Below are 288,358 nucleotides of genomic sequence, written 5' to 3'. Positions count from 1 at the left end.
GCCTTCAGCAATGTCTAGTTTAGGCTTTAAAATCTGATGGTTTGAGTATTACTCCTGTATGCAATGTACTAATTCAGTATGATAGATTTTACTGAACTCCATTTCACAGATGTTGTGTAATATGAGAGAGACTCAAGAGTTTTTCATTTTTTTTAATTGCAGGTTTAAATGCTTTCAGTAATATTAACCGTTACAACTGCAACTGCCTGGAATTTTGGTAGGTCTTATTGGAGTTCAGAATCATTCTAGAAAAATGAACAATGTGTTTAGCCATGAAGGGTACAATGAGTGGCGACTATAGCAGTTGTTCTTGTAGTCTGAAGTACTTCTCCATTTATATTTCCAGTATCTCAATTATGTTAAGAAAGACATTGTTTAGCTGTTTAAAAAGGATTTATTTAAAAAGTGCCATACAGAAATGATCCAAAAAGCAAGAAATTATAACTTTTAAGAAAGATATTTGTTGTAATTCAGATTTGATTTTTTTAATTATATCACATAACTGCAATATTTTTAGTGTCATATTTCTTTGGGCTCTTAACAGGTTGTAGTTTAGTGTTAAATGGCACATGAATGAAGATTTCTTGGCTTATATTTGCATTTGTTTACTAAACTGAATACCTTGCTTGGTTGTCAAAAAATACTGCAGTCTGAATCTTTTTAACAAAATGCCTGTTATTTTATCAATTATCATTCTGAAGATAATATACCAAAATAATGAAACCACATTGTATACTGAAAAATACTGAAAGTAAATCAATATTAACCCAAATCCAAGTCCTGACTGTTTCTTTTGATGCTGAATTTAGAATGATTAACTTTTTATTAACCCAACTGGCTTTGTTTAAATGTTTCACTGTTGTGGAACTAAGTGAAGAATCATTATTTAATTAACACATTTAACTTAGTAGTTGTATTAATTGTGTGCTATGGAGAGTGAGAGAAACTAAGCTTTTTAGTTACTGCTTTTTTGATGTTGTAATTGGATTATGGATAAGTGAGGCTACTTGGTATATTATAGTTGTATATACTTTTCAGATAGTTTCATAATTTAGACTGAGTGATAATACTGGATTTAAGAAAGATGCTTGTAGCATACTCACCAAGTGGGGAGCTCAGTCTATTAGCCTTTGAATTTGTATGAAAATGCATTATAATATCAGGTTTAGACTGAAGATATAACCATTTTATTAAATGCTTTTGCATTAGATGATTTTGTGTTTTGGGGTTTCATGCGTTTGTGCTGTATGATGCACATTATTTTTGGCAAACTGTTAATTTTACCTAATGACAGTCTTTGTTAAGATTCAATACAAATCACTGTCCAGGAATTTATGAATGATATTTTTATTGCTTATATATCATAATATAATTTATTTGTCTGACTTAATAATGGACTATTTTACTTTTAGTGTTAAAATGCTATATTTCCATAAACAGGTGAAGGACTGATAGCTACAGCAGGGCTAGTCACCTGGTGGTGTAAACATTGGCTCTAGATTATGTGAAACCCAGACACCATGTGCAAAATTGAAAAAAAAAGGGGGTTATGAATGGATGGATGCATGGATGGATGGATGGATGGATGGATGGATGGATGGATGGATGGATGGATGAAATGATTGAAATAGCAGTGATTTCTGTGGAAGTATCATTAAAAATGAGAGAACTGCAGTCTTAACTTCCCATTTTTGAAATAAGTTGCTGCAAATATCTTTAGAAAAAGTAATGTATCATCTAGAAAGAAAAAAAAAAATCTTCTCTTGATAGTTATTTCTAATCATGATCTGTATATCTTGATCGCCCCTGGAAATGGTCCACTTCTTAAGCTGAACAGTAAAGAGTAATGGAACTTTTGTTTTGAACCTCTTGTAATTCTGACTATGTCAGAAATAAAATGACCACCTATCGGCAGGACCACTCACAGTCTGAGACAATGTTTTTCAGAGTAGTGTAACAATGTAGCAAGGCTGCAGCAGTGGAAAAGAGTGAAGATTCCTGAGAAACACTAAAAATATCTGTGACAGAATAAAGGTGACAATTTTGTAGGTACTTCAAGGCACCTCAACAGAAAAAATGGACACAAAACAACTTATTCAGTGAAAACATTGAACAAAAATAAAATTAAATTAAATTAAATAAATGTCAGACTAAGGTTGTCCTAGACCCCATCTTGGATGAAGCATTGTTTCAGAAAGTTTATTTTTCTACCTGCCAGCTAACCTGTCCTACTTTTGCAGTAAGATTTCTGCCAGCTCAGCTCTTCCTTGGTTCAGTTTCTGCCCAGGCCACAGTCTTTGTTGAACCTTTCCTCCTTAGTAATATCACTAGCAACAGAAACTTCATATTACCTTCTCTTATTTCTAGCACCCAACACCTCATTTTCTATATTGCCTTCTACAGTGCTTTACTTTTACTGTCTTCTCAAATACTTTTTGAGGGCCATCTCCTTATGCTTCCTTAGACAGCACTTATTCCTGTCTTAGTACAGGTGGTGGATGTAGGACCAAGTCCCTAGTTTATCAGTAGGTAAAAATTCCATGTAGTATCTGAAGAGAGTACTCCAATTGACCATCATGGCCTACCAAAACTGTGCCAGCATGAATAAATTAAGGGGGTGGGAGATATGTAGCACCCCAGGAAAGCCCACCTCCAGTCAATAACTGTGGACTACCAAGATCATGTCTTCATAGCCACTGCTCTGTAGAACAATCATTTAGTAAATTATTTTGATGTAAACATTTTAATAACATTTCTGCAGCAAATCAGGGAGTCTTAGTTTTGTTTTTATACTTTATAATTTGTTTCCTACTTGGTGATTGCTCTGTTAATTTCTGGTGTGTTGTCTGCTAGCAGGAAACCCCTTCTCCCATAGCCTTCATACCTTTGCCTAATACCAGTGCTACTGGTAATGCTGTGAGCTGTTGGACTCTTTCCAAGGCCATGATTTTGCCCAGGCTTGCTGCAGATGAACCTGCATAGTAAACATAAATTGTCAAGCTGGCCTTCTTTTTTATTTCTTTTCTAGTCACAAGAGAAGTATGGTGAAAATTTTACTGTAAGTTACCACCTTCTATATGCACATGCACTACTTATTTCTGCACAATATGCAGGTACGGTGCCTTTGTTTTTCATCAGCTCCCATCTCAGCAATCCCTCCTACACTTTCAAAAGTACCTAAATTTCTCCTCCCACAAACCATTTTCCCCAAATGAAACAATCCATCACTTAACACACAAAATGGCACTAAGTATTCAAAACTGAGAAAAAATACAACAGTCAAAAAATAACAAATGCCTATCAACAATCCTAAAAATAAATCTTTATAATATCCCATACAAGTCTGGGAAACAAAACTGCAGCCATCATATTCAAATATCCAGGACATATAACGAGAAACTATGGACACCTCATGTGTGCACTCATAATTCAGTACACAACTGAAAACATGAGTGATAGCTGGAAAAGTGAAATGCCACACATAACAAATTTGTACAGTAGGTATCTCTTATACATACCCAGTTTGGAATACTTGTGTCTGTCTTCTGTGTACTGGTAATAGCATTGCACAAACCATCAAACCTTGTCATTTACTTTCAATATACAGCTCAACTTTGAATTTGAACTCCAGTAATAACTATTTCTACTACCAGCTAACATTTTACTGTATCTGCTATGTAGTGTTTATAGAAGTGAATTATTTCTATTTTCCTCAAGCAGTGAATACTGCTTTTAATTTCCACACTGCAAGTCTAGTGTTCTGCATGGGTTCATATTAGCTTGTTGAACACTCAAAAGAGCGAATGCTCTTTGATTGACAGCTAATAGTCGCAACCGTAAAAAGTTGAATGGCCAGAACAGAGTTTTTTTCCCAGGGAAAAAAAATCTCTGTTCCAAAAAAAAAAAATCCACAAATAAAATAAAAGTCCCAACAATGGCCCAGCGATTTTTTTCCCTGGGAAAAAAAATTGCTGTTCTGGCTGACTTTTTGTGGTTTCGACTTTTAGCTGTTGATCAAAGAGTTTTCACTCTTTTGAGTGTTCAACAAGCTAATTGGAACCCTTCTGCACTGGGGGCAGCTAAACAAAAGTCCAGCTTTCCTCAATCGCTCGCCTCTAATGACAATGCACACTTATTCATCTCTCCATAACCATTTTTTCTCATTTCATTTTGGGTCTATATTAATTTATTCATTGAATATGTATACATTCACAGCTAAACAGTAAAATTCATTACAATGAAGCACGTAATTTTTCCTAAGGTTAGGACCCATGGGCCCTCTAGCACTCTGGAACACACATGGCATTAAATCAAACCCACCCAAATGAGGGCTTTGCCCCCTACACCCCCAACTATATATACCAACTCCAAGATTGCACTAAGGTGGGAAAAAAGGCAAAGTTATAGTGATGGCCCAGTGATTCCTAACCCTGGGAAAAATTTAGTGCTTCGCTTTAATGAATTTTGCTGTTTAGCCATTGATGAGTACGTATTCGATGAATAAGTATTTTGAAGAACTATTTCATATTTATCTTTCACTTTAACAGACTCATCCACCATTGAATCCAACCGCACCCCCCAGACCCCACCTCAGACAATCCCATGCTAAAACAAGAAAAGTCAGGACAACAAGAATGGCAGCAATTAATGAAAACAGTCCTCTTACGTGAATTGTCACTGGTCTCTAAACTTTTTTCTGTAGGTATTTAGTATTCCAAAAATAAACAAACTTAGCTCCTGAAAAACTAACCCCCTAAATGCACGTTCCATATTCATACCTGTAGTACCAATGTAACAATTGATACCACTAAACTAAACAGCCCTTTGTCTTCCATTCTAGCAAACATTTATGGGCAAAAATGTCTTCTAAACATCTAAATCTCATTAAAATGGATTAAAAACACCATACAGCTAAAATTGTGATTTCAAGTAACATTAACACAATCTTATAATCTCATTTCACTTATCCTCACCTCAAAATGAACAGTAAATAAGAGCATTGACTGGGAGGGTGGTAGTTACAGCATTAATCAGCAGTGAGAAAAATATTTGACCCACGACAGAACTTTGACAGAATACAGATATGAAGGAACCTATGCCTGACTGAAGGCTTCCTATCCAGTCTTAGAAATTCTGCATGTAAGGTAATTTCACATCCAGTTCTGGGATCCTTTATCTGTGGTGTACTCCATTACTATTGTAATCTCTCAAGCTCACTTTCCCTATAGCAACCTCATTTATTATTTCAATTTCTCCAACTTCAGCGACCTCCAAATACTAGATCCCATGGCCTTTTGAAGTTTATTCATGTTGCCCTCCATGCACACCTTAACCATTTCTCCTGTTCCAATGTACTCCAATATAATTTTCTTTGCTTTGTTGTCCTTGTGTGCTGATCATGAAAAACTGTTAAACTATGTATTTGCTTTTGTCTGTGCATCATTATTCTGATGCAGAAATCAGCCAAAAATGAATAAATAAAACAGTATTTTATAACATCATACATCAAATCCTAGGTTCATAGGTGTGTACTAGGCTAATGGCCCTGGGGCCTTTACAAGCCTAGCCATAGAATTTCCCTGGCATAGTGCCACCTGACTTTAGTTCCCAGGTCCTCTGTTGAGTAGAGCCACTGGAGTTATCCCTGGGGTGAATTTTCTTTTTCCCATCCACTCATCAAGATTTCTCTTGAAGAGGACTAGTGAGCTGCTCTGCTTGATATGTGTGGGAAAGTCTATTCCATAGCATGGGCAGTCTTTGGGTTATGAACCTGTCCCTCCAGCATGGTCTGTTAATTGTGGTAATGAGGTTGAGGTCTCTGAAACGTGTGGTGCAGAGGGACTGGGATTTCTTTAGATGTAGCATTTCTAACAGAGCTGGGTCAGACATGGCTTTGTAAGTCAAGCAGAGATCGCCTCTAAGTAGGCTATATGAGGCAGAGAATAGTTGGAGATTTCTGGGTCTGTCCATATAGGATAAGTGTTTAAGGCCTAAGATTCTCTTTGTGAGGTACTTTTGTGGTCTCTCCAGTTGTTGCAGGTGTCTAGTGAGGTATATGCCAAATGGGGCATTGTACTTGATGATTGGCCTAATAAGGGAAGATTAGAGGGAGACAATGACCTCTTTCTTCTTGAATCCAAAACCCTTAGTAATGAGATGTGCCACATAGAAGGTGATCAAAAGAGAGGTTGCTGTCAACCTGTGTTCCCAGATGTCTTATAATGCCTTCTGTGTTCAGTGGACTACCATCAATGTGGTAATTCATGGGAACTAGGTTTTTCCCAAAGGAGATGATGACACATTTTTTGGCATTGAGCTTAAGGCCATGGTTCTGACACCAGTCGTTGGTCTCAGTGAGGCAGTTCTGCAGGATGCCAGCATCACTTGGGTAGTTAATAATAGCTCCCAACTTGCAATTGTCTGTGACCTTTGTCAGCCAGAGTCCCTTTGTGTTGGCCTAAAACAGGAGAGGACCCAGGACCGAACCCTGTGGGACTCCAGTCATGACTAGTCAGCAGTCTGACTTGGAGTCAGCTACTTTCACACTGTGGGTTCTATCTGTGAGCTTATTTGCAACCCACCTAGTGATATAGGGGTTGATGCCTAGCTTTGTGAGTTTTTCTATGATTCCTGAGTGGGGAATGGTATCAAAAGCCTTGACCAGATCGAAGTAGGCTGCATGAACCACCTTGCCTTCATCCACAGCTCTGGTGACTGACTCAAAGAAGTCAACCAAGTTGAGCAGGCATGATCTACCCTTCACAAAGCCAAACTGTGTAGGATCCAGAGTTTGGAAATTCCCTATACCCTTGTTTATTAGGTCCATGATGATGCGTTCCATAGCCTTACATATCAGGCTCATCAGGCTAATGGGGCGATAGTTCCCAGGGTCTGTAGTCACTACTCCTTTGTGAAGAGGGATGACTGTAGCAGTGCACCATTCAGTAGGGACAAAACCTAAGGTGAGGCTGTGATTGAACAGGACACACAGGTGAGGTGCCAGTTCACTCTGTATTTCATGTAGAAAACAGCCAGGGATATTGTCAAGTCCCATAGAAGCTGTATTCTTGGCCTTGGACAGTGCTGTTTTAACCTGTGCAGCAGTAATACTGGGTGCCTGGCAATCTACTGGCATTGTGATTGGCCTTTGGGGGGAGTAAAGTTGGCACTAAATCTGTTGGCCAGTATACTGGCAATATATGTAGGCTCGGTATAGCAGGTACCATTGTGCAGTAGCCCAGAGCAAATCTGGGTATTGCCATGGAGATTCTTTATATAACTATAGAAGGCCTTGTGGTTGTCTTTACTATCTGCTGCAATTCTGTTTTTATAGCTAGCTTTAGAGGATTTGATGAGGGATCTCAACTTTTTGTTGAGGCTGATAAGGGAGTTTTTCCAGTCTTGGGACTTCACCTTTTTTCGCATCAGTTTCCTCCTTCTCTTGTAGAGTTTGCTTATGGCAGGGGACCACCAGATTGTCTTCCTTTTTTTGGAGGAGAGCATCTTGGTTCTATTGGGTATGGCGAGATCCATGCATTTGTGTACGTATTCATACAGTGCATTGGAGTAAGATTGGGCAGTCATACAACTATTCTCCATTTGCATGGGTGCTGTGAAGTTAGCCACCTCTGTTTTAGGAGCCCAGAATTAGCTTTGGAGAAGTTTTTCAAGGTGGATACCTTTCCGGGGGAGGAGGGGTGTGGATTTCCAAGGTGATTAGTTTGTGGTCAGATTTAACCAGGGAGAAGATGACTTTTGATGTAGAGCAACAATCACCCATGTTAGTAATGACCAGGTCAAGGATGCTGCTACCTCTAGTGGGGGTAAGAACAAGCTGGTCCAGGGCATTAGAATTAATGAACTCCAGGAAACATTGGCAAGTGTATTGGTACATGAGTAGTTTTCCTAGTTAATGGAGGGATAGTTGAAGGTGCCTAGTAAGAGAGTGTTAGGTTGGACCCTAATATTCTTCAGGGTGCTTAGGAACGTGAAGTGTGAGTCTTGGGACATGGTTGGGGACCTATAGCAGGCTACAACCTGAGTAGCTGTCTTACCCAATGTTAGCTGCACCTGATGTATCTCTGATGCATTATGTTGGGCTAGCATTCTTGAGGTGTGCACATCCTTTATGAATATGGAAGCACCACCACCTTTGGAGCTTCGGTCCAAGTTCTGGGGCTGAAAGGTGTGGCATGTGTTATAGCCTGGTAGTGCAGGGGTGCTTTCTGCTGCCTTGAACCAGGTCTCTGTTACAGCACAAATGTCGATGTTCTCCATTTTAAGGAGTGCTTTGAGTGAGTGCATTTTAAGATTTAGACTTCTAGTGTTGAGCAGCATGACCCTCAGATTGCATTTGTTTGTATGTGTTATGGTGGTAATTGAGTCTTTGGAACACCACCTAAAAAAGGCACTATAGGGGTGGAAAGAGCCTTGGCCAGTATCCAGAAGCACAGGGGTGACAGATGCAGGCCTTCTCTGGCAAAAGCATGGAGGTCTGTCAATCATGTCATCCCAGGCAGACAGATACTGGATCCCCTTAGAATGACACCAGAAACTTAGCCAATTGTTGAAATCAATAATTTTCTGCTTGTACTGTGGTACCATTCTGGGTGATGGTAGGATGCTGCTCAGGGCTAAGGTCATACCCACCTGGGCTACATAATCCGAGAGCTCATCCATGTCTTTTTTCATGTAGTCCAGGGAGGTATGTCTCAGATCATTTACACCCACATGTACAATGACAGAGTCATATTTTTACCTGTTGTTGAGAGACTTGAGTGCGTGCATTATGTGATGGATCCTGGCACCTGACAGGCAGATGACTGTTACTTTCTCCTTATTCAACCTAGTGAGTGGGATATCAGTGTGCCTCACTATTGAGTCACGTATGACTAGTGTGCTGGGCATGCTGTTTTGCTTTAGGGGCTTTGGTTGAGTGATTAATGTTGTGTTGTGGTGGTCAAGTGCATTTCTGCCTTGGAGGTCTCTGCTGCTTGGGTAGATTTTTATTGAGAGCCTCCACGAAGGTGGGTGTGTGGTTTGTGTTTTTATGTGAAGGCAGTGCTGGTGTATGTTTTGGAGGGCTATGTGTTCCATGAGGTGTGGTGCAAGTGTTGACCTTCTCCTCTTGACCAGCTATTCTGACCTTGGCTGGAGAGTGCGTGGCTTCCAATTTGGACATATAAGTGCATCTCTCGCAAGTTTGAGTGTTGGGAGGTAAGAGGAGAAGGTTGTCGGTGTACATGAGGCAGTTGTTACATTGCCACAGGATGCTCAACTTCAGCAGGTTAATAGGAGAAAGCACAGGGAACTGCCCTTTAGATATGCCTGGAGGGGTGGGTATTGGTAATAAGTACTAGATCTGTTTCCTTGTAGAAAGTTTAGTGCTGGTAGCACTTTTGTGTGCTACAATAATTGCTACAAGAAGTCTGGTTAAGTGCTAGACTAATAAGCTAGTATAAGTGCAGGAGAGTAGAGAATTAGTAGATCTATGGGGAAAATTGAAGAGCAGACTTTGGCACCCTCAGTAGCTTACAAACAGTCCTGGATACATCAAGTCAGTATCTGGACTAGACTAGTTACAGGAAAGGTGGGAAACAAGCAGAAATGTGGGCTTTTAAACCAGAAAGTTGAGAAAGATAGAAAAACTGCCCAAACGGCCAATAAACTACAATTTCTGGGCTAGAAACCACTCCTCTTGTGGTAGATAGGCTACCTAGTGCTTACCACTCCCATTGATAAGCTAGAAGGCTTCCCTCCAACACAGAAAGGCTTGGGGGGCTCAGAAGCTTGCAAACAGTCCTGGATACAGCAAATCTGTATCCGGACTAGACTAGTTACAGGAAAAGGGGGAAGCAAGTACAAATGTGGGCTTTTAAATCAGAAAGTTGAGAGAGATGGAAAAACTGCCCAAACGGCCAACAACTACAATTTCTGGGTCAGAAACCACTCCTTATATGGTAGATAGACTGTTTAGTGCTTACCACTCCCACTGATAAGCTAGAAGGCTTCCCTCCAACACAGAAAGGCTTGGGGGGGGGGCTCAGGAGCATACAAACAGTCATGGATACAGCAAATCTGCATCTGGACTAGAGTAATTACAGGAAAGGCAGGAAACAAGCTTAGATTTTTTTTTTTAGTAAAGTGGAAAAGGAGAAAGCAGGAACAGAAGATAATTCAAGGTTAAAAACCTAAGTGGGTTGGCCTCTCAAATGTTCGCTCTGTATTAGGTAGAATGAGCTAATGACACTAGACTGGGAAGTGTGTCCCAAATCAAACTTACAGTTTGGGCGGGCAACTGCAAAGCCACTAAGTATAAGAATAAGTCACCAATAGGGGTGGCGGGTGGCAAACATATTACAGCTGCTAGCTGTAGCCACTAAATGAACATTTTAAACAGATAAAGGAGCAAGGAGACTCTAGAGAATGATTTTAACTGCAAACAAATCAGTTATATGATACCTGATTAGAACACAGAAACCTCATAAAAAGCACAAAAGCACAGACAGAGCACTCACAAACAGAAAATACAACTCTCGGTATGAAAAAGCAGTTTACAGTTAAGTAATTCAGTAAAAATGCAATTAGAGTAGTGAAACAGTATCTAGCAATGAAAAATACAGTTAAAATAGTAAAAAACAGTACACAAATGCAGTGAAACAGTAAAAAAAAACTTTATAACAATGCAACATGTAGTAGATTAGCTGTATAGCACAATTATAAGAGTTAAAGAAGTGCAATTCAATGAAATAAGTGCAAAAAATAACTTATTCTACTCTTGGAATCTTAAGGAATTTCTGCTTAGTCCCAGTGATGAATCACCAATTCCACAGCCTGGTAAATCTTTATACTATTTTTTCAACAACTCCCATAGTAAATCTTTAGTATCTTACATACTCAAAATGAGACATTACACTGCTTCTAAAGTAACAGCTACCATAAAATTATCCCGAATTTGTGAATCATAGACTACATATTGCTGATTTTATGTAATTAGTAAGGGTACCAATAGTTTGAAGGCACCTAGAATCTAGTAAGAGCTCCTCCACCCAAAGCCAGTGTAAGAGTAAGTGATTCAATTGAGTGACATTTGGCAAAATCGTGCAGTCGGGATGCATGACCCAAAAGTTGAACCAAGACACAGGATCACTTTAAGGTGCCAGTGCAGTTTAACTCAAAGGTGCAACAACACTGAGGAAGTTATTACGTAGGGGTTACCACAGTCTTATTGCGCATGGTAGTTATTGGAGACATAGTTTCTCTCAAAAAAGTTTTTTTTATTACTGAATTGATTCTTGTTTGTTTTATTTTGTTAAATGTGTATTCAATATATGATCAAATGGTCTAGTCACCTGCCAATATGTCTATGTTTATTTGTGATGAGTCCAGTTGCTAGTTAACCTGGAAGTGGTTTGTGGACAATTATAGCCTTTTAAGGACTCTAAACAAAAGGACTGGGAACAGAGTTTATTTATTCCTTGAGCAGAAAGGAGGAAAGAGAGAAGGACCCAGAAATGGTTGAATTGCTATGTACCTTGAAGAGAATCTATAAAGCAGTAGGCACCCTATTTTTTTTTTACTTCATTATAATCAAAGCACTTCAAAGTTGTGTACTATTTTCAGTAGAAAGAACATGCAGTTAATATGCAGACACCACCTGCAGCAATACACACTGCTGCTACGGCCTTTTTACTTCAGGCCTTCTTGACTGAATAGCGCAATTTAGGTATCACTCATCAAGATACTTTGCATTCACTTCAATTTTCATTTAATATGAAATGCATCTTTTTCACTCAGGATGATGCCACACTCTGACATGCAGCTATACCTACCTTTATTACTGCTGATACTTTCAAGCACCTTGCAACAGACCCACAAAACAGCTTGCCAGCTGTCAACAACAAAGGACATGTCATTTTCCAGAGATGGATACATAAACATTGGTGTAGTGATGTCAATTCATTTAACTGATGTTCCTGTTCTGCTGCGATTCACTGAACTGCCTAAACCAATCCAGTGCAAAACGTAAGTATCACTTAGTACAGATTCATTGCCTATGTACTTGCACTTATATGTGTGTCCTGATGATTTCCGTCTTTGAATAATACCTTCTACATCTTCAGCTATTATTGTGATTCTGTAATATAGTAAAACGTTTACTTTTAGTGCAGGAGACACAGATGAAATCAAAATGTTAAGGTTCCTATTAAAAAGCAGGGTGCTTATCTTAAGAGTCATGGCTGAGCAGCTTTAATTTTTTAGAAACTTGAGACTGCCGCAAGACTCCAGGTGTGTTGCATGATTATAGAAATTTGATGTCTGTAGCAAACACTTAGATATATCTTGGAAACAGTCAATCAAATAATACCCGTAGTGCTGGGAGTGGTTTAGACAGACAAATAAAGCTAATTTTGATAAGGGAATTCCTGTTCAGTAGAAATAACAGTATGCAGCTTTTAACTATGGCAACTACAATCCTTCTCTCAGTCCTTTTCAGTACGTGGGATAACATCTTCTGGTATACATATTCTCTTTTCTGTCCCAAGAGGTGGTCAGTAGTTCGCAGTAAGCAGGTTATCGAGGATATAAACAAGACTGAGCCATGGGGAACTAATGATGAAACAAAGACTAAAGACAAACAGAAGATGGTGGAAATCAGCTGATTTTATCTAAGGGTGGCAACACTATTCATGTAATTGACATGTGACATGTGACAGTATCATGGAATACTTTTCTTTGGCCATTAATTAAAAAAAATTTGTTTCGGGTAGACCTTTGAAAATCAAGTAAGTGGTAAAGGGAAGGTGCTGCACATGTGCATGCACACAATCTCTCTCACACACACACACACACACACACACACACACACACACACACACACACACACACACACACACACACACACACACAAAAACATGCAGATAAATTAGGACTGATAATTTTCTGACAGTTTTATGAAGGATTCGTTTTAGCTTTAACTATATTATGAAATATGTCTTCACTTTCAGAGAATATTTTAACTTTGTCAAAAATACTTTGGTGCTTTCATGCAGAAGCTGGAATTTTAAAAGTGGGAATGCAGAGGACTAAGATTGGGTCTTTGCTTATAACCAACTTATGTGTTTGAACAAGGACAAATTTAAGTAAAAAAAATATTCCTAGATGAAGAACTCCAATGTACCCCCTCCTGCCCAATGGCTTCTCAGAGTCCATGACACCTCCAGCTCAGTTACCACTGCCCACCATTTGTCCACATTCTTACCATCACCAACTGCCATGCACCCTCCCAGTACCCCCTTTCTCCTGGTCTCCTTAAAGCATCCAGTTTCTTTCTTGTTCTGTCTTTTTCTTCATTTCTTTCTCTCTGCCCTTTTATCACCATGTAACACACAACTATTATACATGTAAGAGTGAAGGAAGTAATTGAATTTAGCTGTGAGCCTGGGGGCCACTTGGCCCCTGGATGCCATGCTTTTTATATGGCCTGATGTACATTCAAGAGCTTTTTTCCTAACTTTTCTTCCAACAAAAATAATAAATAAGGAAAGAAATTCAGGCTTGCTGTCTTCCAAAGAAGAAATATTTTATATTATGTTATTTTATTCACATTTTGCTTAGCATGGTATATCACACTAATCATAGTCTGACCAAATGCTCAGCCTGGATTCAATGCAATACACACACTGTATAGTGAGTACAACAGTCAAACAATTTGAAAAACATGCTATGTGTACAACAACCAGTGTGATAGTAAGAATAAAATATTGTGTGTTATAAAAGAGTCAAGGAGGAACAAAGACAATAAAATCGATCTAATAATTTGCAGTATGTCATAGATGAGTGGTGCTGTCCCTGCTTAAGGATAGCATATACTAGTGATGCTATTTACATATTTACCTGAGAGATGATTATATATTACATTGTAGAGTCCAAATAAAAGGGCGCAGAGGACCAGCATGGAAGGGTGTTATTGGTTTGTTTAAGCAATATGTCCTGTACTCTGGCATTTGCATTGATGCTGTTTCATTACAAAGTGTTTTAACTGTGGATTTTAGCCAGAATAGTTGATTTTTTCAGTGTGATGCAGTGAGAGTGATTGTGTTAGGTAGGGGCTAGCACAGCGAAGCTGTGGTTGGAGATGTGTAGTTTGCTAGCAGTGGTTTGGAGTGCTTGCAGGACTGTGGCTGACCAAGTACGCAGATGACTGCAAACTGGGTGCCATAATCAACTCTCCAGCCGATACAAGCATCCTACAAAAGGGCTTCATAGAAACAGACAACTGCTGCCAGAGCCATGGCCTCAAACTAAACGCCAAAACGTGTATAGTCATCCCCTTTGGCAAAAACAAAGTGCCCACAAATTACCACATAGGTGGTAATCCATTAAGTACGAAAGAAGTAATTAGGGACCTGGGGACCCAAGTTGATAGCAATCTCTCATTTGACAACCACGTGGCCAAAGTGGTTAGAAAAACATTTCATATAGCCCACCTAATCATGAAGGGATTTACATCTAGATCAGGGGAGGTCATCGTGCCTCTTTACTCATCCCTCATCAGGCCCATAATTGAGTACAATGCCCCTTTTGGGATGTACCTTACCAGACACCTGCAGCAATTGGAAAGACCCCAAAAGTACCTCACCAAGAGGATCAAAGGGCTCAAACAGATGCCATATGCTGCCTGGTTAAAGAAACTCCAGCTCTACTCAGTGGCATACCGCCTGCTCAGAGGCAATCTGTGCCTGACGTATAAAGCCATGTCCAACCCAGAATTAATGGACATGCTGCGTCTCAGAAAATCCAAATCCCATCGAGCTACGCGCTCGAGAGACTTGAACCTCAGCACTGAAGTAAATAGGACATGCTGGAGGGACAGATTCATAACCCAGAGGCTCCCTTCACTCTGAAATAAAATCCCAGTCCAGGTTAGGCAGAGTCCCTCATTGACTCTCTTCAAGAGGAATCTTGATGAGTGGATGGGAGATTGTAGGTTTACCCCGGGTATCACTTCTGTGTCACTATTAGACAGAGGCAGAGTATACTAACCTTGAAAAAGGGCATAGCAAAATTCATTTAAAAAGGGTGGCGAAAGCCAAACACATTCTGGCTAGGCTTATAAATGCCCTAGGGCAGATAGCCTAGTATGAACCTATGAACCTATGCTGTTCCTGTTATGGAATGGTACCTAAGATAATAGTTTGGGATGAAGGCTATGAACCACCTAACAAGTAAAGAAGGGGTATCTGGCTGTAATGATATGAAAGAAAGGGAGCCAAGAAGTAGGTTTGTTCTATCTAGAACTGGCAGCCATGAGGCTTTTGAGATTGTGAGCAGTGGTGTTCATGGTGTGGACAGTTGGTAATAGAGTGGCATATTTTATTGGATGTAGGGGGAAGTAGAAGTAAACCATATTCAGGATGGATACGTAATATGCCTTTACCCTCTGCAGTCTTGTCTGAATGAGACAGGAACAGATAATGAGTTTTGGGGTCCTTAATAGTAGGTAGTTGATTTTGGATCTGAGTATTGTGGATTCTTGCAAGCCCTGTCTTTGTTCCAAAGATCATGGGTTTGGCTTCCATAGGATTGAGGAACAGCTTTGTGGCTGCTTGAAGGAGTTGTTGCTGTTGGAGCAGGTCAAATGGCAGTTTCTTTATAAAATTGTGAAAACTGTGACACAAGTATAGATCCCTGTGAAACCTCAGAGAGAGTGCTGGCAGGTCTGAGAGAGAAGTACCATTGTTATTGAAAGATCTGTTACCAAGAACATCTTTGAACTACTGTGTTGTTGATGGGCTTATACCAATGCCAATAAGGTGGGTTGGTAAAACAAAGTGGTCTGCCATATCAAATGCTCACGATAGATTAGCAAACAATGGTGCCTGTTTGGTTGACCTTAACCCATATCAGTTAATATAATATCAGTAAGGGTACGCAATGCTGTCATGGTACTTCTCCCTAATCAAAAGCTGTGTTGTTTATTGGGAAACAAGTGGTATTTCTGGAGGTATGTAGCTAGCTGGTGCAGATAAATTGCAGATGCATTTTTATAAGGATTTAGCCTAGTGTTTGGAAGTTTCGAGCCTGATTGGAAATGGGTGGCAGAGTCTGTTTTTGGTTCCATTTTTTACTGCTCTGACAACAGCGAATTTCCATATTGAGATCACAGTGTTTATTGTGAGGCAAAGGTTGCAGATATGATCCAGTTAGGTGATTGTAGTCTCTGTAATGTATATAAACCAAGGGCAAAGATTGGCACATGTAGTGTTTGAAACAAGTGTGATTTCTTCATATAATGGAATGATTTGCACTGGTGCAACTCTGCAGAAGTAAAAACTAGTAGATTTTATAGGATGATAAGCTACCAGTGGATGAAGGTTGAGGGGGTTGAAGGTGGGGAATGTAGGTTGGAAAATTCCTTGAGGAAAAACTGATGGTGAAAGGTTGACATTATGACATGTTACATAGCCTTCCATGGAGGCTTTTTTTTGGGTGGGGACAACTCTACCTGGAATGTTATTTACTTCTTGCCAGAATCTTTTAGGTGACTGTAGAAAACAGGTTTGCTTAGATGTCAGGTATACAGATTTGTGCTTGCAAATTGCCTGTTCACTGATTTTCCAAAAGGTGGTATAATGTTTGCTATTTGGTAGTGAGGAGTTGTTTTTCCAGATTTATCAGACTTCATTGCTACATTAGGGCTTTAAGCATTTTAGTGAGCCATTCAGTTATAGTATGTTTGAAGATTCTGGTAATTATAGGGAAACAGGTGCTTTGAAGGAAGAGGAGAGGAACTGAGTATTGGTTTACAGCTGTGTTAGCATCAGTACAGCTAGGTATGTGTGTCCAGTCTATAGTGGAGATTTGTGCCGCTAGTCTGGATATATTGTTAGATGTTTTTGGTCTTAAAGAAATCAACATTTTGGATGTGAAATGTTGATGAGCAGTGGTCATTGAAGGTGGAGGAGGTTGATGACGGAAGAGATGTTACCTGGGGGTGAGGTGATTATAAAGTCAAAAAGAGAGTGGTGGTTTGTTTTGTTGTTTGATCTAGTTTGTTCATGTATGACTTGGAATAGTTTCAGGTCTGCTAGAAACTCAGAAATGTCTTAGGTGTTGAATCCTAGAAATTAGGTTGAAATCTCCAAGGACAGTAATATGTTTAGTGGGTAGGATGTCTGCAAGAATAATATTTATTAGTATCTGAAATCTGGGTGAATTTGTTCATGTCGGAAAGTAAACAATGGCTCTGTAAAGGTGGTTTGAGGATTTGGATGGAAGCTTAGTGAGAAACCAGTTCAGTTCATGTTCTGAGCTTGTTTTGACTTGAATGAACCTGAATGAACAGGTTGAGGATAGATTTGTAGGGAAGCATTATGCCTCCAACATTTCTAGCTTCAGGATGGGCATCAGATATTAAATGGTCGTGAACATTCTCTTCAAAAAAAACAAGACTAGTTTAGCAATTCTATCTGCAAAGAAGTACTGTATTTACTTAATTGTTCAAAAACAAATAAATCGGAATGAGAAATCAATAGAGGAGGGAGGGAGGTGGTGGGTTTCAAACACATAACTCCAACATGCAGACTTAAACTGGTAACAGTACTTTTCATTACATTAAATAAAAAAACCTTGAGGATTAGTAGCATCATCCACAAGTAAACCATTTCTTTGCTGCACACAGTAGTGTTAGTTCTTGAGAGGCAAGATATGTATGTGTTAAGAAGGCAAACCTTGGGAGGTTAGCAATTTCACTCAAAGGTAAATTATTTTCTTTGTTGCAAACAACAGCCCCATTCTTGAGATCCAAGCCATGTGGTGAACCTTGAGAGGTTAACAGTTTCACTGAAAGTTCTATAAGTTGGTGCAGTGTTTTTTATTTTTTTATTGAGTGATGACAGGGTGTTTTTTCCAGATTTGTCAAGCTTCATTGCAAAGCTGCATTAATTCTTCAGAGACAGGGCACATATTACTGCTGGGCAGTTGAACCTCAAAAGGTTAGTAGTTTCACCCAAAAGTAAACTGCTTTCATTTTTGCAAACATCAAACTTCATTCCTGAGAGGCAGTGCAGGTATTACTGTTATGAAGGTGAATAGTTATTTGTGAAGCTGTGTGTTTCATTTAACAGAGGATGAAGGCATAGACTGGGAGAGGGTCAGCCAGTTAAAGGACAGTCTTTAAGTTTGAAAAATATGATGTGGGCAACCCTGTCCTACCTGTCATTACAATTACAAATTTACATGAGAATATCGTTCAAACACAGAAAGGAGAGATTAATCATCAGAGTTGCCACAAGAACAGAAGCCAATCAGTCTGTGCATGTGTGTGGTTCTTAATGTGTGGAGCAGGTATTTCAATAAAATTGTTACCCCCTTTTTTCACTTTACCACAGTGTTTCTTCTGACTAGCTTGGTCTTCAAAGCTATGGAAAGGATCATCATGGACCTCATAAATAAAGATATTGAGGACTACAGACACTGGATCCTACCCAGTTCGGCTTTGTTAAGGGCAGATCCTGCCTCTTAAACCTGGTTGCTTTCTTTGAAACAGTCACCAAGGCCATTGACGAGGGGAAGGTGGTCCACACAGCCTACCTGGACCTCGCAAAAGCCTTCGATACAATACCCCACTCGGGCATTATAGATAAGTTCACCAGTTTAAATATAAACCCCTATGTCACTAGATGGATTGCAAACTGGCTCAAGGACAGAACCCACATGGTTAGAATTGCTGGAGCCATGTCAGACTCCAAACCAGTTACAAGTGGTGTCCCACAAAGCTCAGTCCTGGGACCTCTCTTGTTTGGTATATATTTCTCGGAGGTACAGGCCAACACGGAAGGACTGTGGCTGACCAAGTTCACAGATGACTGCAAACTGGGTGCCATAATCGACTCTCCAGCAGACACAAGCATCCTCCAAAAGGGCCTCATAGAAACAGTCAACAGGTGCCAGAGCCATGACCTCAAGCAAAATGCAAAAAAGTGTATAGTCATCCCCTTTGGCAAAAACAAAGTGCCCACAAATTACCACATAGGTGGTAATCCATTAAGTACAGAAGAAGTAATTAGGGACCTGGGGACCCAAGTTGATAGCAATCTCTCATTTGACAACCACGTGGCCAAAGTGGTTAGAAAAACATTTTATATAGCCCACCTAATCATGAAGGGATTCACATCTAGATCAGGGGAGGTCATCGTGCCTCTTTACTCATCCCTCATCAGGCCCATAATTGAGTACAATGCCCTTTTGGGATGTACCTTACCAGACACCTGCAGCAACTGGAAAGACCCCAAAAGAACCTCACCAAGAGGATCAAAGGGCTCAAACAGATGCCATATGCTGCCCGGTTAAAGAAACTCCAGCTCTACTCAGTGGCATACCACCTGCTCAGAGGCGATCTGTGCCTGACGTATAAAGCCATGTCTAACCCGGAATTAATGGACATGCCGCACCTCAGAAAATCCAAATCCCATCGAGCTACGCACTCGAGAGACTTGAACCTCAACACTGAAATAAATAGGACATGCTGGAGGGACAGATTCATAATCCAGAGACTCCCTTCACTCTGGAATAAAATCCCAGTCCAGGTTAGGCAGAGTCCCTCATTGACTCTCTTCAAGAGGAATCTTGATGAGTGGATGGGAGATCGTAGGTTTACCCCGGGTATCACTTCTGTGTCACTGTTAGACAGAGGCACAGTATACTAACCTCGAAAAAGGGCATAGCAAAATAAATTTAAAATGGGTGGCGAAAGCCAAACACATTCTGGCTAGGCTTATAAATGCCCTAGGGCAGATAGCCTAGTATGAACCTATGAACCTATGAACCTATGTATCCAGCAGGGTGTAACAAAACACCAGAGTAGAAGACAGACACTTGTTTATGCAGCATGCCTGCAAGCACTGCCAGAAAGTAAATAAATGTCTTCATCAGAACAGGGCAGGGTCAGAACCACTGCTCTGTTTAATGACTGGTATAACAGCTTTCCCTACATAGCAACAGTAAGTTTTGTCAAATGTTTCAAAACTATCAAAATAGTATTCTCCAGTGGTATTCTTCAACAAAGTGAAAAGACAGATTCTTACTAAGCTGCATAAACATTGTCTGGGAATAGAGCCTACTTCTTAACATGCTCCCCTAAATGGATATTTACATTCTGTGTACTCCTATTAGACTGAGGTCAAAACTGGAAAAAAATAATGGTTGCAGTCATGTAATGCTAGCTGTAACTGCTAATATGTATACACACACCACGTCTCCTCACTCCTACTGGCTGAAAACCTTCAGTGTACACCTCTGTCAGTTTTGGAAAAACGTGATAGAAAAAAATGACCATAGTGACACATTTGAAGTTGTTGCTGCATATATATATATATATATACACACACACACACACACACACACACACACACACACACACACACACACACACACACACACACACACACACACACACACTGTATGCCTCCCTTCCACTTCCCCCTCAAAATAATAGCCACCAGTTTGTGTATCTAATGTTTTGTTATGAATGTGAAAACATGATCAAAGTAATATGATCTAACCTGTTGCCCCCTAGACAGTACATTAACCCTAGACAACCTATAAAAAAAATTTGGTGCAAACATCTGAAGTTTGATTATCAGGAGAGTCCCAGCCCCCACACAAGCTATAATTACATTTTTTGTGTGTGCCTCTGAGATTTGATTGTGAAAATGTTTATATAAAAATAATCAGCAGACTATCCTTAGCCCCCACTCAAGCTATCACAATGTAAAGAGCACAACTCTAAGGTTTTATTACTGTGAAAGATAAGGAAATAATAATCTTACTGTGCAAGGCCTCCATACAAGCTATAGTGACCTATACATTTCACAGCACTACCATTGGTGTCTCTAAGATTTGATTGTCATCAAAAGATAAAGAAACATAAACCACAGTGTCCAAAGGCACCATACAACCTAAAGTGACTTTCTTTACATTTTTGTACACAATTGACTTTGGACTAGGTAATGCTTAAGACAGGGGCTCAACATGGGGCCTCTCTATTTACCTTGTATCAAAATTGCCTTACAGCTACTTATATAGGAGCCCCCATGTCAGCAGAAGCAGTATCTAGATGTTGCATAATTAATTTTATGCATTCATTTTGAAAGATAAATACTTTTTAATGGTTCTTTTTTACTGCTACCCCAAAATATTATGTACAGTATGTGTTCCCCAATATTGTGTGTGCCCTCAGATAAAATTGATGATATTACTTTTGTCATACACCCACATATATACTAACACTGCCCCTGAAAAGCCAGGTCCTTTCACAGGATGCGTGCACATGGTCTCTCTCCCTCTTATACACACACACACACACACACACACACACACACACACACACACACACACACACACACACACACACACACACACACACACCATCTAGCCTACACATTTCATTCTTTAGCTACTACTAACCATAAAATACCTGATGATGTTGAGTGTAGAAAATTAAGGCTATGTACTATTAACCAGATTATTTTTGTAGTACTGGGTTTGAATCCCTCAGTCTCTAGTTACTTTGATGAAGGAAAAAAAACACAAACTGACAGTGCTTTTGGGTTTCATCTTAGTTGACAAACTGTATTAAAAATGAAATATGGTTACTTCCTGTAATAGAACAAATGATATGCATACATACATTCGGTATCATATAATTGAAATATAAATGCCACGGTACACAAGTTAACTTTTTGGGTTCTCATGGTGGCCCAGTGTTATTAAAGGAGTTAATATGCATACTGTTTACATTTGAACTATAATGAAGTGCTGTTACACAACTGTGAGAAAAATAAATGTTTTACATTAAGGAACTACACGTAGGAAACATTAGTCAAAGAAATAAAAATGAACAAAGCTAAACACGACTTTGTTTCTGTCTTGTAAAATGGCCTCCTCTGAAATGTTGCGTAGGGATTAAGATTTACAAGCAAATAATTTCTATTTTGTTTAATACACAAAAATCATCTCCTATAACAGAGATGAGTAATTTATTTGGTAATTATTTAGTGAATAATGTGTGTGTTAAAGATCCCATCTGATAATGGTTTGTAAAATAATAACAATGCATGCACAGTAGCTGTTGCAGCTTGCAAAGAAATTATTTTGTGATTAATCTAACAGCACACCAGAGTAAAAGTTAGAAACCTTGACTATGCAGACAGGTGTAACAAAGGTTCCATCTGAGTAATGAATGAGTTTGAAAAATGAAAACTATTGCACAGTATCCTTTGCAGCTTGAAAGTAAACTGCATTAATATAATATTATTTTAAAAATACACATAATTAGTAGGTAAGGCTAACTCAGTGCAAGTCCATGCAGGTTATTCTAACTCAGATATTACTATTTATAATTTGCACACCCTCGCCTAGCTTCTAAAACCTTTTCCTATATCTTTTGTTCTTCCCACACCCAACCACTTTCACAAGAAGGCTAAAGGTGATACTCATAGTCAAGTGTGAAAGTGGAATCTGTGAACAACAGTGCTATGTAGAATGCAAGTTGCATTGTGTTTTGACCAAAGTTACATTAATTCTCACATTGCTTATGATGACCTGCGCAACCAAACTGTGCAGTGCCATAACTGTGTTAGTTTAAGAAGGTATGCATGTAAGGTGTGCAGATGTAGAAATCAGCTGTAACTTCATAAGTTTACAAAGTAAGCTGAAAAGCATGCCCTTATGATAATATTGCAAGACCTTGCTGTGAGATATTGTATGCGCCTTGGCAGAGAGGTGTCGGTATGCATATAAACCCACTGTGCCTCCAGCTTTATACAAAGGACAGCAGCTTATTTCTTATTTATTTTATATGAGTAGAAAGGGGAGTGGATAGTAAAATAGGGAAAAGGGGGGAGAGAAGACAAGGAAAACAGAACATGATAACATAAAGGAATGAGCTGGATGAGTTTGGAGACGGGGATATGAACTTCTTTGGTTGGGATAGATCCCTTTCTGTACAATATATTAGGATAGGAGGGGCATGTAGAGATAGTAGAAATGGCAGTTAGAGAAGATAAGAGTTGTGACACAAAAACATAGCAAGACAGACAGACGGGAGGGGGATGACCATGCCATAAGGAGAGTTCACAATGAGAGAGGAAAACAGACAGATGGGGGGATGACCATGCAATGAAGAGAGTTCACAATGAGATAGGAAGATAGACAGATGGGGTGATGAGCATGCAATAAGGAGAGTTCACAATGAGATAGAAAGACAGACAGAGAGAGGAAGGACAACTGATGATGGTACAAATGTGGGACAATGCACAGGGTGTAGTTCTGACACAAGAGGATGAGTACGCAGGTAATGGGAGATAGGATGGGGGACATGAGGACAAAAACATGACCAAACTGGCCTAAAGACTACTCATCTTAACCTTGTCCAGGTGTGTGATGATAGGCAGTCCACAGTGTTGAGGGGAGGAAGTCCCTGTTATCTCAATGACTATAACTTGATGACACAGTGAGTTTTGAAGTCACTGCAGGGGGTGCTGATATTGGCCCTCCACCATGTGCCCAGTGTTCTGTCCACTGCAGCTTACACCACATTCTGCAGCCAGAGAATTCAGCTAAGGGGAGCTGTTGCCAGGCTGCCTGCTGTAGAGGAATAACTACTTCTGTATTAAATGAAATTAATTAAACAGCACTTCTTCACATGGGTGGACTTGGTATTCGGGCTTCTGCTTGTTAGGCTAAATACATGTCATCAAACATGCCTTATTTTACAATGCCACAGACAAGTCAGACCACCCCACCTCCTGCTGGTGGCATCAATCACTGTGAGCCTCTGTCCAAGGACCTTTTTATAAATGATGATGGCTGTGACCATATCAACTCTATATTTGTATGTGGCATTTGGGGGAATGTCTGGTGCATAGTGTGAGTAAGCCATTAATGAACAAGATAGCATACAGTTTATATTGCATGCACCAAGTTTTAAATTTATAGATTCATAATGTCACAAAATGCTTTTTAAGGCCCACAGTTGTGAACTGCATATCACTGCTTCACTTGCACTGCCACATACTGTGCACAAGGCTGTCTGGAGTGGTACTGTGCTGCTGTCATTGGTTATCTGTCATCACTGTCTGTTCTGCTGCAGATTCCAGTAGGTACCTGGGAGGGCATCACCAGTTGAGGGACCCACCAGCAGTGTCGGTGTAGGTGAGGCCAACACAGAATCATGTTGTGCAGAATGCAACATGCAGTAAACATTCTGCACCCAGTAGCACAGTCATACTGAAGAGCCACCTCAGACTCAACCAGGCCATGGAAATGGGCTTTAAGCAGGCAGAACACTCATTCAATGACTACGCAGGTCTATGGCAGGGTAGTTGTGTAACATTCTTCTTTAGTTCCCTGTGGGTTCCAAGCTGGTGTCATAAGCCAAGATTTGAATGCGTAGTTTGCATCACTGCAAAACATAAGGGGAAGGAGTGCATCAAGATGTAGTGGTTATACATTACACTTTTCTCATTGTTATACAATTATCTATGGGGGTGTTTGGCAACTTTGCTGTACCATATTACTCATATCTGCTAACACTAACCCATCTCCAACTCTAGCCCTGCAGATTATATAAGAAAAATCCTTTCCCTAACAGAACCACTAGTCAAGACACATGCACATACAAATATGCACTACAATGAAGCTATCCTCTAAACTAATCCTAACTCTGACCTTAATTAGCAAACACTTGCATACACACTCTCTGACTCATAAACACAGCCCTAAAGACATCCCCTTACCTCATCCTAACCCTAACCTGCAAAGACACACACACACACACACACACACACACACACACACACACACACACACACACACACACACACACACACTCCCAAACGTTGTACACACCCACTTACCTTTTTCGGCAAAACAGACATTTTACTAAATTTGTGCTCGATAAAGCAAACATTCAGTACATAGGACTTGTAGTTCACAATGTCAACAAAAAGAAAAATTGACAACATGCCAGATGTCTGTGTGTATATGTATATGTGTGTACATATATATATATATATATATTTGTTGGGTGTTTAGGACATTTAAGTTCACCAAAGCCCATATTATGTCCATTTCCACATGAAACTGGTCAACAGCCTCTTGGAATTCAAAGTTGTAATGTGTTAAGCAGTGCTGGTAATGCCTACTCTGTGGATGTTGAGTAACACTGACTGCAATGCTCTGATGGATTACAGTACCATAATAACGAGTTTTACAGTGAGAAATCACAAAACTAACTAGTACTTTAAGCAACTCCATCAGTTTCAAAGTAACTGGAAATGGCAGTGTTTGCTTTTTTAACCTATGAGCCCAGCACACTCTCTTGCATAGCATTCTGTGACACTGAATCATAATAGTCAGGAAAGGTGCCCATTAGCTTATCATCAGCACATCATTAACATATATTATCTCATTTGCTTGTAATTATGCACTTAGTTGCATACAATGTTTCCTGAGACTTTTGAGGGCTTTCAACACTGCACTCTAAACTACACTGTGTTTACACATCTACAATTTGTGAAATTGAGTGATCCCCACATGCATAACTGAAAATGACTACCTCCCAAACAATGCAGCAGCTTTTTAGTGAAGAAAAATGAACTTTTTTGTGTAATTCTTACAATTTAATATTATGGCTTTTTGTCCTAGTCACATATATATTTTATTCATAAGACTTTTGTATTATGCAATTACTTATGATATTGTCATAAGCAGCAAACGAATATCTCTTTCCAGATTTCGTATTAGAGCATATTGCCTCACACAAGTCATCATGTTTGCCATCAAGCAAATCAATCAGAATTTTAATTTGCTGCCAAACGTTAGTTTGGGGTTCAATATATATGACAGCTGCTTTTCTCCGATGAAAGCAATGGGAATCACTGTTCAGATGTTGTCAGGAAACCGGTACGCAACACCTAATTACAGATGTCAGTTACACCCATACTTAATTGGCATCATTGGAGACGAGGCTGCAGTGTCCACAGAGCCCATGGCCACATTTTTGGGGGTGTTTAGGTTTCCTCAGGTGAGAGTGCTATTTGTTTAGATTACTAACTGACCATTGTGTTATCTGCTTTTGTTGCATCATGCATTTTTATTGCCAAGATTTTGAGGATTTGTTTGCCTGAGAAATCCTTCATTTTTAGCATTTGTATTAAAAACATGGGTGTTTAATTATGCAAGATGTTTTAGTTGTTGTGAAAATATGGAAATAAATGCAACTTCCCTTATAACTGCAATGCTAGACGTTTGACACTATTTTCTAAATTAAGGCTTAGTTATGTTTTATATATGTTACTGAATCATGAAGTTTAGCAAATGAAAAAAAAACCCAAAAAAACACAAGTATAAAATCAGTTGAATGTACAGACAATGCCCACATCTGAAGCATCCTGATTTTGTTTGACAACAACAGACAGGTAATGAACGTAATATATTAAGCCTTGGGGCAGCAGAGTGTCATGGTAGTTACTGCTGCTGCTTTAGTTCTGCACTTCCATTCCTAAATGTGGTATCTTGTGCAGGCTCTTTGTATGGTCGTGTAGGTTTTCATCAGGTGCTTTTGTTTCTCCTCACATCCTAGAGAGCCTGTAGCTTTCTCATAGGTGTGTGTGTGTGTGTGTGTGTGTGTGTGTGTGTGTGTGTGTGTGTGTGTGCGTGTGTGCATGTGTGTGTATTTTGCCACAATAGGTTTCACTTTCCGAAGGATCCTGAATTGGATAAAGTGGTATAAGTGAATGAATAAATGAAAGCTTAGCATCCAGTGAGCAGAAACATCAAACTACTCAGTTTCTTCACATTACAGTTGTATGAATTTTTATGTGATTCCAAACAACTCTAACATGAATGTCCATTAAGCTGAGGCAGCATGTTTGTTTGGCAGTCATACCCATTAATGTATGTAATCTGAGTGCATTATGAAACCAGGAGAACCTAGGTCTACTTATGAAAATGATGGACTGTAGTTTGGAATCCTACACACACACACACACACACACACACACACACACACACACACACACACACACACACAGACACACAGACACACTCTCTCTCTCTCTCTCTCTCACACACACACAGTTCCACACATGTACAAACGAGCATATGTGTGCTTGCGCAAACACATATATACACACACACACACACACACACACACACACACACACACACACACACACACACACAAACACACACAGCTCCAGACACGCACATACATGAGCATACATATGCATGCGCGCACAGAGACACGTACACACACACACACACACACACACACACACACACACACACACACACACACACACAGTCACGCAAGTCAATTCATGCCTCTGCATACATGCAGACAATGCCATACACATACTTTCAATTCTTCACGCCTATGTCTCTGTTTAGCTTCACTTCACTTAAACTGTACCACAACGTAAGCCATAGAAGTCAATGGCTGACTGTAACTTTTTGGGGAAGTTAAATTTCTCAGTCAGCTGGGGTAATTTACATAGTTGTATGATTCTCTGAATCACTCAGCAGCATAAATTGGCATTAATGGGGAGGATACATGGATAGCTGGGATTAACCGCTACACTGGATTGCCTCATTGTCCTTTACCATGGCTGATGGTACTGTCCTCTGTGGTGATGCTTTCTCACATGAAAATTCACTGTAGTATGATGGTTTCTGAATCAGAAAGGATTACCATGGAGTGTTGGCTACTCATGGTAAGGCTTCGCAATCGTGGTAACCCTATGTGGATGCCAGGGACAAGCAGTGTTTTGGCAAGATGTTACAAAGCAAACTGTGAAAGTACAGTTCTATGAAGAATGGCACACCTGCTAAATACTGGAGTGAGCTGAAGCAAAAAGAGGCAATGAGACAGCTGTCCAAGCAGTGCACTTGTACCTGACCTTTTTGGATGCTGGCAAAGGACCCAGCATAGTCTAATCCAACATAATGTACTCAGTTCCATTTCACTTCCAACTAATATCCCTACCCTCATTCAACCATTCCTAGCATCAACACATTTATAACTCACTAGCTAGAATAACTTGAAGATAAAGAAAAGAGAAACTAGGCTGTGGAAAATGGGAGAAGGTACAGCATATTCAGGAGAGAAGGAAGTGAAGAAAGGAGAGAGGTAGGTGAAAAAAGGAGGAGAGACAAAGGTGATGAAAGGAGAGAGGAAGGTGAAGAAAGGAGAGAGGTAGGTGAAGAAAGGAGAGAGGAAGGTGAAGAAAGGAGAGGCAGGTGAGGAAAGCAGAGAGGAAAGTGAAGAAAGGAGAGAGGAAGGTGAAAAAAGGAGGGAGGAGGAGAGACAAAGGTGATGAAAGGAGAGAGGAAGGTGAAGAAAGGAGAGAGGTAGGTGAAGAAAGGAGAGAGGAAGGTGAAGAAAGGAGAGGCAGGTGAAGAAAGCAGAAAGGAAAGTGAAGAAAGGAGAGAGGAGAAGAGATGAAGGTGAAGAAAGGAGAGAGGTTGGTGAAAAAAGGAGCGAGGTAGGTGAAGAAAGGAGAGAGGAAGGTGAAGAAAGGAGAGAGGTTGGTGAAAAAAGGAGAGAGGAAAGTGAAGAAAGGAGAGAGGTTGGTGAAAAAAGGAGCGAGGTAGATGAAAAAAGGAGAGAGGCAGGTGAAGAAAGGAGAGAGGAAGGTGAAGAAAGCAGAGAGGTAGGTGAAGAAAGGAGAGAGGTAAGTGAAGAACAATGGGTATATATAGCATTTAAATTGGTTAGTAAATGTCTGGTTAAGAAAGAAATGGCAGTTAGAAAATAGAATAAACAATAATAATTCTGAGTTTGGAAGAAGAGAGGGAATAAGGAAGATGAATTATCTGAAAGTACGGAGTAGGATTGTGTTGGACAATGGGCTTTGATAGGAGAAAGAAATGGAAGAACTAAGAAAAAAGTTCAAATAATGAACAAAGGTAATGGAAATGTTCTTTTCCTTTCTTTAATGTTAATAGTCTGACCAATGAATTGAAAGGTTAGACTCTATTGTACTGCACTGGGTTTGGCATTTTAAATATGACATTATTTGTAGCAGATGGTAGAATACAATTTCAGTTATAGTGGGTGAAGGCAGTGTGATCAGAAGGAGTTACAGGATGATGCTTATATTAAGGGAAAGGCCGGAGATTAGATGCAGTTGTTGTGGAAGGATTACGCTGTTGTATGTGTGCTGTATTATTTAAGAATATAGCACTATGCTTCAACATGTCAAAAATAAAGAAATTAGTTATTTATATTTATATGCATATAGTATGACCAGTATCGATATTATCTGGATTGGAGATTTAACTACAATATTAAGGGAATAGGAAACAAGACAAAACTGGGAAGCGATATAAACATTGTAACTTATGATGGCCATACTTCAGGATGCTAAGCTGCATACAGGAGAAACCAGAGATTTTACATATAGCAGGGATGCATGAATAGAAATAACCTATGCACTGTAAAGCAGAGATTTAATGTTTAACGGATGTGGGAGAGGGACAGAGGTTTCTGTGACTATAGACAAATTGGACTGAGTTTGAGGAAGAATGTAAAAGGCCAAGGAATGGCGAAGAGATTATGGTTAATATTATGAACAGAGAAATGTTAGAAAGTAAAAAATGAGGGAGCTCTTGGAAGAATTATTAAGTGCATGTGCAAATGAGTGCTTTATGTTAATTGGATGGCCCGATTGATATATTTCAAATAAAAATGAGTGGATTTTATGTTAGTAGAGAAAATGATACATAAAAATGAAAGGGGAGTGGGAAAATATTATAGAAGCTTAGAGAAGAACCATATGGATAGTTATAAGAAATAAATTTATAAAAGGCAAAAGGTATGAATGAAGGAACAGAAGAAAGAACAACAGCATACCGTACAAGGGAGGAAGTAATACATTTCACATTTTATGTTTGTGTTTTAAAAAGGAAAAAAAAAAGAGGTGACAGAAGGAAGGAAGGAGTACATTGTACTAAAAATGGGCAAGGTGATATTATAAGAGTGTTGGGCAGGTACTTAAGGGAAATGTGATAAAAAGAAATAAGAGACAGTGAATGAATTGAGACAGGAAAATATTAAAACACTAGAGAAAAAAAATACCCAAGTAATTGTAGGGTATGTCAAAATGTATAAAGTAATTATAATTTCATGGTGGTTGGGTTAGGATTTGTGTTCTACAAAAGATTAGATAGGTTAAATTAGGAGAAGAGAAGGAAAGGAAAGGATATAGTATGCCATGATAGTTAAAGGGTATTTTGTTAATGAGTAAATAGGAAGTACTCTTTGAGGAAAATAGTTATCATGTAAAGGAAGAAGACATTCTTATATACTTTTTATTATGTTCATAATTTATAAAGTTGTAACAGGACACAGCATGTACATTATTTTAAGACCATAACCAAAGTAGCAAAGACTTATAAGGTGTCAATAATCTTGTGGTAATTTAGAATATAGTAATCTGCCATGGGTAAAGAAGAATCTTACCTTATAAGTGCAAATAAACAGTTAAAATGGAATGTAAGCAACCCTGTAAAGCAGATGCTTCCAGATTTGAAGTTGTCTGCTTCTCAGCAATTTAGCACAGAAAATATTCTATTTGGTTCAGTAATATAAGAAAAGACAGGAAACACTCTCCCAAAATTCTTAACTTAGCAATTGGTTAGAGAGGAAAAAATTGCTAGTATTCCCCATTCGTATGATGCTATTATGTTACCATTTTTTTTGTCTTGCATTCTATTAAGTATCTTCCACCCCTTTGCCTATGTGGAACGGTATCTAGTGTCAGACCTCGATTTGTCCCTTGCTGACTATTTATCCAGGATTCTGTTCACTAAACTCTCCTTCCCCTTTCACGTATGTGCTGCTTCCTTTCTAATACCACTTGTTGGGGGGTGGCATGTAGGACATGGGTCATGCAGCTCACATGTCCCCTCTCACTTTATCCACATTTCCATCTGTCTTCTAATGTAACACTGCCCAATGCTACAAGTCTAAATAAGAAGTCACTTTCATTACAGGCATTCTTGACCTATGATATCAGTATTTGTACAGTCACTGAAGACTGGTTCTAATGTAGTGATAGCACCTCTGGAGTAGAGGGCTTCAGTTCACATCACTCTTTCAGACTTACTGTCCAGAATGATGTTATGGTTCGATGGGGTGTGTCCATATTACTAAGAAGCCGTTTCACATCTAGACTCCTGGAACAGATTAGTGAAGGTGATCCCCTCCATATCCTGCTTACTGTCCGCAAAACACCATACTGTACAATAATGAACTTCTGTGCCCCTCCATGTTACCCACAGCCTACAAGACATATCTAAACAGACTGAAGTCCCTCCCCATTCACTGCTGCATTATTCTCCTGAAATTCCAACTATCGTTCCATTAATTGGAATACTTACATTACCACAAATAAGTATGCAAAAACTTCATAAAAGCTAGCTCTTTAAGACCAAGTAGCTCATATCCCACCTAATGACTCAAAAACATTAGATCTAGTTCTCACCAACATAACCCACCATCATTTTCACCTGTATAACATTCACTATAAAGGTAAAACCTGATCTAACAACAAACCCTTCTTTCCTTAGAGATTATTCAAAAGTAAATCTATTCCAGCTAGCTGATAATCTGATGAAATGTAAGCATCCCCAAACATTGATGACCCCACCCCATACACAGCTACATTTGTGAACAGTTTCTATTCCCATCTAAATTCATGCATTCATTGAGGCATAAACCCCCAAAAACACAAATATAATGCCAAGTTCAGGAATAAACCCCCAATAAACAAACTTTACAATGAAAAAAAAATAAACTTATTACCCAAAGGAACAAGCTTAATACTCCAAACTTTGTATGTGAATTAAAAATATAAATAATAATGATGATGAAAATAATAATAATAATAATAATAATAATAATAATAATAATAATAATAATAATAATAAACTCAGAAGGGAAGTCAAATTCTGCAAGGGTTAGGATAAAATGAAAATTGCCATCTTTTTAATGACAACCACAAATCCTTTTTAAAGCTGATATGTAACAACAACACATACTCATCCCTAAATGACAAAGCCAGTTTATTAGCATGCCCATTTAGCTTCGACGTTGCTCCCTTATCTCCCCCAACTGGCCTTCGCTGTTCAGCTTGATCACACTGCCAATCACTTCAGAACAAGTACAGAGTGTTGTATCCAAGGCCAAATCACTAACTCCTTAGGCCCTGACAATGTGCCAGGCTGCCTTCGTGTCACTGCCAAACACAGTATTGTAGACTCTCAGCTGAACCTATTCAGCTTCAGCCTGTCCACTGGATTTGTACTGGAAGTGTGAAGAATTGCTGAAGTCATCCCACTTCAGAAGAGATGCCCTACTAAAGAGCTTGGAAAGTATAGACATATAAGCCTCACCAGCCTTATCTGTAAAGCAATGGAATGCAACATTTTGGAGGTTATTAACAAGGACATCAGTACCATACAACTTCTTGATCTAAACCAGTTTGGGTTCATTATGGGTAGATCCTGCTCCTAAACATGACGGACGTCTTTGAGCAAGTCACTGATATACTGGATACAGGAAAATTGGTTCACACTGCCTACCTGGACCTATCCAATTCCTTTGATACCATACCACATTCTGGCATCATTGACAATGTTGTCAAACTAAATGTAATCCCTTATGATACCCATTGGATAGAAAACTGGCTTACAGACAGAAGCATATCTATCAGTATTTTGAGCATGCTCTCATCAAAAATGGTCCTTACTAGTAGTATTCCCCAGGGATAAGTAGCTAGACCAATTCTTTTTGCTTGTCTAATGTCAAGACAAACATCAAGGGCCTGTGGCTGACCAAGTTTGCAGATGACTTTAAACTCAGAGCTATTATAAACTGCCCAACTCACTTTCAGATTTTATAGGAAGAATTGTCATAAATGGATAAGTAATGCTTGGCCCATGACCTTAAGCTAAATGCTAAGAAATGCAATAGTGTGTCCTTTGACAAACGCAGGCACAGATGCACCTACCACAAAGATGACACCTCTTTGAAAATGTACACAGCTATTCGGACCTTGTCAGTTTCTTTAACAATAACTATCTATTGATTATCACAAAGACATTATCATTAGGAAATCCTTTAAATTAGCCAGACTGATTACCAGTGGTATATTTTCTAGATCAAAATAAGTTATCATTTCTCTGTTACCATCTGTCATCACACCCATAACAGAAAACAGTGTCACAGTTGGTATGTACTTGACAAAGCATATAACAAAACTAAGCAGACCACAGCATTTCCACACTATAGAATCAAGGGCATGTCTTTTTTGTGCTACTTAGGCTGACTTAAAGCACTGTCCCTTTCTGTCTTCTCTGTTTAGTATAGACCCTTGATGGGAGACATTTGCCTAGTCTACAAAACGTTGAAGTTTCTGGTCCTGTGTGACCTCCAGTGCATCTGAAAAACAATACACTAAACATGCACTCAAGAAAGTTAACTTCTACTGCAAAATAATTAAGACCCGCTAACAATATATATATATATATATATATATATATATATATATATATATATATATATATATATGGCTCTACTATACACTGTCGACATTTCAGAATGTTGAAGACCATATGGCCCGAGACCATATGATCGACATTCGAAATGTTGACCATGAAATAAAAAAAAAAACACAACAACAACTTACCTTCACACTGGTAGTAGGGGGGCTCCATCCCCTGCACCCCCATGGCCCCCCCATAACTTAAATATACCAACTCCGAGATTGCACTACAGTGCGGAAGACGGAAATGTTTCCATTCCACACTGTACGAAGATGCTGGTTCCACATGGTCAACATTTCAAATGTCGATCATATGGTCTAGGGCATACGGTCTTCGACATTCTGAAATGTCGACCATGTGTAGGGGACCTCTATATATATATACATATATATATATATATATATATATATATATATATATATATATATATATATATATATATATATATACACTCTCTGACTGGCCTCCACAAACCTTCAAGGGTTGAATGTAGATAGTTATCATTGATGTCACATGGTACTGATGTGTTTGAATTGTAAGGTTAGACTACAAATGATCTACCTCTTTAAGAACCTAATATAAACTTCTGAACCTTTTCATCCACTTCACTCTCTTTTTAAGGTCATGAACATTTTTTTGCATCTGCCACTGTATTTTTTCTTCAGTGAAATGTGTTTTCTTCTCACTTTTCATCACTTTGCCATTTCCTCATTAACCCAGCCTATCACAAACTGTATTTCTAAATGTGGCATCCCACCTCTGGGCCAGTGATCAAGGAGCCTCAATCCTCACCACTGACATCGGTGGTGAAGGTTCACTGTGAAAAAAAATAGACACACAGTATTTTCAGATGCAGCCCTCTGCATCAAGTACAATTTACCTTAAGAACACACAATGCACACTCCAGTCCTGGCACTGGGATTTCTTTCCAGGCCCCAAACAAGACCTCTGCTGACCACTGCAGAGCTGAGTCCTTATCCGTTCCAAGCAAAGTCCTCTACCACCCTCTCTGTGAAATTTGTGCTCTCAGTGTCCCTGTTCAATGTAACTACCACATTAATATTTGATTTTCACACACACAGACCTGGGAAGGCTGGCACGGCTTACCTGCTTTGACACCTTCACCCAGACTGTATGGTAGATATACTGCCACCAGAACACCTGCAACCAGGTACTGTAAGGGTCTTACAATAGAACCCAATTACACTTAGTAAAACTAATATTTATACAAATGATAATGTTTAACCATGCAGCAAGCCTTTCAGGAACATGGAGCCACATTGCCACTAAATAAATGCAAGAACTCTCACAATGAAAGGTTTAGATATATTTAATAATAAATAAAGACATCAACATATTGAATATCTATTTACAAATAAATACCAGAGTTTCAACCACAGAAAATATAAAAAAACAACACTGATGCAAAGACTCCGATAGATGCAAAAACTACATTTAGCATATCTCACTATATGTCTCTATTTGAATGAAGAATTACTGTTCCCTAGTTACTTACTAAAGCAAGGCAAGATGAAAGTGAATGTGTGGGTCTGAAAACAAATTGAACTAATCCCATCTCTCACTAGTATTCAAATACAATTTCTGTGTTGGCTACAGAATGACATCACATCTGGTCACCTGACTCTGTGGTCCTCACACTACTCCCTCACTACAGACTGAGCCAGGATCTGGCACTGATGTGTCACAATACACACATAGAACTTTAGCTAAGGTTTATTGCAGCACCTGGAAACTGTAAAACAATTCCCACAATTCCACCCTTCATGCAGAGATTAACTAGCAATTATCTGGCTGCATTCAGACCTGTGAGATAAAATCTTTATGGCCTAAACAAGTCATTTAATTTTCAGGCTATTTTTTAAGGTTAGCTGGGCTGAGCTTAACCTCTTCCCTTCCAGTATCCTATGTTTAAATATATACATTTCATCGGTTACAGTCTGATGTACATGTATATTTTTTTCTGTCCAGCTGGACCCACTGTTGATGCATTTTAACACAAGCAACTTTACAAATACATTTTTTAACATAAACATCTGTGCAAATCAGTTTGACGTTGAAATGACATATAATTCTTTACAAAACTCTAGCTAGCTATGCTGGCATATGTTACACATGCACTGCCCTACTCTCCCTGGCACAGGTGGCACTACCTCACATTTTCACACTAAACATTCATCTAAATTCTATCATGATGTAAATCTTTCCAGTCCAAAGACATAGAAAAAAGCTCTCTTGTGGTATTATTCATAAATGTTCTCAAGCTCTCCCAGCTGTCACTTATGTCTTTACTCCACCACCACATATTTGCATTGGCTGAGATTCCTTCTCTGTATTTCCAGCAGGTACATTTCCACTATCGATCATCCTTAATACTATCAGGTGATTTGTATCATTTGAGTCATCATGCAGTGTTTCACAGCAATGTGCTGTATTGTGCAAGCCAGCAGTGTACATTTTGGCATTTTTTTCTTATCCTCTACTCTGGTGCAACTGTGGAGTTGGTATGTATAATTCAGGGGTTTATGGCAGTGTATTATTTATGATTGTTAATGTTTTTTGGTTCACCATTTTTGATATTCACTTTTCAATAAAAAAATAAGCCAAAACAAAACTGTTCTGTGACAGCTTGTAGGTAAACCTTGCAAAATTGCTATTTGGATGTCAAACACTGAGCCCACATTCTTTAGTCTGTTAATCACTTTCCATACCAACTTCCAAACCTTGCTTTTTAAATAGGCCTCCTCTTCCCCTCACACACACCTCTCAACATATTCAATTTCTCTAAAATTTTTTTCCTCACCTACTCTATGTAAATCATCAGCCCAGTGTCACAGGGGCAGGGTGTTCATCTACATTGCTGGCAATTCAAGTTCAGGAATGGACTTGGGCTGCTAGTAGGGCTGGCCTGGTAGGATATCGTAAAGTGCGGAAAGCCATATCTCCCATCCTGGGAGGAGGGTGAGGGGGAAACACCAATGTCTAGTTGACTTCTGGTGAAGAACAAGGCCATTGCAGGATATCTCAAGTTTAAATTAGGATGTGTCAATCATGTCCTGATATCATTGCATTAGCTTTTTCCACACCTAGAGTAACTTAATTGCTATTCCATTGATGACAGTTCCATGGCTCCATACTTGTTGCTTCCCATTCATTCTCTCACTCCCCATGCCTAACAGTGAGTACCATTAAGGTACCCAGTGAAGATTCATAGCTACTGTACTCTGAAAGGAGCAATTGGGTGACTCAGTGATAGGTGAGCTGGGGAAGGTGAAGAGGACATCCTGAGGGTCAGAAGAGGGTGGAGGATGGAGTATATAAAAATATTTCCCTTTGCACAACTCATCCACTGTCTCACACAACACATGCTGTCTCCTTCACACTTTTCTTCTTTTTGTATTATCTTAATCTTCTTCCAGATTGGTAAATACAATCCTTTTTTTTCAGAAATCCAGATTTGTCCTTTAAGAGCATAAACTCCTAGGCTTTAAGTTCCTGTTCTTCCTTCAGATGATTAATTTTATTTTCCCTTATCTGTTTTCCAGCAAACCTATTCTCCACATTTTGAATACTGCTTATACAAAAGCTAAGATCACACTCCACTCAAGACCCTCCATTGTCTTTTAATTCCAAAATACTTTACAGGAGCCTTTTCTTTTCTCTTTTCCATTTCTATCATCTGCATTTGCTTTTCCATAGCACGCACTGTAAATTCCTAAACTGCGACCTCCTAAGTTGAACTGCAGGTGCAGATCTCCTAAAATCCAAGATTCCCATTTTCCCTGTCACTTCCTAATCCTTAACCTACCACTTTGTGTCTTTTTCCTTCTAGCCCTTTATATAAAGTTATCAGAAACCTTTTGCAACTTGGCTACTAGGTCTAGCACTTAAACTCTGGGGAATTCATCTTCTACACTTTTAAAGGACTCCGACTTTCATATATTTTGACCTCATCTCAAAAACATCTCTGCAATCAGGCCAAATGTAGCTGCTTTGAAATGGGGCACATCAGCTAACCTTTTAACAATTACTCTTCCATAATTTCTTCAATTTGTCTTCCAAATCTCCTCTTCCTACTGACATACTAGTAGGCCATTGTTAGGAACAGTGCACCTACTAATCCAAGGGATGTTTTATTATTGTTCTCATCTATATTTGTATTATTGTTGTAATTTAGCTGTTCTATTGTGATGTTATTCAATAGGGATATGCTTGAAATTTGTCTATTGAGTATATGTAAGCAAACAAAAATACATAAATACAAAGATATTCAAAGGCTATAATTGCATTGGCCTTAAATAATATATCATGAAGTGTAAAATCATCACTCATTTAATGTCATCCCCTCCCCCATTAATTCAATTACTTCATCTGATTTCTCTATCTGTCCACTAAATTCATGACTTTCTCCTATAACTCTTTGCCATTCCATATGTTGTCTTGAAGACACATGGGTATTCTCCCCCATGTCAGCAAAGGCACCACAATCCAAATGCTTCTCTCTCCCAATCAAATTAGGAAGCCATAACCCTTTTATAGCTCCCTATTGTAATGTTGACAAGTCCTGAACGTTGTTCTTCTCCTCCTTTAAACATCTTTTTTTGCAGGAGGGAAGCCCCCCACACTCCTGAACCTATATATACCAACTCCAAGATCATCATACCTTGGAGAAAAGGAAGTATTCTGGAAAATGGCCATCTCTGACTTGGTATATGCACGTTCATTAATTTTGGTTATACAGTCTCTGTATTTTGGGGTTCACTCTAGTGGGTCCAAGCATTTCAAATGGTTATCCCCTTGCTTATCTATATTTTACCCCCATACACACACCCCTTGCTTATCCATATTAATGATTACTGATTTTTAGGGTGAAATTCTGAGCCTGATTCATTTCGAAAAGTTGAAATATCCTTAGAAAATCTGGCAGGGAGCATCCAACTTTTTCTAACAAGGACATGCAGTTGTCTAGAAAATGATTTATACTGGTCCTGAATAGCTGCCTCTTGTCTAACACAGTGTGGATCTTTTCAGCCAATGTCTCCATTACCAGTAGAAAGGTACCAGGAGGCACATGCCTAGTTTCCCTCTCCAATCTTACTTCATCCAAATATTACCCATTCCATTATTTTAACCTTGGGTTCAAAATAAAGTAATTGCAGAGCATACATTCATTTGCACTCTCCCTCAATTTGAACTGGCATTTTCACAATGTAATCTTATCCAATTGTATTAAATGGCTTCTCTATATTCATAAACACTATTCCAGTTTTTCTCCTGCCCTCTGCTTTAGCCAGTTCTAAGAAGTTCACCATCAGCTACTAGTGGTCACGATGTAAGCTACTTTTCATAGAGTTCACCTTCTTATTTCCCACTATTGCAGGTATCTCTTTTTCCTAATCTCTTTTTTAATGCCCCTTCAAAATGTTTTTACTAGAAGTCGAAATGGATTTAGGCATAAAATTTCATTCATCCTCTGGATCTCCCTTTACTTTAGTCATTGCATTAACTACGACTTCAGATATTGATCAGGACACCTTCTCTTGAACATCTCCATTAACGTACTTACTATATCAGTTCCTGTCTCCTTATAATAGTTAATAGGAAATCCATCTGATTCACCTAGCTTTCTACTCTTCAAATAACTGATTGCCTGCAGTACCTCTCCACATCCAGTCTGTGTATCCATCTTGTTGTTGCTGACATCCTTTATGAAGGGTGTCTGACTGTCCTCTTTCTCTTCCTGTCTTTGCCTTGCAACATGATTTAGTTTCTTTGCGCCATCTATTGAGTTACTTTCCAGAAGCTGGTAGACTGCCTCTGATGCCTTGTTCTTTGCTATTGCAACTCCTCCCTTAACCTCTTTGCTAGCCAATCAGTATTCATTTCTAGGCTTGCCTATCTTTTCTGTCTCCCAGTTTTTCCAGCATTCCTTCCTGGACTTCTGTATTCCACCATCAGCTTTCCTTATGCACCTTATTTCCATACCTTCGTGCAAAGATGTTAATACTTTTATCCAGAAGTTAGGTACTGCATCTGGACCTGAGGTTTTCCATTTAGAGCATTTCTTAACTTTGTTTCAATCTCTCTGGCTGTAACTTTGCGGCATTTCATATCCTGTACCTTTGAACTTCTTATGCTTTCTCTTACGTCTTTTATCCATTTAGTATCTTTATGTTCCACAGGATCCTCATAAATACTTCTCCTAAATATATCTATTTCTGCTTTTTTGGTGGTGTTTACTTTCCTTTTATCTTGTTTCCTAATTCTTTATAAAACTTTTTTTGGGTCAATGAATTGCTTATTTTGTAGTTTTCCTTTATATTTATCTGTATATCTTCCAAGTTTTTCTGCCAGCGCTGAGATTTTTAGTTTATTGTTTGCAATAGTGCAAGCTAGATCCTGATCTGTTATAATACTACACATTGCTTTTATCGTATCTATCTTTCTGAGCAGTTTTGTTGATCTGTTCCCTCGTCTATACTCTTCTAACAGTGACACTTCTTGTCTTAACTCCTTTATAGTTTTCTCTATTTGATGCCTCCATGATGGTATTCAATTTCTCCCTTTCCTTTCCCTTACTACCCTGTGTTCTGGTGGCAGAATTTTATCTGTTATTAATTTAGCTGCACAGTAATATATCCTGTTTACTTCTGTTATATAGCATGGATCTCTGTGGACAGTTCTAATTACTGTGTTCATTTGTTTTATCAAACTTCTAACTTTTAGGGTTTTATTGACCTTCTTTTTCTTTCACTTGATCTTAATATGTCTATTTCTCTGTTACATCAAGCAACTCTTCTCTTAGGTCATTTTCTTCTAAACTGAGGGTACATTCTTTGTTCACCATTTTCTGTGTGCATTCTGTAGAAAGTTTTATAGCTTCTTCCTGTGCCACACTCTCTTCAATTTCATTCTGTGTCATCCATTGCTCTGTCACATGGCAGCTCACTAGCCTATCACTCCTCATTATTGCCTGCGTCAGAGTTGCCACAATTTCCTGTTCCTTTTCCCTGCTGTCCAGCTCCAAGTGAACATTTATACTGGTTTCCTGTGGCAGGCTCCAAAATATCTTCATATGGCAACTGACCAGTTGCTTCCCATTCTACTGGTTTCTCCTTAATTTGGATGTATATTGCTCTATCCTGCTGCAGTGCTTTCTGAGTTAGATTTTCTACACTGAATCCTTCACTTCACAAGTATTCTATAACCTCAGTTTCTATTTCTTTAACTTCTCCATTACTAATCTGCTTTTCTTCTTTTCTACATTCCCTTTTTGTGATATTAATTTTTTATTGTGAAATTTTCCATATCTGGATGCCTTTGCCTGTATTTCTCTTTATAGGTTCATAGGTGTGTACTAGGCTAACAGCCCTGGAGGCTATATAAGCCTAGCCCAAGAAGATTCCCTGGTATCATGCCACCCAAAGTGAGTTCCTAGTGCCCCTGTCAAGCAAGGCCACTGAAGTGATCCCCGGGGGTGAACTTCCTATTGCCCACCCACTCGGCAAGATTTCTGTTAAAGAGGGCCAGTGAAGTGCTCTGCTTGGCATGAGTGGGAAGTTTGTTCCAAAGTACTGGAAGTCTCTGGGTTAGGAACCTGTCCCTCCAGCATGTTCTGTTTATTGTGGTAATGAGGTTAAGGTCCCTGGAGTGTGTGGCATGGAGGGATTGGGATCTCTTTAGGTGTAGCATATCTAGCAGCTCCAGGTCAGACATGGCTTTATAGGTCAAGCAGAGATCACCTCTAAGTAGGCGATAAAGACAGAGTATAGCTGGAGTTTTTTGAGTCTGTCCATATAGGGCATGTGTCTAAGGCCTAAGATCCTCTTAGTGAGGTATTTTTGTGGCCTTTCCAGTTGTTATAGGTGTCAAGTGAGGTACATACCAAATGGGGCATTGTACTCTATAATAGGTCTAATGAGGGATGAGTAGAGAGGGATTATGACCTCTTTCTTCCTGGATGAGAAACCTTTTGTAATTAGATATGCCACACAGAAGGACTTTGTGACTACAGTGGCAATGTGGTTATCAAAGGAGAGGTTGCTGTCAACCTGTGTCCCCAGGTCTCTTATCACACCTTCAGTGTTTAGTGGACTACCGCCTATGTGGTAGTTCATGGGCACCAAATTTTTTCCCAAAGGGAATGACAATGCACTTTTTGGCATTCAGCTTAAGGCCCTGGTTCTGGAACCAGTCAATGGTGTCAGTGAGGCCTTATTGTAGAATGTCTACATCAGTTGGAGAATCACTAATGGCTCCCAATTTGCAATCATCTGTAAACTTTGTGTTGGCTTAACATTTAGAGAACTAGATGCCAAATAGGAGAGGACCTAGGACCGATCCCTGTGGGACACCACTTGTAACTGGTTGGTAGTCAGATTTGGAGTCCGCTACTTTCACAGTATGGGTTCTGTCAGTGAGCCAGTTGGCATCCCATCTTATTACATAGGGGTTTATGCCTAGTTTAGTGAGTCTAGCTATGATTCCTGAGTGAGGGATGGTGTTGAAGGCCTTGGCAAGATCTAGGTAGGCTGTGTGAACTACTTTGCTCTCATCAACAGCTCTGGTGACAGACTCGAAGAAGTCTATCAGGTTGAGCTGGCATGATCTACCTTTCACAAACCCATCCTGCATGGGGTCAGACAATATGTACATTTTAAAATCACATGTCTCTAGTGATTAACAAATCAAATTCAGCATCTCTTGACTAATGCTGGTTTCAATGGAGCACTTGCATTTAAGCTCGGAGCTCAATGGGCTTGTAATGCTATGATCCATTTTTACCTCTAGAGTTTCTAAATAATTATATAATATCTGAATATATTGTCTGATTTTTTTATATTGATAGTTTTATCTGGATCTGAAGAAGCGGTAGCCCGGTGAAAGTGATTATCCTTTTGCAAATAAAATTTGTTGGAACAAGTTTTGGAAAAGACATTTTGCTTGTGTCTGCTCAGCTTTTTCGGTGTGCTCACATTCTGGTTTTTACTCAGGTGTGGTGCCAGTTCACTTTGTAATTCATTTTGAATATCTTTGGGGCTGCCTTTTTTGTACTGATTAATTTGGCTTTTGACTTTACATAAATATTGCACCATACCAAATCTCTCTTTCTTTCCTATGTTTTATACTTTTCAAAAATGTCTTCAGTTTTGTTGTTTATATTTTTACACCTCCTCAGATGCTTATTTTTCCAAACAGATCAAGTTTTCTTGATCTATATAGTGCTTTTCACAAATCTGTTGCTTTAATAAACACAATTTTTGTTTTATTTGAAGCTTCTGACAGTTTTTATTGTGGAAGTACTTTTCTTTCAGTACTTACGTATTATCGCAACCAGATTTATAAAGTGCGATAATTTGTCTATTTTCGGCAGAAACATGTTGCCTGACCTAAAAACGGGTTTGTAAAGATGTCGCCAGCAGTTTGTCAAGAAAGAGCATGTATGTTCACCTATCAAGGGGTGTGTAAAATGTTTAAGTATTATAGTGCCAGAAAATTTTTCACACAGGAAGCGGAATAACAGCAGAATTCCTCTTGCCTGGTAATGTCCCCGGCCGACCTACACACCTGACTGCTGCTTGTCTGTCACCACATTTCCATCCACACAAGGAGTCAGGACCATGGCTCGTTAACATAAACTGACCCCCTTTTTTAGAAAGGTCCTTTTGCAAGTATCTGATTTGTTACATACCCCTGTTTACAGTTCAGACTCTCAGAAGGCACGTTAATGCAGTTGTGACTCGGAAGTACTGATTTAAAAGTGTGGTTCTGTTGGTGGAGTTTTACTGACAACAGTCCCTGCCTCTTTTCTCTGTAACTGTATATTTACTATCTGTGTATGACAAAGGACTTGAAAACAGCTGTTCCATCCTTAAAAAGCAACCAAACCCATTTATTTCAAAGTGTTAGTACACATACAATCCTGTTAATTGGAAATGGTCACGATCCATAAGCAAGAATGCAACCTTTTTAAAACAGTCTGCCACTGCAAAGAAAGCCATATCACTCCCCGAGCAAGCAATGAGCTGTTATTCACTGCTCCTTACAGGCACTTTCACTTTTGCTGACTACTGCCCCCGAAAACCTCAGTGTGCATTTCCTGAGTCAATTTCCTGTAGCTAACAGGGTAATGAAGAATGCAGGAATTGCACGGATGTGGACCACTACGGAGTTGCGGAAGAAATGAGCCGCATCAACCAGAAGTACAAACTTACAACATTTCTGCTCTGCCTGCCTCATTCCCACTGTGACAAACTGCTGGCGACATCTTTACAGACCCCTTTTTAGGTCAGGCAATGTGTTTCTGCCGAAAATAGATAAATTATCGCACTTTATAAATCTGGTTGCGATAATACGTAAGTACCTTTCTTTCCTCTAATTTCTCTTTTTAATGTTTTTGTATATCTTTTGCCTGGAAATTCTGGGCTTTTTGCATAATAGTCTTCTTCTTTCGGCTTTTTCCCGGTTAGGGGTTGCCACAGTGGATCACCTGTCCACTCATGATTGGCAGTGGAGTTTTACGATGTCGAGTTGCCAGCCCGGCACCCAACCTTCCACAGAAGGCACACACAAGCATGCACTCACACCTAGGGCCAATTTAAAGTGTCCAATCGATCTACAGCATGTCTTTCAGATGTGGGAGGAAACCGGAGCACCCGGAGGAAACCTACATGACCACAGGGAGGACATGCATACTCAGCACAGAAGGCACCCCAGCCAAGAATTGAACTGGAGAACCTCTTACTGTGAGGCAGCAATGCTAACCGCTACACCACCGTGGCCACCCAGTTTTCTGCATAATAGTAACAATACATAATTTTTTTTCTTATCCTCAGTAGTGCACTCTATCATCTTTATGGCTCTTATTTGGCCTATCGTTTTTTGTGATTTTTGTGGACTAGTACTTCCTTCTACAACAGGGGGGCCATCCTCCCCCTGGGCCTGGCCCCATTGTAGGAATGTTTCCATATTTTGAGGATTCTACACTGTCATTTTTTTCCAGTCCTGGCACCAGTGCACCTACCAGGATTGGGCACTCTTATTCTGATTGCATCTTCACCTCCTAATTTTTGCTATAATTTTTTTTTTCTGTTATACAGCCTATTGATGTTATGATTCTACCAGGGTGGCTTGTTATTTGAATTAATTCTGTAGTTCTTCCTGGTGGGTACAGCAGTATTTTCAGGGTTTACGGGGACTTGAAATTTTGCCAGGTTATCACTTAATAGCAAGATTTTTACCATACAATAGTTCCTAAATGTTCCAATGTTAACAGGGGCTCCAAGTTTTATTTTTACTTCATAGCAGAAAGTTTTGTCATCTGACCTTACCAGAGAGGACATTACACTTACTCTTTCCCATATTAGTGATGATCAGATCCAGTATGTTTATGCCTCTGGTTGGCATATAGACAATCTGGCCCAGAGAGTTTGTGTTTACAAAATCCAGGAATCTCTGTGAGTACATATTCAGTCCGGTTTGGTCCAGTTAATAGGGGGATAGTTGTGTGTGTCTCCAGTAAGCTTAAATATTTGTTATGGGTTTCCTGAGTCATAGAAGAGCAACTATAACTTACAAGAAAGTGATATGGGATTTTGCCTACTTTATTTTAAATGTGGACAATCTCAATTGCTTCACCCTGTCTGACCAGCCTGGTGGTATATTCATTTTTGATGTAGCCTTCACCTTTAGTCTCTGCCTGTCTAGTAGCTGGTCTAAATGTTTAGAAGGCATTATAGCCCTGCACTGCTTGTATCCTCTTCACAGCTTTAAACCAGTCACTCAACCTCAGCCACTGCACAGACATCAGTATTCTCTAGAATGAAAAGAGCTTGTAAGAAGTGGAGATTTTTGTTTAGACTACTAGCATTGAACAGTAACTCCTTAAGCTTTTCTTAGTTTTGATTTACTATGATGGAAGAATTGTCAGTTTGGCATTGCCAAAAAGGCACTGTGGGGGAGGACAACGTTTAAGCTAACATTCAAAAGCCTAGATGGTAGAGGAGCAGACCATCCCTAGCAAAGCAGTGTGGTCTGTTGATCATCTCCTTCTATGCTGACAAATATTGCACTGCCTTACAATGACACTAGAAACTAAGCCAATAATTAAAGTCAGTCATCTTCTGTTTATATAGTGACATTATTCTTGGAGAACATAGAATGTCACTCAGTACTATGTTCATACCAGCCCGGGACACATATTCTGAAAGCTCTATCATGTCTCTTTTTGTATAGTCTAGGGAGGTATGTCTCAAGTCATTTATGCCTACTTGTGTTCCAATGACCTGAGTGTGTGCATAATATGGCAAATCCTGACCTCGCATAAGCAACTTGGGCATAGTGATGCCTTATTAGTGACACAGTAGCAATGTTCCCAAGCTGCCACCTCTCGCATCATATACAGGTTGATGACTGTCATGCTATAAGTCTGGGAACTAAAAAAGTTACTATCAACACAGTCAAGTACCATACAGACATACAGCAGTATTATGGGGTCCCAGAACTCGATTATGTAGTAAAATGTACAACTACTTCTACAACATAGTAAAATTACCACCTTTCAGGCAGAAGACAGGGGCAATAACTACAATAAGTGGCATTTAATCAACTGCTAGACTGTGTGATGGTCAGATCATATAGATTTCTGCAACATATCCTGGTCACGGTCATGACAGGGTCATCTGGAAAATCAGTGTGCTGTGGCATAGGTTTGCAACATGCTACCTGAAATGGACACCAGATAGGTAAGTGCATTTTGTAACATGTCATCCCAAAAGAACAATAGATAAGTGAGTACATTCAGAATATTAAAGATGTTTATAATCTAAAGCAAGGGTGTGGACAATACTGATGACCCTAATGTCTATTCATATTTTATAAGAGCTAAAGGTTAGATCAGCACTTCTAGGCTCATGAGTCTTGTCTACAAACCTCAGCCACCTGCACAGGAAGTGCCTGAGTACGATAAAATCTATAATGCGGTATATGGTTGAAGCTGGAGGAAGTATATAACACAGCATGTGGGAAGAGGAAGTATATAACATAACATATGCATACATGTATACATGTATACACACATACATAAAAATATTTCAGGCAATAATGCCTTTCTAGCCTACCAATATACTCCTAAAGTCCTGTCTCTTGATAATACAACCATTGAAATCACTTCACATACCAAACTATTAGGGGTGATAGTGGATGATAATCTTACATACTACTTGCTTATACAAAATTGCATAAGAAAAGCTCATCAAAATCTAGGGCTGCTTTACAGAGCCAAAAACTTTCTCACTGACACTGAAAATCTGAAAGGCTGCCAGCCCAGCTAGATAGAATTATGTAGATAATTCTATGTCATTGTAAATATTAATAAAATCCATGGGCTGTTTCACAACTGTAAAGAAAACTGTGTTCATTTAAAAAATGTAACCACAGTGCACTCTACTGGAAGAAAGCTGATAAAGTAAAGCATTTTATGACTGATCTCAAAGCTTGGAGACAGAATGTCTGGACTAAGGAATTCCGTCTATTATTTTAAGACCAGAGTTAATTGCTAGATTTTACATGTATAGTGTCTTTTATTGCTGTGGTTTCCTGGCCAGGTGCAAGATGAAAGAACTGTTAAAACTTTGACTTTCTGTTAGCCTGGGAAATTAAATCAGAAGTGTCAAGAATGATGTAATCTAAAATGAGTCAGCAGTGACATATTATCAGTTTTAGACTTCTCAGAGAGAGAGAATTAGAGCATTTTGGATTTTGTCTGAACCTGAACACATCAACTCACCAGCACTCTGCCTTTGCATGTAACTATATGTAACTAGGATCTTAGACTTTAGTGCTTCTCTTAGAAATAGATAGAAAATAGTAAGTTTAGTCTAGCTGTTTTCTATATTTATGTCAGACTATTCTACAGTATTATTTTAAGCATTTTGCTGTGATCTCTGAACTCTTGACTAGCACTGTGTTGAATTGAGGAGATTTGTCTTGTGTTTTTATTACTCATTATTAAATATTTTAAACCTTTCAACTGTGGCTGTTTTGTGTAGAGATAATTTAAGCTCTGAAGTACATTGCATGTATATAGTGATACTGTAATAAGCCACTCCAATAAGCCTTAAATTTTCTGGTCACACTTACTATTTGGATAATAACATTGCACAGTAAAATTGGACACCCTTTAGGAAGAGCCTTAGAGCAGCTGATAAGTAGGGGTCCTGGTGGCAGTGATTTCTAGCTTATAGTCTGGAGAGAAGGGGGCATAGCTGGAGAACCTGTGCCAGCATTCGCCAGGAGTGTCTGTGTGTTTGTATATAACTCATATCTCAAAGTGTGTGTATATCAGCTACTTGGGGAGGGGCACAAAGCACTGGTTGGACAGAGAAAGTGCTAGGAGGACTTGGCTTGGGACCCTGGCTAACAACCCCAGTCTATAGCTGTGCCAGTGGGGAGTCTTATTGGAGATCTGGAGAGAAAGGGAGAAACCAGCCCCAGACTGACTGTGATCTCTCTGTGCTCTTAAGGGAAATTGTACTTTACTGTGTGTGTACTTGTTATCCTTCCCAATGTGCACGCCCCCTCACTGGTGTTAAATTGTACTTTACTGTGTGTGTACTTGTTATCCTTCCCAATGTGCATGCCCCTCACTGGTGTTAAATTGTACTTTACTGTGTGTGTACTTGTTATCCTTCCCAATGTGGGCACTCCTCACTTGTGCTAGTGGTGAGGATTGAGGCTCCTTGATTACTGGGCCAGTGCACGAGCTTCACAGACACAACTAAAGCTACACTTGCTACTGCCTACCTCATCCCCTCACTTCTTTGTGGTGCTCCCATCCTTACTAACATTCAGGGACTTGAACAATGCTATAAGAAAGTTGCTAAATTTTCAGCACATACCCCTTTTGGAACCCACCCCTGTATATCACTGAAAAACCTTAATTGGTTAGAGCTGCCACATCAACTAACATATACATATTTTCTTACCACCTACAAAATTACCCAGCATCCATCTGCCTGTCCAGCACTAAAAAACATTCTATACAACTATGTTCCCAGTCGGTCATTGCAATCCAGTGACCAAAAACTCCTACTCATCAAAAATCCTAGCAAATCTGCTGGGCATTGTTGGTATTCGTACAATGTTGCTTAGGCCTGGAACTCTTTAGCAGTATCCATCAGGTCTATACCCTCCCTCTCATATTTCAAAACCACTCATAACTAAAATCTGGCTCTGTTCTTGCTCAAAACCAGGCTAGACTATATCCCTAAATGTGAAGAAGTCCCTTTTCATTCCTTATGCCTCCTTACTCTCCCTTCTTCACTTATTTCCTTACTGCTATCTAACTCTCTTCCCTGACTTTCTCTCTAAATATACCATAAGCCTGTTTTCCCTTACTTCATGTTGCATTTCCAGTTTATATTTGACTAACTTACCTTTAATTTCTCTACAAACCATCTAAATCTTCTCTAAATAGTAAATGACTGTCATATACCTTGTATCGATTCTTAACCAATGTTTTATATTATGTCTACTTTGTTACAATTATTTAAACTGCAGATATTTTTGTTTTACTTTTGAAGATTTTAACATTATTGTTCTTAAACATTTTTGTAATAATGTGGAACTTTTCTCCTTTGGCCACTGTTGAAAATGAGCTTCTAATCAGTCGGGCTTTCCTGGCAATCAAATGTCAATAAATAAATAAATAAACTAAAACAGTCACTCCCATAAAGTGCCCAAGTTGTTCTTCAAAATATTTAAACTAGTGCTTGCTTTAATATAATTTGCTTGCCTGTTCCATACATTACCTTCTCTATCATTCCTATATAATCTTCTACACAGGTTGCCTGATGAGCCTCTACTACTGTTTGATAATCCCAAACACTCTTGGGAGTAGTCTCCTTTTAAATATCTATACGAAGCAATGTATACGTTCAGATATTTTAATCTGTAATAATTTCCACTTTTGTGGGTGCACTTGATATATTTCTGCTGCACTATTTTTCAGTAATTCATATCAGTTTTCTTATAAGGTTTCCATGTTATTATTCCATACTCTAGTTTTTGCCAGATGTAACTTACAAACAATGATTTCACCATGCCTGATTTGCTAGACTTTATAAATCTTTTTATACAGCCTATAGTTTTATAACTATCTTTAACCAATTGATTGATATGATCAGAGAATCTCAAAGGTGGATCTTCCCATATACCTAGGTCCTTAAATGAATCTACAGTTTCAATCACTGTTATGCTGTACTAAATGCTTATCCTTCAGTCTGTTTCCTAAATCTCATCTGTTAGTTTTTGATGTATTTCTCAGCATATAATTTTCTGTCCAAATGGTTATTTTAGTCAAGTTCTTTTGCAGACAAGCCCTATCTATAACGGGCATAATCAGTTTATCTATTTCAAGTCATCTGCATAGAGACTAAAGAACAACTCAGGAGAAAAAGGTTTATTATCATAATATTGAAGCAGACTTGGTCGAATGATCGTATTATCATCAACCCACATCCACAAAAAGTCAAAATGTTGAATTACGATATTGTTGAATTACATCCCGAATTCGACCTAGGAACAAGTGTTAGAATGGGTCAAGATAGAGGTGAGATTTGTACTTCGACAATATCGGAGTTTGACATTGTCACTGTTCAACCTCTGGACTTCGTTCAAAGTAGATTCGACCAAATCCACTTCAAGATTATGATAGTAAACTGGAGGAAAAAATATAGATCTAAACGTTACAACCTGAACAAGTATGAGTCTAGGACAGAGCCATGTGGGACACCTTGAATGTAACCTAGAATTTCATCTGTCCAATTGCTGTATGATACTTGCCATATCATATTTGCAAGCCATGCAGCTATCCATCTTATGAAGATTACATTAATACCTAGTTGTTCTAAATTACTGATCAGTGCTTTTTGTATGTTAAGTCTATAAAAATTATATTACAGCACACATCTTCACTTGTAGCTGTTATATTATTGTAGAACATCATGTTACAGATAGTTATATATCTAATAGAACATATTCATGCTGATATATGATTTCAGGTTCCAAACTTTCAAATTTTGTCAATAAAGTATCCAAAATAACGTTCTCTATTATTTTTCACAGCAAGAAAGCAAACTTATGGGTCTATAAGACTCCGGCTTTGTGTATTACACTTTCCCTTAAAGATGAGTTTAGCAAATATGTCTCCAAACTTGAGGACTCTCTCCATACTTAAATGACTTAATAAATAACATATGTAATCATACTGTAAGTTCATGATGAAGTGTTCTCGGGTTATTATTACTAATTTTGCCTCCTCCCTGTGCTTTATTTGGGTCCAGTTTACATTGTTCCATTTCATTATAATCTAATTTAATTTCAGTGTCTGAAGTTAGCTGGACATTACTATCACAATATATCACCCTCACTGTGTACTAAAACTGTTTTGCATACCATTTTGAAAATATATCTAAATCTGTTGTGTTAAAGAATAAATGTTCTAATCTACACATGATTTATTCATTTGTATGCATTTATTCCTACCACATCTTGTATATCTATAAAATGGTGCCCTATTATGCTCAATATCTAGGCATACATTTTTTTCAACGTTATCCTGACCTTGTCTTGCACTTTGTTTAGTTAGTCTGTCTAGTTTTATTTCAATTTTCAAAGTTAAAGTTCAGCCTAATTTCCATTCTCATATGTTTATCTCTCATCTCCATTAAGCATATTGTTCTTATAGAAATATATCTTCCTGACCATGTATGCCTAGATAATGATGTTAAGCATTTTTTATTTATTTTTTGCAAACAAGTTCTTTTTCAAGCTTGCCACATTTCTTTCACTGAATGTATCAGTCCAAATAGTTTTACATGGTGGTTGCTTTACTTCCATACAGTCTGTAATTAATCTTCTGTGCATTAGCATAGATGTCAGTTTGGCAGAATTACCTAGCAGTAATTTAACCTTTATAGCCCCATGATCACTGCACATCAACAGTGATAAAACGTAACATAAAGTAACAATCATTCCCTCAATGACACAAGCACTGTCTAGTATGTTTTGTTCGGTGGTAGGTTTGTTTACTATCTGCAACAATTGTTGTCCCTGTACATACGTTGTAATTATACAATGACTGGCCATTAGCATTCAAAAAGTGGCACACCAGGGTGCCCGTTGCAAATCCAAGTATATACCAATGGAAAAAGGTCCGGTTGCTCAGACTTTTTTCCATTGGTACATACTGTAACTTTAAATTTTTTTAAACAAAAATAAATAAATAAAATTGGAAATCCGGACTCCAGACATACGAAAGAGACAGCATGGAGAAAATACTGGGAAAATCAGGTTCAAAACTAAAGACATATACCTGATTTTCCTGTTATTTCCTCCATTCTGTCTCTCTCCTACCCCTAAACTGTCTGAAACTATTTTTTATTAAAAAAAAAAAAAGAAAAAAAAAAAGAGCAAAGGAAACCTTCCTTTCCCTGTTGCTTCCAAAGCACTGATGTACTGGGTAAGCGTGGGAATACAACTCCCATACGCATGTGCAGTACATCAAAAAATACAACAGGTTATGCAGCAGAAGTGGAAGAGCACCACGACGCCATTATACAAAGACATTATTTAAGAAACGTAAGTGATTTGTTTTCTTAAATAATGTCATCGTATAATAGCAATATCCAACTCTGTGGTGTGGTATATTAAGATTTACCCATGGTTGACCTTATTTAATCACTCTGGCTTCGCCCTTATGATTACACCACACCAACCGTGAGTAAATCTTAATATACCACACCAGCATCATTGGTTATTGCTATAATAATGTTGTAGAATCAGTATTATTCCAGTCTGTTTCTTATAAATTTAAGTCCCTAGCTACTATTATTTTCCCTCCTGTGTTTCATGCAAGAAATGTATGAATTCCTCTAGGTCATTGGTACTTGAATTTGGTGGTTTATACAGTCTAACAACTGCAAACTGTTCCACGGCTATATTTATTTTCAGAAGTTACACAATCTACAGTATTGGTGATTTATGACTGAACATGCAATAATCACAGAGCCAATAACAGTCTTTCATCCTTATCAAAACATCTCTGCCTGATTTTTCTTGCAATGTCTGTTATAGTAAAAATGTTTATACCCTGAAAGTACTGGTTTCTAGTAATTGTTAAGAAACAGTAAACGTTGACTACACCAACCACGAAAAGCGGACACTGTGTATTTATGTATATATTCCATACATAATATATGTCAGGGAATTGTAGAGATATGTCATTATGCCAAACAGCAGATTGTAGGCGGCTGTTTAGGTAGCTATGAAACCAGTCAGTAACTGATTTGGAAAAGGATAGATTAGTGAGGACAGAGATAAGTTGTTTGTGCGAGACCATGTCAAAAGCCTTGGATAGATCAAGGAAAGTTGCCGAGGAGTATAAGCCATTGTTTATGCTTTATTTAAAACACATATTTCATAATGATTGTTGTTGTTTTTGCAGACGTCCTCCTCTCAAAAAATAGTGAGCAATAGAGTAAACGAAGCTTTTAACAATGCTATACAAAAAAAGTGAGTCACAGCTGCATTCTGTAAAATCAGGCACAGTTATGAGCTATGCACTTGCTTGTTTGTGTGGCAGCAAGTTTTCAGAAATAAACAATGCAGCTCTTCCTTTCATCTTGAGCAACAGGCCTCCCTGCACTTCCAGACATCTTAGAGCAAGTATCAAGTGTTCATTTCACACCAGCATTGATCACTGTCCCACTCTTTTCAAACTGAAACCTCAACTAGCACAAAACTGCAATGAGAAAAGAACATTTCACTCTTTGTAAATTGGGAACTCAGATAGCTGGAATAATTACAGCTGGCTCCATCTGCAGCTTCCTTTATGTTTTCTTGTCTGACTGGTCACCTATCTGGTGACATTAGGTATATATGCAGTTCCTGATACCACAGGTGGAAACAGTAAAGAAGGAGCTGTTTTTGATTTGGATAGAAGAATGTATATGAAAACAACAATAATGCTGAAATATATTTTTCTGCTAATACCAAAATATCATCAATGAAAGTAAAGAATAAAGAAATCCTGCAAACAGTAATTTTCTTCTTCTTCTTTTGGCTTTTCCCAGTTAGGGGTCGCCACAGAGGATCACCTGTCTGCTCATGATTGGCAGTGGAGTTTTACAGTGTCGAGTTGCCAGCCCGGCATCCAATCTTCCACAGAAGGCACACACATGCACACACTCACACCTAGGGCCAATTTAGAGTGTTCAATCCACCTACTACATGTCTTTGGGATGTGGGAGGAAACCAGAGCACCCGGAGGAAACCCACGCAACCACAGGGAGGACATACAGACTCCGCACAGAAGGCACCCTGGCCGAGGATCGAACCGGAGAACCTCTTGCTGTGAGGCGTAAACAGTAATTTCATGAGGTGGCATATATTGTTGTGGATGCTAGAGAATCAGCCAGATACTTGGAAGGAAAAGGTAATAAAACATTTTACTTGTTTTTTTTTCAAAAGGCAACTATTAGTTTTTTTTAGCATGCAGCTAAAGGTCCACAGTCATTAAACTTAGCGGCCATGATTATGTGTCCTTAACTGCTTGCTTGACAGAAATATTTACATTTTTAATTGAGTGTGTACACCAGTGCTTTAGGCATGAAAGGCTGATTGATAACAGAGGACTCATGCTGTATGCACAGATAGAAGAAGTACTTAGATAGCACTATAGGCACGAAAATGTTAAAGCAACTGACCATTTGCACAGTGGTGCAGTGAGTAGAATTACCATCCCACAGTGCTTGGCTCTGGTTGAGCTCTTGTTTGAGGCTTCTTCTGTGTAGACTCTGCCTACCCTTCCTGTCTCTCTGTGTTTTAGGTATGTGCTCTTATTTCCTTCAACACTCCAAAGCTATGACGCAGATGAACTGATTGTCCTCCAATTTACCTGCAGATAGCCATACAGTGTGTGTGTGTGTGTGTGTGTGTGTGTGTGTGTGTGTGTGTGTGTGTGTGTGTGTGTGTGTGTGTGTGTGTGTGTGTGTGTGTCTGTGTGCATTTTGTGATAGACCTGACTTCTCAGCCTCCCCACACCTCATACTATAAAAGTGGATTTTGATGTAGGCATTAAAGTGACCACCCACTGCCCTGACCCTCACCTACTCTAAAACCAAAGGTGTGTATAAAAGGTTTCTGTACCTTGTGTGAGGGCTGAGGATTGTATGGCCATTATTTTTTTAATATTTCATGGGCACATTACGATTCCTGCATTTGAACTTGCACCAATAACACAAGATCTGAAGCAACATTTTCCTATACATTCCTATAGCCCATATGATTGCTCTACTCAAATAAGTCAGTATCTCCTTTGGTTTATGCATTAAAAATGCACAATAATAATTATTAACATCTATGGTTGTGCATTTTAACTATATGCAAAAATAAGTATGACTTCCCAATAGAAAAAAAGTTTAAAATATATTTTAATTATCTTGTAATGAAAATATCTTAATGATTCCGCAGAATGTGCGTGAGCAATAGTAATTTAAACATGACAAACTAAGGGCACGGTTTTAATTATAATTTCAGAAAACTTCTCTTTGCTCAAATTCTCCATTGTTAATGTTGTTTCCGGTTATTGATCTAGAGCTGCATAGATACCTGGTAGGGAACAAGCAATCTAGAGGCAAGAGGTCTGCATGGCCTCATAGAAATCTGTGGCAAACTTTATATATATATATATATATATATATATATATATATATATATATATATATATATATATATATATATATATATATATATATATATATATATATATATATATATATATATATATATATGGGTTTATATTATGTGATAAAAGAGAGTTTTCTTTGAACACGTAATATTCAAACCCAAAACATTAAAAACACTAAACAAATTTTTTCCTAGGGAAAAAATGCACGACGCGGCAACCAAACAACACAAACTTCACAATCTTAATCAAGTGGGGGGCTTCACCCCACACCCCCCCTAACTAAATATACCAACTCCAAGATCACTGAATGTTGGGGAAAAGGGCAAACAGCAAGAACGGCCAACTGAATTTTTTTCCCTAGGAAAAAATACGCGGACTTGGCCGTTTGCAGTTTATTGTTTTTGATGTTTTGGGTTCGAATATTATGCGTTCGAAGAAAAGTATCTTCGATTGCATAATAGGGAATATATCTATCCATCTATCTATACATATATATATATATATATATATATATATATATATATATATATATATATATATATATATATATATATATATATATATATATATATTAGTTCCCCTTTATAATCTCGAAATACTGAAATCTCGAATTTCAGTATCTCAAAACTATAAAGGTGAACGACTCACAATCCCGAAATCCAAAATCACGAAACACACAATCATGAGCATACATACACCATACACCACACAACACACACATCATTCTACCCACAGCACACAAACTATACAACCCTACACCACATGTAAGCAGGGGGGCAAGCTCGCCCCCCACTTATATATACCATCTCCAAGATCGCACAAAAATTGTGCTATAAAAAAACAAACTCACACCCAGGCATTCTACAGTCCCTCGCACAGACACACACACACACACAAACACACACACACACACACACACACACACACACACACACACACACACACACACACACACACACACACACACACACACACACACATCACACATCACACAACACACATACACAAATACCAACACATCCAACACTCACACTCATACTTACAAAAACGCTCACATACACTCACTCAAATTAAATTCCAGACACCATCCAGCCAAACACTTCATGTAATGTAGCATAAATGCATAAGCTCAAATTAGAGCTATTCGGATTCACGCTTATGCACTTTCACTATTTTGAAGTTTCACCTTTATGGTCTTGGGATATTGAAATTCAAGATTTCAGTATTTCAAGATTATAAAGGGGAACTATATATATACATATATATATATATATATATATATATATATATATATATTGTGTGTGTGTGTGTATGTGTGTGTGGTGGGGGTGTATATGTATATGTGTATATTGGCAGGTTTAACATTAGCATGCATTTTCAGAAGGATGTGAAATCTGAAATTCCAGTATCCTCATAACTTAATGACTGTTATCCCCAACAGTTGGTCAGAAAAACCTCTTATTTTCAAGGAAATAATAGTATACATTGCTAGTATACAGTATGATAGTATACATCATAAACTCATGTACATTTAAGAGCTATGCTATATTAAGCAAAAATATTTTGGATTATACTTCCAAAACTCTTTACACACTGCCTAAAATTTAAAACATTATTACACTTTGGGCTATTATTTATGTTTTTATTCATTCTTATGATCAGAATCAGCTATATGAGGTATACATAGCCAAAAAAAGTTTCTGAAGTTATTATGCACATCTGTATGTGTCTGGAAGTAGTGCACTGTTCATGATTGACAGAACAATCTAAAATGTATTAATTTAGCTACTATATAAGTATTTGTGCCTTCATTTAATAACAGGCACACATCTGAGATGTACACAGGCAGTCAGTGTGTTTCTGCTTGGTAGGCAAGTGTGTTTGTGCTCACAAGTGTCTCTGACAGGGATGACATGAGCTATATTACTGAAGCGATGGCTATGAAATTAGTAATTCATTTGATACAGTCTGAAATTTGAGGTGTACATGGTCAAACTAGCAATAATTGGTGGGTGCATATGTGTGTGGGTGGTTGGTTTATAATGGGTTGCATTTTATGTGCTTGACTGCAAGAAACTTAAGTATATTACTGGATAATATTATGTATTTAAAATCTTGTGTGATTACAGTCAGACATCTATGGTTTACACAGCCAAAGTGACTATAATTGGTGGTGACATATATTGGAGTTGTTGTTATAGAATGTACTGTATGCTTCTGACAAAAAAATTGGATGAACTACATTATTGTGGCTATTTTGTATTTTTTTGTTCATTTGATTAGAGTCAAACATCTAAGATGCAGTATACATAGTCGATGTCACTTTAACTGCTGGGCACATGTGTGAGTGTGTGGGTAGGGGCAAGGTTGAGCAACATAGAAGGGTTTTCTTACTACCTTGGACACATATTAGTCAAGAGTTAAGTTACTATCTACATGAGTTCCCAGATCACTGACTAGTGAATTAACTTATAAAGGTGTTTTATTGATGACCTAGTTGCTCTGGATGGAAGACTTTCCAAAAGGTACTATAATGCATTTCTTGGTATTGAGTTTTAAGCCATGGCTTTGGCACCAAGTGTTTGTCTGCAATGGGGCTTCTTGAGGGGTGTTCTCATCTTGGTGGGATTCAATCACTTCTCCCAGTTTGCAATTATCTACGAACTTGGTTAGCTGGAGGCCTTTGACATTGGCTTTGACATCCTAGAAGTAGATGCCAAAGATAAGACGGCTCAGCAGAGTGCTCTGGGAGAGCTATACTGATGACCAGCCTCACTGTGAAGGTGGTCTCACCAGTTCTAACCTCATAGGTCCTATCAGTGAGCCAGCTAGTTATCCAGTGTGTTATAATGGGGTATATACCTAGTTCCATAAGTCTGCTGACAGTGCTAGAGTGAGATATTGTGTTAAATGCTTTAGTCAGATCTTGACAGGCAGTATGCACAGTTTTCCCTTCAAAAATTCCCTTAGCAACCTTTTTAAAGAAGTCCACCAGATTTGGTAACCATAACCTTCCTTTGCAAATGCAAACTGGAATGGATCTAGTGTCTGGAGCTCTCCTATGTCCTTGTTGATAATTTCTATAATATTTTTTTTCCAAATTGCAAAAAAGACTAGTCAGACTAATGGGTCTGCAGTTTCTAAGATCTGTTGAAGTTCTTTCATTATGAAGGGGGGTGACTGTTGCAGTCCTCCATTCACATGGTACAAAGCCTGTTTTAAGATTATAGTTAAATAATGACTCCAGGGATCCTGGTTATATTTTATACTATGTAGGTGGTATTCTGTGATATTATCAGGGCCCACTGAGGCTTTGCTCTTTGGTTAGTGAGTGTCGCCAGTACATGCCCCCTTGGTATAGTTGGAGGGGTTATGTTTGAGGATATTCTTGGGGGATGGTTGGGGGTAGGGGATAAAGTTATAACTGAATTTGTCTGCTATTATGGTCGCTGTATCACTAAGCTTGGTGAATCTGGCACCATTAACCACAAAATCAGCATATTGCTGTGTGCTGCTCTTGAAGTTTTTGATATAGCTTTAGATGGCCTTATGGTTATCTTTCACCCAGGAGGCTATCTTAACCTTAAAGGTAGCTTTGCTTGACCTTATTGGTGTCTTTTATATCTGCTTGACCTATGACCAGCTCATACAGATAAAACCTCCATTTAAAATATCGCCCAAAGGAAAGGATGGTACCTCAGGAGTGCAGTAACTCCTTATGCTGCACTACAGTGGCAGCATTATAATATGAATCCAAACAAATGTTGTGGAAAACTTTTAATGTTCTGAAATCAAAGGTGAATGTACATCCTGCTAAGCCATAGATATATTTTTGAGTTTTTCTCCCCAGGACTCAGCTGAAAATTGGCTCCTACCCAGCCGGACTGTAATCAAATCAATCAATCAATCAATCAATCAATCAATCAATCAATCAATAAGAAATAATATATAGGTATGTGCAAATATTTTAGACATTCCATAAACATAAACAAGTTGTACAACAGAAGGAAGAAACTCTTGCAAAAGAGAATAAAATCCCATGAGTGGAGGAGCTCCCTGGTCAGCCTCAGTAAGAAGCTGCGATCCCTGATAAAATCCTCCAAAGCTACTTATGAAAACAAAATTGCCACTGATTCTAAAGACAACCACAAAGCATTTTATACCTATGTCAAGAATCTCAATGGCCACACTCAGATCTGCTCTGAGTTACAGTACAATGGCACTAAATATACAGACCCAACTGATATTGCTAACATCATGGCAGATAGGTTCAGTCCTAATTTTACCCCCCTCTCACCTCCTAAAGAGCCCATCTCTATACTGGAAGAATGCAAAGTTCCTGTAATCACGGCTGCACAGGTAAAAACCACACTCTCCAAAGCCAAGAACACAGTATCCATGGGACCAGACAACATCCCAGGCTGCGTTCTACATGAACTGCAGAACGAACTGGCACCCCACCTAAGTACCATGTTCAATCATAGCCTCACCTCAGGCTTTGTGCCTGCTGAATGGCGCACAGCGACGGTTATCCCACTCCACAAGGGGGGAGCCACCATGGACCCCGGGAACTACCACCCCATTAGCCTGACGAGCCTGGTCTGCAAGGCCATGGAAAGTATCATCATGGAACTTATAAACAAAGACATTGGTAATCTCCAAGCTCTGGATCCCACCCAGTTCGGGTTTGTAAAAGGCAGATCATGTCTCCTAAACCTAATAGACTTCTTTGAAGCAGTCAACAAAGCCGTAGACAAGGGTAAGGTGGTTCACACAGCCTATCTAGATCTTGCCAAGGCTTTTGACACCATCCCCCACTCTGGAATTATAGATAAACTCACTAAACTAGGTATAAATCCCTATGTCACAAGATGGGTGCCAACTGGCTCACTGACAGAACCCACACTGTGAAAGGAGCAGACTCCAAATCTGACTTCAGACCAGTGACAAGTGGAGTACCACAGGGTTTAGTCCTGGGTCCTCTCCTGTTTGGTATCTACTTCTCTGAAGTACAGGCTAACACAGAAGGTCTTTGGCTAATGAAGTTCGCAGATAACTGCAGACTAGGAGCCATAATCAAAACTCCTAATGATGTGGACATCCTACAAAAGGGCCTCACTGAGACAGATGCCTGGTGTCAAAGCCATGGCCTCAAGCTCAATGCTAAAAAGTGCATTGTCATCCCCTTTGGTAAAAATTCTGTACCCATGAACTACAACATAGGCGGTAGTATACTTAACACCGAAAGTGTGATAAGAGACCTTGGGGCACAGGTGGACAGTAGTCTCTCCTTTGATAATCACATTGCCACAGTAGTCAGGAAATCCTTCTACATGGCACACCTCATCACAAAAGGTTTCTCATTCAGAAAAAAAGAGGTCATTGTTCCCTTCTACTCATCACTCATTAGACCCATTATAGAGTACAACGCCCCTTTTGGTATGTACCTCCCAAGACATCTATAACAACTGGAAAGGCCGCAGAGATACCTCACAAAGAGGATTACTGGCCTCAAACAGATGCCCTACGCAGACCGTCTCAAAAAACTCCAGCTTTACTCCGTCGCATATCGCCTACTCAGAGGTGATCTCTGCCTAACATACAAAGCTATGTCAAACCCAGAGCTGTTGGACCTGCTCCACTTAAAGAAATCCCAACCCCTCCGAGCTATCCACTCTAGGGACCTAAACCTTGTCACCACAATAAACAGAACATGTCGGAGGGATAGATGCCTGTCCCAGAGACTTCCCATACTCTGGAATAAACTACCTATCTATATCAAACAAAGCTCCTCATTAGCACTCTTCAAGAAAAATCTTGATGATTGGATGGGAAATGGGAAATTCACCCCAGGGATCACTTCTGTGGCTCTGCTTGACAGTGGCACAGGAAAATAATTTTCTTGGGTGGCAAAAGCCAGGGTACCTTTTTGGGTGGGCTTGTATAGGCCCCAGGGCTGATAGCCTAGTACCTACCTATGAACGTATGAACCTATCCTTTATTCAACTTACATATTTCTGACTCCTGTCTCACTGTAACTAGAACACTGGCTATATACCATGGTTCCACAAGCCATGAATTCACTGATGTTCTTCCTAAGTATCACTGTTACAGTCGCCTAACCTATATGGGTTATATCCTGCTAAAGATGTAACAGCAGGCCAGCTTCCAAAGCATTCTGAGCACCTTTCACATGCTGAAACTATTTGTCAGCTTGAGCTGAGCTTACTAAAAGGCATGTTTGGGAGTCTAGTCCTTAACAGCTTTCCTGACACTGAAGAGGGCACTCCTCTGCCGGCTTTCTATAATCTATGCTTAGATAATGTACTTCCAGTACTGGCTAGATAAGCTCCCTTCAAGGGAAAAGAACTTCCACTTTACTTTTTATGATAGCAAAACTACTTTTTTCAGTGAAAATTAATTACGCTAGGAGAAAATACTTTTAATGGCTATCATGTGATTTTTGTGCACTTTTAAAATGAGAGCATTACTTTTCTACTTTTGTGATTAAAAAGTTGTTTAAACTAAATTTAAACTACAACTTTCTGTAGGAAAAGTTATTTTATTTTATGTTTGGGGGCTGAGGTAAAAGTTTAAAGTGTGTTTTACTGTGTTTAATGGGGGAAAGTTGTGTTTTTAGAACTTACCTGTTTTACTGACTTACTGCTAAGCTTCTCAGGGAGTCAGGCACCTTTTTTGTATTAACAGTGGAATGACCTTCCAGCTCCTCAGTGGCACCTTCTTCAAATCAGAAAAAGAAGAAAATTGTAAAGCAGCCTTTGTCTTCACAATATGCTGATAAAGTGCCTCAGCTGCAAGTAGGTGACTGCTGTGTCCAAAGCTGGTTCTTCAAATCACTTGTCTTTTTCCTTGGGTCCCACTGGTGTAACCCCTACAGACACCAGAGACCAGAGGTTTGACATTTCCTTTACAACAACTTGAATGCCCTTAATTGGCAAGGGAGAGCCACTTTTTTCAGTTCTGGGAGAAGAGCAGAGAATGCCACTTTGCTTAGCCAGAAAGCTGTGCCCATACCTAAGGAGGATTTTGTTGGCAAATGTGAATCCATTTATTCACAAATTCCTGTCAAAAAGAAACAAAACATGTAAACATATTTATTTATTCATTTGACATTTGTTTACCAGGATAGTCTGACTGGGTCAAAATAACCCATTTTCAGGTGAGAGCTGTGGAGGAAAGCTCCACTTACAGAATCCATACAGACATTTAAGGCAGGGAGCAACATAAACTGGTTACAGTTAGTTAATAGTTAGCAACATAATTTGCTTACATTTAATTAATACTTGGCAACACTCATTTTGGATTAAACCCTTGGCACTTTACTTTTGTTGAGAGTCATGTAAAGTAAAAGAGATAATGTAACTTGGAATACATATGTCAAGTATGTTTATGTCAAATATATATGTGTGCGTGTGTGTGTGTGTGTGTGTGTGTGTGTGTGTGTGTGTGTGTGTGTGTGTGTGTGTGTGTGTGTGTGTGTGAGTGTGTGTCTAAATATGATCCACTTGCAGTTAATTAATACTTCGCAACATACATTTGGTGCTAATGTTTGGTACATTAGAGCTCTTTAACATCATGAGAAGTTAACAGGTAAAGAAACTTGGGAGTAGTATGGCACTCCATTGTGATACAGTGAACTTTATAAGAGTTGTGTATGAGCAGCTAAGCGTGTTAGGTTTACCATTTATCTATCTATCTATCTGGAGGGTGGCCTAATGGTTAAGGTGTTTGCTTTACAAACACAAGGTGCAGGGTATGAGTCTCACAAGGGATAATTGGCTAGGCTTAAAAATGGCTCGTAAGAGCAGTTAGCTTAGTACTAACCTATGTCTCTTTACTCCTATGTCTCTCTATCTATCTATATATATATATATATATATATATATATATATATATATATATATATATCTATACACATATAGAACTGTTTAAAATTTGTAGTATTTAACTGTATAACAATGAGTACCTGTATGTTAGTAGTCTAGTAATCTCTTGGAGCTTATCTCCCGGGGACTCTACTGAAAATGGACATAAATCCAATTAGACTATCCTGGTCAACAATAGTAAAATAAAATACTAAATATATATATATATATATATATATATATATATATATATATATATACTTCACAATGCCGACAACCATATGGCTGACACCATATGACCGACATTCGAAATCTTGACATTGTAAGTAGACCATAAAAAAGGAAAATAAAATTTCCTTTAAACTGCTAGCAGGGAGGCTACGACCCCCTGCACCCCCGTGGGGGGCTCTGCCCCCTACATCCTCCCGTAACTTTAATATACCAACTCTGAGATCGCACTACAGTGCAGGAATGGAAATCTTTCCATTCCGCACTATAGTGAGATGCTGGTTCTGCATTGTCGGCATTCCAAATGTCGATCATATGGTGCCAGACATATGGTTGTCAGCATTCTGGACTGTTGGCAATGTGAATGGAACCCATATATATATACATATGTATATATATATATATATATATATATATATATATATATATATATATATATATATATATATATATATATATATATATAAGATGGAATTAGACTAAGATTGCTATATGCAGAGGTAAATGTAAACAAGTAGTTCAGTATAGCCTCCATGAAGCTTCACATGGATGCATAACAAGGAGAGTAATAGTAGTTATAGTTTGTATGTACAGAAAGAGATAAAAGGACAGTATAGACTGTGCTTGGGTGATAGCAAGAGGGGAAAAGTGGTAACACTTCACAGATACAGTGGGAGTGTAAGGAAACAGAAGTAGAAAAGGGATGAGGACTAGCCCTGTAATTGAGGTGTGGGGCTAGTGTGGTAGCTGAAGTAGAGAAGAGGTTAGCCTGGAGTTGTACAGGTACAGAACCATGTGTTGTTTAGATATCCTTTTAGACAGGCTTTGAAGAGTGCTAAGTCAGGGATTGTTCTGGTGGCTAGGGGGAGAGAATTCCATAATTTTGTGACTAAGTATGAGTAAAGACACTGACCTGGTCTTTTAAAGGCTTTGGGGATTTCTAGCATGTGTTTATTCTCTGATCTTAAGGTTCTGTTAAGTATGCAGGGTTTGACTAGCTTGTATAGTGCAGGGCAGCTAGTTGGCTTATGGATTAAGTTATGAATAGTAGATAGTTGACTATATGGGAAGTTATAGCCAATTTAGTTTATGTAGTGGTTTACAGTGGTGTGTGTGTGTGATATTTGGAGTTTGTGACAAACTTTGCAACTTTATTATAGCATTGTTCCAGTTTAGACTTAGTGGTGGTTTGGAGGTTTTTAAGTATGTAAGCACCTTATAATATAAGGAGGGAAGTAAAACAGGAACGTTTTTGCTAGGATAATATTGTTTGTTGGGGTTAGGAATTGCTTATTTCTGTAAAGATGTCCTATTTTCTGGTGTGTTTTCTTTATGTTCTGTTGGATGTGGAGGTCAAAGGTGAGTGTGTTGTGTATTGTCGATAATGACTCCAAGAAGTTTTTGTTTCCTGCACTATTTCAGTGATAGTGTTATCAGCAGAGTAGATGTTGAATTGATCAGATATGGGAGTGGTGTTTCTATGTTGAAATACTATAAGTTTAGTTTTCTTGGGGTTAAGAAAAAGTTGAGAATTTCTGTGCCAGGATTCTATGGCAGTGAAAGACTTTTGTGTGTTGGAAAATAGTTCAGAAAGTGTTTGAGAGGTACAGATAATGGTATAATCATCTGCATATTGAATGAGTGTTTCAGGGAAAGCGGAGGTATGTAAGTTATTTGTGAATATATTAAACAGTAGTGGACCTAAGATGGAGCCTTGAGGGACTCCTGTGGGGTTATGGAGGAAGCGTGAAAGTTGGTATGACTATTTGATGGCTAGTTTTCGATCTTGAAGGTAAGTCTGGAACCACTGTATTGTGGTATAGGAAAAACCTAGGTTAGAGAGTGAGTTGAGGAGTATGGGGGTGGAAGACTGTGGTAAAGGCTTTAGACAGGTTAAGGACTACAAAGGATACATAGTTTCTTTGTCTCTGGCCCTATTCATGGTATTTGTAAAATATATTAATGCTGTGGATGTGCTGTGCCCATGTTGGAAACCATGTTGAGTTTGAGTAAGTAGATTGTTCTGCAACAAGTGTTGCGTTAATTGCTAGTGATACATCGCTCAAGAATTTTGGATATGGGTGATAGGAAGGATATGGAGAGAAAAACTGGATATTTCAGTGGAGTTTCCTCCTTTGTGAATGCGGGTGATATGAGATAATTTCCAAATGTCAAGGCAGTGAGATTCAGATAGAGATCTATTTATTAGAATGCTGATTGGACTGGTGATGGAGTCAGCGGCAAGTTTAAAGTATTGCGGTGGGAGATTATCTGCTAATGTGGAGTAGAGTTTTAGTAGTAGTTTGTTATGGTTAATGTGGGCATGGGCTGAAATGAGAAGGAGGTCAGGTTGTCACTATGTGGGTTATGTGTGTTGTTGTGGTCTGGGTCCGTTGTTTAAGAGGGAATGTCTGTATTGCTGAATGAGTGGGGGTGTGCTGTGTGAGAAGTATTTGTTAGCAGGTCAGCTATGGATTTTATGAAGTGCTTATTAAAGTTTTTGGCTATAAGGGATGGAGGGGCATTGAGAGATGTGGAATGTTCTTTGTTTGTACCTGGGTTGAGTAGAGTAACAATTGAGTACCAGAGCTTTTCTGGGTTATATTTATGTTGAAGTTGAAGGTCTGAATTGTAAGATTTCTGATTTTTGTTTACTAGTTTGGTCATGCTGTTTCAGAGTGTTTTGAAATGGATGAGATTATGTTCAGTTATGTTTTGTTTCCACGTGTCCCAGGCTATTTCTCTTTATTTCATCTGGTTTTTCAGATCTTGTTAAGCCAATGGATTTTCATTTTCTAACTCTTTTTATACATAAAGGGGCTTTGGTGTCTAATATGTTTAAGAACGTAGTGTTGAAGTACTGGACATTGTCATTAAGAGGTAGCTGTTTTAATGGTATCCAGTTTATTTTTGATAGAGGTTCATTAAATTTTTGTTGAGTGAATTTGCATGAGTTCCTGACTATTTTCAGGGTATGTGGTTTTAGCTGATGGGTGTTTGCTCTGATGGCAAATGTAGGTAGATGGTCACTAAGTGACACAAAGAGTGTACCAGAGGATGAGAATCTGGATGGATGGGATACTAGGATCCAATCTACTGTGGATTGTTGAGTGAAGTCTTTATTATATCGAGATGGTCTTTTGATTAGCTGGTTAAAACCATACAAGTTAATGCTATCTTTGGGGGAATTAGTTGCAACAGAATGCCAATCAATATTTACATCACTTAGGATGAGAGTCTCATGGTTCATATTTTGGGATGTCCATGAAAGTATATTTTCCACTACAGGTATATTTTGTTCTGGTGGGATTCTTTAGTTTTATTGAGCTTGAGAAAGGTTATTAGTATCTCTGCATTTGGAAAGGTGGGTATGTTGTTTCTATAGGGTGAAACATTGAAAGAGGGATATAGAAGATTTATCCCACTGCCTTTTTCTTGGTCTGTCTAATCTAGTAATGGCATAGTTTGGAGATATTATTTCAGTATCTTCTATATTGGGGTGGAGCCATGTTTCTGTCAGGGCTAGTATATCAGGTTTATTTTGATATATCCAGGTGTGAAGTGGGGTTATCTTGTTACTTATACTCTTAAGGTTTAGTGTTATTATGTTTAAGTTCTTAGGTTCAGCTTTGCGTTTAGGAGTAGTAGTTGGGCCAGCATTGTGATATATGTCTCCACTTTGAAGTAGAATGGCGATCAGGATTGAATACATGGAGTTTTGTTTTTTACTAGGTGTTGGGCAGAGTGGTATCAAATGGGGTTACTGGTGTGGTGGTAGCAAGTCTGGTGCTTCTGAGATATGGGAGGGTATAAGGAAAGAGGTGAGGGGAGATATGAGAAAAGTTGCTTTATTTATAAGGGTGATTGGTGGTGGAGGTTACTAATGTGTAACAGTGTGTGGTGGTTAGGGGAGAAAAATTGCCATGGATTCAAAGGACAATCATAAGGCCTTTTTCAGCTATGTTAGGAACCTGGGTGGAAACTCCCAGATATGCTCAGAATTAGTCCAAAATGATACAAAAATCACTGAACCCACAGACATTGCCAACATACTGGCAGACAGGTTCAGTGCAAACTTCACCCCCCTCTCCCCCCCTAAAGGAGAGATAACTATCCCAGCGGAGTGTAGCCTCCCAGACATCTCAAATGCGCAGGTGAAAGCTGCTCTCTCTAAAGCTAAAAACACAGCATCAATGGGACCGGATGGTGTCCCCGGCTGTGTGCTACATGAGCTAAATGAGGAATTAAACCCGCACATAAGGCAGCTGTTTAATCTCAGCCTTACCACAGGATACGTGCCCAAGGAGTGGCGTACGGCAACTGTGGTCCCACTCCACAAAGGTGGTGCCTCTACGGACCCTGGTAATCACCGCCCCATAAGCTTAACAAGTCTAGTCTGCAAAGCTATGGAGAGGATCATAATGGAGCTCATAAACAAAGATATAGGGGACTTGCAGACATTGGACCCGAAGCAGTTTGGCTTTGTCAAGGGAAGATCATGCCTTTTGAACTTGGTCGACTTCTTCGAAACAGTCACCAAGGCCATTGATGAGGGAAAGGCAGTCCATACAGCCTACCTTGACCTTGCAAAGGCTTTTGACACAATACCCCACTCGGGTATTGTAAAAAAACTTACCAGCTTAAATGTAAACCCATATGTCACAAGATGGGTTGCAAACTGGCTTAAGTACAGAACCCACAGGGTTAGAGTTGCTGGCGCTATGTCAGACTCCAAGCCGGTCACAAGTGGTGTCCCACAGGGCTCGGTCCTTGGCCCCCTATTGTTCGGCATCTACTTCTCAGAAGTACAGGCCAACATGGGAGGTCTTTGGCTGACAAAGTTTGCAGACGACTGCAAACTGGGCGCCATAGCGGAAAGTGCATCGGACACGGATATCCTTCAGAAGGGACTCACAGAAACAGATAGCTGGTGCCAGAGCCATGGCCTGAAGTTAAATGCCAAAAAATGTATAGTCATACCCTTTGGGAAAAACAAGGTAACCCCAAGCTACCATATAGGTGGCAATCCACTAAGCACAGAAGAGGTTATCAGGGACCTGGGGACCCAGGTTGACAGTGGCCTTTCTTTTGACACTCACTTTGCTAAAGTGGTTAGAAAGACCTTCTACATTGCCCACCTGATCATGAAGGGATTCACATCCAGATCTAGTGAGGTCATTGTTCCCTGTACTCTTCACTTATCAGACCAATGATCGAGTACAATGCCCCATTCGGGATGTATCTCGCCCGACATCTGCAGCAGTTGGAGAGACCCCAAAAGTTTCTCACCAAAAGGATAAAGGGACTCCAAAATCTGTCATATGCTGCCAGATTGAAGAAACTCCAGCTCTATTCAGTCGCATACCGTCTGCTCAGAGGTGACATGTGCCTGACATACAAGGCCATGTCCAACCCGGAATTAATGGACATGCTCCACCTCAAAAAATCCAAATCCACCAAAACCACTAGAGCAAGCGACTTAAACCTTAGCACGGATATAAATAGGATGTGCTGGAGGGATAGATTTATCACTCAGAGACTCCCTATGCTGTGGAATAGAGTCCCGGTCCATGTGAGGCAGAGCACCTTGCTGGCTCTGTTCAAGAGAAATCTTGACCTGTGGATGGGAGATCGTAGGTTTACCCCGGGAATCATCTCTGTGTCACTGCTGGACAGAGGCACAACAAACTAATGGGTACAGTATTTTTTCATATAAGGGGTGGCGTAAGCCACAAAAATTCAGGCTAGGCTTATAAATGCCTTGGGGCAGATAGCCTAGTATAAACCTATGAACCTATGAACCTATATTGCTGTAGTGAGGTCTAGGATAACTTGAAGTGAGGCTGGACAGGATAAGACTATCATCTTGGGTGATAGGGGCAGTTTGGTGAAAGACAATAGGAATGGCATTGGTGATAAACTGATATAAGACAGGCTTTAATAGTTTGTGTAGTATAATGTTTGATAGAGGGCTGGAGTTTATCTGGTGTTGTAATAGTTTAGGAGGTTGTTGTGGGAGGGTGTTAGGAGATGTTGTATTTAATTGGCTGTTAGATGTTTGTGGGTGGGCGGAGTAAATTAAGGAGAGGAGTTTGGTTTGTGAGATTGTGGATGGGGTATGTGTAGATATAAATGTAGGTGTAGTGGGGGGAGGATGGGATTTTGGTGTAGGGTAGGGGAGCAGAGAGAAGCTGAGAGGCGCGAGTGCAAAAAGAGCAGGTTGAGCAGAGTCGAGGCTATTTGTCTATTGAAAAACAATCTGTAATTGCTCTTCTTACAGCTCTGATTATTTAAGTGAATGTGTGATTGTTAGCTAGGTGTTTACAAAATAAAAATAAAAATTTAGTTGTAAATTATGTTACAGGAGCTAGGAGGGAAGGGTCAAAGTTTGGAATGTTATGGTGAAGCACGATGCCATTGGACAGGTAATAGTAGTATTACAGTTTAGGTAGAGGTCCAATAGATAAAACGGTGCCCCTTTCTTTGGCAGTGTTTCTTGTACAGTTATTGCTGGGTTCTTTAACAGGCAACATTGCTTTGCAGGTCGGACATATGTTAATATATTAGACTCCAGTAGATCTGAATACAATGTAGAATCCAGTTGATTTATCAAGACATGATCTCTGTTTTGCTACATACATCACCAGCATGATTGGATCTGGAAGGGATGGTGAGCATGTGGTAGGGGTCTGAAAAATATGTCTTCTCCTGATTCAGTTACTCTGGGCAGGATCAATTTATTCAGTTGAGCTCAGAGTTTAGTGTAGGCTTTTGACCCTTACTGTATGGCTGTTTCTGGTAAAATAAAGGATTCAGCATCTTCTGAATGAGAACCTCAAAATTATTCTGAAGGCACAGATTTTGTGTTGTCTACACAGAATTCTGATTTGGATTCTGAGGAGAGTGTGCCTGTGGCAAGTCATTTTAAAGGGTATTATGATTTGGTACAAATGGAATTTCCAGAACCTACTCCTGTTCCTCCTGTTCTGTCTGTTTGGAGGATGGTTTTCTCACAGCCTGCAACTTCCCTATCAGTCAGCATGATGCCCCTAAAAAACAGATAGATTATGCAAACTGCCTCAGTCTTTTAAGTTTTTATACACTCATCACAGGTTTGACCCATCAGCCATTGCTTTAGTGAATTCAGCTTCTGCTAAACATTTGTATAATATTAATCCCTCTTCCTCTGACAAGGATGTAAAAGCTTTTGATAAGTTTATGGGAAATATGTATTCCAGTGCATGACTTATTTTTAGAATTCCCAACTGTAAAGCTCATATGTCGAAACTTATGCTTGCTGCTTGTGAGAAATATTTTGGCATCTGTTTCATCGCGTGAGGAGAAATCTGCTTTGTGTAAGTTGGTTTCTTCTGTGTCTCAAGTAACTACCTTCTGTTTGAAATATGCATATGATCTCTTGATGGCTCCCAGGGCTGCTGACACTGGAACTTTCTGTGAGGAGGTTTGCCTAGCTGTATTTTCATAAGCCACCAGGAGATGTCAGGAATGGAATTTGGAATCCCCCCCTGGATTGAGAATTACCTTTTGGATCTTTTGCTGGAGAGGTAATTAAAACCTGTGATGAGAGAGGAAAGCTGATTCAGGGGATCTCTCGGGGATTTCTCGAGATTTTTCAGCCCACCTTCTCCAAGTTTCCAAAGGGATTCAAAGCTCCCTTTACTACTTTCTTCACAAAGCAGAATAAACAGCCCCGGTTATCTGCTGGCAAACAGATGTTTAAAAAGCAATGGCAGGAAGGTTCCAAAAAGAAAGCAGGAACCTTCCAGAACAAATAGTCTAATGATTATGAATGACTATATGAGATAATTCCCTTCCCTATTCCACACTGGCACTCCCTTAATGCTTCCATAAAGTATGAACTTTCATTTCTCTTGTTGGCAACAGATTGTTACAGAAAGATGGGTTCTGAGAGTTATCCATCAAAGGTGTGGATGTCAATGGGAGTTTTATCCTCCTCTACTTGGGATTTTTCCTCATCCATCATACCAGTCTCATCTTTCCCCTCCTGTCATTAAGGATATTTATTTATCTATATATTTGACATTTGTTTACCGGAGTAGTCTGACTGGGTCTACAGAACCCATTTTCAGCAGATGCCCAGGGAGAAAACCTCCACATCCAATCCAATGCAAATTACATTAGAAATACTAAACAAAAATAAGTTGAAAGAACAAACTATGTTACAAGATGTTACGATATATACTACACATCTAGGCAATTCTGTAGAGTTAAACATTGTAGACAATAATAGTCACTCTCACTATACGTGATGTAGATAATGTCCAAAAAATAGTACATAGGTAGTGCAATGTGTGACATTGTTTGTTATAGTACATGAAAAACAGAATGTTAGTTTCAGTTAGGAAAGTAGCAGCCAGAAAGTTAGTGATGCAGATAGATAGTGAGAGAGACTTAAGAAGAATAGAAGCATTACAGCCTGAGCAGTAGCTGAAGGATATGGTATAGAAACAGAGAAGGAGTTAGAAGAGCCTTAAGATCTTGCAGTCTGCGAAGGACTGAAATGTGACAGAAGAGGAGGACGAGGCTAGTGTAGAAGAAGAGGAAGAGCTTAACATTAGGCAGGCTTTATACAGGCACAGAGTATTTTTGAGTTGATTTTTAGAGGCTTTGAAATGGGTTAGGCTAGGCATAGATCTGGTAGCTAGAGGGAGTGAATTCCAAAGTATAGAGACAGAGTATGAATACAGAGTGCCCTGGTTTTCTTGTGGGTTTTGAGATAGCTAAGAGATTTTTGTCTTCTGTTCATAGGGATTGATTTGTGTGTAAGGTGTGACTAGACTGGCTAGACTAGACTGGCTAGTGCAGGGCAGGCAGCAGGCTTGAAAATAAGGTTGTGCAAGGTGGAGAGCTGAATAAAGGCAAGTTGGTTGGGGAGTTCAAGCCAGTTTAATTCTAGGAGAGGTTTACAGTAGTGTGTGTGTGTGATATTTAGAGTTTGTGGTAAATTTTGCAACTTTGTTGTAGCACTATTCCATCTTGCTTAGGGTAGAAGTTTGTAAGTTAGTTAGTCTACAGGCACCATAAAGAAGGGAGGGAAGTAAAAATGAAGTTATTCCTGTTTGTATTATCTGTATACATATTATTCCTTGTGTGTTTTATTTGTAATTTGGAGCTTTTCTCACTGGGCCTCCACTGAAAAAGGACATGTGTCCAGTCGGACTTTCCCGGTAGACAAATGTAAAATAAATACAATAAAATAAATAAATAGTTTTGGTTGCTGCAGTAAAGAAATGTTTGCTTCTATTTGAGTCTCAGTTTTTGATGAGTTTTCTTTATATTTTGCTGTATATGGGGGTCAAATGAAAGTTTATTGTCAATGATAATGTCTAGAAGTTTGGTTTCCTGCACTATTTCTATGACAGTGGTGTCAGATGCAAGGATGTTGAAATGATCAGTGACAAGGGAGGTGCTTTTGGGATGAAAGAGCACTAGTTTTGTCTTCTTTGGATTAAGAAAGAGTTAGGCATTTCTTAACCAGGATTCAACTGCAGTAAATGACTGTTGAGTTTTTGAAAGAAGTTCTGGTAGTGATTGAACATTACAGATTATGGTGGAATCATCAGCGTACTGAATGAGGGTCCCAGGGTGAGAGGCAGTGTGAAGGTTGTTTGTGAAAATGTTGAAGAGTAGAGGTCCTAGGATGGAGCCTTGGGGAACTCCAGTAGGGTTGTGGAGAAAGGGTGAGAGTTTGTTGGACCATTTCACTGCATGTTTACGATCCTTGAGGTAGCTCTGAAACCATTTTACTGTGTTATGTGAAAAGCCTAAGTTAGACAGTGTGTTCAAAAATAAGGGGTGAGACACTGTATCAAATGCCTTGGAGAGATCAAGGAATACTGAGGCTGTATAGCATCCTGCATCTCTGGCCTTGTTCATGGTGTCTATAAAAGATAAAAGGGCTGTAGTTGTGCTGTGGCTAGGTCGGAAGCCATGTTGGGTTTTGGTTAAAATGTTGTTTTGCAATAGATATTGTATTACCTGCTGATGGATACCTCTCTCGAGAATTTTGGATATGGGTGACAACATGGATATAGGATGGAAATTGGACAGATCAAAAGAGTGCCGCCTTTCTGGATGGAGGTGATGTGAGATTGCTTCCATATGGTAGGTACTTCTGATTCAGACAAAGACCTATTTATAAGGATACTGATTGGGTAGGTGACTGAGTTAGCAGCCAGTTTGAGGTAGTGTGGTGTAAGATTGTCAGCTGAAATACAGTAGGGTTTTAATTTTTGTAGCAGTTTCTTAATGGTGTCAGTGGGTATGGGCTGAAATGAAAATAGGGTTTGTATGATTTTCTTTGCGTAGGGGGTTAATAATGACCATGTTAGAAATAGTTGATGGTCTGGGGATGACATCTGAAAAGGTTAAAGGGTGGGGGGCAGCATTAGGGGTGTTAGTTAGTAGGTACAAAATTGATTTTATGAAGTGCTTATTTTATGAAGTACTTGTAAAAGTTTTCGGCTATTTGTGATGGAGGGGTATCAGGTGATAGGTGATATGCTTGCTGAGTAGGTGAAAGAAGCTGTTCCTTCTCAGTTAGAGGTAAAGTTTTATTACAGGGTGTTCCTGGTGAGAAAGAAAGAAAGAAAGAAAGAAAGAAAGAAAGAAAGAAAGAAAGAAAGAAAGAAAGAAAGAAAGAAAGAAAGAAAGAATGAAAAGATTCTTGGAGACTTGCTCTGGATCTTTCCTTACTAAATCCGCTTGTGACCCTAGCTCAAAGTACTGTCTGTCTACAACTTGTTAACGTTTATTACCCATTTGAGTTTTCTAGTGACTTTAAATTTAAAATATGTATTTCATCACAGTCTTATAGATCCAGATTACAGATGTTTCCTTTGTTTTTTTGCATCTGGTTCATATTATCGGTTGTCTACATTGCTATTTGCTAGATGCTACTCCAGAGTTATTCACAAAATGTCTGGCTTCTTTGATTGCCTACTGCAGATTGAGAAGTATTCACATTTGTCAATATTTAGATGACTTGCTTATCTTTGCAGTCTTTTTTTTTCCAAAGTGTTAAGAATCGCTCAGTTGAACAAAGGTTCTCCTGTACTGAATGGGATTCCAAGAGAATATACAGAAGTTTTGTCAGATTTCTTCTCACAGGATTGTTTTCTGGACACCTCAGTTCAAAGAGCTTTTTTCACAGGAAAAATAGAGCTGTGTTTAGATCTATTCCTGAGGTTGTCTACTCAGACTATTATCTCAGTCAAGAAACTTCTCAAGATTCTGGATCTCATGGCATTTAAGATATCTCTTGCAGGAGTCCACATTAGAAAAGTCCAGCGGTACCTGAACTATCTATTGTCCCAGCATCATCATCCCCTGAGATTTCAGATTCTAGATTTGGGATTTGTGAAAAGGGAATTTTGTGGTGGAGACTCCAAATTTCTCAGAATCCAGGGCTTTGCTTGGGTAGCACTATCTATGGGAATAAAAGTGGAAGGTCTTTGGAACAAAAATGACAGATCAAACCATAAGCATAAAAGAGATGTCAGCGCTTATAAATGGCTTTAATTCTGTTAACCATCCATTGATCCCTGGACCCTTTCAGGTGTTTACAAACAGACACCACAGTTAAGGCGGACATAAACAAGCAAGGGGAAATAGATATTATCCTTTTGTACAAACTAGCCATAGTTGCCTGGGATATTGCTTCTCAGTCCAATCTCACTCTTCAGGCATCTTACCTACTGACAGAGAAAGACTGTGTGACAGACAAGTTGAACAATACCGGGATAGACCCTTATGGATAGAAACTGAATCCAGAAGTCTTCCAAGAACTGAAACAGCTGTTATTAAAACCTGAAATAGATCTACTTGCCTCCACTCACAGCAATCAGTTGGCTCCAGAATTCAAAGCAAGAAAGCCTGGAAGAAGGGGTGCATTTTCTTTTCCTTAGACAGGAATATTTGTGTATGCTTTTCTAACCTTTCCACTAATATCCAGGGTAATTCTGAAGCTTCAGAAGGACTCCCCAAAAATCATTGTGGTGACTCCCTTCTGGCTCAGGCAACAGTGGTTCTCTCTTCTTTTGGAAATGGCCAGGGACAATTAGCACCAGCTTCCTTACAGACTAGATTTACTTATATGAGACCAGGGGTGTTTGATACACCCTGACCCCAGACAACTACACCAAACTGCTTAGATGACAGAGTTTTTAATCCTTTTTAGGCACCCTTTTCTGAGGAATTGCCACTGGTATTAATGATGGCAAGAAAGCCTTCTACAGTACTACTAGAAATTATATATTAGCAAATGGAAAATACTTTTTATTTAGTGCCAAGAAAGGAACCATCACCCATTGAGGCTTAGGTTTTCTCTGGTTCTATAGAATTTATGTGAGTTACTATCCTATGTTCTGTCTTACTCCTTAGTCAAAGTTCATGTGTCAGCAATTTCAGCATATTTGCCCATGAATCCTCCTCTTTCAATGCAACTTTATCTGAAAATGTTTGTGAAAGTGGTCTTGGGTAAGAAGCCTCCTAAGAAACTGGTGGCTCCTCCTTGGGGGTCGTAATTTTGTGTTAGAAAAGAAAACTCTTGCTCCATTTGAACCAGGTCATCAAAATGAATCATGGCTCTTGAAACCAGTCTTACTTATTGCTCTGACCTTTGCAAGACGAGTATCTGAGTTGCGAGCTCTCATGGTGGGTCAACCTTATCTCATTATTAATAAAGATAGAGTTTCCTTAAGAACTAATCCTTCATTTATGTCTAAAGTGCTAAACAGGTTTATTATAAGATATCCATTTCACTGTCTTCTTTACAGATCCTAAAAATGAAGGAGAAAGGATACTCCATACCTTAGATGTCCACAGACAACTCAAATACAATCTTAAGGACAAAATCTTTCAGAACTTCTGATCAGTTGCTCATTTCTTGTAAATGTAGGAAAAAAAGGACAGCCTGTGTCAGTGTAGACTATTTCAAAATTGTTGTTTTATGCTATTATCTTTTCATATACCCACCACAACAAATAAATTCCAGGCAAGGTCAAGGTTCACGCTATTGTGGCCTTGGCTTCACCTGTGGCTTTTTGGAAAGGGTTGGACTTTAGAAGTATTCTAGAAACAACACACTTTTACAATGCAGAATAAAATAGATTTTTTTCTTCAGGTCAAGGACAGGCTTTGCTAGGATCATTATGCAGAGGCTCCTAGACTGTCATTTGTCCTCCTCGCCACAGTCATGTTAAGCTAGAGCAATTCATCCATGTAGTTTAGGCTACAGCAGCAATGATCGTAATGATGAACACAGTACAGTTGTGTAAGTAAATTACCATAACAGTAGATGTTAAAATGATCACTGCTGCAGTAGATACTCTCCCTGCTTCCATCCTCCTTTTTTCAGTATTTGTTTTATTCCAGGGTGCTATGTTATATGGGATGGAGATAGTGGCACTGACAAAAATGCAGGAGTTAGAGCTGGATGTGGCAGAGTTAAAGATGTTAAGATTTGCCAAGGGTGGACAGGATTAGGAATAAGTATATTAGAGGGTCAGCTCAGGTTGGAGGGTTTGGAGACAAAGCAAGAGAGGCAAGATTACGTTGGTTTGGACATGTGCTGAGGAGGGATGCTGAGTATATTGGGAAAAAGATGCTAAGTATGAAGTTACCAGGTAACAGGAAAAGAGGAAGGCCTAAGATAAGGTTTATGGATGTGGTGAGACAGGGCATGCAGGTGGTTGGTGTGACAGAGCAAGATGCAGAGGACAAGAAGAAATGGAAATGGATGATCCACTGTGGCGACCCCTAAAGGGAACAGCTGAAAGAAGATGATGTTTTATTCCAGGGTATGGACTTTTTATTGCACTATTCCTAGTATTGTCCTTTTAGCCTCCCTCTCTCCATTGACATGAAAGCTCTGAATTGCTTGGTGTCCAAACCTGTCTTTTAGTCAGCTCAGCTTGAGCTGACTAATGGTTTGGGCTAATGGAAGGTGTCCTGAAGGCTTTGAAAATAGCTGGCTGCTATATGATTACTAGAATATAACTGCAGTGATCACTTAAACATCTGTTTTTATGATATGTTTATTTATACAACTTTATGTTCTCAAAACATCTGTTTTTGTGATATGTTTACTTATACAGCTGTGCTTTCTCCTACGTACAACCTACTCTATAACTCTGGAACAGGCTTTAATATTGGTCCTGCAGGGGGGGGGGGGTTCATCATTCTCCCATTCAGGAGGTTCATTAGGTAGATGTCAATAACTGTCATTCAAAAAGGCAGTTTGACCACATGCACCTGGAAATTCACGGCTCCCAAAAAGGAGCCACCTGTTTCCCAGGAGGCCATTCCAGTATGATACACCCATTTGTGATTCAGTAATATGCTAGTCACAAGGCCTCATTGCCAGGTAATTTGCGCATCCATTGAATTGCAGTTGATACAGCAACATGCTGATTATGGCTGGTCTGCATGCTGCAGTAGTAACTTGCTGCTCATGGTGGCAATAAAGTCCCCTCTGCAGTCAATGTCACACACACACACACACACACACACACACACACACACACACACACACACACACACACACACACACACACACACACACACACACACACATACACGCACCCTGTACCTTTCTCTACCTTCTCATGGTTGCCACCATTCCTATAATACTTCAGTGCCATTGCAGCATGTATGTATTATGCCCTGGTGTCTAGTGTACCCTTCCTACCCTTGATCCTTGTTACATTAATGGTGGTGTTACAGCACTTTAAGAAGCCATCCCTGGTGGTCTAGTGGTTTGCCCCCCCACACCTAATCACCCATATGAAGTATGTACTACTATGCCACTTGTTCTTAGTGTCCAGTGCCCCCCAGCCCACCCAAACCCCATTCTACCACTGGTGCCATTACAGTCCTTTTCAGTGTGTCCATTGGTCTCACCTATCACCATTACGCTGGTCAGTGCCTTAGGGCAGTTGATGGAGTAATCACTTGTGTCTTGTGCATCCCCCAACCCATGATTCCCATAATAACCCTGGTGCTGGTACAGGACTTTAAACAATTATCACTGGTATCCTGTGGCTCCCCACACCCCTGATCTGCCTTATGATTTGTGTGCTATAATGACACTTCACTTTATCCCTGGTGGTATAGTGGCTTCCCCCCACCCCTGGTCCCAGTAGCAATGTTGATGCCAGTATGGCACTTTAGGAATGAATCCATGGTGCCTAGTGTACTCCCTCATTTCCCTATGTTCATGTTGGTGCCATTATAGCACTTTAAACTTAAGCCCTGCTGTCTTGTGATCCCCCCAACCACCATGATCATCTCCAGCATTTGACCATGGTCAGTACTACGATATGGTGGGGGTGGCCATGCTAATGTACATGACTGAGCACTTTTTTGAATCACTCAGCTGCATAGATGGCTTCTTGGATGTGGTTCTGAGGACAGAGCAAATGATTGATTATCATATGCCTATACTCCAGAATGCCTCATTAGCATTCAGCACAGAATAACAAAGCAGTATGCCATTGTTCCTTTATGAATCTGTCTCACAGTGTTCCTATATATAAGTGCACTATATACATGGATAAATAGAAGATCAACAGATAGACATACAGATAGATGGACAGATGCATGACTCACTGTTGATCAAGACTAATCAATTGTATGACAATTTTGATATCAGTACATTATAACATTCTTTACGGTTTGTGAATATCTGATTTAAGAAAAGAGATAAGATATAAGATGTGTCCTCCAGCTTTAGGGGAGTAGGGTTACAAAAGATAAAACAACATTATAAGACATTGCAGTTACTCATCAGATTCTAGCCACTTTAGGTTCAGTTATGTGGTCTTTAACCAATCAAATCTCAATGAACAACTTCATTTTCTAGAGAAGTATACAACACAACTGAAAATGCTGTACAATTCTCAACAAAAATTAACAGTGAATCATTTTCAGAACTAAATAAAAAGTTATTCTTAAAATCTACAGGAAGGTCAACATCTTCACTTTATTGGAAAATCTATACATGGAAATTTCTGCATAGAGTCTTCCTTACACCTCATAAAATTACACAAATATTTAAACAAAAAAAAAATGAAAGTTCTTAATGCGGATTGGTTACACGTGAAAATGGATTGCAAGTTGGTGACTTCCTTTTGGAGTGATTTTAGAAACTTTTCTCAGGTTTTGTGGTCAACCAATTGCATTATTGCTGACTTCTGATACTATTTAATGCCCTAATTCCAGCGCCTGTACCTGTTTCTCAAATACATCTTTTTGGGTGATACTTGTCATTGCAAGAAAAGTTATAACGAAAATTTCGAAATGTAAAACTGAATTAGCATTTGGTGAATTTGTGTGCTTAGCTAAGACTGTTTGTAAAAATGAGTTGTCAGCTATAAAAATACGAACTTTAGAAATAACTCATCAGTACATACCTTGGCAAAAAATCAATGACTTACTGGAAAAGTACTAATTATTTAGAATATATAAATATTCTTGTTATGGAGTTTTGTAAATAGTTATATTGTTTATCATGTTATACACTGTTTTAAATCTTGATGTCTTATTAAAACCAAATAAAGAGTTTTTAAGAAAAAAAGAAAATGCTGTACAAAATAAGTATTTAAATGGTTATGTGGTATTTACATTTATCAGAAAAATGCGGTATGCTTATTGCACATTTTTCTTTTCAGATCAGCTATGCTGTGGCCTATACACTTATGAGTGACAAAGTCCTGTTCCCTTCTTTCTTCAGGACTGTGCCGAAGGATGATTTTCAGAATTTAGCCCTGTTGAAGCTTTTAACTTATTTTCAATGGACTTGGGTTGGATATGTAGCAACAGATAATATTTATTTTCAAGAGACAAATCAGTTTATAACATCCGAATTTTTAAAGGCAGGAGTCTGTTTCAGTTTCTTTGAGTTGATCCCAGTGAATAATTTCAGAGAAAGAATTCTTGAAATTATTGCACTAATCAAAAAGACATCTTCAACAGTCATTGTGGTATATACACGACTCCAGCATGCCGTAGCTTTAATGGAAGAAGTGGCTACCCAGAACATTAGTGGCAAAGTATGGATAGGTCGAACAAGTTGGTTTATGTCACCTGACTTACCAAAAATATAAACAAAAGTTTAAGAGGTAGCATTGGATTTGCACTTCGTCAAGGTGACATTCCAGGTTTCAAGGAATATCTTAATAATATCCATCCGTCTACATCCATGGATGATATTTTCATTAAAGCATTTTGGGAAGAAGCATTTGGTTGCAAGTGGGGTAATTTGACTAACAAAGAAAATATAGAATCTACAGAAATTCCACAGTGTACTGGCAAGGAAAACGTGCAGACCATTGCCACTAATGTGTATGACTTGAATAATTTTGGACTTGCATACAGTACATATAATTCAGTTTATGCAGTGGCATATGCATTAAACAACATGCATTTGTGCAGATCTCCTGAAGGACCATTGCTGAATAGAAGCTGTGCAGATGCCTTAGAATTAAAACAATGGCTGGTAAGGATAGTTGCCGTACAATATCTTTATCTTGCAAGGAGTTTCATTTATTAAGGATAACTATATCTCTGCTTACACATTTACATAAACACACATGCATATGATATATATTCACAAATACAGGGCACTTAATAAGTGACTCTACATGGAATCCTCAGTAACTGCCAACCACTCAGAGTGACCATGCACACATCAAAAACACTTGTTACCAAGTAGCCACACACCATGGAAATAAAAATGTAAAAACAAGCTTACCTACACAGCTAATCTTTAAACCAAAACTATCAGATTTCTAAGGGGCAAGCCCTCCTTTACCTCCCATGGGAGCTGCATTCCAACACCATCTGATACTATATAAACTGATTCTGAAATCACAAACATGGAGAAAGGCAAACAATACTATATTATACTGACTGGTACCCCTGCATTGTTTTTGCACAGTCTCTAACAAAGCAATCCATTTAGTTGCTTACAACATGGAAAACTACTGCTTAGGAATCAGGACACAAATAATTGGCATCTCTGATCTGTAGGGCTCACTTAATGAGGATTTATTGACAGAACCAATAATAAGATAGCCTTATATTGCAATTACATAGAATTGAATATATATATATATATATATATATATATATATATATATATATATATATATATATATATATATATGTGTGTGTGTGTGTGTTCTGCCCCCATCTGAAACACTTCCTTGTGAACAGCCTTGTGTATCTCAATGAAGTTATGAGCTATACTGTATACGGCCAGTCAAGGCAGGCTGGACATGAAAGAGAGAGTGAGAGAGAGAGAGAGAGAGAGAGAGAGAGAGAGAGAGTCATACTAAAAAGTGCCCACTGGAGAAGCTAATGGCAATCAACCCCAATATTTTTTACCAAGAAAACCCTGTGGACATAAGCACACAGCAACATGCTGAAGTGGCACAAATGGATTAGGGGTCTGAAGGGGCCCAGCAGACAAATAAGGAAGACAGGAGGACACATAGGGCTAGTGCTAGATTTTACTACATAGGAGGATTAAAGCCAAGATGAGACACACCCATACCTCTCAACCTCTTAGAGCAAAAAATCTGAACAAAGCCATAAATAATGGGGGGACAAATATTCCTCTTACAAACTTGGAAAGTTGATAGAATAACAGGTTTTGCATCAGCACGGATTTTTCTGAAGGGTATGAAGTCTGAAATTCAAATGTCTGTCATTATTTTCTGACTTAAACCCTGAGTGATTTGCCAATGATTTGCTAGAAAACCACAAGCATATGAGAAATGAACCAAAAATATGAGGCAAAAATCTGTACAGTTGACAGGTATGCATACATCTGCTGAGGTGGTTGGTGATAAAAGTGAAGTTAGCTGTTGCAAAGGTTTATATAGCATTGAATCTGGTATGTGAGAGTTGTGAACCAAAGTAAATGTGATGCTGTTAAAGATGAGATGACAAAAATAAATACTGCCATGTTAGAAATTAGTGAAGGAAATGGTATGGGTCATTTTAAAAATGGATAATCAGATCTTCTATTATTGACACAGATTTTAAAGGAATTAAGCAGATCTTATATTCAGTAAAAAGGTGTCAAAGTCAGAACTCGATTACAGCCCAAAATGATAGTATTATTTCACTCAGACTTCCAGGCAAGTATATTAAATAACAGTGGTACTAGTTTGTGTTCCAAATACAAATACAGAAGAGGAGAAATTGAACAATTTTATGAGGATCTGAAACATATTCTAGATATAAGTCTAAAAAAGCTATTTCATACAACATAGGTGATTGGAATGCTAAAGTTGATAGTCAAAGTACAGCTGAAAGGGGCACGTTCAACCCTTGTGTACAAAATGAAACACAGCAATAACTAGTAGAATCCTACCAAGATAAATCACTGGTTAATTGAATCAGTCTCAGCTACCAAAGAGATAGCTTTACTTATTTCTTTTTATATGACATTTGTTTACCAGGAAAGTTCAACTTAGAGCAAAGCCAATTTTCAGCAGAGGCCCAGAGAAACACATTCCAGATACATGTCTGTGTAACATGGGAGGAAACACACAAATGCAGAGAAGACATACACACTCCACACAGAAGGCAATCAAGCCAAGAATTGAACTGGAGACTGTGAGGCAACAATGCTACCACTGCACCACTGTGCCGTCTTTATGCACTGATATCAAATAATCAGTATTGAAATCAGAATGGATATATACTGTACAGTCAGTGATGGAATAATTCTATACAGATAGCAAAAATAATACCTGGAGCTGACAGTGCCTTGAAGCATCAGCTTCTCATAACAAACTTTAGAATAAAATTAAAGGACACCAGAAAGGCTCTCTGGATTTCAATAATACTCCATATGAATATGTATTATTAGACTTGATGGATGTAAGTTTGAGACATAATCCAGGAGGTGTTAACAAAAATATGCCAAATAGAGTGAATATTAAGAAGATCAAATTGCTGTCAATGAAGGTTTTAGAAGTGACTGAAGAAATGTGTCAAGAAAATGCAACAACAATAGAGAAAAAAAATAATAAACTGAATGCAGAGTTCCAGAGAATAAGAAGGAGAGAGAAGGAGGTATATTTAAATGAGCAGTACAAATAGAAGGAGGAAGATAACAGAAATGATAAAGACAACAGAATACTTCTAGAAGATTAACAATGCCAAAGGGAACCTACATTTAAAACTGTCAACATAAAATATAAAGATGAGAGGGACTTATCAAAAGTAGAAGATATTAACAAAAGGTGTCAAGCCTCTACAGAAGATCTAAATATGAAGGACCCTACCAATATTGATAAATATAAGGTGCTGTCTGATTTAGAGCCAGGGATCCTGCAGAAATGAATTCACGTGGGACACAGAAAGCTTGCTAATAATAAGACTGCTGGAAGTGTTAGAATGCCAGTTGAATTGTATAAAATTCTACAAAATTATACTGTTAATGTGTTACTCATAATTTGCCAAAAAACACAACAGTAGCTGTCAGACTGCAATTATTCAATTTATATTTTAACTCACCAAAAAAAAAGAGAATGCTAACGGGTGCTCAAATTAACAAAGAAATGTAGTTGTTTCATATGCTAGCAGTATAATGTTTACGATCCAACAAGGTTGACTCCAGCAATATATAGGCAGGGTACTGCCAGATGTATAAGGTGATTTTAGAAGATAGATAGCAGCCAGAATTCAAATTTTCAACATCTGGTGAATAATACAGAAATTATTACCATGCCTGTAAAAAAATAAATTTTATTTTATTGACTACAGTAAAGAATTGTATTGGATCATAATAAACTGTGATAAATTCTTAGAGAACTGAAGATACAGTATCACTTTATTTGCCTACTAAAGCAGTGGTGGCTGGTGACTTCAAATCAAAGGAGGGCTGCAGGACACAGCCGCATGGGCGGGGCCAACATGAAAGGGTCTGGCCAACTAGAACGTAGTGTGGCTAGTAGCATCAGGTATTTATTTCTCACTGAAGAATAAATTTAGTAAAATCCTTGTCTCTGATGGTTGACAGCATTCAAAGATAATTTCTTACAAAGCATCCTTGGCCTACATAAAAATTGTTAAATAAAAAAAAATGCAGTATTTATTTCATTGTGTGGATTATTATTGTCTGGCTAAAATGCAGTGGTTCTGTAACATTTATGTATTTGCAAAATGCTTTTTACTGCCATAAAATCTGCAAATAAGGGTACCTCATTCTAACAGGTGTTTATAAATGGAAGTTTTGTGTCCTGTAAGGGGGTTAATCACATCAGCTGTGAATCAAAAATTATATACTGCTGGAAAAATGGTGCAGAACTGTCAATAATGACTTAGTAACCTCTAAATATTAATGACCTATAGATAAGAAAATAATACAATATGTCTTACACCGATAGGAATTCCAGACACATGCGCGGAAGTCCTGCCTGCTGCTCTTCATGTTGTAAAGTATAATGCCTGCTGTTTTTTTCAGCTTGGTGACAGTAGGTCAGGGAATACAATTGTCACATCCTAGTTTTTTTAGTGTAACTGCAAATGCATCTTTGTGGTTTATGATAGATGTCTGCCAATCCAAGATTCACATTTTACCTTGATGCCATCCCCACTTTCTTGCATCCCAGTGATCACTTGCAGGTTTACTGATAAAATTGACATTTTTACTGAAGAACTTTTTTATATACAAGTCGAGAGGCTTTCTGAATAAATATGAAGTGTAATCAATATTTCAGAAATTAAAAGAATAATAAACAGAAAACATGGAAAATATCCCAGATAACAAGAGCAGGGACATAAAGAACATATGTGCAAGCATATCTTTATATGAATGTGCATGCATGTTTTTCATTAAAAAAGTTAAAACAATGTTACAGTTATCCAGAAACAAAATTGTTTCTGTAATAAATAGTATACAGCCGTAAAAATATGCATTCTGATATGAATGAGCCAGTTACATTACAAGTGCTATCTGTAAGTGAATGTAATCTGTTGTCAGGTTTTTCTCTTAGTATGGCCCACACAATATTTCTTCTCCTCCTAGGGTTTGATGATTCCAAATGGGGCCCGGGGATCACCATCCATGGGTGAAAGGGTAACCGTTATCTAACCTATAATAGTAAATAAGCTTCTGCTAGGCATGGAGCATTGTTATTGCTCTTACATTGCCTGCTTGTCATATTATGTGGTCTTCTTGGCTGGCTAATTACTCATCCAGCCATTTGTAAACTAATGATGTATCATATCTTCCAGATATGTGCATCATAGACATTCCAAGAGTAATGGGCACACACACACATTAATTAGTATTCCACTGGCATTGCACACTGCCTGGCAGCCCTACCATTTAGTGTAGATTTCATCATCCTCACCACTGGTGGTGGTCGTGACAGCAATGTGGATGTGACTGATCACACCAAGAACTCTGGGGAAGAGTACTATCTTGACAAATCTGTCCATGACTACATGACTCTCGGCTGATGGTGATGAGAACTATATGTGGTTCCAACCCTGATTGCATATGACAGTCAGGAATTGCCATATGAAACTGGAATACACCCAGATGTCAGTTATAACTGGTCTATCATGGTCTTTAGGGAATGGGGTTCTCAAATAAACAGTGACCTTCACAAGTGGTGCATACATGTGACATGCAGTCTACACCAACTCTCTGTCTAATCAATACTTATTCATTACCTCCTGCTCAGCTCTTTGCCACTGGCACATTGTTGCATACCTGCTACATCCAGAAGGTTAGCTGGATATATGGTTTATCTACAAAACCAGTGTCATTTGTATAGTCCTCATGCTTTCTTCTTAGAAACACTGCCTATATCACATGCCTTGTTCCATCAAAGGGCATGCCTGTGACGGTTTATGTCATGGTCTGTTTCAACCTGGATAACTGTAACATTCTGCTTTATGTAATTTCTAGCTCAGTACTTGTTTGGCTGCTAGTGCTAAACTCTGCTATACATTTACTTCTACTTAATAGCAAAATTATCTGCAGTCTCTTACCATCTGCAAGGTTCGGGTTCTGGTTTACTTACACCTACATGACATGGACCTTCCACACCCTGCAGTGTTGCTGGCATCATGCCCTTCCTACTATCCCCACCATTATGCAATCTTATGCCTGCTGAAAGTTCCATGGGTACAGTTTGAGTTTTGGGTACTCATTAATGTATCTTTCAGGCTCCTCACTTTTTGAATCTAATGCTACAGTAGATAAGGGAGTTCCCTAAACTAAGCAGCTTCAGAAGGTCCCTAAATCATCTTTTCTTAAAAAAAAAAATATATATATATATATATATATATATATATATATATATATATATATATAAACACTTAACTTACTTTTACTTGTTTTATAATTCTCATATTTTATTTTTTAATGCAACAGGCTTATTATGGGCAAACTTTTTTTTTTTTGGTCCCTCTTGGGATTTCAAATCACTGGCTCAGCCCTAGTGCCTCATGTCCATTCTGGGTCCACCAGCTTGTCTCCTACCCCTGGGCTTTCTCCAGTATTGCTGGGGCCGATCATGGATCCTAAGGACATCCAGGGGGCTTGGCCATTTCTGCTTCCATCCTGGTGGAGTCTTTATTTGCCCTATCCACTTCCTTGCCCTGCCTCCCACTCTCATTGCTTATGTTCAAGGGCAACGTCTCTCTTTGAACCAAAACTCCCTTATGGGAGCATCAGCAAAGAACACACTCCCACCCCAGACAGGCATGCCCATCTCTCCCTGCTGCTCCATCAGTTGCTCAAGCTGCTAATCAAACATAGTTCAGCTGAGTCATAGTCAGGGCTTTATCCCTCTATGCCACTGGAGATACAATGGGCCAGCCTGTTTTATTACTATTTTTATCTCTTGTATAGTTTAGCGATTCACTTTATGCTTCATGTTTTATTGGTATGCGGAGTGCTTAGAGGTTAATCACTTAAATAAACTTGAAATCTGAACTCTAAAATGAGTAGTTTTGATTTCTGTGTTATTTCATTTGTATTCCTCCTCTGTAAAATGTTTTTGGAATCACAGTTTGCAATCATTCATGCACTTGACACAGCATCTTGCCTTAAGCACAAATTGTAATCCAACCATATAAAAACAAACTTATTGAAAGAAACTGAATGGCAGATTATACTTTATGTTAGTGTTTTCTAGCACTAAATGGGAGCTTCTGCATAAACCATAGGTTAAAGATACAGAGTCTGAGCACAGCACAACTTAAATTATTTGAATCAGGTTCAGTTTTTAATACAGCAAATACAATGAAGAACAAAGACCAGGAAGCCAATGAATAAAATTTATTCCTCTCTGCCGTCTCGGCATACACTGCCTTCTTGGAGTACACAGTTACTTCATATCACACACTTAGTTTATATACACTGCTAAATAAGCAAGTAAACAATAAAGTCATCAGGTAATACCATCGAACACTTAAAAAATATTTAAAATAATACATGCCAATTAAAATCAACATTCATACCCTTTGGAAACAAAGTATCAAACTTTAATATATGCACTGCTTCTTTTAAAAAAAGTTTATTCTTGCTGACACCCCCCCCAAAAAAAATCACACTCTACTTTTTCTAAAATTGTGGCATGTAAACCTTGAACAGAACTACCATGTGCTTGCAAAAAAATGTTGTGCCACTGAGCTCTGTTCCTTTTTATTTAATATATCACAAACATGTTCTAATAACTTTATTTTAAAAGCCCTTTTGGACTCACCCACATAAAACTTATTGCAGGGACAGCTGAGGGCAGAAATAATGCTCTCAGTGTCACACCTATAATTCCCACAAACTTCAAATCTTCGACCATTTGAGAGTCCAAAATAAGGCACAATAAATTTGCATGCCTTACATTTGCCACATCCTACTGTCCCTTTTATTCTTAATGACTCATGTAAGACCTCCTTGGGTCTGCAGAACCTAGATCTCACCAAAAAGGTCAATATTCCTACCCACTCTGTATGAAGCAACAAGTTTATTGGGCATCCATGAACTTCCAACGTTTACATTTGATAACAGTTGCCACTGTGTTTGTACTATCTCATAAAGCCTATTGCTAAATCAATTATATGTGGATACAAAATACATTGCACAACCAGAATCAGTATTGTTATTTAATTTGGAAACTGCCATTTTCTGTTGTTGTTTCCTATATATTCTTTATTAAATCTAGACCATGCCTTAGCAATTATATCTTCACCATAACCACGCTTTCTGAACATCTCAAAAGTATAATCTATCTCCCTTAAAAAATCTTGTTTATCGCTGCATAGTCTGTAAAGACGTATGCATTCACCATAAAGTAAGGCATCAATCATATGCCTAGGATGACAACTTGTTGCTTTCAAATAATATATATCCCCTGAAATTTCCTATGTACTTTTGTAATCAGTGTTCCATCTTCCTTAAGTAACAAATCTGCATCCTAAAAGGACACCTTCTTCCCTATTTGGATGTCATCAAATGTAAAATTAAATATGTTTACTTGTAATCCATCCAAAAAATTCTGCACTTCCTGTTCCTCTCCTTCAGATAAAAAAATTAAATCATCACTAAATCTAAAATAACACTTAACACATTGGCAAAAAAAATCTTTTCCTATAAACATATTCAAATTCAAACAAGCCCATAGTTAAATTAGCATATGCGGGGGCAAAAGCCGCCCCCATAGCTGTTCCACATTTCTGATGATAAACTTGGCTATAAAACTCAAAATAAATATTCTTTAAACAAAAATGCACTAAATCTACAATATATTCTGTAGTGGGTGACTCCCCCATGAAAAATCTGATTGCCTCAAGGCCATGACAATGTTTAATATTAGTATATAAACTTTTCACATCTAGAGTCACCCAGTACATCTTATTAGTCCATTGTACTGTCCTTAACTTGCTTAAAAAATCAAAATTATCTTTAACATAAGCAGGTAATAAAACTACCTTGGGTAGCAACAGGAAATACAGCAATTGTCCTAGATTATAAGTAAAATAATTTCTATCTGAAACAATAGGGCACCCCAGAGGGGCCTGTATATTTTTGTGAATTTTAGGTAAACTGTAGAATGTGGTAATACTATGACTGTTCATAGTTAGCTTCTTCTGAACATCATCAGCAGTTAAGTAACCTAACCTGATACCTTTATTAAGTAAAGATTTGAATTCAACTAAGACTCCCAAATAATGACTTGTATCTACCTTTGAATAAACTGAATTGTCATCCAAATGTTCATGGCACATCTTCATATACTGGGATATATGCATCATAACTAATTTGTTTCCCTTGTCTGCAGATTTAAAAACCAGCTGTTCATTTTTAGTCATATTTATTAATGCTGACCACTCTTCTCTAGGTAAATTGTAAACAATATTCTGTTTTTGATTTAAAAACATATTTAATACAGTTTCAGCAAAAAAATCTATTGTTTTATGAAAATAACTAATGTCAGCATAAAAAAAACTGGAACATAACTGCTGTGTGTTTTGACACAGCTAGTATCAAATAAGCTGTATGTATTGTATTCATCATCAGAAGCACAAGAAATATAATTCTCTTCCATAGTAGAATCACTGGCATTAATACATTGATTTTGTTTAGTACTATTTACAGTATTAAACATCCATTTCAATTGTAATTGCCTAACCAGTCCAAAAATGTCTTTTTTCACTTCATATAGCTTGGGAATAACAGTGGGAACAAACTTCAGACCACAGTTCAACACAGAAAGTTCACTGCTTGAAAATGCATATCCGGACAAATTGACAACATAGCCAACATTCTCACCACTTGGTTCGCTCATAATAATTCTTTTGTGGGCGGGGAGGTTAGACTGCCCTTGGTTTGGAAACTGGTTCTCTCTCTGCATCTTTCTGTTTGGTGGTTCTTCAATTCTGCCATTCGGCCCATTCAAAAAAGTCTGACGAAATTCTGCAGGTTTTTATGCCCTTGGCAGTTCTGGATATTCATCCCCTTCATGTTGTTCATCTTCCCCTGTTGATGTATTATAAGTATTACCAACAGAAAAATAGGAACGCCGTTCCTCACCTCATTCACTTCCTTGAAACCTCACATGACCTCTATTTGTTTCCGATTAGTTCTTCCCCCAAAGGCAGTACTATTGTCATAGTCCCGGGTATCTCTGACTAACGTTTTCTTTTGTCTCTGCAAGATTTATTCCTCAAATGATTCTAAATTTCAAGTTAATGTCTATAAGCAGCTTGTCTACAGATTCAGAGCCAGAAGTACAGACGTTTGCTGCACATGCTGCTAATTTCAGTTTGTAGCTCTGTTTGTTTCACCCTCTCTCTCTCTACAAGGTTAGAGAGCCACTCTAATGTGCAATTATGTGCTGCTGCAATTCAGCACTTATAAAACAACTTGTCATTTTCATTCTTTAAATCAAATGGTGTAGCAGGGGCTTTATAAGCTCTAAGACCTCTAGGAGTTATATCAAGTTCTAAGTACTTGGTCAGGCTCTGAATATTAAGAAAACAGCAGTTTCTTTTCTCATTAGTTGCTCAAGTTTATCACACATATTTTTAAATTCTGGATTCACAGCATTGTCATATCTTCTGCCAATAGTTGAAAATGGATTAAATAACCTGTAGTTCCTTTTAGCTTCCCATCTGTCCCACACAGTCGACTGGTTTTCTATTATTCTGCTACTACTATTACCAGCAAGTCCAGATTGTAGTTGTTCACGATTGGATTCAGGAAGGTGTGTAACATAATTATCCAGCAAACATTGAGAAGTGTCCCTAGTAGAATTTCTAAAAATACTAGGCACATCCACATTGGGATCACTGGCCATAATCCCACAGCAGCAAAAACTACAGCAAAGAAGCAAAGCAACAGCAGCAAACACAACGAAGAACAAAGACCAGGAACCCAATGAATAAAATTCTTAAAACAACTGAATTTTTTCTGTCACACACACGTGAGCACATGCACACACACACACACACACACACACACACACACACACACACACACACACACACACACACACACACACACACACACACACACATAGACTCTACCTGAGCTCCAAATCCCTGCAGCAGTAAAATTCATCCACAAAAGTCCGATGAGAGGGAGCAGCTGTAACATCCGGGTCTATATCAAATGAACGAAAATTGATATAATTGAATGTATTCACATCGACACATAAACGCCAAAACAACTAAATGTCGAAATGTTCTTTCAGCAAAAAATATATCATTGAACTTTTTTAGTTGGCCACATTGCCTATTAGGTACGTTAAATGATGACATCCGAACGTAAATAGGAATATGTATGAAATAACACCAATACCCATAAATAAAATAAACAAAAAGTATACCTATATTCACTTTTGTAACTTTACTATCAATTAATTAAATAAATACAGTTTATAATTCATGTGAAATACTTAAAAATATAATGACAATAAAACGTAACAACATAGTATTTAAATTAACATTTCCAGCAAATACGTGTGCATACAGCGGTTATACCTGCAGCTATGGCTTGTAGCACTCTTGCTGGACCTGGTGTTATAGGTTGTAACTATTAGACAGTTAAATCCCAAAAAAAGAAAGCTATGCTAGTTGTTGACGGCTATTTGTACAATTTAGAGAAGGTTCTAAAAAGCCGTAAGTATTGGTGCTGTCATTTGAAAACAACAGATAAATGTAAGGGTAGGGGTATAACAGTTGATAAAGGTGGAGAAGAAATTCTCCTGAAGTCTACTATTCATGACCATCCATCAGATCCAACGTTAGTTGAAAAGTACAAAGCATGTAGTACACTGAAGGATATGGCTAGTACTTGCAGGAACACACCGTGTTTAGTTGTTGATGACATTCTTGCTACCACGTCCTTTGAGTCTACTGTTACATTGCCAACTAGGCGATCACTATTACAACAGCTTAACAGAGTTAGGAGAAAAACTTTGTTGACAAACTGCAAACCATATACAACCTTAGGTGCAGTATGTCTGGATGATTATAAATTAAATGAATTTGAATTCATCCAGGAACGTAAGGTAGATTTGCAGTTAAATATACATATTTTACTGTTTACAACAAAAGAAAATGTCAAAGACTTGTGTAATACAAACATATGGTTCATGGTTTGAGTATTACTTACAAAAGGTAGACTATGTAGGCAGTTATATAGTGTTCATGCATTTGTTAACTGTGGTGACAAACAGAGATGTCTTTCTTTAGTATATGTCTTGATGACTAAAAAGTCTTTTAAGGCATACAATTTGATGTGGGAGTGTCTGTTTAACTTGTTAGCTAGATGTAATCTAACACCTTCGGTGGAATACTTATTGTGTGACATTGAACTAGCTGCAATTAAAAGTATAGAAGCAAACTTTTTCAATGTGAAAAGTAAAGGTTGTTTCTTCCATTTCTCACAGAATGTGTGGCGCAAAATTCAGCAACTTAACTTATCTAGACTTTATGGTACTTCTCTTGAATTTTAGCATTCCGTTAAAGAACTAATAGCACTTTCATTTTTGAGAGAAGATGAAGTGATTCCAGCATTTAGAGAGCTAAGTAAAACATTTCCTGCTGACGGGAAAGAGTTGATCACATATTTCTATGATATTTATATGTTGGGACGCTTACGGAAGAAGATCACTAGAACTACAACTCATTTACGGTTTCCTCCTGTGTACCCTATATTGTTCTGGAATGTCTCCTGTTTGAACGATGTTTCTTTACCACGAGCACAAAATTACGTGGAGGGCTGGCATAGGAGGATTAGGTGTCTGCTAGGGAGACATATTTCTGACATACCAGCTGTTCTGTCAGTACTTGTTATAGAGCAAAATCGGGTTGACGAAATTAGATTACAATTAATGTCTGCATGTCCTGTTTCTCCAAAGAAGAGAAAACATTTAGAAAGGAACTTTCGTATACAAACTGTTTTGAAAAATAAAGAACGGTATACTGTACTTGAATTCTTATGTGCAGTTGGCATGCTATTTAAAATTTAATACCATACTAACATCGATATGCTGTGTGCACCATATGTTTTCTACATATTATTGAAGTGCATATTTTGATTTCTTGGGTGAGAAGGTTATTTAAATATGTAAACACTCAGTTTGCAGTTTGCTTAAACTATGGCATAGTTTAATTTGTGGGTGAGGAGGTTATCTAAATATGTAATCATTCAGTTTGTAGTTTACTTAAAATACAGTATATTTTAATACTCGTTTTGTATGTAAAATATATTTCCTTTCTTGCACATAAAGCACAGCTTGGTAGGGTAAGAAAAGTTAATTTTGGTTGTTACACTTATTACACTAGGGAACAGTTTCTGGCCAACTAAAAGTTTTCGATGTTTTGATTTTCAGGCTTTTACGTGTTTGACGTTTACTTGTTTCAGCGTTTATGTGTCAATGTAAATGCATTCGATTATATAAATTTTCGTTCACTTGATATAGACCCGTAACATCCATTCCTGCAGTAATCCATCCACAAAAGCCCGTGAGCGGCAGCAAAATCCATCCATGCAAAATCTTGCGACGAGAGAGAGCAGCTGTAACACCCATTTCTGCAGTAAAGTCCTCCGCCTTTCCCTTCCGTGAGGCTCGTTGTAGTCCTTCCCCTTCCCGTGAGAGCACCACCCTGCAGATGTTGCAGTCCAATCTCCTTCCAGTCTATGCAGTTACAACTGCATAGACTTCTGGGATATTTGCAGTTAAATGTTGTTTTCTTAATCCAGACTGCTGGTGAGACAGTCCGTATTCTGTGCGCATGCTCCAGACTGGTTCACCAGCAGTCCAGATCTTGGAAAATGCCGAGAGTGCACATGGGCGATGTTCGGGACTCGCGTTTGCTTTTATTTTGTTATTTTATTTTATTTTGTGTTTATTTTCTTATTACAGTGGGGGGGCTGCAGTCCTGCAGCCCAATAGCATGAGCCACCCCTGTACTAAAGAATCTGTATGCTGACCAAGAAACAACAGTTAGTACTGAATGTGGAATAACTTATTGGTCAACAGTGTAAAGGAGTCCAATAAGGTTGTGTATTGCCACCCTACTTGTTTAATTTACATGCTGAATATATCATATAAAATGCTAGGTTAGTTGAATTAGATGTTGGAATAACAATTTCTGGGAGAAATATTAGCAACTTCTGATATGCCACTGATTGCACAGTGATGGCTGAAAGTGAGGAAGAGCTGAATAGCCTGTTGACAAAGGTGAAAGCTGAAATGTCTGTTTGCTGTCCAACATTAAAATATAACATTGTGTCACAATTCTGTCTCAATTCTTTGCAAACATAGGAGGAAAAAGTGGAGTTAATGACAACTTTATTTTCGTGGGGTCTGAGATATCTCTAAATGGTGATTATAGCCATGACATTAATGTAAGAATGCTGTTTGGAAGGAAAGCTTTAGCAGATTTGGATAAGACATTAAAGAACATATATATGACATTGTCAGCAATGGTCTGAATTGTTAAAGCTATGATTTTCCCATCAATAATACATGGCCATGACAGCTAGAATGTCAATAAGATTGTGCATTAGAAAATCAATGATCTTAAACCATGGTGTTGGACATAACCAAATTGAAAGCAGGGCAAGAACTGCGGGAGTTACCCAGGGTACAAGCAGTTAGGGGGTGTAAGCAGTGCTTTAGTGTAGGTGCCAAGTGGGTCATAATCTGAAGGAACAGCTGGACTAATGCTGCAGGAAAATGTGGAAAGCATTTCAGCAGCCATATCCATGAGTCACAGCTGCTTAAATGACTTGCAGTTTCAGAGATCATTATGAACTACACTCCTCAACTTGAGTTGATGACTATTTATTTCCCTTAAGCCTGGCTTGGGGGGGCATTGCCCACAGGGTCAAACAAAATAGCTACAGCTCTGTTGTTAGAGACTTTATTAAGAATTCCACGAAATGTGCAAAGATCAAGTCAGTCATTACTTAAGTAAATAAATCCAGACTGTTTACTGGAAAGTCTAATATAAAACTAAGTCTCTAAGACTTTGAACACATAATGTGAAGACAGAATTCACTGGAGAAGGTATTTATAACAAGAAAGATTGAAGCCAAAGATAGAAGAGGGTTTCAACTGCTAAGATGGATATCCTGTGTTACTGAAGTAATGAACATGAATTTATAAGATTGAAAAGAAGTCCTAGACAGAAATGTCTGTGGTGTTAAAATGCCTGAGATCACAAACAGCCTGATTCCATTAAACTGAGAAGAGTGATGTGTGCTGCTGTGTAAAACCTGGGTTATAAATAGTTCCTTATGAATTTTTAAGCCATAGCAAACTAATGAGACCATTATTCCAAGAAATTAAAATAATAATGCATTTTGCCATAGTTAGAATGGCTGTAATTACTTTGATATTAATTTTTTGGCCAAGTACTATTCCAGATTACAATTTGCAGAGGGTATGACTTTTGAGATATATTTTCCATTATCTCATTTTTTTCTTGGACCAGCAAACCTCTCAATGTATTTTTCAAATGCTGTAGTACTTTTCATTTGGGTTTTACATCAGTCAGCTCATTATTACAATGATTCATGTAACTCTTAGAAAAGTTTGAGGTTTATGGTGCAGGAGAATAGAATATCTGAAAACATCTGAGATGATTCTCATCACTCTGTTTATACCATCACATAGATATATTACTAACGTCTCGGGTTCAAGAGTGTAATCTTGCCTAACACCAAACTCATGCCGTGTACAGTTATCTGCATCTGTGACAAAAGTCTACATGAACATGGAAAGTCTAATTGGTGATCAAACATAACTTGCCCTGTCTATGAGTGCTCTCAGTATACATTTATCTTTTAAAAAAATGTAATATTGGTCATCAGTGGTTCAACAAATTGGATGCTTACCTCTGATGTATGGAAGATTAAGAAGCTGCAGGAACTATACCCCTACAATGTGTTTACATTTTGCAATACTGTACTGTAACATGATGGGGTGTTGCATTCCTGAGACATTAAACCAAACTTGTCATAGTGAGTATGAATACCACCTCACTTCTTCACTGGAAATGGATTGCTAACCTAGTAGGACTAACTCAATAAATAAAAATATTTAAATAAATAATTAAATAAATCTTTTCACCTGTATGCTTTATCTAATGTATAACAGCTACAGGAAAATTGGTTTGCCAGAATATGTGAAGTAATTATGCACAGATGTTTTAATTGTATAAGAGGTAACAGCTGCATGGAAACCATGTCCATAAATAACATTTTTCATCAAAATATTAGCTAATGTATTCCCGAACTAGGCAAGAACCAGTCATGACCAATCTATTATCCAGTAGGCCATCAGAGAATGTTGTGATGGGCAATGTAACATTTCCTAGTAGGCATGCCTGCTGGGGACCAATATGTTGATGTGAAATGGGCATCGGTTGAGGTCATTTCTCCTGCTTCTGCAAATTATATCTTCAGTTGGCCCTGTCCGCCTCCTGACAACAAGTTCTTCCTTTGACCACTGGTTTCCACTGGAGATTTTAAGTATAGACTGAATTCCAGAAATGCACCCCTAACACTCTCCTAGAGAGAAGTGACCAAGTACTACCTTGTCATCCTCTCTGTCTCTCTTTCTCTCCCTCTCTTCCCTGCCAGGACTTCAAGCATGCTGAGCCACTATTCAGTCTTGGTATGTCTGTGTCATAGTTGTGGCTTTATCGCTCTACAACACAAAGCTGTCTGCTATTGTCCTAATTCAGCACTGAAAATGCATTTGTACAACTGCAGATTAGAATTTTTGTAAGTTATATGTGATCACAGATATTCACTTTCTGCTACTCATTCAGCTACAGGACCAGTGCCTTCTGTACTATATGGGCATTCAACTGTATATGGCTGTGGGCAAATGCTGCATGAGAGCTTGCATGCTTTTTTATTTGCGTATACACTATAGGAACATGTACACATTTTTCATCTGACTTGTAGCCATTGTACTTTCACTCCCAACCATGGGTCACCAGCTTGCCTTGAACCTAAACTGTTTAAGAATCTGTACTTTTGTGTTATATGCTGGTTGTTTCTCTGTTCTTGTCTTTTTATAAGCATTAGTCTTTTACTGGGATTATTGCACACTACTTTTGCAAAGGTCCAGCTGGAATGTAGAAATTTAAACCAGATGCATTTAGCCTAAGATATGTAACCCCTTTGTAAATAAGCATTTTCTAGCATTTAATGCTACTGCTAATGACAAATTTTTGGCTACTATGTTCCCTTTCTATAAAGGGTTGAATTCCCAAACTATCAGAAATATTTTTGATATCATTTTCAGGGACTGATACCAACATACCTAGCTATAAAATATCTGTAGGTTCCACTCATGGATGGAATGACAATGGAATAGCTGCATCTTGAATTTTAATGTAAACGTTCAATTTTTCATTTTATGTCATTCCTATTCCATAGCATTTAAAATGACTGAAAATATTATTTGTACAGAAATGCATATCAATGAGTACTAGCATAATAACTCAATTATGTGTTTTCCTGAGCAAAACTAATAGATATACATTTGCTCTAAATTGAATGTTTGGGAAATGTAATTGTTCTTGAATTTTATTAGACATAGTATTAAAGTCAATCCCCGGGATTCATGAAGCTTGCGCCAGGCGCAGGCGTAGCGTAGGCGGAATAATGCCAAACATGGCCGTCGAGCGATTCAGGTACGATCCAATACCAAGTGCACTACCGGCGTACGCCAGAACTGCACAGCCCTTGGCATAGGTATGCTAATCACCCCATGCACAGTGTCACACCATGCAAATGAAGGCAGATAGTGATTCATGAAGTGGTGCAGGTGTAGCGTAAGCCCACGGAAATGTAAACCAAAAAACACGGTTTACATTTTCCCAAACAGAACATCGGAGCTATGGAAGCGGACCAGACCCATGTATTACAAAGTTAACATATACCAATGACTAAATACACAGCCAATGGCACAAGAAAAGATGCACAACACCTAAAAAACAACATTTAATGTCATGTCCACAGTAACACACAGTACAACCGCAGGGCATGTGTGCGCAAACTGGAACATAAAGAAATTATATAAAAATGTCATAAAATCACAATGTGATACAAATCAGGTGTACACCATAATATACAATGGTAGGCATGGAACACCACAACCAAGGTGCAAGGGTTGCTAAGGGCCTGCGACAGTGTTCGGCACAGTAACTATGAATTAGTAGTCAATGCCATGCAAATGAGACAGATAATACTGAATCGCAAATGTCCCGCTGGATGAAGGTTGTACCATACGGCGCAGCGCTATAACACCGAGGAGTGGCTCAGAGGAGATACATGACATCAGCATAGGGGTGTGCCACCGTAACAGTAAGCACATTGGAGCAATGCAAATCTGGCCTGGCCATTGCTAAACAAAGCTTCAGGACAGGGGTGGGGAGGAAGGTATAGAATCGTTTAGCTGAGAGCACACATGGTGCCCAAAAGCGCATGTGTACGGGGATGAAAACATGCCTGATACCCAGTAAGCGGATGCACGTGGCACGAACAATAGCACAAACAGGAAGGTCAGGGGAAGAAAAGAAGGAAATGCCAAAGTAGGGTAATGGGAGTACTAATGAGCAATCAACACTAATCAACTCACGACGGCCAATCGATGGTAGCTGACAAGTCTGCTCACAGAAACCTGCAAAACAGGATAGGGGAGGCATTGGAATGCAAAGAAAAGAGGGGAGGCATTGGATTGCAAAGATAGGAGATCTGTCATAGCAGAGCAAAGCAAACCGACAGTAGACCGGCAATAACACACATTACTCAAGATACGCCAGGTCTAGGAAAGTACAAATGAAAGCAGGCTGCTGGATGCATGCCAGAAAATGGTAGGTGGAACGTGCAGAAATGTAAAGGGAAGATCAAGAGGTAATCCACGGCAGCCAAATGTAATTCAACACCAAAGGCACCACAATAGTAGTTCCGGTAGTAAAACACATAAGATACCCTGTAGCTACGAACGTACATACACACCCTATGACATCATCGGTGTTCACAGCACAATAGTATAAAGTGTGAAAGCACCCTACACACACCTGTGTATTCCCAAACACTGCACCATAAGTGTAAACACATGGGGAACTTTTAAAATGTACATGTTGGGAGCTGCCATAGCTGTGATTCATCACCGTGTGTTAGAGACTGACGGTGTTGTGGAGGATGATGCCGGCAACCACCGCAGGCCCCGGAGGAGGAGAAGAGTGTTCAGACCAAGGGTAACCTACCAGGGGCTTCATGATCTGGAGATAGTAGAGAGTTACAGGGTGGACAGGGACATCTTACAGCAAATAGTGGAGCTGTGCTGGCCACGCCTGAGAACCAGAAACAACAGAGGGAAACCCATCCAGTGGACACGAAGGTATGTGTAAGCATGCGGATACTAGCCACAGGTACCTTTCAAAGGCCAACTGGAGATATAATGGGGATCTCACAGGCATCAGCATCCAGGGTACTACACCAGTTCCTGGATGCCATGTTACCACATGCCAATAAGCATATATACTTCCCCCGAACTCAGGAGGAGCTGGCCAGCAATATGCGTCACTTCCACCGTGTGGCACACTACCCGGAGGTACTGGGTGTGATAGACTGCACGCACATACAAATCAAGTCACCACCTGGTGAGCATGGTAGGCGCTACATAAACTGCAAGGGATTCCACTCCATCAACTGCCAGGTCGTGTGCAATGCCCAGGGCATTATCATGGATGTATGTGCTGGCAGCCCTGGAAGCTAACATGACTCCCATATCTGGCATGCCTCACAGCTGTATCAGGTATTTGTCAGGGGGGACATCCCACATGGCCACCTTGTGGGGGATGCTGGCTATGCACTGGAGCCATGGATGATGACTCCCATCAGAAATGCACACACACCCATGCAAGAACGCCATAATGAGGCACACAAACAAACCAGAATCATCATAGAGCGTGTGTTCAGGATGCTGAAATCATGGTTCTGGTGCTTGGACACATCTGGTGGAGCCTTGCAGTACTCTCCAGGCACGTGTGCCCACATCGTCATAGTATGTGCCATGCTACATAATATGATCCTGTGGAAACAGCTGCAGCAGGGACAAAATGGTGAAGGCCCTCATAGCCCACCGCAATTGCCAAGGCCATCACAGGCACAGAGGGATACAGACCATGAACACACTGTGCCAGCCCCAGTAGGCAAACGGAGGCATGCCCAATATGCCTACGCCTTGGCAAAGAGGGAATGTATAGCACCTACTCTGACAGCGTAGGCCCCTACGGACTGACACACCTCTCCACCTGCACACACAGTAAAATGGATGGCACACAAACACAACCACCTGTAAATTGTAATGTATAGGTGGCCCACTGTGTGAATCCTACATAGGCAGCCCTCAAACACTGTACACACAACAGGTATTGGAACACGGAATGTCAACACCTGAACAGTACATGCGCCTATCAGCATATGGTGGTGCTGTGTGTATAGGTTCCCAGGTACACGGCCGATTGTCAGAGACCATACACCAAACAGGGCAAACAGTGTCCGCTGTCGCCACAACATCGAGTAACCAACTGTCGCTTAGAGGAGCAGAGGCAATCGTGGGAGCACATGTGTGTAAGCACTGTTCTGCAAACACTCAGCATGGAGTCCCTGCTGCGTTAATGAGGGGCTCCACATAATATAATCATGGATGTTGTGTCAAGGCATGGGGTGTACCCATGACAGGTATTCATCACCCCAGCATGCTCCACCTACAGTCGTTTGAAGATGTAGCACAGTATCGTGTGTGGCTCACTGTGATATACATACCCAATGCCTGAGCACATCTAGTAAACATCACATGAACATACCATTAACTGGACTCATCAATATGTAAACTAACTGAGTTACCCATGTGAGTGAAGTATGGAGTAACAGCCGTAGTATACTCCACGTACAAAACGACATAACACGTGTACAAATCCCAGATGGCCATGTGTTAAATGCAGTGACCGTCGTGCATGTTCCCGGTCCCACGTCCTGCAAGGGATGTAATGTAATCCCAAAGGCATGAGTAATGCATGTTGGATGCAGGTCATCAGATCATGTTTAGCACACGTTAGCGGGCGTATGCATTGCCCGCTGCTGGTAAGCGATGTTTAAATATGACTATATGGATATGCGCGAAACAGGGATAAGCTTCTCCGAATATCGCGCAGATCACGGTCAATGATGTCCAGAACAGGTGAAACCAGCATTATTCACCCCTGTACTAATAGCGCCTGCTCTGAAGGGTAAAACGACCACTGCCAGGTGTAGAACACGCAATCATTTATAGAATCACTTAACACTATTGCTAGCCAAGATGTACCTATGGTAGGGTTGCCACCTCATCAAATGACCAATGTGGGACATACGTCAGATGTCTGCAGGCCGACACATACACCTGGCCAGTACGAAAATCAGAACTACACTGTTTTGCCTAGATAAAAGCTCATTCTTGTAATGTTTACTTACTTATTCTGTTTCCATAACATATAGGTGGTTCAGATACAGAATAACTGCTTTATGCAACTATTACATAAACTATAGGAAATAAGTATGTTCTAAAATCTCAGGACATTTGCCATGTTTACAAGTATTTTGCAGGACACAACTGCCCAAAGAGGGACTGTCCCTCGCAGAGTGGGTCAGCTGGTAACCCTAACCTACCGGATTCAGCGATATCTGCAAATATATATAGATAGGTCAACGACATTCATAACACCTTGGAGGTACAAATAAATAGGATACCACCAACTATGGAATGTGTAACATACCAACATGCGTAACCACGAGGCTGAAAGACCAAAAGAACACAGTACTGGAACAGTACAACCGCGAGTAATAGTATGATGATATGAATGGACATTTAGTTACCACTGCCAGTGTTGCGGTCCACGTAGGTACTGTGTTCAACTGTGTTTGTGAGTGCCGTAGTCTGTGTATGTGTGTGTTGAGGGTGCTATGTGCGTCTCCGTGTGACTGTAATGTGTGTGTGTGTGTGTGTCCGCATCATGTGTCTGTTATTGCCAACTCGGACGTAGATCATTATGGTAGGTGTGGGTATAGCTAGCTGTAGGCATATGGTTACCACCTGTCCCACATTAGGAGGAACAGCCCCTCCCTGGGCAGGTGTGTCCTGACATAAAACATTACAAAGAGCAAATGTCCGAGATTGTAGGACATTAATATGTCCCATATATAATGTAATAGTTGCATTAAATAGTTATGCCTGTATGTAAGAAACAGAAATGTTACATGCAATATGATAAGTAGCCAAAGTCCCACAACAATAGGTATGTATTGAGGATAAAAGTATGTGCTATCCTGTGTACTGACCGTGGCTATGTGTTGGCCTGTAAACACCACTGTGTGTCCCGCAAGTGTCCAACAATGGTAATATGAAAAGGTGGCAACCCATGGCAAAGAGGTTCTGTTACCAACACAACTGCAATGACTGTAAATATCTGGGACAGAAATACACGAGATAGCTGTCATTTAGACATATCCCTTTACATATCGCTGCAATTCCAGAGGTATGGAAGTATCAACCTCACCTGCATACTATATAGAAACCAATTAACAACAGCCCAATGTACAATCCCGTAACATAAGTCTACTAACTTGTAGCTCTTTAATTAGGGGCGGAGCCCACACACATATATATGGAATATGTAGAAATGCAAGCCCCACAAACCTGTATATGCTATGTACACCCACCGACATCCCCAACACTAGAAACTATAGCAATACAGACTGTAATAACAGCACAAACATCCAGTCAGTCAATTACATCTGCAGAACCGTCAACATACCTTGTGAGAGAAACAATTAAAGGCGCCATGCAAAATTGCAGCCATTGTATAATGGAACAAATGGCGATGTTACAGGTTTTGTTTGCAATAGTCCATTATCAGATGTTGGGATGACAGGTACACCCACATGTTGAACCACATACTCTAGCTGTCACACACAATCCACTGGGGACATGAATCCAAAGTATACTTGTCTCTATGCATAGCAGTTGCAATTACACATAACAAAACACAATACAGGCTGTCTCCCCGAAGGTAGGGCAAATGGGCAACGCCCAAGTGGAGAATTCAATTATACCCCACTGTTGCCACGTAGTTGGCGAGTGGAGTAGCTGCACAGCTGATATGCAAGTAATTAGTCACTCAGGAACACCAATTGACGGCAGGAAACCACATGTTACAGGCATCAACGTATATAAGGATGACTTGCCAGACATTCAAACTGTATGCTCATACAAAATACCTGTGTAAGCAGTGTGAGAGAGATAGAGACGAAAGTCCGTAACGATAACAAGGTATGTAGAACACTCGGTATGTAAGTTTATGTATAGCATGTTTTGTATTAATTATTTACTGTATGTATAGCCTGGTTTGCATTAATTAAAAGTGTCCGCAATGCATAAAGTGGGAAAAGGTATTTATGTAGTGATGTCTTGCTGAGCATACTTAAGCTTGTAGAAACTGTGCGTCCAGCAGTGGGCCACAAGGTACACATCACAGATACCACAAGGGATGCTACATGAGGGCTTTAAACAGAACAATTCCATACAACCCGCCGTCAGTGGTAGGGTATGTCCAACAAGTACGTGCCATAGCAGGGGATAGTATATGTTGATATACTGTCACAGTAGGCATGTGTATGGTTATATAACAACGACATGTCTAAGGTGGTCCCGCGGTGCAAGTATGCTTTGCATTATGGGATACTATGTAAAATATGTGTACTGTAATAGTATTGTAGGTAGATATGTCAGATATTCTACACAGCATAACAGGCATATCATGCATACCAAAGGTATCATGTATTGGCATGTACAATAACAGGATACATATGGCTTGTAGGCATGGGACATTGTAATAGCATGATAGCTAATCTCAATGGAAGGGCTACCAAGTAACCATGCACAAAGGACATGTAATAGCTTCACAGGTTCATAGTGGGGTACTATGCAGTCTGACAAGTCTATGTGTAAGCACAACTACAGTGTTCACACCAGTGACACCTCTCTAGGGTAGTGTCCTGTGAACAGCAGAGCCATGTATTACCTGCACCTCTGCACAGTACAGCCACTGCAGTGATCCCTGGCGTACATGTGTCTCTCAACCACCAAGGGAGGTATCACATGAACAGTGCTACTGAGTGTCCCTGCGTGATGTACATAGGACTCATGTTCCAAAGCATGGTGAGTGTCCGGTTTGGGAATGTAACCCTCAGGCACATCCCACTCATTGTTGCATGTGTGCACATATCCATGAGCATGTTGCTCACAGTAGCTTCTGCTTATGTCGCGTATGTGGAGTATATCCGTTAATATTGTTGTGGACATGGGCCCTGTCTGTTCAGCAGAGGTCACTCCTGAGTATGTAGTATGCAAATGTGTACAGACGTGGTGTCCGTAGTTCAGCCGCATACTTTAACAGTCGGAGCTCAATAAACGTCATGGCGTGTTAATGTTGTGGTATGTAAAGCTGTAGCTGTTGTGTAAGGTACACCCCAAATGGGGTGGTGTACCCTTGAATGTGTGTAGAAGTCTTGAGTTCAGAGGTACAATGGGTGCCTATGTACCAGCTACACACCCAATACAGATAAGTGTGGCCACGTAGAAGGGTATCCATGCCACAGTGGCAATAAGGTAACCACAGAAGTGGGTGCGACATACGTGTGTACTACAAACATGTATAATATGACATGTATGTAGGGGACTACCACCTATGTGATAGTCAGTGGGTGAATGGTGTAATGCAAAGGTGATGTTCATGCACCTTGTGTCATGCAGCTTGCGGCCATGATATTCATATCAGGTATCTGTCACAGTGACACCCATATGGATGGAGTCAGTATCAGCTGGTAGATCAATCATGGTGCTTTGTATGCAGGGGATTGTAAAGCTAGGCAGGGAAAGTCCCTCTGTGCTAGCCTGTACCTCAGGGAAGCATATACTGAACATGAGGGGCCCTATGACTGAGGACTGTGGTATGCCAAATGTAACTGAAATGCAGTAGGTACTATGGTATGCTACCCTCATTGTGTGTGTCCTGTCCATGAGCAATGTTGCATAACATCCTGGGACATAGGGTACGATGTGCAGGTGGATGTGTATGTTGTCAATACCAGAAATTGAGAACGGTGCTGAAAGGCAAGGAGAGGAGAATGTAGGATGTGTGGACTCCCGTACCATCATCAACTACCCTGGAAACTGTATGAAAGGAGTCCACCAGGTGTAGGGGCCATGCTCTGGCCCTAACAAGTCCAACCCGGGTGGCATCAAAGGACCGGAGCCCAACAATGTCTCTGTGAATGACGTCCTTGATGATGTGCCCCATAGCCGTGCAGAACAGTCCAGTCAGGTGTGTAGGACTATAGTCCCACTCATGCATTGTGGTGCCACCTGTGTGGAGTGTGATAAATGTTGCTGTGTGCCATTCAGGGGCCACAATGTCTGATACAAGGCTATTACTGAATACGGTGGCCTAGTGGGGAGACATGTCATTCAGAGGTTTGTGGACATCACAGCCTGTGACTTTGGAAGGTGACATGGGGCCAGTGTCCCAGGACATATAGAGTGCAGGTTAGTACTGTGTAGGTGTGACCGCAGGGACACCGCAATGTTCCTGCATGGATTGTGGCCCTGTAGTGAGTGAAAGGGTGTAATTTTAGCACTGAATCCATCCGCCAGCATGTTGCCAACATCACCTGGGTCTGTAATGTTCCTGAGTGACTGTTGTATGTGAGAGCAGATGTGGGTATTGCCATTGACTACTGACATACCACCATAATGCCTTGTGGTACACCCCGGAATGTGTCGCAGTAATGTTTACGCAGCTAGTCTTGGAGTATGTGATGAGGGATCCCGTGGCCCTACTGAGGCTGATCAGTGAGCTACCCCACCCATGGGATTGTACATTATGTCCATGGAACTTGACCACGAGAGTGGCGTCTGTTATCTGGTGTGTACCATCTTGGCTCTGTGTGGAATAGCATGATCCATGCAGTCATGTACGTGCTAATGAAGTGCACTGGGGTATGTTTCAGCATTTGTATGTGCATTGTCCATCTGCACGGGTGTCATGACGTTAACAACCGCTGTCATAAGACGTCTGTAGTAGGTGTTGTAGTACTCATGTACTGTGTATGCCGTGAAGGGTGTGGTGCCAGGATGTGGCTAACAAGGTTGATTAGCATATGTTCGGAATCCACCAATGAGGGGATAATCCCAAGTGTGGAACACCAGTCACATGTTGATAGTGTTCATGTCAAGGTTAATGTTGGTCTTGGAGGTGGTGTGTATGGGTTGATCCAGCCGAGTGGAGGTTATGACTCATGGATGTGTCGGTACATGAGTGGCTATCCCAGTTAAGTCTGGGGTAGTGTCAGTCATACATCAGTAGTAGCTGTCTGAGCTCTACTGTCCAGTACACCAACAAATGAGGTCTGGTAGCCATGGGGTATGTTGTTGAATCTGTAGCTTGTTACAATGTGTATAGTGGTTCCAGACACAGTTAGTTGCATGTGGAGCACCTCTGATGCATTGTGCTAAGTAACTAGCCAGGATGTGTGTACAACATAGTGGGATATGGGAACACCTCAGCTGTGGGTGTGCCGGTCCAGGTATGTGCCTGAAAGGTATGGTCTGTCTATATCCTGTCATTGCAGGTGTGCTCTGCAGAGCCTAGAGGCAGGTCCCAGTCACTGCAGAGATATTGGAGTGGTGCATTATAAGGTGTGCCTTGCCTGCGTGCGTCACAGAGGAAGATGCAAGCATTGTGTTACATGACCCTTGTCTTGCTTGCCAGTTCCCGTTCTGCCGGTGACTGTTATTGGAAACTGTGCAAGACAGGCAGTATAGAAGTAGCAAGAGCCTTACATGTGATCTGTACTCCCAGGGCTGACAGGTGCAGGTCATCTGTGCCAAAGCATTGTGTTTGACCAGGTCAGTCAAAGCGGACAGATACCAGATGCCTGTGGAATGACAGCAGAAGTATAGGCATCTGTTGAAGTGACACAGTCAGTCATTGTACAGTGGTATCGGGTCCGGATGAATGCATAATGCTCCCCAGGGCTTGGCCCACACCTTCAGGGCTACAAGACTGGTGAGCTATTGCATGCCCCTGCACACGTAGTCTGTGAAGTGGCATCTCAGGGCAGTCACACTAACATGGAGAATGACAGTCACATCATACCAGGTGAGGTGTGGCATGGGTGCATAGGTTATGTTGCAGAACCAGTTACCCGACAGCAAGATGTAAGCGACTATCGCCTTGTGTAGCCTGCTGTGTGGAACTGCAGTGTGACCGCCTACAGAGTCACCCATGACTGGTGTGTTGTGTATGTTATAACACCCTATTGGCTGTATGTGATGGGCACACATGAGTCTGTGGGCTATAAGTTGGTGATGTTGTGTTCTGTGATGGGGGCTGCCTCTGGTGCCTACACAGAGTATGGAGAGGTACTGCAAAAGTTGTCCTCGTATGTGTGGCCTGTGGTGGAGATCATGTGAGACTATGTGATGAGTGGGGTGTGTTGCGAATGTTACACATCCCCACATGACTGTCAGGTGCAGTCAGGGTTGGTGACAGCATTACCCCCAGCAGGGCTGCATAAGTGCATCCCCCACAGGCTGTAGTGTCGTATGTTGGGAGGTGAGCATTGAATGTGTACATGAGACAATTGCTCTATTGCCACATGTACGGCATATCCATCATATAGACAGGCAATAGCACTGGTACATGACAGTTGGACATGCCTGTATATACAACCATTTCTCAGAGGATATGTGAGTTACGTGTGTACAACAGCTGTTGTACCATAAGCAAGCTAGAAATTTTAGGACAGCCAGTGTACCTGTGGGAAATGGTGTGGAATGGGTGCTATATTAATCAGTTGCTCATGACATGCTCACAAGTTCTGAACAAGTGCCTAGCATGACCATAAAATACAGATAGGGTGTTGGATAATATCAACCCACAAGTGGTGACGACAGTCATAATGGGTGGCACCGCACTATAACCCTGCTAAGTATGGTGTGCATGTCCATGAACCATTATCACTGTAGATGTTAGCAGTACAGATGTACAAGACAGTACGGATGTTTGATTACAAATACCTTTGTATGTCACAGGAGTGTTCTACCAGTGGCCTGTTGACAGACTCACAACTACAAAGGTGCCAGAGTGACATGTGCATATCACACCAGTGCCAGCTACAGTAGAACAGGGTTAATGTGTTGTACTCCACCCTCATTGTGGCCCATACCACACAGACAAATGTTAGGCATCTGTGTATGTAAGGATGTGAATGGCCATGATCTATGAGGAATAGCTGTGTCAGTGTTGTGAACAACATACAGAATGGGCTGTGTGGGTGAGGTGTGTGACATATGTGCACATTCTGATGGATGATATCAGCATCTTTGCATTCACAGGTGATGTAGTTGCGTTACCCTCCTGTGGTCCATCTGATGTTAGTGTCCCCACAGATACTAGTAGTGATGAACGTATGCATGAGGTACAGGCAGGGTTGTCAGGGGCTGAATCTGTGCCAATGGTTGCCATCCCAGCTATGTCCCCCTCTTCCCCGCACACAGTTCTGCTGCCAACACATACCGCATCACCAGTGGCCATAGAGGAAGGACAGTCAGCGTCTGTTAGCGTGGAACAAGAACGTGTGGTGGCTACAGAAGGTGTGTCTACACACCATGGTGTCAGTGCAATGACTGCAGATGTGCCACACAGGCATGTGGCCGGTGCTGCTCGTAGGAGGACCTCTGGCAGACATGCACCTACAGGACAGAGCGCAGCAGCTGGTATCACCAGACGCATGTTCCAGACTGTAATGGTGGCACAGGCACGTGCTGAACAGCAGAACAGAGAAGGGCAGAGGCTGCAGAGGGCTGCTATCTGTACCCTAAATGACAACATCCAGGCATTGGCAAATGCTCAACAGCAGATTGCTGATGTTCTGGACAGGCGATTGAGTGACATGGTCGGAATCCTTGACCGTGGCATGGCAATCCGCGAGCGTGAGCTGTCTGTGCTGGCACATCTGGTAGGAGTGAGGCATAGGCCACATGGACGTAGGCCAGCTACACCACCTAGTGCAGGTCAACATGAGTGTGCCACCTCACATGCCCACTCCCATAGTGCCGGTAGCAGTAGCAGTGCAGCTGGTGCTGCGCTGTCCACACCAGGACACAGCAGGCCATGTGGACGTGGCCCTGTATGTTCCCAGTGGGGACATGGTTCCAGTGGACATGTGTCGTCGGACAGTAGCCAATCTGTACCTCTGCCTGGTAGTGCCCGTGCAACCCCTGGCAGGCACAGGTCATGTGGTTGTGGCCGGACACAGTGAGTTGCACAACCTGGTCTGTACAATCTGGAGCTGTCAACAATATCCCGTGTAGGCCTCACAAAAGGCAGAACTGTGCGCACACATACACGCACACAGCAAAGACATCTGTAGGGCACCACAACACCCACATGCATACTGAACAGATCTGTCCAATCATATCACTGGCCCTTACCTACACACATGATGTCATCCATTGGTGCAGCCTATGCCCCTGGCAAACATTATCACCCTGTGCATATGATGAAGCCTGTGCCGCATCCCTGTCATCCACACCATCGGTGCAGGGACATGCTCAAATGGTCTGATAAACAGGGTGAACAGAATAGTGAGAAGTGTATATTACATTAGTTGTGTAAGAATAGTGAGAGAAGTGTATACTACATTAGTTGTGTGAGAATAGTGAGAGACATGTATATTACATTAGTTGTGTACTGCTGACATGCACCCAACATACCATGTAGTACAGGTTTAGCATGCATTGTTATATGTTCACTGTATGTGTCTCGGTAACAACAGTAACAGCATGTTGGTAATGATGCCCTGGTTCCCTCCTTATGGTCTACTTGCATGTGCCTACAGGTAGCACTGTTTGCAGTCTCCCATGTGTAACTGTGGAGTACTCACAGGCACATATGGCAATATCAGCATGCTTTACGTAGCCTCAGCCTGACTGTTGGAAAGTCTAACATACCACAGATGTCCACACATATACTGATCCAGAAGCATGTGGGCAGTTTAATAGGCTACAGTGGCTAGAGACGTGACATCCATACCAGGTCACATCACAGGTATGTTGACATGGTGCAGAGGTTGTGCACAACGGTCTGGCCAATGATAATGTTAGAGGCCACTTGATAGCATGAGGCCTCATTGTGTAGCAGTAATACCCTGTCACATTACGGGAACATGCTCACACTCACGGGGTCAACTAGCGCACACCCCATAGTGTTGAGGTGAGGACCCTTGCCTATGTGCTCATCACCCTCACAGTACTGTGCACCAACACGACGTGACACAGAGAAAGAACATGTACAGGTAGCCAGTGCGGCTGAGTCCGATGGCATCAACAGGGTAGTGGACTGCATCACCATGAGGGGTTAGGGATCCTGTGTGTTCTGTATGGTAGCATACACCCTCACTCCATGCACCAGACAGCCATACATACCTACATACACACACACACTGTGGAGACCACAAATGTCGTACACATATGGATAGCTGATGTGTGTGATACACACACCACACCTGCCTACGTCATGCTTTCCACACTGCAGTATGTACAGATCTCTACAACAGTGTACAGGGGTGTGTAACAATTGGGATGTATTCCCCACCATATGTGGCATATATGGTCACACAAGCAAACACACATGGCAGTACTGTGAATGATACACCTGCTTTATGATCATACGTCTGACAGACATCCAGCAGTATTGGCCGCATTATGTGTACCAACGCTACCTTCGGCAATTATGCTGCTTTATGCACATGGGAGGATGTAAGTGTTACATGTGTCATGTGACGTACTGTTGGTAACACCTGACCGCTGTGTAGGTTTTATGTTTCCACCGTCAAGTCACGGTAACATAGCGTACTGTTTGCATGTGTAATGGTAGGATGGCGTGTGACACACCTGTGAGCTGTCCCCGGCAAACATCCATCTACACAGGTGGATCACCACTTTATGTACACACATCCATCCATACCTGCTGTACATCCTACCGTACTGTCAGTATGTCACCATATACAGGTGTCAATGATGGGGCTGCATTACAACTGCATGTTATAGTTAGGCACAAATGAGTTACTTACATCAGCTACTGCACATGCATGGTAGCTGCATGCACACTACAGATTGTACATGTGTGTTGGTCCTACATGCCTGTCATGTAGCCATGTTTGTATGCATTGCAATTGGTGGACATGTGTGTTGACATACATAACACATGGACTGTTGTATGATATGATGGGTGTCATGGGTAACTAGTACAGAGGGAATGTGTCCTCGGTCAACATTGCTACCTCATGTACTGTTAGCATTCAACAGCCATGGACCCACCTTCCATTTGCGTGCATATGATTGCTGTAGCCACTTGTCTGCACAGAGGACAGCAAAAGCTATGCTATGTACATATGTGTTGTGTGTGTGGTCCATGCACATATCCACTGCAATTACATGTATGACATAGCCAAACATGTGTGTTCGTTGGTGTACAGTGACAGTCATCTGTCACAGCTGTGTAAGACCCAGGGCCCCTGGTATGTGTAGAGCCGACCTGGTTATGTACAGTGGTATCATTGCAATGCATAACACATGATGGAACCCTGTCGGTACATGTGTAGTCTGCACAGTTGCTGTAGACCTATGTACAGTCTACTGGTCATGAGTCACACGGTGTTGTGTTAATGTATGGCTGTGTATTGCTGGTCCAATGACATGGTGATGTCTGAGGGCTACATTGTAGATTGAGATGTGTACCTCTCTGATCTGCACCTGAGACATCTGTGATAGCTCCTGAGTGTGTACTGGTCAATACATGTGAGTGGCCTTCATGTACATGGAGACAGTAATACCATACTGTGCCCTTCCGTGTTTAGAATCCGTGTGCATGCAAGACGGCCCTTTGCAACTGATAAGTGTGTGAGCATGCCCAGTACGCCGTTGTGTAGATGGACACACAGTACATTCCAAACTGCGCCCTTCCATGTTTAGAGTTCATGTGCATGCAAGACGGCCCTTTGCAACTGATAAGTGTGTGAGCATGCCCAGTACGCCATTGTGTAGATGGACACACAGTACATTCTAAACTGCTCCCTTCCATGTTTAGAGTCCGTGTGCATGCAAGACGGCCCTTTGCAACTGCTAAGTGTGTGAGCATGCCCAGTATGCCGTTGTGTAGATGGACACACAGTACATTCCAAACTGCACCCTTCCGTGTTTAGAATCCGTGTGCATGTAAGACGGTCCTTTGCAACTGCTAAGTGTGTGAGCATGCCCAGTATGCCGTTGTGTAGATGGGCACACAGTACATTCCAAACTGCGCCCTTCCGTGTTTAGAATCTGTGTGCATGCAAGACGGCCCTTTGCAACTGCTAAGTGTGTGAGCATGCCCAGTACGCCATTGTGTAGCTGGACACACAGTACATTCCAAACAGACATGTGATACTAAGCGTGTGGGCATGGCCATTGACATCCTGTATAGCGATGGTGGTCATCCAGGTAACAGATGTCCATTTTCAATGTCACGATGGATGCCTACATTTAACACACTGGTTGCTGTCTTGAAGGGTGTACTGTCTGTGGCGAGTCCCATATCTATGTAGTGTTGTTGTAGTGCTCCGTAGATATTTAGTTGCCCCGATCACACCACTGCCGTGTGTTTGTCTACGTCTACCTTGGGACAGTAATATGCTTTCAGACTGCTCACTCTGTATACATTCCCTATTGGCGTCCTTGCCTTTGCGGATGATGTCACCCACCTAGAAGTATACCTCTGTGAGTGCTGTGTTCAGTAATCTCGGTAGCGTGTTCTGTAAATGCGTAATGCTGTAGTGTGATAAGGTAGTTAGGTGTATGTTTGACTCCCAGCCCTGTCAAGTGTGTGCCTCTGTGTGTGTGTGTGTGTGTGTGTGTGTGTGTGTGTGTGTGTGTGTGTTTCCAGCTGCCTGGGGACACAGTAATGCTTTTAGATGCCTCACACCACATACATTCCCTATCGGCGTCTTTGCCTTTGTGGATGATGTCACCCACCTAGAAGTATGCCTCTGGGAGTGCTGTGTTCAGTAATCTTGGTAGGGCATTATGTAAATGCATAATGCTGTAGTGTGATAAGGTAGTTAGGTGTATGTTCAACTCCCAGCCCTGCCAAGTGTGTGTGTGTGTGTGTGTGTGTGTGTGTTTCCAGCTGCCTGGGGATACAGTAATGCTTTTAGATGCCTCACACCACATAGATTCCCTATCGGCGTCTTTGCCTTTGCGGATGATGTCACCCACCTAGAAGTATGCCTCTGGGAGTGTTGTGTTCAGTAATCTCGGTAGTGTGTTCTGTAAATGCATAATGCTGTAGTGTGATAAGGTTGTTAGGTGTATGTTCGACTCCAAGCCCTGTCAAGTGTGTGCCTCTGTGTGTGTGTGTGTGTGTGTGTGTGTGTGTGTGTGTGTGTGTGTGTGTGTGTGTGTGTGTGTGTGTGTGTTTCCACCTGCCTGGGGACACAGTAATGCTTTTAGACACCTCACACCACATACATTCCCTATCGGCGTCTTTGCCTTTGCGGATGATCTCACCCACCTAGAAGTATGCCTCTGGGAGTGCTGTGTTCAGTAATCTCAGTAGCGTGTTCTGTAAATGCGTAATGCTGTAGTGTGATAAGGTTGTTAGGTGTATGTTTGACTCCCAGCCCTGTCAAGTGTGTGCCTCTGCGTGTGTGTGCGTGTGTGTGTGTGTGTGTTTGTGTGTGTTTCCAGCTGCCTGGGGACACAGTAATGCTTTTAGACACCTCACATCACATACATTCCCTATCGGCGTCTTTGCCTTTGCAGATGATGTCACCCACCTAGAAGTATGCCTCTGGGAGTGCTGTGTTCAGTAATCTCGGTAGCGCATTCTGTAAATGCGTAATGCTGTAGTGTGATAAGGTAGTTAGGTGTATGTTCGACTCCCAGCCCTGTCAGGTGTGTGCCTCTGTGTGTGTGTGTGTGTGTGTGTGTTTTTCCAGCTGCCTGGGGACACAGTAATGCTTTTAGATGCCTCACACCACATACATTCCCTATCGGCGTCTTTGCCTTTGCGGATGATGTCACCCACCTAGAAGTATGCCTCTGGGAGTGCTGTGTTCAGTAATCTCAGTAGCGCGTTCTGTAAATTCATAATGCTGTAGTGTGATAAGGTAGTTAGGTCTGTGTTCTAATCCCAATCCTGCCACATGTGTGTGTGTGTGGGTGTTTCCCGCTGCATGACAACAGTACATTGCTTTTACACTATTCACTCTCCATAGAATCCGTACGGCGTCTTTGCCTTTGATGCTGATGTCAACAAGCTAGACGTATGCCTGTGTGACTGCTGTGATCTAGTAATCACGGTAGTGTGTTCTGTACATGCGTAATGCTGTAGTGTGATAAGGTAGTTAGGTCTGTGTTCTAATCCCAACCCTGCCAAGTGTGTGTGTGTGTAGATATATATATATATATATATATATATATATATATATATATATATATATATATGTAATATGTATGTGGATATTAGCACTATTGAATGTGCTGCATTATCTGTACGTGATCACCTTGGATGTACTAAATCTGCTATGGCTCTGTGATAGTGCACATACTGTGTGCTGTAGTGATCCTGGGTTATAGTTGTGTAGTGACCAGTTATTTTGTTGCTGGGTATTACAAGGGACATTGAAAACAATGATAGTACAGCACCTTTAAATGGTCGTGTGCACATCTCAGCAACAGTCAGCAGTGGTTATTACTTTGGAGGATGAGTATGGCTCATATAACTATGTATAAAATGACAATACTATGCAAATCAGGTTAACATTACTGACTCCCGTTTATCCACAGGTTGTGATACAGATCCCAAGAATGTATGTGTATACATTGCCATGTGCAGGACTGGAATATTGTTGAATGCATGGAGGGGTGTCCATGGCCAGAAATGGCGATCTGTACAGCCTGGCAGGTACAGTCTGTGACTGTCCCATAACCTCCTGTATATGGCTGACACATGCTGAAATTGTGTACATGCAGACACACACATAAAACAAACAGCTAGGGATAACACATACACACACACATTGCATCAACATTGGGCCATGCAAAAACTGTTGTCCCTCACACACACACAAATACATACATGTTGATTGGATGGCTCAATGACAGGCTCTGGAAAAGAAACAACATACCCTGTGCATATGATGACACCTGTGCCACCTCTTGTAATGTGTAACATTGATGCAGGAACAGACTAACATGGTGCTGATGCACAGGGTGGCTTCATAGCACTGTAATAATGTTAAAATGTTGTTAACACAAAGTGTGATTTCCTTCTAGGTGTATGTAAGGAGGCATGATGCATTACAGCTATGATCATCAATGTAGTATAGTGTACAGCACTGTTAATTCTGAAGATTTATTATCCATCCATGTGCCATTTGACTGACGTGTGTAGTATTGGCAGCATGTGTTTCAGAGTGTGCAGTACGTGTGTGATGTGTGTAGTACAGATTTTCATGTATTTATCTTTGAACATGATGAAGGTGCACTGTCTGCATGCACATGTATAGTGGACACATTGGAATGGTGACATGCCCTGTATTACACACTGTTAACACTTCATAGTTTCTATTGGTAGCCAGTATGCATTATAATACACATATTGTTGTACTTGTCTACACATGCGTGATTGATATGGTTTTACACGGTGCTGCGGGTGATACTGTTACTATCTGTGATTGTTTTGCATTATGGTAGTAGACACGACCTCAACAGTCTGAATAACCAATTGTTATATGATATCTTCACAACTGACCCACACATGTAGGGCACACAGTAGCATGTGGATCCTTCATGTACTATACTATACCAGTAAGCACTGGTATTGACCGCCACACATTGCTGGGACCATTACTGTTTGACATATAGCCATGTTAGTTACAAGCAAAGACAATAGGGATATTCCTGTCCACATCTGGAAATTCATACTGTGGCCTACAATGCATTCTGCACATGACACAGTTATTCTACACAAGGGTATCATACAGACAGATACGTGTTATCCAACCCATGCTGTAAACCTATAAGGCTAAAAAGAGTTAGTTATCCACATTTACTACACATACTATACCAACAGTAACACATAGGTATTAGACCCCAATATGTATAATGGGTAACAATGTGTACATATAGACAAGTGCTATGTCATTTGTCATTTGATATTTGCATTTACAACAGTATTTTGAAGTACACCACTGTATCACATAAGCAATGAGAGGTCTGCATGCATATCCACCAATGTGGTTGTACAACTATGATGACTGTCCATTATTGACAAACTGCTGTGTTTGAACTGTTCTGCAGTAAAACACATACATGCACAGTCACTCACATTATGTATATAAACTGTCATGTGTGTGTGTGTGTGTGTGTGTGTGTGTGTGTGACACAGATGACCTAGGCCACAGATAATTCTGGTACATGTAGTTGACAAGTGCTTTAATGCTCCACCAGATGTGTCCAGGCACCAGAACTGTGACTTGAGCAACACAAACACATGCTAGATTACATTTTCTGTTTGTGCGTGTGCCTCATTATGGCATTCCTGTCCATGTGTGTGTGCATTTCTGATGTGTGTCATCAGCCACAGTTGAACTGCACATCCAGCATCCCCCACTAGATGACCATGAGGGTTGTCCCTATTGCCAAATGTTCTGTACAGCTGCGTCAGATGCCACTTATAGGAAGCATTGCAGCTTCGAGGGCATCCAGCACACACATTCAGTATTATGGGCTGGCCATCACACACAAACTGCCACTTCATGGAGGGGAAGCCCTTGTGGTTGATGTAGGCCCTACCACACTCACTGGCCAGTGCTTTGATGCATATGTGCGTTCAGTGTATTGTACCCAGTACTCAGGGTATTCCACTATTGTGTGGAAAAGACACATATTGCTGCCCAATACCTCACGGGAATTGGGGATATATACATGATCACTGACATGTGCTGACATGGCATTCATGAAATGGTGCAGTACCCTGGATGCTGATGTTTGTGAAATCCACATCATATCACCAGTTGATCTCTGGAAGGTACCTGTTGCTTGTATCCTTAGGGCAACACATACCTTGGTTTCCACTGGGATGGGTTTCCCTCTGTTGGTTCTGTGTGTGAGACATGGCCTGCACAGCTCCACAATCTTCTGCAGGAGGTCTCTGTCAACTCTATAGCGCTCTACTATCTCTGGCTCATGTAGCCCCTGGTAGGTTACCCTGTGCCTGCACACTCTTCTCCGTCTACACACTGTGTGTTGCTGAGCAGCATTCACATTGGCACAACCCTCCACATGTTGCATATGTTGACGTATAATAGCAATGGCAGCCCCTAACATTATGTTGTCTCAGTTAAGGTTTTTCAGTTTTCACTTCTCTTAGTATACTACAGTGTTGCAGTGTGTCTGAGAAAAACATGGTGGAATGCTGTTTGTAGAGTTGTAAGTGCTGTGCTGTGCTGGCCTACTGTACTGGCTGTGTAATATGCTCATTCTGATTGTTTTCACCTGCTAGCTGTGGTAGTTCTCCTTGGTTAATTTACTGCTATTTGTTTACCTTCCTTTTCACTGTCTGTTTCCACAGTGAGCAGCGCCACGCATAGGAGCACAGTAAAGTGCACATCTGCTTCCACGCGCGCACACAGGCTTGTACAGGCGTACAAACACTTGCACTGGCTTACACGACATTACACGGGCTTCAACAATCTTACACTAGCTTACTCATTCTTCAACGCGCGCACACGGGCAGACACGTGTGCACACATGCTTACTCGGGCTTACAGGCACGCACAGGCGCAAACACACTGTAAGGTTTGCAAGAAACTTCAGTGATATCCATGGCGTACACCGTCAGTTTCCTGACTTTACCTAGTATAAATCATAACACTCCTCTTCCACTGATGAGTAACTGACAGCAAACATGTGACACACTGCTCCAATAAGATTACAGTGTTTTATACATGCACACTCATGTTGTCACCTATCTTCTATGCTGATAGACCCCTTAACCTTCTCTTACACTGTAGAGGCTTGGCCCATATGGCATGACAAATTGTGATTCACTATCTTCAGCCTCAATTGCATAGGATTGCCTACTAATGCTTGGTTACATCTCTGAAAGTGTGCTTCCGTACATAGCAACCATTACTCAGTAGCCATGTTGTCTTCAGCTTGCCATTCACTTGCATGGCGAACTAACTTTTAACTAACATTACAATTTGTATGTATATTTTACATATTTTTCTTGTTTTGTAAGCGCGTCAATATTACAAGGCCATGCTTAAACACTGGAGATCGGGGGAGGACAACTAGAGTTTTATTAATTTCCAATGGAATAACATGCCACTGGCCTTATATTTGGCCATTGGCATGCTTCTTCAACTAAATTCATCCTTTATTTGCAGCTGACATTGCTCCGTTTAGCTACTTGTAGAACGTTACTCGGTTAACATCCGGGTACATTTCTGCACATAACTCTACTCTTACACAGACAGCTTACTGTTTCATGTATTGCAAATTTTACATCATTTGCATAGCTTTCACCTACAAATGGGGTAATTTGCATATCCAAACATTGTCTGTGCAACGTTCGTTTTAGGGGCTGTCTTGCACGCCCCTACAGGATATTGCTGAATAGCTCGGCAGACATCTTGCCTTGCTCTACTCTTACTCTACTCGCACACGCCGGCCAAGGCTTCGTGAATCCTGGCCTAAGCTTTGCTGTGTGCCAATATGTCTATTTGTGGAGTATGCATGGCTGTAGGTATGTTTTGACCTGCTACGTCTGACATTTCTACAGAGCAGCTCCCACTTTCATCATTTGTAGAGGTGACAGCCCTATAGGGACTATATATACAGCTGTGACATTTGACAAGTCAACACATACCTGCGGTCAATACTAAACTGACTACTTCAGCACTTTTCATACCTTCAGATTTTTCTTGTAGTAGTATAGTCGATAATACTGTTTCCTATAACATGTATCTGTTTCTGATACAAGATATATCATTTTATTACACCACTACACACAATATATGAAGAAATCACAGGCCAGATGTCATTACATTCCTTTTGTAGGACACACCCACCCAAAGTGTTGTGTTCCTCACAAAAGCCAACAGGTGCTAATCAAAACATATTCTGCTATCATCTACCTTATGTGTTCGCCGGTATTTGCGCTTTCCGTCAGTGGCAGAACTCTCATGTGAGTGTGGGAGACTGAACACTGTATTGGGGACACTGCATAACACCCTGAGGGACACATTTATTTTGTTTCTATTAACCTTACACATTGACTATCACAGGGCATAAGTATTCATCACATTTATCGAGGTACATGCTTTTGACTTATACATGTTTGGTCATTTGTCATCACGTCTTTCTTCACACCTGTCCACCTAATCTCACTAGTTCTGTACATTTATTTAGGACAGGGTTACCTTCATACATCTCAACTGTACACATTTTGGGTAAATGTCCCGAACTTAGACTTATAATTTTGTTCCTTTTTTCATAATATTGTGCCTTTCTGGTAATTTAGTGGCAAGTCATTAGGGACTGTGGAGTTAGACAATAATGACAGACATTAGTAGTTTATAATTAATAACCCTCAAAACATTCATACTAATGAATGATCCATTATTCTATCAACGTTCTAACTTTGTAAGAGGAATATTTAAAATATTCCCTATTTGTACTTATTTTAAAATGCGTTTGTCCAGATGTCTTATTCTGAATGGTTGAGAGGTATGGTTACCATCTTAGTCGTACGCATGTACATCCATGATAATCGCTTACAAGACACTGATATAAGTCCCTACGTCTTCCCCCAATGGTTTACACAATATCCAGTAGATGGGTTCTTCATTTTTGGGAGATATAGGAGTGTGCTATACCCACATAGGAATATTAATCACTCCCATGGGGCGGACCTAATAAATCTGTGCCAACCAACACCTAGGCACCTAGGCCCATTATTGCATACCCATGATTCCCATACCTGACACCCATCCACAGTAGTCATAAGACATATTCAATGTGAGCGATAATAAAGTATGAAAACACTTCTAAGCACTATCCACTCTCCGCGTATCGGGACATATGTCATACATTCTGTCAACCCATGTGTTATTGCACTTGCACAAGCTACTGTTGCATGTACAGCTATATTGTATTTGCGGATGACACTTCTTTGCAGCAGTCATTACAGGACGGTGCCTGTATAGATTCACAATTTTTGGGGTCCTGCAAAGGACACCTATATCCATGTTTAAAGAGTAGAACTTGCAGATCTGGCACACTGGTACTTTCCGGGCAATGGTTTGGAAAGCAGCAGTGTATTTACATTTATTGCATGTCTGTATGTCTATCCATAATAGCTATGATGTAACCTATTTATGTACATGTGTTATATCTACATGACATATGTTTATATGTTTGTTATGTATATATCAATGAATGTTGTATGTGTTTGTATATATATATATATATATATATATATATATATATATATATATATATATATGTCTGTACATTCTTTATTTCATATATTTATTTAGTTTAAGTCTGTGGATATATATCTATACACAAATGTATATATCCATATATAGAAATAACGTGTGGAAAACAGCATTCATTTGCTATGCTGTGAGCGGATTACACACGCGCAGGCGCACTTGCATATCCTTATTGTGGGTTACATATGTTTGCTAAGTCTTTGTGCTTACGTGGGCTTTATTACTTGTGACAGTACCAGTAAAATATCTGTAATCCGGTTAACGGACATATGCGAAACACACGTTCACGGTGAGTGGTCTTCCCATTCACATTTGACTATTTCCTGTATTCATTCATACGAGGATTATTATTTTGGACATGAATTAACTACAGGTATGCAGTAGTACAGTAAACAAATGTGAAGGTTTGTTACTGTAAATATGTACGGACCTCTGTAATACTCGGGGTCTACCCCACATCCTTCACAACATTTCATGCTAATGTACATACTATTATTCTGTGAACTTTCAAAGTTTGTGAGAGCAGTATTTACATCTGTCCCTATTTGCCCACCCATCATTTTAGGCTTTGTCCAGATTTTTTTCTGTAATAGGCTGAGAGGTGTGGTGTCGGTATGTGATTGAGTAGAATATATTCTGTCGATAATTCATGTGGGGAGACCTGCATGGTGGACAGGTGTTCCGTCCTGCGTAGTATGTTTTGCATGTCCATCTAGAAACTGAACAGTACCGTGACTACACATACAACTTTTGTCCAGATGTGTACAGTACTAGACATCGTGGCGTGTAAACAACTCTGATGTTTAAACAGGTTACTTATCCCACGCGGGATGTACACACATTTTGCCAAAACATGAATGCGTGGCCATTTGGATTTACAAAACTGTGATGGGATGTTTACAAATGTGGGATACATAGTTTGCAATCCTGACACTGCCTAGGGCGATACTTCCTACTACATATGGGTAATACTCGCTATGTGTAGGTGTACGGCTGCGCAAGGCTGGTAGCTGGATTTGGTTTACATTCGGACATGGGTGCGGGTTATGTGCTATACAGGGGAGGTTGCGTATTGCATTATGCATGCATGGGTTCTGCATTTGGATGTCCCCGTTCCGCATATACCATCCTATGTGTATGTGCCGGTTACGTTCCTGTTCATGTGTATAGCACATTTTAATATTCATATGTTTGTGTGATTTTGGTATACAATATGGACTGTCAGGTTTCTTTACAATTGTTATATGGCCACGACTGCCCAGCTGTGTACTATCACTACCAATGTGGGACTGCTGGTGACCCTGCCCATGGGGCTGGAAGTGTGTATTGGCATTGCGCTGACATGATGCGCTTCACTTCCACTGGGTATAACTACTTACAGTGCAGTACATTACAGACACATGATTTTAAATATCATTTGTTCCAAGGATGGAAACTCATATTGTGTTGCGTGCATTTCTGTTTGATTCTCAATTTTGTGTGGCCAGGAACTGTCTTGCATGCTTTGCATATGTTTCATTATCCACGGACACTGATAGGTGCGATTACTATTGCAGGCAGACTATAATATTCAGCAGTTTAGGTTACTCATCAACAGCTGACATTGACACGCAACTTAGAAATGCCCCATGCACCCGCGCACGTTTCCTATGCACGAGGATGTGGTGGCAGCGCACCTTCATTAATATGCATATGGCGCTACTACATCATATATACGCCGCACGGCCGGTGCAGGCCTTATGCCGGCCTTGCGCCAAGCTTCATGAATCCCGGGGAACATGTCTTCAGTGTTCTAGCATTTTATTCTAAAATGTTCATGGATGAGACTGTTAGATGATCAACTAGACACTGTATGTAGTGCTTGCTTTTAATTTTAAGCTTAAGAAAATGGTTGCATTGTGAATTTATTTTGTCCTTGTTTACCAGGAAAGTCCGACTGGATTTTGCTAAACCTTTTTTTAACCAGGTCTCCTTGTGTATATTTGTGTATATTTTTAACTTCAGTCGAATTATTTTTCTATTATACCTTTTAAATGACAGAAATATAACTTTTTTGAGAGATAAATACCAGGTAGAATTTAAAGGCACTGTATGGTCAGCATTAGCCCAGAACACCTGGAAATGCACAGGAACGAGACCAATGTAAACAAGTCAGCATGCTTGAGGAGGGAGCTTCCTATTCAAGCAAATTAATAAATGAATGCATGCTGCTGGCTAGAATAGCCAAAATGAAAGAGTGAAAAAAAATACATAATGTCAGTTTTAGAGAAGTATGGATACCATCAAATTGGAAATGCCAACAGAGGTGGAAACACAGCTTTGTTTGACAGTTATACTCAATAGCAATTGTGTGAATAACTTATCAGCAAGAATACAGACACCACAGGGTGCAAGAGTTATCTTAGCATATCAAGAAATAAGAGCAGCTTGTTAAAAGTAAAAGGCCTACAGAATTACACTATGGGGACAGAAAAGGAATAATGAAGCAACATAATAGAGGGGTATACAGAGGACAGCAGTTCCACCAATGCATATCCCACTCCGGGAATTATTGGACAGGAATATAGATATGTGGAGTATCAGCGGTTGAAACCTATGATAGTCATTGATGGGTATTTGTATATCAGAGAGAAATGTGTAAAGCAAAAAACAAACTGTGCATGTCACCTTGAAGAGAGTGAAATATGCTATGGATATCTGGTGACCTCAACCACTGCCACAGGAGAGGTTTTACAGTGGAGTACAGCACATCACCACCACCCAGAGGCTAGAGAAGCACATGCATATGGAATGCTCATGAAGATATGAATGCAAGCAATAGGCAGAAGAGACCAGCCATGTCAAGTTATCCAGGATATATGTGATATACAGTATGCTTGGTGTGTACATGCAGTGCCATCCAGGACATCTCTTGTAAGGTGCATTCACCACCATTGTAGAAGTATGTCAAAAAGGAGCACAAACTAAAGCACTTAAGGAGTTTCAATGTGAAATGTTTTCTATTAAGTCTGGAGTCTGCTGATGTTGCTTTGTGGCGGCTATACATCACAGTAATGAAAGGAAGTTTCGTATTCAGGGTAAATTTACTTTTTCTTGAGTAACGGTGTTATTTATGCAGTTTGCTGTCCATGTAATGTAATTTATATTGATGAAACTACTAGACACTTTAAAATAAGAATGCAGGAACATTTAAGCAATATTAGGTTAGACAGGAGTGAGATTCCATTAGCACAACATTTTAATGCTGTATATCAGGGCAATATTTCTGGTTTAAGGTGCACAATTTTGTAGCAAATACGTTAAGATGAAAGGAAAGGGAAATCTAAGGAAGCTGTATTTATTTATATTGAAGTTTGGTACCCTGAAGCCATGTGGCTTAAATTAAGAAATTGAGTGGAAATTTTTATTAAGTTGACTAAAAAGTTTGTTTATTAAGTTATGTAGTTTATATTTAAATTGATTAATTGTTAAATTGTTAGCAACATTTTATTGGTTAGGTTTTGTATTTACACTGCTTTATGAATCTAATGTTATACTTAGATCACAGGATCATAGGAAGTTACTAGGCTAATGGTCCTAGGGCCTTTATAAGCCTAGCTAAGTTACCCTTGTTTCCATGATCAGTGCCTATTTCCCCTGTTCAAGAGGGAGAGACACAGGTGGAACCCCCAGAGTGAGTTTACAGTTACCCATCCAATCGTTCAAATTGCGTTTGAAGAGGGCCAATGAGATGCTCTGTTTGACATGAAGTGGGAGTCTGTTCCAAAGGTGTGGTAACCTGTCGGAGACAAATCTGTCTCTCCAGCAGGTTCTGTCAGTGTCATTTACCAGGTTAAGATCTTTAGAATGAGTAACCTGTGTGCCATTTAACTTGCGGATATGCAGCATTTCCAATAAAGCAGTGTCATAGATTGCCTTATATGCAAGGCAGAGATTGCCTCTGAGTAGGCTATATGAAACAGAATAAAGTTGCAGTGATTTCAGACAATCCTCATAGGAAAGATGTTGAAGACCTTGGATTTTCCTTGTGAGGAACCTTTGTGGTCTCTCCAGTTGCTACAGGTGCTTGGAAAGGTGCATACCAAAAGGGGTGTTGTACTCAATTATTGGACTGATGAAAGAAGAGTACAGGGAGGTTATAACTTCTTTTTTTCTGGAGGCAATGCTCTTACTTATTAGATGAGCAATACAGAATGTCCTTCTTACCACTGTGGAGATATGGTGATCAAAGGTAAGGTTGCTGTCAACCTATGGGCCCAGGTGTCTCAATACTGAGTGCATACTTAGGGTGTTATTATTGATGTGGTAGTTACCAGGAACATCGACTTTACCGAAAGGGATGATAATACTTTGTTTGCATTGAGTTTAAGACCATGACTTTGGCACCAATCATTTGTTTGTATAAGACCCTTTTGTAGGACATTGGCATTGTTTGTAGATTCTATGACTGCTCCCAGTTTGCAGTTGTCAGCAAACTTTGTCAGTCACAGATCTATAGTTGTTGCTTGTATTTCAGAGAAATAAATTTGAACAGTAGGGGTCCCAGTACTGACTCCTGTGGAACACCACTGGTTACAGGTCTGCTGTTGGAGGCGGCTTCCCCTATTTTGAATGCATGAGTTCTATCAGTGAGACAGTTGGTGACCCACCTAGCCATATAAGAGTTAATACCTTCTGCTCCTTGGGAGGTTTTTGTCCTCCCTGAGCTCACCTTAGGACACCTGCATTACTCTTTGACAGGTGTACTGCCCCAGTCAAACTCCCCACCTGACACCGTCCCTTGAGTAGGTCATGCCAGATGCCCAGGTGCTTGGAGCCAGAAACGAAAGGACTGGTGAGGCTTGCCCCCTGCCTCACTGTGCAAGTAAAAAAATGATGAGTAGGGTATTTCACCAGCAGCCAAGGCCTTTGACTTATTCTACACCTCTCATCTCTCTTCACTGTGCCAGACTAGAGTCAAGCTCAACAGGGTCTTCTTTCCCTGCTGATTCTGTCAAGCCCATTCCCTTGGCTGTGGTTTCACTAGATAGTAGGTAGGGACAGCAGAAATCTTGTTCATCCGTTCATGCGCTTCACTAATTAGATGATGAGGCATTTGGCTACCTTAAGAGAGTCATTCCTAACATTTACCCGTGCTTCATTAAATTTCTTCACTTTGACATTCAGATAACTAGCTGGGAAGTGGTGGCTCATGCTATTGGACTGCAGGACTGCAGTCTCTCCAGCTAAAAGTAAAGAAAAACAATAAAAAAATGTATTTAAAAAAAAAAATACTGACTGGCTTAGAGGCTTCACTGGCTTCGCTACAGGCTACCTTAGATGCCTGCGAGTCCGACTGACTCGCTAAGTCCCGGAACTCAACTGCACATGCGTACTCAGTGTGTCCCAGGTATTAAACAAAAATAGATTCTCTCAATCCAAACTGCAGTTAAACCAGTCCGGATTAATAAATGAAGGTTTACTATACACATTCCCACAAGTCTATGCAGTTTTTAACAACAGTGAATGGAAGGGGCTCGGACTGCCAAGTCTGCAGTCACGTACGTGACGTAGCTGGCTGGATGGGTACTGATTGGTTCTTGGCTCTTGCTCTCTTCCCGCACTTTGCATGCTGGGAAAAAAGAGCGAGCTGAGAAACAGCAGCAGTATACTTTTGTTTTGTTGGTGGCCTAGAGGTCGTTTAATCGGAGGAATGAGGAGTCTCAGAGGACAGTGGACACAGGCAGCAGAGCAGTGCACCCTGACCTGGCTGGTATAGAAGAAAGAAGAGGACAGCACTTCAAAGAACAGAAGGAGGAAAGGAACTGAAATAGCAGGTTAGTGAAGGGGTATGTAACATGTAACTTGCAGAATAAGGTTTTTTTTTTTTGGCTTTATTAATTCTTCGTTGTTGTAAACTATTTGTAAAATAGCAGGTCAGTGAAGGTGAAAGGGGATAGAAAACAAAGTTGTAGAATAAGATTTTTTTTTATTGTTGGCTTTGTTGCAATAATATAATTCTTAGTTGTACTTGGAGGCTTGCTTACTTTATTATAGAAATTAATAGATTAAAACTGTCTTGAGTCTTAGGATGGCAAAGCAAAGTTCTAAATTTGTGATGTTCAGATCTCTCTCTCTCTCTGTGTCTGTGTGCATCTGTGTGCGTGTGTGTGTGTAAATATTGGTTCCCAGCTGTATTGTGTGGCTATTTTATATTTTTGCATTGCATTTTTGGTCTGTTTCTCACAAAATTGTGGTTTTCTGGCAAATTAGTGGCAAATCATTAAAGAGTGAAATTAAAAAAACAATGACAGACATTTGAGTTTCAGATTTCATACCCTTCAGAAAATTCATACTAATGCAAGACCTACTATTCTATTATATTGTCTTTCTAAGTTTATAAGAGTAATATTTAACAATTGTCCTTATTTTGGGGCCTTTGTCCCACTTCTATTGATGGCTTTGTCTAGAGTTCTTTCTCCGAGGTTGACAGGTATGACAAATGTGTCAGGGCCGTCACCGTTAGCCAGAGACATTTCAAATTGTGACATACTTGTTGTACCCCACTCCCCCATGTAGTGACTCTGGATTTGTCCAAGCAAGGCAAGGAGCAGTTATGTAGTATAACTGTGCAGAGTATCCCCCCATCCAAGGTAGACACAAGTACTACAGTGAGTGACTTTTCATCTGTCCTTGATTTTGCAGAATGTTCTGGTTTTCTGTTATATTTTTTATACTGTTGATTTATGCTTCTTATTATTCAGAAAATGCATGTTGTTGCAGTCTCTGTTGCTCTGTCTTTAATTAGCAATGCTTTAATGACCATCAGGTAAGCTTGTCTAAGATTGTAAGATGCAAGTAAGCTTAATAAGTATACTGTTAAAGAATTATCAGCATTGAAAACATTTTTGTTGTTGCCATGCAGAAAATATTTAAGTAACTAGATAACGTATAAGCCTTAGGCATTGAAATACATATGACAATATTTGAAATAAATGATAGGATTACAGTATTTTCAGAAGCTCATTACATTTGTTGGAGACTTGCAGTAATCTTTGCAGGCTTTACCGTAAACTAAACAGAATGCCGATCTATCATGTGTGATCCATAACCTGTGCAGTAATCCTTTAAGCAATTTATCTTGAGCTTATTTCTTGTTTGCTGTTCATTTTTTACTTTGATCATGTTTTCCCAATGAAATAAGTAGATAGTTCAGGCAGCAGGTCTTTTTAGGGTAAGAAACATTTTCCCAAGTGGGGGTATCACAGAGATTGCTACTTTCAGCATGTTACTTGGTACTTTTATAAACCTGATTTCTGAATATAAATTATAATTAGAACTGCAGTGCAAGGAAAAGTGGTTTTAGTTGAATGCTGCTTGTTTTTTTATACTTGATTTTGACTGGCATTCCAGTAATGTATTTAAAAAGTAATTTATTTTTTCATGCCTCACAACCTTTTTGTTTCCATCTAGATATTAAGTAAGCTGTCATGTAGCCAATGCATTGAAATATTTTTTTCCTTCTCCACTTAATTTTGTCTCGACTGGACTCTCATAATGATGGTTTGGCATCCAGGGCAGCGTATTTAATTAAAATCCCAGTTTTTGTGGTTTTGAGCATAGCTCCACCTGTTTCTATTTGGCCACACCCATTCCCATTGGCCCCACCCATTCAGCTGTCTCCTGCAGCCCCCTTTGATTTGAAGTCACCAGCTGCCACTGTAGCTGGGTGACTTTGTCAATGATGCCTGAGTGGGGTATAGTGTCAAAAGCCTTGGCTAAGTCTAGGTAGGCTGTATGCCCAGATTTCCCTTCATCCAGGGCCTTGGTGACTGTCTTGAAGAAGACCTCCAGGTTTAACAGACATGATTGTCCTTTGCCAAATCCAAACTGAGCAGGGTCAAGTGTTTGGAGTAATCCCATTTTAATTCACTCCATGGCCTTGCAGATATGGCTAGTCAGGCTAATAGGTCTATAGTTCCTGGGTTCAGTGGAAGCACCACCTTTGTGCAAGGGGATAATGGTAACCATTTTCCATTCAGCTGGGATTAAGCTTGTGCTTAGACTATGATTGAAAAGAGTACACAATGGTGTTGCTAATTATTGTTGGAACCCATGTAGGATGCAGCTTGGGATGTTATTAGGTCCCAAAGATGCTGTGATTTTTGGCCTTGGAAGGGGCATTTACTACCTGCTATTTAGAGCTACAAGGTAGGGGACAGGTGGTAGGGATGCATGGGGTATGTGTAGCTGGGACAGGGTAGAGAAGTTTTCATAGAACTTGTCAGCTAACAGGTTAGTTATGTCCACAGGCTCAGTATTTATGGTATCATTAACTGCCAGTTCAGCACAAATATTGGCCTTTCCTTTTACGTTACAGATGTAACTAAAGAATGCTTCATGATTGTCCTTATTTGAGGAAGCTAATTTGGATTCATAATTTGCTTTGGAGGACTTCACAAAAAGTCTTATTTGCTTGTTTAAGCTGAGTAGGGAGAGTTTCCAGCTTAGGTCCCACTCCCTCTTATTCTTTTTTTCGGGGGGGGGGGCAGGTCTGATAGTTACTTCGAATGACACTGATTTGTAGTCAGTTCTTACCAGGTAAGACCTCACAGTGAGGCTGCTACAGTGGTCACCCTATATTAGTAAGCACAATATCCAGGATGTTGGTACCCCTTGTGGGGGTGTCAACTAGCTGGTCCAGGGCATTGGAGTTAATGAAGTTGAGGAACTTTTGGGCAAGTGAGTTTGAGAACAATAATTTATCCAGTCAATTGATGGGTAGTTGAAGTCACCCAAAACCATGATGTTCGGATGTATCTTGATAGAGTCAAGTAGATCTAAATAGGCAGAGTGGGTGTCCTGATTCATGGAGGGGGTCCTATAGCTGGCAATGACTTGAATAGGTGTCCTACCAACAGTTAACTGCACCTAAAGTACCTCCAGAGAATCATACTGTTAACCAATCTGGAGGTGTATTTATCTTTAATGAATATTGATACACAGCCTCCTTTAGCTTTCATGGCAATAGTTTGTGGTTTGAATGTATGGAAGGAAGTGTAACCCAGTATGGCTGGAGTGCTCTCCATAGCCTTGACCCAGGTATCCGTAACTGCACAGATCTCTGTGTCTTCCAAGGTGAGGGCTACTTCCAATATGTGCAGTTTCATGCTAAGACTCCTAGTGATTAGTAGCATAACTTTGAGGTTGTTTTTTTGATGACATTTTTATGTTGGAAGCTTTATCCTTGTGACTTTGCCTAAAAAAGCTACTATGGGAGTGGCAAGAGGCTTTGCCAGTAGCTGAAATCCCAGGAATGACAGATGAAGACCATCTTTGGCAAAGCATCAAAGTCTATCCATCATGTCATCCCAGACTGACAGAAACTGGATCCCTTTCCTTGAAGATTGTTTAGTTGGGGCACTAGAAGTGTGATGAAATAAAGTTTCTCTTGTATTTTATCTGACAGTTTATTGTTTTTGTTCTTTAAAATAATGATTGTGGATGAATATTAAGTCTGGAGTGTCAAGGCAGCATGGAATTACTATTGTTAACAGCAGCTGAATATCTGCAGGATCTTAGTAATGCAAGTCAGTGCTCTGTAGAAGGAAAATGTGTTACAAAGGGGTGTGTCATGAGACAGCTGTATAGTATTCACACACTTCTCAGTAGCCAGGGTTCAAGCAAAAATGTTCCTCTCAAATATGCTTTAATGACCCATAAAACACTCAAGCATAGAACATTATGTGATATTGTTTTTATATCTGATGAACGATCTTGACCTATCAACCTCTCCTACATCATGTTAGACTTTGACGTAGCTACCATTAGAGATAGATCAGGGTCACATGGATGTCTAGACAGGGTAATAGAATGGGTATCTCTATCCTCCCATAACCATGCTGATATTCAAGTACTTGACTGTATGTCTTCAATTTCCATGAAATACTGTTCAAACCTGTTAATGGCCATAATATTTCTTTTTTTTTACTTCTACAATGATCACAAGTGATTTGGATTTAATTTTAAACTATTTTAAATTTTAAAGCAAAAACACTGACTGCCAATTATTAAACAAAGCAGATTCACATTGAAAGCAAATTTTGCATGAACAAGAAAGCAAGAAAAAAAACAGCTCTTCCCTTTAAACTCACATTTTTTAAAATGTATCTGGCAAGCCATTAAACTACATGATATGTGGTGCGAGTCAGTCAAACAGCATATAGTGAAGCACTAATTAGGATCTATATGAATGATACAGGAATTCAAAAGACAAATGTGCAGTTCACTTGTTAAGAGCTATGGACAGCCCAATAGATACTTGTGTCCCTTTTCAGAGGAAGCGGTGTCTGGTGAAGTGATGAAGTGACTAGGTCAGAGTCACATAGTAGACACATGATGCCATGGGAATCAAATTGTGCACTAAAAAAGCAGCTCATAGCCTTACTCATCCATTTAGACTGTTGACACCCAACCCAGTGCATTTTGTACCCTTGTGCCTGGAAAAAGTCATGGTTAATTAAAAATGTATTCACATCAAATACTAACATTAAAAGCTGCTCCAGTGGCATAGAGCTATAAAGCCCTGACTACAACCCAAGTGAAACAGGTTTGATTAGCAAACAAACAATAATCCAGTGGAGAAGCAAGCAGGAAAGAACAAACAAATTCCATGAAAAACCTCCGGATACTGGTGAACCCAGCCCCAGAAAGGAAACCGCATCAAAGTGACATCCATGCAGAAAACTTTATTAAAGCTTGTAGAACACACAATTAGCTTTTTGTCTTCAGGTTATAGACTTCTGAAGATGGCTATTAGTACGAAGCAAGGGAAAAATGCACCCCCCAAATATAATAATAAATGCACTAACAGTCAAAGAAACCAAGGATCATACCCAAAGAACATGGCTCATGTGAGAATGTTCCTATGATGATGCTCCTGTTTCCTACAATCACTTCCTTTCTTTACACTATAACTATTGTGAATTGTAGGAACCTAGTATTTATACACATTCATAGCCATCAATTACAGCCACTTGCATGATTGTACACCTCAGGCATTTGCTTGAGAACAAGCGAATGAAGACATTCATAAATAATGGCCAGGAAATTTATTTCAGCTTGCTGCTCTCAAAACCATACAGTTGAACTCATTGCAAACATCTTCTGCTCTTTCAACTTCTGACTGACTTGCTCAAAGGCACACAGTAGTAAAATGGAGGTGGAAGGATTAAAGTCCAGTACCATTGACATTAGGAAGCAGTTTTTTTATAGCTCAGAACCTTAAGTGCCAGACCATTCTAGTTAACGTGAAATGCATTTTCTGAACAATAACTATGACACTCTAATGACTATCATTATTGGCTGTTACCCTCAGTAATTTATCGGTAGTCAAGGGTTCAAAGTTTGATTTTTTTCTAGCTCCATTTGCCTTCTGTGTGACTTTGAGCAGTCACTTAACCAGGCTGTGCTCTTTGGACTTGATGAGCAAAAGTATGTATTTTCTGAGCAATAACTATGAAACTAAAGATTTGGTATTACTGAGTAGTTGCGATCCCCATTGATTTGCCTGAATTTTCAGCAATTATCCAGGGGGCAGTTTGTAAATTTGTAGTCATTACACACACACACACACACACACACACACACACACACACACACACACACACACACACACACACACACACACACATACACACATGCAAAATAATGAATCTCCCCACAGATGTCCCACTAGAGGGTAAGACCTTAAAACTTCTGTTCTTTGGAAGGAGTGTTTTTTTTTATTTATTTTTTCAGCCAAGCTGTGTCCCCCAGCCATCACCAGGCCCTAGGCAGCTGCCTAGGTCTGCTGGACTTGGCCCTGACTGGCATTTAAATTTTTGTTCAGGCACAAATATGATACATAATTATCATTTATGTTAGTTTGGTAGACTGCATAATATAAACCCCACCAAAACTTGATAGTAATATAGTCTTCCCAAGTATGCATAAGTACTTCCCTTATCATTGATCCCAAGTATGAATAACCACATCTCATGATAGTCTTCCCAAGTATACATAAGCACTTCTTGTATTAGTGTACCCATGTATACATAAGCACTTCTCATACATTCTGTTTTACTTCATTAAAGAGTTACAAAAATAAAATGGTTTTAAAGTAACAAATTGAATGTTGTATAACATTATATGTGAATTTGTTGTGTGTATTCTCTTTTTTCGCTCCCCCTCCTTTTATTTCTCTTTTTCCTTAATTACACATCCATATCTCTTATTTCATATTCTTTTTTCCCATTTCTGTTCATTTTTTACAGTTCCAAAATTTTCAGGAGCAGGCCAGCTCAATACCTTCAAAGTTAGGCAGTATTCACCCTCTGACCATCCAGGGATGCACTCACAGGATCGGGCTAGTAGCAATTGTCCAGTAGACACCTTGGTACATGGCAGGCTGTGACAGCCTCACTGAATGGGAGCTTCAAGGCTTGGTTGAGAAAGTGCTGAAACAGGTCATGGACAGATGGCTTCAGCCAATTGAGTCAACTCATCAGCAGGATGAAGAATCAGTACCTGAATTGCCAGTGACCACCACACCACCACAGCCCTCCCTCCCCCCTCAACATTGTGGTCTTAAACTGCAACACTATCTGATACTGGAAACATTTGAGTATTTATAGACTGGGGACTCCTATTGGGCACCACTTGTCAACACCCTGACTTCCCTTATCATCTCTCCTAAACTTTCTTACCTACTTCCCAAATACATTACCCTATTATAAAAAATTGGACAAACTAGAGATCTACCACGTCCAGCACAGCTAGCCTGATGTGTTGTTACTGTATCTTCCTCTTTGTTATGTCTCCCCCTTTCCATTGTTTAATGTAATCAGCAGAGTGTCTACATAAGGATACCCCTATATAAAACATAGTAAACCCCTTTATTCTTTAATATTAATAATAAATGTTGCATCAGCAGAGTGTCTACATAAGGATACCCCCATATAAAACATAGTAAACTCCTTTATTCTTTTTAATATTAATAATAAAAGTTGCATTTTTTATTACTTGCCTTATGTCTTTCAAGTGTGACAGCATGGGTCTACTTCACTTTGTCGAAAAACCTATTTGTCAAATGGCTTTTTGTTGAAGCCTTAATCCATCGAACATTCATTTAAGCAAAATTTTTTCCAGGGAAAAAAAAATGCTTGGGCATCATGAGGAATTTGTCCTTTTCTCCAGTGTAGTGTATTCTCGCAGTTGGTATATTTAGTTAGAGGGGATGTGGGGGTGTAGCCCTCCACCTGAATGTGATGATCGCTGGTTGGCCTGATGGTTATTTTCCCTAGGAAAAGTTTTACTTAAAATGTCATTCGATGGATAGAGCTTTTGACAAATAGAATTTGACGAATAGGTATTTACTAAATAGTTTGTTTGATGATGTGATATAGACCTGACAGCACATAGCTGCATCCATCCTCAATATCCTAATGCATACAAAGTCATATGAAGCCTACAGCTTTCATGTAGTATCTTATACATACTTAATGGTTATTTTTAGGCACTTTACACTTTTGCTATAAGTAGGCAGGTTTTTCAAAACACATTTGCTTTTCCTATGTCAGCACGACTAACTTAAGCTAGGTTTATTTGGATATACATGTAGTGGCACTCTTTGTGGATAACTGCTATATAGCTATGAAGTTCTGGACTATGACTATCATGTATAATTTATGCTAAATAAGAATAAATGTAAAACAATAGTGATGAGTCTAAAACTTATGCGTGATATTCTAATTTGAAAGGGGCTAAAGTCAGAAACCAACAAAGTCAGTGACAATTGTGCAAATCAAAGTCAGAAGACAAAAAGCATTATTTAAATGTCTAGGAATGATGCAGTATCTTGAAATGTTTGTACCTAAAATGTATGAGACAACCATGATTATACAACAGCTGTTTTAGTTAGATGCAGCTTGAGTATAGAGCTATAAACAGAAGAGCTTTACAAATGTTCAGAAACTAGCTGCATATACAGCTGTGTTAAAATGCAATGTTGTATATATGAAAATTGTACTGCAAGTCGAAGCCAGTGAGAACTATGATCCTACATGATAGCAGACCAGTTGCATTTGGCTTAATATCATTTACCAAAAAAGATACATTCAGCTACAAAAGAAACTCTTCCCAGTAGTGTATGGATATTCTATACAGACTCAAAACAGATATAATTTTAAATGCCAAATGCCACATGCTAACAATACTGGTCATTACTCTAGCATTCTTTTGGGTCATGCACACAACAGGTTTGGGATATTCCATGATTTAATTTAGTTTATTCATTAATTCATTCAAAGTCAATGCCCAATAATATTTGTCACTCTCCTACTTTGGACACAATAGAAGAGTCTTTGTGGTTTCTGTTCAAGCAGCTATATTATATACAAGCACATTACAATAGAAGTTTACTGACTTTAACTTAACTAACTTATATGCAAACTAACTGCAATAATCATACATGCTTACTCACTGGCTGCACTCTTAAAATGGCACTAGGAATGGCGTGTACTTCATATTTGAGTCTCACAAGGGATAATTGGCTAGGCTTAAAATGGCTTGCAAGGGCAGTTAGCTTAGTACTAATCTATGAACCTATGAACCTATTTATATGGAATGGAAACAACATTAGATTCACGCTAAGATTTAGAGTCTAAGTAACTATAACAATGTGGTGATGATGATTCTGGTACAGGTAACAGATGTTTATGGTTTCTCCTGTACTGCATACCTTCTGAGTCTATAAGGTGGGATCTCAGTTTAGGACATTTGCCAATAACTTAACCTATGCGGTCAAAACCTTTTTCTGCTTGAAGTCTGACCATTTGTCCTTCCCTTAATGGAGAAAGAATTCTCCTCAACTTGTCATACGATGACTTCTGGATAGAACACTTCTTAAATAATTGTGCCTTGATAGTCTTACTGTTCTTGGCATTAGGCTTTAGTAGATTGGTAGTAATAGGTAGCATAGTTTTTGTTTGCCCGGAAAGAGGGCAGGAGATCTGAGAACATCATCATGTGGTACATTCCTAAGGTTAAGCAGGTTTAAAAAAAGTCTGAATTGTCATGTCTTGACTTTTCATGTAGTTGTTTCACACTCCACACAGCACGCTCAGCTAGGCCATTCAACTGAGGATACTCAGTACTGCTAGTAACATGTACAAAGTACCATTCTCTTGCAAATTTTTGAAACAACTGGCGAGTAAATTGAGTACCATTGTCAGAAATAATTTTGTGTGGACTACCATGGACTGAGAAATGACATTTCAGCTTAGTGATAACAGAAGTAAATGTTAGATTAGGTAGTAGATCAATCTTAAACCAATTCAAATAAGAGTCTACCAATACCAGGTAGTGTTGATTGTTCCACTCGAAGATAACAGTGGCTATTATCGACCAAAGTAGTTCAGGAACTAGATGTAGCTAAAGCAGTTCTCTTTGTAAGTGTGGTCTAGTACTATTGCATACTGAACGAGAAGAAAGTACTTTATCAATGTCTTTTAGTAATGAAGGCCAAAATACTAATTCTCTCACCCGCCTCTTAGTGGATGAGGAACCTGGGTGACCACAATGCAAAATCTGGAAGTACTCATGTTGTAAGGAAGCAGGAACAACAATTTTAGGACCTTTGAAAATAATGCCATCTTCCATCAACATTTCATCTCTGTAGGGGAAATAGGTTTGCTCTTCAGGTGGTACACTAGATTGTTTTGACGGCCATCCAACATTAAGGTAGTGATTGAGCTTTTGCAAAATTGGATCAGTCTTTGTGTGATCTCTCAACTCATCAAGCCTAGTGGTGGAAAAATTATGCACTACCGTCACATCAAAGTCATAATTCTCTGCGTAAAGCTGTTCTCTTGTATTCTTGGGCAACCTGGATAAGGTATCAGCCAGATAAAGTAGTTTGCCTTTCATATAGACCATTTTGAAGTTGTACTTTTGCAATTTGAGCATCATTCTTTGTAATGATGGAGCTGAATGCATAGACTTCTTTAGAATAGTAGCTAGAGGATGGTGGTCAGTTTCAATCTGAATAGCTTGAACATAAATGTAATCATGACACTTGGAACATGCAAATACTATTGCCAAAAGGTCTTTCTCAATCTGAGCATACTGCATTTCAGTTTGGGTAAGTGTTCTAGATGCATAGGCTACTGGTCTGCCCTCTTGAAGTATAACTGCGCCATGACCAAATTCTGAAGCATCACAGGAAAGAGTAACTGATTTGTTCACATCCTAGTCTATTAATGTAGGTGGGGTGGCAATTTTCTGCTTGAGGTCTTCAAATGCCTTGTGGTGCTGTTCTAAACAAAACCATGCAACATTGTTGCATGTTAGCTCTCTTAAAGGTGCTGTCAACTTACTGAAGTCTGGTATAAACTTGCCTAAATAGTTGACCATGCCTAAGAAATGCTGTAGAGCTTGAACATTGTCTGGTGTTGACATCCAAGAATAGCTGCTTGCTTGGTTGGGTCTAGTCTCAAGCCAGTACTGGTAAATAAATGACCTACATATGTAACTTCTGGGAGTTTGAATTTGCACTTCAGAGGATAGAGCTTCAAGTTCACTTCACGTGCTCTGTCTAGAACTTTCTTTAGGTTTCTGTCTTGCTCGGCTTCACCATTGCCTTCAACCAAAAATCATCTACGATTATGGCACAAAGATAATCCAAAAAAAAAAAAAAAGATTGCTCCATTGCACACTGAAAGACTTCAGTTGCAGAATTTATTCCAAATGGCATCCTTAGAAATCTGTATCTGCCAAACAGGGTACCAAAAGTGGTTAGTAATGAGGATTTGTGATCAAGCATCACTTGCCAGAATGAGGTCTTTGCATCCAAGACAGTAAAAACAGTGGCATTTGGTATTAGGGCTGCAACCTCTTCGACTTTGAGCGTTGGATGATATGATATTTTTAATGCTTTGTTCAAATCTCTTGGGTCAATACATATACTGATTTTGTTTGAGCCTTTTTTGTGAGGTGCTGCCATAGATGATACCCATTCAGTTGGTTCTGTAACTAGACACATTACACCTTGCTGCACCATTTTATCCAACTGAGCCTTAACTTTATCCTGCATAGCTATTTAAACTCTTCTTGCTGGTCTGACTATTGGAGTGACCTCTGGGTCTAACTTCATATAATATACTACTGGAAGTTTGCCCAACCTGACATCGAAAACATTAGCATATTCTGAGAAAATGACTTCAGAAAAATTAGTTTCATTTTGAAACTATCTCTTTGAGACTCAGTAAAGGCTGTACTGCTGAACTTGCGCTTCAAACACTTGGGGTCTTCCCTTGACTCAGCCCATACAACAACATGATGGTGGTCACCTTCTCCTTCATATACTGCCAGTGCATACACAAATGAATGCTCTGTTTCTATGGTCTTTGATCCAGATAACTTTAGCAAAATGAATGCCTTAGCGTGTGCATTTTTATCTGAATAAGCTGCTTGTATAAAAATATGGGCTCCTATCATATGATCGAAGTTTTAAAACTTCGAATCATTAAAGGTCGAACTTTAATGATCAAAGTTTTAAAACTTTGAATCACATTTCCCTTTACTGCACTGTAGTGCGATCTTGGAGATGGAATATTTAAGTAGCAGGTGGTGTGGGGGGTGCAGGGGGGCTTGCCCCCCTGCATAGATATTTTTTTTTGTGTTGGCATTTATTTATTTTTTTTTGAAGTTCCAAGACTTTGATCATTAAAGTTCGATCTTTAATGATTCGAAGTTTCGGAACTTCAATTATATGATATAGACCCTAAAAATATTGTACTCTTGTTGAAATGTTCTCCAATTCTCTGCAATATTCTGATCAACTACAAGAGGTAAAGGCTTTTGAAATCCGTCTGCCATATTAACACATACTAGTGAAGGGTTTTGCAAATAAGTACGAACACATATACATACCCATATGCCAGAAATTTATGCCAGTACTTGTAACATTGTTTAATAGCACAACGAGCCTCTGTATAACTGAACTTTGTGAAATAAATCTCTCACGGGCACTGTAATAGTCTTGAAATTAGTGTATTGCATGAAATCACCTCTTATCAGTATAAGAAACATGTCAAATAACTGCACGATGCAAGCCTCTGTGTAACTGGACTTTGCGAAATAAGTTTCTAGGGCACTGTAATACTTTTGAAATTATTGTATTGTGAAAGTAATTTATCATCATTTTAAGAAACACTTCAAATAACTGCACAATGCAAATGAACTGGGCAGGAGAAGCTCAGAGTCAATAACATTTTGAAGTGATGGCACTCTGCAAATAAACTGTACACAACACACTGAAACTTCCCCAAAATGGTGGCAGGCACAGCACTCTGAAACTTCCCCAAAATGGTGGTAGGCAATTCTCTACAGTGCAAGGAATATTCTGTAATGGCGGCACTTTGTGAATAGACATATCCAGCACAAGAAACTTTTCGAAATGGCTATAGTTGCACTTTGCACACAAATAACTCTTCGAAAAACATGCACAGTAATAAGCACACAATGTAAGCACTTTTACACACTTTGAGATTCTTCAAATAACTTTACTTATGCCCTTGATACAATACAAAACCATAGTTATGCCAAAACACAGAACTTTGCTAAAAAACATGCAGTCACCTTGCTTTATTTATGCTTAAAGTGACACTTTTTTGCCTTTATTATATTTGTTTGCTTGTTTAATCACTTTTCATGTCCATTGTACTTTTCTTGTGCTTGTTTTACTCTAAACATGCTGGTTTTCCCTTAAACATACTCATTTTGTCTTTAAACATGCTTGTTTTACTTTCATGTTGATCATTTCATCAAACACCTTTATTTTAAACATTTCCCTTAGTTAATAAGCCTTTTATGCCTTCTGCTTGTTTAATAATTAATAATTATTCCCCTGCTAACTACCTGGCTGCTGTGCATTCTGTTTGGGTGCTTGTTCCTACCTGGTGAACCTGGAACTTCTGAACCTAATTACCTGCAAAACCCCTCCTGGAAAGTTTTTGGAAACTAGTCTAGACTCTGAAATTATCCACCTGCTCCCTGAGGGCCAGCCTTTGTCAAAAATAGTGAAACCTGGTGAACCTGGAACTTCTGAACCTAATTACCTGCAAAACCCCTCCTGGAAAATTTTTGGAAACTAGTCTGGACTCTGAAATTATCCACCTGCTCCCTGAGGGCCAACCTTTGTCAAAAATAATGAAACCTGGTGAACCTGGAACTTCTGAACCTAATTACCTGCAAAACCCCTCCTGGAAAGTTTTTGGAAACTAGTCTGGACACTGAAATTATCCACCTGCTCCCTGAGGGCCAGCCTTTGTCAAAAATAGTGAAACCTGGTGAACCTGGAACTTCTGAACCTAATTGCCTGCAAAACCCCTCCTGGAAAGTTTTTGGAAACTAGTCTGGACTCTGAAATTATTCACCTGCTCCCTGAGGGCCAGCCTTTGTCAAAAATAGTGAAACCTGGTGAACCTGGAACTTCTGAACCTAATTACCTGCAAAACCCCTCCTGGAAAGTTTTTGGAAAATAGTCTGGACTCTGAAATTATCCACCTGCTCCCTGAGGGCCAGCCTTTGTCAAAGATAGTTAAAGTATGTACTGTTCTCAATACCAACAATTTTTAGCAATACTTCTCGTATAAGAGCTTGCTACGCTAGGTAAGTTTCCCACTCAAGATAGCCAGCAGCCTATAACACCCCCCCCCAACTATTTTTTTTTCTCTGTGCTTTTAACCTACACTCCTAGACAGTCTTTTTTCACCTGTGTGTATTAGGTCTCCCAACTTCCCCTAGCCTCTAGCCTGCCCCCCATTTCGTACGAGGGATTTTGTGGCAATCAACTTACTGGCCACTAGGTGGCACCTTACCCCCCTCCGTTCTGTATCTCAACCATAAATATCTCTTAACTTGACCTACTATCCCCATTTTTCTTCCTCTGTTTTTCTTCAACGTTATCCCTTCTTTAATGTTTTTTGCTTCTCCCCACCTCATAATAGAGGGAAATAACTAAACTCTACTTCTCTTACATCTATATGCACCTTACACTACCCTGTCAACTTACTCTTGCTCAGAAGCACCCTTAACAAACCTGGTAACTTACTTCTGCTTACTCCTATTTTTCACTTACCTGCAGTTCACTCCCATATTTCTGATTGTCTTCCTTGCTTGTCCACTCTCTTGTCTCTACCCGCTCCGTTCACCCTTCGGGTTCACAACGCTCCCCTACCCTGCCCCCTATTCCCACCCGCCCCCAGTACTCTTACACTTATAGCTCTCATGACCACACCCCTATCTCAACTAACCAATCAGTTAGTTTCCTATCATACAATCACTCAAACTATTCTACTGAACATCACATCCAACAATTAACTAACCTACCTCCCACCTTTTACTTAACCTAAACAACCTCTCCTTTGTTGGAGCTACAACCTACCTTTCTCCTCCCTGCATATCTCCCCACCTTTAAAATGGGTACAACACCTATCCCCTCAAAACTAAAACCTCTTATTTACCTATCATTCCTTTCCTGTCTCATTACTACTTACCTCTTAACTTTCTATGAATACCCACTTTACTCTACCCTTCCTCTTACATCTAAACATACCTCCTCACCTATACCAACTCTCTCTCCTACCTTCTCAAATCTCATCACTCAACCCAATTACCTACTAGCCAAGTACCACAGACTAGCACATTTCAAGCTAAGTAAACCAAAATCTAGGAAACTTATCGACGCCCCACAAAAACTTCTCCACTCAAAATATTTTATATTCCTCCACTTACTGTTGGATGGAGACATTAATCCTAACCCTGGGCCACATCTCACCATTTCTAATACCTTCAGGAAACATGACAAAGCCATCTCTCTGGCACTCACCAAACCTACCAACTCTCTCTCTATTGCCCATCTCAACATACAAAGCATTTGTAGCAAAACTCCTCAAGTTCATGCCCTTCTAGACACCCACCAATTTGATATTTTATGCTTGACGGAAACATGGCTAAAGCCCACCATCAAAGACAATGAAATCACCCCTCCTGGGTATAACATCATTAGACTAGATCGTACAACAAAAAAGGGTGGAGGGGTAGCTATTCTCCATAAAACACATATGCAAATTAGTATTATAGACCAGACTTTCAGCCTTGACAACAATGCTGAAATTATCAGCTCTAAACTTCAAATCAAGATTACTAAAGCCTTAAATATCATATGTATTTACCTTCCCCCAGGGAATAACATTAACGCATTTGAATGCATCCTTAGTTCACTCTCCATCTATCTCCCTCAAGAAACACTAGTCCTAGGTGACTTCATCATAGACTGGTTTTCCTGTAATAGTACAAATCCTACCTCCCACATAAACCTCTATGGCTTTACACAACTTATAAACAGTGCTACCAGAACTAATAATACCAATAATAATGAAACCATCTTAGACTGGATTCTTACAAACACTCCTCAACAAACCTACCAATCAGGTACTCTCACTGATGATCTCAGTGACCACTCACTTACTTATGTCATTAGGCATAAAACCAACCTAGTTTTACCTACCACATACAGGACACTACGTTCAAAAAGGCATTTTAACCCTGATGAATTTCTAGCTGTGTTAATACAATGTAATTGGTCCCCACTAAAATGTCTCCCTCTTAATGAAGCAGTAGAACATTTTAATTCCACATTCTTATCAGTCCTAGATCTTCATGCCCCAAGTTGCATTATTAGAACCAAAACTAAAGCAGCACCATGGCTGACCAATAATACTAGGCAAAAAATATCCCTCAGAAACAAATCTTGGGCTAAATGGCGTACAACTAAGACTCTAACTGACCACCAAAACTTCAAAGAGCTTAGAAACAGTAAAAAAAAGCCATCCTACTAGACAAAAAGAACTATTATCTTCTATTACAACACACCTCCAAAAAAGAACCCAAAAAATTCTGGACCAGTATTAATAATCTCTTTTCCCCAGGCCAATCTATCACACCCAACTCCCAGGGCTGCGACCCAAAGAATCCCACACAAACAGCTAATGACTTTAATTCATTCTTCACTAATACTATCCAATCTCTTGCCAGTCAACTATCTCCTGACACGTCTAAGCTCCTCTTACCTACTCTAAACCTACCTCCTTCCTTTCACTTACAACCTGTATCTACCTCCTATATCTTATCACTGCTCCAAAAACTCAAACCTACCACTCCTTCTGCAGACAAACTTCCTGCAGAATTCTTACAAATAGGTGCCAAAGCTATTGCCTATCCCATTTCTATTCTGATTAAAAGATCCTTAAAGGAAGGTATTTTCCCCTCTATATGGAAGATATCACACATCATCCCACTTCACAAAGGAGGTAAATCAAATGACTTCTCTAACTTTCGTCCTATAGCACTCCTATCACCTATAGCTAAAATCACAGAAAAATGTATCCATAAGCAAATTCTAAGCCACCTTCTGCATAACAACCTACTTGCAAACTGTCAACATGGATTTGGACCTTCCCACAGTACTACCACAGCCCTACTCTCCTTTACCAACTCTATCAACTATAATCGTAACAATAACAACCTATCATCCTTTATCTTTGTTGACTTATCTAAAGCTTTTGACATGGTAAACCATAAACTTCTTCTGCACATACTAAAATCTTTCTCACTTGATCCCCCTTCCTTAACTTGGTTTACATCTTACCTAGAAAACCACCAACAGGCAGCTCTCTGGAAAAATGCACTATCCAATCTACTCCCTACATCTCTAGGTGTACCTCAAGGCTCTATCTTGGGCCCCCTTCTATTTTCCATCTTTATTAATGACCTCCAATTAGCTATCCCATATACCACCTGTATACAATATGCAGACGATTCTACTATTATCTGTACCGCTAATTCACAAATTGAACTACACTCTTATCACTCAAAAAGCTTTTAACACTGTTGAACAATGGTTCTCTGATCGTTGTCTACTCCTTAACCCCAAGAAAACTAAATTGCTATTGTTCTCACCTACTCGTAGATCTGCCCCACTAAACTTTGCTCTCTCTTCCATTGATTGCACTCTCATCTCTCCTGAAACAACAACTAAACTATTAGGCATAACCATTGACAATAATCTCAGCTTTGAGACTCACATCAATAGCACAATAAAATTAGTTAAAAAAATCGGATCCCTTTATAGAATCAAACCCTTCCTTTCACCTGAAGCAAGGACCACCTTAGCCAGATCACACCTTATCTCTACACTACTATATGCCTCCCCCATATACACTAATCTCTCCAAAAACAACCTTAAGAAACTAGCAACTTCCTACCATAATATTGCTCGATTTGCAACTGGATTCTCATTTAAAACCCACCACTGCCTGAACCTAAGAAAACTAGGCTGGTTGGAACTTCAGAACCAACTCACACTTCAGCAGCTCTTAATAGCTCACAAAATCCTTTACCAACCAACTAAAACACCTATACTCTCTAGCCTCATTTCACCTTACAATAACCTGAAACATCTACGTTCTTCCAACAAACTAATGATTAATACAACCAAACCCAATAACTCTGCAGGTGATTGTCTTTTTTCCAACTCAGTTGGCAAAATGTGGAACAAATTACCCTCTGTTATCCTGTCTTTGTCCTCCCTTCCACTTTTCAAAAAGCAGCTGAAAACTCATCTCAATAAACACTGGCTTTGCTCCTGCACCAACCCAGATTAACTTCCTTTTTTGCCTCCCTGTCCTCCCTTCCTCCTAAATTCCTGCAATCTCTGCTCCTTATAGCCTTGTTAGCTCTCCCTTAATGACATGCACACAGTCTTATGAAATACTCCTTGGGAAAAAAAAAATCTATAAGTTTTCTTTCTCAACACATTTGCCTATTTTAATTTGTATTTACCATGACTTTTTATGTAATATGTGTATTAATTAGCCCTCATTTTACGCCTTACTATTTGAATTGTCTATCTTCATATAATGTTTTTAATTACTGGAGCTTTTCTCCCAGGGCCTCTACTGAAAATGGACATATATCCAGCTAGACTAGCCCGGTCAACAAATGTAAAATAAAATAAAAATAAAAATAAATAATGTGTTTTGTGCCCTTGTAATGCCCCGTTTTGTCCTTTTTATGAAATAAATAGTTTGTGCATATTTCCTTTACCTTTGCTTCTTTTCTGGCTGTATTTTTGTGCTCATTTCTTTTAGTTTACCTTTACTGTCATCTCTGCACCTCATGGCTCTGAATGTTATTCTCTGTGATCCTGGTTCTGACACCATGTTGCTCTCCTACTTTGGACACAACAGAAGAGTCTTTGTGGGTTCTGCTCAAGCAGCTTTATTCTATACAAACACATCACGATAGAGGTTTGCTGACTTTAACTTAAGTAAGTTATATGCAAACTAACTGCTGTAATCATACATGCTTACTCTCTGGCTGCAGTCTAAAAATGGCACTAGGAGTGGCACGTGCTTAATATTTATATGTGCACACTCAGTCTTTGACATGCTTCTTAAACATATAGCACATAGCACGTGCTCTCTGAGCTACAATATCCAAGTGAAGAGCATCACTTTTCAGCAGGGATCTGAAGTGAAAAGTCATAGGAACTATTATTAAATAGACTTCAGTACAATATACAACTAATATAGCAGTTAGGCATTTTAATATATATACATGATTCAAGATACAATAAAAAAAAGGAAAAGAAAAACAGACTATCTAGAGATTAACTTCTTGGCTAAAGTGCAATATTCATAACTTACAGACTCACTATGTTTCCTTATGCCCATGCATTGTATATAAATCTGACAGTGATAACCAACAGTTATCAACTCAATGAGTAAAACCCCTTGGGCTACTTTAGTCAGCAGTATTGTGCCATTTCAAGGCCCCCCCCCCTGGACTTTGATCACATTACTGTTACTCCTTACTTTTCCTGACATCTCACATTTTACATTAGCAGAAACAAATTTGAAATTGCTAACTTGTACACGTGTAGTGTGGCGTACATTTATACCGGTCAAATGACTATGACGTGCAAATGTAAGAGACTCTAAACTGTGAGGCAGAACAATGTTATACAGTTTTAAGAAGTTATGTTGCCTCTGTGTTTTTGATATTTTTCAATATTTTTCAATAGTCTGTAATATAACATTTGCCATGATCGTTATTTCTCAGGTTATGATTAGACACATTTCAAAGACTATTCTTTTTCTGTATGAAATAAATACTTTTATTTTTTAAGATGTAACATAAATCTTTTTCCCGATTTAGTTTCTTCATTATTTGAAACATGTTAGTTTTATAACCAGTGAAGGTGAAGAATTGTCATTTGATCAATACGGTGACCCACCAGCTCGATATGATATAATGAATTGGCAGATTTCTTCAGATGACAACAGCAAATTTGTTAGGGTAGGCACCTTTGATGACGACAATCATGGGAGACAGCAGCTGGTTATAAATAACAATGCCATTCAATGGAATGAAGCAATCAGACAGGTAAGCATGGGATGAATTATTCTTATATTTGCTTTATGATATATTTCAGTCTTTTTTTTACTTACAATAGCAGACTAGCAGATATAATAAGATGAGTGTGACATTATGGAGATTAATAGTGAAGGATCTCATGCTTGTAGAGAGACTACTTTATTGAAGAAAACCCTTTGTTCATTTGGTATCATTATGGATTTTCCTAAAGGGCATATAGGAAAGGCATAAATAAGTAAAACTGACAGCTGGATTCATGAATGCCTATACTAAGTGTACAATGTTCTGAGTTAACAGACAACACAAGCATAACTTCTACCTTCTTTCTCCTAATTTTAGTTTTTCTACTGATTTTCTTGCAGCCTTAAACACCAAGGCCGATTCATACAGGTTACCACAAAGTGTAGACTATATCTGCAGTTAGTACAATCTTTCTGAGTGAATAGACAGCGCAAGAAATGTGGTGGGGATGTTCTTGAATACAGGTCCTTCTACAAGGTTTTAACTGAGCAAGGCTTTTATTGGGTCTATATCAGTTCATCGAAACATCTGACGTTCGAACACCATATGTTCGAACTTCAAACCACGAACTGCAAAAACATTGACGTCTTAAAACAGAGATTTTTTTCCCAGGGGAAAAAAAATTGCTGTTCCAAGAAACACACACACAACACAAACACACCAAAACAACATCAATCCACACACATACACTGAAAATCCTACATCTAACCCTACACTAAACTGTACATAGACTACTACCTATCCACTTACCTTAACCCAAACTCTAACCCTATAGTCCGTCACTATCACACACTCACCTTACCCGCGCTCTAACCCTAACTCATCTATCCCGCCCTAACCCTAAAGTTTTCACTATTGCACATCCACCTCATCTGCGCTCTAACCCTAACTCAACTAACCCCCGCCCTAACCCTAACATCCACACAATCGCACACTTACCTGAACCCGACCCGTAACTTCATACCACAGTCCTGATACTCGTGAAGCCACAGAAATGACCCACCAAATTCTTTACCTGGGAAAGAATTTGGTGGGCCGCAGCTTTGCCATTACCAGTGTTCGAACTTTACAGTTTGAACATCTGGTATTCGATATTCAGCCCTTTCGACGGACTGATATAAACCCGCTTTTATTGATAGTAATATACATGTACTTTGCAAAGGAGTGAGCTGGATCTAAAGTTAGGCCTTGGTATTTCTGTTCAGTTGTGTTGGGTATACTGTTATGAATGAGCTCTATTAAGAGAATGGGAGGAATGTTATATAACTTCCTGAGTGTAAAAGATGATGATGTATTTTATCATCCAGGCCTCTTGTTTTACATCCACCAACATTAAATCAGAAGTGATAAGTTACTCCTTCTTTTATAAAAATATATGTATATATTGACCTTTCAACATTTGAATTCCTGTCAGTGTTATATCTGGGAATTGGTTCTCTTTTCAGAATACCTAAGTTTTATAAAATGTGTGGAATTTCACCACTTAGACTTACAGTGGCTGCAGAAGACAGCAATACTGAAGGCATTTCCATTTTTCGAACTTTAGTTTAAATCTCATTGTTCTTATTTTTTAAATGTGCCACGTTTTGCAAAAGATATATTGATGACATGTTCTTACGTGGTCAGATGATGTTGCTTTTCACTCCCTTCTCATTGATTTGAATGGGAGCAGTGATTTTCCCAAATTTTTATTAGTGATTGAGGCTTGAATTTCATTTTGTTAGATGGTCCTATAGCAATTTGTGTTTCTAATAATTATTTTAAAGCCAAGTTACACTGTATAACATTTCTTTTAACAACTATTTACATTTCAGTAACCGGTACCTTAAAATATGAAATTAAGTGTTATTAGGGGACAGTTTATTAGAGCTTCTTATACTCATATAATTAGCAATAATGAGCATTTTGAAAAATAATTTGAATTTATAATCAACTTATTTATTGACAGGGAATATTTAACAGATAGCTTAATTGGTATAGTGACTGGAGAGAAGTAACGCAGATAACAATTTTCCTCCTAGATTAAAATATAGTTTACAATGCAAAAACAATGAAATGTTTTCTGGGTTAGCAAACAAGTAATTAAAATGCATCTTCGGTTCCTTTTTCTAGTGGTACTGGTGGCATTACAAAAATGATTACTTGTAATTCAGATGTATGTAATGTTATAGGTATTAAACTTGAATTTGCTTTTAAGAGAACATTTTTCATTTAAAATATATTTTGGAGAATCATCCAGTCACACATCATATGTCCTGCCATGAAAGCAAGTAGGTACTTACCCCTGTAATTTCTGTAAGCAGCATAAACTTGTCAGCAGTGATAATATTTTGGTATTCACCCATTTGAAAAAAAAAAAGCTTTGGTATACAAAGACGATCCAATTGCAATTCATTAGGGGTGGTCTATATCTCAAGATGTTCTAGATGCTGTTGTAGTTGTGAGAGCTTCTATGAGGCTCCCACAGTGGAATTATGAACACCAACTAGCCATTAAAAACAGAAGAATATTTTAATACTACAGTATTCACAGTGTGAATCATAAACATTTCACAAAAAAAATCACTTTCAAGGTTTTGAGTAGGTCTGTACTTTCAAAACTGGTGGCGTTTTGATACAATTTTAGAGATAAAGGAGGTATATTGACAATTTTTTTGTGGCTGCTGACACAGTTTAACGTTTGAATGAACATATAAATAAATGCATTTAAAAGCAAGGGCATTACTTTGAAGGATGATTTTATATATTTTCCTTTTGCTAACACTGAAGGATGATTTTTATTAGTTTTTGATTGGCAGTCTGTATTATGTGATACATTTGTGATCATATTGTTTGCATTACTTTAATATAAGATTTGTGGATCAGGTGGTTAGTCATGTGACACATATTATTATTTGTAGAATGTGTGCTCTTTGTTCATCTTGTTAGTTCTTATGAAGTTTCATTTAATGGTTGGAATGAAAGCCCTTAACTAGAATATTTTTATCCATTAGTATTGATTCTGAATTTTAATTATTTTAATTAATCTTATCAAGTACCATGACGATGATGATAGTCATGTAAATGATGAATGTTTGTTTTCTACTTTTTAATAAAAAATACTCTTTTTTGTAGGTGCTGTAGGATTTCTACATCTGCCTGAATCAATATAATCTAAGGTAGATGAGGCATCAAGTTTGACATCTTATCCAAAGGGTGGCACACTCAGGAGTGTAGCACCCCCTCTTTATTATACACTGGAATATCAGTATTAGAAAATGGATCCAAACACCTTAAATGTGAATAAAAAACACAGCTTTCTGATCTTCCAACCCAAAAGATGTGTGCTGTGTCTTGAACCACTTACACTGCCCCTCTCCAAGCACAAAAATTCAAGTTTTGGTATCACAATGATCAGCTGTCACACCTAAACAGTCTATCAGCATTTCTATTTGCTGATTTAGGCCTACAAGTAATAGTGTATTAGGAGAGTTGGAGAGATGCTACTTAGTGGAACCACTTTCATTGTCACCTTTCTCTTTATTCAGGCATTGTAACATCCATAATCAATCACTAGGTTGCAGTACCAAATGATGAAACAGTATTTCAGACAGTAAAGGCCCATTTTGCAGCCATTATTATCTTTCAGTGGGTGAATAAATAAGAAAGCATACAAAGCAGAATATAAACATATAATTTGCATAATAGAATACATACATGTAACAATAATTTATATAAGCAGTATGCAATGCTAACATGAGAAAAAATAGAAAACATAATATACATGGCTAAAGGAAACCTTAAGGGAGATTGGTGACCACAGAACATGACAATCTTTCATTATGAGGCAGATTATAGTATCTCACAGTGTTAAGTCTTTTAGTGAGAATTAAGATATACATGTAATACAAAGGAAAGATTAAGGGTCTAAGTTAATTGTAGGAAGAGTTTATACTAGGACAGGGTTATAGAAGAGCAGTAATTGGAATGGTTAATAGAGATCAGCCTGGGGTATTGCATTACCAAAGCTAGGTTTTAGAGAGGTGAATTTTGAGTAGTTGTTTGAAATGTACAGAGCTTGCTGTAGATGTGATATTGTGTGCTCCAGGATTTTGCTACTTGATCTGAGTAGAGAGAGTCATTTGCTATATTTATTGCCTTGGCTACTTGGTAATTATTTATTGGTGGAGCATAATTATCAATTGCTGGAGTAAGGTACTATTAAGTTCTGGATAGCTGGAACTTTTTCAGGCTGGTGAAGTATTTTATGAGCCATTAATGAGTTGGTTAAAATGTAGTAGATGAGGTACCTTTTAGCCAGGAGAGTCTTTTTAGTGTGAGGCAATGGCTTGACTTATGTGCTGAGTCTGTGGTGAATTTTATTACAGCATATTTTGAGTTTTTCAAGGTCTAATTTTTTAAGATTGTTAAGTATGGGTGACACGTAGAGGAGTATGGATAGGAGGTGGGTTTTAGGAATGGCTATTCTAGTGTTGTTGTATAGGAATTTTTCTTTATTTCTGTATAGGGTTCCTGGCTTTTTATGTATCTTTTTTATTGTTTGTGAATCTCAGGTTATTGTCAGTTATGACTCCTAGGAGTTCTGTATGGGATTCTGGTGTAATTATTATGTAGAGAGAAAGTGGAAGGAGGGTCTCAGGCCTGGGTAGGTAGGAAGAGCATAAGCTTGGCCTTTTTGGAGTTTAGGATGAGTTGTAGGTTTGTGAGACATGATTCGATTCCAGTGAAGGATTTTTGTGTGATATCTTGGAGTTGTTGTATATTATGGGAGGCACATATAAGTGTTGAATCATCAGCATATTGTATCAGTGTGGTTAGTGAGATGGCAGAACTTAGATTATCGGTGAAAATACTGAAAATTAGGGGACCAAGGATGAACCCTTGTGGAATTCCTAATGTGACTGGTAGTAGTGGTAAGAGGTCTTGTAACCATTTCACTGTTTGTTGGCATCCTGTTAGATAACTTTGGAACCAGGTGATAGCTATGGGGCTGAGATTTAGGCTATTGAGGGCAGTCAGTAGTTTGGAATGAGATACTGTGTTGAAGGCTTTCGACACATCCAGGAAGACTGATGAAACTATTTTACCTTGATTTCTGTAATCATTACTGGTGTTGGTGAAGCTGAGGTGGGCAGTGGTGGTATTATGGTTGGGTCTAAACTCATGTTGAGATTTGACTAGGAGGTTGTTTATTGAAAGATACTGTAGAAGTTGTGAGTGGGCACATTTTTCTAGTATTTTTGACAGAGGGGATAGGATGGCTATAAGTCTGTAATTTGAGAATTTGGTTGAGTTGCCTCCTTTATGTAGGGGTATTATGTATGATATTTTCTGTGTGGTACTGGCGGCCTGTGCAGCTCACTGGATTAGGGAAGTTAGCATGGGTGATGGTGTTGATGGTTCTAATCGGGAAGTATTCCATAGCTGTGGGACATATTTTTCTGAGATGGATCTGTTTATGAGTATAGATACAGGATAGACAATTGCTTCAGCTGATATCTTAAGAATGTCAGCTGGCAGGTTGTCACCTGCTATTGTTGCAGGCTTTAATAGTCTAAGTAGTGTTTGGATGGTCTTTGTGGCGATGGGTTGAAAGGAGTAGGTATTGCTGCTAATTTTAGTTAGAGAGGGTAGGACTGGCGAGTTGGGCAGCTGTTGTTGGCAAGTAATAAGATGTTCATGGCAAGGTATTAATTAAGTTGCACTGCAGTGGTGTCAAAGTTGTTTGGTGTGGAGGGGGATGGGATTGTAACATGTCCGGGGTGAATCATTTTATTGATTGCTGACCAGAATTTTTGTGGCTGTTTTTGATGTTTTTGTTGTATTTTAGTATAATAGTTTTCCTTGAGTTGTATAATTTGGCTTTTGGCTTTGTTTCTAAGTTTTTGGTATTCCGTTTGATTTGCCTGCATTTTGTTAGTGTACTATAGGTCCCAGGCTTTATCTCTAAGTTTAAGGAGAGTTTTTGTTTCTTTAGTTAGCCATGGGTATATTTTGCCTTAATACAAGTAAATGGTCCTAGGTGGGGCTAAATTGTTAGGAATTCTGAGGAAGGTCTCATTAAAGTATTCAACTGCTGCACCAAGGGGTAGGATTTTAAGAGGAGGTCAATTACTTTGCTTAAGTATGCATATTAGTACTTGGGGGTTAAGGTTCTTCTTATTATGTATTTGGTGATATACTGTCTGTCGGATAGGGTTTGTACATTGCCTGAGTAGGTAGGTGGGTGTGTGATCACTGAGGTGTCAGGGAGACACACAGAGTGTTGGAAATAGGAGGGTTTGTTTGTAAACATCCAGTCTAGGATTGTCTGCCTGATTTTGTATCTATTCTGATGGGGGGGGGTGGGTAATAATTTGTGAGAAAACATACATATTAATATGGTTGCTGGGATTGCTGGAATTGCATGAGAGCCAATCAGTGTTAAAGCCACCCAGAATGATTGTCTCATTAGGATTGTTTTTGGAAGTCCAGTGGAGGAAGTATTCTATGGTGGCTAGGTTGTTTCCCGGGGGAATATAAATAGCTATGATAGCTATATGTTTATTAAGGTTAATTTGAAGTTTGTACCAGAGTATGTCAGCGTTATTAAATGCTGGTGAAGATTGATTTAGAGGTTGTAATGTGATGCTATTTTTGAGCATAATTGCTACTCCTCCACCTCTTTTTCCTATTTGATCTGACCTAAGTATGTTATAACCTATGGAGGTGATCTCATTGTCTTTGGTGTGGGGCTTAAGCCATGTTTCTGTTAGAATGACGATGTCTGGAGAGTAAAGAGAGAGGGTAGCATGGTGCTCCTGTAGCCTATTTAGAATACTTCTGAGGTTAATATTCAGAATAAGTAAATCTGATTCTTTGCAAGACAAATTACATATATTCTGTGGCTGAGGGGAGCACGCATTACCTAGAGGGTAAGTTTTATTGGGTCCTGGATTTGGATGCATATGAATATATATATATATATATATATATATATATATATATATATATATATATATATATATACATACACACACATACACAAACACACACACACATATATATATGTGTGTGTGTGTGTGTGTGTGTGTGTGTGTGTGTGTGGGTGTGTGCACTGATATACAGATATCAATAAATGGTTGCAATATATAAAATAAACAAACGAACTCCACCAAAAGAACCAGTTCGTGTAGAGTGGCAAAGTGAAAACGAAAAATAATAATAGATAGCACCAATGATGTAAATCCAGTCAAAATAGCGTACAACACACTTTAATACACGCTTTCATCATACGACTTCATCAGAAAATACTCAAAACCCATTTCAGCTTGTTTAAATATACAATCAATTAACACATAATCAAATGACATAATTACACAATTAATTAATAATCAACTTTGTTAAAAACTGCTTACTAAAAACCACTAAAACAGTACTTAAATATTAAATAAATGGAGTATATTTTGTTCTTTATTTATACCTAACTTTCTATATTTTAAAAAACATTTTACATTTATTGTTTCATTCAACCCAGGAAATTTATCTGAGTTTAACCTGACCTGCCATAATGTTTCCCTTTGTTCCAAAAAATTCTTGAAATCACCAGCTCTACAGTCAGGTTCACATATTTCAAGTACTGAAAATACAAATTTTTTAAAAAATTCACAATTATTAGAATGTTTATATAAGGCATTTTTGTCATCTTTACATTTTATGCTGTATAAATGTTCTTTTATGCGGGTACTTAGATTGCGTGTAGTCATTCCTACATAAAAAGCTGGGCATGCCGTACACATGCCAATATATACTACCCCGCATGAATTACAGTCTACATAACCTGGAACTTCAAAAATTCTGTCACTGTTCACTATAGAAATGCTAGTACCTACAGAAATAAACCGACAGATTTTACAATTATGACAACAAAACATGCCTTTTTTATTATTTTTAATACCTTTCCTAAAGTCAGTATTATGATATTCCAACATATTTTTAATATTATGAGAATTCCTAAAAACAAATTGTGGTCTACTACCTAACACCTTTGAAACATCATAATTTCCTTGAATAATTCTCCAATTTTTTGTTAAAATTGATGCAATTATATTCATTTCACCACTCATTTCCAAGGAGCATATAAATTCCTTTTCAGGACTCTTAGCTTTACAAACTTTTATTCTATTGTGATTCAAAGGTTCATTTAATATTGCTGGAAATAAAGATTCACGTTTCTCAAAGATTTCATTTCCATTATTTATTAAAACATTAATATCATAACCTCTATCAATAAATAGAGAAGTTATAAAGTGAAATTCTTCGACTAAATTTTTCTTTTACTGGTCATCCGGCTGGCTCTTATATATTGACCTCTTGGGATATTTTTGATAATATGTTTGGGATGATTACTTTTATAATGCAGGTAACCATTAGTAAACGTCCTTTTTCTATATATTTTACTATGGAACCTATTGTCATTGAGATCCCACCATAGACACACATCTAAAAAGTTCACAGTTAATCCTATATCACCAATAGTGAACTTTAAGAAATCAGAAAGACTGTTAACCTGCGTTGTAAAATTTTTTACTACCATTTCATTCCCTTCTATTATAAAAATTAAATCGTCAATAAACCTTTTATAAAAAACAATATTAAATTTCTCTTCTATAATAGACAATATTTCCATTTCCCACCATGCCATAACTATATTGGCAAAAGACGGGGCAGCTGATGACCCCATAGCAATGCCCTTTCTTTGCCTATAATGTTGTTTACCAAAAATGAAATAGTTGTTTTCCAACACAATTTCTAAAAAACCACAAATAGTGGAAATTATATCATTTGTAAATAAATTATTCCTAGTTAAATAGATACGTACAGCTTCAATACCTTTATAATGTGGGATGCACGTATACAGTGATGTAACATCCAAAGTAAAAATAATGACAATGGTTGCAATATACTTTGTTGATTGCAGAGCTGCTTTTCTTTTAATTGGAAGATGCATTTGTTGATTTGGGAGATGTCAAATGCTGGCTTGTCAGATGTTTCTGTGATGAGTGAGCTGTACTTACATTCAGGTAAACGGGCTTTTGCTGTGGTGCTAAAACCTTTGGATATCTACCAAATTTTTCAACATTCACAAAAGGTTTCTCATCCAGGAAAAAAGAGGTCATTGTTCCCCTCTACTCGTCATTCATTAGACCTATTATAGAGTACAACGCCCCTTTTGTTATGTACCTCACAAGACATCTACAACAACAGGAAAGGCTGCAGAAATACCTCACAAAGAGGATTACTGGCCTCAAACAGAAGCCCTATGCAGACCGTCTCAAAAAAATCCAGCTTTACTCCGTCACATATCGCCTACTCAGAGGTGATCTCTGCCTAACATACAAAGCTATGTCAAACCCAGAGCTGCTGGACATGCTCCATTTAAAGAAATCCCAATCCCTCTGAGCTACACGCTCTAGGGCCCTAAACCTTGTCACCACAATAAACAGAACACGCTGGAGGGATAGATTTCTGTCCCAGAGATGTCCCATACTCTGGAACAAGCTACCTATCAATATCAAACAAAGCTCCTCATTAGCACTCTTCAAGAAAAAGCTTGATGACTGGATGGGAGATAGGAAATTCACCTTGGGGGATCACTTCTGTGGCTCTGCTCAATACGGGCACAGGAAAATAATTTTCTTAGGTAACTAAAGCCAGGGTACCTTTTTGGCTAGGCTTATATAGGCCCTACGGCCAATAGCCTAGTACCTATTTATGAACATATTAGAGGTGAAAGTGTGTATGTCAGTGTTTGTGACTTAGAGTTAGAACTAGTACTTGGTAAGAGGATAGATATTGTGGTGATTGTAAATATTTTGGAATGTGTGTGTGTGAGTTTTTTTCTGGTTTAGGGTTAGAGCAAAGGCTAGGTAAGGTGAAAGTTTAGCATTTTGTATGTGTAATGGTGCAGTGGTTATGATTATGACCTCACAGCAAGAGGTTCTCTTGTTCAATTCTTGGTTGAGTTGCCTTCTGCACAGAGTGTACATGTCCTCCCTGTGTTCACATAGGTTACCTCTGGGTGATATGGTTTCCTCCCACATTCCAAAGACATGCCTCTGGAGTTTTTTCTCATTGGGCCTCCACTGAAAATGGTCTCTGTCACAGTCAGACTTTCCCGGTAAACAAATATAGTGTATGTAACATCTCCATAACACATAAGCTGATTTCAACTTCAATCAACTGTATAATGTAAAGAATGTCTCATACTAAAAGCTTACCTATACTTATTATATTGTTGCATTACACTAACCAAATTATATACATTTTATTGCATTGGCACTCTGTCTGTAGTGCATACTTCAGTTTTATTGTTTTGCTTTTCTCTAGGCAGAGACTGAAACTGGTTATTTGTGCTCAGTGCTCTACCTGGTTAACAAATTAATGTACATACATAAATAAATAAATACAGTGCACCTGCATAAAAGTAATCAGGTCAGCTAAATCTCAACAGGGCTGTTGAACACAATAAATGATTACAAGACATTAAAGCACCCCAACTAATAATAAGATACTGTGTCTGGTACTGCTACAATCTAGGTCGAGGTACCAATTATTCCAGTTGTACATTTAAACCTACGGCAGGTCACTGTCCAGATTTACTTGCTGGCATTGGAAGACTGAAATTCTTCTTAGGACTGGTTATGATGCATGTTTATGATGTTGACACAGCACCCCGACCCCGTGTAGAAAATGAGAAAAACTGGGTTATAATGATAATTATGAGTGGAAGAATGAAACTGAATCAGATTAAGTATATGAGGTTTAGGCATGCAGAGGTCTGTTAAAAAAGAACTGACATTTCAGCAGTTCATGATCTAGTCAAGTCTAGACCAGATCCAAATGATCCCATAATAGCAGAAAATTAAACTTCATTAGCCTATTTGATCTGCACTGAAGTGGAAGGTGGGGCAACTTCCGTTGTGGTTAAAGCAGGTAAAATTTACGGCATGGCAAAACAGTAGCAATATTAGGCAGCTATAAAAGAGGATATCTGCCTTTGTGTACACTGCAGAGATTTGTAGTTATGTACATTCATGATGTAATCAAAACAAGATAAAATGAAGAAAGGCAAGGATGTAGTAAAAAAACAGTTCTTTATTCATGAACCAATATTGTAAGCACTTTTGGTCGCACTGCAAATGCACAACCTTCATCAGACAAATTAAATTAATTACAAGGGAACACTTTAAAGAGTTTCACCAAATGACATCATCATTACATTGCCTCAACTTCAAATTTAAAGTAACACAACCCCCTTCCTATCACAAAGGTGCAAAAACCTTAACAGCTTTCATTAACGTAATTCATTAAATCATAATATAATTCATAGCTATTCATTTTGTGTAAATTCATACCAATAACGATTATAAATATAATTATAAATATAACCTTCATACCCTATAAAATAATATAAAAATACATATTTTATAACTATATATATATATATATATATATATATATATATATATATATATATACATACACTATGGGTCGGATTCACGAAGGCTTGCACGGAGTCTAAGAGTAGAGTAAGACTCCATGCAGCCAACATGTCCGCCGAGTGATCCAGGAACAGCCGTTGGGGGCGTGCAACAGAGCTCCTAAAACGAGTCCTACACGGACAGGGCTAGGATATGCAAATTACCATAATTGCAGGAGAAAGCTAAGCAAATGAGGTAAATTTGTGATCAAGGAAACCCGAACCTGTCCGAGTAAGAGTAGTGTTATTTTCAAAAATGTACTCAGTTGACAACTGAGTACGGTTCTGCAAATAGCAAAACGGAGCTGTGACAACTCCAAAAAATGGATGCATCCAGTTGAGGAAGCATGCCAATGGCCAAAAATATGGCCATTGGCAATGTTCACCGATGCAAAATAAAAATAAAATAATTTTTTTTTTATCCCGATCACCAATGTTTAAGTGTAGCGAAGCGCAGTGCAAATGCGGTGCACTCTAAAAACCAGAAAAACAAGAATTAAAATCCACAAATGTGGATTTTATAGCAATACCTAAATTATAATGCAAGGGAATGGCAGTCCAAAGACAACATGGCTACCGAGTAGAGGTTGCTAAGGGGGGAAGCTCAGTCTAAGAGATGTAACCAAGCATTAGTAGGCAATCCTATGCAAATGAGGGTAAGGATAGTGAATCCCAAGTTTACATAGCAAATGAGCACAGTCAGTGGAGTGTAGGAGTAGGATAAGGGGAGTATCAGAGTAGAAGATAGGTGACATCACGAGGGGGGTATGTATGAAAGAAGTGAAGCTCATTGGAGTAGAGTGGCATGTGTTTGCTGTCAGTTACCCATCACTGGAAGAGGTGTGTCAACAGGTATCCTAGCTAAAGGCAAGAAATTGAAGGTGTTTGCCATGGATAACACCAACGTTTCTTGTAGAAGTGCCTGCAATGTGTATGCATGCGTGTGCACGTGTGTAGAATTGAGTAAGACTGTGTGCACGTGTGTGCATCTGTGTGCACATGTTTAAGCTGGAGTAAGCATGTGTAAGGTTGTTTAAAGATGTGTAAGCACGTTTGCACCTGTGTGCGCGTGTTTTAGCAAGAATAAGCAAGTATTAGTCCGTGTAAGCATGTGTGCGTGCATGTGAGCTGGTGTGCGTGTGTTTGCGCTTGTGTGCGTGGCGCTGCCCCTCTGAGGAAACAGAAAGGGAAAAGGAAGCACAACAAATAGTAGGAAGTTAACCAGGGAGTACTAGCAGAGCTAGCAGGTGAAAACAATCAGAATCAGCCAATTACACAGGCAGTACACTAGCCCAGCCCAGCCCAGCACTTAAAACTCTGCAAACAACACTCCACTATGTTTCTCTCAGAGACACTGCAACACTGCAGTAAGCTAATAGAAGTGAAAACTGAAAAAGCTTTACTGAGACAAAGAAATGTTAGGGGCTGCCATTGCTGTTATAAGGCGACATATGCAACATGCTGACAGTGGTGACAATGCGAATGCTGCTGGACAACCCACAGTGAGGAGACGGAGAAGAGTGTACAGGCCAAGGGTAACCTATCAGGGGCTACATGAGCTGGAGATAGTGGAGCGCTACAGAGTGGACAGAGACCTCATGCAGCAAATTGTTGAGCTGTGCAGGCCACGCCTCACACACAGAACCAATAGAGGGGAACCCATCCCAGTGGAAACCAAGGTATGTGTTGGCCTAAGAATATTAGCAACAGGTACCTTCCAGAGACCAACTGGTGATATGATGGGGATATCACAGGCATCAGCATCCAGGGTACTGCACCAGTTCCTGGATGCCATGTCAGCACATGTCGGTGATCATGTATATTTCCCCAATTTCCGTGAGGTACTGGCAGCAATATGCATCACTTCCAGCAAATAGCGGAATACCCTGAGGTAGTTGGTGCAATCAACTGCACGCACATATGCATCAAAGCACCAGCTGGTGAGCGGGGTAGGGTCTACTTTAACCGCAAGGGCTTCCCCTCCATCAACTGCCAGGTTGTGTGTGATGCCCAGGGCATAATACTGAATGTGTGTGCTGTCTGCCCTGGAAGCTACCATGATTCCCATATTTGGCATCTGACACAGCTGTACCAGACATTTGCCAATGGGGACATCCCTCAAGGTCACCTAGTGGGGGATGCTGGCTATGCACTGGAGGCGTGGCTGATGACACCCATCAGAAATGCACACACACCTGAACAGGAATGCCATAATGAGGCACACGCACAAACATGAAATGTAATCGAGCGTATGTTTGGGCTGCTCAAGTCATGGTTCCGGTGCCTGGACACATCTGGTGGAGCCTTGCAGTACTCACCAACTACATGTACCCAAATTGGCATGGTATGTGCTATGCTACATAATATGATCCTGCAAAACCAGCTGCAGCAGGACCAGCATAGGCCCGGGCCAAACAGCCCCCCACCATTGCCAAGGCCATCACAGGCAGAGCGTGACTCGGAGGAGGAACAACCTGAGCCTGCCCCAGTAGGCAGAAGGAAGCATGCCCAGTATGCTTTGGCCTTGGCAAAGAGGCAACGCATAGCACATACACTGGCTCAGTAGGAACCCTGGAAATGATACCTCTCTCCGACATGCACATATAGTAAAAGGGATGCCTAACTTGACACTACCTGTTTTCAAACATGTATAGGGAGTGTAGTATGTGCATCCAACATAGGCAGCCCTGCAGCACCACCTGAGCCATGATTGCCATGTGTTAAGCAATATAAAGCAGTGCTAAACAGCTTTTACCACCATTCAGTATATGTAAACAAAATTGCACACACTAACTAGCACAACTGTGGTCAATGTTGAGTAATATTGGCCAATGTTCAGCAATGTTGGTTAACTTTGAGCAATGTTGGACAAGCTTGGTCTAAGTTGGGCATGGCCGAACAAAAGCCAACATGCCCATATTTGCTCACTGGTCCTTAAGCAGTCTGGTCTGTTCAGTATGAAAATATAAAGCAGTGATAGGCCTCGAACCCAGGATACTGTGTACTATAGTCATAGTACCGAACCACTAAACCATGACAATATTTTAGTGGTCAGCCTGTATGAAGAAATGTTGATAAGTCTATGCAAAGTATCTCATGGAAACCCTGCAGGCATAGCATAATCCCCATCGAGTTATGACACAAAGGTGAGCCCTGCAGTAAGAATAGAACCTGATTTTCAACACACATATAGTATAAATGTTAATATTGGTCATGTTTACACACATCAACAAATGTAGTGGACCTCAGGCAGCAACATACTGAAAGGTCACATTGGGCATGCTCACACGAATAAATGAGACAAATGTTAGGCAACAAAACACTGAAAGGCCGAACTGGGCATGCTCACACACTTAGGCCATGACTGAGTACAGCAGTGGGCCACACATATCCGGCAGTTGCATGTGTTAACCCAGGAACCTCTCACTATCCACCAATTCGCCTTGTGCACACAGTTATATGACAACAGACACATATATAATATAGTGGAATCCTGTCATAATCAAATATTTTCTGCAGATACTTAGGTTGTTCATAGAAAGTGGGAAAGCAAAGAAGAAACAAAACCTGCAATCAGTATCATCAATAAACAATGTGCATCCCAAACATTATCATAGGTTCAGAGGTTGATACTAGGCTATCTGCCCTAGGGCATGTATAAGCCTAGCCAGAGTGTGTTTGGCTTTCGCAACCCTGTTAGATTAGTAGACTGTGTCTGTGAATAGTAGGTCACACAAGATATCCCATTTATGTTTAGTTTAATGTGCCTCTGTGTAGCAGGGACACAGAAAATATCCCAGGGGTAAACATACGATCACCCATCCACTTGTCAAGATGTCTCCTGTAGGTGGTCAGTGGTGGGCTTTGCGTATGCGGGACTGGGATCTCATTCCAGAGTGAGTGGAGCCTCTGTGATAGGAATCTGTCCCTCCAGCATGTCCTATTAACATCTGTGCTGAGGTTTACGTCCCTGGAGCATGTAGCTCTAAGGGATTTGGATATCCTGAGGTGGAGCATGTCTATTAATTCTGGGTTGGACATGGCTTTAAACAACAAGCACAGATCGCATCCGAGTAGGCGGTAAGCGACTGAGTAGAGCTGGAGTTACATTAGCCGAACTGCGCAGGGCATCCGTGTGAGTCCCTAGATCTACTTGGTGAGGTAATCTGTGGCCATTACAGTTGCTGCAAGTGTCGGGTAAGGTACATCCCAAATATGGCATTGTATCCAAGCATGGGCCTGATGACTATAGGGGCACAATGACCTCACTTGATCTAGATGTGAAACCTTATGGGATAAGGTGGGCTACATAGAAAGTCTGTCTAACCACTTTGGCAATGTGATCGTCAAAGGCGAGAGTACTAACTACTTGTGTCCCCAAATCCATAACAACTCCTACCCTATGTAATGGATTACCACCTATGTGGTAATGTATGGGCATGTTGTTATTCCCAAAGGGGATGACTATGCATCTAATGGCATTTAGCTGTAGGCCATGGCTCTGGCACCAGTTATCCATCTCTTTGAGACCCTTTTTGAGGATGCTTGTGCCAGCTGGAGAGTTGATTATGGCACCCAGTTTGCAGTCATCTGCGAACATGGTCAGCCATATTCCTCCTGTGTTAGCCTGTACATCAGAGAAATATATACTGAACAAGACAGGTCCCAGGACTGAGCCTTGTGGGATGCCACGTGTAACTGATGTATAGTCAGACATGGCACTTGCAATACTGACCATGTGGGTGCTATACCTGATCCAGTTAGCAATCCATCTTGTGACATATGTGTCAATATCGAAGCTGGTGAGCTTATGTATAATGCCCGAGTGGGGTATTGTGTTGAAGGTTTATGCGAGGTCCAGGTAGGCTGTGTGCACAACCATCTCTATGTCTATGGACCTGGTAACTGTTTAAAGAAGTTGAACAGGTTCAAGCGGCAAGATCTGCCCACAACAAAGCCGAATTGTGTAGGATCCAGTGTCTGTAGGTTCCTGATGTCTATGTGTATGAGTTCCATGATGATACGCTCCATAGCTTTGCAGACCAGGCTAGCTAGGCTTATAGGACGATATTGTCTGGGGTCCATTGTGGCACCACCCCTGTGGAGCGGGAACACTGTTGCTGTATGCCATTCCTTGGGTACATATCCTGTAGTGACTCTGATATTGAACAATGACCTAATGTGAGGGTTACGTTCATCATGAGGCACGTGTAAGACGCAGGCCGGGACAACGTCCGGTCCCATTGATGCTGTGATGTCTGCTTTGGAGAGGGCAGCACTCATCTGTTCATCTGTGATGTCAGGGAGGCTACACTCTGTTGGGATGGACATTTGCTCTGTAGGGGGGATGGGGGGGAGACATTTGCACTGAACCTGTTTGCCAGGATGTTAGCAATGTCTGTGGGTTAAGTGTATGTTTTGTCATTATGCAGTAACTCACAGCATATCTGGGAGTTTCCACCCAGGTTCCCGACATACCTAAAGAAGGCCTTGTGATTGTCCTCAGTGTCTGGTGCAGATTTCCATTAGCAAGGGGGCTTAGATGAATACATGAGTGATCGTAGCTTTCTGCTAGCACTGATTAGAGATGCCTTCTCATGTTGGGATTGTGCTCTATCATGTAGTAGCCCCCCCCTTTCGTTGTATGGCTTATTAATGGCCAGGGTCCACCAGACAGGTCCCCTGCCTTTGGAGGAGTGAGTCATGTTGTTATTTGGGATAGCACAATCCATGCATACCAGTAGGTGTCCATAGAATGTGTTCATAAAGGATTCAGCGGTCTGAGCCATATTTACCACTGTCCCAGGGTCTTTGAAGGATACCACCTTGGTTTTTAGAAGTGTGATGTTTGCTTTTGAGAATTTCTTCACAGAGATTACCTAGTATGGGGGTGGGGACGGGATATGGATGTCCAGTGAGATAAATGTATGGTCTGACCATACCAATTAGGGGTATACCTCTGGTGTGGAACATAGAGTCCCCATGTTGGTGATGAGCAGGTCCAATATGTTTTCCCCTCGTGGGTGTGGTGAGCATTTGAGTTTATGTGTTCTAGCAACTGTTGGGTGAGGGTGTTGGGGCTTGAGTAGTATTCCCAGTCAATGTTTGGGTAGTTCCAGTCACCCAATATAATGGTGTTTGGAGAGACCAACATATTCTCCAGTGTTCCCAGGAATACTGAGTGGGGTACCTGAGTTTGGGAGTGTGGTCCGTAGCAGGCTACAAACTGAAAGGCAGGTTTGCCCACTGTTAGTTGCACATGAATGGTCTCCGATGCTTTGTGCAGTGCTAATAACCTGGAGGTGTGTGTATCTGTGATGTATATGTATACACCCCCTATTTATGTTGGCCGGTCTGAGTCTTGTGGCCGAAAAGCATGGTATGAAGTATAACCTAGTAGTGCTGGTGTGCTTTTGTGAGCCTAAACCAGGTGTCTGTTACTGCACAGATATTGACATTCTCCATACTGAGGAGAGTCCTGTGTGTGTGCATTTGAGGGTTAGACATCTGGTGTAGAGTAGCATTACCCTTAGTTTCTTTTACCTTGTAACGTCTATGGAGGTGGGTTTGTCATATGAGCCTTGCTTAAAAATGCCACTATGAGGGTGGCAAGAGCCTTAGCCAGTATTCGAAAGTCTAGGTGTGACAGGTGCAAGCCGCCCATAGTGAAGCTATGTGGCATGTCGAGCATATCATCCCAGGCTGACAGACACTGGATCCCCTTTGAATGACACCAATATGTCAGACAACTGTTAAAAGTGATCAGTTTGTCTGTATACTGTGACATCATTCTTGGTGAGGGCAAGATGCTACACAAGGTCAGGGTCATACTGTCCTGGGCTACATGATTAGAGAGCTCCTCTATGTCTCTTGTCATGTAGTCCAGGGAGGAACGTCTGAGGTTATTCACACCTGCATGGACAATGATGGAGCATATTTGTACTTGCTGTGGAGTGACCAGAGTGCATGTGTTATGTGGCGGATCCTGGCACCCGACAGACAGCTCAAAGTGACCTTCTCCTTGTTCAGCCTGGTGAGTGGGACGTCAGTGTGTCTGACAATAAGAGTCACCTATGACAAGTGTATTAGGTGTGTTCTTTAGCCCTAAGGGCAGTGACTGTGTGGCACACTGACTTTGTGAACTATGTAATTAGTGGGTATTGTTGTGGGGTAGCAGTTGTTTGTGTGTCTGCTTTGGAGGTTTCCGCTGCTTAGGCAGAGTTTATTTAGAGCCTCCGATGTGTGGTAATGTATTTTGTGTGCTGTCGCTATAGGTCTATGTGAGACTGGATTTGTGGTGTGTGTGGTTACCTTCACCACCTGATAGACTGTGCCAGTCATGGGTCAAGAGAGCTCAGCCTCCTGTTTATCTATATATTTGCATCTCTCACATATATCTGAGTTTGTTGGGAGGAGGAGAGGGATGTCTGTGTACATGAGGCAGTTGTAACATTGCGTCAAAATTCCAATATTCACCAGCTGGACTGGAGAGTACACATGAAACCGACCTTTGCACATACCAGGATATTATGATGACATACTCTGTTGACTGATCACAAAGGATCAGTAGGGTGTTAAGTGTGTAAAAGAGTACAACAGGGGTGTAGTGCTCATGTTTGTCAGTGTTTCGGAAAGATCATCTGCGAATGAGTCCAGACAGAGCCATGGCACCTCCTTCAGATATGTCATAAATAGCAATGTACACACATATATGTCCTGAGTCAGGGCCAACTGTACCTGACTGACAATGCTGACATCCTGTCAGACAGGCCCATACATACATACCCACCTCCCACTGACAAAAGGCCCTATCATCATACCAGGAGATACCACATGTTGAATGGGTAAACAGCTCCTCCCAAAGCCAAAAACATGGCATCAATTGGATTACATTCCCTATATGTGTCATAAGTGAACTACAGAACAAACAGACACTGCACCCGAACAGTCTGTTGAGCCTCACCCTCACTACAGGATCTGAAACTGTTGAATGTGTTACAGCAACATATGGCACACCCCACAAGTGTTGGTGCACACCAGACCATGGGAACTACAGTCCTATAAGCCTATGAAGTCTGAACTGCAAGGCCATGGAGTCCATCATGATTGAAGTCATAAACAGAGCTATTGGAAGCCAACAAACACACAACCCTACCAAGTGTTGTATGTTCATGGGCAGATCATGGTTCCCAAACCTGCTAGACTGTTTGCAAGGCAGCCACCCAGGGCATACATCACTGAAAGGAGCTACACACATCCCACATAGACTCTGAATAGCCCTTTATCAACATACCAGACACATGTCGTAGCCACACATTCAACAATCTGTGCATAAATATGTATTGTTATATGAAGGAATGGCAATTTGTCCACAGATAGATCACACAAGCCATGAATTGTGGAGTCCTGTTCAAGCTGGTAACACCTGCTGACCCACATGGTTCATCCCTGGGATTGCATAAAACAAAGTGCACACACATTACCATGTCCAGTCTGATGATGTCAGCAACCTACAAATATAGCAGGCAAATAGAAATCACCCAGTAAAACATATAGCGTGCTGTGTTAAGTCGTATACCTCTGGTATCATAACATAGTTAGGTAGGGGTTTGAATCCTGCAATTGCTGAGTGTGGATGTGTGTGATATCCTTTGAGAGGAGTGGCCTTTTTGGAGACTGGGAATACACATTAAAAGAGTTACATTCCTCTTTGGCAAGTCTGATGATGTCAGTATCCCACAAATACAGCAGTGGAAATAAAAACACCTAGTAAAGCATATAGCGTGTCGTGTTAGTGTATATTTCTGTAGTATCATAACATAGTTAGGTAGGGGTTTGAAGCCTCTAATTGCTGAGTGTGTATGTGTGGGTGTTATTCCCTTTGAGAGGAGTGGCCTTTTTGGAGGCTGGCAAAACACATTAAAAGAGGACAATTCCTATTTGGCAAATCTGATGATGTCAGTTTCCCACTAATACAGCAGTGGAAATGAAAGCTCACAATAAAGCATATAGCGCGTCGTGTTAATGTGTATCTCTCTAGTATCATAACATAGCAAGCTAGGTTTGAATCCTGCAATTGCTGAGTGTGTGTTGGGGTGTATGTGTGTGTGATTTCTTTGAAAGGAGTGGTCTTTTCGGAGACTGGCAAAACACATTTAAAGAGGTAAATTCCTCTTTGGCAAATCTGATGATGTCAGTATCCCACTAATACAGCAGTGGAAATAAAAACTCCCAATAAAACATATAGCGCATCGTGTTAATGCGTATCTCTCTAGTATCATAACATAGTTAGGTAGGGGTTTGAATCCTGCAATTGCTGAGTGTGTGTGGGGGTGTATGTGTGTGATTCATATAGCCAAACTGGAGGCTAAGCTCTCTCAACTCAGTACTGGCGTAACCAGTCAGGAGGAGAAGAAAACCACACTCACTACAATTCCAGTCTCACATAGACCTACCACGACAGCAAACCAAACACATAAACACACAAAAACATACTTGGAGGCTCTAAATAAAAATCTGCCTAAGCAACACCTCCAAAGCAGACACCCAAACAACCACTACCCCAAAACAAAACACGTGCAACACATAGCTCACAAAGCCAGTGTGCCAAACAGTCACAGCTCTTAAGGTTAAACAACACACCTGATACACTTGTAATATGTGACTCTATCATCAGGCACACTGACGTCCCGCTCACCAGGCTGAACAAGGAGAAGGTCACGGTGAGCTGCCTGTTGGGCGCTAGGATCCGCCACATAACACAAGCACTCAGGTCACTCCAAGGCAAGTACAAATATGACTCAGTCATTGTCCATGCTGGTGTGAATGACCTGAGATGTACCTCCCTGGACTACATGAAAAGCGACATAGAGGAGCTCTCTGAGCATGTAGCCCAGGCCGGTATGACCCTGACCTTGAGTAGCATCTTACCCTCACCAAGAATGATGCCACAATATGAAGACAAGATGATCAATTTCAACAATTGTCTTAAGTATTGGTGTCATTCAAAGGGGATCCAATGCCTGTCAGCCTGGGATGACATGCTCGACAAGCCACGATGATTCGCTAGGGACAGCTTGCACCTGTCACCCCTGGGCTTTCTGATATTGGCAAAGGCTCTTGCCATCCCCATAGTGCCTTTTTTAGGCAAGGCTCAAAAGACAAACCCACCTCCATAGGTATCACAAGAGATAAGAAACTAAGAGTAATGCTACTCAATGCCAGAAGTCTAAACCTCAAGATGCATGCACTCGAAACTCTCCTTAGCATGGAGAACATCGGTATCTGTTCAGTAACAGAAACCTGGCTCAAGGCTCCCGAGAGCACCCCAGCACTACCAGGTTATACCTCATACCATGTTTTTTGGCCCCAAAACTTGGACCGAACCCCAAAAGGAGGGGGAGTATCAATATTCGTCAAATATACCCACACCTCCAGGTTGGTGGCACAGCATGAAGCATCAGAGACTATCCATGTGCAACTAACAGTGGGCAAAACTGCCTTCCAGTTTATAGCCTGCTACAGACCACCATCCCAAACCCAGGAACCCCACTTGGCCTTCCTGAGAACACTGGAAAATATGAAGGTCTCTCCAAACACCATTATATTGGGCGACTTCAACTACCCAAACATAGACTGAGAGCATTACTCTAGCTCCAGCACCATAGCCCAAAGGTTCCTAGAATTTAAAAACTCAAATGCTATGGAACAACTTGTTGCCACTCCCACAAGAGGGGAAAACATACTGGATCTGATCATCACCAACATGGGGACTCTATGCTCCAGACCAGAAGTGTATCCCTCACTGGTAAGATCAGACCATAAACTAATCTCACTAGATATTCACATCCCGACCCCAGCCCCTGCCCAGAAAACCACAGTGAAAGACTTCTCTAAAGCAAATTTCACACTCCTCAAAACTGAGGTGGAATCCTTCAAAGCCCCCGGGCCTGTGGAAAATATGGCCCAGACTGCAGAATCCTTTATAAACGCATTCTATGAACACCTTCAGGAATGCATGGATCATGCAATCCCAAACAAAACCAAGACCCAATCCTCCAAAGGCAGGCATCCTGTCTGGTGGACCCAGCCATAAACAAACTATACAATAGAAGGAGGAAGCTACTACATGATAGAGCAAAATCCCAAAAAGGGAAGGCATCTCTGATCAGTATTAGCAAAAAACTACGGGCACTCATAAAATCATCTAAGGCCAGCTTCGAGAGAAAAATTGCACAGGACACTAAGGATAATCACAAGGCTTTCTTTAGTTATGTTAGGAACCTGGGTGGGAATTCCCAGATATGCTCAGAATTAGTCCAAAATGACAGAAAATACACCGAACCCACAGACATTGCCAACATCCTAGCTGACAGGTTCAGCACAAACTTCTCCCCCCCTTCCCCACCAAAAGGGCAAATATCTATCCCAGCAGAGTGCTGCCCCCCTGACATCTCAGATGCTCAGATAAGAGCCGCCCTCTCCAAAGCAAAAAACACAGCATCAATGGGACCAGACGGTGTCCCGGGCTGTGGCCTACATGAACTCCAAGAAGAACTAAACCCAAACATAAAACTACTGTTCAATCTCAGCCTTACTACAGGATATGTGCCCAAAGAGTGGCGTACAGTAACAGTGGTCCCTCTCCACAAAGGTGGTGCCTCAACAGATCCTGGAAACTATCGCCCCATAAGCCTGACTAGCTTGGTCTGCAAAGCTATGGAAAGGATCATCAAGGACCTCATAAATAAAGATATTGGGGACCTACAGACACTGGATCCTACCCAGTTCGGCTTTGTTAAGGGCACATCCTGCCTCTTAAACCTGGTCAATTTCTTTGAAACAGTCACCAAGGCCGTTGATAAGGGGAAGGTGGTCCACACAGCCTACCTGGACCTCGCAAAAGCTTTCAATACAATACCCCACTCGGGCATTATAGATAAGCTCACCAGCTTAAATATAAACCCCTATGTCACTAGATGGGTTGCAAACTGGCTCAAGGACAGAACCCACATGGTTAGAATTGCTGGAGCCATGTCAGACTCCAAACCAGTTACAAGTGGCATCCCACAAGGCTCAGTCCTGGGACCTCTCTTGTTCGGTATATGTTTCTCGGAGGTACAGGCCATCACGGAAGGACTGTGGCTGACCAAGTTCGCAGATGACTGCAAACTGGCTGCCATAATCGACTCTCCAGCTGACACAAGCATCCTACAAAAGGGCCTAATAGAAACAGACAACTGGGGCCAGAGCCATGGCCTCAAGCTAAACGCCAAAAAGTGTATAGTCATCCCCTTCGGCAAAAACAAAGTGCCAACAAATTACCACATAGATGGTAATCCATTAAGTACGGAAGAAGTAATTAGGGACATGGGGACCCAAGTTGATAGCAATCTCTCATTCGACAACCACGTGGCCAAAGTGGTTAGAAAAACATTTTATATAGCCCACCTAATCATGAAGGGATTCACATCTAGATCAGGGGAGGTCATCGTGCCTCTTTACTCATCCCTCATCAAGCCCATAATTGAGTACAATGCCCCTTTTGGGATGTACCTAACCAGACACCTGCTGTAACTGGAAAGACTGGAAAAGTACCTCACCAAGAGGATCAAAGGGCTCAAACAGATGCCATATGCTGCCCGGTTAAAGAAAGTCCAACTCTACTCAGTGGCATACCGCCTGCTCAGAGGCGATCTGTGCCTGACGTATAAAGCCATGTCCAACCCGGAATTAATGGACATGCTGCACCTCAGAAAATCCAAATCCAGTTGAGCTACGCGCTCGAGAGACTTGAACCTCAGCACTGAAATAAATAGGACATGCTGAAGGGACAGATTCATAACCCAGAGGCTCCCTTCACTCTGGAATAAAATCCCAGTCCAGGTTAGGCAGAGTCCCTCATTGACTCTCTTCAAGAAGAATCTTGATGAGTGGATGGGAGATCATATATTTACTCCGGGTATCACTTCTGTGTCACTGTTAGACAGAGGCACAGTATACTAACCTCAAAAAAGGGCATAGCAAAATTCATTTAAAATGGGTGGCGAAAGCCAAACACACTCTGGCTAGGCTTGTAAATGCCCTAGGGCAGATAGCCTAGTATGAACCTATGAACCTATGTGCATTGCACACGTCAGGTATCTGTGTGGCAAATACACATATGTACATGTGACCTCAATTGTTAACTGTGTGGCAAAGACATATATGTACATGTGACCTCAATCACTTCACAGGTGTGAAGCCTGCTTTCTACACTAATACATCTGTTACCATTGACAGTTTGTGCTGCTGCTTCACAGACCATAGGTCACATATGTATGCATGTGACAAGGCCAGCCACTGTAGTGATCTGTGGCCTAGGTCATCTGTGTCACACACACCCATGACAGTTTCTATAGAGCAGTGTGAGTGAGGGTTCACGCCTGGGGCATATCACAGACATGTTCAAACACAAGACAGTCTGTCAATAATGGGCATTCAGTATAGGTGTACAACAACTCTGTGGATATGCATACAGACCCCTTATTGCTTATGTGATACACTGGTGGACATCAGCATACCTTTGGGAATGTGAATATCAAAGGACAGATGACATCACATGTGGCTATATGTACACATCGGTACCCCTGCTACATGTTGTGGGCTACTACCAATGTGGTACTGTCAGGATACTATGAATAGTAAATGTGGATGACTATGCTATAGTTGGCACATAGCTTCACAGCATGGGTAGGTCAACAGGTATCTGTCTGTATGTTACCCTTGCGGAGGATAAGTGTCTAATCAGGAGAATGCATTGTATGCCACTGTATGCATTACCAGATGTGGACAGACATATCCCTAGTGTGTCTGCTAGTACCTCGGATGGCCACATGCCTACAGGAGTGGTCATGGGAATGTGTGGCAGTCAATACCACAGGTAACTGGTATAGTATAGTACCAGAAGGATTCAAATGCTACTGTGTATCCTACAGCTGTGTGTCAGTTGTCAAGACATCATCTAACAATTGGTTAAAATCAGGCTGTTGAGATTATGTACACTACCAGAATGCAAACCAATGACCGATATTAATGCCATCACTCACAGCATAGTGTCAAACCATGTCATGTGCACATGTGTACCCAAGTTGTAACATATGTTTAGTAAAATGCATACTGGCCACCAATAGGAAATATGAAGTGTTAACACTGTGTAATACAGGGCATGTCACCCGTCCCATGTGTCCACCATGCACGTACATGCAGACAGTGCAACTCCACCATGTTCCCAAATGTACACCTGCAAATCTGTACTGCACACATCACACACATACCGTCCACTCACCAACACATGCTGCCAGTACCACACACATCAGCCAAGTGGCACATGGGCAGACAATCCATGTTTGGAATTAACACTGGTGTAAACAATACTACATTGATAATCATAGCTTTAATGCATCATGCCTGCTCAGATATACCTACAAGGATATCATTACACTTTACTGTTGACAACATGCTAACATTGCTACACTGCTATTAGGTCACCCTGTGCATCAGCACCATGTTAGCCTGTTCCTGCATCACTGTCACAGATGACAGGAGGTGGCACAGTTTCATCATATGCACAGGGTGTGTTATTGGTTTGCCAGAGCCCATTGACCCATTCAATTGACATGTGTGTGTGTGTGTGTGTGTGTGTGTGTGTGTGTGTGTGTGTGTGTGTGTGTGTGTGTGTGTGTGTGTGTGTGTGAGGGACAACAGTACAGTATGGGTCAGTGTTGATGTGATGTGTGTGTGTATGTGTTAACCCTAGGTGTTTGGATTATGTGTGTGTGTCTGCATGCACACAGTTCCCCCTTGTGGCTGCCAAATACGGGAGGTTGTGGGACAGCCACAGACTGTACCTGCCAGGCTGTACAGATCACTGTCTCCAGCCACGGACACAGTACCTGTGCCTGGCAGTGGTGACACGGACAGTATCAGGTACTAAGCCAGACTGGTTACTATCGTCAGAGGCAGAGGGATGTTGACTGAACCCATGTCCCTGCTGGGACTGGCCAGAGCCATGTGCACGTGGTCATCTAGGACGGTCTATTGACAGCCCAGCCTCAACATTGCTGGGGCTGGTACTTTCACTACGGGAGCGGCTGGGACTTGTGTGCTGTCCGCGACGACTACCAGCTGATGATGTTGCTGGCATACGTCCACGTCGATGTCTCAGCTGTTCTGCCCTGTCCTGGTGCATGGACATTACATTGCGGAGGACATCTAGTGTCTCCCCCCAACGTCTATCAATGACCTCGGTGTAATTAAGGATGGCACCGGCAAGGTCACAGATACTGTCATTGATAGCAGTTTTATGAGCCCTCTGCACCTTAAGTCCCTGCCTGGTGTACCGTTCCATACATGCCTGTGCCTGCATTACAGCCCGGAACATACCTGAGGTTGTGAGACCTGTGGGGGCACATCTGCCAGGGGCATTACGACCAGCAGTGCTCCCACGAGAACCCCTGGACATATGCCTATGTGGTACCATTCCAGGTGTCTGGGCATGGCTGCTGTGTGGGGTTACATGTGCCATTGATACCACACTATCCTGGTCAATGCCTACTGTATGCTGTTCCTCAGCTAAGGCCATTGGTGTTGAGGGATGTATTGACAGTATGTATGTGCACATAGTTGGGGGTGGAAAGCTGTGTACTGTTGATTGTTGGACCAACAATGTACCCTGTCAAACCTGCCTGTGCCACAACACATGTATCATCATGTCCACTATTTGTGGCAGTGACTTCAGGTTCCCTGCTGCACTCATCCAACAATACCTCAGGACCTGTGAGAGGGAGACAGGAAACACACTTTACAATCTGTACAGGATGTTAGCACACATGCACACATGCACACATGAACACACGAACACACGCACACAGGCACACATGCACACATGCACACATGCACACATGAACACATGAACACACGCACACACGCACACACGCACACATGCCCACAAATGCACTCATCACTAAAACACACACACACACACACACACACACACACACACACACACACACACACACCGCCAGCAATCCAGAACATACTCAATAGCAGGTGATGGTGTGGTACAGTATCACAAGGCAAACAGTTATATCACATGTGTCAGCATGGAGGACGTGTGTTTCCCAACAGCATGCAGTGCGTGTGTTGACAGCCCTTGCCAATAACACTATACATGTGTTTGATGCATGTGTGTTGTTGTTCATTGATTGGCCTCACCCTGGAACGCATTGTGTACATGGACACGACAGTGCTGTGCAAGTATTATAAGCTCTGCAATGTTCTGTGCACCATCTCTCACAGGTATACATACCATGGCTGGATGTGTATCTGTGTGTCACATGGATAGCCATTTCTGATTAGAGCATCTGTGTGCTCAGCAGGTAATTGTGGACACAGGATTAGCACATGCATGCTATGTATACACACAGGATGAGTGGTGCATGTTTACCTGATGGAATACTGTTTCTCAACATGGCCATTGTACAGTGGTTATGGTGAGTGTAGGACATTTCGTGGGCATGCCAGTGCCAGACGTGACATGGCATGGTACAACACAACTGCAACATTACACATCACACAGACACAGTGTGTGTCATGTGACCTATACACTCAATAGCATGACAAGACATATATGTGTCACTTTGTACATATGGTGATTGCTATGCATACCATGTATAGGTGCCTATGTTTGCACACACACAACACTGAGGTGCATAGCAGGTCATGCTATGTGTAGTACTGTGGTCACTGTGACTGAATGGGGTGTACTACCATGAGCCATCATCATGCAGCATCACGTGGTCACTCAAGGCTACTAATGTGTGCCAGACCAGCACATACCATGCTGTACCGGAACTGCAGTACCATGGCTACATTCACCATTTCACAGTCAGTTGTTACATGGGTTTGTAAGGTGCACAATAGCGGGCATTGCCTACCATGAATGTGTACTGTGTCGAGGAGTGTCGCACAGTCACATGTGAGGCATCTACCCCTCAGGTATATTATGTGTGCTGTGTGGATGAAGTGTGGGATACTGTAGTGTGACCTTATAGTGGATGTCTGAATACACCATGTGTAGCATGTTAACATGTACTGCATATGACAGTGTTGTGTATGTTGTGTGCATGTGTATTGACTCTGCCTATCCAATGTCCACATCAGTGTTGACACATTTCTGTGGAATGCTCTGTGTATTGTATGTGTTTTAGGCAGCTAACCACATTACTGGGATGTGCATAGTCTCACAGCAAACATCCACAGCATGCATTATGCATATGTGTGTTACGTGTACATGGCCTACACCTCACCTATGACATGCACATTTAATCAGCAGTATTAAAGGTAGAACACACTCACCAGCATGGGTCAGCTGCCTTGCTATCACACCAGAGGGACCTACAAGGATATGAGACACTTTGTCAGTGGCAACAACTGTGGCATTGCTACTGTGTGTTTGCAATCGTACAGTAGTACAATGGTTGACAGTCACAGGCCTACAGATTGTATTCCTAATTATTACCATTGTACAACACTAGGCACCACACCGTCTAACTACACAGTACACATCTCACATAAGTGTGCTCTAACAATTGAGGTAACAGTAGTCTACAGCTATGCCATGTTACCTGCACGCTCCATGTCAGCTTGTTGGGTGACTCCAGCCTCCATGATGATACATGTTAGTTGTTGCAATTGTTGTTGGCCAGGAGCCACCTGGCTCAGGAGCAGCTCCTCCACTCAGGTGAGGGGGGGTGGATGGCTACACCCCCCCATTTGTGGCAAGCTGTTGTCTGCAGATATCAGACGCACTCTGCCGGACATGTCTAATTAAATCACTGCAGTGACGGCGTACCTGCTCATATGTCTAGTTATGCATGCCTATGTCATTTACTCGACAGACAAGCTCTTGCCACAATGCAGTCCGCTCATGCTGGTCCTGGCTGGTTCTAGAGAACAGCAGGGCATACTTCTGCACCAGGCTTGCTGTTATTGCCTCCTCCTCCACTGTGCTATAGGCGGGATTACGATGGTGGGACATAGCCCTGGAAGACAATGAAACAATATCTGTTTCATATACGTGTGCAAGTCATGAGGCACACATATATTTCTAATGTACAGTTATCACTTAACCACCATATATAGCAACCTATTGGCTGTCAGAAGATACACACTTTCATTACCACATGTCAGTACTCAACACACAACTGGCTGACAGTGCCTGGCACACTCTATATATCTAACCACGTTTTGCACAGCAACAAACTTACAACAGTATGTAATACTATACAACAGTACATGGTACACTGTATGCAACACAATACACAACCCAAACACAGGAGGTATATATCATGCTAATACATCATTATAAGTGTAATCCATTGCAATGATTGTGAAGTCCAGTGACAGTATCACCGGTATACCACACTAGTTGTTGATGGCAGACCCCTGCCTAACATATGTGCTCATTCATGAATATAGGTGGCATACTGCTGTGCTACACTATACATGTTGCTAGATATGCACCTATATCCTGTAACACACATATGACCAAGGCCATGGTACAGGCATACACACACACACATCAGACATACATACCAAACACATAGGTATGGCAACACAGGTGACCTTTACCTGTGTACCTTACAGTACTGTGTGTCAGTAGTTATGAGACCATATGCCTGAGGTATGTAATCTATGAGGACTACAGGGAACACACAGAACAGTGGTTCCAATCAATGTGGACATAGACCATACTGTGCTGTTTAGGCATACAGCCTCAGGTAGTACTACAGTTCATACTGGGGTTGGATTCACCAGCAGTAGCACTCAATAAGCATGCATGTACTGCTTTGGCCTACAATGGGCACCGCAGTCAACAACAAGGGACTATGTCAGAACATATGGCATACTGCTTTTTCAGCCTAGCAATTGTATACACAACTTTTGCTGGGATCACAGCTAGGACACATACTACCATGACTGAAACAGTTTCCCACTAAGCTAGCACACATAAACCTAACTCTGACACATTCACTAACACATGCACCATCACACTCAGTCAAACCCGCATAGCAATTCTTGAAACAAGTACATGTGGGTGTGTATCACTTCATAGGTAGGTATGAGGTTATTGGCCCTAGGGCCTATAGAAGCCTAGCCATACGCTACTCTGGCCTTTGACACACAGGTCATTTCATTTCACGTGGCCCTGTCATGCAGTGACACAGAGGTGAATGCCTGGCTGTATTCACTATCTCTCATACAATCTTCATGATTAATTATGATGACTGCTAATTAGGAGCTTTGTTTGCTATGGATAGTTGGTTTGTTCCAGGGTATGGGATGTCTCTGAGATGGGAATCTATCCCTCCAGCATGTGCTGTTTATTGTGGTCAGAAGGTTTGGGTCCCTAGAGCGTGTAGCACATAGAAATTGTGATCTGTTTACGTGTAGCATGTCCAACAGCCCTGGTTTTTACATAGCTTAGTATGTTAGGCAGACATCACCTCTGGGTAGGTGGTATGCGACACAGTGTAGTTGTGGGTTTGTGGGATGGTCTGCATAGGGCATCTGTTTGAGGCTGGTATTACTCTTTGTGAGGTATGTCTTTGTCGTTTCCAGTTGGTCTGGATGTCTTGTGAGGTACATACCACATGGGGCATTATACAATGGGCTTTATGTGTGATGAGTTGAGGGGAACACTGACCTATATTTCCCTGGATGACATACATTTTGTGATGAGGTGTGGCAGGTAGACAGATTACATGACTAGTGTGTCACTGTGATTATTGAAGGGGAGACTACAGTCCACCTGTGTCTCATGGTCTCTTATCACACTTTGGGTGTTAGGTAGACTACCACCTATGTGGTAGTTCATGGGTGTGGAGCTTTTTCCAGAAGGGATGCCAATGCAGTTTCGACATTGAACTTGGGTCCATGGCTTTGTCCCCAGCCATCTATTGCAGTAATTATGAGCCTCTTCCTCTCTCTCTCTCTCTATCTATATGTGTATATATATATATATATATATATATATATATATATATATATATATATATATATATATATATATATATATATATATATATATATATATATATATTTTTTTTTTATATATATATTTACACACGTAAATATAAACATACATTGGTGTACATATTGATATCCATATAGGCACATATACGTTCCACCTTTCATGGTGGGAATATCAATTATGCGAAGGTTGCGAGGTATACTGTTATGTACTTATATTTCACAGTGTTGTGCGGAATGCATTGAAGGTGTTCTTAGCACACGTAGGTTTAGCAGGCCTCACTGGCTGCAACACCGCAAACCTGACAATTCATACCCACATCGTTTAACCACATGTTATATACCAGCACTGTATGCTGTCTTGTTTGCCACACACTACAACCTACATTGGAGTATGCACATAACAACCTTCGACAACATTTGAATGTCCACCCTTCAGAAACAGTTACAGTATGTCCCTTGCTCTATGCACATGTACTGATGCTAATATATCTGACACAGACAGATCTCTCCATATGTGTGTGCCATACACACACAAGGTCCACACTGTTGTGAGTCCATGGACCTCACAGCTGACCTGCTGAGCCTTGTAATATTAGAGGGTGTATATATAGCTGAAACTGCTTAATTACCATACTAGCCTCGTACAGTTGTTGCCAATACTAAGCTACATGTTAATATGACTATCATGCATTTGTTACTCTGTTACATCCATGGTTATATAGCTGTATGCGCTACTCCCCCAGATAGACATTGTACACACTACTGTACAGAACACAGATAACATGGTTCAGATGTTTGACATTTAATGCTGTACTACATATTTCACAGTTATGTCCCACTGCACACAGCTACACACCGATATTTCCATGGCAGTAGTTTTTCAGGGCATCTGTGCATAGATCCGTACTGCTGCCACATATTGATGTTTCAAACTATGTAGAGTAGTCTTCAAATACATCTACTACATGCCAGTAATACATATCTGTTACATACCTTTCCTTTGTATGTGTTCGTAGTTTTCAATTTTCTGTGTCTTTGGCTTTATTTTATTTTATTTATTTATTTATTTATTTTTTTATATTATATATATTTTTTTCCACTGGTGTGGCTGGGGGTGTGTGTGTCTCTCTCTCTGTCTCTCTCTCTCTCTGTCTCTGTCTCTCTCTCTCTCTCTCTCTCTCTCTCTCTCTCAGCATCTGCAATGTGATGATTGCATGTGTGGCCAGCAAGTACAGCCTGCTTTTATAGGTATCTGCACATGTGCATGTGATGGCCTCTGCACCAATTGGTGGCCGCCATTTGGTAATTGCATGCAGTCTGCTGTGTGGTAATTGCAGTACTCACTGTCATAGCAACCCAATGCTATAAATTGCTATGTCAGGTAGGCGTAGCCCTTTCAGCTTTCCAGAGTGGGGCCCATGATTGTTTGCTGTGGAGACCATTGTGTAAGTCAGAAAGTTGGTATGGTTCTTATATCTGAAGCTAGCGGTGTAGCCAGTGATATCATTGTACTCAGACCTGGATGTTGCCACTTCCACTACACAGTTGTCAGTGTGGAATTGTACTCACCCCTACATATGCTAACACAAGATACATGGGAGCATGTAGTTTCTTTTCTATTTATACAATTTACTGCCATACAAAAGTAGTTATTGAGATGTATTCATTTGGCACATGAACTGTTTGTGAACTGGTATACTGTGAATATTTATTCACACACTCAACTGTGTGGAGGTTGTGTAGTGCTGCTGTAACAGTATTTACTGCTAGAATGTCTGGTTCTGTTATCAAAGTCATGTAATGCAATTCCACAACAACTGCTGGCATAGTTCCACAGAACAGGTTTTGTGTTATGGCATTCCTACTTTTCCTTTATATTCACACATTCTGGTGCATGATATATATATTTCAGCAACATCTTACTGTACACATCACACTCATGTAATGCAATTTCACAACAATTGCTGGTAAAGATCCACAGAACAAGCTTTGTTTTATGGCCTTCCAATTTTTCCTTTACATTCACTCATTGTAATGCATGATATATTTATTTCAGCACAAGGTTATTGTATATCTGCTTTGGCTTAGTGATACTTCATGCAGTCTACTGTGTCCAAGGTCTGGGGTTTGAGACTGACAGAGATGTTTTATTTTGCTGCTGAGCAGAACAAGGGCCCTGACATACAGAGCGATTAAGGCACTTTTAAGCAGTTGTAAGCGGGTTTGCGCGGGTTTGCTCGATGCTTAGCTAAGCTTAGCTAAGCGCACACATGTGCACACTCGCTTAAACCCGCTTACTACTGCTTAAATGTGCTTACTCCCGCTAACCCCCATGCTAATTTCTTTGAAAGAAAAGAAAATGGGGAGATAGAAAAGTGGTAAAAAAGGGGCACAAAGAGGGAAAGACAGTAGGAAAACAAGCTCAGGATGTGCAGGACAGGTGTAGGGAAGGTCCATAGCTTCCCATTTCTTTACCAGCAACAACTGTGCATATGTTGCTAATTTGGAGTGAAATTTGGAACCTTCCACCCCTGAGAGAGGGGTGAGGACAACAAAGTATGTTGTACTGCCAATTCTAATTATCTGTTTACATGTCCAAAGGACATGTGTACGAAATGGGCAGCTATGTATGATGCGTAATTTTTTTGTGGGAACAGATTGCCCTTTTTTTTTTTTTTTTTTTCAGGTGAGAGTGGAATGTGAAGTAGGAAAGTAGGTATATTTGGGGAGGTAGGTTGGGGAGGCAAACAGACAAGACAAATAAGACACATACAGGGGCGGAGTATGACACATAGGGTGGGTGAACACAATTGACTGGGATGGATGTTTGGAAATCGCAAGACCATGAGCCCACAGATGGTAACAGTGGGACTAAGATCCCCACCCATGGGCAATCTCCACTGCACCTTCACAGCCCCGAGGGTGGCTGTGCTGGGGGCTGCATAGGAGGGGCAGGCTCACCCGTGATATGCGCCACTCTCACCTCGAGCTTGCGTAGGGGATCAGCGACTAAACACTGGATCTCCCTACGCACCACAACCCGGACCCTTCGGAGGGTGACAGGTGGCCCTTTTCTGTCCTTGCTTGCAGGGGGTGTGAGCCCCATCCCCTGCAGTGTTTCCTCCCGAAGGGGGCACAGGACCAACGGAGGAGGGTGGCCCGGGCTGGGCATCAGACCTGCTGGTGCCAGGTGCAATCGCCAGCTGAGGAGGGAGAGGTGGGTCTGCTGGGACCGGCCTCCCCATACGTTCTGTGATTAGGTGTGTTAAATTGCAACATAGACAACAGCATTCCAGATTAGTTGTAACAGCATGCAGTAATATTCCCATTAACCCAACAAACCAGGGTTCCAACAGTTGAACAGCAAGCATAGCACATGCATATATTGAACAACAGTGGACATTACAACGGCATGCAGGGATGATTGCTGGCAACAGGCCACCAAGATCGTGGTGTTTGAAGAGGGCACATGCATCAAAGTAAATGCAATTATTCATAGAACCATAGGACATATGTCCCAGCAAATGTTTTCAGATTACACATACCCATTGAGATGTGGAATTGCATTGTTTATGCACATAGATTAGGGTGTAAAAAGAAACCTCCATTAACATCTTATAAGTACTTTTACTCTACACTACATTCCTATTGACTGCAGGTGTATATCCCCTACATGTATTATTGCACTAGTCAACATGCATTAGATTGTGTAATGGTTTTGGCTAGTTCATTATATACCTGACCTATATCTGACATACTAACTGTCCAAGTTGCAGATGTTACTGCTACATAGTTATATATTTTATTTATATTTCAGTATCTACATATCTGGATGTGTTCACGTGGAATTTTCAGTTAAATTTCTACTGAGCCCTACATTTCATATAGCACACTCATATTTCTGGGGTACACCTTGACAAGCTACTCATGTGCCAGATTTACCTATGCATTCCAACCATTTACCAACTGTTAAGGACTGTTATATGCTTCACAGCTACTGGCACTTCCTTTATCCACTTTATATGGGACTGCACAACTGTGGGTTGACAGCACTTATTACAACAGTACTATTTATTTGATGCAAGGGTACAACAACATTTCAAAGTGAGTGACACAAACACACTCCAAGTATTATACCTTTATTTTATATGACAGTACATGCAGAGATAGTATTCCAGACTTATTTCACCTTTATTAATGGGTTACTACACTCTAGTCCTGGCTCTATGACTTATGTTATATAACAGTACATGCAGATAATTTATTCAGGGAATAAATGTTATATGCTTCACAGCTACTAGAACTTCCTTCATCCACTTTATATGGGACTGCACATCTGTGGGTTGACAGCACTTAATACAATAGTACAATTCATTTAATGCAAGGGTACAACAACATTTCAAAGTGAGTGACACAAACACACTCTAAGTATTATACCTTTATTAATTACATTGAACACTCTTATGTTGATGTTCTCCATTTTAAGGAGTGCCTTGAGTGCGTGCATTTTGATGTTTAGACTTCTAGCATTGAGTAGCATTACCCTCATATTTTGCTTGCTTGTAACTGTTATGGTGGTGAGTTTGTCATTTGAACCTTGCGTAAAAAAGGCACTATAGGGATGGCAAGAGCCTTAGCCAGTATCCGGAATCCCAAGAGCGACAGGTGAAGGCCATCTCTGGCAAAGCATCATTGACTGTCGATCATGTCATCCCAGGCAGATAGATATTGGATCCCCGTAGAATGACACCAGTAGCTTAGCCAATTGTTGAAGTCAATCATTTTGTCCTTGTACTGTGGTATCATTCTGGGTGATGGCAGGATGCTTCTCAGGGCTAGGGTCATACCTGCCTGGGCTACAAGATTGGATAGCTCCTCCATGTCTCTTTTCATGTAGTCCAGGGAGGTACATCTCGGGTCATTCACACCAACATGGACAATGACAGTCATATTTGTACTTGTTGTGGAGTGACCTGAGTGCGTGTGTTATGTGCTGGATCCTGGCATCTGATAGGCAGCTGACAGTAACTTTCTCCTTGTTTAGCCTAGTGAATGAAACATCGGTGTACCTGACTATAGAGTCACCTATGACTAGAGTGTTGGGTACATTGTTATGCCTTATGGGCTGTGGTTGAGTGGCACACTGAGTTTGTGGACTATGTGTCATTTGGGTTGTGTTGGGGGGGTGGAGGTTGCTTGCATTTATGCTTTGGAGGGCTCTGTTGCTTGGCCAGATTTTTATTGAGAGCCTCCATGAATGTTGGTGTGTGTTTTGTGTTTCTATTTGTGTGTTTGGTGGAGTAGGTTTTGAGGGACTATGTGATGAGTGTGGTATGGTGCAAGTGTTTACCCTCTCCTCTTGACTGTCTAGTCCAGTCTTGGGTGAAGACAGCTTTGCTTCCAGTTTGGCTATATAAGTGCATCTCTCACAGGTTGTAGTATTGGATGGTAGGAGGAGAGGGTTGTCTTTGTACATGAGGCAATTGCTGCATTGCCCCAAGATGCCCAGATTCATCAGGTAGACAGGAGAAAACACCGGGAGTTGACCCTTAGACATGCCTGGATAGGTGGTTATTTTTAAGTACTAAAACCTGTTTTCCTCTAGGCAAGTGAGGAAAGTTGAGTACTGTAATTTGTAGCTTATTTGGTGCTTACAATGAGTTCTGAACAAGTGCTGAGTTCAAAGAAACAGATTTGAGTGATAAAACTAAAAAAAACTGGCTATTTCTAAGGGAAAATTTGAAGAGTAGAGTTTATGAAGCCGGGAATAGTTTAACCCTAGCTAAGTGACAGGGGCTCAGAAGCTTACAAACAGTCGTGGATACAGCAGATCTGTATCTGGACTAGACTACTTACAGGAAAGGCAGGAAACAAGCTTCAATTTCTTTTTCGTAAAGTGGAAAGGGAGAAAGGAGGAGCAGAAGATAATTCAAGGTTAAGAATTAAGTGGGTTGGCCTTCTCAAATGTTCTCCCTGTATTAGGTAGAATGAGGTAATGACACTAGACTGGGAGGAGTGACCCAGATCAAATTTACAGTAGGGGCGAGCAATTGCAAAGCCACCAAGTATAAGAACAGGATACCAATAGGGAAGGAGGGTGGGAAACAAAAATCAGAACAAGCAAACCCAAGCAGATGCTTAACAAATGTAGAACATTTTCAGTTAATACCTCACACACAGTGAAACTAGCTAGAAAAGTATGCAGCAGACAATAAAAGTGCTATAAATAAGCCGTAAACATAAGCAAAAAAACAGGATACTTAATGTTATGTATCTCAGATCAAAATAGGATACTTAATCTTATATATCACAGATCAGGGTTTGCTCAGTGCCCTTCCTCCAATTAGCTCAGTGTGAAATGGCTAAATCTGTGCATCTTGTATTGCATTTAAGTTTGGCTTTTTTTCTTACCCTGAAGAGTGAACTACATATTTTTTATGGTGAGTTGTACATATTTGGAGAGATTCTTCCGTAAGAACCTTAACATTTTTTTCTTACACTGATGCAGTTTGATATTACTCATATTTCATTGAATGTTCTCAGTATAAGGTAAATACGCTATTTCTGACCTTTGAAACAAAAAACAGTGTTTGACCTTGTTTCATATTAGTTTCCTTGTTCTGGGATTAACTGACATTCATAACATAGTTATCAAACATTCAAACTGCAGAAATTTGTTCTGGGATTCATTAAAGGGCTTAGACTGAGGCACATGTCTCATGCTAGAAAGGCTCTGCTCTCACAACACTGCATTTGGTGATTCAGAAACATGTCAGCTATGACAAAGCAAGGCCTCATTATTGATTAATTTGCAAGTCTTTGAATCATAGTTACTACAGTGACATGCAAATCAGTGCTGATCTGCAGATTGCAGTAGTACACTGCTCTGCTCATGTAGGCTTTGGCTTCCCATAAGACACTATCAGACACACACACACACACACACACACACACACACACACACACACACACACACACACACACACACACACACACACACACACACCACAACCCCTGTACCTGTCCCTGACCTATCTGCTCACCTGTGGTTCCTCAACTTCTGATACTCTTTTAGAGCAAAAAATCTGGACAAAGCCTATAATAATGGGACAAATAGGGACAGATTTTAAATATTGCTCTTACAAACTTAGAGAGTTGACAGAATAATAGGTTTTGCATTAGTATGAATTTTCTGAAGCATGCAAAATCTGAAGGTAATGCTACTCAATGCTGGAAGTCTAAACCTCAAAATGCACTCTCTCGAGGCACTCCTAAAAATGGAGAACATCGATATCTGTGCAGTAACTGGGACCTGGTTCAAGGCTCCAGATAGCACCCCTGCAATACCAGGCTACAATTCTTACCACACTTTTTGGCCACCAAACCAGGATCAAAACACTAAAGGTGGAGGACTGTCCATATTCACCAAGGATATTCACACCACCAGGCTAGTTGCCCAACACAATGCGTCTGAAATTCTCCAGGTGCAACTAATACTAGGTAAGACTGCAACCCAAATTGTAGCTTGCTACAGATCCCCTACCATGTCCCAAGATTCTCACTACACCTTTCTAAACATACTGGAAAATATTATGATACAACCAAACACCCTAATACTGGGTGACTTAAACTACCCTGCCATTAACTGGGAAAACTACTTATGTACCAACACCTTTGCCCAACGGTTCTTGGAATTCATAAATTTCAATGCCCTGGATCAACTAATCCATTGTCCCACCAGGGGCTCCAATATCCTAGACCTCATCATTACCAACATGGGAAATCAATGCTCCACACCTATGGTCACTCCCTAGTTAGTCAGGTGAGACCATAAGCTAATCACCGTTAACATTCACATCCCACCCCCACCCCCCAATAAGGAAACCTTCATAAAAAACTTCTCCAAAGCCAACTTCATGCTACTCAAGTCAGAAGCGACAAATTTCATGACACCCATGCAGATGGGAACTGAAAGTTCAACTGCTAAGTCCTACACTAAGGCACGATACGAGCACATCCACTCATGCATGAATTGTGCCATCCCAGATAGAACCAGGATGCTCTCCTCCAAAGAAATTAAGCCAATCTGGTGGTCCCCTGCCATAAACAAACTTTAAAACAAAAGGAAGAAACTGTTGCAGAAAAGAGGAAAATCCCAGGATGCAAAATCTCCCTTACCAGCCTCAGTAAAAAGCTGAGATCCCTCATAAAATCCTCCAAAGCTAGTTACAAAAATAAAATTGCCAAAGATTTCAAAGACAACCACAAGGCATTCTATAACTATGTCAAGAATCTAAATGGCAATGCTCAGACCTGCTCTGAGCTACAACAGAATGGCATTAAATATACTGATCCCAAGGATATTGCCAATATTCTGGAAGATCAATTCAGTGCCAATGTCACCCCCCCTCTCACCCCCTAAATGGCCCATCTCAATACCGGAAGATTGCCAAATTCTGGTAATAATGGCCTCACAGGTAAAAAATGCACTCTCCAAAGCTAAGAATATAGCATCCATGGGACCAGATGACATCCTGTGCTGTGTACTACATGAACTACAAAATGAACTGGCACCTCACCTAAGTGTCATGTTTAATTATAGCCTCACATCAGGCTTCATGCCCACTAAGTGGCACACAGCTACAGTTATCCCACTCCACAAGGGGGGATCCACCTTGGATCCCGGGAACTACCGCCCCATCAGTCTGACGAGCCTGATCTGCAATGCCATGGAACATATTATCATGGAACTTATAAACAAAGACATTGGCAACCTTCAAACACTGGACCCCACCCAGTTTGGGTTCTTGATGGGCCGATCTTGTCTCCTGAACCTGATTGACTTCTTCGAATCAGTCTGCAGAGCCGTGGATGAGGATAAGGAGGTCCACACAGCCTATCTGGTCTTCGGCAAGGCCTTTTACTCCATCCCCCACTCTGGAATCATAGATAAACTCACTAAGCTGGGCATTAATCCCTACGTCACCCAATGGGTTGCCAAGTGGCTTACTTCAGAACCCACACTGTAAAAGCTGAATCCAAATCTAGCTCCAGACAAGTGACAAGTGGAGTACCTCAGGGTTCAGTGCTGGGACCACTCTTGTTTGGCATCTACTTCTCTGAAGTACAGGCCAATACTAAGGGACTCTGGCTAACAAAGTTTGCAGATGACTGCAAACTGGGAGCCATTATTGAATCTCCAAATTACGTGGATACTCTACAAAAGGGCCTTACAGAAACAGATGCTTGGTGCCAGAGCCATGGACTCAAGCTCTATGCCAAGAAATGTATAGTTATGCCCTTTGGGAAAAAACATTTACCTGTGAATTACCACATAGGTGGCAGTACATTAAACACTGAAAGTGTGATAAGAGACTTAGGGACACAGGTGGACAGTGGTCTAACCTTTGATAACCACATTGCCACAACAGTCAGGAAATCCTTTTATGTGGCACACCTTATCACTAAGGGCTTTTCATCCAGAAAAAAGGAGGTCATTGTCCCACTGTACTCATCCCTCATTAGACCCATTATAGAAAACAATGCCCCATTTGATATGTACCTCTCAAGACACCTGCAACAACTGGAAAGGCCACAGAAATACCTCACTAAAAGAATCACAGCCCTAAAGCAGATGCCCTTTGCTGACCACCTTAAAAAACTCCAGCTATACTCTGTCACATATCGTCTACTCAGAAGCAATCTCTGCTTAACATACAAGGCCATGTCAAACCCAGAGCTGTTGGACATGCTACACTTAAAGAAATCCCAATCCCTCAGAGCCACACACTCCAGGGATCTAAACCTTGTCATCATAATAAACAAAACATGAGAGAGGGATAGGTTCCTGACCCAGAGACTCACCAGACTCTGGAATAGACTGCCCATACATGTCAAGCAGAGCACCTCTTTCACCCTCTTCAAAAGGAACCTTGACGATTGGTTGGGAGAAAGGAAATTCACCCCGGGGATCACTTCAGTCGCCCTGCTAGACAGGGGTCCAGGAAGTAAATAGTGTAGGAAGAAATAGACAGGGAATTGTTATGGCTAGGCTTGTATAGGCCCTAGGGCCGATAGCCTAGTACCAACCTATGAACCTATGGATTCTTAAACTCAAATATTTGCCATTATTTAATTACTTCAATCCTCAGCTATTTACCAGAAAGGTGAAGATTTTAGGAGGAACACAACAAAAATATGGGGCAAAAATCTGGACATTCTGTGAAAATCTGTACAATTGAAATGTATGATACTCTCCTTGAAGTGAATATCATTATGGCATTTTACTGTTCAGTAGTTCATGGTGGCAGTGTAATGGGGGCTGGTCATGCTTATCTACATGGATGAGTGACTTTTTGAATCAGTTGTGTAGAGGTCTTCCTGGAGGTGGCTTTGGGGAAGAGAGTACATAGCAAATTACCATATATCTCTCCCCACTGCTGTGGGGCCATCTCTATGAGATGCTGCGTGTATTCATCCTAGACCATGATGCAGCACTGTGTTAGGATAGTTGGTAAATACTGAACGGGTACCACGATGTATATATGGAGGCATGCACATTGTGGTACCTTCAAGAATCCAACCCTTACTAACAGACAGCTGGCAGAGAAAATGAAAAAATGTTGTGCTTCATCACCCACATAGATTTGTAGTTAACCTTTCCTTAGAGGTGCTGAACTACAGAATTGTATTTCCTTCTTTTTCAGCCTTGAAAAAATAACCAAGCTACTATATACTAGTGTAGCTTTAAGTACATTTTTTGGAATTGTTGCCAAAATAGCTCATATTAAGTCATGAGAGTTGCAAAAAGTCAGAAGTAAAATTTTGCTGATTTTTTTCCCTGTGTTTTGGTTTTGATTTAGATTGGACTTGTCCATTAGCCAGAAAGGTACAGTATTATCTTTCTATGTTCAGGTACAGTATTATCTTTGTATAGACAGGTACAGTATTATCCTTTTCTGTTCAAGTACAGTATTATCCTTTTATAAACAGGTATAGTATTATCTTTCTATATTCAGGTACAGTATTTTCTTTCTATAGACAAGTGCAGTATTATCTTTCTATATTCAGGTACAGCATTATCCTTCTATAGACAGGTGCAGTATTATCTTTCTATATTCAGGTACAGTATTACCTTTCTATAGACAGGTACAGTATTATCCTTCTATATTCAGGTACAGTATTATATTTCTATAAACAGATGCAGTGTTACCCTTCTATAGACAGGTACAGTATTACAGTTCTATAGACAGCTACGCTATTACCCTTCTTTAATCAGGTACAGTATTATACTTCTGTATTGAGGTACAGTGTTCATAGGTTCATAGGTGTGTACTAGGCTAATGGCCCTGGAGCCTATATAAGCCTAGACCAAGAAGATTCCATGGCATCATGCCGTCCAAATTTAGTTCCCAGTGCCCCTGTCAAGCAAGGCCACTGAAGTGATCCCTGGGGTGAACTTCCTATTGCCCATCCACTCATCAAAATTTCTCTTAAAGAGGACAAGTGAAGTGCTCTGCTTGATGTGAATGGTAAGTTTGTTCCAGAGTATGGGAAGTCTCTGGGTTAGGAACCTGTCCCACCAGCATGTTCTGTTTATTATGGTAATGAGGTTTAGGTCACTGGAGCATGTGGCACGGAGGTATTGAGATTTCTTCAGGTGTAGTATATCTAGCAGCTCTGCATCAGACATGGCTTTGTAGGTCAAGCAGAGATCGCCTCTAAGTAGGTGATAAGAGACAGACTATTGCTGAAGTTATTTTGAGTCTGCCCATATAGGGCATGTGTCTAAGGCCTAAGATCCTCTTAGTGAGGTATTTTTGTGGACTTTCCAGTTGTTGTAGGTGTCTGGAGCATTGTATTCTATAATTGGTCTAATGAGGGATGAGTACAGAGGGATTATGACCTCTTTCTTCCTGAATGAGAAACCTTTTGTAATGAGATATGCCACATAAAAGGACTTTCTGACTACAGTGGCAATGTGGTTATCAAAGGAGATGTTGGTGTCAACCTGTGTCCCCAGGTCTTTTATCACACCTTCCGTGTTTAGTGGACTACCGCCTATATGGTAGTTCATGGGCACCAAATTTTTCCCAAAGGGAATGACAATGCACTTTTTGGCATTGAGCTTAAGGCCATGGTTCTGGCACCAGTCATTGGTGTCAGTGAGGCCTTTTTGTAGAATGTCTATATCAGTTGGAGAATCAATAATGGCTCCCGGTTTGCAATCATCTGTGAACTTGGTCAGCCAGAGTCCCCTTGTGTTGGCTTGAACTTCAAAGAAGTAAATGCCAAACAGGAGAGGCCCTAGGACCAATCCCTGTGGGACACCACTTGTAACTGGTTGGTAGTCAGATTTGGAGTCCACTACTTTCACAGTGTGGGTTCTATCAGTAAGCCAGTTGGCAACCCATCTTATGACATAGGGCTTTATGCCTAGTTTAGTGAGTCTATCTATGATTCCTGAGTGAGGGATGGTGTTGAAGGCCTTAGCAAGATCTAGGTAGGCTGTGTGAACTACCTTGCCCTCATCCACAGCTCTGGTGACAGACTCGAAGAAGTCTATCAGGTTGAGCAGGCATGATCTACCTTTCACAAACCTGAACTGTGTGGGGTCCAGAGTTTAGAGATTCTCTATGTCCTTATTTATAAGGTCCATGATGATGGATGGATGATAGCCTGACATATCAGACTTGTCAGACTAATGGGGCATTAGTTCCCAGGATCTGTAGTCGCTCCCCCTTTGTGGAGTGGGATGACTGTAGCAGTGCGCCATTCAGTAGGAACAAATCCTGAAATGGGTACTCAGGTGTGGTGCCAGTTCACTTTGTGCTTCATGTAGAACACGGCCAGGGATATTATCAGGTCTCATGGAAGCTGTATTCTTGGCTTTGGACAGTGCGTTTTTTTACCTGTGTAGCTGTGATAATAGGGACTTGGCATTCCTCAGGTATTGTGATAGGCCCTTTAGGGGATGAAAGGGGGTAAAGTTCGCACTGAACCTGTCGGCCAATATGTTGGCAATATTAGTTGGTTCTGTGTATGTATTGCCATTGTGCTGTAACTCAGAGCAGATATGAGTATTGCCATGTAGATTCTTGACATAACTATAGAATGCCTTGTGGTTGTCTTTAGAATCTGCAGCAATTTTGTTTTCGTAGCTAGCTTTAGTGGATTTGATGAGGGATCTCAGTTTTTGCTAAGGCTAACAAAGGAGTTTTTCCAGCCTTGGGAATTCATCCTTTTCTGCAACAGTTTTTTCCTTCTGTTGTAGAATTTGTTTATAGTGGGGGACCACCAGATTGGTTTCCTTTTTTTGGAGGAGAGCATCTTGGCTCTGTTTGGTATGGTCCATTCCATGCACTTGTGCATGTCCTCATACAGTGCATTGGTGTATGATTCAGCAGTCATGCACCTATTTTCCCTTTGCATGGGTGTCGTGAAGATAGCCACCTCTGTTTTTAGAAGCCCAACATTGGCTTTGTATAAGTTTTTTAAGGTGGTTTCCTTTGGGGGGGGGGGTGAGGGTGGGATGTGGATATCCATGGTGATTAGCTTGCGGTCAGATCTGACCTGGGAGGAGTTGATTACTGGTGTAGAGCAAAGGTCGCCTATGTTAGTAATGACCACGTCGAGAATGTTTCTACCCCTGGTGGGGGTAAGAATGAGTTTATCCAGGGCGTTGCAAATAATGAATTCAAGAAAATGTTGAGCAAGTGTGTTGGTACTTTTCCCATTTAATGGAGGGGTAGTTAAAGTCTCCCAGTATAAAGGTATTGGGTTGTACCCTAATATTTTCCAGTGTGTTTAGGAATGTGGAGTGGGAGTCTTGGGACATGGTGGGGGATCTATAGCAGGCTACAACCTGGATTGCAGTTTTACCCAGTGTTAGTTGTACCTGATGTATCTCTGATGCATTATGTTGGTCTACTAGTCTGCTGTCATTCTATAGATAGACATAGTGCTAGTATTCTATATTCAGGCATAATAATATTATTCTATAGACAGATACAGTATTATCCTTTTATATTTAGGTACAGTAATATCATTCTATAGACAGGTACACTGTTATTCTTTTATATTCAGATACACTATTATCTTTCTGTAGACAGGTACAGTATTATCCTTCTATATTGAGGTACAATGTTGTCATATAGACAACAACACTATTATCTTTCTATATTCAGGTACAATAATATCATTCTATAGACAGCTATAGTACTATCCTTCTATATTCAGGTACAGTTATATCATTCTATAGACAGGTACAGTATTATCCTTTTATAGACAGCACAGTGCTGTCCTTCTATATTCAGGTACAGTGCTATCCATCTATATTCAGGTATAGTGCTATCCTTCTATAGACAGGTACAGTATTATCTTTCTATATTCAGGTACAGTATTATCTTTCTATATCCAGCAACACTATTATCATTCTATATTCAGTTACAGTAATATAATTCTATAGACAGGTACAGTATTATCTTTTTTATAGACAGGTACAGTGTTAACCTTCTATATTCAGACACAGTATTATCCTTTTATATTCAGGTACAGTGTTATCCTTCTATAGACAGGTACAGTATTATCCTTTTATAGACAGCACAGTGTCATCCTTCTATATTCAGGTATAGTATTATCTTTCAATAGACAGGTACAGTATTATCTTTCTACATTCAGGTGCAGTATTATCTTTCTATAGGCAGGTACAGTATTATCCTTTTCTATTCAGGTACAGTATTATCCTTTTATAGATAGGTACAGTATTGTCTTTCTATATTCAGGTACAGCATTATCTTTCTATAGACAGGTGCAGCGTTGTTCTTTTATTTTCAGGTACAGAATTATCCTTCTATATTCAGGTACAGTGTTATCCTTCTATGGACAAGTACAGTATTATCTTTCTATAGACAGGTGCAGTGTTATTCTTTTATATTCAGGTACAGTGTTATCCTTCTATGGACAAGTACAGTATTATCTTTCTATAGACAGGTACAGTGTTATTCTTTTATATTCAGGTACAGTGCTATCCTTCTATATTCAGGTACAGTGTTATCCTTCTATGGACAAGTACAGTATTATCTTTCTATAGACAGGTGCAGTGTTATTCTTTTATATTCAGGTACAGAATTATCCTTCTATATTCAGGTACAGTATTATCCTTCTATGGACAAGTACAGTATTATCTTTCTATATTCAGGTACATAATTAACCTTCTATATTTAGGTACAGTGTTATCCTTCTATGGACAAGTACAGAATTATCCTTCTATATTCAGGTACAGTGTTATCCTTCTATGGACAAGTACAGAATTATCCTTCTATATTCAGGTACAGTATTATCCTTCTATGGACAAGTACAGTATTATCTTTCTATAGACAGGTGCAGTGTTATTCTTTTATATTCAGGTACCATGTTATCCTTCTATAGACAGGTACTGTGTCATTCTTCTATATTCAGGTACAGTATTATCTTTCTATATACAGGTACAGTATTATATTTCTATAGACATCTGCAGTGTTATTCTTTTATATTCAGGTGCAGAATTATCCTTCTATATTCAGGTACAGTATTATCCTTCTATGGACAAGTACAGAATTATCCTTCTATATTCAGGTTCAGTGTTTTCCTTCTATGGACAAGTACAGTATTATCTTTCTAAAGACAGGTTCAGTTTTATTGTTTTATATTCGGGTACGGTGTTATCCTTCTATATTCAGGTACAGTATTATCCTTTTATGGCAAGTACAGTATTATCTTTCTATAGACAAGTGCAGTGTTATGCTTTTATATTCAGTTACAGTGTTATCCTTCTATATTCAGGTACAGTGTTATCCTTCTATATTCAGGTTCAGTGTTATCCTTCTATGGACAAGTACAGTATTATCTTTCTAAAGACAGGTTCAGTTTTATTGTTTTATATTCGGGTACAGTGTTATCCTTCTATATTCAGGTGCAGTATTATCCTTTTATGGCAAGTACAGTATTATCTTTCTATAGACAAGTGCAGTGTTATGCTTTTATATTCAGTTACAGTGTTATCCTTCTATATTCAGGTACAGTGTTATCCTTCTATATTCAGGTTCAGTGTTATCCTTCTATGGACAAGTACAGTATTATCTTTCTATAGACAGGTACATTATTATCTTTCTATAGACAGCTACAGTATTATCTTTCTAGATTCAGGTACAGTATTATCTTTCCATAGACAGATACACTATTATCATTTTATATTCTGGTACAGTGTTATCCTTCTATAGACAGGTACAGTATTATCTTTCTATATTCAGATACAGTATTACCTTTCTATAGACACAGTATTATTATTCTACATTCAGGTACAGTATTATCTTCCTATAGGCAGGTACAGTATTATCTTTCTATATTCAGGTACAGTAATATCATTTTATAGACAGGTACAGTATTATCTTTCTATATTCAGGTACAGTAATATCATTTTATAGACAGGTACAGTATTATCTTTCTATATTCAGGTACAGTAATATCATTTTATAGACAGGTACAGTATTATCATTCTATATTCAGATACAGTATTACCTTTCTATAGACACAGTGTTATTATTCTACATTCAGGTACAGTATTATCTTCCTATAGGCAGGTACAGTATTATCTTTCTATATTCAGGTACAGTAATATCATTTTATAGACAGGTACAGTATTATCTTTCTAGATTCAGGTACAGTAATATCATTTTATAGACAGGTACAGTATTATCCTTCTAGTAGCACCAGCTGCAGATCCTTAAACCCTATTAATGAGCTAAGTCTTCACCTTACGTTCATGTTTCAGAAAGTGGCATTCTTTTTGTTATTAATGCATGCCTCATACCCTTGTCAAACAGCTCCAAACTACATTGTATTGTAGCTCTGTAATGCTGTGAAGATAATTAGCTTCTCATGCCTACCTCTTAACTTCTTTTAATATTCTGTGTACTCTCCATCTCTTGCATAATCTTCAACCTTTTTCACTGTCTTGTGTCTTCTTGAATATTTTTATGGGTACCCTCTCTGCCACCCTTCTATTTTGTGTGTCCACAGGGCTTTCTATGAAGAAGTACTTTAACAGATTCAGGGAATAGTTTGTCACAAGCACCTACAGCCTATTCCTTCTCCACAATCTATCTTTTTTGCTCGAAGTGACTCCTGGATATCTCAATGACACAATTGTTTATACTTGTATTATGTTTCTGTTCCATTGCTTTATTACTTTGGTGAGAAAACTTCTTCTTTATCTAGCCACTGATCAACTCCAGAAAACTTTTTGATACTTTTCTTGTGAACTACTTCCCGCCATTTGGAATCTTTCTCCTTTAGTCTTCAGAATCGCAAAAGTCATGGTCTTCAGAGCTGCACAAAACATTCAAAGTGTGACTTTACTAGGACCTGTTGAAGTGGGGCCATTATCTTTTGCTTTTGGATTCCATTCCTGAGGTGGTGCCGTCTAAATGTAATCAGCATCCCCAAAATCCATTTCCTGCCCTGCCATTATCATCATTATTTATTGTCCCTGTCCATATGATACTTCATACCAGGTATATTATATCCCAACTGCAGTACTTCATCTACACTGAATCCTAGCAGACACCTTTCAGCCCTCTTTCCTGCCTTTAGAAGTCTATGCTTAGGCTGTTCTATCATCCTACACATCTGCACCTGTCTTTGCAATACTGATGAAGCAAATGATCTTTTTTTCACAGATGTGTCCGAAACAAACTCACTAGTGAAGATTACCAGACCCAATACTAACCCCTGTGGCACTCTGCTAGTCTCCTTCCTTATTGCAGAGAACACCCCCATCATCATGACCATCTGCATACTAGCATTCAGCCTTGTTACATTTCAGTCCATTCTGTGTTCTACGCTAATCCAGAGGTGGGCAACCAATCCTGGGATTTTTGAAGAAGAGCTGAGGTACAGCTGCCCTGAGGGTCTGGCTTGGCTTTTAGAATCCATTACGAGTCAAGCTGTAGCTGATAATCAAAAATGGGAGCAGCTTTAATAAATGCATTATATCCTAATAAATGCATTATATCCTAATAAATGCATTATATCCTAATACATGCATTATATCCTAATAAATGCATTATATCCTAATACATGCATTATATCCTAATAAATGCATTATATCCTAATAAATGCATTATATCCCAGTATTCACAGCAGCATACAAACCTACACATGCAGGATTACAATTATGGTACTTGCATTATGATTGAATTCAGCTTCATTGTATATAAAGGGCTGAAAATCCTACATGCTGACTCTCCAAATCATTAAAGCCAAAATTTGAGGTAAGAAATGGAAATGCATAAAATGCATTTGAAGTAAGTACTGACAATCTAAGTAAGTAACTAAAAATAAATACAACCTTGTTCTATTACCTAAGCCATACACTGCTTTTTAATAAATAAATAAATGAGTCACACAAGACACAAACATAAATAAGTAGTGCTACATGAATAAATAAATACCTTTTGTTTTGCATAAGCTCTCTTTTCCAGGATAGACAGATAGATAGACGGATAGAGATAGATAGACAGATAGATAGATAGATAGATAGATAGATAGATAGATAGATAGATAGACAGACAGATAGATAGATAGACAGACAGACAGACTTACAGACTAGATAGATAGATAGATAGATAGATAGATAGATAGATAGATAGATAGATAGATAGATAGATAGATAGATAGATAACTTGATTTCGTTTTGCGACTGTATTACAGGACTGATCTACAGTGTATCAGAAGCATAACATCCCCCTATAGACCTGATCCACAGACATTGCATTTATTATCTTATTGCCTTTTTCACTACACTAGCAAGTCACCATGGTTCCTCCTGTTCCTATTTTCTTCTTTGTAATGTAAACGTGACTGTGTACTATTGCCTTGTACGCTATTTTTTGGGTGTCTTTTGACGTTTGTATGATGATAATTTGAAGAGAAGGTGTGTAGGCTTTACAATGAGGCTGGATTCACAGAAATGTGATTTGATTATATTGTAGGTAACCTGACAATTAGAAAGCTACACCCCAGTGGTTTAAACTTATTATCACAATTACCTTAGGTTTTTATTCTGGAAGCAGTAAGTTCAATAATGGATATTTATTCTGATTTTCACAAATTAAGACCCTCTTGTTGGTGTACTCTCCAATAAATGCAGCTAGCATAGAGGACTAAAGTATTACACTGTTTATAAGCTGCTCCCTGTGTTCAGGTTGCAATGTTTGATTCATTCATTTGCCTGCTGTGTGAGTATAAATCAGTCACTTAACCAGCATGTGCTCCTGCTTTGCCCATGAAAAGTAACGATTTGTTTAGAGGGCTTACCTGGTCAACAAACAAGTAAAACAAAATACATAATATTCAGGGTGCAAAAATGTAATAGTGTGTCTTCAGTGTCTAATTTCTATATTTAAAAATATGTAATTGATACAGTCCTAATACTGTAATATGAAAAATTTAAAAGCTTGTTCCTTTTCTGTTTTTTTTTTCAAACTAGATGCTTAACTCTGATATGGTTTTGTTCTTCTTCAAAAATCCATGATTTCCTCACTGTTAGTCTTATTAAATGTGTATTTTAATTTCTGCAATTATTAATAGGTGTTCATCTAAGTACCTATTACATGTATCGAATGGTGCTTATGTTTAGGTGTTTACTAACATGCAGATTATATTCTTATTTTTATGTTCTTTATTTTGGGCCGACATTCCCCCACACTCAAAATCATCAGGCCTCAGATAATGGCTGGGACAAAATAAAGGTAGTCCCTTTCATACACCACAAATTCATTGCTTAAGAATCAGGAAAAAAGCCCCAAAAACCTATAATGGGTGTCAAAGGCTGATAATCAGGGGCAATTTGAATTACTCCAATTCACTTAAAAGCAAAGAGAACTGTATTATCATCAGCATACACTTCCTGGATAATCATAACCCTTAACTTTTTGTCAAGAATTCAGGACAAAGACAAAAATAATGGGGGACAAAGGCACACAATTAGGGAATAAATATTATTCTAATGCACTTAAGTTAATAGAACAGTAGATTTTTAAGCAACATGCATTTTCTAAGCAATAAGAAACATAAAACTCTATTGTCTGGCATTACTGGTTGACTGCTAACCCTGAGTGATTTATCAGAAGAATCAAAAACATTATCTCCAGGATTCAGCAAGCTCTGTACAGTGTGAAGGAATAGTGCAAGAGCTGCTGCAGGCAGTATGTCTGACATGTGATCCAGGAACGAGCTCCCAGGACATGCACAAGCGCTCCTGCACTATTCTTGCATGGAAAAAGCCCCTGTATGCTAATTACCTCATTTGTTGGTGAAAACCATGCAGATGAGGTGAATTAGCAATACAGGAAGCAGGCAGGCATCCATGCAGGAATAGTGTAGACTGCAAAAATGTATTCAGCCAGTAGCTGAATACATTTCTGCAAACTACAAAACGGAGGCATGACAGCTCGTAAAAAAGCATGTAATATAAGGGTTAGGCATGCAAATGGCCAAATATATGGCCATAGGCATGAAAAATAGTTTCAAAATTATAAAAAATAACTTTTTTTTGGCCGATTTTGGACGTTTAAGCGAAGCACAGTGGTGCACAAATGGGATCGGCCCGAAAAAAAAAAAAAATGAGATAAGTCAATTTTAATGATTACGTATTTTGCCATTATAGTCAATGGCATGCATAAGACAACAAGACCATGGTATAGTGGTTGCTAAGGGGGAAGGCTCAGTGTCAGTTTTGTAACCATGCATTAGCAGTCAGTTCTATGCAAATGAGGGGAATGATAGTGAATCACAGATTTTCCTTCAGCACTAGCTTGCACCCAACTGTGTAGGTTCAGCAAGACCATGGTGTATGCCTAAGAGCTAGATGACCTCATAAGGGAGTGTGTCATGCTTGCTGTAAGCTGAGTGAAGCTCTGTGGCTCATACTTGCGCTTAGCTAAGCACAGCTAAGGCAGAGGGCGTGTCTAAGGCTGTATTGTCTTACACCAAGAAATCAGAGTGTGTGTCCAGGGAGGGCCAGTCTCTGCTAAAAGGTGTTTACATTGCCTAAACAGGTGTGCACAGTATGCACTGAGTTTAAAAAAAAAACAGAAAATAGCAGGTCCATTCACATCTGACCACTGGATTTGTGCGGCGTGCCCCGGGGCTTAAACGGGAAGGCAATGGGAAGGGAAAAAAGCAGTAGGAAGGTAATCAAGGAGAACTAGCATAGCTGGCAGGTAAAATGTACCCAAATCAGTCAATTACACAGGCAGCAACCCAGCCCAGCTCAGCAAACTACTATAAACTATGCAAACACCTTTCACTCTGGTTTTCCCCACAAACTCTACACCATCGGTGTACACAAATGGGGAAATGTTACCTAACAAAACTAACAAAATGATAGGGGCTGCTTTTGCTGTCATACATCAATATGTGGAAGAGGCTGAGGGTGGTGAGGATGAGAATGCTGATGACCAACCCACAGTAAGGAGGAGAAGAGTGTACAGACCCATGGCAACCTACCAGGGGCTACATGAGCTGGAGATAGTGGAGCTCTATTGGGTAGAAAGGGGCCTCCTACAGCAAATTGTTGAGTTGTGCCGGCCACACCTCACACACAGAACCAGTAGAGGGGAACCCATCCCAGTGGATACCAAGGTGTGTGTAGGCTTAAGAATACTAGCCACAGGTACTTTCCAAAAGCCAACTGGGAATATCATGGGGATCTCACAGGCATCAGCATCCAGGGTACTCCACCAGTTCCTGGATGCCATGTCAGCACATATATATTTCTACAACACTCTTGATGTGTGACTAGCAATATGCGTCTCTTCCACCAAAGAGCAGAATATCCTGAGGTAGTGGGTGGTATAGACTGCATGCACATACACATCAAAGCACCACCCGGTAAGTGGAGTAGGGTCTACATAAACCGCAAGGGCTTCCCCTCCATCAACTGCCAGGCCATGTGTGATGCCCAGGACATTATAATGAATATATGTGCTGGCAGCCCTGGAAGTTATCACAACTCTCACATCTGGCATATGACACAGTTGTACTAGAGATTTGCCAGTGGGGACATCCCATATGGCCACCTAGTGGGGGATGCTGGTTACGCACTGGAGCCGTGGCTGATGACATCCATCAGAAATGCACACACACCCAAACAAGAACTCCATAATGAGGCACACACTCAAACCAGAATCATAATAGAGCATGTGTTTGGGATGCTCAAGTCACGGTTCCGGTGCCTGGACATATCCGGTGGAGCCTTGCAGTACTCTCCAGCTACATGTACCCAAATATGATCCTGCGGAAACAGCTGCAGCAGGAACAGCATGGGGCAGAGCCACACAGCCCCCCACCATTGCCAAGGCCAACACAGGCACAGAGTTACTCGGAGGAGGAACAACCTGAGCCTACCCCTGTAGGCAGGAGGCATGCCCAGTATGCCCAGGCTTTGGCAAAGAGGCAACACATAGCACATACACTGACACAGTAGGAATCCAGGGAATTAAACCTCTCTCCGACTCGCACATACAGTAAAAAGGATTCCAAACATGACACTACCTGTGCTTTAGCATGTATAGGGAGAGTACTATGTGCATCCGGCATAGTCAGCCCTCCAGCACCATCCTCAATACTGGCACAACCACAAGGTAAGTCACTTTTTCTTTCAATTACTGAATGGCGTAGTATGTTCTGCTAGTTGTATCTGTTGTATGGATGAGAGCATGCAAGGCAATCGGGTGGCTGAATGGGATGGCAGCAGATAGTGGGCACCTATATGGGCAGTATGAAATCCATAACAAATATTGGTGTCAACATACTAGGCAGTACTAGACAAGGTGACAAATCCCACTGCAGTACATGTGGTGGCCCAAATGTGTGTTCATAGGACACACACACATGCATGTTAGTGAGGTTCACATACCCAACAACAGTCTCTGCCAACAGGAGTGGTGTAGATGACCACAAAGAAAGGCTGTGATAAGGCCTCCAATTGATGGCAATGGAGAACAGCCTACCTCCAGACCTACACAGACAGAGTACAACAGGTCAGGCAGGTGGATATTAGTTCTGAAGGGTAAGAAGTCGAAAATTGAAATGTAGGTCATTAAAACCTAAAAACTGTACTTTACTGATATGCCTCTAGTCTGCATGACAGGTCAGAATACAAAATGAAATGGAAGCCAACAGAGTACCTGAAATACCAGTACAGTCATAGTAAATGCAAAAGAAATAAAACGGTCGCAAGATGTACGGCTCTAAAAACATACAATTTATTGTACTAAAATAAGGTAAGCACTTTCACCACCTTCCTGGTGGCTTCGTCAGACCATAATAACAATAATAATGCCTCATTCACATTTAAATACAAAATCACTTACATTTCGTAAATTAGACACACTTGCTGTTTGTAATACCAGTCCCTTTCTTCCAAAACTGACCAGGCGCATGCTCCCTATTGCAGCACACATCACTCAAGTAACAAACCTGGGATTTCTTAAAAAGACAATTCAAAAAACATATACATATACAACTTGCATGCAAATCTACTATTTAACACTTGCAGCTACAAAAATGTAGCTATATGTACATGTAAATGTAAATATAGAATTATATTGGTATATAAAACCTTATTGAAATATATGTTGCTATAAAAATGTACAAGACATTTAAAAACAAATCAAAAAACATAAAAATACAGAAAAAATATATGTATATATACATCTAAAAATATAATGTAGGCTATATTTCTAACTATTCCTAACTATCTACCTGCTTCTATACTAATCTATTAACTTCTGACCCCTCTAGAATCCAGGATAGGCTTAAATGAAACTTTCGTATTTAAGACATATTCCTTGTCTGCCCTAAGTCTGAGGATCCATTTAAGCTTCCTATTTTCCACCTTATTCCTAATGACTCCCATTCTATCACCTAAATTTACCTTTTCAATGACCATGAATCGAAATTTATATTTCATATTATTAGTCAAATTATATCTGGACAGAGCACTAACTGAATCTCTTGTCCTTAAGCTATTAACATGTTCTTTAACCCTATCTCTTAACATATGTGTGGTCATCCCCACAAAGAAATATTGACAGCATTCACATTGTGCTATATACACTATGCATTTTGATGTACAATCTGCTTTTACCCTGAAAGTATATTCTCTACCCGTAGTTGGGTATATGAACCTGCTACTGCTTTTCACATAGCTGCACCAACTACAATGCCCACAGGGGTATGTCCCCCATATAGTTTCTGTAGTCTCACTTTTAGGGTAGCATAACATCCTTTTTAAGTTTTTACGATTCCTATGTTGAAAATTGGGTATATCCCCCACCACATCCCTAATCTTATCATCTGTCAGCAAGATGGGCCAGTGTTTCTCTACCACTGACTGTATCCCTCTTATATTATTAGTATATGATGTCAATATATTAACCTGTCTTTTAACTGTTACTGGTTCCTCAGATCTGGAATCTTCTCCTGTATTCACTGAATAATAGGGTCTCACCCTACTACTTCTCAGATGGGTAACCTCCTCTAAGTTAGTGGTTATTTCCCTCTCCTTGTACCCTCTAGATATAAGCTCACTTGTCAAGGTCTTCATCCCATCCTCAAAGACCTCCTTCTCTCTACTCAACCTAGACAGCCTCATCCCTTGACCTTTTACCACATTGCCAAAGGTTCTCCTGGGATGCATGCTCATCCTATGCAGGAGTGTATTTCTATAACACTCCTTCCTATACATCTTAGTGTCCAAATTCCCATCTACTAACCTTCTAACCCTCATGTCCATATAATCTATTCAGACACTAGAAGATGTCACAGTGAACTTCAAAATGTAAGAGATATGGTTAAAGAACATGTTAATAACTTAAGGACAGGAGATTCAATTGGTGCTCTGTCCAGATATGATTTGACTAATAATATGATACATACATTTTGATTCATGGTCATTGAAAAGGTAAATTTAGGTGATAGAATGGGAGACATTAGGAATAAGGTGGAAAGTTGGGAGCTTAAATGGATGGATTAAATTGTATGTTTTTAGAGCCGTACATCTTGAGACCATTTTATTTATTTGTTTTTGCATTTTATTGACGGTTTGTGGTCGCACGTTTATCTGCTCAGTATTTCTCTATATTTTTCTAGTCATAGCAAATGGTTACAGTTGTCAGGTGTGCCCCCCCCCCCCTACAATCCCATGTAGAAATGCAGTAACATGTACATATGTGTTTAATAACAACGGAGCACACATTACCTGAGCTGGCCCAATCAGCAGGATAGATTGTTGCATGTGTATAATATACACGGCTCTGTGTGTTAGGTTGATGTGTGGCCTATGGCCAGTACTGTTGATGACAGAGCCATGTTCTGACAACTGCAGTGCCAACCACAATGCATCCCAGCAAGACCCAATCCAGCGGTCATTCATACTCATTGTTCAGATGTAATATCTGTCACCATCTGAAAGATGGACATGCCATGAATATGGGCTCAGACATACACACAGTACATAGGTGGAAGTACCCCAGACAGAGTATATAAAATATAACCGTCAAATGCACACACCTTTGGAATTGTACATACAGGTTAGCAACACATTACTTGTCTGTGTAGTATGTGTAGTATAGAATAGTGATGTCTCGCCAATCACTGGCAGACCACAAAAGGCACAGTTATGAAGTAATGAGAAACTGCGACTGTCCCCGCACATTCCAGCATAAGGGGAATGTCCCATGTATATCTGTGAGCTAGCTGCATGAAGCTTCTATATTACACATGCGCTCATCTCACCACACCATCAGCCACAGGTTTATCACAGGTCATATCCTTGCTGTTGGGAAAGAGTACAGTATGACCCCCACTTCTGTATGGGAATACCCACAGAATGCAGCATGCTAAAGTGGTGTCCCATGCAGGTGTGTCCCTAGCTGTAAGCAGCACCCTGACAGCATCCACACCAATGGATTAATAAGGATGGGAACTATTGCCATTAACACCTTGCACACCTACCCTGTCACCCCAGGGGAATCCAGTGGTCTGCAACCTGGGACTGTAGGAGTGACAGAATGCACTGGCCTGCTACAGATGGCCTGCATCACTACCAAATGCCCTACAGTCCTCTGTCAAAGGCCTGTGCCTCACCCGTACTGCCAATGTATGTTATCTCATGGGGTCCCAGATAACAATATAACACAGTCCACAGAACACAAATGCAAGGCTATGTCAACAAATCCCAGTAGCATGCCCACCGTGTCCTACAGCATGAACTGTGGACCTACCCCTGAATACCTGGGATGAAGGAACAACTATAGGGATACTTATCAGATATCACTTGCATAATGTTAGGAAGAGGATAGAATAACAGAGGGGGGTGTAGAAGCATGGATGCCATGGAGTGAATGAAGTCTGAAACTCTGCTGTGTGCCCATACTACCCCTGCCTGCAAACCCAGTAATGGGTGGCTACAAACCTGCTCATAAACCACAATGTGAAGGGGAACTTACCAGATATATGGGGCCTGCCTCTGGGTAACCTGTGTGAATCTGTACAGATGAGAGGTATGGCCACAGCAGGATATGGCCAGTCTGTCATGTTGATAAATGTGCAAGCAGGGGTTCCTCAGCCACCACAGTACCAAGGTGCTGGACTATTTACACAGACCCATCAGCAAGTGTCTGCGGCTCCCCCTTCAGAATGGCATGATTGTGCAAGAATATGTAGGCTGAAGACCACAATACTGGACACAGCTTTATTCATCTTGTATTCCCCAGGAAATTACTGTGAGCAGCTAAGTATATCTGTTAGTAGATGATGACATAACACATCACAGTATAAAACCGTACATATGTCTGAATATCTCTGCTAACACTAAAACCATGTAGCACAAGCAGCACAGACACTATAGTTACATTATCCCACTATCCGTTGCCCATTGTGAATCCATATTGTCAACCTATCTACAGATATCCTGCAGAAACAGGTTGCTAGCTGTAGGTGTAGAGCACAAATTCCTGCACTGGTGTACAACCTATCTGCAATGGAGTCACACATTCAATACAGAAGGACATACTGAGCATGCTCCCACACTTGAGAAATGAAGCCCATGTCTGACAACAACAGTGGACTATACATATCTGTCAGTTGCATATTTCTGTACACACATACCACACTGCACACCATTCATGCTTTGCACACGCATCAGATAACAACAAAATGAAAACTCAGACAAAGCTAGAACGTTCACTGAGTGACCTCCCAAACCTCTTGTAACAGAGGCACATGGGATATATGCAAATGATCCTTATGAACATCAGGTGTTTCAGCTAATTGGCAATTCTGAATGCCCATGACTTGTACACACATCGGATAGGAATACACACATATATCCAAGGACAACACACTATAATAGGTAAAACATACACAAACAGAGATGTGGAGAAGAGAGAGAAAGACAGTGACAAAGGGCTTCCCATCATGAGGCCTGTCCCACCCACCACACATCTAATTGGCCAATATCACATGATCTGCCATTGTCTATCACTGTAGACATTTGCTTCTGGTAGCCCTCAGCACTATTGTGTCTGTGGTGCTTGTGATAACTGTGTAACATGACAATACAAATCAGTAGTCATCTAGCAGTCATATACCCAGGCCTGTCAAATGTAAAGTTGTGTGTGACTGAGTGGTGTGTGTGTGTGTGTGTGTGTGTGTGTGTGTGTGTGTGTGTGTGTGTGTGTGTGTGTTTCCAGAGGAATGATTTATGGCCCATTCACACACACTGCACTCCCCATTGCCCTACTTTAGCAAGCCTGCTGATGTCAGTGCAATAACTGCATAATGCTATAGTGAGAAATACTAGTTAGGTAGGAGTTCTAATCCCAGATGTGGCAACTGTGAAACTGTGTGTGTGTGTGTGTGTGTGTGTGTGTGTGTGTGTGTGTGTGTGTGTGTGTGTGTGTGTGTGTGTGTGTGTGTGTGTGTGTGTGTGTGTAGAGATCAATGATTTTGAGGCCATTCACAGTAAAGATACCCCCCCTTGCCCTACGTTAGCAAGCCTGCTGATGACAGTCACCTTGAATACATCTTTGGACAAGGTTCAGACCTGTAAGCTCCATGGTGCAAATGCTATAGTGTGATGTACTAGTTAGGTAGGAGTTCTAATCTCAAACATGGCAACTTTGAAACTCTGTGTGTGTTTGTGTGTGTTTGTGTGTGTAGGGATCAATGATTTTGAGGCCATGCATAGTAACTACACTTCCCCTTGCCCTACTTTAGCAAGCCTGCTGATGGCACTCCTCTTGAAATACCTCTTTGGACAAGGTTCAGCCCTGTAAGCTCCATGGGCTGTGCAATAACTGTATAATACTATAGTTTAACGTACTAGTTAGGAAGGAGTTCTAATCCCAGACATGGCAACTGTGAAACTGTGTGTGTGTGTGTGTGTGTGTGTGTGTGTGTGTGTGTGTGTGTGTGTGTGTAAGGATCAATGATTTTGAGGCCATTCACAGTAACTACACCTCCCATTGCCCTACTTTGGCAAGCCTGCTGATGGTAGCCACCTTGAAATACCTCTTTGGACAAGGTTCAGCCCTGTAAGCTCCATGGCGTGTGCGATAACTGCATACTATAGTGTGATGTACTAGTTAGGCAAGAGTTCTAATCCCAGGCATAGCAACTATGAAACTCTGTGTGTGTGTGGGCGAGTGTGTGTGTGTATGTGTGTGTGTGTGTGTGTGTGTGTGTGTGTGTGTGTGTGTGTAGGGACGAATGACTTTGAGGCCATGCACAGTAACTACACCTCCCACTGCCCTACTTTAGCAAGCCTGCTGATGTCAGTCACTTTGAAATACCTATTTGTACAAGGTTTAGCCCTGTAAGCTCTGTGGTGGTGCAATAACTGTGTAATACTATAGTGTGATGTACTAGTTAGGTAGAAGTTCTAATCCCAGACATGGCAACTGTGAAACTCTGTGTGTGTAGGGATCAATGATTTTGAGGCCATTCACAGTAACTACACCTCCCATTGCCCTACTTTAGCAAATCTGCTGATGTCAGTCACTTTGAAATACCTCTTTGGACAAGGTTCAACCCTGTAAGCTCCTAAGCTCCATGGTGCATGCAATAACTGTGTAATGCAATAGTGTAACATACTAGTTAGCTAGGAGTTCTAATCCCAGACATAGCAACTATGAAACTGTGTGTGTCTGAGTATAGAAATTAATGATTTTGAGGCAATGCAGAGTCACTACACCTCCCATTGCCCTACTTTAGCAAGCCTGTTGATGTCAGTCACCTTGAAATACCTCTTTGGACAAGGTTCAACCCTGTAAACTCCGTGGTGCATGCAATAACTGTGTAATGCAATAATGCTACATACTAGTTAGCTAGGAGTTCTAATTCCAGACATGGCAACTGTGAAAATGTGTGTGTCTGAGTAGAGGGATTAATGATTTTGAGGCCATTCACAGTCACTACACCTCCCATTGCCCTACTTTAGCAAACCTGCTGATGTTATTCACCTTTAAATACCTATTTGGACAAGGGCTAGCCCTATAAGCTCTGTGGCACATGCCATAAATGCGGAACAATGTAGTAGCAGTAACTACACAGCTATGGATTTGAATCACATCTGTGGTAAGAGTTTGTGTGTGTACATATGTATGTGCGTACCTCAACGATTTTTTGCCCCTTTTACAGCCAGTACACATCTCAGAGCTTGACTTTAGCAGTCTTGCAGATATCATCCACCTTACAGGTATCTGTTGCCAAGCCTAAACCATGTGAGGTTAGTGGTGCATGTGGTAAATGCCTAACATAATGGTCCATAAAGATTGTTAGATAGAGGTTTGAACCTCACCCCTGGCAAATGTAAATGTGTGATTAAGGTAAAATTAACTCTGTGGCATGTGCAATAAACGTGGTGCACTGTAGTAGCAATACATAGCTAGGTAGGGGTTTGAATCTCAGTATTGGCAAGTGTGTGTGTGTGTGTGTGTGTGTGTGTGTGTGTGTGTGTGTGTGTGTGTGTGTGTGTGTGTGTGTGTGTGTGTGTGTGTGTGTGTGTGTGTGTATGTGATCAGTATCCTGTGTGGATGTTGCTGTGATTGTGTAATGGCAAGGTGCATTGTGGGGTGGGTTTTGCTAAAATATTATATTGAGGACCTACTATATGTCACAATGTCTGCCTTACAAGGACAACATATGTCAAACAGCAGAAAGACTGGTGTAGACAATCCATAACCCTACATGTGATATTATGGATTGGTGAACAATATAGGCAACCCTTGTAGTACTCAGAAAACACTCTCTGCCCTTGTCTCATACAGAAACACACTTGGCTAGGCAACGACCACTATATTGGTAGTTCCCTGCATATTGCCCACAGATAGTAACCATGGTGTGATTGCAGTGGACTACATGCCTGTTTACCACAACACTGCCACTGACATCAGAAAGTACTGTGATGTGTAACATCTCCTGACTGAGTGTGTGTTATCCAGCAAGTAATAGGACATGGCACCCTGTTCCATCCCTACAATAGGCAAATAAATGCTTACAGTGGTCTTTTTCTATGTTCCCCACTGGATGTTTGCAACAACTGTAGTGCCTGCAAATGTAACCCAAAAAGGGAATACCATGCCTTATATACATGCCCTGTATGGACAAACACCCCTAACTCCAGTATCGTGTTGTCAATGTTGGTGCAAGCACAACTTCAGTTCCATAGCCAGGTCTCCACAAATGAGGTCAGGAATGCTACATCAGAATATAACAATCTGTACACACAAGAGACCTCAAGTACGCATCCACATGTCAAAGAACATGCATGTGGGACATGTGCACAACCCAGACACTGACCATATCATGGAATATAGCTCACATATATGGGAAGCAGTGCACATCACTGGCCACCCACAATAGTAACCCAGATGAGTGGATGGTGAATACAATAACCACCTGTGGGGACCACCTCAGGGACTACACCCCTGAGCCACACTGGAGACCATTGCCATGTGGCCTGATGCCAAGGTATTCCCTTTGCCTAGCCTTGTACAGCAGTCAGGCCCATCCATCTACTACAAACCTGTAAAGCAATGAACATATGCATCTCTGTACTGGGGAATGTGTGTATGTGTGTTTGTGTGTGTGTGTGTGTGTGTGTGTGTGTGTGTGTGTGTGTGTGTGTGTGTGTGTGTGTGAGAGAGATTTTGTGTGTGTGTGTGTGTGTGTGTGTGTGTGTGTGTGTGTGTGTGTGTGTGTGTGTGTGTGTGTGTATGTGTGTGTGTGTGTGTGTGTGTGTGTGTAGATTAATGATTTTTAAGCCATTCACACTCACCACATCTCCCATTGGCCTGCTTTAACATGCCTGCTGATGTCATTCACCTTGACATAAACCTTTGGCCATGTATCAGCCATATAAGTTCAGTGGTGTTTGTGATAACTGTGTAATACTGTAGTGTAGCAAACTAGTTAGGTAGGGGTTCTAATCTTGATTCTGCCAACTGTGAAGATGTGTGTGTTTCCCTGACAGTGTGTGTGTGTCTCCATTGACACCTGCTTTTGTGAACATTCACATGTACTACACTTTCCTTACCCCTTCTTTAGCACTGTTGCTGATGTCACTCACCTTCACAGATACCTTTGGACAACTCTCTAACATGTAAGCTCTATGGCACGTGCAGTAACTGCATAACACTGTAATAACAATACATAGTCAGGTAGGGGGTTGAAACTCAATACTGTTAAGTGTGTGTTTGTGCATGTGTCAGTATCCTGTGTGGGTGCTGGGGTGAGTGTGTACTGATAGGATCCATTGCAGTGTCAGTTTTGCTACATCATTATATTGAGGACCTATATGTCCCATTGTCCACATTACAAGGTCAACAGTTTTCAAACACTTTAGATGTTGTTGTAGACAATCCTCAGCCATAAATGTGTACAGCCATGTGCAATTACTATGTGACAGTATGGAGTAGTAAACAATATAGACAATTGTTATAATACCCAGATACCACTCTCCACCTACGGATCATACACAAACACACTTGGCTCTTGCTGTCTTACACCCTTCCTTTCTTACTTTGCATCTGACTCTGTCTCTCTCTCTCACTACCTCTCTGGTGGATGTGGAAAAGTACATCTGATTTGCATAAGCAGCAGCTTTAGTTTTGTAAGGAATGCTCATGATCAGCTGATGGCCTGTGCACAAATTACAGTCCCCCACTTGCTAATTGCATGTGGAACAGCTGTGGTATCATTCCTATAGCCAATTGCGTGGAAACACACTCCTATAACTAAGCACCTCATCTGGGTGTTGACCCTTTTCTTTCACTGTGAGCAGGCCTTCATGTGGGTGTTTGACAAACAGCATTACAGAGGGTAGTTGGAAATATCTCTTACAACATACACTGTGGAGACAGGCCAACAAACAGGAGGGGGAAGTTCTAGACATGGAGACAGAATGTAAGTAATGTTGTTCTACATTGGAAGCAATGTTGGTTTAACAGGGTTTGTGTGCATATAGCTGTTCTACATAATTTGAAGTCTGGCACAACAGTGTTATGTGGTTGAGGAAACTCTTACCTGTAGGGCTATCTGCAGACTGTCCAGCGTTTGGACTCTTACATGTGTTGTGTTACTCACATATTTCCTATCTTTAGATATGCAGTACCATACTCTGATGATTGCAGTCAGTACATGGTGACATCCATGTGAGTTACTGACTTCATATCCCTCAGAAGAGATATGTCACAACAAACCCTGTCACACCAGGAAATTTCTCAGATTATCACAGCAATATGTCAATATTGGCACTGTGTTTGTGCCTCTGTCCCCCAAGTCTTTTAACCATTCTCCATATGTCATGCAGTAAGAGGTGCATATGTACAATACATCATTATTTACTGACATCATACCTAGTAACAAGCCATTGAGATAGAGTGCTAGACATGTTATGTATAGTAGGCCTCATATTTGAGGACAACACCTGGACATTCTGCTGTAGTGTGTACAGCAGTGAGGTCTGTGTGCTTATGGTGATTGTTGACAGAGTGTGCATTGTGAATATGTTACTTGGCCTGTGTACAGACTGTGGTAGATGTTGTTGTCCTTGGTCATGTTCTATCTGATGTTGCATGCTGCTCCAGTTTATGTGCCCTATCAGTGCACATGTTTGTAGGGCCAGACTGAGACATGTCCCATACCATAGTCAGGCATCTGAATACACTGTGTATTGGCCCAGTATATGTAGGGTTACTGTGTGAGTGGCTTATATGAGGGTGGTGTTGTTTGCACAGTACATATACTGTGATATTACATAGGCTTACCATAATGTGACTGTGACTGTGTTCAGATTGGTTGTGGGTATGCACTTTCACACTGGTGTCTGTTACTCTGTGCTGTTACATGCCTGTAGTGCCTGCTATATTTGCAAGTACATGTGTATTCCCCCATAGGAAACCTGGGTCAGTGTTGTGGCAGTCTGCCTGTAGTTTGCAAAGTGCTTTCTGACATGCCTAGCAGCTCAGTGTATTTTCCTACTGTGATGTTATGTCCAGATATTTGTCAGAGGAACTGTTGCATGGCCACCATAACTGTTGCGTATGTCCAAAAAAGCAGCGGGGTGGTGTAAAGATGTATGTCACTAAGTAGTGTGAAGTATGTGGGATTGGGACCTCTGCTCCTCTGGTTAATTGGTTAATATGTGTTGGGACAGACAGGAGCGTGTGGCCTCACAGTAAGATGTTGTCCTGTTCGATTCTCAGCTAGAGCATCTTCTGTGTGGAGACATGCATGAATGGGTGTACCTTCGTTGAAGGTTGTCCATTAGAGCTGGCAACTCAGCATGCATAAATCTACTGCCAATCATTAGCGGACTGGAGTTCCACTGTGGTGACCCAAACTGGGAAAAGCCAAAAGACACAACAACAACAACAGACAGGAGTGTGTGAATGTATCGAATGTGTGAGCTTATCTATTCCAGTATTTTTGTGATATCCTCATTTACATGGTTGTAAACATTCACTTTGTCAGGCTTGGTCCACTCATCTTGCACTAAGGAGTTCAGTGTATACCTCTGCACTGACCAGATTGTGTCAGACTGTCCATGTTTATCGGTCATATCTCTGCTGTATTCCACAGGATCATTACTGTGATTTCTGTGGTACTTCACTATGATGATCTTATAATGTCTGTCAGTAACTGATGGCATACATGACAGTATCAGAAGTGACTTCCCACACAACATGTCTGTTAACACAACCCCTGTTACTGTAGAAACATTCCACATTTATAGCTGCAATACTTACATGACATCCCCTTGCACTGAGAGGTTGTGACTAGTGGTGCTGAGGTATGACTCCAGTACAATGTTATGGTCATATGTTTTTTTATATATATATATATATATATATATATATATATATATATATATATATATATATATATTTTTTTTTTTATTGACATTTGTTAACTGGGTTAGTCCAGCTGGGCCAGGAGCCCATTTTCAGTGGAGACCAGGGTAGAAAAGATCTAGTTGCAGACACTTTAAGTATAAATAACAGTTTAGTTTACAATTAAAAACAATTTTTATTAGCAAACACTAAAAGTACACATAAGTTCTGTACTTCAAAAGTTTTTTTTTTTTTTTTTTTTTTTTTTGTAGCTGATGTATAACTGATGTGATAAGGTGTATAGAAAGTTCATGAATGGGGTGGAAGGGATATCTAGAGGTGTAATGTGATGTTAGAGAAGAATATGTGGGAGATAATATGCTGAGAAGATTGTATGAGATTGTGGTAGAAAGTAATAGTATTGGAGTGGTAAAAAAGTATGCTAAGAAGTTGTATGGAAATGTGTACTACAGAATAGTATTGGAGTTAGGTAGGGTCATGACAAGTACAAGATTTGTTTTTTATAAAGTGTAGTTTGAGTTCTTTCTTAAATTGTATAGGGTGTGTAATGGAGCATAATTGGGATGGGAGGTTATTCCATGCCTGAGATACGGTGCATTTATATAGTAGTCTACCGATAGTTTTTTTGGGTTGGTAGATGTCAAGGAGTTGTTGGTTAGAAGTACAAAGTGTGTGAGTTGGTGTGTAGATGGATACCAAGGAGGAAAGGACAGGGTAGGAGGATGGTTTATAAAGTATAGAGTGAATAATTTGTAACTAAGATAGAAGGAGTTGTTGAGGGAGTTCTAGCCATTATAGTGAGTTGAGTGAGGGGCAGTGGTGTGAGTTATGTGGAGAGTTTGTGATGAATCTAGCTATTTTGTGGCAGGTTTGTTGGAGTTTGGCCAGGGTAGTGGTTTGAATATTAGTTAGTACTGGGGTGGCATAGAGAAGGGAGGGGAAAAGAAGAGCTTGAGCCAGGGACAGTCTGGCATCATAGGTCAGGAATCTACAGTTTCAGTAGAGCATACCTAGCTTTTGGTGATTTTGTTTTATACTTTGAAGGATGTGTAGGTTAAATTTAAGTTCATCATCATACCTATCAACCTGGAAACATCAAAAATCTGGACAAGGGCCATGAAAAATAGGTACAAATCTGTATTCTGCTTAACATCTAATTTGCATACATGATTATGCAACCCCACCCACTCCAATGGAATTGTGGGATACTAACTTTCAAACACAAACTGAAGAACAGATAACCAAAATATGGCACCAGATTCCAATGTCCCATTACCTGGCTATTTCACCCCATTTACCATAAACTCCAATGTGTGCATACTGCTTTACTTCTACAATGATTATTTGGATTTTATTTTTACATTTTGCAGCACATCAATGCAGAAACACAAACAGACATCTGATAAACAAAGCAATACTGTCTCACAATGAAAATAGACATGGCATTCAAACTTTTCTGCCCTTGAAACACACATGAATTGAAACAGCATTGAACCCTGCACCACATCCAAAGAAAATGCATCTGGCCAGTGGTGGATAAAGATTACCTTTGGGCTGTTTTCAAATCATTGGCCCCTTGCACACAAAACAATAACTATACATCTGTTGTTTTCTTTGATACACCTTCCTGACTTTATTAAGATATATTCCTTGTATAATACAGCACACTTGTTAGACAGAGCACATTTTAAATGTATTGTTTGAATGAACATTTTTCCAGTAGGCTGTACTGTAGGCAATGAAAGAAAATGCATGAACCAATAATTACAAAACTGCCCAATTCAGTAAATTTCCTTCATAAAAGTCTACTTTCACACCCAAACTATAAACAGAATGACAGTAGTGTAAGGTATAGGCATCTTGCACAGCTTCTCGTACTTATTTTCAATTTCAGGTTTTTTTGGGGGGGGGGGGCAAAAGGTCAAAAACCAGGGACACATTTTAAACATTGCTTGTATAATTTTGGAAAGTTGCTAGAATAAAATTTTTTGTTACCACCATGCATGTTACTGGCACGTCTTAAACCCAGAACACTATACACTACAGTCAGTGCAACATACCACTATGGTGAATCAGCAGGTTAAGTAATAGGAAGACAAACTTAATGGCTATCATTTAGTGAATTCAGTTCTCACTTCTCACCATAGCTGTCAGCCTCTTAGCACAAAAAACCTGGACAAACAACAAAGCCAATAATGGGGGAATACAAATTCTGTTGTCACCATAGCTCTCAACTCTTAGCAGAAAACAAAAATCTGAGTAAAGCTGGGAACTGTTGGTGGCTAGAGACTTTAGACTCTTTTTACCCTGAACCAAAGGTACAGGGTTTGAGCCTAAATACCTCTAGCCAATAGATGTATTACATTGGGGGCATTTTCACACAGACGCACACAGTCATTTTCATAAGAGATAATCACTATACTCAACAATTGCAACCACTTTATTAATTGTGCACAACAAGGATATCTGCTTGTGTTAAAAATACATACTATCCCAGCTAGCTTCACACAAATACAAACTACTTCTGCAAAGGCAGAATAATTCTAATTGCATAATTTGAATAAATGATAACAGTTTCAATCACTTTTAACTACAATCATCCCCTTAATCCGGCAATTTAAGCCAGATTTATTGGCTATCTATACCTCAGATTTCAGATGTAATAAAATAAAAGAACTGACCACAGTAATTTATTTTAAGCACTTGAACAACTTTGACTGTACGTCTCAGACATTTGATTGCAATCAAATTTTAAGTACTTGTACAACTGTGACTGTACATCTCTGATATTTGACTGCAATCCAAATGACTGAATAAATACATAAATAAGTGCCACACTGTCAGAATACAGTACGTAGTCCACTGCAACTTTCCACATGCACACACTTGCACACCTCAACTTTGTAGCTCAAAAATCAAGGAGAAAACTAAAAGTATAATGGTGGATGAAAGACAAAATCAGGAAGAGCTACTGTCATTATATAATTAGAAACTTGCTAAAATAACATATTTTGCATTAGTGTGTTTTTTTCCTAAAGGCTACTAAGTCTGAAACTCAGGTGTCCATTACTTAGTAACTGCGATTCTCAATCACTTCATGAGGAATAGACCAAAATATGAGGTAAAAAAATAAAAAAAATTAGAGACAATTTGCAAACTCAAGGACAAATGAAATAGTCTTCAACACCCTTCACACATACGCACAAATACATACATATGTACACATACACATACACACACACACACACACACACACACACACACACACACACACACACACACACACACACACACACACACATACACACATATTATATAAATTAGTATACTTCAAAACTTGCTAGAATAGCAGGCTTTACACTAGCATACCTTTTGAAGGCTATGAGTCTAAAACACAAATGTCTGTCATTATTATACAGCAATTGAAACCCTCACTAATTTGTCAGAAACATCACAAACTTTATGAGAAACCGATCAAAGTATGTGAAAAAATAAAGACCTTCTGCAAAATAAGGGACAGCTAAAAGCATCAAAAGTCCCTCACACACACAGAACACACACACACACACACACACACACACACACACACACACACACACACACACACACACACACACACACACACACACACACACACACACCCTTATCGGCAGCATAAGCAGCACCAACGTTCCCCTCTCGGCAAAGTCAGCACGGCAGCAACAAAGTCTTTCTCTCAGCAAAGCCAGCATTCGTCACTCGGCAGCAACAAAGTCCCTCTCTCAGCAAAGCCAGCATTCATCTCACAGCAGCAAAGTCCCTCTCGGGCATCGGCAAAACCAGCACGGCAGTGCAACAAGTCCCTAAAGCAAAGAAACGAAAGCCAGCAGAAGCAAAGTCCCTTGCTCGTTTCTGTCCGAAATGGCAGCAAAGCCAGCACTCTCGGCAGCAAGTTCAATTCCTTTCAAATAGCAAAGCACTTCCTGCCTACTTGCAGCCAGCCAGAAATGATGATGTGAGCTCCTTGATCTCAATTCCGACTGGCTGGTAGTGCTGACAGAGTTGACATCATCGCACATGTGATGATGTCAGCTCCAACAGCGCGAAAATTAAAAAATAAAAAAAACAGAAGCAAAGAAATCGGAAATGAAGAGGTGCCACTCAGGAATTGTGGCATCCCTTCATTTGGACCCCAAAACTTGGTATAAAATGAGTAATTCGGTATGGTTGTGAGGTTTGTTCATCATCAATGACGGCTCCTAGAAGTTTTGTGTAGGAGTCAGGTTGTATGGTGGTGTTATTGGAGGATGAGATGAGAAAGGCAGATTTTAGGTGAGAGAGAGTCCGTGGGAGGAATAACAGGAGTTTGGTTTTCTTAGGGTTTAGGATGAGTAGATTATCAGCCAGCCATTTTTCAACAGATAGAAAGGTGTCCTGGGTGAGAGTGTAAAGGTCAGAGATATTGTTGGAAGTGCAGATGAGCATTGAATCGTCTGCGTTTTGGATTAGTGCAGATTGTTTGCAGGAGGTATGAAGCTCATTTGTAATAGGAGGGGCAACAAGATGGAGCCTTGAGGCACCCCAGTTGTCACTGGGAGGTAGGGTGAGCAGGAGGAGAGCCAACAAACAGATTGCTGTCTATGAGACAGATAACTAGAGAAGGCTAGAGTGGAGGGAGATAAACTGAGGTTGGAAAGTTTCGTCAGAAGTAAAGGGTGAGAGACAGTGTTGAAGGCTTTTGAGAAGTCGAGGAAAAGGCTGGATACTAGGAGGTTTTTGTCACGAGCCTCAGCTATTGTATTTGTAAATGACAGGAGGGATGTAGAGGTGCTGTGATTATACGGCAAAAGCCATATTGGGTGGAAGTGAGGAGGTTGTTAGAAGAGATAGTTTAGGAGTTGTGAGTGTACATATTTTTCCATAAGTTTGGAGAGAGGAGAGAGTATGGCAATTGGACGAAAGTTTGATGGGTCTTTTGAGTTTCCCCCTTTATGCAAGGGGATAGTGAAGAAGGATTTCCAAATATCTGGTGCTGTTGCTTCCTGGATAGATCTGTTAATTAAAATTTTATATACTATATATATATATATATATATATATATATTATATATATATATATATATATATATATATATATATATATATATATATATATATAAATCAATATACATATATATATAAATATGTATATAAACATATATGTGTATGTACATGTATACGTATATCTACAAATATATATATATATATATATATATATATATATATATATATATATATATATCCATATCCTTGTTATGTGTAGACATGATGTAGCACACCATATGTATCTGATATATGTATATTTAGATATAACAACATACAACACTAATAGGTAACCACTGATCACATTCCAGTCTTATAAAATAGCAGAGTAATGACATCTTTAATAAGTGTATTTAATACTATGTACATAACATACTTCTATGTGCTGTCATTACAATAACAAGGGGTATGAGTATACTGTCTGGGACTCCTGAGTATATATGGCTAGTGCAACAATCTCTTCCTTTGTATGTTTCATACATGGGTAGTATCCCAGGTTATATGCAGTCACACTTGCATATATTGTATCATTACGTTACAACTGTTAACAGTGCTTTCCCAAGTAAGAGTAGATTGCAGATTGTAGTACTGGAACCATACACCCCTGCATGCAAAGATGGACTCTGAGTACTGACTATCGTGTTCTTGGTGTGTGAGCTGTGTGCTATTATGTACTTGCTACTGGATATTGATTTAATATGTGGATATTAACTGTAGACTACTGTTTGTATAGGATGGGTCTATATTATCATATCGATACCTTAAAATTTTGAATCCCACTTGTTCGACACAAAAATGTCGAACTCCAAGATTCCCGAATGGCCAAATTGCAGATTTCTTTCTAACGGAAAGAAATCGGTTGACCGTTCTGTTACACCTGCCCTTTCCATGACTGTAGTGCATCTTGGAGGTAGAATATTTAGTTAGGGGGTGAATTTGTTTGTTTTTGTGTGGCATTGGTGTTTGGCCAACGGAAAGAAATGAGAGATTTGACCATTTGGGAATCTCGGAGTTCGAAATCTGCATGTCGAACAAGTGATATTCAACATTTTAAGGTGATGATATTATAATATAGACCAGTATAGGACATATCATTGAAGGTTGTTGTCATGTAGTATTGGCATACCTATCAGTGTCAGACATCTATCTGTCAAACCATTAATCCTAATGCATAACCTGTTGGCTAGCTGATTTCTGTCTGCCCTCTGTACAGATGTGCAGATGTCAGCTATCCATCTGGGCTGCTCACAGGCAATCTATGCTTGACTCACACTAACATGTCTGCACAGCTGTGTTATGAATGCCACAGCTAGAAAACCCTGCCCTGTATGAACCGCATGCCATGGATACCTCAACTAGACTGCCACAGTCAACAGAACATGCTTGGGTACAGGTCTCCAACCCAGAAATTGGCCATGTTATGTAATATATGTTGCATACATGCCAATTGGTGCACCTCACTAGCCATCTGCAAGAGACAACCAGATGACTGGATGTTGCATGTACTGTTACCCTGAGGATCACTCATGTGACATCAGTTGATAGATGGCCTGCTGACAAATGTCAGGTGGCATGATACCACTGTACCAACATCACCTACTCTTCTCATCTTTCCATGGACAATATCCTGGTACACACCTAGGAACACCTGCACCTATGGACCCCATTACTGACATATGTGTTGGTGTGCATTGCTGAGAATAACAGTGTCTGTGTGTTTGTAAACCTGCAGTTGATAATACCCTTAGGACCTTCTCACACACTGCACCCCCCCATTGCCATAGTTAGATATGGCTGCTGCTGTAATGTACGTTACATGTACCTTGTTACCCTCTTCACCCTATGGGCTACCTGGAGCTTGCAGTACCAGCACAACACTGTTGTACAAATGGCTAGATAGGCATGGGTTACCCTCTGAGTCCTGGTACGTGTGTATATGTGTGCAAGTGTGTATATTTGTAGGATACAGCATTCTGAGGCCACATTCTCCAAATAGAATACACCTGGCCATACAGTATAAGGCATAGTGATGCCACTGACATTATGAGAGCCATGACAAACCATCACCCTACTATCCCTGTGGCATGTGCAATAAATGCATATCCCTGTAGTAGCACTGATAAGATAGACTAGGGGTTGTACTGCAATCCTGGTCAATGTGTGATTGTGGGTATGTCAGAGTATTATCATGGGTTTCAGTGAGTAAATTATCCAATGTGGGGTGTGGTTGCTGGGTATACTGTCTTTACACAATGGTACCCCAGTACATGTCCCAAGGACCACTGTCACCATCAACCATACAGGTAAATGAGTACACTATCCAGTCCAATGATGCATGTGCTGTGTGCAAATTATCTGTAATAGAATGGACTCACTGACAAGGTAGTTAGCACTGATAAACCCAGGTCTCTCAGATGTGTCTATGACTGTTATGTGTTTGTCAATGTGTATATGACAGTATGGCATACTATGTATTGTCCATTAACACCCAGTACATACCACATTGCCATACTGTACAAGGCCTGGTGATGTTCCTCACTTAACAAGAGACTCGGGACACACCTCACCCTAAAAGCTGTGTGGTGTGTGCACTTAAGGCCAAACACATTGGTAGCAATAAGTACCTAGGTAAAGGTTTTACTCTCAGTGTTGCCAAGTAAGTGTGTGTGTATGTGAAGGGATCTACTGCAGTTTGCAGAATATACATGTCCCAGAAAGTCATCTGTCCAATAACTGAGTGGCAAATGCTAACATTTCAAAGGAATCATGTCATGTACATTCATTCCATCAAAACTAGTAGTAGATATGTAAATGTCCTCTTCCCCACTGTATAGCTGTACACCAATACTGGAGTTGGTATATATAGTTAGCTGTTGATGTGGACACAGCCACCCTCATTGGGGTTATTGTTGTGTGTATCCCCATGCTTAGTCTGCTGTAATAATGTGCAGTGTATGTTAACAGGTTAAGTAGTCGTCACTCATACTATGTATGGCTCTACACCACCCCACACCCTCCAAAGTGTTGGGCTGTGCCATCCACACCAGCACACCTATGTTTACCAATGCTGGGATTGCACTACATTGGGGAAGGGGACATATATTCTGCCAGTACCATTGTCGATGACATTAAAGTAGCAGACTGATTATTTACTGGTGTGATGTTCTGTCTATCATGCCTTGGTGGGATTACATAGGCTAAAATAGGTTCTCTGCAAAATTAAGTACATCCATGTGTACAGTATACTCTGTGTATTGCATTAACACCTAAGCCTCTTTGTGTGTGTGTGTGTGTGTGTGTGTGTGTGTGTGTGTGTGTGTGTGTGTGTGTGTGTGTTATACACAAACATGTAGTGTGTGCCACACAGTACACTTACCTACATTGTCTAATGTAGAAGGGCTGCTGACATTAGCCACCATGCACTCACCTGTATACACCCCTCAGACCTATCAGCCATGTGGCACATGCAGTAACTCTTATACAGACCTGTTACTTGTGTTCAGTTGTACCCAGGGTATGACACAGTCAATGTGTCACCACAGTGCCATACCCCTTGTAGGAAACAACAGCAGCCCAACATCCTGTTGACACATAGAGACCTACAACACAAACTGAATACATGATGGAGACCACTATCAGTCAGTGTTAATAACAGCTATAATGCATCATGGCTGGACAGCTACACATCCTGACATGTAAGCATTAAACTTTTATGATGAAAACATGTTACACAGCATTACATTGCTGCACCTTAGTACATTCATCTTCTGCATCAGAACCATATTAGCCTGTCCCTGTATCAATGATATGGATGACAGGGATGTGGCACAGGTATCATCATATGCATATGGTGTGTTGTGGGATTGCCAGAGACCTTGGCTGAGCCATTTGATTGACATCATGAGTGTGTGTGTTAGGGGGTTTTGTTATTAATTGGGCTGTGCAGATGTGGTGTGTGTAGGTATGGAGGTGCCCTAGCACACACACACACACACACACACACACACACACACACACACACACACACACACACACACACAGGTGAGGTGGCACAAAGATATTACACAGACCTCTCATTACCCAACTGTCAACATGCATGACGTATGGCACTCAACAGCATGCACTGCAGCTATACCCAATCCCATTACCAACATTATACATCTCTGTGATGCATGAGTTGTGTTAGTAGGTGATGCCCCTTCCCCTGGAACACACTGCACCCATGTACACAGTATTGCTGTGCACCTGTTCAGCACCCTGCCATGTACTGTGCACCATACCTCACAAGTGTACACACCATTGCTGAATGTGTATATGTCTGGCAGTTATGTTTGCTCTGTTGCTCACAGCCCCTATATGTTTGTCTGACACATACCTAAGCTGATATGAGGTCACTTGTCAGTAGTGAATGCCTGATGTCCAATTTGCAGATCTCATCATCAGCAGTGCATGTATGAGCAATAAAATTCAATTATACTGACAACCTACAAACCTTACTTTGGCTATGAGGAGCGTACACACCCTTATTGACATTCCATCCTCTACCCTGAAATGCCATGGGGCCACAATATTGCATATGTTAACATTACACACACCTGATATGTGACATATAAACTGTGCAGTCAAATGCAGTATTAAACAAATGTGTTAGTTGTGCAGATGTTGACTGGGATGTATACAATATATGGGTTGCTTAAGTGTGCACACCCTTAACATGATGGTTTGTTGCAGCACCTGTTAAGTAAACTACAGCAGTCACTATTCCTGGAAGGTGTATACTAGCATGGTCCATCTTCACTTGCCATTATTTGGTCACTCTGCCCTACAAATGTCCCCCAACTATGCCAGATTGCAAGGTCAGCTCATGTGCACAGCATTTGGAGGTCACACCGTGTCTTTGCTATTGCTGTAGAGTCAGGGTTATGTCTGGCACGATGCATGATCTTGACTGTGTTCAGATACATCTATTCTTAGCAAGTTTTGGATGTATGCTTCAGTTCACTGTTGTGTTTTAGGATGACACCCCTCCCCTTCCTCAGCGTTTTTGCAGATGCTTGACAACTATGGGCCACACATAGGTGTCATTTTTCAGTGTTCCAAATTCAGAACACCATGTCTACCAGCCTAGTTCCTGCTAATAAAAAGCAAACCTACAGGTGTACACTGGCACCAGCAAGGTACAGATGGGGATGGTGGGCCTGAGGTAGAGCGAAGTGTTGCTTCTGCAAAACATGTATCTTTATTAATACTGTCTGTAGGTCTCAGCCTTGGTCTCGGTACACCATTACAGATTGTAACACATGCATTTGGGAGGTTTGATGTTATGCATATGCTACCTGTAGAGAGCCCTGGATGATGTCTCCAGTGGAACAGCTCTTCCATCTGATTACACAAACCCATAGGCCACGCTTATGCAGAGTTCAGGTAATTGTTGACCCAGGTACTGAACAGGCAGTACTTGCTGGACATTCCTGCAAGTTCCCAGTGTTGCTACATGTGTCTGTGCAGCCTACGTGACCAGTTTGCAACATATGTTGTCATCTGTCTTGGATGGGCATCTGTTTATTTTCTACACTAATGGTGTCCCATATGTCATCGTCACATACATGCTTGTCTGCACTGTTTGCCATGGTATATGCAATAGCAAGGTTAGACTACGTCTCCCACTCCTGAGTGCTCCCTTTTGAATATGGGATCCTTTCCATGGTTTGTAAGATGTGTGCAAGCCACAGTTGCCTCTGTTTCAGATGAGTGGGCAAATGTCATGGACATACTTCTTGGACAGAAGAACATTACTTGGTGTGACATTGAGGACCCATACTTGATGGAAGGTGCATACTGAAGACAAGTGAATGCTGCGGTGCCTCAAAAGTTGCTTCCACAATATGTTATTTGGAGTATGTGCACACGGTTTCACTTCATATACTCGAAATACTGAAATATCAAATTTTAGCATTTCAAGTGTATGAAGTTGAAACTTCATAATAGCGAAACTGCATAAGAGCGAATGGGACTATGTTGAATCCATGCTTATGTAGTGACACAACGTTACGGGAAGTGTTTGCTTGGGATGTGTGTATTCGGACATGCAGGTGAGTGTATATGAGCATTTCTTGCAGTTATGTGTATCTGTGTGTGTGTGTGTGTGTGTGTGCGTGTGTGTGTGTGCGTGTGTGTGACTGTAGAATGTGTGTGTGTGTGATTTTTTTTCTCTGTTTGTGCGGTCTCAGAGTTGGTATATTTAAGTAGGGGGTGTGTGAGGGGTTCTGGGGGCTTGCCCCCTGCTTTTATTGAGTTTAGGTATGTGTATGTGTGGTGTTTTGTTGTGTTTATGTGTTTTTTGTGGTGTAGGTGTTGTGGTATGTGTTTGGTGTAGTGTATGTTGCGTGCTCGGGTTTTTGATTTTTGCTTTTTGTGTTGTCGGTGTTGTGATTTTCGTCTGATGTGATGGTTTCAACTTCATGGACTCGAAATGTTGAAATTTGATATGTCAGTATTTCGAGTATATGAAGTGAAACCCTGCACACATATACTTCCATTGATTGTTAAGGTATGTATTCCCCATATTTGTTGTCCTAACATAGGATTCCATCTTACACATTCATCGCTCATGTTAGGATCACATTATAGGTTGTAGAAGTTATGGAATGTGGTATTGTGATATGCCATTGTGTAGATCTGTAACAGTTGCCATTGTAATACTGGTATATACACTCACTGTTGTAACCACTGTATAAGGGTACTGTTTCAGACATGTCCCTGCTGTAGGCCATGTGTCCCACCATTATGTTCATCTCTGTCCACACATCCTGCACTGACAGGCTATTAGTTATACTGCAGAACTCTTATATACCCTTTAGATATGCCACCATGGACACCACTGTGATGCAGTGCAGTTAACAGCAATGATAAGTGAACATGTACAGCATGCATTATGGGTAGGTGTGTTAAATGTGTGCATGGTAAATGCCATGCCCATAACAATGCCGGTGTATTTGCAAACCTGAACAAAAGATGTCCATACTCACCAGCTAGAGGATGCTGCCCCAGAGGTATACCAGAGGGACTCTACATAATTGTGTGAGAGATGTGCTGTCAGTAGCCACACCTGTGGCATTGGTACAGGGTGGGAGCAGCATTTCAGTACATCAACATTACAAACCCACAATACTACAGATTATGCACATCTGTTCATTACTTCACTGCAGCAATAGACTATATATATTTTATCTGACATATGCATGAAGAAACTTTATAGATGCAGATGGATAAACAACAGTGGTCTACTGATGTGCAATGTGGCCTTACCTGCACCCCCCTCATCCACTGTGTGGGTAGCACACACCTCCACACTGCTATCAGCTGGTTCTTGGCTTTGCTGGTGGGCAGGTGCCCCAAGGCTGGGGAGGAGCTCCTCAGCATGTGTCAGGGTGGGCTGGATGGCATGACCCCCACCTGTGGCTAGCTGGTCCCTCCTATCTGCAGCAGCACGCTGATGGGTGTGGTGGATAAGGTCAGTGCAGCGATGTCAGACCTGCACTTAACTGCGGTTATGCAGGCCAGCATCGTTTACCCTGTGGACTACCTCATTCCACAGGGCGGTTCTCTCCTGCAGATCATGGCGCTGCATGGCTAAAGAGAGTTTGGTGGTGCTGCAGCAGGTAGTTAATGATGACATCATTTTCTTAGGGGGAATACACTGGCAGCTGCTCCCTAGACATGATACCTGAAAGACATAAAGATGAAAAAGAGGTCTGAGGACCTCATACTGCAAGGATATAATAGTTGTTAATTGACATCTCTCCCCCCACTATATCTGCAACAATAATCTGAACAAACAAATCAATGGGTATGTTTACACCAAACCTACTGTTGGTACATATATCCTATTGTATGACAAATATTTAAATGTGTTTCTATTCATGTTCCATGCTGAAACACTATCATTGGTGGCCTGTTGTTAACAATGTCACCTACATGCCATTGTAAAACCCACTATGGTTCCATATATGCATGTGTTCTGTTTGCTATGCGACTGCTCCAAATCTGGTGTTTTGTGTTAATGGGGATATCTATGCATGCTGTTATAGCTAATCCTGGATTGTGTGGACTATTACTACCCCCATATGTTCTAAAACTGTGGCATGATAGCATGGTTGGGAAGGCTGCTTCCAGCAGAACCACCTCTCATACCTCATCTGACCATGTTACCAGGCCACAGCACATCTGGGACCCACCCCGGGACCTCATCATCTGCTGGTCCTGCACTACCTTCAGGTGGAACCACCTCAGGGGATGGTGCTCGTCCCCTCACCTGGGGGCACACACAGACAGGACCCTGTCACTTGCAGTCAGTTCCAGAGTCTGGTGCATAGGGAGCTCCACAGAGGATTGGTGGATGTGCTACACCACCCTGCAGCCCTCAATACACAATTAAAGGGTCGCATGCTCCTTCTGCTCAACCCCCAGCTCAGCCACCTTCAGGGCCATGAAGGTGCAGTGGTGACTGCACAGGGGTGGGGACCTTGGTCCCACTGTGTCCATTTGGGGGCGCATGGGTTTCCACTTTCCAAACAACCCTACCTATCCAAGATGTTAACCCACCACATGTGTCATATACCGCCCCTGTATGCCATCTTGTCTGTCTTCCAACCCAACCTACCTCCCCAAATATACCTACTATCTTTCCCCAACATCCCACTCTCACCTTCACAAATAGAGGGAAATGTGTTCTCAACATAAATTCCACAACAGACATAACTGTCCATTTTGCACCTGCTTACAACTGTATATATATATATATATATATGTGTGTGTTTGTATATCTGTAGACATACATGTATACACACACACACACACACACACACACACACACACACACACACACACACACACACATATATATATATATATATATACACACACACACACACACACATATATATATATATATATATATATATATATATATATATATATATAATATGTGTGTGTATGTGTGTGTGTGTAATGCAGTCAGACATGAGGTCCACACTGTCTTAAACTCCTTCCTCCACAGCTGCACTGTTCTGCTGTGCTACAAAGCAGAAAAGTGTCATATGTGGACACAGCCTAACATTAGGGTGTATACATAGGGACAGATTGTGGGTAAGCCTATTACAAACCTATGATATTTGTGCATGGTACATTTCACGTTAACATGACTGTCCTGAGGGTGGTGGTGTCTGACACTCATGTATCTATCATGACTTCATTATTTCCACCTTCGGCTATTTGCCACACTAATATACATGTCTTGATGTACAGAACACACACTATGATGGCTTGCATGTTGTCATTCAGTGCAGATCTGCACAGTTGACAGGTATGGCCCACTGCCCACAGGGCCAGATGCTATGTCCATAGCAGCTGTTCAACAGGACATCATTACAGCAACAAGTCTCGATGGCACATATAAATCTTTCCACATCATCTATCCCATTATTACAGACCAAGTACTACATTCAATTACACGCATGCATGGTTCACATACCTGTTTTAGTAATGTGCTCTCTTCTAGGTACACTTGTATATGTCCCTTGTTTTATTTTATTTTGTTTTGGTTTGGTTTGCAGTATTTTTTTCTTTTTCTGTCTCTATCACTCTCTCTTTTTATCTCTCTCCACTACAGGGATTGAGCTGGTTTGAATAGGTTGCAGGTGATGCTCATGATCAGGTGATGGCCTCTGCACCAGTCGGTGTTCACCACTTGCTAATTGCATGCAGCTAGCTGTGTAGTACTTCCAATTACCAATGTCATGGCAACCCACTACTATAAATTACTACATCATGTGGGCATTGTCTCTTTGTTTTTCCTGTATGGAAGACATCCTTCCTGTGTATGGCAACAGTGTTACAGACAACATTTAGCAATACCTCTTACAACAGGACTTGCAGGCACAGGCCAACTACATGTTTGTACAAGGTTCCAGACCTATGGACAGTGTGAGTATTGCTGTTATATGTATTAAATACTGCTAGGTTTACAGGGTTTGTGTGTACATGCTAGTTTTGCATGTAATGCAGTCTGTATGCATAGCTCTCAACTGATCCACACGATGGCCAGAGGATTGGCTGTTATGTTTTGTCTGTTAACCACACAGGTCTTGTCTCTGACATATCAGGGGCATTCTTTCTGTTGAGTGCTATCAGTACATGGCAACATCCATTTGTGTTTCTGAGGTCATATTTCTGAGTAAGGGTATGTTGCAAGCAATCCTGACACCAGCAACTTTCACAGTGTATAACAGCAATATTGCAAATATGGCCCTGTGTTCCAGCCTCTGTCCTCCACCTATAGACCAGGCTTTGTCCAGATGTCATGCAGTAAGAGGTTGTTAAGTAGTGGTCTATCATTACTTAGTTCTAGCATTCCTGCTATCATTCCAGTGATGTTGTGGACTCCCACACAAATTGTGGGGTAGGGTCCATATATATGAGAGCTACAGCTGGACAAAATGTGTGTGACCTTGTACAGTCCAGAGGTCAGTGTATGTAAAACACTGTTATATGCCTCTGTAAGACATGTTATGAGGGATGGATATGAATTGTTTTAATCCTAGGCTGTTACAACATGTGAGGGATACCAGTAGTAAGGCACATTAAGATATATGGGTGTACATTTTCACACATTTCACCATGGGAACTGTGGTGGGCTAAAGCTTACTGTCTTACAGACAGTTCTGTTTGTCAGTGTGATAGTGATGTTTTAAATTAAGCATTGTTATGTAACAGATACAATTTCATTGTGACAACTTAATTTGTTTCCCCCTAGGGGTTGGGTACAGAATATAACTGGAGGCTGCTAAACTACATCTGTAATTAATAACTGTTGATTGGTTCTTATCTTCGAGGCAAGTGTTTTTTTACTGTTGTACTACTTGAAGGCCTTAGCCGGGACAGCAACATATGTTATGTTTTCAGATTACTGTATCAAATGTTTTGTTTGAGAGTTGCATTACTCAGTTATTTATGTATTTCAATCACCTAACCACTATAAGAAATGGCATATACAACTGAAATAGTAAACCAATAAACATTTCTGTGTGGTATCATGTCCTTTGCATTTTGTGTGAGTATATGTTTCATGCAATAATTGTCTTTTGTATGAAAGAATCAAACACTGGCCATTTTAAAAGGTGGCAACTTTAGGAATAGGGGCTGTTTGATATGCTGTGCACCCTCTATATATGCTCTTGTTATACATATCTATAAGTAGTAATATATTTATATGTGTATGTATGTGTATATATATACACACACATATATATATATATATATATATATATGTATATGTGTGTGTGTGTGTGTGTGTGTGTGTGTGTGTGTGTGTGTGTGTGCGTGTATGCATCATTGGAATGTTTACTGCTTCCACATTGTACAATCCCTATGTTAGACAGACTGTTCTGCATGATATGTTAGTGATATCATCCTGACATCTTACAGCTGGGATGGCTTACTGTTAACTTGTGGCTATGTTGTGCAGGGTCCTGGGTTTGAGACTTGCAAGTGTTGGTTATTGTGTTGCAAGGCAGATTTGTTCAGCTGTGGAGGAGGGGATGATGTCAATAATTACAAGAGGTGCTTATGTTGGGCCCCTTCATCCCCATTAACAATGCCTTTGGTCAGATGTTTTGCAATGAGAGGTTCAGAGTGTGGATCCAATGTGCAAAAAAAAATGCACATTTATATATATATATATATATATATATATATATATATATATATATATATATATACATATATATATATATATATATATATATATATATATATATATATATATATATATATATATATATGTATATATATATATATATATATATATATATATATATATATATGTATATATATATATATATATATATATATATATATATATATATATATATACAGGGGTCCCCTTCAAAACATCTAAAACCCATAACATCTAATTTCATAACATTGAGACCAGAACGTCTAAAACCCAAAACATCTAAAACCCATAAGATTAAATTTCATAACATCTAAGTACAAATCACATGAAAATATCATCCCCTCCAGATATAATGACACAAAACTAACAAATACACTTTTTACTACATTTCTGCAGGGAGGCTTGATACAGTGGGATTAGGAGATGAACTTTTTCCCTCTGTAGGCCGATCTTGGACTTGGTATATTTGATTTACGGGGGGAGTACAGGGGGGCTTGCCCCTCTGCATAAACATAGTAAAAAGTGTGTTTGGTAGTTTGGTGGTGTTATATGTGGAGGGGATGTTATTTTCTTGTGATTTGTAGTGTTAGATGCTATGAAATTTGATGTTATGGGTTTTAGATATTTTGGGTTTTAGATGTTCTGGTCTCAATATTATGAAATTAGATGTTATGGGTTTTATGTGTATATATATATATATATATATATATATATATATATATATATATATATATATGTATACACACACACACACACACACATCTACATATATAAATACATTTTCCCTACTGTTGAATGGCTGTGCTGCATGATATGTTTAAGAAAATATCAAATTTAGTTATATCTCAAATGGCTTAGTGGTAAATCACTATGGCTAAAATGTACAGGGTCTTGGGTTTGAGACTTACAAGGTTGATTATCTTGTTGCTGTACACAACAGGGGCTTTTGGAGACAGAGTAATTAAGGTACATTAAAGCAGTTGTAAGAGCATTTGTGTGGGTTTGCACAGAGCTAAGTGATGCTTATGTTAGCTCAGCGTTGCTTACTCCAACTTGCTGCCACTTATGGCCGCTTAAACCCATGCTAATTTCAAATAAAGAAAAGAAAAAAGGAGATAGGAAAGTGGTGAAATTGGGGCAAGCAGGGGGAAAAACAAGAGGAGAAACAGGTAGGGATGTGCAGGACTGGTGTAGGAAAAGACCATAGCTCTGCATTTTTTTGGCAGCAACAGCTGCTTTCAGTTTGGGCAAATTAAATTTGGAGCCTCACACCCTACATGGAGGTGTGTGGGCATCATACAATATGGATGATTGGTAGGGTTAGATTGTGTGATGGGTACATGTCTATGGGCGAAATGCAGAGCTATGTATGGGATGTGATTATTTTTTGGGACAGATGCCCCCTTTTTTTAGGGTGAGAGTGGGATGTTAAGGAAGGATTATAGGTAAGTGTGGTGAGGGAGGTTTGGTAGGAGAGGTTGCCTTTACAGACAGACAAAATAGACAAGACAGCGGACAGGGATGGTGTACAACACATGGGGGGGGCGGTAAACATCTTGATGGGAATGGTGGTTGGGAATCAGAGGCTCATGAGCCACCCAGATGGTAGTAGTGGCACTGATGTCCCCACTTGATAGCAGTCACCACTACTCCTTCACAGCCCCAAAGGTGGCTGTGCTGGTGGCTGGGCTGGAGGGGCCACCTGCCCCTCTAGCTGCTACAGCCTGCCCTCCACCTGGCACAGATGGTTATCCAGCTCCATCTGGAAGACACTGTGCACCATGCCACAGACCTCATCCCGGGTGACAATGTCCTCATCACGCCCACTTGTGGGGGGGCAGTCCTGTCCCCTGCAGCAGTTCCACCCGAGGGTGGTGAAGGACCAGCAGATGAGTGAGGTCTGGGTTGGGTCCCAGACATGCTAGGACCCGGTGCCTTGGCCAGGTGGGGTGGGAGAGGCAGCTCCGCTTTGATCTGCCTTCCCATATGTGATATGGTGTGGAAATTAACAATGAATATTGGTTAGCCATGAACAACACATTACAACGTTAGTCAAAATTGCATGCATGGATATTCCCATTTACCCAAAACAGTGCAATTATAACAATGCCATAACAAACATAACCTATGCATATATGGAATGGCATTCAGAGTTGCAACAGCATGCCAGTTAGTGGTATGTCAGGCAGGCAATAACAATATTATTCAACAGGGAATATTAGTATGCACACAGGTTAAACGATAAACCAAATGGAACAACGGTCCCAACAGTAGAGGTTTGTTTAGGACATACCCATGTTGGTTTCAGTGTGATGATTGGATCAGTTGAGTGGTAGGGGAAGGGAACAGATTCAATTGACAACTGCTATCAGGTATATTTATCAGTACACTACTATTCACTACTCTACATTCTGACCACACTTACAGTCTACCTAGGCCATGGGGCTGCTACAGCACACCAACAGCTGAACATATCAACAGAGCAGTTGTACCCTTATTTTAGTTATACACATCATACCTGCTTCTATACTGATTTATTTACCTGTGGACCCTGTATAGCTGAACTGTGTGCACATTACATTGCTGTTTCTACACATATTTTGGATTCACATATTAGTTGCAGGCCCTGGAGTGTGTGTTGTGCCTTGAACATACACCTACTGTGACATTCTCTTTGTGCGGGTTTCTTGGCAACTGGGGAAACTATCCATTACAGAGTGACACTTGAGGGGCTTGTCTGGGCCACACTGCAGAGTGTGGCAGTCTAGCTTGCGTCTAGTTGTAGGACTGGGGCTGATAAATACAACAATTGTACACCTTTCATAGTCATACACATCATACTAGTATTTCAATTCAGATTTTTTTACCTGTGTGGAAGATATATTATGTGTTGCAGTACATTACTTTTTCTGTTCAGATTTCAGTAATCAACTGTAGATCCAGACTGACATGTTAGTGGCAGTCCCTGGATTCAAACTGTGGTGTGTGTGCAAAACTGAACTACAGGTCTAGTCCTTATCAAACTGAGCTACTGTGGAGGTGTCGTGTATGGCTTGTGACATTTCTATCTAGTACATATTTTTATGTGCAGTACTTTTCTTATCACATGTTGCATTATTTGTTTCTCATTTTCAGTGCTAATTATGTATATACAATAGACATTTGGTATCACTGTTTGAGTAACATGTGCACATTAGCTGGATTGCACATTTGAGTGTCTTACAACTACATACTGCTATTTAGATTCCTGTGTACACAGTGTAGGTTCAAGTCTGCACCTGTTAGCCTTATACATTTTTCAGTACATTCACAACTACATACAGCTGAAATTGAAAGGTTAACACAGGACAATGCTGGCAGACACAAGTGAAACACATTCTGATGGAAATATGTACTGTTGTTTTTTGAGTTATTTGACATGCCCATTCCAAAGTATGTAGACAAGCAGTGATAAATCAGTTCACTTCAGTTAATTCATTATGCAGGACATACACATTTCTATTTTTCAGGTACAAGTGAGATGACACACACCAGTGTTTGGGATCACCTTTATTAGTTTTGATATACATATCTGTGTATAACTCAGAAATTCACAATTACTATTCCTGCATGATCTGCACAGGGGAATGCTTTTCATTTCTATGGGTTACAGTAGCTCTGACATGGCACTTTCTTAGCAGGTTCACCCAGACACACTCATGCATATTCTAATATTCATGTCCTGCATATTGTACCTTGTTTTCTACTGACATGTGTATTACACAGCAGCTGGAAATACTCTATTGTAATGCTGGCAACCTGACACAGGCATTTATTCCTGACTTTTACAGCACAATGATATATATATACAGGCAGTACTACCATTACTAGGTTTTTTGATTTATTACTGCTAATATTAGGAGGTATTCTGTACTCACCATAATGCTGATGCAGCTAGCCCAGTCGCAGTGCATGAGCCTCAACATTCTGGGACTTCTCCTCAGCAGCTGTATGGGGAGACATGACACATGAATCACACCTCCACAGTCACAAGTTGAACTTTATCCATACTTAGAGATACATAAGACTGCATACTTACAGACAGGTGGGACTTCCTGTGCTCTGGCTTTGTGGATCCACTGGTCCAAGAGTGAACCCCTCCTCTGCTTCAGGTCATTATGGTGGTGACGTACCTGCTCATCAGTCCAGGGTATGCCAGTGGCACTGGTGAGATCGCATGCCAGCTGGTACCAGGCCATCACTTTGTACTGGGAGCCCTGGTACTGGCCCTGCAGCAGCCTGGCATCATAGTTTTTAAATATGAGCCCAACCATGATCCTGGACTCCTGGATGCCCCAATGTTGTGCTCAGAAGCAACACTTTCACCGGCACCAGACAATTTGGCCCTGCTGTGAGCAATCCCAAATGATTATGGCTGCATTCTCGCCTGTGCAGTTTAAATAGGGCAGTTTTCTCGCACTTTTTCTTGATTGGCTGGTTTTAAAATGCTGAATTATGCTTAGCTCCAGGGATATCCACATAGCAATGCTTAAACCAGATAAGCACAGCTGAAAGTAGGTAAGCAATGCTTACACTAGCAAAGCATTGCGTAAATCTATTTTTGTATTCATTAAATTTAAGTAATTTTTACATTTATATTTTTCATATTCCCACCCCTACTGTGCTATACATGAGTCTTATGATTGACATCTATCATTCTAATTCCTTAAAGGTTTATTAAATAATTTGGCAGAGGGGGGATTCAAACCAAGCGTGTTCTACATGGTAAACCATAGCTGTACCACTGCACTACAGCAGCTTGATAATGTTTTCTATTACAGTAGCACTTGTCTATCATTTTCAGGATTTCAGCCAGACTAGATATAGTACCGTGCCTCGCAAACAGGCTGCGCACTGTTTAAACTTCCATTTTATTTAATAAAAAAAAAACAAAACATTTTTGGTAATTTTATTACTTACCTCTTACCCTGCTGATTCCATGCATGTAGGGCAAGAGTGCTTACATTTGGGGGTGTGCACTTGAAGGCTGCTGCCTTCTGGGTGTGCTTTGTGTTTTTTTTTCTTTTTATTTCCGTGTTTGCAGACACTGAAATGTTACCTACTTTCATTTTAGTGTTTGCGGACACTGGTTTAGTACATAATATTAGAGCCAGGCTGTAATATTATGTACATTGTGTCACAAAGTGCCGTTCAGCACTTTCAGAGCTTAGGGGGCATGTTACATATGCAAGTACCACTGAAACATGCCCCCTGCACTCAGTCATGGTTTGTGTCCATTTAGATTAGACAGCAACGTGCCTTCATACATATGCAAGGCGAGCTGCTGTTCTAAACGAACACAAACCACTCCGTGCAAGAAGAGTCTTATTATTGCACGGAGCTTCATGAATCCTGAGGTATGAGAGAAAGGGGGAAATATGAAACAAAATCAGAGACATTTTGCAAAATTCTTGAATTCCGGAGAGATGAAGAAGTACATGAACAATAACCATAAAACTCTTAATGCCTGGTATTATTAATGAACAAATCCTCAGTTATTTACTAGAAAATCAAATATTTTTATGTGGAACACAGTGAAAATGTGAGACAAAATCAAAAACCTTCACAAAATTAGGGAAAGTGGAATGAAAAATTCCCTTTCAGAGCTCATGCCTCAGGTGCAGACAAAAAGATGGCATCCATTCCATGCAGTTCCATAACCTGAGCAGACTCCCGACTCACTGAGATTCACTGGCTTTCTATAACAAAATTTATTTAAATAATTAAGCACAGAGAAGCTGCAATTCCCTCCTTGCCTTCAGGATAGGCAAACAATATAGCAGGAAACAAACCAAAGATGTTTTACTAAAATTTCAAACCGCTGTAACAATATATATTTTTTTTCCAGTACAGGTAACTGGTTTTTTTTCATTTTTAAAGCAGCATTCCCCTCCAGTTATAATGTCTTCCTGCAGGTACTCTGGAAATTCAGCAAGCCAGAATATATATCTGGTGTGACTGGAACTAAAAGACAGCACCTACAGCATGTAGGCCTAGTTTAATCAGATTATTAAAAAATGTGGCTTGGCTCATTCATGGCTTGTTCATCTGCTAAACAATGGCTCAAGCCAAACTTATATTCTAGCTTGCAATCTACATCTTGGCTTGATTCAGTTCTGGATCATCCACCTAGACATCGGTCTCTGCAAATTTCCAAGCAGCAGTATGTACTGGACTGAATCAAAGGTCTTGTTATACTACATAGATTCATAGGTGATTACTAGGCTAATGACCTGGGGGGGGGGCTTTTTAACCCTAGCCCTGCTTCATAAATGCATCTGACAAGTCCTGATACTCTGTGTTATTTTAAGGGGTATGCTGAGCTTAGGCATGGATGGTCAAGTATTTATAGGCTGCCTCTGACTACTAGAGATATAGGTGCCAGACCAGGGCAAATGCTCCAGTTCCTCATCCACTGGTCCAAGTTACACTTATATTGAATTAGGGAAGAACTCTGATTCACTTATAAACCCCATAAACCCTGAGAAAACTTCTGCTTATGCAGAACTGTTTACAGAAACCCTGTACAAGCATGTTAATAGCTACATAAAGGCAGCTGTACCCATGAGGAAGAAGAACAGAACTAACTCAAAAAGCAAGCCACACTGGTGGAATCGCCAAATATATAAGAGGAGGAAGAAAATCATGGCAAAAAATAGAAGCCGCAGCACCCAGCAGGGTAAAAGCACTCTCATAAAAGTAAACAAACAACTCAGAGGACAAATAAGTCTATCAAACCCAAATTTGAGCTAAGTTTGGCCTCCCAGGCCAAGGACAACCACAAAGCATTCTTTAGCTACTTCTACAACTTCAAAGGCAATACACAATTGTGTCCATTGCTGACTGTAAATAGAGCCACCTTACTGAACCAGAAGATATAGCAAACCTCCTGGCTGATAAATTCAGCTCCAACTTTAACCGTCTCTCCCACTCAATCTTCCTTCAGGAAATATCATCAAATATATCTCCCCCTACTATCACTAGGAAACATGTCCTTTATGCTCTCTCTAAGAGAAAGAACACTGCATCAATGGGCCCAGATAATGTCCCAGGATGCCTTCTAAATAGCATTAAATATGACCTATCAGGGCCTCTGGAATTACTATTTAACTGTAGCCTCCAAACAGGCTTCATGCCTCATGAATGGAGAAAGGCAACAGTCATCCCTCTGCACAAAGGTGGGCCATCTACAAAGCATAGAAACTACAGACCCACAAGTCTCACTAGTCTTATATGTAAAGTCATGGAAAGAATTATCATGGAGATGATCAACAGAGATATAATAAACCTCCAGACACTGGACCCAACCCAGTTTGATTTCAAGGGCAGATCCTGCCTACTCAACCTGGTGGACTTCTTTGAGAAGGTCACCAAAGGAATGGATGAGGGCAAGATTGTTCACACTGCCTACCTTAACCTGGCCAAGGCATTTGACACAATACCCCACTCAGGCATTGTTGACAAACTTAGGAGGTTAGGTACAAAGCCGTATGTTACCTGGTGGATAGCCAACTGGCTCACAGGCAGGAACCAGGAAGTTAGAATTGGGGAGTCCACCACTACAAAGAGGCCAGTCACAAGTGGAGTCCTCAGGGATCAGTCCTTGGACCACTCCTTTTTGGCATTTACTTCTAAGAAGTCAAGGTCAATGTCAGTGTTCCCTGGTTGACTAAATTTGAAGATGATTGCAAATTAGGAGCTGTCACTGAATCTCACACTGACATAGATGTTCTTCCAGAAGGGTTGACACAAACAAACAACTGGTGTCAGAGCCATGGACTAAAACTAAATGCCAAGAAATGCATAATAGTATCCTTTGGGAAGTCATCCATTCCTGGAAACTATCATATTGAAAACACACCCTTTAGAGTTTACCCAGTAGTCAGGGAGTTAGGGACACACAAAGATAATAATTTTGCCTTTGATTATCATGTGTCCACAGTGGTGAAGAACTCATTCTATGTTGCGCAACTTATAAACAAAGGTATGGCGTCTAAGTCTAAGGAAGTCATTGTTCCACTGTATTCGGCATTCATCAGACCTATCATTGAGTACAATGCCCCCTTTGCAATATACCTAACAAGGCATATCCAACAATTGGAATGTCCACAGAGGTTACTCACTACAAAATACAGGGCATAAGTAATATGTCCTATGCAGACCACCTCAAGGCCCTATCCCTGTATTCTGTCTCCTACAGGCTTTTGAGGGGAGATCTATGCCTGGTATACAGGGCATTGTCAGATGCCACTCTGATGGACTTCTTGCATATACACAAAACAAACAGCACCAGAATTATCTATTCTAAAAACTTAAACCATGCCTGTGATATAAATAGGACCTGCTGGAGAGATAGGTATGTATCCCAGAGACTACCCTGTCTATGGAACAGGCTCCCCGTCCATGTGAAGCAGAGATCTTCCCTAACTCAATTCAAGTGCAACTTGGACAATTGGATAGGAAACTGGAAATTCATCCCTGGTTTAGCACATATGCCTCTAATGGACACAGGTAACTAGTAAATGGTTCATCTCCCAGGCCCATGCTTACACTTATCAAGGGTATCAGAGCTTGTCAGAGATTTGGGATGCATGGCTAGGCTTAAAAAGGCACTGTGGTCATTAGCCCAGTAAACACCTATGAATATATGAACTTAGATAGGAAGAGTGTTTCAGAGAAGAGGTAGTCTCTGACAGACATACCTGTCACTCCTGCATGTCCTATTTATGTTGCAGACAAGATTTCGACATCTAGATCAGGTAATTATGATGCTGTTTGGCTTGTCGATGTGCAATGGATCCATCAGAGTGGGATAAGAGAATGCTTTATAGACCAGGCATAGATCAGCTTTCAGCAGTCTGTTGGAGACTGAGAACAAAAATAGGTTTTTGAGGGGGTCCTTGTAGTACATGTTGTTTAAGTCATGTATTCTTTTTGTGAGGAACCTCTGTGGACAGTCCAGTTGTTGTATATGCCTGGTCAGGTATATACCAAAGAGTGCATTGTGCTCATTGACTGGTCTGATAAGAGCCAAGTACAATTGGAATAATGATATCCTTGTTCCTAGATACCATTCCCTTGTTTATAAGTTGCACAAATACTATGGATAAGATTAAATCATTGCAGTTGAGACTCACACCCACAGTCTCTGCCTTATCCATTTGACCACTGACCACATCTACCCATCCTCTAATACTCTATTTTTGTGTCTGCCTACTGTGTCTACATCTTACCTCAGTAACAGCATGACAACACCCCCATTCTTTATGAAGAATGAAGTGAAATTTTTATCAAATGTTTCTGTCATTTCCTTGTCTTTCAAGATCTCCTTCCTTTTCTAACTCTGACTGGCCAGATAACTGCCTCTCTTTCTGTTTTCTGTACTATACCTAAAAAAACATTTGTCCCAACTGTTTCTGCCATTCCTCTTTTGACTGTCACATTTACTGCCTCATCTCCTTTGTCACCCTTAAGTTTTCTAACTTGTACTCTACCCGTACCATGACCCCACTTCCTTCCTTCCTTCCTTCCTTCCTTCCTTCCTTCCTTCTTTCCTTCATTCCTTCCTTCATTCCTTCCTTCCTTCTTTCCGTCATTCCTTCCTTCATTCCTTCCTTCCTTCTTTCCTTCATTCCTTCCTTCCTTCTTTCCTTCCTTCCTTCCTTCCTTCCTTCCTTCCTTCCTTCTTTCCTTCATTCCTTCCTTCATTCCTTCCTTCCTTCTTTCCGTCATTCCTTCCTTCCTTCTTTCCTTCATTCCTTCCTTCCTTCTTTCCTTCATTCCTTCCTTCATTCCTTCCTTCCTTCTTTCCTTCATTCCTTCCTTCCTTCACCTCTTATATGACTTTCTTTTACCCTGATTGATGCTTTCACATTTTATTTATATCTAGAGGCATTGACCTTCTGATAAATTCTCTTCTTTTCATACTTTTCAACTTTATCTAGAGTGCTGTTACTCTATCCTTGACACTTTAATGTAGCTCAGTTTACTCTAGACCACTAACTTATCTTTGATCATCCCCTTAAACACAATATAATGCATTGCCCTAATATCCCATGCCATTACATTTGTTTTTGGACTCTTCCCTTTCCCTACTTTGACCCACACAGATGCATGTCCAAGCTGGCTACTACACTTTTTCTCTAGATATCTACCCTCTGATGAAAATGACAAAGACTCTAGACTGGACTGTCAGCAGTTAAATAAATGCATACAAATCAATGCTCCAAGCTGTAAAAAAACTCATGCGAGCCAAAAGTAGTTAGCACTTTCGTTTAATCCAATATTACACTTCTTTAGACAGCACTTACAGTTCATCACTCCCTTTAAATAAGACCTAAAAACATTTCATTGGCTAAGACAATTATTTAAAGTGGTTAAGACAATTACTTAAAGTGATACTTCCCTAAAAACAGTTTCAATAGACAATTTGTCACTATTTATGAGGAAAAAAGACAGCATCTCTACCATAATAAAGTTGAATTATAAATACATATGCAACACACAAGTACACATTTCTTAAAATTCCTTGTTTAAAATCTACTAAATATTGATTCATATTAGTTATACTAAAAAACCCTTGCTATTCGATCTTTATAATTTCTTTCTTTCTAACGCTTTTAACACTGCAGAAATTGAGGTATGTTCATTTATACCTGGCCATGCGTCTGCTTGCAGCTGAAGCTGCCATTTTAATTCCTTTAATTCTAATTGCAGTCCCCATGGTTGTTTGTCATTTATAAGTACATGGTCAATAATAATAAAGTAGAACTTATGGCTTGGAAATTCCATAATATGTTTAGATAAGGCATTATTTATATTGAATTTTCTTATGGCATATTCATGCTCATAAATTCTTTGGCTAATCTTTCTCTCTGTTTTTTCCTATATAAAATACAGTGCATGAACTGCAGTGTGCCAGGTAGACCACTGCTTTAGAGTTACAATTGTACTTTCCTTTTAACTTACACTTATAATTTCTTATAGTGAAATTATCTGTTTCTCTTATTTTGTTACACCATGTACATGCACTACATTTAAACATTCCACATTTATTATTATAGCCAATAGCTTGTCCTTTCTTTAACAAATCTTTAGAGCTCAAGCCTTTTTTATATACAATGGCTGGTTTGTCGCCTACATGTTGTCTAACATAAGGGTCATCTAATAAGATGGCCCAGTTTTTCTGGAATATAAAAGTTAAGAACTTATGATCCACACTAAAAGTAATAATTAAAGCTTTTGTATAGTCTGTCTGTTTTTTGACAGTATCGTGTGTCACATTACTCTCATTTCTATCTTGCATAGGAGAAAGAGGCAGTTCTTCCTGTGTTGCTGAACTAATAAGTTGATCATTACTACTTAAAATGGGTTTAAAAAACTCTCATTCTTTTACTTTGTATTTCTTGAACTAAATCATCTAGTAGGTCTACTGGGTAGGCTCGTTGAATGAACATAAGTTGTAATGTATTGCATTCATGAATGAAATCTTCCATTCTAGAAACCATTCGAGCCACCCTAACTGAGTTTTAACCACTGATTTTTTCTGATGATACGGGTGGGATCTGGTAAAATGCAGGAATGAGCTGGAATATGTTTGCTTCCTGTATATATTAGCAGCATATTTATTACTTGTATAATCTTTAAATAAGTGTACATCCAAATAATCCATATGTTCAGCATCAATTTTCCATGTGAATTTAAAAAATTTAGTTGTAATATTAATATATGATAGGAATTCTTCCAGTAGACTCATAGGTCCATTCCATATTATACTTATGTCATCTTGGAAGCTAGGGTCTATATCAGTCCATCGAAATGGCTGAATATCGAATACTAAATGTTCGTATTGTAAAGTACGAACACTGATTATCGCGAAACTGCGGAACATCGAATTCTTTCCCAGTGAAAGAATTTGGTGGGCCATTTCTGTGGCTTCATGATTAACAGGACTGTGATGGGAAGTTACAGGTCGGGTTCAGGTAAGTCTACAATTGTGTGGACATTAGGGTTAGGGCACAGGTTAGGTGAGTTAGGGTTAGGGCGCGGGTGAGGTGGGTGTGCGATAGTGAAAGACTTTAGGGTTAGGGCAGGATAGGTGAGTTAGGGTTAGGGCACAGGTCAGGTGAGTGTGCTATAGTGACGGACCTTAGGGTTAGGGTTTGGGTTAAGGTAAGTGGATAGGTAGTAGTGTATGTACAGTTTAGTGTAGGGTTAGATGTAGGGTTTTGAGTGTATGTGTGTTAATTGATTTTTTTTGGTGTGCTTGTGTTGTGTGTGTGTTTCTTGGAACAGCGATTTTTTTTCCCTGGAAAAAAAATCGCTGCTCTAAGACTTCAATGTTGTGCAGTTCGTGGTTTGAAGTTCGAACATATGGTGTTCGAACTTTAGACGTTTAGATGAACTGATATAGACCCGGAACCTAAGATAGGTTTTAAGGTGGATCCTGTACTTAATATTAAATACAAAATTCTTCTCCCAGTAAGCCATTACAGTATTAGCATAGGCTCCCCTACAAGGTGAGCCCATAGCTATACCTCTCTTCTGCAAGAAATATTTATGGTCAAAAGTAATGAAGTTATTGTTAAGTACCAATTCAAGAAGTCCTAATATAAGTATTGTTGTTACATGCGGTACTTTATGTTGTAACGATATTTCATTAGTTCATTCTAGCCCTTTTTCCTTAGGTATTACTGTATATAAGTCGTTGACATCTACAGTCACTAAGATGTTATCTGGATCTAAAAGAACTTCATTTATATTGGCTAAGAAAGTCCATGAATCTTTACAGATTTGAGTTTCTTTCTGTAACACTTTTTTCAGCTCATGGTCTACATGTTGGGGACAGGCTGATGTTATAGACCCTGTCCCATCTACTAGTGGTCTTATCGAGGGGTTAATATTTTTACAAATTTTTGGGTTACCAAAGAAAACTGGTACCCTAGGAGATGTCACATTTAAATAATTATATAATGAAATGTCTATTCTTTGTTCTAAAAAAATGTCACTCAATTGGGATTGTATGTTCTTATATGCCCCGTTTAATTGATTCAAGGACACTTCTTCATACGTATCATTATACAATAAATACATTATTTTTTCATTGTCTTTATCTATGCTCATTATGACAGCCCCCCCCCCTTATCAGGTTTCATAACTCTTATGTTAGCATTTCGCAACTCTTTCAAAATACATTCTTCCTGATAATTTAAATTTAAATTTAATCCAACTCTCTGTCTGTGTAAAGATTTTAAGTCAAGTTCACACATTTTTTCATACATATGAAGTTTGGGATGGAGGGGGGGGGGTTGAATAGAGAGCTAATGTTAGACACATTACTATGATTGTTGTTTAACACTTCTCTTTGATACAACAATGAAAAATTAAGTTTTCTTAGATATAGCTTCAAATCAATCATAGTGTTAGTATAATTAAAATATTTTGTTGATGCAAAAGTCATTCCTTTTGCAAGTAAATTGGCTGTGCATGAATTAATATTCATATCAGAATAATTATATACACTAAAATTACCATGAACATTTTTTATGATAGAAAACTCTGTGCCCACATTTCTGTTCTCATTAAATATACAAAGTGTCATAATGAGTATAGATAAATACAATGAAAAAAATTATGTATTTATTGTATACAGATACATATGAAGAAGTGTCCTTGAATCAGTTAAATGGGGCATACAAGAACATACAATCCCAATTGAGTGACATATTTTTAGAACAAAGAATATATATTTCATTGTATAATTATTTAACTGTGACATATCCTAGGGTACCAGTTTTCTTTGGTAACCGAAAAATTCATAAAAATATTAACAGCCCCCCCGATGAGACCACTAGTAAATGGGAGAGGGTCTATAATGTCAGCCTGTCCCCAACATGTAGACCATGAGCTGAAAAAAGTGTTACAGCAAGAAATTCATATCTGTAAAGATTCATAGACTTTCTTAGCTGACATAAATGAAGTTCAGTTAGATCCAGATAACATCTTAGTGACTGTAGATGTCAACGACTTATATACAGTAATACCTAAGGAAAAAGGGCTAGAATGGAATAACAAAATACTGTTACAACATAAAGTACCATATGTAACAATACTTATATTAGAACTTCTTGAACTGGTACTTAAAAATAACTTCATTAATTTTGACCATAAATATTTCTTGCAGAAGAGAGGTATAGCTACAGGTTCGCCTTGTGGGGAGCCTATGCTAATACCGTAATTGCTTATTGGGAGAAGAATTTTGTATTTACTACTAAGTACAGGACCCACCTTAAAACCTATCATAGGTTCCAAGATGACATAAGTGTAATATGGAATGGACCTATGAGTCTACTGGAAGAATTCCTATCATATATTAATACTACAACTACATTTTTAAAATTCACATGGAAAATTGATATGGAACATATGGATTATCTGGATGTACATTTATTTAAAGATTATACATGTAATAAATATGCTGCTGATATATACAAGAAGCAAATATATTCCAACTCATTCCTGTGTTTTACCAGCTCCCACCCGTATAATCAGAAAAGAAAATCAGTGGTTAAAACTCAGTTAGTTGGGGCGGCTCGAATGGTTTCTAGAATGGAAGATTTCATTCATGAATGCAATACATTATAACTTACGTTCATTCAATGAGCCTACCCAGTAGACCTACTAGATGATTTAGTTCAAGAAGTACAAAGTAAAAGAATGAGAGTTTTTTAAACCCATTTTAAGTAGTAATGATCAACTTATTAGTTCAGCAACAGAGGAAGAACTGCCTCTTTCTCCTATGCAAGATAGAAATGAGAGTAATGTGACACACGATACTGTCAAAAAACAGACAGACTATACAAAAGCTTTAATTATTACTTTTAGTGTGGATCATAAGTTCTTAATTTCTATATTCCAGAAAAACTGGGCCATCTTATTAGATGACCCTTATATTAGACAACATGTAGGTGACAAACCAGCCATTGTATATAAAAAAGGCTTGAGCTCTAAAGGTTTGTTAAAGAAAGGACAAGCTATTGCCTGTAATAATAAATGTGGAATGTTTAAATGTGGTGCATGTACATGCTGTAACAAAATAAGAGAAACAGATAATTTCACTATAAGAAATTATAAGTTAAAAGGAAAGTACAATTGTAATTCTAAAGCAGTAGGCTAGCTGGCACACTGCAGTTCATGCATCACAATTTCTATAGGAAAAACAGAGAAAAAGATTAGCCAAAGAATTTATGAGCATAAATATGCCATAAGAAAATTTAATATAAATAATGCCTTATCTAAACATATTATGGAATTTCCAAGCCATAAGTTCTACTTTATTATTATTGACCATGTACTTATAAATGACAAACAACCATGGGGACTGCAATTAGAATTAAAGGAATTAAAATGGCAGCTTCAGCTGCAAGCAGACTCATGGCCAGGTATAAATGATCATACCGCAATTTCTGCAGTGTTAAAATTAAAGGTTTTGGAAAGAAAGAAATTATAAAGATCGAATAGCAAGGTTTTTTAGTATAACTAATATAAATCAGTCTTTAGTAGATTTTAAACTACAAGGAATTTTAAGAAATATGTACTTATGTGTTGTTTATTTATTTATAATTCAACTTTATTATAGTAGAGATGGTGTCTGATGTCCTCATAAATAGTGACAAATTCTCTATTGAAAATGTTTTTAGGAAGTATCACTTTAAGTAATTGTCTTAACCACTTTAAATAATTGCCTTAGCCAATGAAATGTTTTTAGGTTTTATTTAAAGGAAGTGATGAACTGTATGTGTTGTCTTAAGAAGTTTAATATTGGATTAAACAAAAGCGCTAACCACTTTTGGCTTGCATGAGTTTTTTACAGCTTGGAGCATTGATTTGTATGCATTTATTTAACTGCTGACCATCCGGTCGACAGTCTTTGCCGTTTTCATCAGTTTGTAGTTGGTGTTATAGCTTTCATCAGTTTAAGACATCTGCCCACCTCTTGTCTTAGTTAGGAAAACCTTGCCTCATACAAGCATATGACTAATTGCATTGATATGATGCTGTCTGGAATACAAAGAATGATAACTTCTGCAAAATGGATGGTAGTTATGGTTGTAGGAGGCAAGTGTTACTATGCTACCTCTGATGCTACATGAAATGATAAACAGAAATTATATTTTTAGTGTATAATTGTTAGCATACTAAATATCATAAAATGACACAATTCTAGTTTCAGTGTTCATACTTTTTTGGGGTAAGACATATCCTCAGAGCCCCAACCCCAATAACACTGAAAGAAATCATCATGATTAAGGCTTGGTAGTATAAGCAAACAGAAAGTAAAGGCAAAGTTGGACTTGTTGAATATTTGGCAGGATGCAACAATTCTAGTTACATAAAAATCAAAAACAAAACATAATATTTTCACTCTTAAGCTTGCTAAAATTTCCAAAATGCGTTGTCTTATTTCACATTTTCTTGGCATCATGTCCCTGGACTCCCAATGATAAGTGATTTTTCTACCAGCTAGAACTTCCAAATGTATGGCATTCTTAAAAAGTAAATTGTCATAATTATACTTTGCAAGCAGAGAGGCGTGTGTTAGTTCCCTAATCTAGGACCAAAGGAAAAACACACTGCATACGTCTCAGCTGCCCAGATTTATGCCTCATTATTTTGATCTTCTCTTCATAAAATTTGTGGTTTTCTGGAAAATTATTGAGGACTGAAGCCACTAGATAAAGAGAGAGGCATACATTTCAGATTTCATATTGTTCAGAAAATGCACGCCTATGCAAAACCTATTATTCTAGCAATTTTCTACTAGGTTTATGAGAACAATATTTAAAATCTGTTCCTAATATTCTGGCCTTTGTCTCTCCACTATTTTTGCTTTTGTCCAGATTTCTTGTGCTAAGAGGCTGAGAGGTATGACAGACTGTATGAAACTGAGCTGAGTTAGCAGGTTAGGGGCATTGTATTCCCAAAGCACTGAGAAGTATAAAGTAATGAATGGTTGTAATCAGTTTGTTCACCGTACAGTTTCTTGACAGCTAAGCAATGTTTCCTATTTCATCAAATTGTCTTCATGTTGATTTGTGAAACAGGACATTCTCGTTTGGTTGTCCTTTTCCTGACATATCAAGCTGCAGTCCTATCTGAGTTGGTAGTAGCTAACATGAATGCAAAATATCCCATGAAACCTATCTAAAATACTAAGGGAGGGTTCCCTATATTCTGGACAGACTTTCTCTGGTCAGTATGAAGACCTTAGAAATGCATGGTGTTATACAGACATAGTATAAGTTCATTTTATTTATTTATTTATTCATTTATATATTTACTTACTTACACTTTATTAACAGGGTTAGTCCACTAGGCACTAGTATTCATTCTGACTAAAGGATATTTGACCAGAGCACTGGTAAAGGAACCTCAAAGTCTCAAATATTGTGATATGCTTGTTTTAACAAAAATGAGCAAACTATGTGAGAATGAAGAAATAAAGCTGGGCATAAAACTCAAACTGTACGCTAAATTTGCTTGTCTCATTATGTTTCCTTTTCTCCATAAGACTCCAGTCTCTGTCTGCACTAAAAGTTGTTTTCCTGGATTTTGGAAAGCTGTACAAAAAGGAGAACCTGTCTGCTGCTTCAAATGTGTGCCCTGCTCAAAAGGAGAGATCAGTAATATAACTGGTGAGTGTATTTTAAGGTTATGAGATTCAATACACACATGAATACATAGAAGTAATATCACTGATGAGTATACTGTAAGGATGTGCAGTAACTGAGACCTGGGTCAAGGCTCCAGAGAGCACCCCTGCAATACCAGGCTACAACTCTTACCACACTTTTCAGCCACCAAATCAAGACCGAAACACTAAAGGTGGAGGAGTGTCCATATTCACCAAGGATATTCACACCTCCAGGCTAGTTGCCCAACACAATGTATCTGAAATTCTCCAGGTGCAACTAACACTAGGTAAGACTGCAATCCAAATTGTAGCTTGCTACAGATTCCCCCACCATGCCCCAAGATTCTCACTACACCTTTCTAAACATACTGGAAAATATTAAGATATAACCAAACACTCTAATACTGGGTGATTTCAACTACCCTACCGTTAACTGGGAAAACTACTTGGGTACCAACACCTTTTCCCAACGGTTCTTGGAATTCATAAATTCCAATGCTGTGGATCAACTAATCCATTGTCCCACCAGAGGCTCCAATATCCTAGACCTGGTCATTACCAACATGGGAGATAGATGATCCACACCAGTGGGGTCACCCACTCATTGGTCAGGTCTGACCATAAGCAAATTACCCTTGACATCCACATCCCATCCCCACCCCCAGTAAGGAAACCTGCGTAAAAAAACTTCTCCAAAGCCAACTTCATGCTACTCAAGTCAGAAGTAACAAACTTCATGACACCCACGCAGATGGGATCTGAAAGTTCGACAGCTGAATCCTACACTAAGGCACTGTACAAGCACATCCATGCATGAATTGTGCCATCCCAAATAGAACCAAGATGCTCTCCTCCAAAAAAAGGAAGCCAATCTGGTGGTCCCCTGCCATAAACAAACTATACAACAGAAGGAAGAAACTGTTGCAGAAAAGAGGAAAATCCCAGGATGCAAAAAACTCCCTTACCAGCCTCAGTAAGAAGCTGAGATCCCTCATAAAATCCTCCAAAGCTAGTTATGAAAATAAAATTGCCAATGATTCCAAAGACAACCACAAGGCATTCTATAGTTATGTCAAGAATCTAAATGGCAATGCTCAAATTTGCTCTGAGCTACAATAGAATGGCATTAAATATACTGATCCCAAGGATATTGCCAATATCCTGGCAGATCGATTTAGTGCCAACTTCACCCCCCTCTCACCCCCTAAAGGGCCCATCTCAATACCAAAAGATTGCCAAGTTCTGGTAATCATGGCCACACAGGTAGAAACCGCACTCTCCAAAGCTAAGAATACAGCATCCATGGGACCAGATGACATCCCGGGCTGTGTACTACATGAACTACAAAATGAACTGGCACCTCACCTAAGTGTCACGTTTAATCATAGCCTCACCTTAGGCTTCATGCCCACTGAGTGGTGCACAGCTACAGTTATCCCACTCCACAAGGGGGGATCCACCTTGGATCCAGGGAACTACCGTCCCATCAGTCTGATGAGCCTGATCTGCAAGGGCATGGAATGCATTATCATGGAACTTATAAACAAAGACATTGGCAGCCTTCAAACACTGGACCCCACCCAGTTTGGGTTAGTGAAGGGCCAATCTTGTCTCCTGTACCTGACTGACTTCTTTGAATCAGTCTCCAGAGCTGTGGATGAGGGTAAGGCATTCCACACAGCCTATCTGGATCTCGCCAAGGCCTTCAACACCATCCCCCACTCTGGAATCATAGATAAACTTACTAAGGTGGGCATAAATCCCTACATCACTCAATGGGTTGCCAATTGGCTTACTGACAGAACCCAGACTGTAAAAGTAGCCAACTCCAAATCCAGCTCCAGACAAGTGACAAGTGGAGCACCTCAGGGTTCAGTCCTGGGACCGCTCTTGTTTGGCATCTACTTCTCTGAAGTACAGCTAACACTACAGGATTCTGGCTAACAAAGTTCTCAGATGACTGCAAACTGGGAGCCATTATTGAATCCCCAAATGATGTGGATATTCTACAAAAGGGCCTTACAGAAACAGATGCTTGGTGCCAGTGCCATGGGCTGAAGCTTAATGCCAAGAAATGTATAGTTATCCCCTTTTGGAAAAAACATGTACCCATGAATTACCACATAGGTGGCAGTACATTAAACACTGAAAGTTTGATGAGAGACTTAAGGACACAGGTGGACAGTGGTTTCACCTTCGATAACCACATCGTCACAACAGTCAGGAAATCCTTCTATGTGGCACACTTCATCACTCAGGGCTTTTCATCCATAAAAAAGGAGGTCATTGTCCCACTGTACTCATCCCTCAGTAGACCCATTATAGAGTACAACGCCCCATTTGGTATGTACCTCACAAAACATATACAACAGCTGGAAAGGCCGCAGAAATACCTCACTAAAAGAATCACAAGCCTAAAGCAGATGCCCTATGCTGACCGTCTAAAAAATCTCCAGCTATACTCTGTGGCATATCGTGTACTCAGAGGCAATCTCTGCTTAACATACAAGGCCATGTCAAGGCCTGAGCTGTTGGACATGCTCCACTTAAAGAAATCCCAATCCCTCAGAGCCACATGCTCCAGAGATCTAAACCTTGTCATCACAATGAACAAAACATGCTGGAGGGATAGGTTCTTGACCCAGAGACTCCCCATACTCTGGAATAGACTGCCCATACATGCCTCCTTGGCCCTCTTCAAAAGGAACCTTGACGATTGGATGGGAGATAGGAAATTCACCCCAGGGATCATCTCAGTCACTCTGCTAGACAGGGGTCCAGGGAAGTAAATATTGTGGGAAGAAATATCCAGGGAACTGTTATGGCTAGGCTTGTATAGGCTCTAGGGCTGATAGCCTAGTACCAACCTATGAACCTATATAGAATTCAATGTACATGTGGATATACAGCGGTGATGTCACTGGTGAGTGTATTGTAAGGTTTGTAAGGTTATAACATTCAATACACACACAAATATAATGCAGTAATATCACCAGTAAGTGTATTGTAAGGTTATAGAATGCACTACAGCACCTGAATATACAGCAATGATATGACTGATGAGTGTGTTGTAAGATCACAAATTCAATACACACATGAATATAAAGCAGTAATATCACTAGTGAGAGTATTGTAAGGTTATAGAATTCAATACACACATGAATATAAAGCAGTAATATCACTAGTGAGAGTATTGTAAGGTTATAGAATTCAATACACACATGAATATATACAGCAGTAATACTGCTTGTGAGCTTGATGTAAAGTTATACATAAAATAACAAGCATGATGGGAGAAAAAATGGGAAACAATAACAGCAACAATCAGATGCTTATAGTGAAATCAAATACTACTGCATCACTTAAGTGAAATCCAGATTTAAAGTGCACACCATTCAGATCACCCATAATGTTCCGCATATAATAGGAATGGTGGTGGCTCATACAAACAAACAGGTAGGAAAATGAGAGTGAAAAAAAGGAGTTCATGTTTGGCAGGTTGATTGGTTTTATGTCCAGCATTTGCTCAACTGAGCTATTGCAGGGGGACTTCCAAGATGGCAACACATTGAGTAACAGCTTAAGAAAACCCCACAGGACCAGTTCTGCCCCGGTCACAGTCTATGATAAGAGATGTGGAGGAGAACAGCACAAAGGAAAATAAAGTCAGGGAAAGCAGCTGGCTCAGATGAGATCAAAGCAGATATGTTAGGTGAGATAGGGGACACATGGCTCCTGAGGGTACTTGTAGCAGTATGGAGAGCAAGACAAATCCCAGACAACTGGAGAATAAGCATACTAGTGTCAATGTTCAAGAGCAAAGGGGACAGTCACAACTCTGGGTAGTATTGAGATATAAAACTCCTGTCACACTGCATGAAAGACCTGGAGACAGTGATTAATAAACAAATACAATGACAAGTAGAAAGTATGATGGGAGATGAGCAGCTGGTATTCAGATCAGGATGTAGAACAACTGACCTAATGTTTGCAGTTAGGCAGATACTTGAAAAGAAGCTAGAAATGAGGAAAAAATCCAACTCGGCATTTCTAGACTTGGAGAAAGCATATGACAAGGTCCCAAAAAAGTTGATTTGGGCAGTCCTGCAGTGGTTCAAAGTCCCAGAAACATTGGTAGAATTAGTGCAATTTATGTACAAGGACCCAATGACTAATGTAGGATCAGTTGTTCAGTCTCACAGAGGAGTTCCCAGTGAGAGTGGGTGTGCATCAGGGTTCAGTTCTGAGACTGCTGCTGTTCATAGTGGTGATGGACTACATTAGCAAACAGGTTGGATGGGACAGATCAACAAAGATGCTGTATGAAGACAATGTGGCCTTACAGGCAGACTGTGAGCAAGAACTTTAGCAAAGGATAGGGGACTGGAATGCAAAACTGAAGGCACATGGCATGAAACTGAGTACAAATAAGACAGCTGTAATGGCAGTGAATGGGGTAAATTAAAAAAAAAGTAAGAATTGAGACAGAAGGGTAAATAGTGGAACAGATTAACAGCTTCAGGTATCTGGGAGGGGAGGCTGAGGAGAAGGGAAGTCTGAATGAGGGCTTCAAAGCTAGAAGCACAGGGGCTGCAGCTGACTGCCATAGAGTGTGAGGGGTAATGTATGACAGAAGGATGTCAAAGAAACTGAAAAGTAAGGTGTACAAAACAGTGGTGGAACCAGTACCACTGTATGGTACAGAAACCTGGGAAGTAAAGGTAGAGTAGTTAAGGAAGCTGGAGGCGACAGAGATAAAGTGCCTGAGATGGGTGGCAGGCTGCTCACTGTGGGACAGACAAATAAATGAGGACATAAAAAAAGAAGCCAAAATAGCTCCAATTGCAGAAAAGGTGAAAGAGAACAGATTATGGTGGTTCAGGCACATGTGCGGAAAAGCAGAAGACAATCTGGTGAAGAGGATTTTGGATAGACAAGAAGAAGGCAAGAGGAAACAAGGTCATCCACCAAACAGGTAGATAGAGTGTGTGAGCGAAGACCTGTGACAGTCAGGCATGAGTGTCAAAGAAGGTAATAGAGTGGCACTGAACAGAGAGAGAGAAAGAGACAGAGAGAGAGAGAGAGAGATAGCAGCAGTTGATACAACACCCTGACCCCATGTAGAAAATTAGGAAAAGGAGATTGATGAGGAGCACAATTTCCCATGGATGACAGTGGATACTGTTTTTTTTCCATTACTTGTGCAATGATAGTAACTGTGCCCTGTTCTCTGAAGTTTGTGACTTGGGCTGTCTATTTCTGATGCACAGTTTAGACAGTCTAGGCATGGATAGTGTTGGCCTGGTTATAAGTTTGCATGTTCTGCCTATGTTTTAATGAGGCCAATAATTATAAGTAAGCCACTCCCTCTTAGGCAGGCATACTGGGCCTGCCATTGTTTGGCATAATTTTCCCTTGGTGCTACTCCTCCATTGTCTCCTCATTGTCCTCATCCTCAACTGCCTGGTGTGGAGGAACTTGATCCTCAATGTCATGTTCCATAATACAGCACAGACAGCATATATCTTAGTACATGTGCTGGGGTCATACTGCAGGGCACCATCAGATGCATACAGTCAGCAAAAGGGAGTCTTCACAAGGCTGAACACATGCTTGATGATGATCGGTTTTGTGACAGGGCATTGTTGTAACCACTGTCTGCTATGGTCTGTGGATTACTGAAGGCTGACATCAATGATAGCTGCAGGGAATATCCATGAATGCCAATAAAATGTCCTTGGGGAAATTGCTCAGCAGCAATCATTGACATAGATTGTATGTTTGCCATATGTGGGAGTTATGGGAATTGCCTGAGTGCCATGCAAACATATTTTAGATTATACCTTGTGCATTCCAGGGCATCTGACAGTTAATGGAGTGGAAGCCTTTATGATTAAAACGGCTTCTTCTCAGCTCATACAGTAGGGCCCTTTATTTCAATCTAGGTGCAGTTTATGACTCTCAGTACATCAGAGAAATGGGCTGTATTGTAAAAAAGCATACAAGGTACTAACACTGGCATCATATGAGGAAGTCACATATACTGTTGTCAAATGCATGGCATAGAGGAAATGGTATGGTATCCTTGAAGCAGATACCTAAGATATCCCTATTGGGTCCCTCTTTGTTCTCTGAAAACACCTTGTCACTAGTATTCTCAAAGCTAAACATACTTTGCTATCTACGGGGATAGGAACTCCATGAACTACTGCAAATGAGGACAGTACATCTCGACTAGCTCCTGTATGGTGAATCTATATATCCATGTAGTAGTAATCCACAATGTGAGTGTTGTGAAGGTCACACAACACATAACATCATGACAACCAGATGCAGGGTGAAGATCTTGCATATACAGGTTTTTAATCCTGTAGCTACCCTATAGATCATCTTGAGATTTGGTTTCTACAACTTCAGGATTTTACTGTAGTCAATTGCTTTGAAGCTATCATATGCAGTCACAAAATATATACATTTTTGAATTGTTTTAATATATTGTTTGCCCTGATTTGCATCCATAAAGTCCCTCATTTAAATCATGTCACTCATTATCATGCCATTATAACCCCATTAGCATACAAAGCAGGCTGCTGAGTTGCTCAGCCTCCCCTGCTCATGCTTAGTGTGTCTTTGTATGGTACACATCCTGCGAATAGATGCACACTGCTTACAATTACATACCATGATGTGGAGAATGATCCTGAACGTCACTGTTAGTCTTTTTCTTCCATTCTTAGCTCTCCATTGTCTTTCTTGTTATGTAAAATCTATCTGAAGTTCTATAAGTATAAAGAAACTTTATTAGAAGAGCACATACAAAATATATTGGCTGTGTAACTGACTGATTATACAGATGTTTCTTCCTCAGTTTGCATTTTTTGAAAAAGTGTTGCAAGTTAGTTTACATTCTAATGTTGTTCTTTTGCAGTTAGTCAAAGTCCCCAGAGCTGACTGAAAGAGAAAGTAAATGCACGTTTTGCATAAGAATAGTTGTGGCAATACAATTTCATGAACTGTTTTTCTGTTTCACTGATAAATTTCCTTCTTATATCTCTAAAACAAGAAAGAGAATAGCAGTTATTCAGTGAATTAAATGCATAATCACAGTACCAAATATTGTTTAACATTTTGTACATACTTACCAATAGAAGGAGATACAGTTTCTATGTTTATCAGGTAAAACATAAGACAACATCAAAAAAAAAATTATATACATTAAAAAGAGAAAAACACCTTATGTTGGTGTCATATGCAACAACAGACAAACTAAACCAGGCTGTCAGAAGACAGTATGACAACTGCTTTCACTATGAGTTGTCAAGTTACAAGTCACAGAGGAACAAACTCCTGTGCACAAATGGCTGGAGAATAAAATAAAAATAAAGAAATGATCCATGTATCCTTCATGTTACGGGCAGAAAAAATCTCACATTCCTAAACTGAGAATGCAGTTACATAGACATGAAGAAGGGAGAAAACTTCCCATTCAAAAAAAAAAAAGAAAGAAAGAAAGAATAAAGAATGTGGTTCCATACTGATTTGTAAGCCAATAAGCAGTAGATAAATCATTTAGCTTTATCTTGTATTACAAAAAAAAAAAAAACTTTTAATAAAAGAAACTTACTTCACAGAGATGAGGAAAATGTGTTCAAACATAGCTCAAGAGATGTGCCCAATACTTTTGTTACACTAATTCAGAAGTGGCAACCAGTCAGTGCTGATATTAATGGCTTGACGCTGTGGTTTGCATATGTAGGTCTGTATGCCTGAATGCTGTGTACAGGCTGTATGTACAGTGTTAAATGGTACAAAAACAACAGTGAGAGTTATACAAGATTCAGGAGAGAGATAATTTCTGGGATCCAATGAAGTAACAAGGATATATAGTTTTAAAAGGGGGGGGGGGGTGACAAGCATACAAACAATAAGCTCTATAAAGCATGGATTTAAGGTACAAAGAAATGAAAGGAAGAAACAAGTCACAGGGAATCCAGATTTTAATATGTATTGTAAAAGGTAAATTGCTGCATAGGTAACTTACCGGGCACTGGTACAGAAGATAGGTAAAACCTGCAATAAAGGATCTATGATGTAATGAAAACAGGTAACTATTTATGCAGATGGATCGCTGATACAGTGATGAAGAGTAATACAAAATGGTGTGTGATGAAGACACAAAGAAGCTCATTGCATGGGATACTGAATTTTAGGGCACTGAAGGATACTGGGTGTATGAGAAGTGAAATCTGGAATAAAGCATAAACTTTATAAATGTTTCATAGTTGCTAAAATGCACCAAAACATGCAATTACTGCACAGATGAAATGTTAGGAAATGAATTGTCATGTGATTGGAGGTTATACTTGTTTCATCATATTCCCACCATCGGGCTATCCCCAGGAAAATAATACCAAATGTGATTCATCTGGCTTATCGCTTGAAAAGGCGGGCATATTAAAAGTTGAAAAGTATGATGAAAGGAAAAACTTCAGTGCGAGGGCAGAGACATTCAAATCAACATTGAGGGATTGGACATGATGCAAGTATAACAGGGCATAAATAGTGTTTCTGGAAAGTATAACAATAGAAGTAGGGTTCTTGAAAGAGGAAAACAAGGGCAAACAGATAATTCAATGAAGAGGGAAATTGACTCAGATTACCTCAATTTTTATTATAAGACTTTATCAGAAACATGTTACAAAACATGAAACCCAAGCATGAAAATTTAGAAGAAATATTAGGAAAAATAAGTAAAGTATATGTTAAATAAAATGTATTTTAAAATATTGATAAAGCAAAGACCGTAAGACAATAAGTAAAAACATAATAAACATAGCAAGAAGATAGAAACTGAAATTAGAAGTACATACAGAGATTAAACAGATAATTAGAAATATTTTAGATTCTAAGATGGTGATTTGTACTGTGAAATGAAGTAGTGAGTGCTATCTCTTCATGGAATATACTATGATAAATTATAAATGTATTTAAGTGATACATGTAAAGGGCAATAAAATTGTTAAGAAAACCCATTAGCCTGCATTGGATTCTGGAACTCTGTTGGTCTGTTATGATCCTGCCTTAAGGGCATACTGGAAAAACAGTAATTCCTATTAATACTGGTTCTTGAGAGAAGTGTATGGGTCAAAGATAAAATGGTTCTATCCCTTCAGAAAGATGTAGGAGCTTGTACCAATGGTGTAGAAGAATAAAGCTCAGACTATGGCCTAGTCAAACTGAGCTTGAATATTGGATTGGGCACTTGAAGATGAGGGCAGTGAAGATACTTCTGCCTGTTCTGGGGTGTACATGCTCACTGGCTAGTTTCCCTAGAGGAAACCATGGAAACAGTCACATGGTATCTCTTGTGACTAGGAATAGCATTCTTGCTGATATCATATCTATCTGGAGATATGAGTAGCAGAGCAATGCTGACATCCATTGCATAGTCCAGCAATGGGCCATAGCTGAGCAGGTGCACAGAGAATAGGGGAGAAAAATGGAAAGAAATCTCAAACTACCATTGGTGGCTGCATACATGATGCCCACTTTCAGCTGACCCTCAGAGACAGGAGAACAAATGGGTGGATTTGTAAAGAGAGATTGATGATCAGCAGGCAGCAAAAGCAAAGAGATGCAAAAAAATAAAGGCAGGTCATAAGATGACTTTGGGGCAGGAGACAAAACAATTTCATATTATGGATTACTGTACATGCATGGAAACATGGCAGGATGTGCTCCGAGAAATAATTGTGTAATTACTGAGTAGAATATGCGGATGGTAAGGGAAATGAAAACATACTCATATTTCAAGGAGATTAATATGGATGGCAAAATTATATTAAAAATAGTTCAGTTTAGATATATAAGAATTTCTTAAAAATTCAGTTAACTCATCAGATAATAGACAAGACCTGTGGATAAGTTCTTAGCTGTTTGAGAGCTATAGCCTCTCCTAACACTCAGTGGGTGAAAGGCAAAAAAGCTATTTCTGGATATGATGTCAGCCTGTTGTAGGATGCATACACTCACTCACACATGACACACACATACCATCAGACTACATGGATGACTGCAAATCCAGCTAGGACAAGTCTTTAACATTTAGGAAGAAATCAGCCTGGTAAAAAGCTATGTACACACAGAAAGGCCATAGAAATGCTACATAAAAGGATCCCAGACTGGAACTGACTGCTGAACCAGAGGCCACAGTTTTTTAACCACTGCACCAGTGTTTTGCACTAAAAGAAATTTATGCACAGTAGTAATTTTCTGATCACTATTTTGATAGTGATGGTAGAAGTGAGGCCTATAGTTCCTCACTTAGTTATTAGGCCAGCTTTAATAAAACTAGGTGAGCTTTACCAGGTTAAGAAAATCACTTAATATGTATTCAGATGTGGATATAGTATTATAAACTGAAGGTAGAATGACACAAGGAAATTAAATAAATTAGCTGGTAATACATATAGAGGAGTAAAATAAATTATGTAAAAGTATACAGTTTGCCAGAATGAATTCTATTTAACAACTGATAAATTCATTCCTTCTTCTTAGTCTTAAAACTAAGTACAGTGGCAAACTTTAAACAAGAAAACAGGAAAAGTAATTTTCTATTAGTCAAATATTTAGATGAATAAAAAAATGCTGGCAATGCAAAGCACTGTAACTACAGAAAAAAATGCTTCACTTTATTCTTTTAGCTGTAACGTAAATCTAGATTTATAGGACAGCATATCAGTTGTTACAATAAAAATTAGGATTGACTATGCTATTTAATCATTGTATGGGATGTTTTTATATATCTGACTTTCATTCTAGTACTGGCAACACATGAGTATGCATATATTATATAAATATGTGGCTATATGATAATTATCAGCCTTATTACTATCTAAATGAATTAAACAGCTGTGTCTTTCAGCATAGGCTTGTTTTTCTTTTTTTACCAGATGCCACTGAATGCATCAAATGTCCAGAAGATCAGTGGGCCAGCAACAATCACTTACACTGCATTGCAAAAGGCATTGAATTTTTATCCTTTGAAGAACCTCTTGGAATAACTTTATCAACCATTTCAATATCCTTTGGTTTTATCACTGTGGTCATATTCTGCATCTTCATTAAGAATCGTGACACTCCAATCGTGAAAGCAAACAATTGTGAAATGAGCTTTCTTCTTCTGCTGGCGCTGATGTTGTGTTTCCTCTGCTCCTTGGTATTTATTGGTAAACCGCTGAGGTTTAACTGTATGTTCCGACAACCTGCATTTGGGATAACATTTTCCCTATGTGTATCTGTTATATTAGCAAAAACAACCACTGTGGTTATTGCTTTTAGTGCCTCAAAACCCAGCAGTAAGTTACAAAAATGGGTTGGGTACAAGACACCCGTTTTTATAGTTATTGTCTGCACTATTGTACAAGTGCTTATATGTACGTGCTGGGCATCTTTATGTCCCTCTTTTCCACAAATGGATATGGCATCTCAAGAAACCAACATAATAAATGAATGTAATGAAGGTTCTATAATTGCTTTTTGCATTGTACTGGGATACCTCGGTATTCTGGCAACAGTGAGTTTTATAGTAGCCTTTTTTGCAAGGAAGCTACCTGACAGCTTTAATGAAGCCAAATTCATCACTTTTAGCATGCTTGTATTCTGCAGCGTTTGGCTGTCTTTCATCCCAGCCTACCTAAGCACTAAAGGAAAGTATACGGTTGCTGTAGAAATATTTGCCATAGTAGCATCTAGTATGGGACTGCTTGGCTGCATATTTTTTCCCAAGTGCTATGTTATTGTGTTAAAACCTGAGCTGAACACAAGGGAGTATTTAATAGGAAAGAGAGCTGTGACACATTAAAGACATTTTCAAAAAGAAAATCATACTTTTGATAACAGTTTTCGGGGCACACTTTGAGAAACACAAAATAAAAGATATAGTAATATGCACTGATGATATTATTTTTACGTTTGTAGAAATTAAAGAAAATAAATTAGATTTTTGTTCTGAAAATTGTTATAAAATATATGCTCAGTTAAAAAGAATTTTAAAAGGCAATGTGCATGATGAAACCACTAAGTAACCTAAAGTCATACTTTGAAGGATATCTTGTGTTTTGTGGTATGCAAATATGTTTTAATTACTTCAAATATACAGTATCTTGTAACTAACTTGGTATACTCAATAAGAATATTATTCTTTTTTATTGCTTTAAGTTGCTACAGTCTTTTGATCCCATAAGTACTTATTGAACAAAGTACAGTATATTATAATGTGTTTCTGCATTCTACATTTGTTTATTAATACACATCTTAAGATAAGTCATTCTCAGATGTTAGTGCAACTGTTGTTTCTTCCATGACTTTTTTTCTGCCACTTTTTAGCTGTTACTCAGAGGGATACACATCAGAACAGTTTTATATAACCACTTACCAAGATACTTACTGTTATAGAAGGAACTGCTTTATACATTTTATCAAAAACATAAGAATAATGAAAGCAGACAAAGCAAGGGTGTAGTACTTATGGACATGACAAATTATTTATATAGTTTATAACTGCAGGGATTCTTGTAAGATGCAAGAAAATTACAAAGACATTGTTTGATTTGAAATCAACAAAACTTGCAGTTAACCAGATGGTGATTTCCTAAAGCTGGAGTAAGCAAATCATATTTGTATGGATTTGTATGATTTTCATTATACTGAATAGGCCTGAATATTAGTAGTTTGTACTCAAAAGATTCATAGCTTGGCAATTATTCTACCATCCAGGCCTATTATTCCACAGCTGGTTCAAAGATAGGCCCCCAGATTTAATAAAATCCATTTAGGCATAGTGTAAAGCCTACACGGTAGGTACCATGGCCGTGTACTCAGTAGCCCTTCAGTAGCACTCCATGCATATGAATGAAGACACATTACTGATGGAGAGCCATGTAACATGGTTATTGAATCAGTGTAGGGAGTGTGTTACTATGTCTGGAGATGAGTAACACACCCCCTGCACTGTGAAAGTGCAGTATATCAATGTATGCATATGTATTAAATAATTTTTTTTATGTTTGCACGGCACTGCACAGTGCACAGCAATTGATATGTGCCAGACATCTAAAAATAGAAATCAGATACATTTAATTATGAATGCAAAGGTCAAGTTTAAGTATAGCTGAGTGGGTTTGCGTGGCACTGTGCAGTGCTCAACGGTGCTTAAATGTAGTACAGAGGTATATGTAAAAGTATAGCAGAATTCTACATGTCCATGTAGCCAAACGATTAGAGTGATGGCCTTATGTGCAGTAGGTCCAGGAATTGAATTCACAGACAGATTATTAAGCATTTATTTTCCAAATACAAATTATGCCAATTATTTTTAAATCCTGCTTTACTGCTCTCAGCTAAGCTCTGCTAAGCACAGCTAAGCCTTGCCAAGCACTGCTTAAACAAGGAACATTTAAACACCACTTACCTAGTTTGCGCACTTGCACACTGGTCAGCATTTGCTAGTCTAAGCACTGCTCAGCTAAGCTAGTTTGTGCACTGCTAAGCATTGGTAAATGTTGGCAGTTTAAGCACTGTAGAGCTCAGCTAAGCTGGTTTGCATGGTGCCAAGTTATGTACCGCATTTTTAAAAATGGCCCAGTGGTGTGCAAGTGTGGGAAAACAGGCTTATTTAAGTGCAACAGGCAGGGATATAGCATAACCTGTTGGAGTTTGAACTATGCAGGAACTATGGCAGGTGTTGGAGAGAGTGCATACTTCTGTGCACAGCAGTGGGGAATTCTGAAGTCCAGGATTATGGTTGGACTCCTAGTGAAATAACATGATGTCCAGCAGCTGCAGGGCTAGTACCAGGGATTGGAGTATAAGTCAGAGGCCTGGGACCTGCTGGCACACAATCTCACCAGTGCAACAGGTATCCCCCACACAGGTGAACAGGTCCACCACCATTTCCATGATCTGAAGCGGCAGAACAGGGGACTTCTGGACACCTGGGTCCACACTACTTGTTACTGGAATGCCCCACAAATTTATATGCACTGTTAGCATTGTTTTACCATTACCTAATCTGAATGTGTGATAGACAGGTACTCATAATGGTGTGCTCCTCTCCCAACAGCTGCAGAGGAAAAAGCTCGCAACCTAGAGGCCCATGCAGTGTGCCTGGCCAGGTTGTGACATGAGTGTGGTGAGTACAGATTAATTTGTTGCCAGTAAGTACATACTGTACAGATTTGTGTAATGCAATGAATGTGGACATAGGGCTGTACTGCAATAGCTGTCTACTGCAAAGTATAGTGCAATGAAGACAAAAGCATTAAACCTGGCAATGTTAATGAAATAAAGATTCTACTGCAATAATTGTGCAACACCTACATTATCCCAAATGTTGTTTAATAAAGACTAGAAAATGTGACAATAACTGCATGAAGATACCACTAATAAAGCTGTGTTGTGCAATATGTGTGTAGGTAGGGCTGTTGTTCATGAAATTGAGTATGACATCTGCTCTGAACTAACAACACAAAGAATACCACTAACTGACTCATGGTTAGCTAAGAACGCGTTATGCTAAACTGTAGCTTTAGAGCTGTACTATAAGATATATGCATTATGAAATTTTCTGCACTAACATCTGAAGCAATACCAGGAACACACAAGGTTTATTGTGTATATCAGGATTGTCCTGTGTTAACCATTGCATTTCAACTATATGCATTCCTGCTCCAAGGTACAGTGTTGTAGGCAGGTATGATACTGTAATAGCTGTAGACTGCAAATATACTATCTGCAACTGTATATGGATCAGGTAGCCAATCCAATACTCCAATATGGTTTGTACACTTCACAGATATTTCCACCCACGAGGAGTTTATTGTGTACACCTGCATTCTGTATATTAATGGGCAGTTTACCTAGTATCTCTGTCATGCATGAATCTCATGCATGTGTGTTCAACAGTCACTGCAGTCTTGTATAAAACTGTACTGCAATTACAAGGTCATATTTTCTTTCCAGGTGAGCTCTAGGCAAATATCAGGCAGTTGCAGTGGCTCAGTAGCTCAGATTGTTAAATGCTGTGTCTGACGTACATTTGTCACACACAGACCAGTGTTCGGATCCAGTGACAACTAATAATAAATATTACTGAATCAGTTATGAATTGTTAACATATTTTCTCCCCACAGGAATTACAGGTAAATGGGTGCAATAGTCCTTACTATGTGTTAATAGTTTGTGTGTTTAGAAGTAACAGACTGCTAACAACAATGATCAGGAATGTGATAAGGCATCAGAAAATAAAGGCAACAAGTACAATACTAATAAAAGATATTACAATAAATAAAATGTGTAATCTTGGTATGCCTGTGTGCCTGGTGTGTCTGTGTATGTTTGCTGACAGTCTAACCCCATGCCTGCCAAGGACGGCATGATAATTGTTCACTCTATGTACTGTACACAATACATATCTCTCAAGTGTCACTCTGTCATGGACTGTAATCACAGTCACCTAATCCCTCTGTCATAGATCTATCATCGACATGATTATGTCAATGGCACAATCACACTATATCAGTCCACAATACACCTTGATAGTCATATAGGTCCAAAACTGAATAGAAAAGTAAAACCAGGACACACTTCACATGAACTTATGTTGAATCACTACAAAATGATTTATTGATGCTTCCTAGTACCTTGGCCAATGTGCCTTCAAATGGGAATAAAGTTCAACATCAATACCACATTTTAAATACATTTACAAAAGCACTTAATTGTGAATTAATGACCTAATTAACCAATTTCATTTGTTCTAAAAGAAGAAATTAAAGTGACAGTGCTACAATTCAACCAAAGGCGCTTGTAAAAGTATATATGAATAGGAATGCAGGTACAATATTCAGTATCTAAATACTACATATACATATATAATAACATTAAAAATCAGACAACTGACCTAATAAACCAATTTCATTCATTCTATACAAGCAATTCAAAACAATAGCACTACAATTTCATTCAAAATACATATGAAATATAAATCAAGATGCAAATACAAAATTCAGTCTAACAATTAAATATACACATATAATGGCCTACATAATCTACCAACTATGTACTGTATATATAATATATAATAAATATCACAAGGTACCTTGTTATAAACTGCTCATATACAAACAAATAATTTCAATACATATTAATATTGAATTCCTGATTCAAACCCCTAGGATGAAGTGTATTGAAATTAATAATAAATTTAGCTTCCAATTTATTAAGTATATTCGAAAAATCCTCACCTTGTGTGTAGAAAGGTTTTGCTAAAATGCCAAAAAATAAACTGGCATTTAAATGGGGATAGGCTGTTTTTTGTTTCAAGATTCTCTCCCATAACTGCGATACTCAAGTAACTAGTGGAAAGGTTTTGGCCCATTGTTAGTGAGGATGACAATATTGGGCATTTGTTTCCAGACAGAGTGATTTTCTCCTACAGCAGGCTCCTTAATTTAAAGGAGTTGCTGAATTTAAGGAAACCTGTGATGCAAGCTGGCTGGAAGGGAAGCTCTGCAAGTGGCAGATGTAAGGTATGTAGTAGGTTAAAAAATCTAAATGGTAACATGATAAATAATGTTAAATACACAGTGAGGGGTCATTTTACCTGTAGGTCATGTGGGGTGGTATATATTCTTGGTTGTGGTTGTATGCCAATCAGATAGTATGTAGGACAGACTAGGAGGATGGTTAAAAATTAAATTTTGGAACATCTAGGAGATATCAGAAACTGTAGGCTAGAGAGTCCTGTTGCTTACCACTTCTACATGGCCCATGGGGGTTCAGCAGCCAGTTTATTTTTTGGCATTTTAGCAAAACCTTTCTACACACAAGGTGAGGATTTTTCAAATATACGTAATAAATTGGAAGCCAAATTTATTATTAATTTCAATACACTTCATCCTAGGGGTTTGAATCAGAAACTCAATATTAATATGTATTGAAAGTATTTGTTTGTATATGACCAGTTTATAGCAAGGTACCTTGTGATATTTATTATATATTATATATACAGTACATAGTTGGTAGATTCTTTAGGCCATTATACATGTATAAAAACACCAAAATAGTACAACGACCATATGATCTGATGAAGCTCATTTAGTGAAAGCGCTTACCCTGTGCACTTGTATCGAATAAAGTACATGTTTTTATACCATTTGGGATATCTTGGTTGCTTCGTTGTACTATTTTGGCATTTTTATTGTGACTGTGGTTGCTTACAATGAAGCATTTATTTTGTGTGTGTCCTGCTACATCTCTTCTTAACATTATACATGTAAATTTAATTGTTAGACTCTGAATTTTGTATTTGCATCTTGAACTAGCCTGAACTGTTTTTTTACTGATTACTGCATTTATTTTAAAATCTGCACTTAAAGTTACATTTAGTCAAATTTAATCGAAAGTTTGCTTGTTTGTTTGTTTAATTTAACTGTGGAGGCTGCCCACTAAAGTGTGCTAGCCTGTGTAACTAATTTATCACTGTCTCTGCATTTTCTGTGTGTTTCTACAAAAAAAAAACAAAAAAAATCCTTGTTTTCCCGCCTTTCTCGACTAGTTTAGACCAGTATACAGGCATTGCTGTATTCTGGGCTGTGGTGTAGTTCCTGTGTTGTCCATTACCTTACTTGGATAGAAGGAAGTTTCTTTGCTCACCAGTGGGAGTGGGGAGCCTTGAGCAGCCTACCTGTCCTTGGGGGAAGTGACCTCAGCACAAGAAGCTGTAGTAATTGGTTGTTTGGGACCATTCCTAGCTCTTTTGTAGTTCACTGCTTAAAATCCGCCTCTGGGCATTTTTTTCTGGCTATACTGCTCAGACAAGCTCCACGTGGGTTTACAGAGTGGTCCTAGCAGCAAGGAACTCGAAAAAGCGACTACCTTCTGGATTTAAGTATCTTTGCTTTTTTTCACTGGAAATAGCTTCTGTTGCTTACTTTGAACTAGCCTGAACTGTTTTTTTTACTGATTACTGCATTTATTTTAAAATCTGCACTTAAAGTTACATTTAGTCGAATTTAATCGAAAGTTTGCTTGTTTGTTTGTTTAATTTAACTGTGGAGGCTGCCCACTAAAGTGTGCTAGCCTGTGTAACTAATTTATCACCGTCTCTGCATTTTCTGTATGTTTCTACAAAAAAAAAAACAAAAAAATAATCCTTGTTTTCCCGCCTTTCTCGACTAGTTTAGACCAGTATACAGGCATTGCTGTATTCTGGGTTGTGGTGTAGTTCCTGTGTTGTCCATTACCTTACTTGGATAGAAGGAAGTTTCTTTGCTCACCAGTGGGAGTGGGGAGCCTTGAGCAGCCTACCTGTCCTTGGGGGAAGTGACCTCAGCACAAGAAGCTGTAGTAATTGGTTGTTTGGGACCATTCCTAGCTCTTTTGTAGTTCACTGCTTAAAATCCGCATTTGCACGGCTTTGCACGGTTGTGCACATAGTGCAGCGCCGGTTAAACAAGGTTAAACTTGGTTAAACAAGGTGAAACTTTTTCCACCAAGTCTGCTGTTCAATTTTTCCCTTAGAACTGTTCTACTTGCAATCTAAACAGCCTATACTCTATCTGAAAAGCTCAGCACTTGCTCCTAAAGCATTTTTTACACAGGTAAAGCACTCTTAAACAAAAGAAAGTACTTCATTCACCTAAATTCTGTTGAGTACCCATTTCCCTATAGGTCCTTTCTGACTCAGTTACACAGCAATCTTTTTCACTATTTCTAGCATGTCGAAGGGTCAGTTGCTGGCATCCTCTCCTGTTCAGCTGGTGAATCTGGGAATCTTGAGGCAATGTTACAATTGCCTCATGTACACAGACAACCCTCTCCTCCTCCCAACAAATACAAATATATGCGAGAGATGCAACTATATAGCCAAACTGGAGGCTGAGCTCTCTCAATTCAGTACTGGCAAGACCAGTCAGGAGGAGAAGGTAATCACGCACACCACAAACCCAGTCTCACATAGAACTATCACAACTGCAAACCAAATACATAAACACACAAAAATATACTCGGGGGCACTGATTAAAAATCTACCAAAACAACAGAGGCCTCCAAAGCAGACACCCAAGCAACCACCACCTCAAGACATAGCACATGCAACACATAGTTCACAAAGTCAGTGTGCTAAACAGTCACAGCCCTTAAGGCCAAACAACATGCCAGACACACTTGTAATAGGTGACTCCATAGTCAGACACACTGACGTCCCGCTCACCAGACTGAACAAGGAAAAGGTCACAGTAAGCTGCCTGTCGGGAGCTAGAATCCGCCACATAACACAAGCACTCAGGTCACTCCACAGCAAGTACAAATATGACTCAGTCATTGTACATGCCGGTGTGAACGACCTGAGACGATACCTCCCTGGACTACATGAAAAGAGACATAGAGGAGCTCTCTGATTATGTAGCCCAGGCGGTATGACCCTGACCCTGAGCAGCATCTTACCTTCACCAAGAATGATGCCACAGTACAAAGACAAAATGATCAGTTTTAACAATTGGCTTAATTACTGGTGTCATTCTAAGGGGATCCAATGTCTGTCTGCTTGGGATGACATGCTTGACAAGCCACGCTGCTTCGCAAGGGATGGCTTGCACCTGTCACCCTGGGCTTCCGGATATTGGCCAAGGCTCTTGCCACCCCCATAGTGCCTTTTTTAGGCAAGGCTCAAATGACAAACCTACCGCCCTAGAAAACACAAGTGGAAAAAAACTAAGGGTAATGCTGCTCAATGCCAGAAGTCTAAACCTCAAGATGCACGCCCTCGAAGCCCTCCTCAGTATGGAGAACATCGATGTCTGTGCAGTGACTGAAACCTGGTTCAAGGCTCCTGAGAGTACCCCAGCACTATCAGGTTTAACCTCATATCATGCTTTCCGGCCCCAAAACTTGGACTGAACCACAAAAGGAGGGGGAGTATCCATTTTCATCAAAGATACCCACACCTCCAGGTTAGTGGAAACGCACGAAGCATCGGAGACTATCCAGGTGCAACTAACCATAGGCAAAACTGCCTTACAGTTTGTAGCATGCTACAGACCACCCTCTCAAACTCAGGAACCCCACACAGCCTTCCTGAAGACACTGGAGAGTATGAATGTCTCTCCAAATACCATCATTTTGGGAGACTTCAACTACCCAAACATAGACTGGGAACATTACTCAAGCCCCAACACCCTAGCCCAAAGGTTCATAGAATTCATAAACTCAAATGCAATGGAACAACTAGTCACCATTCCCACAAGAGGAGACAATATACTAGACCTGATCATCACAAACATGGTGACAAAATGCTCCACACCGGAAGTATATCCCTCTTTGGTAAGATCATACCATAAATTAATCTCACTGGAAATCCACATCCTGCCCCCACCCCCTGCACAAAAGACCACAGTGAAGAACTTCTCAAAAGCAAACTTCACACTTCTTAAGACTGAAGTGGTATCTTTCAAGGCCCCTGGGCCAGTGGAAACCACAACCCACACTGCTGAATCCTTTGCAAATGCCTTCTATGGGCACCTTCAAGAATGCATGGATCATGCAATCCCAAATAAAACCAAGACCCATTCCCCCAAAGGCAGGCGCCCGGTCTGGTGGACCCCAGCCATAAACAAACTTTACAACAGGAGGAGGAAGCTACTACATGACAGAACAAAATCCCTAAAAGGGAAGGCATCTCTGATCAGTACTAGCAAAAAACTACAATCACTCATAAAATCATCCAAGGCCAACTTTGAGCGAAAAATCACAAAAGACACAAAAGACAATCACAAGGCCTTCTTTAGCTATGTTAGAAACTTGGGTGGAAACTCCCAGATATGCTCAGAGTTAGTCCAAAATGACACAAAATACACTGAACCCACTGACATTGCCAACATTCTGGCAGACAGGTTCAGTGCAAATTTCTCCTCCCCCCCCCAAAAGGAAAAATAACTATCCCAGCAGAGTGTAGCCTCCCTAACATCTCAGATGCCCAGGTGAGAGCCGCCCTCTCTAAAGCTAAAAATACAGCATCAATGGGACCGGATGGTGTCCCGGGCTGTGTGCTACATGAACTCCAAGAGGAACTAAACCCACACATAAGGCTGCTGTTTAATCTTAGCCTTACTACAGGATACGTACCCAAAGAGTGGCGTATGGCAACAGTGGTCCCACTTCACAAGGGCGGTGCTTCTACGGACCCTGGAAATTACCGCCCCATAAGCTTGACGAGCCTGGTCTGCAAAGCTATGGAGAGGATCATTATGGAACTCATAAACAAAGACATTGGGGACCTACAGACATTGGATCCTACCCAATTTGGCTTTGTCAAGGGCAGATCCTGCCTTTTGAACTTGGTCGACTTTTTTGAAACAGTCACTAAGGCCATTGATGAGGGTAAGGCAGATCACACAGCCTACCTTGACCTTGCAAAAGCCTTTGACACAATACCCCACTCGGGCATCATAGACAAACTCACCAGCTTAAATGTAAACCCATATGTCACAAGATGGGTTGCAAACTGGCTCAAGGACAGAACCCACAGGGTCAGAGTTGCTGGAGCTATGTCAGACTCTAAGCCAGTCACAAGCGGTGTCCCACAGGGCTCAGTCCTGGGACCCCTCTTGTTCGGCATTTATTTTTCTGAGGTACAGGCAAGCATAGGAGGATTGTGGCTGACAAAGTTCGCAGATGACTGCAAACTGGGCGCCATAATTGATACTCCAGCGGACACAAACATCCTTCAGAGAGGCCTCATAGAAACGGATAATTGGTGCCAGAGCCATGGCCTTAAGCTGAACGCCAAAAAATGTATAGTCATACCCTTTGGTAAAAACAAGGTACCGACAAATTACCACATAGGTGGTAATCCATTAATCGGAAGAGGTAATCAGGGACCTAGGGACCCAGGTTGACAGTAACCTCTCATTTGACACTCACATTGCCAAAGTGGTTAGGAAGACCTTCTATATTGCCCACCTTATCATGAAGGGTTTCACATCTAGATCAAGAGAGGTCATTGTGCCCCTGTACTCTTCTCTTATCAGGCCAATGATTGAGTACACTGCCCCATTTGGGATGTATCTCACCCGACACCTGCAGCAGTTAGAAAGACCCCAAAAGTTCCTCACCAAGAGGATAAAGGGTCTTAAACATATGTCATATGCTGCCCGACTGAAAAAACTCCAGCTCTATTCAGTCGCATACCACCTACTCAGAGGTAATCTGTGCCTGACGTACAAGGCCATGTCCAATCCGGAATTAATGGACATGCTCCACCTCAGAAAATCCAAATCCATCAGAGCCACGAGAACAAGAGACTTAAACCTCAACACAGAAATAAATAGGATGTGCTGGAGGGACAGATTCATAACCCAGAAGCTCCCTACACTCTGGAACAGAATCCCAGTCCATGTTAGGCAGAGCCCCTCACTGACTCTATTCAAGAGAAATCTCGACGAGTGGATGGGAGATCGTAGGTTTACCCCGGGAGTCATCTCTGTGTTACTGCTAGACAGAGGCACAGTAAACTAAACCTTAAAAGGGCGTAGTATTCTCATCCTAAGGGGTGGTGAAAGCCACACACACTCTGGCTAGGCTTATAAATGCCCTAGGGCAGATAGCCTAGTACGAACCTATGAACCTATGAACCTATTTATATTTCATATGTATTTCTAATGAAATTGTAGTACTGTTGTTTTGACTTGCTTGTATAGAACAAACTAAATTGGTTTATTAGGTCAGTTGTCTGATTTTATTTTATTTATTATATATGTATATGTAGTATTTAGATACTGAATATTGTACCTGCATTCCTATTTATATATACTTTTACATGCACCTTTGGTTGAATTGTAGCACTGTCACTTTAATTTGTTCTTTTAGAACAAATGAAATTGGTTAATTAGGTCATTAATTCACAAATAAGTGCTTTTGTAAATGTATTTAAAGTGTGGTATTGATGCTGAAGTTTATTCCCGTTTGATTGGCCGAGATACTAGGAAGCATCAATAAATCATTTTGTGGTGATTCAACAGAAGTTCGTGTGAAGGGTGTCCTGATTTTACATTTCTATTCAGTTTTGGTATATCCTATTGCTTTGGTCTGCCTGGTGTTGGTTTTGTAGTCATATAGGTCCACCTGATATGTAATAGTCCTCTGTAGCTGTGTACCTGTAGGTGTTACAGCTTGGCCCATACTGTCCCGTGTGGATAGCTTGACAACATGACATTTATTGTTTTACTCATTTTTGAATTTACAAAATCTTATAATAAGATATATGGAATGTCATGTTATATATTTGAAACTTAGGAAAGAAATGTTTTACAATACTATTCAGTAACTTTAGGTTTCAATTTGGAGTTTTGATTTTACCCCCGAGGGTAAAGGGGTCACTGCATTTATTTGTGATTATAAAAATATTTTGCAGAATTGTTTTTTGCCACATTTTAACAGTTTGATTTGATTTTATGTTTAATATGGTATCTAGTTACCAAGATTTTTAGAAAATGAATTATTTTTAATGATAATAAGAATGCATTTTAGAATTTCCTTATATGGTGATTTTCCTGTTGGGAAAGGTTCACAGGAAGTCATGTGATGATTCTGGAAGTATTTAATGTGAATGAACTTCCAGCAATGTTTTTTGCCTTGAAAAAGCTCGCAAGTGGCCGAGTGAAAGCGCTTGGAAGATATTGTGGATTTTTACTTTGCCTTGTTATATTAAAGGATCTTTTTGGAGACCTAGCAGCTGTTTGATTTCTTCATCTGCTTATTTTGAAAGCCTTTGTTTACGTGCTTCCGGGTCCTGTCGTGCCAAGTGGTTTTTATTCTTGGTTAAACAGAAGAAGAAGACAATAATTTACAATATTTACAAAAAGTAACATAATTGGAACAGATATAACAGATGGGGAGCAGAGCGAGAAGGGAGAACTAGAGTATGGAAAGGAGAATAGATGGAGGAGAGGGGAGGCTTAGACAGTATAGGAGAGAGAGAGTGAAGGAAGGAAAAATGTGTGAATAATGGGAAGTAATATGAAGGCCGAATTAGTGTAGTTTATAGCCTGTGGGTGAGTTTGAGATTTTACAGTGTTTGAATAGGCTATAGTCAGTGTATGTGACAATTAGGTGAATTAGATCATGGCAGAGTATTAAGTGGAACAGTTACAAATCCATTTGGATAGAATATGAAGGCATAATTCATTTTTAAATATAGAAGGGCTTTGTTGTGAGCAGATAGTAGGAGGGAGGTTATTCCAGGCTTTGGCCATTTTCCAAGAGTATAGTAATTGTCCTACTGGTAACTTGGGTTAGTGGACTTGGAGGAAGACTTTGTTTTTGGATCATAGGGAGCTAATAGGGTTATAGAGGCTAACTACGAAGTTCAGAGAAGGGCAGTCTTGGGGCCTGTATATTAGTTTGTGTGTACCTATAAGCAGAAGGAGAAATAGATAGTGTGGGAGTTCCAGCTAATGCAGCTGTCTGAGGGCTAGACAGTGGTGGACAGAGTGGCGATTATTGGTGGCAAATTTTGCTATCTTGTTACATCTGGAATCTAGTTTTGTGAGTAGTGATGACTGTAGATTTAAAAGTAATGGGGCTTCCTAACATAGAATGCTTGGCATGATATGCACTCAGCTAAATAAACCACATTTTTAGTTCTGCAGTCTACATATAATCTAGGTGTATACTTCCTACCTGACACAGGATGTACAAAGATGCTATTTCCTTTGACATATTGACATGCCTTGCATTTCTTACATTTAAAAGTTCCCAACCTCTTCGAATGTATTATGGACCTGTTGGGAAGTATGTTCTTACATAAAATCTACTTCAGATTTTGGCTGTTAGTATAAGGAAATCTGGGGTGGGGATCTACTAGTGCTTTACGTTTATCATCAGTATGTAAAATATTCCAGTTCTTTATTTATTTATTTATTTTTGCAATATCTCAAGGTTTTGTTGTTTATATTTTTGCACTTCCTCAGATGCTTCTTTTTCCAAACAGATCAAAGTTTCTTGATCTATATAATGTTTTTGAAAAATCTGTTGTATTAATGAATGCAAATTTTTGTTTGAAGTTTCTGACAGTTTTTCCTGTGGAAGTATTTTTCTTTCCTCTAATTTCTCTCTTAATAATTTTGTATATCTTGTGTCTGGAAATTCTGGGCTTTTTACATAATAGTAACAATATGTAATTTCTTTTTTATCCTCAATAGTACACTTTATTGTCTTTATGGCTCTTCTTTGGCCAGTCAATTTTTGAGATTTTTATGGACTGCTACTTCCTTCTACAACAGAGGGGCCATCCACCTCCTGGGCCTGGCCTGGCCCCATTAAAGGAATGTTTCTGTATTTTGAGGATTCTACACTGTCATTTTTTCCAGTCCTGGCACCAGTGCACCTACCAGGATTGGGCACTTTTTTTTATCCTGGGTCTTGTGCACCCAGCTATCTTTTTTGTTGTTGGCCTACTTCTGTCCATGATATATGCTATATTATATATCAGCGTCACCTTGATGAGATTTTGTGAAAAGCAGAGTCCACCTCATGGAGGCACTCACCAAAACTTGAGGATGAATTCAATTTCAGCACTACTACTCTCCTTTGCTTGCTGACTTTTCATCTCTCCATTAGGACCCTGTCAGTGTGGGATTCAATGATAGCTCTTAATTGAACATTTCTGTCAGTGTGGGATTTAATAACAGCTCCTAAGTTGCAATCATCTGCAAATTTAGTTAGCCAGAGACCATTGACATTGGCCTTGACTTCAGAGAAGTAAATGCCAAAAAGGAGAGGTCCGGGGACTGATTCCTGAGGGACTGCACTTGTAACTGGTTCTTTCTGGAGGTGGACTCCCCAGTTCAAATTTCCTGGGTCCTGTCTGTGAGCCAGTTGGCTATCCATCCACTGTCATATGGGTTTGTACCTAACCTCTTGAGTTTTTCAACAATGCCTAAGTAGGGTATTGTGTCAAATGCCTTTGCCAGGTCAAGGTAGGCAGTGTGAACCATTTTGCCCTCTTCCATTGCTTTGTTGATCTTCTCAAAGAAGTCCATCAGGTTGAATAGGCATAACAAGCTGTATCTGTTCAGTGGGGAATAGGTACAAGTCCAGAGGTAAATTTCCAATTCCACATCCACTGGTCCAGGTTGTATTTGTATATGGTCAAGGATGAACTCTGCTTCCCATGGGAAACCTGTTCCAGAGTAGGAGTAGTTCCTAATACATATACTTGTCTCTCCAACATGTTCTGTTTATGCTGCAAGCAAGGTTTAGATACTTTGGTCAGATATTTCTAATGCTGTTAGACTTGTGGATGTGCAGAAAGTCCATCAGTACTGGATCAGATTATACCTTGTAAGTCAGGCATAGATCACCTCTCAGTAGTCTGCAGTAGACTGAGTGTAAAGATAAGGCTTTGAGACACATTGCAGATTCCATGTGGTTTACACCTTGCATTCTCTTTGTGACGAGCCTCTGGGGGCATTCCAGTTGTTGCGTATACCTGGTCAGGTATATACTTAAGGAGGCGCTGTATTCAATTACTGGTCTAAGCAGGATGAGTACAGCAGGAGAATGATGTCTTTGTACCTGGATGGCATATTTTTGCATATAGTTGCACAATACAGAATGATTTCCTTACAACAATAGACAAATGATGTGTCAAAATCCAAGTCACTGACCACATATGCTGCTATGTTCCTGACTACTGGGTCTGCTTTTAGAGGTGTGTTGTCTATGTGGTATTTCCCAGGGGTAGCCATCTTTCTAAAGGATTCTATTATACACTTTCTGGCATTCAGTTTTACACCATGGCTCTAGCATTAGTTATTAGCTTGCAGTAAACCCTCTTGAAGGATATTAGTGTCATTGGGGGATTCTATGATTGTGCTGAGCTTGAAGTCATCCCCAGACTTGGTCTATCAGTGGCCTTTGGTGTTAGCTTTGATTTCTGAAAAGTAAATGCTACAAAGGATCAGCCAAGATGTTGGTGCCCCAAGAGGGTAACTGACTAACTGGTCTACAGCATTTGTAGTGTCAAAGTCAAGGAATCTCTGATCTTGTGTATTGGAAGTTGTATGTTTCCCAGTTTATAGTGTGGTAGTTGAAGTCACTCAGTATTAAAATGTTTGGTTCAGTTCAGAGCAACTCAAGTTAATTTTGGTACCTGTAACTTGCAATGATATACTATGGGACTTTGTCTATGGTGAATATGACATGGAGAAACTTAAATTCATTATAGTGCTTGACCAATCTGCAGGAGCAATTGTTTTTGAAGAGTATTGAGACATGTCCACCTTTAGTCCTTTCCTGTGCAGTAGATGGACAGGATTTTTCATGTTAGATGGTTTATCAGGATAGCACTGCCTAAAAAAAGCATTATGGGAATGAACAAAGTTTTAGCCAATATTCAAACACCTAAAGGAGACAGGTGCAGACCATATCTTGTGAAAGAACTCTGTCTGACAACCATGTCCTCCCAAGATGACAAATCCCCTTCAAATGACACCAACAATTATGCCAATTGTTAAAGACAATTATCTTCTGCTCATATTAAGAAATCTTCCTTGGAGAAGGTTAGAATGCTGCTCAATGCTGGGCTCATACCAGCCGCCAGGTGCACACAGTCCGAGAGCTCCAGCATGTTTCTTTTCATACAGTGCAGGTCATTTACACCCACATGTACGATGACAGATCTGTACTAGTACTTGTGTTCAATGACCTGACTCTGTGTGTGATCTAGCAGATCCTTGCCTGATAGGCAGCTAAATGTGACCCTCTGATCTAGCAGATCCTTGTCTGATGGGCAGCTGACTGTGACCCTCTCCTTGCTTAGCTTAGTGACTACAACACCTGTGTATCTTACAATGGAATCTCCTATAACTAGAACATTTGTTTGTGTTGAAGTTTGCCTTATGGGTTTACTGAGAAACCATGAATGGAAGCTGTACTTGTCATGGTGGATGTTGCTTTCATTGAATGTTTGTGAGATTGCTGATGATTCTTACTGTTACAGTTACATCCAAGAGGCCTTTGAGGTTTGGGTGGATTACTTTTAAAAACATGAGCATATGTTTGTCTACTTACTTGCTGTTTAGTGTGAGTGGTAGGTAGAATGTGGTGTGTGTTTCTGACAACCTGTTTGGTAATTTTAATGGCTGTGAGAGTCTTGTTTCTAGTGGTAATGTATAATTGCATCTCTCATACACTGTATCTGATTGTTTCAGAATTAGATGATTCTCTGTAAAAATGAGACAATTGCTACATTGTCTCATGATGCCCATTTTTACCAAGTTGGCTACAGAGACAGGAGGAAAGTGCTTAACCATGGTTTCAGACAATTACTCCATGGATTATAAGGGGGGGGGGGTTACCATGGGGCATCAAGAATAGGTTTACTTGGGTCCCATTTAAGTGAGACTACAATGTTTATGACAAGACTGTTAAAGACATGTTTATTTATGTGAGGACCCCAGTAACTGGGTAATATAGGGGTTTATAGTAAGACTCCTTGGGTACTATTTGGCTAAAACTCATAGATGAATATTAAGCTAACTGCCCTGATGGCCTAGTTTAAGCCTAGTCAATAACCAAGATCAGACTCGAACCCTGTACTTTATGTCTGTGAGGTGAATTCCTTAGCTGTTATGCCATACCCACCCTCGCACTCTAAGAGCCCACCCTAAGAATTTCAATCTTACTATATTCTACAGTACTGTGCTGCCCTGTGCATAAACCAGGTGCTCATTGCACAACCAGGTATTCATGAAATACTGGCCATAGTTTTTGTTTTTTGCAGGATCTTAAGTGACTGCATCTATAGAGGGCACTGCTGACCCCTGTTGTGTTGACATACACAGAAAATCAACAAGCAAGCAAAATAACCCACTAGCCAGTCATAACAATACACTGTAAGGGCATTGCGTTAAATCTCATCTGCTAAGTTTTTGCCCACTAACATGCATACATACATACATACATACATACAAATATTTCAAGCACAGGCATTAATGCCCTTCTAGCTTGCCAATATACCAAAACTCTTGTTCCCATAATAAGTCTCCAGGCTGTTCTTAAAAATATCTAAACTAGTACTTGCTTTAATGTAATTTGGTAGTCTGTTCCATGCATCAGCCACTCTGTCAGAGAACCAATTAGTACACTTATCATTGCTATAGAAGCTCCTACATTGGTTGTCTGATGATTATGTAGTACTTTTTGATAATTCCAAACATTCCCAGAGGTAGTTGTTTCTAAATGCCCCATATACCTTAATAAGATCACCTCTTAGAGATCTATAAGAGACACTGTACAAGTTCAAATATTTTAGTCTTTCATAATAACTTAAATTTTCAAATCCATGTTTGCCCTTAGTATATTTCTGCTGTACTATTTCCAGTGTACTCATGATTTGTTTTCTTATATGGTTTCCATATTGTTATTCCATACTCAAGTTTGGGTCTAATGTAACTAACAAACAATGACCACCATTTTTGATTTCCTAGACTTTATAAATCTTTTTATACAGCCTATAGTTTTATAACTATCATTATCCAATTGGTTGATATGATTAGAAAAACTCATAGCTGAATCTGCCGATATACCCAGGTCCTTAAATTAGTCTACAGTTTTAATCACTGTGTGTTGTATTAAATATACACCTTACAATTTACATCTCCCAAATCTCATATGCTTAGTTTTTGATGAATTTATCAGCATATTATTCTCCTGTGCTCAAATGGTCAATTTAGTCAAGTTATTTTGCAGACATGCCATATCTGTAACACATGTAATCAGTTTATTCAATTTCAGATCGTCTACATATAGACTGCAGAACACTTCAGATGAAAAAGTTAGGTCTGAAAGATACAATCTAAACAATTACTGGCCTATGATAGAGCCATGTGAGACATCCTGAGTGTAACCAAGGATTTCATCTGTTCAGCTGCTGTATGATACTTACCATGTCCTATTTGTAAGCTATGCAGCTGCCCATCTTTCCAGAGTTCATCAATACCTAGTTGTACTAATTTATTGATCAGTGTTTTGTGCATGAGCCTGTCAAATGCTGAAGTTAAGTCTATATAAATTATATCACAGCACAGTTTTTCATTCATAGCTGTTATTATATTGTTATAGAACATCATGTTACAGGTGGCAATAGATCTGTTTTCAACATATGCATGCTGATATATGGTTTCAAGTCCTAACCTACCCAGTTTTGACAATAACGTATCCAATATTACCTTCTCCATTATTTTTCCACAACATGAAAGTAGACTTAAGGGTCTGTATGACTCTGGGTTTGTCCTACTCCCCTTTCCCTTAAATACAGACTTAATAAGCACATGTCTCTAATCTTGAGGAATCTCCCCATATTTATATGACCTACTGAATAATAAATATAATGGAAGTGTAAGTTCTTGCTGAAGTGTTCTCAGGTCATTGTTACTAATTCAGTCTCATCGCTGTGCTTTGTATGGATCCAGTTTGCCCAGTTCTTTTTCAATATAATCTAATTTGATTCCAGTATCTGGGCTTACCTGGATGTCATTAGGACAACTTATCAGCCCTTTTGTGGAACCAAACTGCTTTGCATAAGATTTTGTAAATATATCTATAATCTGTTGTGTCTGAGAATAATTTTTAGAATCTGTATACAGTTTATCAGTTTGTGTGTCTTTACTCCTTGCACATCTTATGTATCTATAAAAAAGATTTCCTGTGATGCTGAATATCTTTATATAAAATTTCTTTAATTTTTTCTTGATCTTGTCTCACACTATGCTTAATCTGTTTGTCTAGCTTGTTTATTTCAGTTTTCAAAGTTGTAGCTCGACCTCTCTTCCATTTCTTATATTTTTTGTCTCTCACCTTAATCAGATATATTGTTCTTCCCGATGTTGTATGCCTAGATCCTAATGTTAAACATTTTTTTGATTTTTTGCACTCAAGTAATTTCTCTTTCAAAAGTTTCCACATTACATCTGCAGTTTTTCCACTGAATACCTCACACCAGTTAGTTTTACATAGTGACTGTTTTGCTTCCATTTAATCTGTAATTAACCTTCTGTGCATTGGTTTGGATTTCAGTTTGGCAGAATTACCTAGCAACAAATCAATCTTTATAACCCCATGATCACTGCACATCAATGGTAGTAAAACTTGCCTTTAAGTAACAGTAATTTTTTTAGGAACACAAACAATGTCTAATATGTTCTGTCCCCTGGTAGGTTTTTTTACAATCTGAAGCAATTGTTTTTCCTGAACATACATTGTGAATAATTTACTTAATAACATTGTTGAATCAATATTACTCCAGTCTGTTTCAGGTAAATTTAAGTCCCCAGCTAATATTATTCTTCCCTCCTATGTTTCATGCAAGAAATGTATGAATTCTTCAAGGTATCTGCACTTGCTTTTGGTGGTCTATACACTCCAACAATTGTTATCCAGGGTTGTCTTTATTGTCACAGTTACAGTCTGTAGCATTGGTGTTATCATTGAACATGTGATAATCAGAGGTCTCATAACTGTCTTTAATCCCTATCATAACACCTCCACCTGATTTTTTGTTAGAATGTCTGTTACAGTAAAAACATTTATATCCCGACAGAACTAGTTTCCAGTCAGTGTTCTTTAACCATGTTTCACAAACAATAACAACCTCAATCTTGTGGGAACGTAGTAGATTTTCCAATAAAAAACGTTACTGTTAGTAATGCTCCTAGCATTAACAACCATCAGGCATGCATCAAATGTCACTATCTGTGAAATGTTAAATTTTTGACCTGGCAAAAATCCTGCCTGGTGTTTGTCAAATATTGCAAAATATCTGCTGCAAAAATTCTCTTCTCTGATCTTGACAAAGGCATGGCATCCTGTCTGAACACGTGTACCCAAAACTAGACTTGGCTGTTCTACACATTTCCATTTTTTTCATGTAGGTATTTACCCCCAAAATTCTTTTCATTCACAGTGACCTGACTATCCAGCTTTTCCAAATCTTTCTAAAGAATTTTCTTCCCTGCCTCCAATACTGCTTTTATCTTTCTGTAATTAGCAACGGGGTTGGTTCTGCTCTCTATTTTCTCTCATAAGTCTGAAACCAACAAATTGAGTAGTATTAGGTCCTAGACTGACCCTTTCAATATTGCACTACTCACTTTCCTTATTCCTGCCATGCTTGCCTCTTACCACAGCCCTCTGGATTCTTACTCTCCTTTATGTAACAAACCACTCTCAGTCTTACTCCTACTTTCAGTTCCTTCAACCTTCCTATTAACTATCCACGTGGTACTGAGCCAAAGACCACCATGTGGACCTCATCCATTAGTGATACCCTGCAAACTTGTTGTGTAACCCAATGATAGAACTGCACCAGATTTTATGTCTTCTAGTGTCAATGAGCCTATGTTGATCGCAGTTCTTAAGATTTATCCTTTAGTAATCTAGCCTTCCCATCAGGATTCTATCCATGAATCTTCCATTACTGTTATTAAGCTAACAGACCTAAAGTTTTCTGGATTTTATTTCACTTCCTTATTTTTAGAAAGGTACCACACCTACTGTTCTCCTGGCATCTGACTCTTCTGTACTGGTCAGTAATCTGTTTTAGATCTCCAGCAGAAGAACTACCAGCCCACTAGCTAAACTAATGGAGAGAGAGAGAGAGAGAGAGAGAGGCCATCTGGTTCTTGTAGTTAATCTTCCATAATACCCACCATTCCCTATCTATCTTTTTCCTCTAAATATGTCTTTGTGAGCTGGTGTGCCCTCTATGCCCTCCTCCATCATTGCACTGTTTCCTTGCTTTCCTTTGCAAAGAAATAATAATAATAATAATAATAATTCAGTGATTCTGTTTTTCTCATCGTTCTGTGGTTTCCTTCTCATTCTTGTTAAGCCTTGTTAGGCCTGTCTCACCCTTACTTCTTTCTTCCAGGGTCAGGATTAGGGACCTATATGCAAAATGCTCTCATTGATGGATTTCCAGTGAAAGTACAAACTCCCCAAAGTCTGCTTGAAAGCTGGAACTCCCAGCTGACTCTCACCTGATGGGAGCTGGAGGACCCGTGATGCAAGGGAATGAATGGGCATGAGTCAGGTAGGGAGACATCTTTATTTTCCTTCCTGAATCATAGGTTCATAGGTTCATAGGTTTATACTAGGCTATCTGCCCTAAGGCATTTATAAGCCTAGCCCAAATTTTTGTGGCTTACGCCACCCCTTATATAAAAAAATACTGTGCCCATTAGTTTGTTGTGCCTCTGTCCAGCAGTGACACAGATATGATTCCCGGGGTAAACCTACGATCTCCCATCCACAGGTCTAGATTTCTCTTGAACAGAGTCAGCGAGGTGCTCTGCCTCACATGGACCGGGATTTTATTCCACAGCATAGGGAGTCTCTGAGTGATAAATCTATCCCTCCAGCACATCCTATTTATATCTGTGCTAAGGTTTAAGTCGCTTGCTCTAGTGGTTTTGGTGGATTTGGATTTTTTGAGGTGGAGCATGTCCATTAATTCCGGTTGGACATGGCCTTGTATGTCAGGCACATATCACCTCTGAGCAGACGGTATGTGACTGAATAGAGCTGGAGTTTCTTCAATCTGGCAGCATATGACAGATTTTGGAGTCCCTTTATCCTTTTGGTGAGGAACTTTTGGGGTCTCTCCAATTGCTGCAGATGTCGGGTGAGATACATCCCGAATGGGGCATTGTACTCGATCATTGGTCTGATAAGTGAAGAGTACAGGGGAACAATGACCTCACTAGATCTGGATGTGAATCCCTTCATGATCAGGTGGGCAATGTAGAAGGTCTTTCTAACCACTTTAGCAATGTGAGTGTCAAAGAAAGGCCACTGTCAACCTGGGTCCCCAGGTCCCTGATAACCTCTTCTGTGCTTAGTGGATTGCCACCTATATGGTAGCTTGGGGTTACCTTGTTTTTCCCGAAGGGTATGACTATACATTTTTTGGCGTTTAACTTCAGGCCATGGCTCTGGCACCAGCTATCTGTTTCCGTGAGTCCCTTCTGAAGGATATCCGTGTCCGATGCACTTTCCACTATGGCCCAGTTTGCAGTCGTCTGCAAACTTTGTCAGCCAAAGTCCTCCCATGTTGGCCTGTACTTCTGAGAAGTAGATGCCAAACAGTAGGGGGCCAAGGACCGAGCCTGTGGGACACCACTTGTGACCGGCTTGGAGTCTGACACAGCGCCAGCAACTCTAACCCTGTGGGTTCTGTCCTTAAGCCAGTTTGCAACCCATCTTGTGACATATGGGTTTACATTTAAGCTGGTAAGTTTTTCTACAATACCCGAGTGGGGTAAAGCCTTTGCAAGGTCAAGGTAGGCTGTATGGACTGCCTTTCCCTCATCAATGGCCTTGGTGACTGTTTCGAAGAAGTCGACCAAGTTCAAAAGGCATGATCTTCCCTTGACAAAGCCAAACTGGGTCGGGTCCAATGTCTGCAAGTCCCCTATATCTTTGTTTATGAGCTCCATTATGATCCTCTCCATAGCTTTGCAGACTAGACTTGTTAAGCTTATGGGGCGGTAATTACCAGGGTCCGTAGAGGCGCCGCCTTTGTGGAGTGGGACCACAGTTGCCGTACGCCACTCCTTGGGCACGTATCCCCCTTCTACTAACTCCATTTCTGCTTACACCTTTTCTAACCTCATCATTTTTGTTGACCGTTTTGTAGTCCTTGTACTATAACTTAAATAACTCCTCACATCCACTTTGCATACTGTGCCTTTTTTCATAGAACCATTTTATTAAACACTTTATTTTTCATTAGCTACATTCATTCATTTGTCAGACCAGAAGATGTGGTTATTTAATTCTTGCAAATGGCTGTCTCACATTTGTATTTGAGCATACTGGCCTTCTCTTTTTTGCTCTTCTTGATGCCTTATTTATAGCCTTCAGATTTCATTCCACTCTTGTTCCCCTAGTCTGTTACTCATGTCAGTTTAATGCTGGTCTTCTAGTTCTTATTTGACTTTGTCCCATAGAGTAACAAAATTCTCTCTCCTAACATTCCTATCATCTTTGTCTTTGTATTGTTACCCTTCCTACACTATACCACATGGGAACATGACCACTTTTGACTAATGTGCCTTTAACTGGGTGCATATGACCTCTCTGCAAATCCCAAATTCCCTACTATCTGTTAGAGTTCTTCACCAGCTGTCTGAACCCCCTCATGGTCCAAGATTTCATTCAACTTCCACTCTGTCTTTATCTGCTTCTAACAGACTCATATCCCCATGACCATTACCCACTTCCTCCTGTTCCACTCCTTTTTATGTCCTCTGGTCTTGTATTGTCTGTCCTTTCATGTGTTGGGAGATAATAATCCCTAAGTCTTACCCATGGTTTACCATAACTACTGGAGTCCTAAGCTGAAGTATATTGGTCATGTTCAAAAGCAAGTGTAAGTCACAAACCTTTGGATATAACCTCCTTAACATATACTGCACCAAACTATACATTTGTGATGCAAAATGCATACTCATTTCACTTTTTATTTTGTTAGTAAGAAAGGCCCCTGAATATTTTTCACAGAACTGAAAATCCCTGCCATGACATCATGAAAGACTGTACCCACAATGCCTCACAATTAAAATTAATTTATATGCTACTCTATTTGCATGCTAAATGCATCAGTGGTAGTTTCTTACTACCTGAAAAAAAAATTGCCATCTAGTTCTTGCAGATGAAACACTTCACATTGAAGATTAGCACATGATGATGTAATATTGCAACTGCAATGTAAATAAGAAACAGTTCCTCTAAAGAGGTAAGTTGTTTTCTTATTACCCACAATGCCGTTACATATAATTATGTTAATGTCACATGTAAATTATTACTTAGTACCTAACCTAGCATCACTTGGTGAGTGTGGTTATAGAGAAAAACAGAGTAAACAGTGGAGAAAATTAAAAAAATCAAAGAAGAAGCTATAATCTTCATTTATTGCCAAATCATCTGTAACTTTGTCATGTGGAATACAACAGGGAATTAAATTAATTATAAAACAAAGATTCTTCCAAGCATGGTTTATACCTCCACCCCCTTTCATTCAATGGTGTTTCACCATACCTCTGACCTCATATTGTGATGCCTTCAAATATGTATATTACTAATCATCCTATGACTCTCCTTTCCCTCTCTTTCACTCCTGAACAACCTATATCCAAGTACTTATATCTCCCACCCTCTTCTTTCCACTGTCTCATGTTTATATTGAAGTACCAGTGCTCACTGTCCCCACAAGCATCATTGCAGCTCCCCCATTTTCTTATGTAGACTTATTGCATTAAAAGTAATACCACCAAGACATGCTACAAATAATAGCTTCCTTCTTTTGTTGTATTTTGCATTTGTTTTTACCTTCATCTGCTGTTTGAATGCCTCCTAGGTAATCTGCTTCTATGATATGCCATTTGCCCTTCTACTTTAATTTAAAAAAATAAAATCATTGTCATATAATATTTTAACTAAACATTAAGCAGGAGTATCACTTATCGGTTAAGATAAAGACTGTCTTCGCATAGTTCTACTGCATCTGCCAAGTATACCCATCATCTCACCAGACCCCAGGTCTTTCCCATTTCCAATGCCAGAGTCAGTCATTATATCTCCTAACCCCTTCTATCACCAGCAAAACAGATGCTAGCAGAAGTAGTACTTTTGAGAATGCTACATACAACCCCCTTATAGGTTCATAGGTTCATAGGTGTTTACTAGGCTAATGACCACAAGGGCCTTTTTAAGCCTAGCCATATATCCCAAATCTCTGACAAGTTCTGATACCCTTGATAAGTGTAAACATGGGCCTGGGAGATTAACCATTTACAGGTTACCTCTATCCATTAGAGACATAGGTGCCAAACCAGGGATGAATTTTTGGCTTCTCATCCAATTGTCCAAGTTGGACTTGAATTGGGTTAGGGAGAAACTCTACTTCACATGGATGGAGAGCCTGTTCCATAGAAGTGGTAATCTCTGGGACACATACTTATCTCTCCAGCAGGTCCTATATATATTGCAGACAAGGTTTAAGTCTTTAGAATGGGTAATTCTGATGCTGTTTGTTTTGTAGATATGCAGGAGGTCCATCAGAGTGGGGTCTGACAATGCCCTATATGCCAGGCATAGATCTCCCCTCAAAAGCCTGTAGGAAACAGAATACAGGGATAGAGACTTGAGCTGGTTGGCATAGGGCATTTTACTTAAGCCCTGTATTCTTTTAGTAAGGAACCTCTGTGGAAGTTCCAGTTGTTGGATATGCCTGGTCAGGTACATACCAAATGAGGCATTGTGCTCAATGATAGGTCTGATGAATGCCGAATACAGTGGAACAATGACTTCATTGGGTTTAGATGCCATACCTTTGTTTATAAATTGCACAACATAGAATGATTTCCTCACCACTGTAGACATGTGATGATCAAATGCTAGATTACTATCTATGTGTGTCCCTAAGTCCCTGACTACTGGGTCATTTCTAAGGGGTGTGTTGTCAATATGATAGTTACCAGGGATGGATGACTTCCCAAAGAATAGTATTATGCACTTCCTGGCATTTAGTTTTAGTCCATGGATCTGACACCAGTTGTTTATCTGTGTCAGCCCCTCCTGGAGAACATTTGTGTTGGTGTGAGATTCAATGACAGCTCCTAATTTGCAATCATTTGCAAATTTAGTCAGCCAGAGACCACTGACATTGGCCTTGGCTTCTGAGAAGTAAATCAAAAAAGGAACGGTCCAAGGACTGATCCCTGAGGGACTCCACTTGTCACTGGCCTCTTTGTAGAGATGGACTCCCAATTCTAACTTCCTGGGTCATGTCTGTGAGCCAGTTAGTTATCCAATGGGTGACATACGGGTTTGTTCCTAACCTCCTGAGTTTATCAACAATGCTCAAGTAGGGTATTGTGTCAAATGCCTTGGCCAGGTCAAGTGTGAATGATTTTGCCCTCAACCATTGCTTTAGTGACCTTTTCAAAGAAGTCCAACGGGTTGAGTAGGCATGATCTCCCCTTGACAAAACCAACCTGGGTTGGGTCCAGTGTCTGGAGGTTACTATATCTGTATTGATCATCTCAATGATAATTATTTCCATGGTTTTACATATAAGACTAGTGAGACTTATAGATCTGCAGTTTCTAGGGTCTGTAGATGGCCCACCTTTGTGCAGAGGGATGACTGTTGCCTTACTCTATTTATGAGGCACAAAGCATGATCGGAGGCTACAGTTAAATTAAGTTAAAGTAATTCCAGATGCCTTGATAGGTCATGTTTCATGCTATTTAGAAGGCATCCTGGGATATTGTCTGGACCCATTGATGTAATGTTTTTGGTCTTAGACAGAGCATTAAGGACTTGTTCCCTAGTGATAGTAGGGGGAGTTATATTTGATGATATTTCCTGAGGGAAGGTTGAGGGGGAGAGAGGAGTAACGTTGGTGCTGAATTTATCAGCCAAGAGGTTTGCAATATCTTCTGGCTCAATATAGGTGGCTCCATTTACAATGAGCTCTGCACACAATTGTGCCCTGAATTTGAGGTTGTGGGTATAGCTAAACAATGCTTTGTGGTTGTCTTTTGCCTGGGAGGCCAAACTTACCTCAAAGTTGGCTTTGGTAGCCTTTATTTGTCCTCTGAGTTGTTTGTTTAGTTTGATGAGAGTGCTTTTATCCTGCTGGGTGCTGCACCTCTTTATTTTTGCCAGGATTTTCTTCTTCCTGTTATACAGCCTATTGATTTTCTGATTCCACTAGGGTAGCTTGTTTTTTGAGTTAGTTCTGTACTTCTTCCTGGTGGGTACAGCTGCCTCTATGCAGCTATTAACATGCTTGTACAGGGCTTCTGTGAACAATAGTTCCTGAATATTCCAGGTTTAGCTGGGAGTCCAGGTGTTATTTTACTTCAAGGGAGACCATTTTGTGGTCTGATCTTACCAGGGAAGGCATTACAGTAGGGGGTATGCAGCAGTCTCCCATTTTAGTGAGGACCAGATCCAGTATGGTTGCAACCCTGGTTGGTGTATTGACTATTTGGTGCATGGAGTATGTGTTTACAAAATCCAGGGATCTCTGTGCATGTACGTTTAGTGTCATATAAGATTCCCCAGTTAATAGTGGAGTAATTAAAGTCACCCATGAATATGGTATTGGGATGGATGGTTAGTGTTTCTAATAAGTTTAAATACATGGAATGGGTTTCCTGGGTCATAGAGAGGAAGATGAAAAAAATGCTTGATCTTATCACTGCAGTGTGCACTAAACAGTTAGATATGAAAGTGGGTAACTTAAGTTTTAGCAGTTTAAAAAGTTAAGTTTTAGTGGAGAGCCAATATTTTTAAAAGAGCAACATAGATTGAAATGGGGTGGGCACTTTTGTATTCTGGTACTATGGAATACAGTAGGATGGCCAATAAATTTAAATAGTTGAAAATGAGTGATTTCAAAAAATGATAATCTTGTGCTTACTCACACCAGCCAGTGAAAGGAGAGAGGGAATGAGATAATTGGTCAAATTAACATAAGGGGCAGGCAATTAGAAAGACAGTGGTGTTTAAGAACACAACAGCAACAGGGCAGGAGGGTAGGAAAATTCTGTCTGACTGACAAAAGACAGAGCTGTGGTCTCTTTTCAAGTTTTAATGAGGTTAAAAGCAGAATACAAATAAAACACAGTGTAAAGAAAACAAATCACAGTATGCAAAATAGAAAAAGGCAATAAAGTAACACAAAATGCAAGAAATAAAAAGCATCTTTCTAACACCTACTTGGCCCTGCCTGCTACAGCTTCACTTGTCCCCTTTAGCAAGTTGTTGTTTCAACATGTAACAAAACATGCATTTACCCCCAGTACGTTGGTGTCCAACTTAGTCACTTTCTCCCATGTCTTAAAAAATCTGAGACCATTTAAGTGAAATCTGACTTCTCCTTTCTCCCTTGTCAAACCTCTTAATCCCTTTGATGATTGTCACCAATCCCCTCTTTATCCCCACAATGACTTTTGTCTCTTTTTCCCCACTGTCCCATGCCATTAGCCCCCATCTACCACCTTTTCATGTATACTTCCAGCACATCAAACTATTTTGCGCTCAATGCTGGTTGCCTGTCCATGTGGTATCTGCTCTGTTTCCCAGCATTCCTATACTAGTCTTATAAAACTTCTGTACTGTTTTTTTCTTTCTCTCTATCTCTCTCTCTCTCACTCTCCCTTTGCTAATTCTGTCTAAAGAGTCTCAGTTAAGTGTCTGAGACAAAAATAGTATTCACCCCATTGTCTTGTGACTTTTTTTGTAAAGTTTTTTTTATTCTTTTACAAATACCTGAAATTACAGGTCATGCATAATTTGTAGATACAGCTGTAAGTTTACATTAGTTTTACCAAAACATAAGCATTATTTATAAAATGACACATACATGTCAGTTCATTGGTGTAGCAGACCTGTGAGATCTTCATTAAAAGTTCCCTTAATGCAACACCTTTTATAAAGTTATGCGTAAGCAAGACACCGAAATTCTGTTGATTCCATTAGAAAATGTCATAGTCCTGTGACTGCTACGTGTTCTTATTGTTGCTAAAAAGGGTTCTTGGATATGCTGAGTTAAATAAAGTCAAATGTAAACATGCATCAGTAGGATTTATTTAATCCTGGCTTGCAATGTTTCAGTTTGAAATTGCTGTAGAAGGCCACACAACTCCACTACAGCCAGAAACTTTGGTAGGGTAACAAATGGAAGCAGGTATCAGAGAATCACTATTCACCAAGCTAAACAAAGTATTTTTTATGTTTTCTAAACCTTCTAAACCAAGCTCACACTGTAGTCAGAATAGCTACAAAAAACAAGTAAGCAGCAGCTAATACTATATGATGGGGGGGTTAATGTAACAGGGGCACTT

General features: G+C 40.0%; 1 protein-coding gene across 1 annotated transcript; it reads left to right on the top strand.

The window, feature by feature from the left end:
* The first annotated feature begins 80,737 nt into the window (after nucleotides 1-80,737).
* Nucleotides 80,738-259,242, top strand: LOC122791530 (extracellular calcium-sensing receptor-like). Its single transcript, XM_044059271.1, has 5 exons — nucleotides 80,738-81,034; nucleotides 93,030-93,287; nucleotides 146,555-146,782; nucleotides 247,257-247,380; nucleotides 258,332-259,242. The coding sequence occupies exons 1-5, from the start codon at nucleotides 80,738-80,740 to the stop codon at nucleotides 259,240-259,242; spliced, it is 1,818 nt and encodes a 605-aa protein (XP_043915206.1).
* Nucleotides 259,243-288,358: the final 29,116 nt, after the last annotated feature.

The sequence above is a fragment of the Protopterus annectens genome, chromosome 17.part0 (assembly GCF_019279795.1).
Source record: "Protopterus annectens isolate FY-2018-M chromosome 17.part0, PAN1.0, whole genome shotgun sequence".
In the NCBI taxonomy this organism is placed as follows: domain Eukaryota; kingdom Metazoa; phylum Chordata; order Ceratodontiformes; family Protopteridae; genus Protopterus; species Protopterus annectens.
The sequence above is the reverse complement of the archived record's forward strand: the minus strand, read 5'-3'. Positions and strand labels throughout refer to the sequence as shown.

What these genes read in the sequence shown, in the direction of transcription:
- LOC122791530 (XM_044059271.1), top strand. Translation starts at nt 80,738, where the DNA reads ATGGATGATATTTTCATTAAAGCATTTTGGGAAGAAGCATTTGGTTGC. An exon ending in TAGAATTAAAACAATGGCTG is followed by an intron (nt 81,035 to 93,029) that starts GTAAGGATAGTT and finishes CTTGAATTTTAG; the next exon opens with CATTCCGTTAAAGAACTAAT. An exon ending in TACCACGAGCACAAAATTAC is followed by an intron (nt 93,288 to 146,554) that starts GTGGAGGGCTGG and finishes TTCCCGATTTAG; the next exon opens with TTTCTTCATTATTTGAAACA.